General features: G+C 40.6%; 13 protein-coding genes, 2 long non-coding RNA genes and 4 pseudogenes across 31 annotated transcripts; 7 read left to right on the plus strand and 12 right to left on the minus strand.

Moving 5' to 3' along the window:
• Positions 1 to 2,286: 2,286 nt before the first annotated feature.
• On the minus strand, positions 2,287 to 14,279 carry nrde2 (NRDE-2, necessary for RNA interference, domain containing). Its single transcript, XM_026152486.2, has 19 exons — positions 14,161 to 14,279; positions 12,686 to 12,791; positions 12,320 to 12,502; positions 12,080 to 12,220; positions 10,639 to 10,913; positions 9,354 to 9,571; positions 8,273 to 8,497; positions 7,942 to 8,131; positions 7,716 to 7,849; positions 7,240 to 7,360; positions 6,803 to 6,975; positions 6,537 to 6,708; positions 6,231 to 6,451; positions 5,674 to 6,142; positions 4,364 to 4,755; positions 4,100 to 4,239; positions 3,486 to 3,627; positions 3,089 to 3,160; positions 2,287 to 2,683 (listed from the first exon to the last, which is right to left on the minus strand). The coding sequence occupies exons 1-19, from the start codon at positions 14,219 to 14,221 to the stop codon at positions 2,558 to 2,560; spliced, it is 3,561 nt and encodes a 1,186-aa protein (XP_026008271.2). The 5' UTR covers positions 14,222 to 14,279; the 3' UTR covers positions 2,287 to 2,557.
• A 1,905-nt stretch (positions 14,280 to 16,184) lies between these two features.
• Positions 16,185 to 21,251, plus strand: LOC113011559 (tubulin beta-4B chain). Its single transcript, XM_026151081.2, has 7 exons — positions 16,185 to 16,344; positions 16,504 to 16,612; positions 18,692 to 18,802; positions 19,076 to 19,320; positions 19,402 to 19,724; positions 19,807 to 20,151; positions 20,233 to 21,251. The coding sequence occupies exons 1-7, from the start codon at positions 16,288 to 16,290 to the stop codon at positions 20,378 to 20,380; spliced, it is 1,338 nt and encodes a 445-aa protein (XP_026006866.1). The 5' UTR covers positions 16,185 to 16,287; the 3' UTR covers positions 20,381 to 21,251.
• A 7,155-nt stretch (positions 21,252 to 28,406) lies between these two features.
• Positions 28,407 to 55,041, minus strand: LOC113011558 (zinc finger MYM-type protein 4-like). 5 transcript variants are annotated; one of them, XM_080293830.1, is made up of 29 exons: positions 54,827 to 55,041; positions 46,764 to 47,385; positions 44,452 to 44,504; positions 44,228 to 44,377; positions 43,661 to 43,724; positions 43,164 to 43,360; positions 42,909 to 43,033; positions 41,938 to 42,172; positions 41,614 to 41,829; positions 40,826 to 40,976; positions 40,533 to 40,648; positions 40,081 to 40,434; positions 39,846 to 39,996; positions 39,319 to 39,494; positions 39,050 to 39,221; positions 38,742 to 38,861; positions 38,379 to 38,422; positions 37,457 to 37,589; positions 31,817 to 31,932; positions 31,616 to 31,727; positions 31,281 to 31,529; positions 30,838 to 30,914; positions 30,276 to 30,408; positions 30,043 to 30,194; positions 29,832 to 29,946; positions 29,387 to 29,644; positions 29,181 to 29,292; positions 29,031 to 29,099; positions 28,407 to 28,706 (listed from the first exon to the last, which is right to left on the minus strand). In XM_080293830.1, exons 1-29 carry the CDS (start codon positions 54,938 to 54,940, stop codon positions 28,556 to 28,558), a joined length of 4,737 nt encoding a protein of 1,578 aa, XP_080149956.1. In that variant the 5' UTR covers positions 54,941 to 55,041; the 3' UTR covers positions 28,407 to 28,555. The 5 variants fall into 5 exon arrangements, with proteins under 5 accessions (XP_080149956.1, XP_026006865.2, XP_026006863.2 ...); XM_026151080.2 differs by lacking the exon at positions 54,827 to 55,041 and adding an exon at positions 52,708 to 52,995; XM_026151078.2 differs by lacking the exon at positions 54,827 to 55,041 and adding an exon at positions 48,736 to 48,963.
• Positions 55,042 to 56,178: 1,137 nt separating this feature from the next.
• On the minus strand, positions 56,179 to 58,902 carry LOC145422429 (uncharacterized). Its single transcript, XR_013903715.1, has 2 exons — positions 58,721 to 58,902; positions 56,179 to 56,653 (listed from the first exon to the last, which is right to left on the minus strand). It is a non-coding gene; the product is annotated as an uncharacterized LOC145422429 (long non-coding RNA).
• adprs (ADP-ribosylserine hydrolase) lies at positions 56,476 to 61,642 on the plus strand. Its single transcript, XM_026151661.2, has 6 exons — positions 56,476 to 56,665; positions 58,660 to 58,756; positions 59,370 to 59,577; positions 59,667 to 59,854; positions 60,179 to 60,279; positions 60,955 to 61,642. Exons 1-6 carry the CDS (start codon positions 56,476 to 56,478, stop codon positions 61,332 to 61,334), a joined length of 1,164 nt encoding a protein of 387 aa, XP_026007446.1. The 3' UTR covers positions 61,335 to 61,642.
• Positions 61,643 to 61,950: 308 nt separating this feature from the next.
• On the minus strand, positions 61,951 to 86,320 carry LOC113011859 (b(0,+)-type amino acid transporter 1). Of its 3 annotated transcripts, none has more exons than XM_080293832.1 (6): positions 85,486 to 86,320; positions 64,760 to 64,893; positions 63,110 to 63,239; positions 62,894 to 63,018; positions 62,693 to 62,780; positions 61,951 to 62,616 (listed from the first exon to the last, which is right to left on the minus strand). In XM_080293832.1, exons 1-6 carry the CDS (start codon positions 86,185 to 86,187, stop codon positions 62,386 to 62,388), a joined length of 1,410 nt encoding a protein of 469 aa, XP_080149958.1. In that variant the 5' UTR covers positions 86,188 to 86,320; the 3' UTR covers positions 61,951 to 62,385. The 3 variants fall into 3 exon arrangements, with proteins under 3 accessions (XP_080149958.1, XP_026007444.2, XP_026007445.2); XM_026151659.2 differs by lacking the exon at positions 85,486 to 86,320 and adding an exon at positions 67,568 to 68,101; XM_026151660.2 differs by lacking the exon at positions 85,486 to 86,320 and adding an exon at positions 66,442 to 67,232.
• LOC113011863 (b(0,+)-type amino acid transporter 1 pseudogene) lies at positions 76,941 to 78,004 on the minus strand (annotated as a pseudogene). Its single transcript, XR_013903713.1, has one exon. The product of XR_013903713.1 is annotated as a b(0,+)-type amino acid transporter 1 pseudogene (transcript).
• On the minus strand, positions 78,032 to 79,018 carry LOC145422427 (b(0,+)-type amino acid transporter 1 pseudogene; annotated as a pseudogene).
• On the minus strand, positions 80,357 to 81,506 carry LOC145422426 (b(0,+)-type amino acid transporter 1 pseudogene; annotated as a pseudogene).
• Positions 81,701 to 83,128, minus strand: LOC113011862 (b(0,+)-type amino acid transporter 1 pseudogene; annotated as a pseudogene). Its single transcript, XR_013903714.1, has one exon. The product of XR_013903714.1 is annotated as a b(0,+)-type amino acid transporter 1 pseudogene (transcript).
• Positions 86,321 to 87,406: 1,086 nt separating the features above from the next.
• utp25 (UTP25 small subunit processor component) lies at positions 87,407 to 98,077 on the minus strand. The gene is made up of 12 exons (XM_026151657.2): positions 97,883 to 98,077; positions 96,777 to 96,816; positions 95,286 to 95,490; positions 94,976 to 95,203; positions 94,727 to 94,815; positions 93,590 to 94,000; positions 93,259 to 93,475; positions 92,975 to 93,177; positions 91,701 to 91,883; positions 91,420 to 91,529; positions 91,046 to 91,291; positions 87,407 to 87,884 (listed from the first exon to the last, which is right to left on the minus strand). The coding sequence occupies exons 1-12, from the start codon at positions 97,981 to 97,983 to the stop codon at positions 87,629 to 87,631; spliced, it is 2,289 nt and encodes a 762-aa protein (XP_026007442.2). The 5' UTR covers positions 97,984 to 98,077; the 3' UTR covers positions 87,407 to 87,628.
• A 2,010-nt stretch (positions 98,078 to 100,087) lies between these two features.
• On the plus strand, positions 100,088 to 101,583 carry grxcr1b (glutaredoxin and cysteine rich domain containing 1 b). The gene is made up of 2 exons (XM_080293834.1): positions 100,088 to 100,630; positions 100,784 to 101,583. The coding sequence occupies exons 1-2, from the start codon at positions 100,196 to 100,198 to the stop codon at positions 100,823 to 100,825; spliced, it is 477 nt and encodes a 158-aa protein (XP_080149960.1). The 5' UTR covers positions 100,088 to 100,195; the 3' UTR covers positions 100,826 to 101,583.
• Positions 101,584 to 102,612: 1,029 nt separating this feature from the next.
• LOC145422430 (uncharacterized) lies at positions 102,613 to 103,106 on the minus strand. The gene is made up of 2 exons (XR_013903716.1): positions 102,968 to 103,106; positions 102,613 to 102,888 (listed from the first exon to the last, which is right to left on the minus strand). It is a non-coding gene; the product is annotated as an uncharacterized LOC145422430 (long non-coding RNA).
• An 872-nt stretch (positions 103,107 to 103,978) lies between these two features.
• Positions 103,979 to 106,848, plus strand: LOC113012746 (transmembrane protein 151B-like). The gene is made up of 2 exons (XM_026153063.2): positions 103,979 to 104,200; positions 105,697 to 106,848. Exons 1-2 carry the CDS (start codon positions 104,123 to 104,125, stop codon positions 106,825 to 106,827), a joined length of 1,209 nt encoding a protein of 402 aa, XP_026008848.1. The 5' UTR covers positions 103,979 to 104,122; the 3' UTR covers positions 106,828 to 106,848.
• Positions 106,849 to 111,814: 4,966 nt separating this feature from the next.
• On the plus strand, positions 111,815 to 117,196 carry LOC113012382 (transmembrane protein 151B-like). Its single transcript, XM_026152532.2, has 2 exons — positions 111,815 to 112,162; positions 115,335 to 117,196. Exons 1-2 carry the CDS (start codon positions 112,085 to 112,087, stop codon positions 116,742 to 116,744), a joined length of 1,488 nt encoding a protein of 495 aa, XP_026008317.1. The 5' UTR covers positions 111,815 to 112,084; the 3' UTR covers positions 116,745 to 117,196.
• A 2,670-nt stretch (positions 117,197 to 119,866) lies between these two features.
• Positions 119,867 to 123,210, plus strand: mtres1 (mitochondrial transcription rescue factor 1). Of its 5 annotated transcripts, none has more exons than XM_026152533.2 (4): positions 119,867 to 119,948; positions 121,627 to 122,071; positions 122,679 to 122,751; positions 122,825 to 123,210. In XM_026152533.2, the coding sequence occupies exons 1-4, from the start codon at positions 119,882 to 119,884 to the stop codon at positions 123,005 to 123,007; spliced, it is 768 nt and encodes a 255-aa protein (XP_026008318.1). In that variant the 5' UTR covers positions 119,867 to 119,881; the 3' UTR covers positions 123,008 to 123,210. The 5 variants fall into 5 exon arrangements, with proteins under 5 accessions (XP_026008318.1, XP_026008319.1, XP_026008321.1 ...); XM_026152534.2 differs by lacking the exon at positions 119,867 to 119,948 and adding an exon at positions 120,579 to 120,718; XM_026152536.2 differs by lacking the exon at positions 119,867 to 119,948 and adding an exon at positions 120,654 to 120,939.
• A 1,044-nt stretch (positions 123,211 to 124,254) lies between these two features.
• On the minus strand, positions 124,255 to 129,784 carry bend3 (BEN domain containing 3). The gene is made up of 4 exons (XM_026152739.2): positions 129,621 to 129,784; positions 127,394 to 127,448; positions 127,097 to 127,275; positions 124,255 to 127,017 (listed from the first exon to the last, which is right to left on the minus strand). Exons 2-4 carry the CDS (start codon positions 127,443 to 127,445, stop codon positions 124,792 to 124,794), a joined length of 2,457 nt encoding a protein of 818 aa, XP_026008524.2. The 5' UTR covers positions 127,446 to 127,448; positions 129,621 to 129,784; the 3' UTR covers positions 124,255 to 124,791.
• Positions 129,785 to 141,069: 11,285 nt separating this feature from the next.
• On the minus strand, positions 141,070 to 174,385 carry pdss2 (prenyl (decaprenyl) diphosphate synthase, subunit 2). The gene is made up of 8 exons (XM_026151077.2): positions 173,809 to 174,385; positions 165,795 to 165,929; positions 158,313 to 158,511; positions 150,395 to 150,469; positions 147,521 to 147,694; positions 145,750 to 145,881; positions 144,705 to 144,740; positions 141,070 to 141,401 (listed from the first exon to the last, which is right to left on the minus strand). The coding sequence occupies exons 1-8, from the start codon at positions 174,057 to 174,059 to the stop codon at positions 141,246 to 141,248; spliced, it is 1,158 nt and encodes a 385-aa protein (XP_026006862.1). The 5' UTR covers positions 174,060 to 174,385; the 3' UTR covers positions 141,070 to 141,245.
• Positions 174,386 to 179,299: 4,914 nt separating this feature from the next.
• On the plus strand, positions 179,300 to 239,218 carry sobpa (sine oculis binding protein homolog (Drosophila) a). Of its 5 annotated transcripts, XR_003270571.2 has the most exons (9): positions 179,300 to 179,816; positions 199,183 to 199,303; positions 200,804 to 201,013; positions 206,104 to 206,255; positions 220,300 to 220,380; positions 221,352 to 221,447; positions 230,041 to 232,066; positions 234,165 to 234,664; positions 234,760 to 239,218. XR_003270571.2 is itself a non-coding variant. In XM_026151072.2 (8 exons), exons 1-7 carry the CDS (start codon positions 179,721 to 179,723, stop codon positions 232,063 to 232,065), a joined length of 2,724 nt encoding a protein of 907 aa, XP_026006857.2. In that variant the 5' UTR covers positions 179,300 to 179,720; the 3' UTR covers position 232,066; positions 234,165 to 239,218. The 5 variants fall into 5 exon arrangements, 4 of the variants coding, with proteins under 4 accessions (XP_026006857.2, XP_026006856.2, XP_026006858.2 ...); XM_026151072.2 differs by lacking the exon at positions 220,300 to 220,380 and adding an exon at positions 207,433 to 207,456 and having other exon boundaries at positions 234,165 to 239,218; XM_026151071.2 differs by having other exon boundaries at positions 234,165 to 239,218.
• The last annotated feature ends 10,667 nt before the right edge of the window (positions 239,219 to 249,885 follow it).

A 249,885-nucleotide genomic window follows, 5' to 3' on the forward strand; every position in this document is an offset into this window, starting at 1 on the left:
TTTAACAAACAATGAGTATACAACATACGAACAGATGAAGTATACAAAACAACCGAACATGAACACAAAAAGCCAAGGGTAAAAGAAAAAGGTAACAATTATAAGAATACATGCAAAGATTCACATACATATATTGTTTTGAGAGCCTTTTCGTTGGTGGAGTCTGATATTGATTGTATGTACATTTCCACATCCTTAAAATAATGACAGAAATATGGTGTTTTGTTAGTAAATTTACATTTATGGATAAAAAATTTAGCTAAAAGTATTAACAACTTTATCATAAAAAACATTTATCATACTTCTTGGGGAACTTAAAGAAACAGAATAAAACATTTTCCCAACGTAAAGAAAACTTCCTTAAAATATGGACAATAACAAACCTGCTAAATTCCTTCCAGAATCTCTGTGTAAAAGAACAGTACCAAAAAAGATGTGTCACAGTTTCTGGATGATCCCCACAGAAAGTACAATTAGTATTAATGTCCCTTTTAAATTTGACCATGTAGTGACTGGCTGGATAACATTTATGTAGAATTTTAAATGAGACTTCTTTCACCTTATTTACAATCAAATATTTATGGGGGACCATCCAGACTGTCTTCCACTTGATATCTGGAACATATCGGTTCCAATAAGATGTTATATATGGGAGAGAGACGATATCTTCTTGGAATAAACTACATATTCTCTTATTGCTGTTACCAAGTTCCTGTGAAAAGCAGATTTTTCCTATTGGTGACTCAGCTGGATCAGAGAGAGTGACTGAGGTAGATATTGAGCTGTCAGTGTTTTTATATAACATTAAAGACCCTGAGGGTATGGCACCAAGCACCATTGAGAATTCCTGAACACTGATTGGAATATTATATAGTGCAATAAAGTCGTTGTAAGCAAGTAGTTTTCCCTCTTTACTAACCAGCTGAGCCACCAATAGGATCCCATTCTGGACCCAAGTTTCCAGGAAAAGTGATTTATTTTTATATAAAATATCTCTGTTGTTCCAGATAAGCTATTTGTGAGGTGAGAAGTTGTGTTTATAAATGAGGGTCCACGCTAAGAGGACCTGCTTATGGAAGGATGAAAGCTTTACAGGGAGTTTCTCAACATTGTAATTACAATTTAAAATAAAATTAAAGCCACCAAAACGAGAGAAAATATAATATAGTATAAAGTTCCAGATAGAGGTAGGGTTTTTAAGAAAATGTTTAGCCCAATTAATTTTGAAAGTGTTATTTAAAGTAGAAAAGTCTAAGACGTTAAGCCCACCTGATTCGTACTTATTCATCACAACAGTTTTTCTAATATAATGCGTACGGTTTTTCCATATACAATTAAAGAGCATACGGTCAATATCTTTACTAATTTTCTTATCCAGATGTAAGGAGAGAGCAGCATATGTTAATCGGGATATCCCTTCTGCTTTAGTAATTAACACTCTACCTTTCAAAGACAAGTCCCTTTGCAGCCACTGGTTGAACTTTTTTAGGGTTTTCTGTATAATTGGAGTGAAGTTTGAAGAGCATCTTGATTTTTGGTCTTTGGATATTAACAGTCCCAAGTATGTGACTTCTTGTTTAACAGAGATATTACAGATAGTATTTGCAAGGCAGTCTTGAATTGCTAGTAACTCATACTTTTTTAGATTTAGGCATAAACCAGAGGCCTCAGAGAAGCCCGCGTTAAGCTCGTAACTCGGATGCGCATGGCAGAAGAAATCGCACGGAAATCCATGTTCTGTCAATGAGAAACTGTTTTTTTTTCTCAAACCTTTACTTAAACATCAGTACAATACAAAATGGAATTAAACAGTACCACAATAATGGTGTTGTATTTACAAAAGAATTGTATGCATAATAATTGAGTTAAGATACTGTACAAGTTCAAAGGAGAATACATAAAAAGAGAGATGTCGTCCTAAACATTTGGACTTGTAAATCAATGAGAAACTGATCCAGTGAGCTCTCACGTGTTCGGCTGCGGTCATGTCGGCCGCACTTTGAATTTTGTTGCTCTTTTTCTCTCCATAATACGGTTACTCGGAAACACAGCAGAGTTCGTCTTTTTTTTATCCTGCAAGTTTGTCCCCATTTACTCCGCAGTGCAGTAGATGTTTGTTAACAAAGAAAATAAAATATAATCCTTACTTGATTTATTATGATTAAAAAAAAAATATTAAAAACTCTTTAAGAGGTGGCAACATGGTAATATGCTGAGTGGCAGCGTTTTCCTTTCTCACTTCCACAGAGTTTTTCTTAATAAGTTGGAATGTAACAACTTCCGGTATAAATTTTACATGTTTTATTAAGGCATGTCACATAGATCAATCTTGTATTTATTGACAATATCAAGTAAAAGAAATACAGTTTTAGTGGTTTGTTGTGGCAATTAAAGCATTTTGTGTCACTTTATACAAAAAAACCAAACAAACAAAACCCAGCTCTTTTCTCAAATTACTGCAGCTGTATATGTGTCGAGTTTGCCTTTGTGCTTGTCCTTTTCTTCCCATCAAATTTGACAATTTGAACACACACTTGAATTAAGATTGTGTGTGTGCTCAGTCTTCCAGCAGTATGTCCAATTCTTCTAAAGGCAGTCGCACTCGCAGTTCTTTCTCTGTCAACAGGTCTACAAACTCCTGCAGGTGATCGGGGAACAGCTGCGCTGCGTCCATATACAAACCCTGATCACACACACACACACACACACACACACACACACACACACACACACACACACACACACACACACACACACACACACAGAGAAAGAAAAGGAGGGAGAATTTTATGTACTAGCAACATACATACAGCACTGATGTTGATTTAGTTTGCAATGATGACTACATGACACAACAACAGGGCGATAAGTTTAGTTTGGTAATAATATGCTGAGCAAGGCAGCATATTGATCAAGTGGCAACATCTTTAATGAAATCATATAACAAATAGTGTTGCCTACTGTGTGGCTAATTGTACTAACTTAGTTTCACTCGTACAACAACACCTGACGACTCTGCAGGGACTCAGCACAGAACTACAAATCAAGCTTTGGGAAATATCACTTTCACAGTATATGTGTGCCTCACCTTACACCAGGGGATATTCTGTAAGGCCTTGTAGAAGATTCCTGTGGCTTTATCCACTTTTCCTTCACACACCTACAAATTCACACGTACACACGTTACACGCACAATATAAGCATGGATGATATTGGTGTATCCACATGCACAGAAGCACTTCTACACTTTTGTTTCCATGTTTAATATTTTTTTTAAAAGAGGACATTTTAGTCCTTATTCCTAAAATGCACATAATAATATTCCTAAAATGTTTTTTTTTTCCTTTTTAAAAACGACACTAAAGCTTTCAGATACAAAATTTATTTTTCTCATTCAAGCAGGATCGGGTCTCTACAATCTTCCTAAAACTTTTAGTGCTCCAGGGCAGAACAGCATCAATGTGAGTTTGTATGACTGGTCTCACCAGGAAGTAGATGTACATTCTCCAAAGTAAAGGACAATGAGCCCCAGTTTCTGTTGCTATGGCGTTTTCAAACAGTCCACGGATGCGGTTGCTGAGGCCATTCTCCGGCAGGATGGATAAGGGATCATCATGTAAACACGATCTATAAATACCGCAGACATGTACAGTTTAATGTGCAGTAAGTGCTAATTATCAGTTGATAATGTGCAAACTGTTTCTGTTTCTATAAAAGCTGCATTAAGTAAAACTAAAAGCGAGACTGCAAATCACTTAAATCTGCATTTAAACAACATTAAACACTGAAACTTTTTGAGATGCTCTTTTTTCATCATGCTACTTATGAATCGCTTTTGTGTTGTGATGTTCCATCAGATGGATTTATTAACGTTTTTGAGCATTAAACAACTTTTATACTCTTTGTTGTCCTTCACTGGACTTTTTTGAAACGAGCAATTTAAATGTAGTTTTTGTAAATACTTTTGAAATCATCACCTTCTGTTTTTATTTGTAGTTTACATGGCATTTTGCTTTTTTGGACACAAGGATGTAAATGATATGTGAACTTTGATGTGATCCTGCTGTCTGATGTTTGTGATCATCTTTTGTCGTTTTACCTCTGAGCTGCATCTACCAGCTGCTTCCTTTGCTGTTCAGCAACAATGGCAAAGAGACGCGGCACCACGCTGCTGCAGTTTCTGGTTACAGAGTGAAAAAACCGGCGTGCACGGCCAGCGGTATGGTAACGGTTCTCCACCTGAAGCACACATCACATGGAAATGTCAGTCAGGCCAAAATAAACAAATAAGGTTAGGGCTCAAAAGGCTTTGGGAAACACATCTAGAGAAGAATGGGGGAAAATGTGCTTTTATTAGCCTGACCTGTACATAAATGCTCCACAGAGGGACGCTGGTGGTCCAGACTGGGAGGGCCGATGTCAGCGTTTGCCTCAGTGTCACCAGAGGAAACACAGCGACGGTGTTGTGGTACTTGAGCAGTGCCGCCTGCTGCCAGGCCAACGCCTCACACTCAGCAGCTACTCTGCTGACACAGGGCCTGTTTGAGTCAGCGTCAGCTCTTGCGAGCTTACCCTCCTTGCTGCTGTTCAGCTGCTGTTCAGCTGTTAACGTGCGGTGTAGTTCCTCCATCTTCTCTCTAACCTGGGTGTAGACTGCGTTGGCTGCTTGCACGCTCACCGTGAGGTACTGGAAAAGAGCGTAGCAGCCAACCAGACCTCTCAACCTCAGCTTCTCTGCCATCAGGTCGTCTTGGACTGGAGAAGACAGGATAAGACAAAAAGCTCAAGCACAAAAAGAGAAGGGGCTCATTTTTAACTACTCTTACATTTTCAACAAGATATATTAGTTTGGAAGATGGTTTCCACCAGAAAAGCTTGGTTCAGGTGTATCCAATAGGTAACAAGAGAGTTCACATACAGCAAAAAGCATGACCCAGTCAAGCACAACGCTCTCAGCTTTTAGGACAAGAGCAAGCTAAATGAATGAGTGAAAAAATATTTTGGTTAACTGATATGAAATAAATTAAAAAAAAAAAAACCCTGGATGTTTGTTTTCTGGATATTTTTTCTGGAAATAAAAATATCCAGAAAATCTCTGATCTAGTCAAATCTGTAAACAACCAGGCGGAGGAAGCTTTGTCTCAGATATTTAAGACTTCAATGTCCAATGGAATCAATGCATTTATAGCACATCGCTTTGTCCCTGACTACTGGTTGCTACAGGCTCTGGCTGCCTATGTAACCCTCTAATGTATTTACCATCCTTTCAAATTTAAAACAATTGTATCCTCCACTCTCATTGGCAGCTCCGATGTTGAGAAAAAGTTCAACTCGGGAGCCATTTCACATTTGTTGCTTTAACTCGCTGAACGCCATTATCTTTGGTTGCTACGTTGCTTCCTGTGTTTGTCATGTTTCATTTTATTATTATTATACTGTTCTGCCCTTCTTAAGTAATGATAAATCGTCTAATAAATATGCCAAGCACTTACTAAATTAAGCAAAATGAAACACAAAAAAAATAAAGTGGAGTAAACTAAAAAGAGAAAAAATGAAAGAGAAAATACAAAATTACTACTACTCTGATTGTGCAGTGAGTGCGGATTTATAGTAAAAATGTTCACGGCAGGTCTCTGAGAAGTTAAACAGTTGGAAACGGGTCAGAAAACAAACCTTTACTGTTTTGGTCCAGTGCTGATAAACTGGCAGCCAGAGTCTGGTCGTACGATTTTCTGGCTTTCAGGATGGAAACCGTGGAGAGGGAGGATGAAGTGGACGATGCAGAGGTTCCTTCTGCTAGCCGGGTCAGTACAGACACAGCCGGGGATGCTGTTACATCAGCCGGTTGACCCCCTCGCTCTTTCGCTCCATCCTCCAACTCCAGCTGGGACCACAGCAGGCAGAGATCACACAGAGTGAGACTGCTCAGCCCTTTGGTTCCCCCAAGCGCTGTTGCAGTGGAGAACACTTTGCGGGCCTCATCCAGGTTGCCCAGTAGCCATTCCAGGTGGCCGTACTCCCGCCACAACACTAATGATGAGCGATTGTCTGGTTCTTTGAGCAGCCGCTTGGCAACTCGCTTGCTGCTCTTCCCCTGAGAACGAAGGCGCTTTTTATTTCCGCCGTGCAAGCAGCGCATGACCTGACGCAAACACCAAGAACCAGAAGAGTGTAAGGGTTAGTTTGACCTCACTTTGAGTTTGAATGTAGTCAAATGAACCAACTCCTACCTTGAGTTTCTCGTACTGGATCCAGCTGAGTGACAGGAAGGCTCGGTGGTGGGGCGGAAGCACAGGCTGAAGCATATTGAACAAGTTCGTGAGGAACTTCTCACCCTGTTTCCCAAGCCCCACCCACTTCCGTGTTCCTTGGAGAGTGGTCATGTGACCGACAGAGTTAATGCCACCATCAGCTAAATCATAGGAGGTCAGAGGACGCTGGGGAGCATTACCTAGGATGGAAAAAGTTGCTTTTTTTAAGACTCCTCTCACCTCAGTGAGATTTGAAAAAATTAAAGCTTGTTTAGACTGTTTTACCTTGAGTGAGCAGAGAAAGGTTCTCCAGCAGCAAGCCAGGCTGACCTGGGGAAACCGAGAGCACTGAGTCCACAGGCAAACCCAAAAAGCTCAAGAAACGGAGAAGCAGACGGAGATGGAGCTCTGGCGAAGACAAACAAATCAGTGACGGGCCAATGTCATCAAACAACACCTGGAATTAGAGATAGAGGTCAGCAGAGAGGTCAACCTACATGGTAAAGTTCAACAAAAAGAATATTTTGTCTTAAAACAATCAAACACATCACCTGTCTGTCAGGATCCTCACAGTCCTCCTCTGACTGGCCCTTGGCTTTGTCGGGTCTCCAGGGCAACCAGTCTGTGGCTTCACGAGATGACTCCACATCCAGCCAGATGGTACCTCTGGGCTGGGTCCTGTCCTTCACCTCCTCTTCATCCTCTTCCTCTTCTTCCTCCTCTTCTGTGGAAACAAAAAGAAAGATTAGATTAATTACATCCCCATAAAGAGAGCTTGGATCACACAAACTGCAATAACTCTTCACAGACAGAATTTGTAGGTGCAGTCATATAGCAGAGTTTCATCTTCTTTGGTCTCAGAGAGAGAGGGAGGTCTGGGGATCTCTGCTTAAACTGTTGGCTCATGAGCCAAACCCAGATAGACAGTATAAAATTGATGGATAAATGAAATGGCACGTGCACTGTAAAGTGTGTGTGTTTTACCTACCTGCAGTGGGTTGTAGCCAACCTCCTCGCTCTTGTTGGAGCATCCAGGCTTTCCAGCCTCTGGCGTCCAGCTCCCCGATCCTTGCTTCGCCGCTGTCCCAGAACGGCTCAAAGAAGTCAACCTGTGGACACAGAGGCAGAAATGTAACTACACGAGGTTAGAATTAATTTTTTTTATTATTTAAATGACCAGCCAAGGCCACTTCACTGATCATCACATTCAACTCTGAGCAACAAATACAGTGGCTTGCAAAAGTATTCGGCCCCCTTTTACTTTCTGCCCACGTGTACACCACTTTGTGTTGGCCTTTCACGTGGAATTCCAATAAAATTGATTCATGTTTGTGGCTGTAATGTGACAAAATGTGGAAAAGTTCAAGGGGGCCGAATACTTTTGCAAGCCACTGTATAACTCCTGAAATGTCACACAAGTCCTCTAAGAGTAGATTACAACATTAAAACTCAGCGAGAACATACCTGCTGCTTAGTGGACAGCTCTCGCACGCTGTCAGGCTTGAAGAAAGTAAAGTCGATCATTGCCTGAAACATGGCAGTCGACTTCTCCGAATGACCACACTGACGCAGAAAGTGACACTGCTGCATGAAGATATCTGGGCAGAAAGTAAAAGGATGTGGGATTTGTAGTCATACAAAGCAAGCAGGACTGAATAATGAATGAATCTCATGCTGAAATGTCTGTTACCCAACATATCCTCCTCTATTCCTGGCAGAGCCGGGTGAGACACCATGCTGCCATCTCGGACAGCACTGAGCGTGCTCAGACACTTGCCGTACGCAGCGTTGACCTTGGACACGGTGAAGCTGCTGAAATAGCTCTGGGTGAAGAGCAGATACTCCCTCCACAGGGGGGTGCTGTTTGGGTGGAGAAACACCTGAAACACAACAAATAAAGAGCAACTTTGTTACTTGTATGTGACATTTATTTTTTTTGATAGAAGCAGTAAGATTCCGACACTCTTGAGGGTTTCCTCTGCATTTTAGGGACTTGTTGTGACCTTCATACATAGACATACCAGTTTCTTCCACTCTTTAGCCAGAGCAGAGGGCTCCCAGAGCTCCTGGCAGATGCGGAGTCTCTCGAGTTGCAGAGCTATGCAGAGGGGGTTGGTGGCCACGGCGCGCTCTGCAATGCTTAGCTTTTTCTCCAGCACTGCCCTGTAGGAAGACTTGCGGCGCTCAGCAGCATCACTGCCCTGCTGCTCCTCCTCGCCTTTGAACACAGCTGCACTCGCCTCATCCTAGAGGATGAAGTAGGCGATGAAGTACCCAAACCTTATCTGATAAGCCAAAGAGCATGTTGGAGGAAACTCCGTGCTTCTTGCTTTTCTGTGACTGATTGAGGGCTTTATGCACACAAGAAGACTTTGTGAAACTTGCAATGAAAATGAAATGAAAGCATATCAATTAACTAATTATGTCTGTCCCCTGTTGTGTTGATTTCCTATTGCGGCTAGTAGTGACACTGAGTTAGACTCCTGGTTTGACTTATGTGTATGATTTAACCAGGGTAAGCCTTTACCAGCACATCTCTAAAACTTTAGAAGCATTTTGAACAGTTGCTGCAGGCAATTTAGATGAATGAGCCTCTGAGGAGTTCATCAAATCTACTTCTGAATTACCTAAATGGTTCTTCAGTGGATGAACGTTATTCAAGTAAATCAACCCTCTTGTACTTTCATTGCTGTTTTGGTAATAATAAAGAACGTCAAACACTAAATATTCAATCTTTGTGAGAGTGTTTTGGAGCACCAGTGTGAGGAGTGCAGTTTCAGAGATGCAGAAGGAGCCCACGCTGCAGGATTTCCTCTCGGTACAGTGAGTGATCACTTGCCTCAGAGAAACATTCCTCCTGAAAGTTCACTGGCACTTTCAGAGCCCAGGATAGGAGTAGAGGGAAGGTTCAGATGTCAGACAATAAAATGCTGTCAGTCAGAAAAAAAACATTTCCACTGTCTTGATGCATTTGATTACTGCTTCTTGTGATGTTCTCATGAGAGGTGAGCACACATCAGGAGTCCGTAAACTTTTGTTAAAAGAAAGCACGTTCTGAAGCCCTGACATTCCTGCAGCAGTATTATAAAGCAGCGTGTGTACCTGATATCGTATGAACTCTATCCACAGCTGTGTGTCTGCTGGCTGCTCTCTCAGCCGCCTGTTGAAATCTTCGGTCCTGCCACCCAAAAGTGCAGTGCCCTCCTCTGTGTGAGCGTCCTCCTTTTGCTGGTCTTGCTGTCCTTTCCCCTGCAGCCAGAGGGCCGTCGAGGAGTCATACACACCGAGGGGATTCACCGATGACGTCTGCCCTATGTGAGCTAAAAAGATAAATACATTTTTAAAAATCAGTTACATTTTAAGGAATAAATGGAATAAATGTGGCACAGTGATGTTACATCTTTTTAAGCTTAGCACATTTTATACCAGCCCGTTTATACAGATGTCCCCTAAACACATCACAAGTTTTGAAAAGAAGAAAGCTATAACAATACACTCGCTGAATATGTGAGCTTGTTTTATCATACCAGCATGACAAACAAAGGCAATTACTGGCTTTTAACACACTTTGACCAAAACATTTTGGTTTTAACAGCCTTAGTTGTTGTTTTAGTTGTTTTTATTGAGTTATTTTATTTATTTTTTTCTATATTTTACTGCATCATTATTTTACATTTTATTTGTTTTAGTGGCATTTTACATTCTTAAGCATTTTGTGCAGCATGGACTGTTTGGAAATGGGCTATAGAAAGAAACTTGACCTACTGGTTTTAGTTCATCAGAGTCTCAAAGCTACATAAAATTGAGACCATTTAATGTTTCCACACCCATTAAAGGTCTGTTTGGGGGTTAAAGGATGAGTGTTAAGCGTTTTTTTGTTTTTTGGATGATTTAACTTGGGGGTAAGAAGATTGGGACATGGATGTGCATGCAGATAAAGATCCTAACAAAGCCACACAAAAAAACCCAAAAGCATAACTGTGTGACTACTAATACATATTCTAACAGAGAAAATTATTTTAGCCAAAAATATGAGAACTGACAACAGCCAAACAACCTCAAACTCACTGAGATCTCACTCACTCAGATCTCCAAAGTTTGAGGGAGATGAGATAAACAGAAAAGTCAAAGAAATGTCAAACAGACTCATAATTTTCTCAAATTAGTGGTGCCATGGCCCGTTAAAAATGTGAAGGTCTAATCTTGTTTTCTTTCCTTGAGACAATCATCAAACGCTGCTGACATTTTCTGGATTAATCTGCTTCTTCTTGGTCACTTGCGCAAGTCTAAATGAGACTTTCAGTTCAAAAAGGATCAGCACTATAATGGCACATTAAGCATGAAGTGGCTGAATTCTTTCTTTGCCACACCCAGCTAGACCCCGTACCTTTCTCCCCTTCTTTATTGTCTGCCTCATCATCACACAGAGGGAGGAAGATTGCAGAACTGGTGCCATCGCTACCATCAAAACTCGCTGGTAATGCAGGAAGAGCAGGTGCTGCCTTCAGCAGCTGTCGACTGACTGTAGAGTAGTATCTGTCCGCTGCCTTCTTCCCGTCGCCGCCTTTCTTCTTCTTCTTATTAGTCACCTCTGAGTCCTCCCAGCTGACCCCCTGCTTGTGAAAGTCCAAACCCAGAGCCGAGCTGCCTTTCCTTCTATACCTGGAACACAAAAATAGTGCAGCTCATCTCAGATTGTAGCTTTTATTCTGTACTCAACTATACAGTCCATGTAACTTTATAATTTGGTTCAAAATAAAACCTTCAGCCAGTCATTTATAAGTAAAAAACAAACAAACGGATGAATCCCAGGTTTTGGGAGCATGGTTTAACTACAGACATTACAGTCTCAGCTCTCCTTAAACTGTATGAGGATTCCTAAAAGACACATCTGATGGACAGAGGAGAAAGGAGAGAGGAGGCTTATAGGAAGAGCACAAGTGTATCCTTTGCAGAAGTGTTTTTACCTTCAGAGTATAAAAAAAGGCATCTCACATGGCTGGAAAATACAAACCACCCCTTGAACAAAACTCTTTAAACAACTCATCCTTTTTATTCTTACACTGCTTCATTTATTGAAAGTGATCAAACTTTTTCCCCTTTTTCTTTGTGAGATTAAAAAAATAAAGTATAATGTCCTGTCATATTGCACCATGTTGGGAAACTATTCAAACGCAGTCTTAAATGTGAGCATGGCTACACCTGAGATCAATTTAAGTTAAGTTTAAAGAGTTAAGCTTTTAAAGACCAACGTGGGAAAAATCAGAAGGTGCCAGGGATATTTCAGTCCACTTAAATCCTGGAATAAATGTGACACCGTGATGTTACATCCTTTTAAGCTTAGCACATTTTTTACCAGCCCGTTGATACAGACGTCCCTTAAACACGTCACAAGTTTTGAAAAGAAGAAAGCTATGACAATAAACTCGCCGAATATGTGTGCTTGTTTTTATCATACAAGCATTACAAACAAAGGCAATTACTGGCTTTTAACACACTTTTACCGAAACATTTTGGTTTTAACAGCATTAGTTGTTGTTTTGGTTGTTTTTATTCAGTTATATTGTTTATTTATTTATTTGTTTTTTTCTATATTTTACTGCATCATTATTTTGAATTGTATTTGTTTTAGTGGGATTTTACATTGTTGAGCACTTTGTGCAGCATGGACTGTTTGGAAATGTAGACACAGTTGGGCTATAACAACACTGTTTATGATGTAATTGTGTCAAATGTTTGCATAAACGTCACTTTCTTTGTGTCTCTTCTTGTGTGCAAGTCTTTTCTGTGAAGGGCTAAAAAGAAAAAAAGAGTCATGTGTCTTTTACCTGGCTACGTCTCCTCTGTACAGAGACTTGTAAGTCCAGTTGGCGGGGTCTGCTTTTTGGTCCACACAAAACAGCTGCTCTGTGGGCAACTGGAGGTCATCCAACCAAGAGAAATGGCTCGCTAACTGAGGAGCCTCCTGCCTGTTTCCCACAAACATAATTACAGAACAGAAGCGAGGTTATACTCAGTGTATAAAATTACAAGTGTATGCCTCAGTGATGTTAAAGATGTTTGTGTACCTTTTGGCTTCTTGCTCCTTTTTGAGATCACTCGGGTAGATGGTTTCAGAGTCAGATGCGCTGCTGTGCGAATACCTCCCACTCTTTTTTTTGTGCTTTTTCTTCTGTTTCTTCTTCCTTTTCTTCTTTCTGGGTGCCACACCATCCTCTCTGTCCTCTTCAGAGCTGACATCTCTGCTGACACTGGGAGTCAATGAGGAAGAGAGGAAGAGTTTGATTTGGCAGATTTTTAGAGCTGGATGCTCTTCCTGACATAACCCAAAGGAGGTTTGTGTCTCCTTCTGCGACTGAACTGGGCAGCGATGAATTTCTAAGGAAGAACCAACACATTTCACAGTTCAGTGATCAGAGTTGTGATTCTTTTACCTTGGTTCCTTCTTGTTTTGCTCCTCGCTGGTCTTCTCTAGAAATCGACCGTGAAGAGAGAGCGCATCTCCTGTCTGAAAACTCTTATTCTTCAGCCAATCAAACTCTGAAAATGAGAGCAGACAAGACATAATTACAAGATAATCAGGAGGACTTAGAAATCATGAACAATGCAATCTGTCTATCCCAAGTAGTGATACTGCACTGTGCGAAGGTTTTGGACCACAACACGTCTAACAGACATAACATGGCATTTTTGCGCCAACAACACGATTCTTCCCTAAGGGGCATTAGCTGAAAATATGGCATATCTCTGGATGTTGTGCAGGGAAAACTGAGGGCAAAACTGAGGAAACTGGACGAAAGGAGAACAAAAGTAACAGGCCTAAAAAAAACTATCTGCAGATGAACTGCATTTTGCCCAGCAGTATTGAAGATCTTGTCAAAGCTGATGAAATTATGAACACAGAAGTACCATCAGATTCTCACCCACCATGTAATACAATCTGAAAAATGTATGACTGGCAACAGCTTTCTTTTTAAGCACGACAATCATCCCAAACTTACTGTGAATGCAGTTAAACTACAACTGGGTAGAAAAACACACAATGAAACACTATGAGTCATGGATTGGCTGCCCCAGAGCCAAGACCTCAATTATTGAAACAGTGTGGGGTCATCTAAACGTGGCCAACATTAAAAGAAGAGCTTTGAATGTCCTTCAAGAGGCCTGTAAAACTATTCCTAAAGGGTACTTAAAGAAATTACAAGAAAGCTACCTCAGAGACATGTTTTCTAAATGTGAACAAACTGAGTTTTTACCATATATACTGTACCTCCATGTATTTTCCCACATATTTCAAGAAATCACTCAGTCTATTTTCCATTTTTAAAGCAGAGAAATATCAAAAACCAAGGGTGGCTCAAGACTTTTATACAGTATTATAATTTTTTTTGAAATACCAACTCTGAAAATATTCATAGTAGTAAGTCAAAATTTCGTCCTCATTCATTTTTTATTCATTAAATAAAAAAAGTGAAATGAGACAAAAAAAATCCTCTAGAGAGGGGAGGGAGGGAGGCACCTAATGATTATTCATTAAATGAACCCCGAAGCTTCAATACGTCAATAAAACGTTAGTGTAATGACACGAGCAGGATGGGTAAAGAGTATCTAAAGATACTGACAAGTCGTTTAGATTATAAAGACGTAAAATCGTCGCTGTTTTAGCTAAAAGATAGCGAGTTTCTTGGACTTCCAAGAGGAACACGTATCGTGAAATGAGAGATAAAGCTAAAAGAGGTTAAGATGTTTTGTGTCATTCAGTTCCAGCGACGAGCGGCTGATCTGACATTGAATATCAGGTCGTTGTTTCGGTCAGATTTTAGTTTTCGGCAGACTGTCAGTCTAACAGAGCGTCCAGGTGACTGCTAACTGACATTAAAAACCGTGTATTACAGGAAGCCGGGATCACCTGTGGAAGAATCTCTAACTTTGTTGCTCGCCTCTTCTGCAAACGCTGGAAACAGCGCCATGATGCTGCGTCACTTAGAAACAGGGCGCAGGGATATGACGTCACAACGGCGTTTGGGCTCGCCAAAGTAAAACAATGCTGTTTGGGGATTTTTCAAACGTTAAAAAATTTAAATCCCATTTCTGTTGAAGCGTATTATACTCACTTAATTTTTTTTGTCTTGTGTAAACATATAATACATTTGGAAATAAGAAGGAAAAACTTCGGATTTTATTTTAACGTATTATTTTCTCATTTAAAACGTTAAAAGAGCCCCTGTTGGCCTGAAAGCTCGAATTCATGACTGCGTTGGCAGCTTTGGCTATTAGTTCACAAATATAATCTCTCCTGCCCACGTGTACTTAATATAAAATAATCCAGTGGAAAATAATACTATTCAAACTGTACAGCACTGGCACAGATGGTTGGCAAGGGAGAGTTGATTTTTTCACTTCCTGTTGCTAAATAATGTGGTAAATTATGGCTTCTCTGGCACTTCACTGAAATTGTTGCAAAGCTATTTGACAAATCATAGGCAGACTATCAATGATAAGGCATTTAACATGTGGAGTACCTAGCTGTTTGGGGAAATTATTATTTTCAGGTCGTTTTTATGAGCTTTCATTTGTTTTAAAAATTGGCTCAGATTCTTTTGTATACTGATGACACACCAGTATATGGATCTGAAACCTCAACTGATCAATTAAGCTTATTAATGCTTAATGAGTGACTGAACGCTGTAAAAGATGCGTTTATAATATTCCTACTAAAAAAAGAGGAGGCAAAACTGTTATTATTATTAGTGTATTCGTTGCTTTTAAAATAAAATACGTATATTGATAATACTGTAAGTAAAATAGGTAAAGGTCTGTCAGTGATTAGAAGAAGTGTACAATTAATGACACCAGAGTTTATAAAGGAGGTTCTAAATGCATTAGTGTGATTATTGCTATGTAATCCGTTCCAGTGCTTCAGCAAAAGAAATTTTAAAAAATGAAATAGGTTGGCACTTTTTACAGTTTATATTGCACATCCGATAACTAAAGAAACATATTTGTTAAAATCGTATTAGCAAAATCAGTATGAACTTGGCTAAAAATTGTTTGGATAGTGAAGACAGCTGACAGGCAGTCTGTAAAAAAAAATATTTGCCCCTTTCCAGATTTTTAAGTTACCAGTTTTTTTTTTCTTTTATTTTTTGCATATTTGTCACATTTAAATGTTTCAAATGCTTATCCTATTTTTAATATTAGAAAAAGCTAAAACTCAGTAAATACAAAATGCAGTTTTTAAATGATCAGTTTCACTGACTCGTCTGAAACTGAGTGAAAAAAGAGCCAATGTCCAAATAAAATTTCCTCCAGAAAGCCTGGAAATGTAATGCTCAAGATGACTTTTAGAAACACACAAATGCCTGGCTCCTTGGAAGCAAAGTATAAAAAAATGAGGGATGACTCAACACCTTTCCACAGTACTGTCAAAAATAAAATTAGAAATGCTCCCACATCGTCATAAAACCTGGTATTTAAATTTGAATTACTTCCGATTGAATGACTGAATGCACATCGCACTGTAATTTTATATGTAAGCCAGAAGTTAGAAAGTGCTCTCGCTGACTCTAAAATATAACGACTATGTCACATGGTAACTACAAACGATCGCCTCGTTTGGCGTTAAGATTCAGTCTCCATATTAGGTTTCATGTCGTGAGCTCGTGTATCGGGTAGAAAATGAAGTTGATTCTGAAAAGTCTTTCCTGGGTTTGTTATTCAAACCTGAGTGACGCGCACGCAGAGCTTTTGCGCGTCTCCAAGAGACGCGTTGTGTGCTGAATGTGTGCGCCGTTCTCTCCGTGTTACCGAGGTAACGGACCTCCTGGGATCGCTATCCAATCAAAACCCGAAAGCAAGGTGTTTGGGCCAATCCGATTCCCAGTCTGTTTTGTTTGACACTTAGTTCCTCCAATTGCCTTCTCGGTGTCTCTATAGCTGGCAACGCTCCTACCTTCTCAGGTTAGTCCGTTGTTGGTTGAACGCTGGATCAGTGTCTACGCTTGGCTGTTCCGAAGTTTTTCATTTCGACCAAAAAATGAGGGAAATAGTTCATCTGCAGGCCGGCCAGTGCGGCAACCAGATCGGCGCGAAGGTGAGAGTGATAGTGGTTTTAAAGTTGAGTTTGAGTGTTTGAAGTTCGAGTACGCGGGCCACTAAATTAAATTAGCGCCAGAGCTAATCATAGCGCTGCTGAGTTTGACTGAGCCGACTGATTTAATCGTTTTATTCCGTCCCTGTGTGTGTGTTCTAGTTCTGGGAGGTTATAAGTGACGAACATGGCATCGATCCCACCGGGACTTACCACGGAGACAGCGACCTACAGCTGGAGCGAATCAACGTGTACTACAACGAGGCTACAGGTTAACTTCACACTGCACAGTCTGATCTAATTTCTGGGTGAGCTGAGGTAATTCAATAGCCAGCAGAAACCTGGTTAATACAGCCACCGTCCAGTAGGGGGGGCATTAATCAACCCCCCTTTCAGAGTCAGGGGGCTTTTTCTTGGCTCTCCTTCCTGGTTACCGTCACTCAGTTTCCAAGACAAAACAACAAAAACAAACCCTTGCCTAGCAATGGTGCCCACAAATTAGACTGTTCCCGCTTTAAGTCACACTTCGGACTGGGATAATATTATCACTAAGTTAAAGAGGCAAAGCATTGAGTATGTTCATGCAGTTTATGACAAAGTAAAGTTTTTATAGTTAAGTACAGTAAGTATGTGTATACTAGTTTCTGCAGTGGGTTTGCTCATGTCATAGTCTGGGTCATTCTACGGTGACGTCTGTCTCTGCCCCACCCCCGGCCTTTGCAGAAACATTTTAGGGTTACAGTTTGTTTCTGTGTTTAAAATAAACATGTTATTTAAACAGTTCCTGAGCTATCAGTTTGGCAGTGTTCGTTTTTAATCTGTCATAGAGTGGCCCAAGCACCACAGTCAGCTATAGCGGCTAAGCGCTGTGATTTCACATAGTTCAGAAGTGAATGAATGAATGAATAAATAAATAAGTTATACAATAGACACAATACACACATAGAAATGTAAGATATGTAGAACAAATATAAAATGTATAAAGAAAGTAATGATCCTATGAAGTTGCCTCACCGGTGTTACTGTGGAAAAACGGCCTATTATGAGTTCACTTCCTATTACTAATTTCCTTAAGCTCTGTAAAGAATTCATCATACCACCTCCCAATTTTGTGAGCACAATATGACAACGTGGATTTTATGAAAGGGACTATTAAAAACAGCCATTACTTACTCAGTAACACCAGTGGCTCCTATGTTCAGAGGAACTTTTTGCATAAAGTATTTGTATTTTATGCAAATGCTAAGTTTTTTTTATCATAATGAATCCTCTTTTTGTCTGGTATGGCTTAACTGAGTAGCATGATGATTAATACGTCACTGGTGTTACCGTATGGGGTTTATTATTTCTGTCACATCAAACTGATATGATAATAATTTCACATCAATTGAATTTTGTTACAAGTAAGAGTTAAGATATAAAGGATTACATCACTTCTCATTTTTAATTGTTCTTCAAATTATTTTTATTGTTATAGCAAATAAACAATTCCACGAATGGACAAATATTGGGTCACATTTTAACAAACAAAACTGATAATAATAATAATAATGACAATACTAAGAGATAATCCCCAGATCCATTATTATTGACATTCTTCTGTCTGAAGAGAATTGGGACCAAGTATTTAATTAAAGCGTTTTAAAGCAGTCCAAAGAAATGTTCACATACCTTCAGAAAACCTGGAAAATTGAAACCGCTTTTACCAAAGTTGCTCCTTTGGCAAACACCACTTACAAAAGAATTCAAGTAGATGTAGATAAAATATATATTTTTTAAATCAACAAACTGTCTTTTGATTTTTTTTAAATTCATAAATGAGCAAGTTCTATAATGTGGTTTAGGGTTAAATATTTTAAAATAAATCAATTTTAAGTTCTTGCGCTATCTCAACATCAGACATTTCTGTAGAAGGACCCCTCTGTTTCTTTTTACTTTTTTCTTTTTTTATAAAGATTACACCAAAAGAAGCGTTTTCTGGGTTGAAGATTTGAGAAATTTAGATGGTTACTGGTAATTAAACATATCTGTCTTGATTTGAAAAAACAAATTAACAAATTGAAACTGAACATGTTTTGGTTTTTGTTAGTTTTTCTAAATCATAATATCTTCTGGTTGTTTTTGGTGTGATTTTCACCTCTTGTTAAAGTTTTTTTTCCTCTGTAGTTACCTGTGATAATTTGGGCTTTTTTAGTTTTTGTATTTATTTGCACTTCGCGTAGTTTGCTGATAGAGCTCGGAGGATTATTAAGGATTTATAACTGATATTAAACAGGTGCCCTATCCCTAAACTAATTATATAATCTTGAAGTTAAAAGTGTGGCTTTTTTTGGTCATCTGTCTTCACCAGGTGGGAAGTATGTCCCTCGTGCGGTCCTGGTGGACTTGGAGCCGGGCACAATGGACTCTGTGAGGTCCGGCCCCTTCGGTCAGGTGTTCAGACCTGACAACTTTGTCTTTGGTGAGCCTTTGAAAGCTGAACATTCATTCATTCATCATCCTGGCTTTAGAAAAGTAAAATGGAAAGTATTTTGACCAAAGGAAAAAAAAAATCTGTGTTTGTTTGTTTTAATTTGTCTGTATGTACTTATTTGTTTGTTCAAAAAAAACCCAGTGGAATAGTACGTTTTCAAGTGATGTTTCATGTTTGGCTGCTCACTGTAAGTAAATTGTGTTTTAAATATGGAAATGGAGTCAGTGGTGTCAGATGCCTATATTTGCTTGTGACACACAGGTCAGAGCGGGGCAGGGAACAACTGGGCTAAAGGCCACTACACTGAGGGGGCGGAGCTGGTGGACTCAGTCCTGGATGTGGTGAGGAAGGAGGCAGAGAGCTGCGACTGCCTCCAGGGCTTCCAACTCACGCACTCCCTGGGCGGAGGTACGGGCTCCGGCATGGGCACGCTGCTCATCAGCAAGATCCGCGAGGAATACCCGGATCGCATCATGAACACTTTCAGCGTGGTTCCCTCCCCCAAGGTCCGTATTCGACATCCACATCATTCCAGATTAACTGTGTGGGGCCCTGCCCGCCCTTAATGGCGCCTTCTCCTTCTTCAGGTGTCCGACACGGTGGTGGAACCATACAACGCCACCCTCTCCGTCCACCAGCTGGTGGAGAACACGGACGAGACTTACTGCATCGATAACGAGGCCCTGTACGACATCTGCTTCCGCACGCTGAAGCTCACAACGCCCACCTACGGCGACCTTAACCATCTCGTCTCGGCCACGATGAGCGGCGTTACCACCTGCCTCCGCTTTCCAGGCCAGCTCAACGCAGACCTGAGAAAACTGGCCGTGAACATGGTGCCGTTTCCCAGGCTGCACTTCTTCATGCCGGGCTTCGCACCCCTGACCAGCCGTGGCAGCCAGCAGTACAGGTTAGAGCAGCCGGATGCTGTTAGCAATGCCTATTTCGAGTTTGAATTATATCTCAACTAAAATATCTGTTCATTTTCCTAGGGCGTTGACCGTTCCCGAGCTAACCCAGCAGATGTTCGACGCCAAGAACATGATGGCAGCATGCGACCCACGCCACGGGCGCTATCTCACAGTTGCTGCCATTTTCCGAGGCCGCATGTCCATGAAGGAGGTGGACGAGCAGATGCTGAACGTGCAGAACAAGAACAGCAGCTACTTCGTGGAGTGGATCCCCAACAACGTCAAGACGGCCGTCTGCGACATCCCGCCGCGCGGCCTCAAGATGGCTGCCACATTCATTGGCAACAGCACGGCCATCCAGGAGCTGTTCAAGCGCATCTCTGAGCAGTTCACCGCCATGTTCCGCCGCAAGGCCTTCCTTCACTGGTGAGAGACACCCCGGTCCGTTTGTAGCCTGAGTTCATGCCCTCATGCGACGTGTTAATCACCTCACCGCTTCTGTTTCAGGTACACGGGCGAGGGCATGGACGAGATGGAGTTCACGGAGGCCGAGAGCAACATGAACGACCTGGTGTCCGAGTACCAGCAGTACCAGGAGGCCACGGCCGAGGAGGAGGGAGAGTTCGAGGAGGAGGGTGAAGAGGACATGGCCTAAAAATCAGCACGGCTCTTCTTTTTCTCCCTTTTCTTCTTTCTATGCAACAGTTTCAGGTCAATGCGGTTCAGACGTCAAGAAGTTAAACAACTTTTTTCTTTTCTTTTCTTTTTTTTAAGAACAAAAGTTGTTATATATCACCAAGTTATTTAGAGCGTACAGGTGGTCTCCATGCTTTTATGTGTTACATGTTTGCTTTTGTTCCCCATCTTTAAATATGAATGTTTTCAGCCTGTTCTTTCTTTTCTGGTTAGTATCACCTCATCATTGCGCTGTTTCTAAATGGATGGTGTTATTAAAGGGAGCCTGACGCTTATTACAGGAGGTGTGATCAAAAAAACTCCATTTAAAAAAAGATGTAGCAGTAAATAGAACATTAAATGTCCTGTTTGTGTAGATCACTTACCCTTTGCACTGTTTGATGTCACCACAGATTTTGAACATGACCCAGCTCCAGCTTTAACATGTACTAATGAGAGAATGTAACACTGACTAATTCATGGCACTTTCTTGCGATTTTTAACACTTAACGTTTAATGTAGAATATAATTATTTTATTTTATTTTTAAGTGAAATTAAATATTTAAGATTTATTCTAAATGAAAGAAAACACTGAGAGCGTCAGGAACTCATCACTCCCACCTAACTTTGTGTGCTTGTTCTGATTTTGTAGAAGAATTTAAATAAAGTTTGTCTTTTTTTCTTTTTTTTTTTGTAGAGGGGTTCAGTACAGCCATGATATTTTTACATTATCATGAGCCATCTTTCTGCTCATATCCCTTCTATCCTAGCGTGTGACATCCAAAACTTCCTCAATCTGAAATTGCGAATTCCCTGTTGGGGTTAATAAAGTTTGGTGCTACATATGGTGGATTACTTCTACTTTTGTCTTTTTGTCTACTTAAAAACAAATGAGTCAGACGTGCTCTTGGCATGATGAGTGCAGGTGTTTGTGCAGTAGTACAGTGGGGGTAAAGATGAGCCATATTTGAGTTCACTTTTAGCAAAGAAAACATTTAATATTCAGATTTTTTTTATACACACATGGGTGCTGACTAAATTCCCCTTTTTTAAAAGGAAAAAGCTAAGTTAAATTTAAGGTCCAATGTGAAATATGTGTGTATTTGATTCTGACCTCTCTAATTACTGGTGGCTCGTTTTAAATCATAGAACTAAAAACAATGGATATATTTTACAGATAGATATATTTATGATTTAGCATTACCTTTCCCTAATTTTTAACAAATTTCATCATTTTCACAGAATGCTGGATAATTGTAGTTAAATGTTTATATCTGAATCACTGGTTAGCCTGATGTGGCCAAGTCTGCTCATCTCCTGCTGTCAAACTTAAGGGGTGGAGTGAGGAACAAAATGCAGACGGGGGAACAAAGTGGATGTAATTAAGAGGAGATGATAGCAGCAGTGAATGAGGAAAGAAGCAGAGAGCTTGGACATAACCAGAGAATGCAATGAGTTGAAAGCTCTCTATGTAACATCTTACTTAGCCTTTCCAAGGCAGAAACACCTTCCCGTCTGCTGTGCTCTGGGAGTTGGACACTCACACACATCCTGAGCTGCTATGTCAAGGCCCTTGGGGACGGTTGCTATGGGTCGCTCCCCAGCTGTGACAATAAACAGGCTCTGCTGTCCCCTTAGGAAACACGTAACATTTGTCAAAGTGGGAGAGCAACTGAAACTGCTGCAGGTCTACTTTCCATCATGAACACTGGCAGGTAATGGTAGACTTGAGCCAGGGACTTCAAAACAGATTTCTTTTGAAGCATTTCTGTCAGCAATCTGGGAAGATTGTACCGAGCAGGCGTTTCAAGAGGAAGCTGGCCAAGTACCAGGGGCTTCTGGAAGATCGCAGGAGACAGAACAACTAGAAAACCCACAGATCAAAACACCTGGTGCAGCAGGTGTAACTTAAATGAGACATTTCATCCTGTCTGTGTAAATGTGGTCAGAAGTTTATATCATGGGTGTTGAACAACTGCAGATTTTTGCATCATCAGTTCAACCAACTGTACATAATTTGATGTTATCCCTGCCATGAACTGGAAACTGCTGGAACTCCTGCATCTCTGTCCACAGAGAAGCGAGTTTAAAATCTCCATTGATGGAGAGGATGCTGGAGAAAGGTTTTATGATCAGGCGAGACAAACGGAGAGCTTTTTGGCCACTGTGCCAAGTGATATCTTTGGAGGCGTAAGTGAGGCTTTCAAATCTAAGAACACTGTGAACTGTCAGGCATGGTGGTGGTAGCATCATGCCAGTGGTACTGGTACATTACACAATAGGTATGGAATAATGAAGGAGGATTACCTTGTAATTCTTCTGTTTCACTTTAAATCAACAGCTAGAAATAAAATCTTGTTTTACATCATGTATGTTTTATAACATGTATGCTGCACAATCATTACAGAAATCTATAAAATCCCCAAAATAACACGACATTCACGCTCATGACAAGTGGATGTAAACTTCAGACCACAGCTTTATATATGTCAGTCAGTTTTGGTGCAAAAGATTTCCCTGCAACATTCAGAGGTCTTTTTTTGTTCTAAACTACGGCTTGACCCATGTTTTTAGGTGCATACTCAGATATTTTACATCAGGGGGAATTTTGCATTTGGCGATAACCTCTGGTTCAGATCTGTTCATGCAAAATAAAAGCTGCTTATGTGAAATTTGTTTCCTCGTCCTGTCCGGACATGCCACAGATTTGATCTTTATCCACCTTCATCAGTATAATGGCTACTTTCCTTTAACCTTTGTCCAGCTGCACAGCCACACAGCTAACAATAGCATGTTTTTGTGCGTGTTTGAACAAAGCTCAGTGCAAACACTCATCCATGTCGGTATTTGACTTCATCTCTCAGTCTGCTTAACCTGCTATAATTATTATGGCCAGAATAATGCACCATTGTGAAAAGTTTACAGGAAATTTTGCAGTGTGTCGGGTAAATTAGAGTAAATATAATGAAAGACTGAAGAGAACAAGACAAAATTCAGATTTGCAAACTGTTTCTTTTGAAAACTGGGGAAATCTAACTGCATTTGATCATGAGAAGATTTTACATCTAACTAATTCAAAGGGATTTATCAGAAGCCATCGGAGAGAACAAGAACCTGCAGATTGCAGATGAAGGGAAATAATCCTGAATATTTAAATGACAGATAACAAACAAATGTCATTATGATTGGACACTTCCTGGTCCCGTTTCTTTCCTTTACATGGAACTAAAGAAAGAAAATCAGCAGCATGCACATCATTTACAAAGTTCTCAGCTCTCAGTCCACAAACTGCTCCCCTTTTTTCCTCTGGTGTGCCTGTAGTTTCTGCTTTTTATTCATATATACACAGGAATGATCATGAATGCTTTCAAACCTATATAAGATGATATAAAGATAAGTTAGAGCATTGTTTTTGAAGTCAAAGTAAAGCTGACTGTTTGTTATCTAATGCACTGAGTTTATTTGATCTTTTTTCCTCTCGTCTGTTTTTTTTAAATCCAGTTTTGGGATTTATCAGCCGTTAAGGTGTCTGCCTCCTCTTGAATAACAGGAATGCCTGTTTTCCAGAAGTCATGAAACCGCGACTCCATTATGCAGCTGACCCATGACACAAGGATTTAGTAAACATTAATCGACCTTCTGTGCCTTACCTTATTTCCTGCCGTGTGTATACCAAACAAACTTGAAACAGCAGTTTCACATACAGACACTACTAGTCGTGCCTGTTTTGTTTTTCCATATAAACCACACTGATAAGCCACATATGTACGCTCACCACTCACTTTCTAGTGCTTGCTTGGACACCGTTTTGCCAGGGCCACCTTAATTATTCGTGGCATAGATTCAACAACGTGCTTTTTGGTCCATGTTGGCACAACAGTGTCACACAGTTGCTGCAGACTTGTCAGCTGCTCGTCCATGATGGGAATCTCCTGTTCCACCACATTCCAAAGTTTCTCTATTAGATTGAGATCTGGTGACTGCGGATGAAATTTGAGTACAGTGAACTCATTGTCATGTTGAATGAACCAGTTTGAGAGGAGTTGAGCTTGAGTTTTCCCACCGGGTGCAGCCATCAGAAGATGTGTACACTGTGGTCATAAAGGGACGGTCATGTTCAGCAGCAATACTCGGGTAGGGTGTGGCGTTTGAATGATGCTCAGCTGATACACAGCGTGCCAAGAAAATAGCATTACACCAGGCAGGATGGATCCATGCTTTCATGTTGTTCACATCAAACTCTGACCCTACTGTCTGAATCCGTCCATCCATCCATCCAGCAGAAATCAAGACCCATCAGCTCCAGTAACATTTTTCTAATTTCCTAGAGTCCAATTTTGGTGAGGCCATGTGAAGTCTCACCTCAGCTTATATTTCTTAGCTGACAAGAGCACTGTAGCGTGGTCTTCTGCTGCTGTAGCTCATCTGCTTCAAGGTTGACGTGTTTTGTGCATCAGAGATTCTTCTGCATACTTAAGTTGAGTCGAGTTACTCCTCTGACCTCTGGCATCAACAAGAGATTTTCACCCAGAGAACCGCTTCTCACTGGGTATTTTCTCTTATACAGACCATAAAACCATGGAGACTGTAGAGCCAACACGTCCCAGCAGATCAGCTGTTTCTAAAATACTTAAATAAAAATAAAAATACTTGCATCCACCTGGGACCAACACCCAAGTCACATGTCCAAAGTCACTTAAAGAAATAAGAATAAGAAAGAAATGTGATGAAATATGATGGATTTTGTTTTATTTGTTGTCATTTTTTTTAAATACTTAATGGCAGTTCAGCATTTTGTGCATGACATAAAACATCACACCATCTTTGGGCCTCTTCTCACTGAAAAATCATGAAGAAATAAAAAGAAATAAAAAAGGAGGTTTCAGACAGCAGCTGTAATATTGAGACAGTAATATTTCATTTACACCAGCAATGGTGACAGTTATGCTCTGTGTGTGTTAATTCACCATCAGTAAACACTGTAAGTGCTGGAAAATGTCAGCGAGTGGCTAGTTTACACCGCAACATCCATCCATCCATTAACAAAAACAATATGAGTAACAACGAAGGCTGTACGAACGCAACTGCTCCCCGACGTCCACAACGAGAACGAACAAATTCATATTTTCATTAGGTCAACAGAGCAACACACCCCAGTTTATCCCAGAGGTTTTCCCTAAGTTCCTGCTCAAACAGCAGAACTGTGAACTGCTCATGAAAGGAAGAAGCAAAATACAATCAAAACAATTGGGTCTAGGCCTAATAACGTCCAGCATGTGGGGACACGCCTGGGTGTGGCAACAAAGATAAAACAACCACAGAGTTCATTCCTCATCAAAAGTCTCTCACAGAAAACCGGAATGACTCCAAACAAAGAAAAGCACACATAGAGTTTAAAATACAGAAAACCTCTGGTTTAGGAGTTAGTAAGAGTATTGTTTTTATACTTTTGATTTGTCTGCTGCTCTTCTAAAATCTGCCAACTCCTTAAGTTGGGAACCAGCTGGTGGGAGTGAAAAACAAGAAGGACAGAGGGGATAAAGTGGAGAGGAAAGAAAGGAGACAAGGGAAAGTCAGCCTCGGGGTTTGAGAATTTAGCCGATTGTATACTCGTAGTGAGCCGTTCACTACAAGAAGGAGACAGAAAATATCAACGGATTCTCCTACAGCACGGAAAATGGAAAGTTCATAGCAGTGAAATAAGGCCACATGGGACATATATATGAATAAATAAAGAAATGGGGGAACTATATCATATCTGATAATTCATTAAAAAAAGAAGAAAAGATGAGAGGCACTGTGCATTTTTTGCTGTTAACAGAAGGATTACACTGATCAATATTAAAGGGGACCTATTGTGCTCTTATAGGGTTTTACAGTAGCGGGTTATTATTTTAACGATGGCCAGTCTGTGTGTGCAAGATTACGAACCCAGTGAGAGCAGAAAGCTCTGACACAAGCTTCTGGCTGTGAAAACAGAAACTCCGCCCACTTTCTCTTTACAAGGAGCTGCCAATGAGAAGATAGCTGGGCTAAAGGGGGAGGAGCTACTTGAGCAAGAGATGGCTTATTTCAACCTGATATCACGGTCCACCATTTCTCGCTTTTCCTCTCCAAAAAATGAAATGTACACGCATGCAGAAGTTGCAGTAACAGCAGAGGGAGATATTTTATTTCAACCAACATGAAAATAATCATGAGAAAGTTTTTAAACAGACATTATTAACACATTTACATGTATATACATATTAGCCCCCGAGCTAAATCGATTCTAAAGATTAAGGATCCTGGTATGTACTTCATACTTTTCTTGCTCACTACCGACTTTGTGGATTTAAATACATTATCTCCCCCTGCTGGTAATGCAACTTCTGCAGGTGTGTCCATTTCACATTTTGGAGAGGCAAAGCGAGAAATGATCAAGGTGGTCCAGTGTCTCTATTACATGTTTTGCTTTGAAACTGGGTTGCTTACTTTGAACCACGAATCATGCAAAGCTATTTTAGTAAAGGAGCAGAATAGGTTCACTTTAAAGTTTTAATCAGATCTCAACCATTAAGAGTCATCCACATCCAAAGTGATGGGTATGATGCGGGATTTACACTCGACATGTAATGCAGTTTAACGGATTAAAATACAAGGTGTGAGTAGAAGGTCTGTCCATAAAATATATTAAAAAAACCACACCTGACATTTGGCCCATCTGCCCTTCAAAGTTTGAATTTTGGCTTTTCTTGGATCTCTCCCTGGAAGTCCCGTTACTAGCTTTGGGAGACCTCGAAACTTTTGTGTCAAAATGAGTTGTTGAGGAGAGCTCGGTGTTCAGGTACAGCCAATTTTCAGCTGAAAAATGAACGCATCAGGTCAGGAGCGAGTTGGACTTTTTAAGGCAGAGATATTCACTGTGAACTGCGAATAGTTCACACAGCCGCTGTAGACTTGTGGCGGTGTTTGCAATGGGCCTAAATTTCATTTATTTTCTCTAAATTTTGCTATTTTTAGTATAGCACATTTAGTACATTTCACAATTTCTTCTGGAAATTTTTCCATTTTTGGGACATTAGGGGCTGAAATAATGCATAAAATTAAATTTTAATCCTAATAATCACCTTTCTGTGAGTATTTGGGATGTCAAGGTAACACCTCCTAGATGAGGTGCGCCAGGCATGTCCTATCGGGACGAGGCTGTGGGATGGACCCAGAACACGCCCCAACTCCAGTTAAGCTGGAGGAAGTGGCTGGAGAGAGGGAGGTCTGGGTTTCTCTGCTTAGGCTGTTCCCGCCACAACCCGGCCCTGGATAAGAAGAAGAACGACAGATGGCACTACAACCAGCTGCTTTGAATACGGCGAGTATGTTTTTTTTTTGTCTAGTAGCAGGTGTAAATAATTATTTTAGGGATTTAGCATGTGCACCTCCAACCAGTTTCTGTACAAATGGATAAACACTTTCCAGGTGGACTGGGACCATCTTTTTGCTGTAGATCTGTATCAGATGTGGTAAAAATATACCTCATAACGAGAAGAAACAGTTGCAGAAACTTCTGGATAAATCTGAAAGCGAGTGGCATCAATCACCAGTCACGCCAGCACAAGCTTTGCTCAGCATCCGCCCTTGTCGTCACACCCGGCGCTCTGTGACTTCATCATCTTCCTCAAAATTAAGTTGTAGGGTCACTGAGGGACAGAACGGGGCTTCCAGGGAATGATCTGGAAAAAGCAGCCCCTTTAACTGAGGGGCAGCAGTGCACAAACACACAACAGTATCTGCTCAAAATGCTGTTATCGATCATGTGACGTGTTGCCAGAAAGGCAACCTTCTGCGTCGGGTTCACTATTCTCCACAAAAAGGGTTGAAGCAAAAAAAAGGTGACACTAATAAGACAACTCAGATGGGCGTCACCTTTCACCAGTCTGTATCTGAAATAAAAAGCACATCTGACGTCCCGGGCACTGAAAGCTGTGTGAGAGATTCCTGCCTAATAACATCAGATGTTTGTAAACTCGTTGTGCGTTTCTGTGACTGCTGCTGAGGTAACAAACCCGAAGCGTCCGTTCATCGCGTCTCTGTTCGCTCCGTTTCCCTGTCAGCCTCCGTCCGATGTGACCGATGAGCACAGTTTTAATTTAATTTTAATCCTGACGCCGCTTGGCATCACTGTAAGCTGCCACATTCGGCAGGCGCAGACGAGGACGCGAGAACCACTGCTTCCTCTTCCTGCTGAACCTCTCTGACAGCCAAGATGCGAGTGAGCATGCTCTGTAGAGTGGCAGCATCCAATGGCTGAGAAGTGTACCAGTGGGGACTGTTGAGGTTAAAATGGAAATGATAAAAAACATTATTTTCACTTTACAGTGTCAACATAAAGTTTTTTCTGTTTGCTGATCTTTGTGAAATTTTATGGACAGAAAATTTCACATTTTTTCACCTCAAAAAAATTATGGGAAATGACAAGGAAATTCTGTGTCGTTAGCTTGTGTTGATCACACAGCATTGAAATGCTTGCTGAAGTGTTACTTTTGTAGAAAATACAGAAACAAAAATAACAAGACACCCATAACCAATTCAAGAAGCAACGCCTACACGAATGGTTTCACAGCTAAGCTCGGGGTAATAACGAAGCTCTGACCTGTGTGTGTGGACGTTCTGTTCGGGCTGCAGGTAAAACATGTTGGTCTTTTTCTTCACAGACTCCGGGCTGTGGTGCACAAAGAAAGTAATGCGCTCAGTTTTCATTCCTGCAGCAGTGATTGCAAGTTTGTCTGTGTGTGAGTCTCACCATCTGGAGAGGTAGAACTCATAGAGTCGGACAGGACAGTGCAGAGGGTTGGTGACGTTCTCCATCATCTCCAGGTCCCCCTCGTTCTCCGTCTGCCTTTTTCTGAGTCGTTCTGGACATAACGGGACACAAAAACCCAGCTGATCTCTACTTCTGTGCATACTTTAGTTAAAGTCATTCACATGATTTCAGTCAACGACGCCCACCTGTCTCTTCAGAGCTGGGCGCACTGGCACTGCTTCTCTGGAATTGGAGGTAGTAGACTTTGCCGGCTCGGCTGCAGGGTTTAGAGTGGCGGGTGAAGTTGGAAAAAGACAGGCGCTGGTGCTTCTCCACGGTGTTGAAGTGGAAGTATTTGGTGCAGAAGAAGAGCAACGTGTTGAGCAACACTATGGGTGAATAGGCGCCCAGCTGCTTACACTCCCACAGGTAGGACTCCTCGACACGGGAGGAAACAACGCCACCTGGAGGAAGAGAGATGTCTGGCTCTTTTTGTTTGCTGGTTGGTGCTTAAAGCAAGATAAACATACTGTAAATATGTATCAAGATAATACCCTAGAGTGAATTAATTCGTAGTTTTGCTACAATGCTATGTCCATTAAAGAAAATAGATGAGGAATAATTGAATAAAATCTATTTTATTCATCGTACCACTAGGTAGTAGTTTTGGTTTCCAGAGTTGAAGCATCCCAGAGATCTCGGAGGCAAACTGATTGTACAGCTGGTCGGTGAAGATGTTCTCTATGCGACCCATCATAAACAGATGCTGTCCAAACAGAGAGGGTGGGGGACGGAGAGGGTTGTTTTAGGAGAAAAATAAAGAAACATGATGGAAACCAGTTGTGCAGTTTTTTGTGGGCACCTGTTGTATCCCCAGACAGAGGTAGAAGATGCTGTCCGGGCTGTAGGGTGCTCCGTTGGGCCGTCGCACTTCTTTGATGAAGCAAGACAGACCGAAGCTCAGCTCAGCGGAGTTGCAGTCAAGGACGTCTTCTTTCACTTGAACTGGATCGGCTGTTACGGGGAGAATGAAGGTAAAGCGCAGGCAGTGCAGATTAAACAGAAAATTAATCAAGAACGAGGAAAAAAACTCACATTTTTGTGGCTGCTTGTTGCGTTGCTGGACCCAGCTTCTCCAGGCTTTAACCCCATACAGGTGGTTCAGTTTGGAGGTAGCAGAAAGTGCCATGGTTGTGCCACGCTCCAGAGAACCAGTCCTCCTCCGACCCTGGATAGTTGATGGGAAAAAAGCTTTTTATGGCCAAATTAGGTGCATTTTAAACATCATAACAACATAACATGGAAGTACAGGGAAGCATTCTTTGTTTTGAGTCCTGGTTTTTGGATCAGTAGGAGTTTTCAGCAACATAATCAGACAGGGTATGGGGAAATAAACCCCGCCCCCATCCTGATGGGTTCTCTGCCCAGTGCCTCCACATTTAAAACAATTCCCTAAGCACCCTTGACTGGCAATAGTGGAAATAGAAGCATGGAAGATTTGTTATGCTCTTACAGTATAATTCAAAAGATAAATGATTAAACATAGCTTAGGTGATTTTTTGTTGTCTTTTAAAATATACAAGTAATAAAATAAGCTGGCAAATTCCAAAGTCCATCATAGGGGGAAAAAAGAGACTCGTGATCAATTATGTCGTACCCGTTTCCGGCCAGACGAGCCCTCTCTGGGTCTCTTCACTCCTCGCTGTGGAGCACATGACTTCTGATGCAGCGACTCTGCAAAAACAAACATTTCCAATTATCCTGCTTCTGTTGTTAGTGGATGATTTTCATCTTTCCTCTGTATTAATTCTATTCTTTTATTAATATCTATTAATCATCCACAATATCTAGTGGCTTAATGTTCACCTAACAAGCACAGGATTCCTGGTTTGAGTCTGGAAGGAGAAGCAGCTTAAAAAACATAAGAAAAAACCCTCCAAAATCAAACTTATGGAGCTATCATACTGAGAATTTCTGTTTTTATATTTTATCTTGTCTGTCTGGATTTCTTCTTGAACTTAGCATATACTGCTAAAGCAAATCTGAATCAAGTATATGTTATGCTTTCTTCAGCTGACTATCAGTGATGTCACATCTCACTAGAAGGGAAGTCATTTTCCAAGTCCATCATCGGGGAGGTTGGTGGTTGATCGTCAGCACAGCTGGCAGGAGGGTCGGTTGTCATTTGGCTCGTCTCTGGCTCTGGATCAGCTGCCTCTGGATTCTTCTCTGAAGTCTGAGTAAGTGGTAGGTCAGCTCGGTCTTCTTCCCTCAGAGTTTCCCCGTGATGAGGGATTGTGGGAGCGACCACTTCAGACTTCATGTCTCCACTCTCAGAGGTGTTCTGGTCTAGAGCAGTCACATACAAACCCAGAGGATCATGAAAACACTGCTGGAAGTGTTACATCTATTAAACCCAGGATCAGAACGTTCACCTGCACCGGACTCATCTCTCTGCTTTTCTTCCTCCACCAAAGAAGCCTCTGACTGGACAGCTGCATCTTTCGTGTCCTTGTTCAGTGGTGGAACCATCATGGGTACTGGAACCTTAAAGAAAAAAATGGAAAGAAGTGTTTGATTTACTGAAACGATTATTTAAACCTTATAGATTGTGAATATAAAGTAAGAGGACCTACAGGCATGGGCATAGGCAGTGGAACAGGTGTGTGCTGGGAATACATGTTCATAGGCACTGGAATGAAGACCGGCACTGGGACTGGAACCATTAACACCTTCACGTTCTCCTCTCCTGCTGCCAGAGGAGGATGAAAGGGAGATAAAGAAAGAGTTAATCTTGTTTTTATGTGAAGAAAATGATTTGAAGAAGAGGAAAATTAAAGGTGAGACACAGGGGTGGGTCACTGTGACATCACAGGTCAATTAAACAAACTTTATAAGAGACCAAAAAGTGACAGTTTGGGGTTAGCCAAGAGGAATAAAAGTGGACCCCTTAATACTTCCCAGCTCCACGTTTTTATTCCTGCACTCTACTCGAGTAGTTTTCCCATGATTCAGGGTTTGTAATAATCATTTTTAATCTTAGTCGGGGCCTCATCTTAACCAGCTGTTTGTGCTCCTGTCTGATGAAATTGATAAAAAAAGCTACCATTAATTTTTACTGTTTCCCCATACGATACTCATTGCACAACTAATAAAAATTAATCCTCTGAGATTACTGAGCTTACAGTCACAGTCAGACTCTAAGGAGCAGCTGTTATTAATTCACTCCAGAAAGGGATCAGAAGTAGGTGTATGTGTACAAAAAGGTGGCATTTATTAATAAAAACATGTGAATGAAATAAAAGGAAATCCTGCTGGTGCCAACATTACTAGCTGCTCTGGACCTAACCAAACTGTCTTTGCTACCAGCTGATCATTAGGATTATAGGTGACCCACAGAAACCAACAGCAAAAACCACCCAACTGATGGAGTCGGCTACAAAAATAACAGAGAAAATCTGGGATGTGGACACAGGGAAAAGCGGAAAGAGAGATTCCTTTCACAGTCTTATGGTAAAAGGTAAAATGCTACCAATGTGACACCAAAAGATCTGCTGTTTGCAGAGTCTTCTGATTTATTGGAACAGCAGTTTTTTGATTTTTGAACAAACATGTGGCCAGCAGATGTCGCCACTGAGATGTGACTAACTTTTCTGATGGAGTGTCAGGTCACTCCATCAGGAAAATTTGATTTCTCATCACTGCTCCTGCATTTTTGAACCATCAGGGATGGCAAATAAAGCCAGCTGCCTCATGTCAGGACTCAGCTGACATGCATTTATCATCAGACTGAAAAAAATCCCAGATAGCAATAAACCTTCACATAATCACAATAAATGTAAGACTTTAAAACCTTTCTTTATATCACTTCAATGATTAAATTGATTTGGAAATAAACATCAAATGTTCAAATGATCGTTCTTTTGGTTTCATTTCAGAAAAATGTCCAAATGTTTATATTTTTATTAAGAAAATAAGACCATCGTGAAGTCCCACCGCTTATTAAAAAAACCTCTGGCGAGCATGGTTTGTTTCACTGACATTTATCATTATTTTGGCATCCTCACATATATGCAGACTGTACTTTTTAGATGTTTAAGATGCATATTTTATCAAGACACTGTTACTGTTGATTGTTTTATACCTGAAAAACAGCCGAGAGGACCCAAATGTGCCGAAAGGACGAAAACAAGAGACCTGTAAGTCACCTGCAGCCACCTCATTAGGTGGAGAGGAGTGTAGGTATTTCACCTGAGTCAAATATCAGATGCTTTGTGGCATTTGGGCCACAAAACACCTCCTGTAACACATGTCGATCCCAGCAGAAGACTTTGGGCTCTTAAAACTATTAACTGCCTTAACTGAGCCACAATGTTAAGAGTCTGAGCTCCATCCTGATCATTTTGTCAGCATTTGTTGGCAAGAGGCCGAGGTGAGGGTCAAATATGTCTGTTATCTTAAATTTGTACATGTCAATAAAAAAAATAATAAAATAAACCATCACAACTGGGCTTTTTTTTTTTTTTTTCGCAAATATAATTTATTTGCAGTCCTTGCTTTCAACCAAAACTTTCAAAAAACAGAGAAAATGAGGAGGAAATGAAACATGCAGATGCACATACAGCAAAGTGGAATAAATATTAAAAATAAAACAGTGTACAATGGGTCATTAAATAAAGTTCAGTAATGTTACACACAGCTGGAATCAGTTCGACTTCAACTCAAGTCAGAATTGAAACCAAACTTGGTTCGCGAGACTGCATCAGTAGTGAGGTAATTTTCATGAATCACACATTCATATCAAACAAAGTGTAACAGGATATAAAGTTAGACTGACATCAAATAAACGAATGAATGAGGTTTGCCAGACTCGAGACCAGTCAGACATTGAAGTGAGCGCAAGTTTTACCCTCAAAGATGAACGCCTACCTGAGGTTTCAGTTGGGGATTTACTAACCTTCAACTGCTCACATACTCCAGCTGGATTTTAATAGATTTCCTCACCTGTAAAAGGGGGATCTGTTGTTTTTATAATTCAAGTATTTAATGCCAATGCGTTAAAGCAGATGGTTGTAGATTTTTACTCCGGGACTCTACCAAAGTAGCTTTGCATGATTCACAGTTGAAAATAATCCCCATTTATCTTTTACTTGGCCTGGCTGCAGCCCCTCGCTCTAGCATCCCTCAGAATGTAGCCGCTTTAGCCCCTCCCCCTCCCCTGTGATCTTAACAACAGGTGGGTGGGGTCTGTACAGAGCTGAGAGTTACAAAAAAAAAAAAGAAAAAAAAAAAAAGCCTGAAACTTAATGTTTCTTAAGAGCAGTCTGAAGCCGGATGTTTTACTTGCAAATAAACTGAAGTCACGGGCTGTTTTAATTGTGAGCATCCACAGTTGTTACAGTATATATAGAAAAGGGTAATAGGTCCTGTTTAATGCAGTCACCATCCTACACAATAAAACCACATGCCTCCAAATGGGGTATCATCTTCATGAGAAGCTTATTGAGAAGCTAGAAGACTTTAAAAAAAAAATGACCTTTCAGCTTATAAAGAAGAAAAAAAAACTCTCACATCACAGGAAATGGAGGAATAGTAGTATGGATGAGGGGCCATCATGAATAATAATTAAAAAAATGAAATTAAATTTAATAACAGGTTTTAATCATTTGACACAATTCTTCTTCTTTCTTTTTCTTTTTTTTTTTAAACAAGTAAGGTCAGTGACTTGTCTTTTGTGGATCTCTTGCAAATACCCACCATACAAACTAAATACTCATAGCGGAAAGAAAATACTCAGCCATATGATTAGGTCATAAATATTGCTGTCTTTACTTCATATAAAAATACACAGAAAGCCCCTTTAAGTGCATCGTTTCTTTGTAGTGCCAGATTACAAGTACGAATTCACAAAAGTACTGAAATGAGGTTTTTTTGCCTTTGTTCTTAAGGCTCTGGAGGTAATCATAAACAACAAAACAATATATATATGAAGTAGTGTGGAAACATCAGTTAAACCCTGTAGTTTTCAATCTGTGTCCGAGCTCGGGGGGGAAAGGGGAGGAGGCGGAGGAAGAGGAGGAGAGCGTCTCACGTTGGCAGATCAGGAGGCTGTGGAGAGAAAAACTCGGGTGACACACTCGACCCTCTCAAGAAGTCAGCTGGAAAATGCAAATTCATTTCAACAAATCACGCAAGCACAACATTAACAGGTTTAAAAAAAACAAACAAACAAACAAAAAGGGCTGCAAGTTGTTGTAAGACTCACAAACATTCACACATGCTGAATGCACAAGCTTTATTCTTTACATGTTATAAAGCAGAAGGGAATTTGTGTATGCTCGGAAAACTCACCTTCAGTTTCCAGTTCGGGAATCACTTTGTAGATCAGTCGGGTGTGATAGAGCTCGAAACAGGGCACGGGGCAGAGGCTGGGCTCTCCTGAACACGTCTTACAGTAATACGACGTCTGCCTGCCCGACAGCTCGCTCCTGCTCTCACAATCTGTCTTTTCAAGCTGCTCCTCCTCCTCTTCTTCTTCTTCTTTTTTCTCCATCTCCTCATCCTCTGCCCTCTTCTGCTTCTTCTCCGCTCCCTCTTCTTCCTCCACCCTCTTCCTCTTGTGCTGTCTGCAAACCTTGCAGTCTGAGTAAGTCTCTCTCTTGCCCAGGAAATGGCGCCCGGTTAGACGCGCTGGCAAGCCATCACACAGTTGCGTTTCTTCCTGACATTTTGGGCACGGTTGCGGTGGCGTGGAAGCTTGAGCTGACGGTTGGTCAGACTGCGAGGAGCTATCTAGCAGAGCTGGTGCAATTGTTAAAAACAGCTAATTGTGAGCAAAGATTGAAGAACAAAAAAATATCAAAAAAGAAACACCAGCTGTGGACTGCGGGAACGCTGCTGCTGAGCATAGGATTCATTTTTATTTTAGGTGCATGGTGTTTAGATGGAGCAGTGACTGATACACATAAAATGTCAACTCTTAGTGAATGATGGCACAAATGGTAGCAAGTCTATCAGAATATTAGCCCACTGAGCTAAACTTTATATAAATCTAAATAAATTAAAAACAAAGAGCAAACTATAATAGTTTTAGTCTGTCTGATGATGCTTCAGGGAAAGTGTTTGTTGAGACTTGTCTCAACGTCTACAACACTTTGAGTTTAGTGTTTTTATTATAATGTCCGTGCCGCCTCTCATACACTGAAGGACTGAAACTGAAACAATAAAAACTAAACCCAAACTAAATATTTACAACAATAAAATCTATAAGAAAATCAGCCAACCTACAGTGGCCCTGAGAGGTCGAACAGGAACTTAAGAAAACACCAGCAAACAAAAATGTTGCAAAACAACACAATACACAGAAAAAAATAGAAAAAAAATTCACATTGGGTTTTTCTATTTCCATTGTGTTTTATGTGATTTTGTGCCATTTGCTGGTGTTTTCTTAACTTGCAGTGTATTTGACGCCTCAAAGCCACTGTACGGATCCACTATCGAAAACTTGCAGAAATGAAATAAAACTGAAAGCACAAAGTCAAAAACATAAGAGTAAAAACTAATTAGAAAAAACCTTGGTGCACTCACAGTAACAGCATTAAAAGAACATGATTATTTTTAATATTGTGAATAACTTTTATATTATTTATCTTGATTCCCTTTTTTAAGTTTCACTAGGGAAAACAATTTTATTGAGTCAAACTGGTTTCTCTTTTTTGTTAACATTTCCATCTTACAAAGTTGAGAAAATTAAGCTGAGACCCTGATGTTGACTTATATAAAATATTCGTTTTATGTGAGGCAGATGTTTAATACATAAAATATTGATTCTCTGTCTGTTGTTGGCTGACAGGAGGAATAATGCTGATAAATTTAACACTGGTAATGCTAATGGAACAGTTTTCCAGTAAGAAGTAAGGACACTGGGATTCATAAATATTTAAATATATGGAAAAACATCTTTTAAATTATCTAATCATTGCTGTTGATACAAACATGCAAAGCTGTGACTTGTAAAACACCCAAAATAAACAAAGACAATGTAGTAGGTTTGTGTAAAAATCAACATATGTCCATTTAAAAACTTCCAGAAATTATAATTTTTTTTAAAGGTGCATTACCGGTACATGTTTGTTAGTGCACTGTGTATTCAGCAGGTGTTTGTAGATGTGCTGTACTGAGTTTTACTGTCAGGAAGTTACTGAAAGTGGTGCAGCTCAGCTCCCAAATCTCACTAATCAACAGGCAAAACATGTTGAGGTGATTCCTGCAATTACCTCCTGATTCAGTGGAAGGCAGCTGGCACATGCTCTCTTGGTCCATGGTGAAGGGCCTGCAGAGAACGGACTTGTTCTTCATCTGACGCCGACGGGATGAAGGCACACGCATGGCATCGGTCTGGGTACTGGCCTGCATATTAAGTATCAAACAGTAACAATAAACGAGGCGGATCTGACTCATAATCATAAATTTGTTACAGTGGACAGTTTCTCCAACAGGAATCATTTGAATGTCAAAAAGGGTGCCATTTTTTTAGCAGTCTGTGCTGTTTGACATCAGAGATGTAAATCTTGAGGCCACCTTAATGTGAAACTGCTCTCTGCAAGTCCAAAGATCAGGTTTCAGCCTTTCTGAACTACAGCTCTATTAAGAATAACAATGGATACTGGGGCACCAGTTTAGCTCACAGGTTGAGCAGATGACCCTCTGCGTGTCTTCCCCACTCTCTCCCCCCTCTTCACTCACTGCATCATTAAGAATAGGAATGGATACTGGAGTCACTCGGACTGCATACTGACACTTAGTTGTACAGTGTGAATACATATTGTTTGATCTGTGGACTCTCTTTACACAGCATGCTTGGGTGAAGTATCTAAGATGCACCATTTGGAGAAAATCTTCAGGTAGTTTCAACAAAGCAGTTTTTATTTATTCTCTTTTAGATCTTTGAGGTCAATGAAAAATGCAAGTGACAGGTGATGTCGCCGTGGCTACGGCCATTTTTCATACAGAGTCTGCTGAGGTTAATTGCGATCTTTGCAACGTGCTCGTGAAGTTGACACTTGAGTACAGAATGCCACAGAGTAAAGAAAATAAATTAAAATGGACCCAGTAATATACACAATTGACCCTCTCTAGTAATGTCAGGCAAAATCATCCAACCCTTTGAGAACAAATACACACAGAAACAGTACATACGTGGTCGAGATTCTTGCCGTCTACATTGGAGGTCGGTAGAGCTCCTAAAACAAACAAACAGACAAACAACAAAACCCCAATAATATGGTTATAATTAATAATATGATAATATGAGATCTGACATCACAAACACAAACCTAAATGACTAAATATTATCAGTTGCTTTAGCGGTAGCTATCTTTATTAAATATCTGTACTGTGTTTATTACAGAGAAAACATTTACATAAGAGAGCTTCTCACTTATTGCAAATACTCACTCTAGAAAGGATCAAATGTTTAAACACCAAATCTAAAGACACTAAATACACAAAAAATATTAGAATATTAGGACACTGGTTTTATGGATGTGTGCATGTACTAACCAGTCAGAGTGGTATCTGCTGACACGCTGGGCTGTGTGGCGGAGCCGTTGGCCAATGAAACGACGTCAGCTATGACTGGATTCATCTTTGAGGAGTGGTGGGGTTGGGTTGGAGCTGGAGCTGGAAGTAGAGAGTGAATGCAATCCCTTCACCCAGATGCTTCAGTGTTTACCACGCAGCCCTTACTTGGTTTGTTTTGATTTAAACACCATTTGAGAAGCAGCTCTGTAGCTTTCTAAATTTTTGCAGATTTGAAATAATTACTGCGCGTGTTCATGTGCAGCTTTACAGTTTTGAACACCGTTTACCATATGGTGTCTGTGGCGCCGTCCCATTACTGCTGCTGTGTTGGCTCGTCTCAAAGTGAAGGTGGCAGTACTGCTGTAGGCAGGGCAGGTTGCAGAAGTTACGCACCGAACCCAAACACTGCAGCTTCTCCGTCATGTAGCCCTGCTTCCTGCAACTGTCACACCGACCCATCTGCACCAAGACATAGGAAGACACGACCACATTCAACACGCTGCAAGAGGCATCGTGTGGTTCGGTGTATAGTGCAGTGGGGCAGCCGTATTCTCACCCCGTAGTAGAGTACAGTGTACTGGGACATGCAGTGGGGTCTGCAGAACTCCTCCAGCTTGCCTCCGTAGTGACTGTGCAGCATCTTCTGTGCAATGCCAGAGCAGTAGGTGCAGGGACGCCAGACATGCTCCTTGCTACGAGAAGTCAGGTCATGCTTGAAGAGCAGCTTACAGTCTGGAAAACACAGCAGGAGGGGTATTACCTCAGCACTACTGCAAACACAATTAAGCAATCAAATCTGGAAATTAAAACAGAGAGAAAAGCTAGAGAGAAAATTCAGATAGTTCCTAAGAGATAAGAATTATCTTGTACTTTCAAAATTACAAAAAAAATCCAAGTAGATTGTGAGTTAGAGTTTGAGGGTCAAAAATAATAACCGAGATGACCTCTGATGAGAAGGATTTGCAAAGGATCACAGCAATAGAGCGGCACATGGCTGAATTATGTTTAGTAACCAACACGACGAAACTTGACTAGCATCAACAGTGTAGAACAGGATGAAGGCCATCTTTGAGCATTACTCACTTTCACTGCAGAAGACCAGGTCCTGCTGGTTGTAGACGATGGTGTCAAAGATCACCTTATCCTGCTTACACCACTCGCACACAGCAAGGATATTTTTCTGGGTTTTATACTGCTCACAGCACATCTTACTGCAGAACACAGAAATTCGACCCTGCAGGCAAAAACAACAACTAGTATATTCCTTTTTTATGGTGCGGCACTGGTCATGCAGAAGGATATGAGTGAGTTTACTTACCTGGTGGCTGAATAATAGCGGCTTGGTGTTGAACTGTTTGCTGCACTGGTGACAGGTCAGTTTGGAGGTGTCACCTAGCCGGCCCTCTGCCAGTTTCATTGGCTGACCGGCCTGCGTTTGTCCTGGCACAGAAGGGGAGGAGGAGATGGCCGGATGGGGAGGCACTAGTGGGGGCACTGAGGTATGACTGGGATGATTGCCTGGATAGGGAACTGAGGATGGGTAATCCTGAGGGACGGGAGGGACTGAGCTGGCTCCGGCAGAAGGCCCCGGTTTGGGGGCATCTCTGACAGAGGGGTCCCTGAGAGAAGAGGCTCCATTGGTCAGGTCTGGCTGGGATATGTGGCCAGATTTCTATGAGACATTAAGGGAAAAGAAAAAAAAAATTACAAGACGGCTTAGACCATCAATGTGTGCCATCTTTAAATTTATTAATGCCACTGTTGCTTTACCCTAAAGATAGTCACACAGGTGTAGGAGCAGAAGTTACGTATAGTGCCATCCACCATGGCAAGGTGATACTGAGGAACGGCGGTCACTTTACACAGGGAACATGGGAATGGAGTACCTGCAAAAAAATAAAACAGTCATTAAAAACAAAAACTTGAGATTCTTCCTCCAATGGAGCCAGGAGGCTAACTAATAATTTTCTATTCTGCATGGTATCTTAATTTGTAATAAATATACTGCTGTAAACCCTGTGCTTGTGACATGACCCTGACACATGTGGACGCGTGTGTCATACCAGTGAGATTATGCTGAGGTGGTCGACTCTGTTCCACGCAGACCACAGAACAGTAAAGCTGAACTTTTCCCTTCTGGTCTCGTTCCATGATGGTTGTGGACACGACCACTGTCTTGTGACAGTACGCGCACTCTGTTGTCTTTCTACAGGTCTGTGGAGGAAACGATACGAGGGTGCCGAGCATGATTTTTCTGACATAATGAATAATGAGAACAGATGCATGCATATATGCACACAGAAGCAGCTGTGCTTGCGAGGAGAGTCTGTGCTGCTCCCATTTTGCTCAAAGAGACTGACTATAAAACATTTTGTTATGAAAAACACTTTTTTAAAACTAAGAAGTTGGATCGATTATTGTAACTCCTGTAGAAAAAACTTCACACTGCCCAGGATAGATCCCCCTTTATATGATATGACAGGGCAAACCACTGAACCACCCAAGTACGCCAAAACATCAATTCAAGTCTAGCATTCGTAAAGCATACATCTTCAAAATTCAGCAGGTTCTGATAATTTGGACACATATGAGGGGGCACAGCTGCCCCTGAGCAATAAGGTGGCAAAAAAACAAAAACAGGTTTTGTTATAAATAAACAACATGTTTCTAAAAAGTACAATGTATAGAACTGTATCTTATTCTTATCTTATTCCAGTGTTTTTTTTCTAATTTTTCTATTTGACATTGCACTGTCCACTTTCTGCTGTAACAAAAACAAATTTCCCACGTGTGGGACTAATAAAGGTTATCTTATTTTATCTCATCTCAACTGATACAAGGATATTTATACCTGTTTGTAGGTGCTAATGCAGGTGGGACCACAGAAGTTGAGCTGAGACTTCTCGATCGTGAGCGTCTGACAGGAACCTGATTTGGTGTTACAGTAAAGACCGCAGCCTTCGCAGCAGTTCATAGCTAACTGACGTATCTTGCGCCAGGTTACAAAGCAAGCGTCGCTGCAGAGTCTGTGTAGGCGGCCTTGATGGGTGACCTCGTGCTCAATTGGCTGTAGAGATGATCACAATCAAAACGTGGAGAAGCAATAAATACAACCAAAATGAAGAGACGCTGACCTAAAATTGGATCTTTATGTTACACACGTGAAGTCTTTTACCTTGTTGGAGACTTTACAGACACTACAGAAGGGTCTGTCAGTCTGGAGCTCTGCCGGTTTCTCTGGCGGCTTCTCTGGCTTTCTCTCCACTTGTTTATCAGCCCATTTGTCAGGAACCTTGTCAGTCTGTTTCTTCTTGTGTCTAAAGACGGACAAACAGAACTGGCCGCAAAAGTGCATGAAGGTGCGGTCGTCTGCTGGGATTGTGATCATGTCCCTGGGCTGAACAATCTCCCTGCAAAGAGTAAAACAAGAACTAAAAACAACACAGACTCAAAATATCACCCATGCATGTACACTGTCATAGGGCCTGAGTAGTCCTGCCATTGTGGATTGCTAACAGAAAGTTTAAGCGGTTTTGAAGGTCAGTGCATGAGCTGGACAAAGCATACAAAATATACAAACAAATTGCATAAAATATAACAGCATTCATATGTAACCCTCAAAAACTACTGCTTATAATGCTGCAGAAAAATGAGGATTCAAAATTCTGACATGTGGATCCCTGTGCTGGTTTAAATGGAATAAATCAAATCTTCTGATTCACAGGTAGCACGGGAAGCCCTTTTTTTGCCGGCTTGCTGTCCAAATCAGAACAAGGACTATCACTGCCACCTAAAATCATAGATTGAGTTTTAAGTTTATCCGATAGCTGAATGACATCAAATGAAACTGGAGTAGCAGACCCACAATGACCAATGAGACTGGACGGCGCAACAACTGAAATTTTAAAATAAAAGTGAGGGGAAAACCAGCTGCTCCAAAGCAATGTGAAAATAGAGGCAAAGGGAGAAAGTTATGCTATGCACTAAAGGGTCTCACATTTCAGCGATATTTAAAAAATTTAAAAGTAGATCATGTAAAATAAAGTAGCATTTCGTTAAGACTCTCAAGTGACCATCCGTATACGGTTTTCATAGCACCACAAGGCAGCGAGTTCATATCGATGCCCAGTGGAAACAAGTGTGTACCTGTTGCACTGGAAACAGCATCGGTTTTTAGTGGGCAGAGGAAGATGGCCCGTCAGACATACAGTGGAGCAGAAGAGCTGCGTCGATCCTTTTCTCTGGAAAGCCGTTTGACCTTTCAGCAGAACCTGAAAATGTAAAGTCACATCATTGTACATATTCTCAGCAAATAACAGCATTAATAAGTTAAATACAGAGTTACGTGAAGCTTTTCAAATTGTAGTTTTCCTTTAACAATGTGCATTTTTGCATTAATACCTTAGAGCAACCGCTGCAGCGAACGCTACCAGGAACTGGGGGTTGTGGTGGGCGCGGCGGTATTGGTGTCAGAGCTGGTATTGAAGTTGGGACTGGAATTGGAGGTCTGACGGGGAGGGAAGCCATGGCTTGTATGACAGCTCCTCTACCAGGGATAAAAATGGCAGTCGGAGTCGGGGCTGGAACCGCTGTTGGCACTGAGGTGGACAAGAGGTTAACAAAGCTATCAGGCAGATTTATTAACCCTTAGATAATTCGCAGATTTTTCCTTTCTGCCACTAATCCGTGGTTTATCATTAGGTCCAATTTCAGGCCAATTTTCACACCAAGATCTTCTTTGGTTCACTGAAACTCTATGGTGCATTATTACCAGGACTAATAATAATAATAATAATAATAATAACACAATTTGAATTCTTGTTATTACAGTTAAAATCAAATAAACTACAACATAGTGTATAAGACATCACCACTAATGTTAAAACAAATGCACTCACTGGTAGGAGAGGTGAAGGTGTTGCCTCCACCTACGGAGAAGACGGAGCTGATCCTCAGCTCCTCCTGCAACAATAAAACAATAAGAAATCAGACTGCACATTTCTGTCTGTCTTTCACACTGCTATAAATTACATCAAAAAGGTCAAAAGATCATTTATTTAAAAAGACCCTCAGAATCAGCCATTTTTGGTACAATAACTTCAGTATATTTAATGAAGGCAGGTAAAATTTGATCTTCGTGCTGTGACTATATAAGAGGATGGCATATTGCTCCTATGCTCCAAAATGCTGAAAAACATGACTTAAATTTAAAAGCACACAAATTTTGAACCCACATCACTGCACTTCAAAGGCCTGCAACTGTGAAAATATTAACATGGTGTGAAAATAAAATTTGACATGTTATTGTGCAAAAGCAATTGGCTGATTCTGAGGGGACTGGGTGGGATATTTTTAAACTTGATGACCGAAATAATGAGTCTAAATTGTTTCATAACAATGCATAGTCTGTTAGCAGCTTCAATCCAAATACAGTGAGGTAATCTTTAACTTCTCTCTATACCAACCTCCTGGTGTTCGAGCTCCTCTTTGATCTGTCTGATGGAGCTCTGAGGCAATAACGCAGCATCGTAGCCTTCATCAATAGGCTCCTCTTTTATATTCACACTCGGAGAAATCGGGGGATTGCTGTCCTCCACCGGAGCTGCCTCTGACGTCTGAAATAATAGAAAGCGTCCATAACTACCCAAGCTGAAAAGGCAGTTAACTGACAGTGTTTTCCAACCCTCACCTCTCCCTGCTGACTGTCTTCTGTCTCCTCTGTTTGGTTCAGGACGCCTGCATCTGAACATGGATAGGGGAAAAAAGCAAAACAAAAAACGACATGTATTATTGTTTTCGTTATTTTTTTAGTAAACACTTTAAATAAAGTTGGAACAAATATGATCTGCAGAGGAAATAGATGACAATCAAGATCCTTTCCAGATGGTATTACATCCCTTTCTGCTTTTGTAATCAGTCCCAACACCACTGTCTGACAAGCAGCCTGACGGAGCCTCCACTGTGTTTCACAGATGGCTGTAGACACTCTGCTGTACCTGTCTGATGATTTGAGCTAAAAACTTCAAATCTGGATTCATGACAGGTTCTTGTTTAACTTCTCTTCTTTCAGAATGGCTTGTTGACCGGCAGTACTTCCACTGAGAGCTTCTGTCAGTGCATTACCCGATACCAACAGATGCTAAATTCTAAGATTTTCTGAGGAAAAAAACCCAAAAAAAACAAACAAAAAAACAAACAAAAACAAAAAGGGAAAAAAACAAAAACAAATTGAACAATAAAATGCATGCTAAGATTTTCATTAAACCCCTGGAACTTCACAAAAATAACAAATTCTGATTCATGTGGTATTAATATTGATATTACATTAAATCGATATGTTGTTGGTCACACACAGGAACTGACTGCCACTTATTCTAATTGTAGCATGGACATGCACTTGTTAAATTAATGTTTTAGCACTTTTTTACTCTCTATAAGGTTACATTTAATTCAACTGAATTATGGCACCAAATCACAACGAGTCAGCTCCCCGGGCGCTTTATATTGTAAGGTAAAGACACAATAACACAAAGAAACAAACTCTTTTTAACAGGAAGAAAAGTCTGGCAGAACCAGGCTCAGGGAGGGGCAGCCATCTGTTGCAACGGAGTGGGTTTGATTGGAAGAAGGAATTCAGTATTCATATTTTTCATATGTACGTATTTGCACTGTGTGTACTTCACAGGGTTTTTGTTTTTAAATCTGTGACACCTTTTGAAACCATTTTCACTTTTCTTTCAGGACATGTGGAGGTTACAACTTCTAATGGCTCAGTGGATCTTAAATGATGATCCAAGCAGATGGTAAACATATTTATTTTAGTCCTTTACCTCACTGCACAGATATTTCCCAAATTCTAAATCATTTAGTAGAATTAGAAAATAAAGTGAGTCTGAGCTAACCTCATTCATGTCTTCACATTTCTGAGGTACATCTGCAGAGCAGCTCGCCGGGATTCAAATCATTTGTCTCTTGGACTAAAAGAAGTAGGCTTCAAGGAGAACATCCTGCACTTATAAGGCTTCTCTTCATTCTGTCCTCTTTAAAGAAATAGCTGGTGTTTCACTCCTGTTAGCTGCAGACCTGCAGGCTTAACAGACTTTTCTGTGCTGGTAACAGGTAACCTCTGTTGCTTTCACCACTTTTCGGCCTCAAAAGTCCCCAAATCACTCGAAGTTAGTGAAGGTTATGAAAGTTGGCTGCTTCTACACTTGAGAAGCCCCATCCATGTGCTGTTAAAACAGTCAGTCTGCAAGTAAAATGTTTTGATTTCAAATAGTCAATCTATTAAATTTCAAATGCTGCCATTCATTCTTGTTTAATTGTCAAGTTTTGTGACGTAATCAGACAGTGCTGCCAGATTGTGAGCTTTTCCCTCCCCTTGTTATTAGAAATGTGTGTGACATGACATGAGCCTACAAATCACTGTATTTTTATTTATGTCCTTTGCTTCGACTAATATTTATATTCTTCTAAAAAGTATTTATTTAGGACTACCTTTTTAAATTTGTAATGCAAATACTACAGCCTCACTTTAATGTTACTATTTTGCTTGTTTTTTTTTTTTAGGTTTCTCGTTTTTACTAAGCATACTATTTATATGGTATTTTAAATTACTGAATATTTGTTTGCTTTTCTTACTTTTTCTTCTAATCATCTGCTTATAATTGCTTCACAGATGAAAGACATCTAAACTGACCTGCATATGCAGTAATAACATATTGTTATTGTACCTTACACTATAAAGTGCCTTGAGGCGACGATTGTTGTTATCTGGCGTTCCACAGATAAAGCGGAATTAAATTGACACCATTGTGACTTCATGAGGGTTGTTTTTACTTTTATTAAGCTCCACCCTCGACTCAAAGACTGTTTTATGAGCTGAATGGTACGCTCTGTGACTAACTGTATAAAAACAGTGGAGTAGAAATTTAAAAAAAATAAAAAAAGCAAACAGATGAGTCACTAACTATCGTGTCCTTCAAAAATAAGCAGCGTTACCTCTGCTGTTGTCTTGTGACGAGTGGAAGGTGTTGGCAGAACCGGTGCTCCCTGCCCTCTCTTCTTGCTCCTCCTCCTCTTCAGCCTCCCCTACTTTTGGCTCAGAACCAAAGGTATTGCTCGGAGCTTCGCTGTTCTCCTGCTGCCTACCTTTCCTGCCGGCCTTATCCACGTCTACATCCTCCAGGGTGCCCATGGGCAGGGCAAAGTGCCAGTCTTCATCATCTTCCTCCTGCCCAAATGAAGGAAGGCCATCCAGCGCATCATCAAAAGCCGCTGCCCCGCTTCCTCCTCGTCCACCTCCCCCTTCGCTGGTCCCCATTTTAAAAGAATCCTGTGGGTCAGAGGTGGGCGAGGCAATGCGAGGAGGTGATGACTCGCCCGCCCCTTTGTCTATCTTTTCTTCTTTCCTGCTGCTGTTGCTATCCTCCTCCTCTTCCTCCTCCTCCTCCTCCTCCTCCTCCTCCATTGGTTGTTGTTCCTCTTGTCCTGAGGTTTGGTCCACTCCCTTCGTCTCATCCTGTCCACCACTCTTGGAAGATGCATTGGAGTCCCTGGAGGAGTCGGCGAAGTCTCCCAACCCCATCACCTCGTCAAACATCCTGGACATGTGCTCCTCATGCTGCAGAGGAGAGAGATCATTATTATTTCTCATTTCACATCCATATACAACACAACTTTTGACAGATAAGGGCCAAATATGTTCAGTGGAAACATAAAATACATCCTGGATACAACCCCAAATTGGATAATTAGTTAAGAAACTTGATACACACAATCAAAGATATAATTAAGGCATCAAGTGCCATTTTAGTTTAACATACACCAGTTTTCTGACTAAAAACACATATTCTAGAGATAACCAAACACGTAGCATGACTGGCTGCTGGTGTCTTAGTCGAGTTAATGCATTTTTCTGTTATTTCTGCCAATCTTGAATAAAGCACAAAGATGTTTTTATAATTCATTAATCTAAAAACATCTAGCAGGGAGTCAGTCCCCAGAGACTCCCATGGTAAGAAAATAAACTCTTGATTATGACTTTAAAAAAGTATGAATTTCTGTACAATAGACAATAACCCTAACCCTAACCCCTAACCCGAGGGATTAATAAAGTTCTATCTTATCTTATCTTATCTTATCTTATCAATAAAACATCCAAGCAAATAACAATCATTTTAAAGAAAAATACAAAAAAATCAACGAAAACCTGCCTAAGATGATAACACAGACACATAGGTCAAAATTAAGACCCAAAAAGCATATGGACACCCAGTGGGACCCTCAGAAAACCTGGCCATGAAATCAAAAGTTATCAGACCCGTGGAGCTGTAGCCCAAATCTGATAATTTTACCTTGTAACTGGGACGAAATGTAAAGCTTGATTTTCAGACTTCGCTGGTTTTGTTGGTAAAGACCATAAGACACTTTACAGCACCCACTGAGCCAGCAACTTCTTGACAGCAGTATCTTACATTCACCACAACCAGTGGCCTTTGTGCGCACACACAGGAGCTTCTGTTGTAGTTTGACTATGCCTCAAAGAGCTACCTATTGTATGGAAACACACATCGTCAAGGCAGCATGTCCCATTTTTAACCGAGTGTTATGGGTTTGTGGGGGAAAAAACAAAACAGCCTTCCCTGCAAGACGAGCTTAAGGACACGTGCCGTTTTATTTCAATTACATATTATCAAAACTATTTTTCGTAAAAATTTACATTTCAACTTTTTAACTAGAATCAAGAGTAAATCATTATATTCTGGAATGAGGATTATGTTGAGCACACCCTCTGCTGGGCTCCAGGCTGAATTGTGGCACATTTCTGTAAATAAAATAACAGGAACTGAAATGGCTCCCCTACACTGGCAGAGACGTTTTATCTAATCACTCTTAAAAATGCAACCTTCTCATCACTCTTTCTCTCTGAGCAGAGATTTGACTCTCTGAGGGTTTTCTTGATGTTACTCACAGTTATGGACCTTGTCCTGGTCTTTCTGGGTCTGCCCGAGCGTCTTCTGTTCTCAATAATGAGGCCATCATTTTTGAACTTTCTGATAATATATTGAATTGTGGAGGACGGGACATTGATTTGTTTGCTAATCTGACAAACAGAGTTTCCCAGTGTGTGCAAATAAACAATGCTTATTCGTTTCTCTGCGCACACCTCACTCATTTTTACCATAATTTTCTTTTTGTTAAATGGGAGTTGCTGACCAGTTTCATGGTAGTTTATAATGGATGAACAAGGCCAATTAGCACAGGGTATAAACACCTGGCTCTTGCAGAACAACCACGGGTGAAGATGATCACACTGATGATGGACCACACAAACAAAACTTGTTCAAATACTTTTTCCAAACTGAGGTCATGTTTCTTTTGTTCCTAAAAGAGGAGGAAATGTCTTAACCTTACTTTAAAGGTATTATTTAAAAGCAGTCTTAAATATTCTAAAAAAATAAGCCTTAACAGCAGCTTTTTGAAAAAACATTTAACTACAGTAGGGGAGTTTACATCCACTCATCATGGGTGTGACTATCATGGTAATTTGGGGGATATTAATGATTTCTTATTTTTGACAGGGTTGAATAATTGTACAGCATACATCTTTAATGACTTGAATGAACAAGAACACAGAGTGCACAGTTTTGAATGAATTTTTGATTTTTTTCTTAGATACACATCCACTGGAATGTGTTTAAACGTCTCTTGGCAAGCTGCAGTTCTAGTAGATGCTTTAGGTAGTCATCCACAAGCTTTTTTATCTGACCTCTCTTCTTAGCAGAATTGGTAGAGTTAATTTAAATGTGCTGATTTGCTGGCACAAAACCTGCTTTTTAAGTGTAGTCCACAAATTTCCAATAGGATTGAGCTCAGGGCTTTGGGAAGGCCATTCCAAAGTTTAATATTAGCCAGTTTTATCAATTCTAAAACCAGTTTTGATATGTTTAGGATTGTTGTCCTGTTGGAGTTTGAGCTGTCTAGCGGTTGAGTTGAGGTGAAGTTGAAGACTTTGGAGATAGTTCTCCTCCTTCATCCACTGTTTATGTAATGTAGAAGTAACTATAGAATTAATTGCCCAACAATGGTCATTATATACTGTATTTTGCAGACAGAGTTACAGGACTCTCTCCCAGACCACAGACTCATACTACAAGTCTAAGCTTTATAAAAAAATAAAAAAAAACAACAACAACAAAGTGGTGTTTTCAAAATTGGAGTTAAAGTTATTTTTACTTACTTTTTACTTCCAATAGTGTTAACATACTACACAGGTCATGAACAAGATCTTTTTAAATTTTCATTGTAAGTGGGTTAAAGCACTTAAAAGTAGTCTAACATAAATGTAAATGCTGTAATTTGATTATTTTAATAAACCATGTAACTTGGTTAGATTAGATGCTGGCGTGACCACAGTGCACACGTCTACTGTTGCTCACAGTGGTCCAAGGGACCGCTCAGGGAGTTTGTGTGTTCGCTCAGACACGTGAAAAATTAGAGGGAACATCGCACCGGAGTATATTCTCGAGCATCTCACACTTCTGATAATCAGTTGTCTGCTTAATGTTTATTCAGCTGTGTAAAAACTATAACTTTAATCTGAGCCAATTTACCGATTTACTCAGGAGCAAATAAAATACTGAGAAAGCCAAACAATAACATTTTTAAGTTATCTAAGTGACTTATATATCATGTTTAACCTGAGTAGCAAAAGACAGCGGTTGGTTTGAAAACAATTTGCCGGGAGTCCGGTGTTCTCACGCTCTAGTGAGCCTTGAACCCCGGCTAGCCATCAAGCTGGTGGGTAACAGATGTCTCCGAAAATGTCGGGGGGCTTTTGAAAATATGTGGTGTCTTGATAAACTGAGCAGATATTTGAGGTTTACACAGCTACATTCTCGCCTGAAAATATGTTAAAAGTTTATTTTGTGACCCAGAAAGTATAATAAGAGTAATATTAAAACTAACCAGCTGCCGCTATTGTTGGAAACTGAGCAGGGCTGCGCTATGAATTCTGGGACACTGCTTCTTCTTCTTCGGGGTTTAATGGCAGCTGGCATCCTTGTGCTTTTTATTTGTTTTTGTTTCTAATGTCTCTGTAAAGCACTTTGAATCACCTTGTTGTTGAATTGTGCTATACAAATAAACTTGCCTTGCCTTGTACATGCAGTGCTGCCATCTTCTGTTTTAGTCCGTTATTACACTCTTAAATCCTACTACTTATTCCTGCGTCTTTTTGGATCTTACAAAGCTTCAAACGACATGTCGACTATTATATTAGTCGTCGACGATTTTGGTAGTCGGTGTAATCGACACACAGTTGTAGTCAATCACGTATACCAATGAGAAGTTAACAAACATTGGCCATATCAAGATAAGAACCTTCATTTATAGAACCTTCAGCACCACTCACTTAAAAGATGGAAGTGAGTATATGTATAAATTTGACCCTGAATGGATTAGAAAAAAATCCAAAACACATTAAGCTTGTGCACCCAATTCTTGGTTTTTAAAGTCATTAAAGATGTGTGCTGTACAGTCATTACATGCTGGAAAAAGAACAGTTCAAAGAAATACTTAAAAATCCCCAAAATATCATGAAATATATGCCCATGATGAGTCTATGAAAACTTGTGACCACAATTGTATATGTGGAGTTTACAGGTTGTAGGGCTAACTTAAGTCAGCTAACTTGGGCTACATCCACGTTGGAAGCCATTTGCTCTGTGTTTGTAGTTTTGAAGCCTACGCCTGGTTGCTTGTGGACCTCCCCCTAGAGTTTGACTGATTAGGCATCCATCAAATGTAACAACCAGGTCACTCTTCAAACAGGAGTATCTTGCACTCACTGGTTGTCACTTCAATCGCTCGCCGGGAAGTTGATTTAAGTCAGTTTTGGATTGTGCCTACAACGTATAGTCAGTGGTTATTTCTCCTGCAGTCATGAATGTCATTCAAATTCCTGCTGCAAACTTCTTCCAGTTTAGACATAGCTTTAGTTAACAAGCTGCATTTATGTCATATAACTGCTAATGACCAGTTCAATAACTCTGGTTAGCTAAACCTGTTGGGTGGCTATACCCTTAACTCCAGTATCCAGGTGGAAAAATACTCTCTGTAGCACTTTCTTTATTGAGAGGCAAACTATGTACAGATGCAAAAAAACATGGAGTTCATGGCTCTTTCGAAGGCGGCCTCAAGTGGCCATTAGAGGAACTACAATTTTTGTCATGTGGCAATCAAAAAAATGTACCAGAAAATCCCCGAAGAGTACCAATGCTATAACTCTGGTACCTGTATATAAATGTAATAATATTCCCCTGCTTCTAATCTTTTAATTATACAAATATCATTAAGACTAATGTGAGTTAAACGTTAGCTTTCACGTTTTAGTGCCTTTTTAAAGGCTCCAGGCCTCATGTCTAATTATTAGTTGTATGAAAGAAGGGGGGGTCCCACCAAACTCCATTTAAAATTCAGCCATATTCTGAACTCACTCATACTTTTGAGTTCAGACACACCCCAAAAAATAATGTTGGTGATGGCTACACTCCTCACGCAAAAAACGGCTTTAATGTAGCCACAGATAATTTCAATACACCCCCCACTTCTCATTATTCTCAGCAGTCCTGGCCGATGCTACGTGGACACTGCTGCAACCCAAAAGTTGGTCTGCGGCTGGCTTAATAACAAGCTCCCGAGGTGCACATCAAAGGCTCGTGGACACAATGTTCTCAACATGTTCGTTTGCTGCTCCGCAAATTCTCGGCATGCATCAGCACTGAATAGCAAAGCAGCAAGCTAGCCGCTAACACTAGCCTGAATGTGCGAATCTCGACCGGCCCACAACAACTAAACAACACAGTGTGTAGCTGGATCAGCTAATCCGTTTAGCGTCCAGTTGAGTGCCGCTATAACTACAGCCTGGTTGTGAATGCCTTACCTTTAATCGTTTAAGTCTATATTCCTCCGAGTCCGCCATGTTTTAATTATGCTGCAGACGCCGCGCTTCGCACCCAGCCGCCTACCTCCTCTCGGGGTTATGGGTCATGTATGTATGCAGAGGATGCTGCAGTTCACCGAGGAAACGAGCGGACCGACAACAGACGCAGAGGAGTTCACTTCGTAGGGAAAAAACTTGTATATTAGGCTACTTTTAAAGTGAATCCAAAGACTACTACAGAAGAAACAAAAGTACTTTCATAGAAGAGATGTGGGTTAAGATTACCTTAATGACTAGATAAGCGTTCCCTTCTTTTTACTCCTGAAACTGTAAGCATCATAAATGTCAAGTAGCGCTGCGCAGCCTTTTCTTATAAGCACGTCTTGAACTTTAGTTTTTAATACTCAAACTCACACATCAAACACTTGCTTTTTAAAAAAGCAGTCTCCATGGCCAATTTTTGTATTGCTGCTATTTTGTGGTGATTACGGTAAACCCTGTTTGTAAGTGACTATGAAATGCTGCATTTCTTACTGAAGATAAATGACAAGCGTTTGTTTCATCATTCCTACGCATCCTCCATATTCCTTTCCCCCAGTTTGGTAACACAGTGGATATTTATGTGCATGTGTCAGTATACTGTCAGGTGAGTGACAAATTAAAGAACCTGATCCTTACAGTGCAAATCAGCGCAGAGCTGTTTTGATTGATCACCTATTATTAATGGAGAATCACTCCCAGGATTACATAAACATGATGTGAATGATGTGCCACGGCCTTCAGTCTCCAGCTGTCAACCCAGTTTTACATTAATAAGAGATTTTGTTAGAAAGCCCTTTCGACCACCATCATCAAAACACCAAAAATAAGGAGATATCTGTGGAGGAATGGCGTGAAATCACTCAGATAATTCTCCACAGACTTGGACAGTCAGTCCCCAAAGGAGCACCGAGGCTTATCTGGAGGTGCACACCTTACTATAACAGTTCTCTCCTTAAAGTTGCCCTCTGCAGTTCATCCTTTCAGAGGTTGCGTCTCCTGTCCGACAGGGTCGTGCTATTTAAATGTACGACCCTACCGTAAATATTAGTGTGTTTGCGCAAAATATATATGTAAATATATATATTTACTGCAGTAAAAATAATAACGGTCCTTCCATCTGGTAAAGAACAGCTGAGATTGTGTAGGAGTGTGATATTTTAAAGTGTGGATGTGGAGTTGTACAGTCTAATAGCCACAAGTAGAAAAGATCTCATGGGCTAGAGTGAATTGTTCGTGATGCTGAGGAGATTCTTCAGCATCCTCCGCTCAGACACCTCTACCATCTCAGCAAGGCTGGACTGGGACAAAAAATCGGACCGGCCCACCAGGATAAAGATTGAAAATGTGACGTCATTCAGGGGTAAAACCGCAAAGGATTCTGGGAACTTGTGGCAAGAGGTACTAGCGCACACAGGCTTTCAATTGAACTCAGTTACACAGCGATAAAAAGAAACCCAAAAAATGGCAAGAAGCTGTTGTATTATTAACTGCAATAGCCGGTCGCATGACAGCCACGGGAAGCCGACGGGTAAAGAGATCGTTTTTTTTTATCGGATTAAGTCGTTGAAGATAAAAATTTTAAGCCATGTTTCCGAAGTAAGAGCCGACGGATGGTCTGGATATACCAAATATAACGTCTCAGAACACTCCAGCTCACATGTTAGTCTGCTCCAAGCATTCCCACAAAGGTCAGAGTTTTGTAGTAGTTAATACGTCATTTTTCTTAACATAATTGGTGATATAGGTTACAAGCAAGTCTGAACAGAAATTGTTGCGCTATGCTCCTTTGTTTATTGTGTTTATTGTGCATAAATAGTGAATTGTCCTGACACAATATTGCGTTTCGCTTCTGTTATTACCATGGTACATTGACTTTTATTCACAGGATAAAACAGTTGTTTTGTATCACTGTCCAGTACGATTACAGCATACAATATTATTGTCACTGCTACATTTCTGTAATGCTACCAGAAATTATTTCCACTACTAATTAATTACCGTTGAGCTCAAAGGTTATGCTAATAAACGGTTAACGAATGTGTATCTATGAGACGATTTGTGAGACTGGTAAACTTACCTTTGTTCGTACGATGGTCTTTCGTTCTACACGGTGCATTTCAAGGTCCTGTACCCATCCGTCGGTAAACTGTACCTGGGCTTGTTGCAGTGACCTGAAGTTACTAAACTTCATGAGTGCATGCACTCACTCCAAGAACCGTATAATTATAAATATGAGGGTGGTGAAAGTTGGGCAGCACGCTAACGTCTTTTGTCCACTCTGTGTGCTCGTAAGGGTCTAACCCTTTCACTCCTTTGATTTTTTCCTCGTATCTTTTCTTTGTCCTTTCGTCGAGTCTGTCTTTGTACGGACCGGCATTGTTCTCCTTTTGTTTTTGTACATTCCTTTTTGTGCGTCAAAGAAAAAACAAGAAGGCATTGGAACCGGAGAATGAACGTTTTGCGGTGCTGCAAATGCTTGCATTTGATGCGGTACTTGGATTGTTTTGCCACGAGTTCCCGGCATGCAATGCGCGAAAATCACGTGATTGCTAAACAAGGGAGAGGGTGCATCCGGCCTCCTCGGCTGTAATTGGTCCAGCCCAGAGTCGATCATGACCAATCCGCCAATCCAACACCTTTCATTATATATACCCTTCCTAAAAAAAAAAAAAAAAAAAAAATCCAAAAAATCGCCAGCGGCCCACCGGGCAAATGCCCGGTATGCCCGATGGCCAGTCCAGCTATGCATCTCAGGTACCACTCTCAGAACTAAACCAGAACTTTCCTAATCGTTTTGTCTATGTGTACTTCTAGATTTCAACCTCCATCAGTGATACAGCCAACAACAGCAGAGCTGTCCAGAAATCTCTGTAGGTGGCACAAGTCTGATCTGTACCTTGAGTCTGAGGTGTAGTAGGTGAAGGGAAAAGGTGATTAGACAATTCTCAGTGGTGCTCCTGTGCTGTTCAGTATGTTGCCTGAGCCTACTGATGCAATCTTATTATACAAATGCATTTTTAAAGCGGTATTTATCAGGAAAACTAATAAATAAAATAACTGTAATAAATTAAATGAAAAAGAAAAGTGAGCAGAGAAAATGTTGTTTTCTGTAGCTATAACTCATGGCAAAGCCTGTAAACTTTGAAAGCATTTTAATAATTAGATCTAGCTTTTATGTCCTGGTAAGCTCCAATAAGTATCTAGAAGTTTTATTTAAAATTTTGATTTGATTATGATTTTCACTGTTGTTAATTTCTGTATTTTTAAAAGGCCAGTTCTACTATTGTTAATGTCTCGCTCACGTGGCTGTTGTCGGTAGTGTCAGGTGTCTCTTCTGTGAAGTAAATTGAGAGCAAAAAGACACGGACCAATTCTTTGTGAACACATGCTTGGTCAATAAACCTGATGCCGATTAAGAAAAATATTGTATAAAGTTCATGCGCATTTATTATAGCAGTTTCGGTATACATTGCATAGAAATATGTGAACTAGATCAGGCTCAATGCTGTCGTTTAATGGAGGTCTTCTCTGCTTGGCTGCACTTCTATGTGCGAACTTTCACCGGGGGTCAAATGGTGATCTGAACGTTTTCCGGAAGCCGTGCAGAGAGAGCTTCAGGTCGACGTTTGTTGTTGTTGTGGATTGCTTTGGATCCGCTCGCCAGCTGTCTGGGAGTAGGGTCAGCGGAGAAACGAGCAGGCTGAAGTCATTTTCCCCGTCGGATGAATGGCAGTCACGGCGGTGAGAGCGGCGGCAGCCGCGGGAGGTCCCGCGTCTTTGTCCCGCTTCAGGGGAGCGCTGGTCGCGGGTGTGCTAGGAGACTGTATCGGAGGAGAGTTTGAAGGGGCGGAGGAGGTTCCCATGGAGAGTGTGCTGCAGCACCTCAGCAGCCTGGACGACGAAACTAAAGGAACAAGTCAGTGAGAGGAGGAGGTGGTTTCATAACAAGCCCACTGCACCGTGAAGCAAAGCTGGCATGCAGAGTAGCTTAAAGGGATCAAAATGGTTTGAAACTACTAAAGAAAGAAAGAAAGGGAAAAAAAGATCACGTCTGAAACCGGCAGGGGTCTCTCCAAGGGGGGGATGGGGAGGCACTAGCCCCCCGAAATGAAAGTTGCTCTATAAGACACATTTGCTCTTACATTGTTTTACCATGTTTCCTGTATGATTATGGTTCATAAAATAAATCCAACCTATTCTGGCTAACTTGTCAACCAATCAGCATTCAACTGATAAATAGGTCATCTGTGTCTACCAATGTGCAGTTGGAATTTTGGAGGACTGCATGAGGGCATGTTTGGGGAAGCTGTCCATGTAGAAATCTGTATGGAAACTCGCATACCCAATACCGTAAAATATGCATAAGGTACCACCAGAAGCAAGAGCCATTTCCCGCAACCTTCTATAGAATAAGAAGTCTTTTGGAAACTCCAGGTATTGCCCCTGGTGGCTGTTAAATAGAGTGCAGGGTTAAGAATGGGTTAAGGTGTCTCTTTTTAGACATGGAACCTAATCTTTGTGCAGACAGATAGGTGGTTAACTGTCAATTGAATTAGCTTGCTATCCTATCTGCTGCTTCACCATTTCATCTGTCATTACTGTGAAGATAAGGTGAAGAATGAGACTTTGAGATATTCCTCAAGCTTCTGAAACCAATAATGCATAGCTTAATTATAACAATTTTCACAAAAATCAGATCTGGACTGGCTGGGATGAGCTGGGAACAAACAAACTACAATAATAATAATAAAAAAAAATTACAGGGTGTAAATTGTGCCGGCTAAATCTTCTTGTCCTTAGCGGGCGACCAGTGGCGGTGGTCTGCCGCGCAACCAGAATGCTGCTGTATGTAGGTGCCGCAGGTTCTCTTGCTTGACCAACGATTATCTTCCACGCTTTTCGATCTAAGGCGATGGTTCTTGCCTGCTCGAGGTCAAGTCGAAGGGCCTTCAAATCATCCTGGATTTGTTTCATCCATGTCTCTTTGGTGCATTTCGATGGGGCGGGTCAACCAGAGTAGGCCATGGGGGTAGCGGCTCGGCGGCTAAATAGTTACTTAAAAAAAAAACTTCAATGTTATACCGTGTAACATTCAGATGAATATGCTGCGGTTAGATTGGAAAAGAACGCTTTAAATACCCCAGCTCCCTTCAGAAAAAGGCCTTAATGTTGGCAGACATGACTTTAAGTAATTAAATAATCTATATTTCCAGCAACAAGTGATATACACATTAATGAATCTATAATTATGATCCAGTAATATTAGATAATCAGGATCATGATGTCCACTGGATTATTTATCCTGCAGAAACTGGGGCTATTACTTTTTCTCATCATCTGTTTACAGGCACAAAAATCTTTACTACTTGATTAACGGGCTCAGCGAAGAGTGCTGAGTCCATCGACGTCTCTGCTCATCTCATCAGATCTCAGAACAAATGCTGTGTAAAGCCCCACTGATTGGGCCTTGTGATTCCTGTTTAGGCTGTTGATTGTCTCTTTAGGGAAGGAAGTGAGATGAGACCATGTTTTGCATTAAGGTATTCTCCTCAGTTTTTTTGTTGTAGTCAGGATTCTTTGAGAAAGTAGCAAAAATACATCCACACTGTATTTCTATAAATATGCTTGGTTATAGTTCATTTAAATCTTATATGAGTAACAGGGTAAATGAGTAAATTAAACTATTAATTTTTCCTGTGTAAACAATCACCATCTGTAGATATGTTCATTTTATTATCCGCAAATTATATTGGTGTCTTTGTTGGCTAAGGATTCCAGCCAGTCCACTAGATTAGGCGATAAAGTGATTACAATTTCAGGATGATTAAATTGGTGTTAGCTATTTATTTCCAGTGCGGAATTACTGTTATTATTTGTTAAAATGTGTGTATTTATGTTTTTGTGTTTTAGGTATCCTTGAATACAGTGATGACACAGCCATGGCACGCTGTGTGGCTCAGTCTCTACTCACCAGGACTGGCTTTGATGAGCACGACATGGCTCGCAGGTAGAGGAATCATCATCATCTTTATCTAAAATAAGCCTAAAATCACTTCACCATCATCTTCTTCCTTCCTTCCTTCTCCTGCATTAAGCCAACTTTCCTCTGATTGGTTGTTCCTTGTAAACCAGGGGTAGGCAACGCCAGGCCTCGACACCTGGTATCCTGCAGGTTTTAGATCTCACCCTGGGTCAACACACCTGAATCCAATGATTAGTTGATTACCAGGCCTCTGGAGAACTTTGAGAAATGTTGAGGAGGTAATTTAGCTATTTAAATCAGCTGTGTTGGATCAAGGATGCATCTAAAACCTGTAGGACACCGGCTCTCGAGGCCTGGAGTTCCCTACCCCTGTTGTAAACAAAAGGTTTAAACAGCAGAAGGGTGGGTCTTCTGTGTACACAGCCAAGAGTAGAAAAATAGTCTCACAGGCGTTATTTGTATTGCAACAAATTAATTTTTGGAAACTTTGCACATGTTTAATGTGAGGCTCCACATTTGGAGCAGTGTGTATATATGATAGAAAATAAGGAAAAGGATTTAAGGAGTTAAATATGGATCCAAAGGCTCTTTGGGTAAGCTGATGATGGTTCCTACCTCGGTGACTCACCATTTTTAGGTTTGCAAAGGAGTACAGTGCATCCCCACATCGTGGTTATGGTGCTGGAGTGATCCAGGTGTTGAAGAAGCTCTCATCCCCCCAGTTAAATGACGTGTATCAGCCAGCGAGGGACCAGTTTAACGGTCGGGGCTCCTTTGGAAATGGAGGGGCCATGAGAGCAGCTCCCTTTGCCCTGGCCTTTCCGGACTTGTCTGATGTTAAAAGGGTGAGCAGGGGTCTTTTGAATGTTGAGTTTTCTCTCTCCAATGGATCGGATAGAAACAACATCTTTAAATTTGCTCTTTTTCTCTGCAGTTTGCCCATCTGGGCGCCATGCTGACGCACTCCTGCTCTCTGGGTTATAATGGGGCGGTGCTGCAAGCGTTAGCTGTGCACCTGTCTCTGCAGGGGGCACTGGACTTGCCTCACCAGTTCATCAGCAGGCTAATTAAAGAGATGGAGGAAGTGGAAGGTGATGAGACTGCACGCAATGATGCAAGAATGTGAGTAGACTGGTCAGAGGCAGCGAAAGCGAACAGGGTTTTTCCTCCAAAGGAAAACATTGTAGTTTTTCTGTAACTTGTGTTTTTTATTTGAGGTTTTATTCCCTGAAGCATAATAGACATTTATCTTACAAGTCTTTGTCATACAAGGTAACTCAGACTCAATTACTTTTTAAATTAAACTTTCACATCAAAAGGCTAATTCTGAGTCAGAAAAAACAACCGTAGGAGGGATTTATGTCTTTCAAAATGTGTTTTTAAAGGTTGAAACATCCCTTCTCATGCTGTGTGAGATGTATATATTTTTAATGTATGCTTTTGCAGTTTAAAAGAAGCAGAGAAGCCATTCTGTGAACGTCTCCACCGAATCAGAGACCTGATGGACAGGAGCAAAGTTAGCATAGAGGAAGTCATCTCTGAACTGGGTCAGTATGATTATTTATCGCTGATGAGGAGGGGTATGTGATCGAGTTTGTTTGTTTTCAGGATTACGGAAATGTTTATTTAAAGAATTCCATAAGAAAGGTTTATTGACAGATTTTGGGTTTGATCTAAAATTAGAGGTGACTTTAAGAGTCAATCTGAATCTGGATCTGGGTTTTTTTAGGAAGTGTACATGCAAAATTACATTTAGATTCATGAAGCCTGCCCAGTTTTGTTCATACCACCGTGCCCCTGTTACAGAATCAGTCATTCAAAACCACCACTCTGACTATTACTGCCATCTGCCACGCCCACAGTGAGACTGCGTTGGGAGCTGAATATCAGAGGGGGAGCAAAATTTAATACAGAGGGGTTATTACCAACTTGGTTGAATAAGCCATCATCAAATAAACACTGTAAAGACAAAGAACATGATAAAAAAAAAACCCCACCATTACTATATATTTTTAAAATTTTAGATATATTTCTCCTGATTTATTCTAAGTAAATTTCCCCATCTTATTTATCTTTTAGTATATGAGGAAGTATTAATGGGGGTTAGGGAGCAAGCCACATGTGCAATAAGGCCCCGATCCACTTCCTTTTTTACATGACATTTCCTGTTTCTCTTGACTGCCACCACAAAAACACGCCCCTCTCTTTGTGACTTTTACCAGGTAATGGCATTGCAGCTCTTCACTCCGTCCCCACTGCAATTTTCTGTGTGCTCCACTGCCTGCAACCCCGGGAATGTCTCCCAGAGAGCTACGGCGGCGTGGAGAGGACGATAGCGTACAGCCTGGCGCTGGGAGGGGACACTGATACCATAGCCTGCATGGCTGGGGCCATCGCGGGGGCCCACTACGGCATCGAGACCGTCCCTCAGTCCTGGATAAGGTGCTGTGAGGGGGTGGAGGATGCAGACCAGTATGCAGAGAGGCTTTACAAGCTGTACCACCAGTCACCACTGGGGGGCAAAGGCGAGACAGGCGAGCAGAGTGGCGAAAACAGGTCAACTGCTGCTAATGGCACAGAGAAGAAAACTGGAGTAGAGTGATGGATCAGTCAGATTGTCATTAAAAGACTTTCACACACATAAAGAACGCGTAAAAAAGACTTTAAATTTTGTTTTGTTTGGAAAAGCTTTTTTTTTTTTTGGATCTTAATGGTATTAAATAATTTAAGCTTTGAGGAAGAAAGTGATTTTTCCAAACTGTCAACATGAAATTTATTAAGTATCTGAAAATTAGAGCTGAAGAAAATTTCCAGTCTTAATTTTGAGAATGTGGCTTTTACACAAACTGCCAAACTTCTCTGAACGCCAATCCAAAAGTGGTCTAAATATGAATAAACAGCATATTCATACACGCTCTCTTTTCCTTGCTTTCCCCTGATTTATGTCCTGTCTCGTGAAAGTTGCACTATAAATTGACAATGTCTTGTTTTAGCAATTTGGTGAAAAATATTTAATAAACTTTTTATTTTCTTTTTAATTCACACATCTGTACGAGTGTTCTCAGACCCAAAAAGCACATCTACTTCATGAAGATCTGCTCCATTCAGATGCTTTTGTGATGCTTATTCACGCAAACTTGTAGCGAGTACAGACGAATACAAACAGAATCTGAATATTGCAAGAAATCAGGAAATGTCAGGAGCACTAAGTTCGCTGATATGTTTGAAATACTTTATTTTTTTGTTGATTATAAAGTGACAGCAAGGTATGACTGACATGCAGTAAATGGCAGAGCTGTAAGGTCCCCTGCAATGCTGAATTATAGCGTGTTTTAGTGTTTATTGTATTAAAAAAAGATAATCAATGTTTTTCAATGACAAATATGGATTTGTGTCCCCCTGTAAATCTTAATGAATTTTGAACTTAAACATCTTGCAAACGATCTTTTACAATGAGCTTAAATGAAAGTTGTGAAGTTACAATAACATCAATTTAAAAATGCAAGTAAAACACTTTAAATGCACCTTTAAATAAAACAGCAACACTGCATTATCAGATGTAATTTAACATGCAAGGATAATTCATGGAAAAAGGCTTATTTTATTGGTAGCTTTCAGTTATCTGCATGTTATCCATGTGTGTTCAGTAGAAATTACAGGTTTTTGTCTGCAGGGGCGACCTCTAAGAAGAGCTGCAAGAACACTGTTAACTTGTCCAGCACTCTTGGGCAGAGCTTGTAATGGATGAAGGGTATGTAGACTACAATGCCACTTGAGATAAATAAAGCCACGTAGAGGTACTCAATCTGAGGATTGTCTATGATGGGTGCCAGCACGAGGAATATCGCTGCAATGAGGACCAGTATAGGAATTACAATGGGAACCTGTGGGGAGAGGAATAACCAGGCGTGAGGACAAGATGTTATTGTCATGTAATGTGAAAACAATGATGACACTAACCTTGTACGACCTTGGGAGGTCCTTCTTCTTGATTTTGAGATAGATGAGCCCAGACAGGACAATGGCATAGAAAAACCAGGCACTAAAACTGAAAACGGCAGAGGAAGAGAAATTAAAGGCAAACAAAAAAAGCAATGTGTGCTAAAAAAAAACAAAACCCAAACAAAGTAGAAATGGAGCAGAAACAGAGTCAGCCTTCACCTGAAGTAGTTGACGATACTCTGAAAGTCTCCAGGAATCAGCACCACCAGAGAGATTATTGTGGTGAAGATCAGCGCCGGAGATGGAGTCAGTCTGTGGACGTGGGCCATGGACAGAATATCTGGCTGCAAAACCAGCACTGGTCTGTGTAAAAATCTGTACGTAGCTTTATTTTAAACAGGTGTGTGTGTTCTTATAAGACAGAGAGACTGTTACCATGTGTCCTTCCCGGGCAGCAACAAAGCACACACGGCCGCCGCTGAAGAACGTCCCGTTTAGAGAACCGAAAGCTGACAAGGCTGCGGCCACAGACATGACCCAGCCCCAGCTGCCCAGCACCTTATTCCTGCATGAAAACCGTTTGTATTATAAAAAATCTTGTAGTGCATATCAATCAACCCTTTTCTATATACATTTCAGTAATTTAACAAATTAAATCAAAAACATCTTCTGTGGACATATTTAGGAATAAACCTTTTGGACAGGATGTGATGTCACCTCAATGTAATATTTGTCTTGAAAGGTGTTGAATGGGGCCTTTGCTGGTGTGACCAGGTTTAACACTACAAACATCTGTTCTGAGGCCCCTTCTGCCTATATAACAATAATAATAATAATAATGATGATAATACATTAGACTTGTAAAGCGCCTTTCAAGAAACCCAAGGACGCTTTACAAAACAGAATAAATAAAAAAGGCTTAGAGATCGAAGGTTTTATTGAAGAGGTGAATTTTGAGAAGTTTCTTGAAGGACTCCAGTGACGGGTTGTTGAGAAGTTCATATGGGAGAGAGTTCCAAAATGACACCCAGATTGCAAACGTTGAAGGAAGGCCAGATGAGGAAACCATCTATATCAGGGGTAGGCAACTCCAGGCCTCGCGTGCCTGTGTCCTGCAGGTTTTAGATCTCACCCTGGGTCAGCACACCTGAATCAAATGATTAGTTGATTACCAGGCCTCTGGAGAACTTCAAGACATGTTTAGGAGGTAATGTAGCCATTTAAATCAGTTGTGCTGGGTCAAGGACAAATTTAAAACCTGCAGGAAACTGGCACGCGAGGCCTGCAGTTGCCTACCCCTGGTCTATATCAATAAGTAGATGGCCAGTCTTCTGGAGTAGGGCTTTAGGGGCCTCAACCAAGACCTCTGCGTTATTACTGTTGAGCTTGAGTAGGTTAATTGACATCCATATTTCTATTTCATGCAGACGGTTGAGAAGTGATCGTGGGGGAGCAGGGTAGAGGGTTTAGTACAGAGATAAAGTTGTGTATCATCAGCATAGGAATGGAAGCAGAGACCATGGCGGTGGATGATCTGACCAAGGAGGAACATAGAGACGGTGAAGAGAAGGGGTCCAATATCTCTTGGTATTTGTGTGACACCAGAAGTGAGCACCTAACTGTAGTGATGCTCTTTGCTGCCATTCCTTCTATGTTTGAAGTGTTTGGAGGCGACTCTTAAGTAATTTTCCTTACAGTGGATTGATGAGTCTTGCGAGAAATCACATCAACTGTGTAAGATAAGTTTCATAATTACTTGCACAGTGGGCAGATTTAAATTGCCTATTAATCACCTATTAATCCCACTGGATGATTTAATCTCTGGTATCAACATGGCAGGGAGCTAAAATGCTAATACAGAGGATTCAAAATGGAGACAGGATTGCAACATCCATCTTTAAATACAGTCTGTATTTTCAACTTACAAAAGCCCCATTTGTTTGACCATCAGTAATTTTAATGCACATATCAAATGATTGTACAGAGAAGAGGATTTCTTCAGGTTTGCTTCCTGTTCTATGGGAGAAGTAATAAAAAAAAAAAAAAAAAAAGATCTTATCAGGTTGAGAACAGGTGTTGTCTTACCCCCAGGTAACTGCTACCGCGCTTGAGGACACGAGCTCTTTAGGCGTCATTACTGCCAGATAGCTCACATTCACCAGCAGGTACAAAGTAGTCACAAGAGAAATGGCTATCAGCACTGCCCGAGGAAGATTCACCTGTACAAAAAAAAGATATGACATGGTTGTAAAGTTTGGCTAAACCTTGATTACACATATTAACAAAGCAGTCTCTCATGACAAAACAAAGCCTCATTGAATATTTACTTTTTTAATACTTTGCCAAACCGTGGGGGGAAATGCTCCCCAAGCAACACCAAGCACCAAGTTTCATGCAGTCAGGACAAGCTGGAACTGCAATTACAACAATCCTAACAATGCCAACTCGTGTACCTCTTTAGTCACCTCAGACACTTTAAACACTGATTTAAGCATTGTAGGGGTATATGTTGGTACAAAGTCAATGAATTACCTGAAACACAAATTCAGAGTTTAGGGGGGAAAAAGGTAAGTGGTCATTTTTCTCAGGATAGCAGCAAGAAAACAATCATATTTCCCAGCAGAATCTTTATCAAAGATTATAAGCTGTATTTTAAAAAATTTAGAATTTAGTCTGCTTGTCCAGAGTTGGTTTTTTCTTAGGTTTCACATTAACAATGAGTTATTTTAGGTTTTGCTCTATAAAACACAGTTGGAGAAACGAAAAATTAAAAATGGAAATGAAAAATTCAAAATAGAGACTATTTTGAATATTTCCAGTCTCCTGGAAATGTCCCTGCAAGCCAAGTTGATTCTTCTGGTGTCCTCAATTCTTTCTCTGGTGTTTGTTCATATTATGTATACTTGTGTCTGGATCTACGTGACCTACATGAAGATTAAAAAAAAACCCCTGTACTTTCAGTAAAAGATTAGACAGGGCCTCATCTGAGTGAAGAAAGTATCACAGAAAGAAGAAATGGACAGAGTATCTGCATAACAATGTTATCAGAGGAAAGACATGACTTGACCTGGTTCTCCCTTGTGCCAGTTTAAGCAGTCCAACAGAATAACATAAAACTAAGTTGGATATTTACTTTCTTTAATGCTTTGCTAAACCATTTAGTTCTCCAAAGTTGAACTCTACTTTTAATTAAATAGGACTCGAGTCTAAAATAATAGAAAAAAACACCAAGCACCAAGTTGCAAAATGCAGTCAGTGGAAATGGGTTAATTATTATGAACTGGCATGAACAATAAGGACAATCACACTGAAGTTTTAACCATTTAAGATAAGGATAAATTAAGTTTGTCATAAGTTGAGGTATTTTTAAAGAATTCACCAAGTCTTTAAAAATATTAAATTCCTATTTAAACAGTCATATTATTATTGGTGCTGTCAGCGTTAATCTCGTTAAAATGACGTTAATGCCATAACTGCATTAACGCGGCAAATCTCCATTACCGCCGTGTGCGTGGGGCTGCATGGTGTCAAACATTAACAAGCTAACTGCACTGATTTACAGAGTGTTATAGACATCCTGTGTTAGGACAAAGTCAATAAATTACCTGAGGTACAAATTCAGAGTTAAGGAAGAAAATATAGCAGCATATAGGCATCTTTTACAGTAAAGAATCAAATCATTCTGGACAAGTTTTAAGCTGTATTTGAAAAATTTAGCATGAATAAATGCTACTATTTCAGGTCACTTCAGACCCTTTCAGCCTCACCTCTGGTTTGTTCAGCTCCTCAGTCACATAATTCAAGTTGCTCCAGCCACCGTAAGACCAGAGGCCTTGAAGTAAAGCCTTTCCCAGAGTGTTCAAAGAAAACTGAGTTCCTTGAAAAGCATTCTCAATGTTAAAATTTTCCTCGATCACAGTGCTGCTCTGTATCACTTCCACTAGCCCTCCAATTACAATGAAAGTGAGTGAAAACACTTTGGCCACCAAGAAGATCACCTGCACTCTCAGAGCAAATCGGACATTCAGGATGTTGGTAATGGCAACTACCAGAATACTAAAAGCTGCAAAGCATTTCACAGCCAGCTGAGGAGGTGGGCAGCCTGGGTAAAAGGGAGCCATGACATACTGTGCAATGGTCATTGATTTTGCTGCAATGCTGGAAGGTTTCAAAAGCAGGATGAAAGTGATTGCCGCAAAGAAGGCTGGGAATGAACCATAGATCCTCAGGATGTAAGTAAATTCCCCACCAGATTCAGGAATAATGGTCCCAAGCTCAGTGTAGGAGAGAGCTGCAAGCAAAGCCACAACACCTGAAAAAAACCAGATTAACATGCTGGCCCCAGGACTTCCCACATACGCCAGGACATACTGTGGGGACATGAAGATACCGGATCCAATCATGGTTCCAGAAACTATTGCGACACCACCAATCAATCCAATCTGCCTCTTCAGTTGCAGGCCTTCGTTTTTTGGGGTTTTGTCCGCCATGGTGAGAGAGCGCAGGGAGCACAAAACGACACGTCTACAGAGCAGACTGAGAAAGATCACAAAGAATTCAGATGCTACAAACTGCGTAGAAAAAGCTTTCAAAAGAAATCACGTGGTGTAAAATGTACTTGTTTTGCCTTCAATTAAATATTAACTCGTCAGCTTTCTAACTGTGGAAAAAGTGCTAACCACTGCACCAATGAGCCACCAGTTGGTTTGGATTATTATATCCTAAACCAATATCAGTTCTCAGGTTACTACAGTTTGTCCTGGCCTACTCATCTAAATCTGTAAGAAGATTAAAAAAAATGCACAATCATGAGTGGAGACGCACAGTGTTGGCATGCTTCATCTTTATTTTGACTTTCTATAAACTACTAATAGTAAATATTGAAAATCTCACTTCTGGATGTTTCACCTCCTCAGTTAAATAATTTAAAGTGTTCCAGCCATCATACGACCACAAGCCCTGATAGAAAGCAATGCCAATGGAGCTGATCCCTGCATTGGTTCCCTCAAATGAGTCCTCAAAGTTCTCAGTGCGGCCCTGGAAAAGCACCACAATGCCTCCCAGGATGATCACCACCAGGGCCACCACCTTCACTGCCATGGTGACCACCTGGATGCCTGTGGCCAAGCGGACGCTCAGACATTTGATTATAGCCAGCACCAAGATTGATACAGCAGCCACGAACTTCACTGCCATCTGTGGAGGAGTGCAGCCGCTGTAAAAGGGGGCCACAGCATATTCAGCAAAGATGAGAGCGACTCCTGTGCCACTAGCCGGCCTCATGACCATGATGAAGCTGAAGACGAACATGAAGGCCACCACTTTCCCTGCAGTCCGCAGTATGTAAATGTACTCAGCTCCAGACTCTGGTATGATAGTGCCCAGCTCAGCATAGCACAGACCCCCCAGCATGGCTATCAGTCCACAGCAGGACCATATAATGAAGCTGGGGGGGGGCTGTAACTAACAAAGGGGTGAAGATTTTGCAGAGGGACACACCGGCCTCGTCATCCCTTCTAGAAGTGCATGCTTAAATGAAGATGAATAAAGATGAATAAAGATTTTGTGAAATAACTACTGAGTTCCGGTGCCGTCTCTGGATGCCTCGACGAATAAAAGAACCGGGGTCAAACTGATTTCGCAACAGCTCCCAATAGTGGAAAGGACGTACTGGGGAGAAATGAAGATCCCAGATCCAATCATGGTTCCACCAATGAAGGAAACTGCTACTATGATCCCCACTTCCCTCTGCAGATTGAGTCCATGTGTATCATCTCCCATGTTCAGAAAGTTTTTGTCTTCTTAGAAGCAGCGGACAAGAACACCTGAAGCGTTGTTTGTTACATAAGAGGCGGAGCACACTTAATTATACAGCTACGAAATGAGGCTACTTTTAAGCAGATTTTAAGAATGTCTGCTTGTCCAGAGTTGGTTTTTTCTTAGGTTTCACGTTAACAATGATTTATTTTAGGTTCTGCTCTATAAAACACAGTTGGAGAAACGAAAAATTCAAAATAGAGACTGTTTTGAATATTTCTAGTCTACTGGAAATGTCCCCGCAAGCCAAGTTGATTCTTCTGGTGTCCTCAATTCTTTCTCTGGTGTTTGTTCATATTATGTATACTTGTGTCTGGATCTGAGTGAAGAAATGGACAGAGTATCTGCATAACAATGTTATCAGAGGAAAGCCATGACTTGACCTGGTTCTCCCTTGTGCCAGTTTAAGCAGTCCAACAGAATAACATAAAACTAAGTTGAATATTTACTTTCTTTAATGCTTTGCTAAACCATTTAGTTAAAAATGCTCTCCAAAGTTTAACTCTACTTTTAATTAAATAGGACTCGAATCTAAAATAATAGAAAAGAACACCAAGCACCAAGTTGCAAAATGCAGTCAGTGGAAATGGGTTAATTATTATGAACTGGCATGAACAATAAGAACAATCACACTGAAGTTTTAACCATTTAAGATAAGGATAAATTAAGTTTGTCATAATGTGATGCCTCAAAGGCATTTATGTTATTTATCTTTAATGTTTGCTTTAAAATAATTCTTTTGTATGTATTTAAGTTAAAAAGAACAGTAAAAAGAGTTAAAAATGTTAAGAAGCTTTAATTTTGAAGGTGAACTTGCTAATAACCTCACTTCCTGGTGGTTTACCTGTATTGCTTCATTTCCTGTTTAATTCCTCTTCCTGGTTGCTCTAAGAGGGAGAGGGACATGCGGTCTTGCTCTGAGGCTTATCCACAGCCATCCACTTGGGAACATTGTTCAGGCAACGCTGTAAGTGTATATATTTCATGATGAAGGTGTTAAAAAGGCATAAATAGCGGTATTTGTTAAAAATTATATTTTGTTTGTGATTCATGGAGGTTGATTTGTACATGTTAAGAAAGGCAGTTTTGATGATCATTACTGTTGCTAAAGCTAACACGAAGGTGTAAGGTCACATTTTGAGTTATTTCGTGATGCAATATTTATGTAAACGATCATTTTTTCTATTCTGTATTTCTTTTCAACTACAGTTTTCACCGCTTGTCAAATGAAGATTCTGAGTAAAAAGTCAACTCTACTCGGACTCGTGTATTCATTGACAGAGGTTTAGCTTGGTGTTTGATCAGAGTTGCTACACTCTGCAACAGAACACTACAGTGAAAAGGCGGCACTCGATGGTCCTACGTGTTCGTGATGGCAGCAAGCAACAAGTCATCGGTATCAAATACCAGGAGCAACGTGACATCAGCATCATCTGCAAGTGCGGCTCGCGCCAGAGCTAAAGCAGAAGCTGCTAAGGTACGAGCATCATATGCTAGCCAGGAGGCTAAATTAAAATTGGAAAAGGCTGCTAGAGAAGCAGAAAGGAAAACTAGAGAAGCTCAAAATCAGTTGGAAGCCGCTAGAATTGATACAGAGCTGGAAGTGCTAACATTAAATCGTGAAGCAGACGCAGCCATCGCTGAAGCACAGGTGTTAGAAGATGTAGCAGAAATGCATGGAAATGTAGAAAATGTGAAATCTGAGTCAGAAGACAGGCTTAGATTGCACCGTACTAGTGAATATGTTTGCTCTCAAAATGATCAGAATCAGTCTACCTTCGCACCAGTATCTGTCCCACCTGTTAAATCTGTAGACCGTGCAGAATCACAAGACAGTTTCAGAACATGGCATCCACCTGTAAGCTTAGCGGAATTCCAACATAGCAATAGCAAGCCCAAGCCTGAAGTGGATAATGGGACGTATCCACCCACAACAAACCTGTCTAAACTGACCAGAGCTGAATTGAAGACCGACGTCGAAAGAACAAACCCTCGCACGTATATAGGTGCTCAATCACAAACACCCCGGCATATGCGTCCAGTGAGCGTGTCACAACCACCTGACCCTCTGGCACAATATTTGGCGCGACGTGATCTCGTTACGTCAGGACTGTACCAATTTGATGATAAGCCAGAGAATTTCCGTGCATGGCGGTCCTCATTCACTAATGCTGTGGCTGAGGTTCAACTTACAGAAACACAAGAATTAGACCTCATGACCAAATGGTTAGGAAAAGAGTCTGGACAGCAAATAAGATGCATACACTCAGTGCATGTGAATAATGCTGGTTTGGCTCTGCGCAAGACATGGGAGAGGCTGAATGACTGCTATGGTGCTCCTGAGATGATCGAGCAGTCACTGTTTCAGAGACTTGACAGTTTTCCAAAAATTGCAGCCAAAGATCACATCAGATTACGTGAACTTGGGGATTTGCTTATGGAGATACAAGGCGCCAAGGAGGATGGATACCTCACTGGGCTGTCATATCTAGACACCTCCAGAGGTATTGGACCCATAGTAGACAAGCTCCCATATGGGCTCCAGGAGAAGTGGGTGTCATCTGGGTCGTGGTACAAAGAAGAGAATAACGGCTGCTTCCCTCCCTTTAGTTACTTTTGTAACTTTGTCTGTCATGAGGCAAAGAAGCGAAATGACCCCAGCTTTATTCGTCAAAGCAACGGCGCAAACCCCACAAAATCAGAAAGATTACCTATGAAGAGCTTTAACACCAACAAATCTATCGCAGTTCACAAAACAGATGTCTCTACAATCAACAACGACCCTAACAAGAACTGCCCATTGCACAATAAACCTCACCCACTTAAAAAATGCAGGACATTCAGAAACAAGTCCATCGATGACAGGAAGGCCTTTCTAAAACAGAAAGGAATATGCTTCAAGTGTTGTTCTTCAACTTCACATGTTGCCAAAGACTGCAAATCTTCCGTGAAATGCTTAGAGTGTGAAAGCATCTATCATGATGCAGCTATGTACCCTGGCCCACAACCTCAACTCACCAAGGCTCCTCCACCACCACAAGAGAACGGCGGGGAGGGAGAAGATGACTCAAATGTAACTGATGTTAGAACCAGCTGCACAGAGGTTTGTGGCCCCGGCCAGTGGGGTCGTTCTTGCTCTAAGATCTGCCTTGCAAAGGTCTACCCCAAACATTCAAAACACAAAGCCATTAAAGCTTATGTAATTCTGGACGACCAGAGCAATCGCTCATTAGCCAGGCCAGAGTTCTTTGAGCTGTTTGGTGTGGAGAACAAACCACTCTTATACCATCTCAGAACATGCTCCAGCGTCATCGAAACGTATGGCAGGAAGGCAGAAGGATTCCAGATAGAGTCGTTGAACGGCAACGTTCTCATACCTCTTCCACCACTCCTTGAGTGCCCTGAAATCCCTAACAATCGAGCTGAAATCCCAACACCAGGTGCAGTTTTGCATCATCCTCATCTCCACCATATAGCCAAACACATCCCTGATCTAGACCCAGAAGCAGAGATACTCCTGCTGCTCGGGAGAGACGTGCTTAGAGCACACAAGGTCAGGCAGCAAATTAACGGGCCACACAATGCTCCCTTTGCACAACGTCTCGATCTAGGCTGGGTGGTGATAGGGGAGGTGTGCCTAGTTAATGTGCATAAGCCAACAGTTGACACATTCAAGACCCATGTGCTAGACAGCGGTCGCCATTCCATATTTCAGCCCTGTGCAAGTTTCATGCAGGTCAAAGAAACACAGCCAAGCTTCAACAAGTCTAACAAAATGCCAGAGAGGATGCTAGGACACACAGTGTTTAACCAATCTGAACATGATAACAAACCTGCCCCATCAATAGAAGACATCCTCTTCCTAGAGATCATGGATACAAATGTCTACAGAGATGACACTGGTAGTTGGGTTGCTCCATTGCCGTTCAAAGAACCACGGCAACGTTTGCCAAATAATAAAGAGCATGCGGTTAAGAGGTTTGAATCCTTGCAACGCCAATTCAGGAAGAAACCCGAGATGCAGAAGCAATATGTGGCATTCATGGAGAAGATCATTGCCAACGGTCGCGCAGAGGTGGCACCACCCTTGAGGGAAGATGAAGAGTGCTGGTTTCTTCCATCATTTGGGGTATACCACCTACAAAAGCCCAACCAAATCAGGGTGGTTTTTGATTCCAGCGCTCAGTACTGCGGGGTCTCCCTCAATGACGTGCTTCTGACTGGTCCCGACCTCAACAATTCTCTCTTGGGTGTCCTTCTACGCTTTTGAAGGGAGAGAGTAGCTATCCTCGCCGACATCCAACAAATGTTTCACTGCTTTTTGGTCCATGAAAGGCACCGCAACTTCCTCTGGTTTTTGTGGTATGAGGACAACGACCTCACCAAGGCAGTTATTGACTATCGCATGAGGGTTCATGTCTTTGGCAACTCACCATCTCCGGCTGTGGCCATCTATGGTCTGCGAAGAGCCATTGCTGAAGGTGCCCAGAAGTACGGTGCCGACACAGTGAAATTTGTGGAAAGGCACTTTTACGTGGATGATGGCTTGGTGTCTCTCCCATCTGAAGCAGAAGCAATCAACCTTCTCCAACGGACTCAGGCTTCACTTGCTGAATCAAACCTCCGCTTGCACAAGTTTGTGTCGAACAGTCCAGCAGTCACTGGAGCTTTCCCGCCAGAAGATTGTGTCCCGCTCATCAAGGATCTGGATTTGAGCGGAGAGACAGCATCCATGCAGCGCAGCCTGGGTTTGCTTTGGGAGATCAGAAAAGACACATTCACATTCTCTGCATCAACTATTATCAAACCTTTCACCCGACGTGGAGTCCTCTCTACCGTCAATAGTGTTTTTGATCCAATGGGTATGCTGGCACCCGTCACAATCCAGGGACGAGCTCTTCTTAGGGAACTTAGTTCGGAACTGACTGACTGGGATGCACCTCTCCCAGAAGACAAGCTGAAGAAATGGGAAACCTGGAGAGATTCTCTTCGAGTCCTAAAGGAGCTTCATGTGCCACGTGCATACACATCAACCTCGCTCACCAAAGCTGTGCGCACAGAGTTGTTTGTATTCTCAGATGCCTCAACTATGGCCATTGGGGCTATCGCTTACTTGAGAGCCATCCAGGAGGATGGAAAAGTGGAAGTAGGATTTATTATGGGCAAAGCCAAATTAGCACCCCAGTCTGAACCAACAATCCCGAGGCTCGAACTCTGCGCTGCTGTCCTTGCAGTAGAAATGGCGGATCTCATCCGGGAGGAGCTGGATCTGAAATTGGATGCTGTCAGGTTCTACACGGACAGTAAGGTGGTACTCGGGTACATTTGTAACACGACAAAACGCTTCTACACATATGTCCATAACAGAGTCCAACGTATCCGATGATCTACCAGACCAGAACAATGGCATTATGTGTGCACGGAACCAAACCCTGCGGACCATGCATCCAGATCTTTGCCTGCATCCCATCTGACACAGAGTTCTTGGTTCACCGGACCTTCATTCCTGCATCAGTTATCTGCAGAAACAACACAAACCAGTGAGACGTTTGAGCTCATCGACCCGGGAAATGACTCAGAGATTCGACCACAGGTACGCACCTACACTACTCATCTGAAGGAACCTGTACCTGTACCCCTGATCGCTTTCGCCGTTTCTCCACCTTTACCTCTCTACTGCGAGCAGTGGCTTTCCTTATCCATGTGGCAAGATCTCACAAACATTCAAACCAAAACAGCAGGTGTACAGGATGGCACACATGTCGCTTACCTCGTACTGTGGATGAAATAGCTCAAGTAAAACATGTCATTCTGCAAGCAGCACAAATGCCAGCCTTTGCCAAGGAACTGTCAGCCCTCCAAGCAAACAAAGTGGTGCCCACAAACAGCCCGTTGCATAAACTCAGTCCAACTTTGGAGAGTAGTCTCATCTGCGTTGGAGGCAGACTGAAACATTCTCAACTAACGTGTGAAGAAAAGAACCCAGTAATCCTACCCAAGGACAGCTACGTTTCCTTACTGCTCGTACGACATCACCATGAGCAGGTGAGACATCAGGGTCGACATCTCACAGAAGGTGCAGTAAGGGCAGCTGGACTGTGGATTTTGGGTGGGAAGCGACTAATCAATTCAGTCCTACACAAATGCGTAATCTGCCGGAAGCTGCGTGGGAGACCGGAAGAACAACGTATGGCTGACTTACTGCCGGAACGTCTCAAGGTTTGCCCTCCCTTCACATACGTGGGGCTTGACGTCTTTGGACCTTGGTCTGTTGTAACCAGACGCACCAGAGGAGGGCAGGCAGAGAGCAAACGGTGGGCCATGATGTTTAGTTGTTTGAGTTCAAGGGCCGTCCACATTGAGCTGATTGAGTCTATGGACACATCTAGCTGTATAAATGCTCTCAGGCGGTTCTTCGCTCTCAGAGGCCCTGCAAAAGGACTTCAGTCTGATTGTGGGACCAACTTCATTGGAGCTAGCAAGGAGTTGGAGATGGATAATACTGTACAGGGGTACCTCAGCAAGCAAGGATGTAGCTGGAACTTCAGACCTCCACATGCTTCCCACATGGGAGGCTCATGGGAACGGATGATAGTTCCCAAGATAGTTCTATATTGTGTATTTTGTTGTACAGTTATTTTATTTTCAACTTTAATTTATATATTTTATCTTATTCTCCCAGTTAAATTTACCCTTCATTCTAATTTGTGTCATACAGTTATTTCATTTTTAACCTTAATTTATATTTTATTCCTTCCTAGTTAAATTTACCCTTTTTAATTTTTCATATTTATTTCCTATCTTATTCATAGCCTTTTCCTTTTTTGTTTTCTTTAGGTCACGAGCAGTTGTCCAAGCATTTCACTACATATCGTACTGTGTATGACTGTGTACGTGACAAATAAAATTTGAATTTGAATTTGAATTTGGATGATTGGTGTTGCCAGGAGAATCCTTGATTCAATGCTCTTGCAGCAAAAGAGTCGCCTGACCCATGAAGTGCTGTCAACGCTAATGGCAGAAATTACAGCCATCATCAATGCACGTCCACTCCTACCTGTGTCTACAGACCCACACCAACCTTTCATTCTTTCACCAGCCATGCTCCTCACACAGAAATCAGGAGTTCCACCTCCTCCAGGAGATTTCACAGAGAAGGACCTCTTCACAAAACAATGGAGGCAAGTTCAAGCACTCGCGAACCAGTTTTGGGCCCGTTGGAGCAAAGAATACTTACCAACCTTACAACAAAGACAAAAATGGACAGTGACACGCAGAAACCTTCAAGTTGGGGATCTGGTCCTCCTCAGGGACAAGCAGACCATCCGCAACTACTGGCCCATGGCCATAGTCACAGCAACCTTTCCTGGGAAGGATGGACATGTGAGAAAGGTTGAAGTAAAAACGACCGACCAAGGTGACACAAGAACCTTCCTTAGGCCAGTTGCAGAAGTAGTTCTTCTTCTGCCTAAGGACTGATTTAAGGACTGTTGTTTGGACTCATTCAAGTTCATAGTGGCCTCACATAGGCCAGGCGGGGAGTGTGATGCCTCAAAGGCATTTATGTTATTTATCTTTAATGTTTGCTTTAAAATAATTCTTTTGTATGTATTTAAGTTAAAAAGAACAGTAAAAAGAGTTAAAAATGTTAAGAAGGTTTAATTTTGAAGGTGAACTTGCTAATAACCTCATTTCCTGTTTAATTCCTCTTCCTGGTTGCTCTAAGAGGGAGAGGGACATGCGGTCTTGCTCTGAGGCTTATCCACAGCCATCCACTTGGGAACATTGTTCAGGCAACGCCGTAAGTGTATATATTTCATGATGAAGATGTTAAAAAGGCATAAATAGCGGTATTTGTTAAAAATTATATTTTGTTTGTGATTCATGGAGGTTAATTTGTACATGTTAAAAAAGGCAGTTTTGATGATCATTACTGTTGCTAAAGCTAACACGAAGGTGTAAGGTCACATTTTGAGTTATTTCGTGATGCAATATTTATGTAAACGATCATTTTTTCTATTCTGTATTTCTTTTCAACTACAGTTTTCACCGCTTGTCAAATGAAGATTCTGAGTAAAAAGTCAACTCTACTCGGACTCGTGTATTCATTGACAGAGGTTTAGCTTGGTGTTTGATCAGAGTTGCTACACTCTGCAACAGAACACTACACATAAGTTGAGGTATTTTTAAAGAATTTACCAAGTCTTTAAAAATATTAAATTCCTATTTAAACAGTCATATTATTATTGGTGCTGTCAGCGTTAATCTCGTTAAAATGACGTTAATGCCATAACTGCATTAACGCGGCAAATCTCCGTTACCGCCGTGTGCGTGGGGCTGCATGGTGTCAAACATTAACAAGCTAACTGCACTGATTTACAGAGTGTTATAGACATCCTGTGTTAGGACAAAGTCAATAAATTACCTGAAATACAAATTCAGAGTTAAGGAAGAAAATATAGCAGCATATAGGCATCTTTTACAGTAAAGAATCAAATCATTCTGGACAGGTTTTAAGCTGTATTTGAAAAATTTAGCATGAATAAATGCTACTATTTCAGGTCACTTCAGACCCTTTCAGCCTCACCTCTGGTTTGTTCAGCTCCTCAGTCACATAATTCAAGTTGCTCCAGCCAGCGTAAGACCAGAGGCCTTGAAGTAAAGCCTTTCCCAGAGTGTTCAAAGAAAACTGAGTTCCTTGAAAAGCATTCTCAATGTTAAAATTTTCCTCGATCACAGTGCTGCTCTGTATCACTTCCACTAGCCCTCCAATTACAATGAAAGTGAGTGAAAACACTTTGGCCACCAAGAAGATCACCTGCACTCTCAGAGCAAATCGGACATTCAGGATGTTGGTAATGGCAACTACCAGAATACTAAAAGCTGCAAAGCATTTCACAGCCAGCTGAGGAGGTGGGCAGCCTGGGTAAAAGGGAGCCATGACATACTGTGCAATGGTCATTGACATTGCTGCAATGCTGGAAGGTTTCAAAAGCAGGATGAAAGTGATTGCTGCAAAGAAGGCTGGGAATGAACCATAGATCCTCAGGATGTAAGTAAATTCCCCACCAGATTCAGGAATAATGGTCCCAAGCTCAGTGTAGGAGAGAGCTGCAAGCAAAGCCACAACACCTGAAAAAAACCAGATTAACATGCTGGCCCCAGGACTTCCCACATACGCCAGGATATACTGTGGGGACATGAAGATACCGGATCCAATCATGGTTCCAGAAACTATTGCTACTCCACCAATCAATCCAATCTGCCTCTTCAGTTGCAGGCCTTCGTTTTTTGGGGTTTTGTCCGCCATGGTGAGAGAGAGCAGGGAGCACAAAACGACACGTCTACAGAGCAGACTGAGAAAGATCACAAAGAATTCAGATGCTACAAACTGCGTAGAAAAAGCTTTCAAAAGAAATCACGTGGTGTAAAATGTACTTGTATTGCCTTCAATTAAATATTAACTCTTCAGCTTTCTAACTGTGGAAAAAGTGCTAACCACTGCACCAATGAGCCACCAGTTGGTTTGGATTATTATATCCTAAACCAATATCAGTTCTCAGGTTACTACAGTTTGTCCTGGCCTACTCATCTAAATCTGTAAGAAGATAAAAAAAAAAGCACAATCATGAGTGAAGACGCACAGTGTTGGCATGCTTCATCTTTATTTTGACTTTCTATAAACTACTAATAGTAAATATTGAAATTCTTACTTCTGGATGTTTCACCTCCTCAGTTAAATAATTTAAAGTGTTCCAGCCATCATACGACCACAAGCCCTGATAGAAAGCAATGCCAATGGAGCTGACCCCTGCATTGGTTCCCTCAAATGAGTCCTCAAAGTTCTCAGTGCGGCCCTGGAAAAGCATCACAATGCCTCCCAGGATGATCACCACCAGGGCCACCACCTTCACTGCCATGGTGACCACCTGGATGCCTGTGGCCAAGCGGACGCTCAGACAGTTGATTATAGCCAGCACCAAGATTGATACAGCAGCCATTAACTTCACAGCCAGCTGTGGAGGAGTGCAGCCACTGTAAAAGGGGGCCACAGCATATTCAGCAAAGATGAGAGCGACTCCTGTGCCACTAGCCGGCCTCATGACCATGATGAAGCTGAAGACGAACATGAAGGCCACCACTTTCCCTGCAGTCCGCAGTATGTAAATGTACTCAGCTCCAGACTCTGGTATGATAGTGCCCAGTTCAGCATAGCACAGACCCCCCAGCATGGCTATCAGTCCACAGCAGGACCATATAATGAAGCTGGCCCCTGGGCTCCCAATAGTGGAAAGGACGTACTGGGGAGAAATGAAGATCCCAGATCCAATCATGGTTCCACCAATGAAGGAAACTGCTCCTATGAGCCCCACTTCCCTCTGCAGATTGAGTCCATGTGTGTCATGTCCCATGGTCAGAAAGCTTTTGTCTTCTCTGAAGCAGCAGCGAAGAACAGACGTGCAGTTACAAAACACTGCCTGTTGCCCAATAGGAGGAGTGCACAAAATTAAACTGCTATGAAATTAAAATGAGGCTACTTTTAAGCAGATTTTAAGAATGTCTGCTTGTCCAGAGTTGGTTTTTTCTTAGATTTCACGTTAACAATGATTTATTTTAGGTTCTGCTCTATAAAACACAGTTGGAGAAACGAAAAATTCAAAATAGAGACTATTTTGAATATTTCCAGTCTACTGGAAATGTCCCTGCAAGCCAAGTTGATTCTTCTGGTGTCCTCAATTCTTTCTCTGGTGTTTGTTCGTTTTATGTATACTTGTGTCTGGATCTACGTGACCTACATGAAGATAAAAAACAAACAAAAAAACACTGAACTTCCAGTAAAAGATTAGACAGGGCCTCATCTGAGTGAAGAAAGTAACAGAGTATCTGCATAACAATGTTATCAGAGGAAGGACGTGACTTGACCTGGTTCTCCCTTGTGCCAGTTTAAGCAGTCCAACAGAATAACATAAAACTAAGTTGAATATTTACTTTCTTTAATACTTTGCTAAACCATTTAGTTGTATGGATGTAAGTCCCAAAAAAATGAATTTTGGAGCTGAATCTGAATGATGGAAGTGAAACTGAAATTATTCGAGAGCTACACTTTTAAAGGATAAAATACAGTTTCAAAGTAAATGAATTCATTTTCAAAATATAAAATTCAATTTCAATTTAGTGACGATAATTTTCAAAACTGTACATTGAATTTCAAATTAGACTGATTCAAATTCAGTTTTAAAAAGCATTTATTCAAGTTACAATTCAGGTTCAGTTTCTGATGGCACAAAGTTCTGCCCATACTCTTCTTTTAATTAAATTGGACTCCAGTATGATTTAATAGAAAAGAACACCAAGCACCAAGCTGCAAAAAGCAGTCAGTGGAAATGGGTTAATTATTATGAACCGGCGTGAACAAAAAGGGACGATCACACTGAAGTTTCAGTCATTTAAGATAAGGATAAATTAAGTTTGTCATAAGTTGAGAAATTCTTTAAAAATATTAAATTCCTATTTAAACAGTAATATTATTATATAAAATGCTGTAAGGAGCTGCAACTAAAAACAAAGTATATGTTCTGGAAAAGCTGGAGATACAGAAAAATGTTGGTCAAAATGCTTCTTGTTGTCAAAATATATTCTGATACTTGATCCTCATATATTATATTCACCAAACATCTTTATATACAGTCTTTGAGATCTAGGAGTCACACCTCATTGGAGTTAGGACTGAAATGATAGCAAAGCAAACATACTCTACTCTCGTGTACATTTATTATCGCCATACAACACCTCAGACACTTTGATCACTGATTTACAGAGTGTTATATACATCCTGTGTTAGGACAAAGTCAATAAATTACCTGAGGTACAAATTCAGAGTTAAGGAAGAAAATATAGCAGCATATAGGCATCTTTTGCACTAATGCATCAAATCATTCTTGACAGGTTTTAAGCTGTATTTAAAAAAAAATTAGCATGAATAAATGCTACTATTTCAGGTCATTTCTGACCCTTTCAGCCTCACCTCTGGTTTGTTCAGCTCCTCAGTCACATAGTTTAAGTTGTACCAGCCAGCGTAAGACCAGAGGCCTTGATAGAAAGCCATTCCCAGAGTGCCCACAGAATACTCTGTGCCTTGAAAAGCATTCTCAACATTAAAATTTTCCTCGATCACAGTGCTGCTCTGTATGACTTTCACTAGCCCTCCAATTACAATGAAAGTGAGTGAAAACACTTTGGCCACCAAGAAGATCACCTGCACTCTCAGAGCAAATCGGACATTCAGGATGTTGGTAATGGCAACTACCAGAATACTAAAAGCTGCAAAGCATTTCACAGCCAGCTGAGGAGGTGGGCAGCCTGGGTAAAAGGGAGCCATGGCATACTGTGCAATGCCCATTGCCATTGCTGCAATGCCGAAAGGTTTTACAAGCAGGATGAAAGTGATTGCTGCAAAGAAGGCTGGGAATGAACCATAGATCCTCAGGATGTAAGTAAATTCCCCACCGGATTCAGGAATAATGGTCCCAAGCTCAGTGTAGGAGAGAGCTGCAAGCAAAGCTACAACACCTGAAAAAAACCAGATTAACATGCTGGCCCCAGGACTTCCCACATACGCCAGGACATACTGTGGGGACATGAAGATACCGGATCCAATCATGGTTCCAGAAACTATTGCTACTCCACCAATCAATCCAATTTCTCTTTTCAGTTGCAGGCCTTCGTTTTTTGGGGTTTTGTCCACCATGTTGAGAGAGAGCAGGGAGCACAAAACGACACGTCTACAGAGCAGACTGAGAAAGATCACAAAGAATTCAGATGCTACAAACTGCGTAGAAAAAACTTTCAGTGTTATCAAGGGATTGTAAAACCTAGTCGTTACCCTCATTTAAATATTAACTCTACCTTTTTTTTTTTTTGCTCTATAGCAAAAGTGCTAACCACTGAACCAAAGGGCCAACAGGCTTGGGTTATCATATCTAAAAGTAATATCAGTTTTCTTGTTACTTTGTCCAGTCCACTCATCACTCATAACAAGATAAATTATATACAATCCTGACTAAAAAGCCAAAGTCTTGGATCGATTTGTCTCCTTTTTTTGTATAATATTAAACACAAACAGTAAATGTTCAAATTCTGACTTTTTTGATGTCTTAAGAACATTTTACCTGTCATCCCTGAGGCTTCTAACGTTCTAAAAACAAAAGGTGAAGAGTTCCAGGTATTTAAACCACAGTTGTTGATCTACTATTAATCATGTGTGTCATCACATGAACCATATTGTTAAAAAAAAGTACCAGTTTTTGAAGCTCTTAAGACTACCATGACTTAGATTACTGCAAACCCACGCAGACTTACTTCTGGATGTTTCACCTCCTCAGTTAAATAATTTAAAGTGTTCCAGCCATCATACGACCACAAGCCCTGATAGAAAGCAATGCCAATGGAGCTGATCCCTGCATTGGTTCCCTCAAATGAGTCCTCAAAGTTCTCAGTGCGGCCCTGGAAAAGCACCACAATGCCTCCCAGGATGATCACCACCAGGGCCACCACCTTCACTGCCATGGTGACCACCTGGATGCCTGTGGCCAAGCGGACGCTCAGACAGTTGATTATAGCCAGCACCAAGATTGATACAGCAGCCATTAACTTCACAGCCAGCTGTGGAGGAGTGCAGCCACTGTAAAAGGGGGCCACAGCATATTCAGCAAAGATGAGAGCGACTCCTGTGCCACTAGCCGGCCTCATGACCATGATGAAGCTGAAGACGAACATGAAGGCCACCACTTTCCCTGCAGTCCGCAGTATGTAAATGTACTCAGCTCCAGACTCTGGTATGATAGTGCCCAGTTCAGCATAGCACAGACCCCCCAGCATGGCTATCAGTCCACAGCAGGACCATATAATGAAGCTGGCCCCTGGGCTCCCAATAGTGGAAAGGACGTACTGGGGAGAAATGAAGATCCCAGATCCAATCATGGTTCCACCAATGAAGGAAACTGCTCCTATGAGCCCCACTTCCCTCTGCAGATTGAGTCCATGTGTGTCATGTCCCATGGTCAGAAAGCTTTTGTCTTCCTAGAAGCAGCGGACAAGAAGACCTGTAGCTGTAAAGTGTTGTCTTTTACATAAGAGGCGGAGCACACTTAATTATACAGCTACGAAAGTAAGGCGAGGCTATCATCAGCATGGCTGTTTAAAGTTCTTCTTTTCTCTTAGGTTTCACGTAAGCAGTAATTTATTTTAGGTTTTTTATAAAACACTGACAGGGAAGTAAAGCATTAAAAATATACATGTTTTAAATCATTTCAGTCTTGCTTTTCTACAGTAAAAGTCCCTGCAAACCGAATGCATTCTACTAGTGTCCTCAAAGTCAGAGAAAGACTGTCTTCAGTCCTCAATATAATGTTTTCTTGTGTCTGGACCTACATGAATAGTTTGGAGAGCTGTACTGGCAGCAGAAAAATACCTAATCTGAGAGAAGACATGAACATCTGCTTAACAATGTTAACAATGTTATCATAGAAAGGACATGGCCAAGTAAAGACACCAAGTTATTCTTTGCCTCACAGCTCAGTCTGTCCTCAGTGTACTTTCAGAACTGATAAAACCTGGTCAATAAAAAGCAGAGTGCACATTTAATGCAGTTACTCTGTGTTTTTTCTCTCATTACTCAACTACTTAAACATAAGCTTTTCAAAATAAAACAACTTATAAATAAAATACAGGCGGTCGGTATCACCATCTGTATATGAAGAAATGACTTCAATGTTCAGTTCTGAATTATAGGTGTTTAATTCACGTGTTTTACCTAGCTCCGCGTTATTAGGGCAGGGATAGCTCAGTAGGTAGCTTGGTGGCCCCATGATCGGAAGGTCGGGGGTTCAACTCCGCTGAACGGCTACCCTGAGGTACCCCTGAGCAAGGTACCGTCCCTACACACTGCTCCCCAGGCGCTGCATTGGTGGCTCCCCACTGCTTCACTGGGTGAATGGGTTAAATGCAGAGGAACTATTTCCCTATGGGGACTAACACATACACACATTAGTTATAGTTTCAAAAATATTTTAATAGTTACTATGTACTTTAGAAAAATATAAAAACTAACTAAATATTTTGGGGGTACAAAAATATATGTATATATACTAGAAATACCCATACATTTGTAATAAGACAGTAACATTAAATGGTAAAAATGGTAAATGGCCTGTATTTTTACAGCGCTTTACTTAGTCCCTAAGGACCCCAAAGCGCTTTACACTACATTCAGTCATTCACACACACACATTCACACACTGGTGATGGCAAGCTACACTGTAGCTTAACAAAAATAAATGTATAACTATGCAATGAATGAATAAGTGAGAATCTTAAATAACCACTCCCACTCCAGAAACTAAAAAGCTAAAAATAAAAATACGAGAAAAATAAAACTGCTTAGCAATATGCTCTCATGAACAGCACGAGCAGTTCTGCATGACTTAGCACAATCCTAACTACCAGGTTATAGCGCTGTAAAGCCTGCAAAACCACAAACTCTCCAGTGCAAACTGTGGGTTGAGATGAGATTTTTGCATTATGAACCGTTTAAAGGCACTCAATTTCTTGCTGCGAGATGCCCCAACTAACACACAAAACACCAGATTTAAAGTTGCCGTTGCACTCAAAAATATTTATTTGGGGATTTTAATCCTGAGCCACATCTTATCAGGAAACCTGATAAATATAAATATTTGTCTACTCTGGGATAAACTAGTGTGGACCAATAGATTAGGAAAATGAGTAACTATTATTCTGTTATATTCTGAAAGGGAGATTTTCTTTTTATAGGGGAGAAATAATTATTTGATCCCCTGCTGAATGTTTAGAAAGAAAAGAACAGCCTCTAATATTGTTAGAGCAAGATTCTTGTTCATTGTCTGATGTTGTGTTAAATGTCTTTTCTATTGCTTTTGCTTGACTTGCTGTTTGGCTAACTCTGACATATTTACATAAAGATGCACTGTCCCGTTTAAATAAATACATTAAAAATATAATAGAGCCGAATAAACTAAATAGATAAATGCAAACGGATCTAAGCCTGAACACAGGAGCACAGAGTGAATCTGGACTTCAGGAGAAAAACCCAATAATCATTTAATGGGCTCATGTTACCAAATAAATGAATCTATCATTCAACATCTGGGCTACATCCATCTTTGTCAGACATTAAATCATTAAATTATTCTCAAGGTCAACTTAATAATTTATTGAAAAGCTGACTCTTAAAGGTACCAAGATTTAAAATGTGTCAGAAATGAGTAACAGCTTATAACCGTTTAAATACATAACAATGTGATACATGTACAATGTTCCTTAATAAGAGAAAAAAATATATAAAAGTGATCATATTCTTTTTCACTTGGTCTTTATTACTAAACAGAGATTAATTTGACCAAATCATTCAATCAACGCCTACTCCGACATCGTATTGCGTTTACAAACTTGGGCGTCTACGTCGCCTGCCCGCCTGTGTGATGAATACCTCATCTGCATTTTATGGCTAAAAGGAAAAAAAAAAGTAGTTATACTCAAATAATGTTGTTTATTAAAATGGGTTTCAACAGAACAAGTTTTATGATAAGAAACTATTGATTTAAGTTTAGGGTCTTATTATGCTGCCGGAAGATTAGAAATAGGAAGAATATCAACAGAAAAAAACCCGTTTTTCTTTATGTGATGTTATAATGCACACTAGTAACAGATAATCTTTCTGTTAGATCTAAAATTAAACCGTTTATTTGTTTATTACCTCTGTCGCTACTGTACTTCTGTGGCCTCAACATAAAAGTCTCAGTCGGTTATAGCTCAAAGTTCACGTTAAACATTTGTAAATTTCTCAGCAATAAAAATAAATTATTTTCTCCCTGCAGAGAACCCATTACTTATTTATTCGGGGTGATTGTGTTTTACAGTCAGGGCATGGGTCAGCCTCTGAAGGCCCTCCCACTTACCTCGGGACGTTTTAACTCTTCAGTCACTGAGTTCAGATTGTTCCAGCCGTCGTATGACCACAGCCCCTGGTAGAAAGCAATTCCTATTGAATTGACGCCAACATTTGTGTTCTCAAAGGAGTTTTCAAAATTCTCAGTGTGGCCTTTGATAAGCATCACCACACCTCCTATGATAATCCCTGCCAGAGCCAAGACTTTGACTACAGTAAAGAAAACTTGGATTGACATTGCAAAGCGAACTTTCATGCAGTTCACGGTGGCGAGCGTGATAATTGCCGCTGCGGCCACGCACTTCACCACCAGCACCGGAGGGGGGCAGTCTCCGTAGAAAGGAGTCACAACATAGGCAGCAAAACTCAGTCCTATGCCAGCAATGCCTGCAGGTCTCACAAAGAGCACAGAGCTAAAGATGAACATGAAGGCAAGCGCTGGACATGAAGTCCTCAGAATGTAGATGTACTCGCCCCCTGATTCTTTTATAACTGTGCCGAGCTCGGCGTAGCAGAAAGACGCCAGAATCGCCAGCAGGCCGCAAGACGCCCATATAACCAGGCTGGCACCGGGGCTCCCGATGGAGCTGATCACCGTCTGTGGGGTCATGAAGATCCCAGATCCGACCGCCGTCCCCACGATGAGGGACACGGCTCCCAGCATCCCCAGCTCCCGCTTTAGTTTGAGCTTCTGCGGCTTTTCTTCCGTCATCACTGCAGTTAAACAGCTGCCTACAACCTGACACCTTTAACAGCGGAGAAAACACTATAATAGCGTGACCAAAGTCACTATTGCATCAACACAAGGAGTTAATAATTATGTGGGCGGCTCATACAACCACCTGTTTTGCTTGGTATTCTCACACGTTTGCTGGGCTTCACTGATTGGCTGCTTCAGGGACGACAGGGATGCCCAGCACCTAAGCAGCCCTGAGTCAGAAATATGTAAATCAGACCGCAAAGACTTTCTTGTACTCCTCCATTGGCCTTGAGATGTTATGTTACCCGCTAATAACATATTATCCCAATAGAGCATATCACGATGAGACTGCAAAATAGGAGGTAGAGCCTTCCGCTTTCAGTGTCCTCTAGACAAGGGCTGGTTTCACAAACACACTCTAGATCAATTTTTAGGGTAAGACTAGACGTCATTTTGTGCATTTGTTATTCGAATGGAAGTTAGACTGTTTTACAAAAAGACCAATTCAAAGCCCTAAAATAGTCTCCTTACCCGCAGGACAGCTTAAGCCTTGGACTTATCAGCGCTTTGATCAGCTGCATTTAATAAAAAGAGGAGAAAAATGCTCATAATCTATGGTTCACCAGTATTTTTACACATTTCTGCATGCATTATCTTTTGTGTTGTCTCTTTAATGTATTGTTTCAATTAATAGTGGCCTCTATATACTCCTCCAGCTCTCTTTGGTTCCCTCATGCCCCAAACCTGATGTAATAGATTGTTACCCCTCCACTAGCCTTACTTTGCTGGGGTTTCTTGATGCTTAAAGACGGTTATTATCTCCCCACCTTTGCTTGTTTAGTAGTCATAAAACAAGAGCAAAATGGAATTAAATAAACAACCTGTAAAAATAGTGTTCACCTTCAATGACCTGTCTGAAATGGGGGTCTTCTCCTAGCTTTGAACCCTCAACATCAACATTTACATGTTGAGTTTGTGAGTTTTAGTCTCTCCACATTTATATCCATGACGATCATGGTGACATTAAGGTTTTAATCTACACTGTCCTTGTTTGAGTTTTATGAGGATTAATCTGAACTATAAATCATGCAAAGCTACTCTCGCAGGTTGTTTTGGCTTGAAATTCTCATAAGATTACTGCATTATCACCTCATGAAAACTATTATGCAATTATTTTGGCACTTCATGGCCGTGTTAGGTCACATTTTGCTATGCATGAACTTTAATCAAGTAAAAGATAAGGAAAGTTTTTAATAATAAACATCCAACTCTTCTTATCAGTGACAAGTTAATAATCTCTTTACAAATGAAAGGAATGTTGTTGCAGGAGACCATAAAACAAAGCCAATAAACATGTTTTCTGGTGCATTTGGAAACTTTCCTGATTATTAAGCATGGTAAACACCTATGCTCAATTTACTCCAGTGGTCCTTTTCATATTCATCCAGTGTCATCACACATTTTTGTCTTCCCCTCCCGTGACAAAGAGGTGAACAGCCTTGTTGGAGTTCAGCATCTGTCCTGCTCGCTGTGCTCCGGTGATGGCAGCCAGTTTGTGAGCGTCGTAGCGCGAGTAGAGTGCCGTGCAGGTCCAGCTGGCCTCCTCCCCCTGAGTTGCTGTTGCCAGCATGTTACACACCTCGCTATAGAAGTGTGGGAAGGAGGGCAATCCATAAAATATCAGGTTCTGGATCCCTTTGATTGTGTACCTAAAAGAAGCATGTCAGAGATCAGACTCTTTTAAACCAAGGACAACATGGTCCATCATCTTCTCACGTTTTTTCCAGCTAAAAACCCTGGCTTTATACTTGGAGGAGCTGACTGTCATCCAATCTGCAAGCTGGATTTCTGATGCTGATGCAAACCAAGCTATGGTAATACAAGGACCAAATTCCCTGCAATAATAGGCCAGTTCCCTTAAAGTCCACAAAACACATGTAGACTGGTTGGATAAACTTCAACACACATTTGAATGCCCTTGAGGTTTTTTTTTTTTTTTGTTTTTTTTTCATCACTGGCCTCGTCCAGTGATGAAAAAAAAAGCAGTGAAACAGTTTTACCTAGAAAGATGCCAAACTGAGGGCAACCTGGGTTAGACTAGTAAGATTTAGTAATAAGATTCTATTAAAATGAATAGTCAGCAGCTTGGATACCCAAGTTGGTGCTGATCTTTCAAAGGTTTAAAAAACAAAAAACCCGACTAACTACAGACGAGCAATTGAAGTGTTGCTAAAGGCAACGGAAAGTGCATTAAAGTAGGCCAGGTGCATTATAAAAGCATGACTAAGACATTCATTAAAAAAAAAAGAAAATAAAGCTTAGAGCCACCAGCAGTGCTTTAAGGGAGCTGACATAGTTTCTTTTTATTGGCACATAAATTACGGTGTCATCTGCAATTAGTCCCATAGGAAAAAATAAAGAGAAGAGAATTGGCCCAAGAATTAAACCCATTGGACTCCACATGCAAGAGTGGCTGAGGAAGAAGTCTGTCACCAAGACGAGCCGAGAAGGTTCTCTGTGTTTAAACCACCCTCGATGCCTTAGTGTTCTACACGGGACAAGAAACTTGTGTGGTTCACAGCATCAGAAGCATCAGTAAGATTTAAAAGCACAATAATAGTGAAGTCATGCAATTCACAAAAACATGGATGATTTTCAGAACAGACTAGAAAACTTCCAAAATACTGTAAAAAGAACTGCCGTTTTAAAAGTACAGTTTTCTCTAAAACTTTATGTATATATGGCAGTTTTTAAATAAGTCTAAAATTAGAGAAAACCAAAGCATTAGGATTTGTGTTTTCATCGGCAGGAGTACCACAGCTTATTAACATCAGTCTGAACGGCCTATTTATTTTAAACAGTGGTCTGAACGATTGGTCCAATAGTCTTCCAGAGCTCTTTAAAACGGATCAAGGGGAGCAAATTAATGGGACAAGACACTGGCTAAAGCCGAGTGATTATTCTCTTTAAGCGAGAGGATAGAACTGATATAAACTGTCCTTTATTATCTCCTACAGCAGAGGATATACTAAACCAGTTTCTATAACAAGAAACGTTATAAGTACATGCATTGCTGATGCGATTTGACTTTTCAACAGCCTGTTTAACCCGCAGCTGAACTATCACGCTGAACGATTACACTATCACGCTGGTGTAATAAAATCTTATCAAGGTGTTACCTTGAGAGCATAGATTTAAGCTTCCTAAATTGAGATCGTGAGCTGTATTAATTGATCAAAGTGCATTCAAGGATTTAATGTAACTTAATTTGCTTAGTAATAACTGTTGGAGTAGCTGCAACCTTTAATTTAAATAATTTTCATTTTGGATCGGCTGGAATAAGCCATGAATGCAAGGCTCTTTTTTTTTTTTTACGTTGCAGTAATTGTAAACAAGGAGGAAATTAGTTGGATAAATCTAGCAGAAAATGGCTTCATGTTTTCTTTTGAAATATTTAGGAGTTATTCCATGATTAGACATTTATGTGCTCTAAATTACAAAAAGAAAGAAAGAAAAGAAGCATCAAAGCAACAACAAGATGAAAACACCTGACAGTACTACAATTCTTCTTCTGACTGCTCCCCTAAGAGGTTACCACAGCAGATAATCTGGCTCCATTTCAGCCCAGCCCTCTGTTACACCAAACCTCTGCATGTCCTCCTTCACTTTATTCACAATTCTTCTCGAGGTCTTCCTCTTTGCCTCCTGCCTGGCTTCTCCATCCTTTGTCGAATATATCTCATATTCTTTCTCTTCACATTTCCAAACAAGCTCAGCATTGGCTCTCTAACGTTGTTTTCAAACTGAGCTGTCCCTCAGATTACTTATTTCCACTCTTGTCCAGGTCACTCCCAATGAAAATCCTACCATCTTCAGCTCAGCCTCCTGTCTTTTTGTCAGTACCACCACCTCACAAACCACACATCATAGCAGCTCTCACTACCATCTTGTAAAACTTCGCTTTCACTCTTTCTGCTATTCTTCTATCAGGTATTTAAAATCTGCCTGTTCACCTCTTCACCTGTCTCCCCCAGAACAGACTAGAAAACTTCCAAAATCTCCCCCTTATTCACACACACATTCTGTCCTGTCATCTGCAGAGACTCATGCTTGACCCCGTCTGTCAACCTGTTCATCGCCAATGCAAACAACAGGGGGCTCAGAGATGATCCCTGATGCAATCCCACCCCCACATTCATGCCCTGTACCAGGCTCACATACTTCTCTGCCACTTGTGACTTCATCATACAGTACCATAGTTTCTCTCTTGGCAACTTGTCATATGCAGCTATCAGGTGAGTGCAATAAAATGGATTACAAATATATATCAGTTATCTGGTGACGTTAACTCTAAAGATTAGTGCCTTTAAAGCCTTCACAGCCGACAGAAGCGACGGATATAAGTTCTCTTACAGTTGAATCTCTAAAGTTTAGTAAAGCCAAAAGAAAAGTGTTACAAGCTGAACAGGTAATAAGCGACCAATTGGTAAAAGCTGGTACAGTCTTGTTATTGAAACTCCCACAACAGGGATGTTTTTTTTGGCTTTAGATTGTGACACTTTGAGTGGGTATAAAATTTATTTGGTTGCTGTTTGAAAAAAACAAACAAACAAATTAAAAATCCAAACCAGATCTTAAATGTCTTTTTAAGGCCCCGAAAAACATGCAGATTAAACAAAGCTACATTTTGACCACCCTTTGCACCCTGAGGGTCTTTAACTTAGGAAATTCCCACCATATTTAACATACCAAAGTTATTGTACAAAATAAATCAGATGACTCAGAGGTGGTCAGGTGGGTTTTTTTTCTTCAGATTTGTTTGATTTACTATGGAAAAGGCCCACATGACAGGGCATTACAAAGAACTGACCTCTTGTAGAAGTGAAAGCGCTCCGTAAAGAGCATGAACTGTTTCTCCCCCTTTTGGAAAAAGTGGCGTGCTCGGGACACCTCGGATTTGCTGGAGTACTCGCAGACACTGGCAAAGTTCATCTCCTCTTTCTTCATGTAGTTACGCAGCCGAACGTAGTCGAAGTAAGACGGGATGTAGATCAGAGTGTGTGACATAACCGAATCCTTGTACTGCGGCAGCACTTTGTCTATAAAGAACTGAAACCTATACACAAAATCGGAGAAAACAACCAATCAGCTGCCAGGACCTATATCGTAGAATGCTGTGAGAGAGAAAAAAAGAGCACTAATGTCAGGAGACAGTTTAGGGTGAAGGTACACGCTGGACTTTACCGAGCATCGTGGTCGATGAAGCTGGCGGAGGAAAACATCTGGAAGACATGAGGCAGCTGGACCAAGACCTGGCAGATGGAACCAGTTTTTGGTATGTTCTTTATGACAATCTGAGCCAAAAAACACACAAAGAAAACAAAAGAATTAACACCTTAGTTAAAACCAAATCAATATGAACCTGCAGATATTTCCGAGCCTTGTTCTGAAAATGTTACACGATAAAGGGTGTACATCCACCACCTCTCTCTCTCAGCAATAGTAAAGTGTGAAGTGTGGCCTACCTGTCCGCGGTAGTTGGCGCAGTGCTTGGAGAGGATGTTGTTGATCTGTGGGTCCTGAATGGAGCTGAAAACCAGCGTCTGCCTGTAGTGTCGGGCCCAGTTGTTCAGATTCCACATCCTCACTCTGGAAAAGTCGACACCGTGGGAGTCCAGCGGCTGCAGGTTCATGTGCTTCATCACATGCTGGTGACCATAACGGGGAAAAACAAAAGGAAGGAAATAATAACATTATGAGGAATTATGGAAGATAAAAGCTCAGAATTTTCCTGCTATTCATTTAAATCAGATCTGAAAAAATACATTTAGAGGAAAGATTTCCCTGATTTCGTCGTTTTTGCTTCTCCTATTAAAAACGATGTAATGTGGATTTTTAAATGTGCTACATAAATGAATGATTATTATTGTTATTACATCCAGAGTACTTTGTAAGTAGCATCTGCTAATAGCTGATCCAACATAGTTTTAATGGTACCAACTTGTTCAAATGTTAAATACTAAGGACAGTCACCATGTTTAAATGCTCGACTAGTCATTAAATTAAAAGCAAAACGTTTTTCAACCATTTCCGGAATTACTATGCTACTATGTGCCAGACACTAATAAACAGAAGTGAAGAACACATTAAAAGCATTAAAATGAAAATCAGGGCTTGTATAAAGCTAAAATGTCATAACTTTATAACAGCTATACATACTGATTTAAAGTGAGGGTGCAGGGGAAGTTATGCTTAAGAACGGGTGAAAAGGTCTTAGTAAATACTAAATAACGTTGACGCCTATCCCTACATAAAGGCTTAAAAGAAAGCTTAACTCAGCTCATGAACTATTCTACAGGTTGGCATTCTCGTAATGGCTTTTGTTTCCTTTATAATCACTCAATTAGGTCTGTAAGCTTTTTGTTTCCATCAAATCTGTAAAAAAACATAATGAACTTCCTCCATTATCACACTGAAGTTTAATTATTACACTGCGCAGATAAGAAACAGGATAAAGCAAGATAATTTTCCAACTAAGATTAAAAAGTACATTTCATCACTCTGGATGGGATTTAAATTGCAGCAGTAATAATAATAATAATAATAACTCAAATGCACTTTGGACTTTGATTGTGATAAATGAGTAGAGCAGGTAGCAGTAAAAGCATGAGTGAAGTAAATCTGGTCAGAATGAGTCTTAAATGAAGCTTTCATCTCATGTTTGCATTTAAAATGCAAACATGTTTGTTGTTTATGCCCAAAATTGCTTCCTAGACAGCAGAGGGCGCTACGTTCTTACCAGCACGTGCTCCCAGTTCTGCATGAGGAAGACGTCTGCCTGATCCACCACTAGCAGTTCGATAGAGGACAAGAAATCAAAGTCTCTCTTGCGTTCTCCTTCTGCTCCCAGCACAGTGCGAAGGCCCAGAGGAGACGTGATGATGATGTCGGATGAGTAGAAGGGGGCATAGAGGCGCATGCTGCCCTTCAAAATGGAGACACCTGGAGAGGACAGAGCAGGAGAAGGTCAAAGAGACAAACTCGGGTTTTTAAAGAAGCTAGGGTTCTTTTTTCAGAGCGTACCTATCCTGAAGTGATCGTCCACGTTGCCTGTAAAGATAGCGTTATAGTCGTCTGGTCTCTGCAAATTGGGCGGCTTCTCATCCTCGTCCTCTCCAAATTCTTCCTTGAACTTCTTCTTGTTGCTCACCATCACTTTCTTGCCTTTAGTCTCCAGCAGGCTGATGAGCGTATGGACGACCTGCAGCGCGCTTCCCCGAAATGGAACGAGGATCAGGACCTGACAGATTCATCAGGGCGATGACAGCAGGTTAGCAGATACTCAGCAATACTGATATGTAAGTAAAAAGAACAAGAACAAAAAGAAGAATAAATGAACATTTCTGTGGATTACTTTTGGCCTGGTGAGTCCTTGGTCTCGGAGTTCATCCTGTGGCTCGGCTCCGGCTTTAGTCCGACTCTTCTGCTCTTTCAACTGTGAGTTATGAGCCAGGACCTGAGAATTAGCCTTCAGTACATGGTTAAGCACATGGAGGCAATATGCACTGCGCACATGTGGTCCCTGCTTGACAGGGCATGTCTCCGGGTAGTACAGATCTTTATAGGAGCCCATTAGGGCCAGCAACTCCAGCTGGAGAGGGCTGATCTCTTCGGCCTGCCCTTTATGATTGAACATCTGGTTCAGATCCCTCCAGCGTGTCTCCACAAGTTTATGGAAAACTGGGAGGTTTGTGTCTGTCTGGGGGCCGATAGGGCCAAACTTCTCCAGGGGATTGGTGCAAAGCAGAGTTCCCAGCTTTGGCCACTAAGAAAGAGAAAGGCAAAGGCTGAAACTTTACGTTTTGTAATATGATAAGAGCGGCACTTCAATTTCAACTTTTATATTCCAATTCTTGGGAATATTTCTGGATATTTATATATTAGAGTTATTTGTATTAGAGCTATTCTTTAACGTATTATTTGTATTTTAATTTGTTTGTTAATGTTCTTATTGTCATGGAGCAACTGAGACCACACAACTTCCTCTGGGATTAATAAAGCATTTCTGATTCAGATTTTATGACCTATCATGCTTTTACTTCTTTTATGTGATATATACACGTATACAATAATGGATGCCAATATTAAACATTCCCAGAACATGTGCAAGTTGCTCCCGTGAGCCAGAACCTCAGTTTTAGGCTTCATATTTTACTTATGGCTCCGTGTGATGTCACTGAGCACAAATACGCTTAACACAATCACCTCAGGCACATGGCTTGGGACTAAAAGCACATAAAGTCCACCCCTCCTTGCTAATCAAACCCTATGTTTTAGAGGTGGAACCAATCTGAAGAAAGTTTGGGGGGGGGGGGGGGGGGGCCTTAAAGGAGAAGGGGCTAACACGGTTTTTGTCAGGCAGAGGAATATAAAATGAGGGGCTGCACCAAGGATCAGCAACATAAAGCTACTCTACGACTAAAAAAATGCAGCTGTCGATGAGCATTAGAAGTCTCCTTTAATGAAGATGTATTTAATGAGACTGGTGTACCGTAATCTGAGTCTTTGATTTGCAGCCCGATGTTATCTTCTGCACGTCCTCTTCGTCAAGCTCTGTGTCCAAATGCTGGACAAACATGTCTGTAAACAAAGAGCAAAACTATAAGACACACCATACTCGTATCTAGAGCTGATAAAACAAATGTACAAGAAAACATTTAAAAATCTGTTTTTTAAGATACTAAATAATTCTGCTAAAGAATTCAGGAGATCTTTTTTTCCCCTCCAACCCTTTAAGTACCTTTACTATCTTCGTCCCGTGTTTCCTCCTGTTCTCCTTTTCCCGTGAAGTTGGTCTCCAGACAGAACTGGGACTCATGCTCTTTGTCTACAAACTCATCTCCCGGCTCCTTCCTGTCATCCTCCCCATCTCCTGCTTCCATCAAAGCTTCCTCTCCATCTGCAGGTTCTCCTTCTCCCTTTTCATCTTCATCACCACCCTCACTTCCCTCCTCAGCATCAATCTCATCTGAGATGGAAAAAACACAAACACATTCAGTGAAATCCAAAGTGGTTGTTGAAATAAAGAGCTCTGGAAACAAACAGCTCACCTTCACCAAGAAGCTCCTCCTCTTCTTCCTCCTCCTCCTCCTCCTCATCATCTGTGCTGTCCTCCTCTTCGCTCTGAGCTTCACCTCTTGGTTGGCTGAGAGTTGAAAGAAGTTTCTGATAGGCTGTTTTCTGCTCTGGTTCCTCCTCTTCTTCTTCTGGTTCCAGCTCATCGGCCTCTGACTCAGATTGTTCTGGACTTGACGGCTAAAAATTAAAAAAGGTAGCTCATGAATCCATTTATTATCGCTGTGTTGATGCTGTTCACGATTATTGCTGTTCACTGAATGTGGCATCATCGCTTTGTGTATAATAGTGAATACTGAACCTAAATCTAACCTCAAAACTGGATCAAATGTGATGGTTTATGCAAGGATGGGGTGTCATAGATATTAAAAAAAGTATATTACAGATTAATTATTTTAAAAGTAACTATTTATTTACTCACTTTACTGTCTGAAGAAGGTAATTTGATACACGACATTACTTGTTCATTACTTCAGATGACCTGAGATGCTTGGAATGACAAATTAACAATGTAAACCTTAGGCTAAAGCAGCCACTCCCCAAGTCAAGAGTGTGCAGCCCACTTACTCTTGTTAAGAATGCAACAGAAATATTGTATTTCATTAAAACATGTACTCAGAACCCATAAACCACACAGGCTTTAGGTTATACAGTCATATGCGAACACTAACGCAAGTGACCCACCTGCCACTGGGACACAAACTTACTTACTTATTAAATTTAGCCTTAGGTCACAGTAATGTCACAAACTACCACCTCATACTACCAGTTTTGTTTCCCTTTTTATATAAATAAATACATTTATACAAGTCTGTAACTGAACATACTAGTAAGTAATTTCAAACTGAATTTCTGTTATTACTCTGGCCCACCTACAGTTCCTTAGGCAGCCCACCAGGGGGGCCCTAGCCCACCCTTTGGGGATCAGTACTAAAAAGCTTTGATTTTGTTCCGTGGTCTTTCCTGTTACACTTCTTTGAAGACCACCACCTGGAGCGCATGCATAGCTGATCACAAAAAACAGGCAGGCATGCAGCCGTCCGCACGGACCCTCGGGCTTGCCGTGTTACGATAAAACTTAAATCAGTCTAACCTGAGAGGACTCATCAATGTGGAAAGTATAATCAAGGCTTTTTTGGAAGACACTCACACAAGACATTAAGTTTTAAAACAAGTCTGACAGCAGCGTTGGTAAAAACGAGCCCAAACTGATAAAATAAGACATTTTTAAATTTCATGTATTAGAGGAGCCAAAACAATAAATACCACCTATTATTACATACTTTAAGTAAAGCATTACAGTGCAATACAATGTAAAAAAGGAAAAACAAAGGCACAAAATGAAACAGAATTTTTTTTCCAAACTGTATTTATAGAATCATATACAGGAAGTCGGGGAGGAAAAGTAGACTTTGACAAGCCACACACTTTTTACAGCACTAAACTGTTTAGGACTTTCTACTCACCAGTTCCATTACTTGAGTTTTTTCAGGTCTTTCATTAACTCTGTAAAAAAAAAAAAAAAGACAGAGAGAAAAAGAGAGAGAAAATTAAATGAAGCTGCTCAGAAAACATATTTGTAAAAATATTGAAATTATTAGGACAAAGTAAAGCTTTGTACTAGTTTTACAACAATGATTAAAAATCTGCCACTTATTGTAACCAGTAAGTGCAGTTTATTATATATATATATATATATATATATATATATATATATATATATATATATATATATATATATATATATATATATATATATATATATATATATAATAACGCATTGTTCTTTTGGCCTGCACCGCTGCATATGTAGATCAGAGATGGCACCAGAGCTGACCCACCAAAGGATAGAATTCAACCCACTGGATGGCTTTCAGAATTACATGTAAAAACAGCAGTCTGACAGCTCCCACAAGATGTGAGCTCCTCCTGCCGTCCGCATGGAGTCTTATTCACAGTTTAGGCAGAAAATAAACGAGGTCATCATTTAGAGCTTTAGCGGTGCTCCACCAGTTTCTAATCACACAGAGGAGCAGATAGCAGTGCTGTACCGGTGCCGATGCCTTTCTGCGGCTCTGTCCAGCTCTCCTTGTGTAACAGTCCATCTCCTGAGCTACCAGTAGAAAAAAGTACCACCAAATGCAAACCTATAGAACGATCAGCCAGGAGGTATTAGAAGCGACGTTGTGCTGTTGTTGCCTCTCCGGCGTACCTGCGTCACTTTCCCCAGGGTAGAAGAAACGGTTCTTACTGAAGTTAAAGTGTTAAAGTGTCCCCTTAAAATGCGCCATTCTTCTTCTCTTGTTTCGGCTTTACTAGGGGCTTAACTCACTGATAGTTTCTAATATTAAAAATCCATGTCATCAGGTAAACATCAGCACATTGCCCTCCTTAGAAAAAGTAAATTTAAGATGTTTGCTACATTTCTGTTTGTACTTTACACCGAGATAATACGGGAAAAACTACAGTTACATTTAAAAAATGGAATGAAAAACTAGAAATTAGCAGCCTTGCTAATATAAAGCAGCTTCTTCCTTTAAACCAGACCGGAAGTTGCTGTCGTTCTGCTTACACATCGTGAAAAGGATGTTCCTCTCCAAACTCCTTCAAGTGCTTCTTCTGTTTTTTGGATAAAGTAGTTAGAAACTGCTTATTTTGTTTTCTTTTGCCCATGTTGACACTCTGGTGCAGGAACACGTGTGAGGTCTGCTTCTTCCTCCTCTTGCTGTGCGCCAGCAGCGGGCGCTTCCTGCCATCTACAGGAGCGGGGTGGAATTACAGGCTGGGGACTTTATGATCCGTATATTTTATTTGGCCACGAATTTGCCCGATCCCTGCATTAGGATCAACATTAGGAAATGCACTCGCTAATGAGTTGCATGAGAAGAATGGAGAAGAACTTAACTAGTACATATTTTCCTTTGATCCTAGCAACACTTAAATGACTGGAAAGTTGTTTAGTACAATACAAAAAAAGCAAAACAAAAAACAAAACCCTCACAAACACCTGATTGATGAAAAACAAGGTTAGGTATAAAAACAACCTGCCAGAGAGGCTTTCAGAGGCAAAGATGAGAATTTTGTTACCATTGATAGTTTAAAGACAAGCAGCTACATTCTCAGAAAAAAATAAAAATAAAACTGCAGTTCCTGCTGTGGCCACTTGAGGCTGGCTCGAAAAGTCGATGAATCGCCACAGATTCTAATTCTAAAATAATCAACTTTGTAGTCGATATGAACATGATTACAGCCGAATAATAATAATAATAATAATAATAATAATAATAATAATAATAATAATAATAATAATAATAATAATAAAATAATCCTGGTCTCTGTGGATAGCTTCCCATCTTATTTAATAATAACATAACATAAAAAAAACTCACCATCTTCAAATCAAATCAGTTTATTTCTATAGCACATTTTAAAAGATTAGTGTAGATCAAAGTGCTTCACAATAATACCGCAATGCGGGCAGAAACAAGAAACAAATAGTACAATTTCAATTAAAATGTACAATTACATGGTTTAGTGCAGGCCAAGTGAAAGTCAAACTAATTTGCTTCAAAAGCTAAGTTGAACAGGTGGGCTTTTACAATTGAAACAATTGAATAGATTCCGATGTACGGATATCAACTAGGAGATTATTCCAGAGTCTAGATGCAGCAATAGCAAAGGCACGGTCACCTCTGGCTTTTAAACGAGACCTTGGTTGTATTAGGAGCAGTTGGCTGGAGGATCTTCGTGCTCTTTTTGGGTTATACAGGTCAAGGAGATCAGTTAAGTACCCACTAGCTAACTTGATGGTGGTAAGGCTTAAAGTTTTGCCTCTGGCTCTGTTCATTACTTTGTGTGACTTAACTGAACCTACTGTGTTTTACTCTGACAAATAAAATAGCCTGCTGCAAAGTGCAGAGGTTGCAAAAAGTTGGAAATAAAACTAGGACAAGACACAAAGGAAAAGTCAACCTTCAAAATAAAACACGAAGTAACTAAAAGGCAAACAACACTGAAACTGAAAACAAAGAAACACAACAAAACAAGCTATCACAACAAGAACCAAAATACAAAGCAATAACCTTCCACACTGACTGAAAGGACACACAGTGTATTTATGAGCATGTCATGATTTGTCATGACTCCCACTGCTGACTTGTATCAGTGGAAGCGTGAGTTACAACACAGTGGTCCTTTTCCAGGTGTAGGGAGAGAGATGAGACAGGGGTTAATCCTAGTGGTCCAGATTTTTCCAAGAAAATATTTATGAGATGAATTGAAAGAGTGAGCTTACTGAGGTTCCAGCGGAGAGGCTCTCTGGAGAACCACCATTCGTCATGCCATTTGTTCTTTCTTCATCTTGATCATGTCTACATGCCTAAATGCACTGAGCTGCTGCCATGTGATTAGCTGATTGGATATTTGTGAGCAGTTGAACAGATGCATATAATAAAGTGGCCAACACAGAAAAGAACAATCTGCCTACTTTGGTTTTCGAGTCTGCGCTCTCGTGATAACCTCGGGGTCAGACAAACAAAACGGGGGCCACAGAAAAGGTCACCGGAGGTTGTCTGGTGTTTCCTGGGTAATTCATCCTTGTTGCTGGCCCAGTTGACCATAAAGGATCACACACTTCTGTAGCTGTTTGAAAACTAACCTTGATTAATTATTGAACATGGTAATATCAGTTTACTGTTTACCTGTTTTAGCGGTTACCATGGCAGAAGCTCATTAATTATTAACCATCTGGGTGTCTAGTTTTTGTACTCAGCTCATTTTGACACATCAATGAGGATATTATTGTTTGATAATTGCGCAGCACTGAGAGAGCGCGTCTGGCTTTTCTGAATGGGATGTAAAACATGTGAGACATTCTTGTATTTCAATGGAGAGGCCAAAACTGAAACAGGAGAACGAGAAGGCTGGGAAAACAGTCAGGTTTAGAGTAGCGTCTGCCAACAGTGGCCGGGTCTTGGCGGAGGTGTTCAAGGATGAGAGAGCCTGGTGCGGCTTGGTGGAGGACTCGGTGGAGGACTCGGTGGAGTCTGACTCGACCAGCAGCCCAGAGGCAGAGCAGCAGGGCGGCTCTCTCCCCACCAGCGAGGCCAACCGCCACCTGAACGGTTTGGTGGTGGAAGCAGCCGTGGACGAGAACGGCTGTGAACCCGATGACCTACTTTTGTACGCCAGTGCCAAGAGAGAGATGCTGTTTAGCAACAAGCGGATCAATATATGCAGCAAGAATGGGACCGTGAGAGGAGTGAGGAACAAAGTGAGCGCAGGCCAAGTGCTTTTCAACAACCTCTCCAACATGTACTCCGTAAGTAGCTGAGTGCATCATCAGAAACAATTTTAAATAAAGCTTTATCCTCTTTTATTAACATGTATGAAGTCAGACTGAAAGGTTATGGAATATATCTGATCATGAAGAGATTTCCATGCACTCATAACCCTTATTTACTTTTCCTTTTAGGGTTCCCTTCGTCACCAGAAAAGGAGACCCTGGGAAAAGTAGTGAACAGCGTGGGATTTCACACCGTGGGCACATCAGGGAGGAGCAGTCCTGAGGAAGCTTTGCCTCCACCCTGAATCCCTTTCAGTGACTTCTGTTTCTTCACGTGACGTGGAGTCATTCACGATCCCAGTCTCATATTTACATGTGCCTTCAGGATATTTTTGACCACAAATATTTTTGATTTGACTTCTTGTACTACTTTTCACAGCTGTTTATGGGCAACTAGGAAACTAAACTGGATAGAGTTAATATTTGTACAGACATTGAACACTACAAACGTTTATTTTATTGCAATTTGGAATTTATTGGTGTTTATTTCATTACAACTTGTTGAAAGTAACAACCTGTCCACATATGATTCTATCAAACAAATCTTAAGTTTTAAAAGTTTTCTGGTTTACTGACAGAGAAAAAATGTTTTGTGTGAAGAAACAAAGAAGGATTGTCCAATTAAATGCGATTTTGTTCATACAGTTTCATTTTAACTCCTTTTTGCATTGAAAATGGAAAAAGTGATTGTTGAGGATTAAAAGAAAGTTTTAGTAGAGATTGATGCTTTGTTTGAATCCACCCTGTGGCCTTTCTTTGCATGTTCTCCCCGAGTCTCTGTGGGTTATTGACTGTAGGCGTGATAGTGAGGATGGTTCTATGTCTCTGTGTTAGCCCTGCGGCAGACTGGCGACCTGTCCAGGGACCCCACATGCCTTTGAATCGAATATGAGCAGAATAAAATGGATGGATGAACAGCCCTTCAAAAATGTTCCACAATTTTCCGACATGTGCTTCATGTGTTTCAGTACAGATTTAAACCAAACAGCTGATAAACAATTTTACTCACTGCTCTGAGATTTAGAGAGTTTCTGAGAAGTAAATTGTATTTTTTAAATTGTGAGTTTATTTGTGCCCTAGAATCTGACACGATTTTGATATTTCATGGAGTCTTTCGTGAATGAATAGGTCTTTTCTGTTTGTAAAGATTTTGCATTCATTTCTAGATTGAATGTGCTTCATATCATCTCTGAGACCAGATTCACACAAATACAGTGAATTGTAAATATAAAAGCCTTTATAATAATTGAATGCATTTTCATACTGCAGGTTTTATGCTTGACAGTTTCTGGAAACCCTTGTTAACTAGATTTATTTTGGACTTATCAAGATTTTTGAAAACATTTGACATAATATATCATTTGCAACATAACTGATGTTACTGGTGGAATTCATGTTTAAAATTAAACAGGCAAATCAGTAAAAATGTATCTTTTACCAACTCTTTGTACTTCACTGCTCAGCAGGAAAACTTCTAGAGTTTCCAGACACAAGGAAACATGACTGTCAAAAATAACACAGGAGGTAACTAAACACAAAGGAAATGTTAAGAAAATTAAGAGTCTAAAATAAGTAACCTAAAGCAGAATCCTAAATGAAATAAGCTGAAAGTTTCAACCAAAAAATAAATATTAAATAAAATAATTAACAAAAATCCACAAACTGAAGAAACCCAAAACTTCTTTGTGGCTTTGTGTTTTCGTGGGTTTTAGACTTTTGCTGATGTAACAGACTCTTTAATAAAGATGAAAACATGACTATAAATATCCAGAGGGCTGATTAGGGAATAGAAACAGAAGAGGAGGAAATAAAACCCAAAAGAAGAGAGAAGAGGAAACTATCAATAAGGAAAAAAGGAAATGACCAATCAAGGAGACATGAAACAAACATTCTAAATATTATTGAACTATTTCAGGAAGGAACATGGTAGGAAAACATCATACAGACCTACACAGGGAGAAGACAAAACAAGATTTGTTATAATTGTCACGGGTAATGGGAAAATACGGACTTAGGAGGAGCTCTGGATGCAAAGTACACAGTGCGTTTATTTACAGTGCCCAAAAACAGTTTCGAAACACAAAGTGAAGTGCAAAGTCCAACAGTGATCTTCTCCAAACTCCCAGTGGTGCGCAGGTGAGTTTCCAAAGTGGTTATCCGAGTGTGTGTTCTCCTCCAATAGCTTAATCCCACGGGCTCCTTCTCTCCAACCTCCAGCTCTGCATCTCTTCCTCCTACAAACGAGCAAAAACAACAGGTGAGGAGGCTAGCCGGCTAAAGCTAAGCTGCAAGTCACAAAACACTCTTTACTACCGCGCTTCAAGTACAATCCAGCGTCGACTGCCATCTGGACACACAGTTAAATACCTCAGCCCACAACGAAGGATGATCAGTGACAGCTGGGTGGCAAATTAGGTGCAGGTGTGTCAGCCACTGGGTGGAGGAGGAGGAGGAGAGAGAGAAACACACAAATACACACACAGGCAGGTCACCCCGGGAAGGACCGTCCGACCATGACAATAATGGTGGAAAACAAAAACACAGAAATCTGAAATTCACAGGATCAAAACCAAAAAACCCAATATAACAAAACTGGAAAATCATAAAGTTAAAAACAGGAAACAAAGACTTGATGATGTCTTAAACTCACTAGCAGAATGATAATAAATTAAAAAAAAAAGAGTTTTAAAAATAAGAATTCAAATGTATTAAGAATGAAAAACTCTCAAAGAACACAAAAGCCCAAGACCGTGACTAAAAACCCCGAATCCATGAATGCAAAAACTTAAAAAAAATAAAAAAAATAAAAAAATCCTCCACAACAGCACTGAAGTCAAAAGTCATGAATATGGAACAAAACCCTGGGACCATGACACCTTGACCAAGCGGATGAGCCGGCATATCGACAAGGAACCTTTAAGTGTCACCGGATTACTCAGTTAAAGCGAAAATCTCTGTTTTTCCTTCCCTGCATTGAAAATCAGCGGAGCTGCACATTTTAAGACTCGCTTATGGTCGGACTTTCCCTTTAAGTGATTTATGCAACAGCATCTCCCGGTACCTCAGTCTACCTCAGTCAGCACCATGGACAGCGACCCCGCCAGCTCTCCGGCCGCCTCCTGCGCACCCAGCGGGCCCCGAGGGGCAGGGCACGCTCCTTCAGTAACGACGACCAGCTAATATCTCCCATCATGTTACTGCGGCACTGACAGCTGAACCGTAGAAAGCAGGATGCGGGATTTCCCATAGAAACACCCTCGCGTATTGTTTTTCTTGTCTTAACCCGTTTCCCAGCAGCTGGAAGGTACAGATGCTCTTTTTTGGCCGATCACCGGCTGTAAATGCCTCTAAACGACAGCAGATGTGACGAGTCTCATTTGAGGGTCGCTGTGGAGCAAAGGTGGTGAAATCTCTCGCTCTTCCTCCTCCTTCACGCCCTGTCATCACTACCAGTAGCTGCCCAGCACCATGTCTTCTCCACCATCGGCTGCGACAGCGAGTGAAAGCAGCACCACCACCGTTTTCGAGGAGGACACCAGACAGGAGGTAGAATTTTCTGGCAATCCTTTTTTTTTCTTTTTCTTTTTTCTTACTCTCTCTGTGTTGTTGATTTTTATTGTGTCCGCGCGCGTGCTGTGCAGGCTGTGACACGCTGCAGGTGGATGATCTGACAGGTGTCATCGGTGTAAACTTGGACACGGGAGTGCGTGAGGCAGTGGCGATTCACTCTGCTTATCCTCCTGTTTATTTAGTTTTCCACTTAAGTTTCAATTTTATTTATTAATTTGTTCATTTTATTTAAAACATGTTTTAAGTAATGTTTTCTCACAGCTTCTCGTTTTTATGAATTATTTTTGAGATATAGAAATAAATGAAATGAGAGAAAATGTAGATCAAAAAGGGTAAACATAAATACTTTTAATTTCCTATTTTGTTTTTTACAAAAAGAATTACAAAACAAATGACAGCATATTAATGTCTGTTCTCTTCAACCAAATTAATGTCTGCTTTTATGTATGTTAACTTTAAATCATAGTTTTATTACTCAAATTGAGCCATTTTTGTCCTCCATACCATGAAACTTGTCTTTACAGCAAGTACATATAGAAATACTTGTCATGTTCCTCATTTGAAACATGAAGTTTAGAGTTTTTTTTAACTTTGAATTCTTCATTATTAATCTCTGTTTTTTTTTCCTTACATTGTAGGATTATTGTGTTTTACTGTAACACCTCTGTGGCCAATTTCATTCTTTTCTAGTTCGTGTTTAGAGTCATGTTTGAGTCTTTGCTTGTTCCAGACTTCCTCTTCATCCTCTTGTATATTTTTGCCAAGTCTATTCTTCTTGGCTTTTGTGCCTTGCTTTTTAGTTTTTCTTTACCTTTACTATTCACACAGGACCACGCTCAAGTTTGTTTTTTTGCTTAATTTTGATTGGCTTTAAAAAAAAATTATATCTCATTGTTTTCACTGCCTTAATGAATTGTAAACCTACAAGGATTTCTGTTTTTTTCCCCTGTATTTTCTGTGCTATATAAATAAAATTGCCTTTATTTTTCTTACCTCGTTATCTAGATTCTGTTAACATGTGCCCAGTTTCTGCCCAGCTGTGCTCACTCCCCCTGATTAGCCCTGATTAGTGTTTTTACCCTGTAAGATACCATTGCATTACTCTGGCCAGACTGTTGTTAAGTTTGTTTGAACTTTGGACTTTTGAAGTTTGCCTACCATGCCTGGAGTAAAAGTAGGTTTTACACCTGCCAGACTCATAATCCTGCATTTCAGTCCTAAACTCTGCAATGTTGTGCAGTCTGAATGAAAATACAAACTGTTCTCTAAAAAAGCAAACCTCTCCTTCCAAAGTTGCATAATGCAGGCTGGATTAGTATTTGCAAAATGCTGAATTTTGTCCACGGGACCTGAGGACTTGTACAATACACCATGAGATTGTGGATACTAAGAGTTTAGGTGGTTATAGGATTATAAATATGTCCTGATCAGTTTTTAAAATGTTTCTTCTTATGTGTGCTTTCACTCAACAGCAAAGACCGCTGAAGCAATCTCTAAGCAAGTCCTTATGTCGGGAGAGTTTCTGGAAATGCCTACTCCTGTCCGTTCTCATGTATGGCTGCATGGGAGCCATGGTTTGGTGTCACATCACCAAAGTGACTCGTTTCACCTTCGACAGTGCCTTAAAAGGAAAATCCAAGATGTACCATGACAGCCCCTGTTCTGATGGCTACATCTACATTCCCTTGGCCCTACTGGGCATCCTCTATTTAGTCTACCTGTTGGAGTGCTGGCACTGTCACGTGAAGAATGAGTTGCTGCACAAAATGGACGTGGAGGGCATCTATGAGCACATCAAGAAGATGCAGCAGGCTAAGCCCTGCATCTGGTGGAAGGCCTTCAGCTATCACTATGTGCGCCGAACTCGACAAGTCACGCGCTACCGCCGTTATACTTGCACCCAGGTTTACCATGAGCGCCTCGACTCCCACGTGGCAGAAGCAGAATTTGACTACAGCCACTGTGGTGTCAAAGATGTTTCCAAACAGCTGCTGGGCTTGGAGAAGTCTGTGCTTACAAAGATGCGCTTGACTAAGTGCTTCAGTTTTGCCAACGTGGAGTCCGAGAATTCTTATCTCACACAAAGGGCGAGGTTTTTCACCGACAACGAGGGCCTGGATGACTACATGGAAGCCAGAGAAGACATGAATCTAAAGAACAATGACCTGAAGGAGTATGTCTTGGTGCTCTGCGACCCAAAGCACCACCCTTGGTATCTGTCCCACTACGTCTTCTGGTTTGCCTCCTTCCTCACGTTCTCCTGGCCTCTCAGAGTCTTCACGGAGTATCGCACTGCATACGTCCACTATCGCGTTGAGAAGGTCTTCGGGCATGATTACCGACCTGTGTCGCCATGTGTTGATCGACGATACTGGTGTCGTATCCCTCGAGTTAAAAGCACTGATGTTACAGAACTGGAGTGGCACATTTGCTCCAACCAGCAGCTGCTTACCCAGAGGCTGACCTCATGGATCTGGCCCAGCGACCGTCCAACTTCAGCGAGATTCATCAGAACTGTGAGTGCTGCCACAGAGTCATCATCTGATCCTCAGTGTTCTTTAGAAGCCCCCTCAGCATCTGCACTTGTGCCAACATTCCTTTAAAGGATCCCAACATCGACTTTGTTGTAGTTTTGTCACCGTCAAGAATCCTTTTCTGTAATTTTATGTTTCTTTAGCCTTCAGGTGACCTGTGTGGAGTCATTTATGACCCCAGCCTTATATTTATATGTGCCTTTGTGATATTTTTGACCATAGAACTATTTCTTGCCAGGATTTTTTCCACCTTCTTCTTATTTTATCGTTATAGGCTTTGATTTTATTGTGGTTTGTGACTTGTTGGTAATAATGTCATATTTACGAGTCCAATTTTGACCATTATTATTTTTAGATATTTTAGTAATCTGGGAATTTTGAGTGTTTCTGCTAAAAGAATCATATAACACATTAACACGCAGATTGAGTTTGAGCCTGGGAGTAACAAAAGATGAAAAACAAACCTCCTGACTGTGATAACTTCACTGTAATTTGTCGGTGATCAAAGTATTATTGAGTCACCATTTCATAGTTCGGTGTTAAATGATACATAATCTGCTTAAAAGTATATTACATATACTTACATACATATTTTTCTAGTGTTATTGAAACAAAGAAAATTTGTTTTGTGAGAAAAATTATAGGATTGTCTAAATAAAGTGTCATTTTATTTGTGCAACTCCTCTTTGCAGTGAAAATAGTAATAGACGAGTTATTTGAGGGTTAAAATGAAGACTATTTTACTAAAGACTGATGCTCAGTTACATTTATACAGTATCAAGTAAAGAAATAATGTACTGAAATGCTGTTAAATGTGCTGTTACATTTTAATAGCACATTTAGTCATTTAGTAACACCACAACCCTTCCAAATGACCCATAAGATTTTCCAACATCCTGCTGAACTGATGTTCTCCTTGTTTCAGTAAAGAGAAATTAGAACCAAACAGCTGAACAGGCAGCTTTAGATCATACATAACACAAACATTACTTTTGTTGTGAGTTGTAAGTTTAATTGTGACCCAGAATGTGATATAATTTTGATGTTTCATGTATCCCAATTATGTGAAGAAATGTGCTTTTTGGTAATAATGCCAGCATTAAATGTGCTTCATATCATGTATGACACATGACTCGCACACAGGATGAGCTCTACTTACAAATATCTTTATTAGACTTAAAGAAATAAGAGTTTTCATGCAGTAGATTTGATGCTTGATGGTTTCTGGAAACTTTTGCTCCCGTGTTCACTACATTTCTTGAACGCTTATTGAGGTTCTTGAAAACATTTTACACATTGTATAACAGATGTAACATTAGTAATGTGACTGATGGTATTCATATTTAAATTTAAATATGTAAATCAATAATAAAAAGTATTTTATTTTTACCATTTCTCTTTGATGACTCCAGAATAGAACAAAGAAACAGAAGTGAAAATAAAAGTGGGGAAAACCACATCAAAAAGACATAAATTAGTTAAACAGAAAAAAGAAATGCCCAGTAAAGATAAATTTAATGAAGCTGAATATACAAAAGTTGAGAAAAGCTAGAAATGGAACTAATTTCTTTTCAAAGAATGTTTAATGTTTAGAGGGTCCTGGAAAAAAGTAGGTATACACTTATATACACTAGGTTATCTACAAAGAACAATGATTAAAAATGCACAGAATAATAGTGAAACATGACACAGAGGGAAACAATCACAAAGGAGGCAAAAGGCGGACACAACTACACACAGTAAAACAAGTAAAACAAGAAATAACCAAAGGAAAAATGAGACTGGACGAATAAACAGACACAGACACACTAAGGAAACAGAGGGTGTTTCAGTCTGTGTAATAAAATCTACCTCATAACCCAGAATTAGAAAACCAAGACAAGGACCCAAAACACAACATCAGAAAACATCAGGTTGAATGTAGAAGTTAGGAGCCAAATACAAACACAGAAAGCAGAATATTTGTTTAACAAAAAAAAAATCACTAATCCAAGCCAATTATAGGTTAGAAAGAGGAGGGGAACAAGACACAGGTGAGGATAATCAGACAGAGAGACACAGGGGAAAACGGTCAAAGTATAACAGGAAATGAAATAATTAGATATGAAGCATGTTGGAACTGTAATTAGGTCAAGTTGACAACTTCAAATACTGGAGTTTAATATCCCCAAACAACACAAAAACTAAAACACATCAACAGAATAACCATAAAAACAAAGCAGGAACCCAACTCAATTCAATTTTATTTATACAGAGACAAATCACAACAGGAGTTGCCTCAAGGCACTTTATATTGCAATGTTGACCATACAATAATACAACAGCGAAAACCCCAACAATCACATGACTCCCTATGAGCAAGCGCATTGGTGACAGTGGTAAGGAAAAACCCCCGTCTAACAGGAAGAAACCTCCAGCAGGACTAGGCAGAGGGGCGGCCATCTGACCGGTTTGGGTGAGGGGAGGAAGACAGGATAAAAGACATGCAGTGGAAGAGAGCCAGAGATTAATAACAAGTATGATTCAATGCAGAGAGGTCTGTTAACACATAGTGAGTGAGAAAGGTGACTAAAGAAGAAGCACTCACTGCATCATGGGACTCCCCCAGCAGCCTACACCTATTGCAGCATAACTAAGGGAGGAGTCAAGGTCACCTGATCCAGCCCCAAAAATTAAAGTTTTAAGCCTTTGGAGATTGTGTCTGTCTCCTGAATCCAAACTGGAAGCTGGTTCCACAAAAGAGGGGCGTGAAAGCTTAAGGCTCTGCCTCCAATTCTACTTTTAAATACTTTAGGAACAACAAGCAAGCCTGCAGTTTGGAGGTCAAGGCAATGCAAACCAGGGCAAGTATCTTGTTAGAGGGCATATTACTAAGATTTTCAGGGCCAAGTACAATAACCTCAGTTTTAACTGAATTTATAAGCAGAAAATTAGTGGTCACCCAGGTCTTAGTGTCTTTAAGACATTCCTGCAGTTTAACAATTTGGGGTGTGTTACTTGGCTTCATGGACAGATAAAGTCGGGTGTCATCTGCATAGCAGTGCAAATGTATACTGTCTTCTAATGATACTGCCTAAGGGAAGCATGTTTATGTGAACATAATTATACATGCTTCCCTTAGGCAGTATCATCAACAAACAACAAATCAACAAACAGGAGAATCCAAAACTTCAATAAAATCAAAAGTCATTCATAGTAAGTAACCAGAGATCACAACGTCACAACAACACTACGAACAATTAAGCCGTCCAAAGAAAACCGTTGGTTAAGCCTAAAGAGTGACCAGATTACTTTGTTAAAGTAAAAATAACTTTATTTTTGCTCCATATGTTGATAATCAGTGAGGCGGCACATTTTAGGTCGGACTTTCCCTTTAAGTGATTTATGCAACAGCATCTCCTGGTACCTCAGTCTACCTCAGTCAGCACCATGGACAGCGACCCCGCCAGCTCTGCGGCCGCCTCCTGCGCACCCAGCGGACCCCGAGGGGCAGGGCACGCTCCTTCAGTAACGACGACCAGCTAATATCTCCCATCATGTTACTCAAGGCTGGACTGGGACAAAAAATCGGCCCGGGCATTTTGACTGGAGACCGGCCCACCAGGATAAAGATTGAAAATGTGACGTCATTCAGGGGTAAAACCGCAAAGGGTTCTGGGAACTTGTGGCAAGAGGTACTAGCGCACGCAGGCTTTCAATTGAACTCAGTTACACAGCGATAAAAAGAAACCCAAAAAATGGCAAGAAGCTGTTGTATTATTAACTGCAATAGCCGGTCGCATGACAGCCACGGGAAGCCGACGGGTAAAGAGATCGTTTTGTTTTATCGGATTATGTCGTTGAAGAGAAATTTTTTAAGCCATGTTTCCGAAGTAAGAGCCACGGATGGTCTGGATATACCAAATATAACGTCTCAGAACACTCCAGCTCACATGTTAGTCTGCTCCAAGCATTCCCACAAAGGTCAGAGTTTTGTAGTAGTTAATACGTCATTTTTCTTAACATAATTAGTGATATAGGTTACAAGCAAGTCTGGCGCTGAACAGAAATTGTCGCGCTATGCTCCTTTGTTTATTGTGCATAAATAGTGAATTGTCCTGACACAATATTGCGCTTCGCTTCTGTTATTACCATGGTACATTGACAAAAACATATACTTTTATTCACAGGATAAAACAGTTGTTTTGTATCACTAATTGTCCAGTACGATTACAGCATACAATATTATTGTCACTGCTACATTTCTGTAATGAACCAGAAATTATTTCCACTACTAATTAATTACCGTTGAGCTCAAAGGTCCTATTAATAAACGGTTAACGAATGTGTATTTATGAAGACGATTTGTGAGACTGGTAAACTTACCTTTGTTCGTATGATGGTCTTTCGTTCTACACGGTGCATTTCAAGATCCTGTACTCATCCGTCGGTAAACTGTACCTGGGCTTGTTGCAGTGACCTGAAGTTACTAAACTTCATGAGTGTATGCACTCACTCCAAGAACCGTATAATTATAAATCTGAGCGTGGTGAAAGTTGGGCAACACGCTAACGTCTTTTGTCCACTCTGTGTGCTCCTAAGGGTCTGACCCTTTCACTCCTTTGATTTTTTCCTCGTATCTTTTCTTTGTCTTTTCGTCGAGTCTGTCTTTGTACGGACCGGCATTTTCTCCTTTTGTTTTGTACATTCCTTTTTTGTGCGTCAAAGAAAAAACAAGAAGGCATTGGAACCGGAGAATGAACGTTTTGCGGTGCTGCAAATGCTTGCATTTGATGCGGTACTTGGATTGTTTTGCCACGAGTTCCCGGCATGCAATGCGCAAAAATCACGTGATTGCTAAACAAGGGGGAGGGTCCATCCGGCCTCCTCGGCTGTAATTGGTCCAGCCCAGAGTCGATCATGACCAATTGGCCAATCCAACACCTTTCATTATATATACCCTTCCTAAAAAAAAAAAAAAAATCCATCGGCCCATAACAACAAAAAATCGCCAGCGGCCCACCGGGCAAATGCCCGGTATGCCCGATGGCCAGTCCAGCTATGATGTTACTGCGGCACTGACAGCTGAACCGTAGACAGCAGGAGGTGGGAGTTCCTGTAGAAACACCCTCGCGTATCGATTTTCGTTTCTTAAGGAAGGTACAGATGCTCTTATTTTGTCTTTCACCGATCAGCCGGTCCCCGTCGGCTCAGCTCTAAATGCCTCTAAATGACAGCAGATGTGACGAGTCTCATTTGAGGGTCGCTGTGGAGTAAAGGCGGTGAAATCTCTCGCTCTTCCTCCTCCTCCACGCCCTGTCATCACTACCAGTAGCTGCCCAGCACCATGTCTCCTCCAGCATCGGCTGCGACAGCGAGTGAAAGCAGCACCACCACCGTTTTCGAGGAGGACACCAGAGAGGAGGTAGAATTTTCTGGCAATCCTTTTTTTTTGGCACAGTAAATGCCTTTTGTTACGGTCTGTTTGTCAGAGCTTGTCGCGGAGCTTTAATTTGTCCATGTGCGTGCTGTGCAGGCTGTGACACGCTGCAGGTGGATAATCTGACGGGAATTTGGTGTTACAGATATGCCACTGTTCCACAGTCTGATATAGAAAGGAATTCAATAATCTTGTAGCATGCATTGATTGTTTTAGAGGAAAACTGCAGGATATGTGATTGGGAATCAGCCAGCCAGCGTCTGTACCTGTTTTTCACCTCCCGTGTGCCGCAGCGGGCCTGTGAACCTGACCACGGACGGAATATCCTGTTATTCTTATTGTTTGCAGATTGATTTTCTTTGCACAGAAATGTCTGATCCGTGTGTGTTTGACCGTTTTGGTGATACTTTTATGCAAAACATCCACAGACGTTGCAGTTATCAGTCAGCAGAGATGCAGGTCAGCTGCAAACGAGACAGTGACCTAATAACATCCATCAGTTTGGCTGGGATCCGTTTAGGGTTAGAGTTAACATCCATTCTTTCTTAAGGAATTTTCATCCAATGCAATAATTACATAATTGCAAGCCCAAATGCATGGACGCTCACAGAAATGAAAACACAAATTTCTGCCCCTAAAAGTATAATCAACACACATCTGCACCCATTAAGCTAATTATTAGACTTCAAGATAACTATATACCTTTTTAAGGATCAAAAGGGTGCAGTACTGTTTAGTGGTTGGCCCCTCAATGGTTTCTTTTTCTATTTTTGAATGTCTCAGCTCACCAAATACATTTTAATATTAGACAAAAATAACCTGGCTAAATGCAAAACGCAGTAGTTTATAGATGATGATTTTATTTATTAAGAAAAATAAGCTATCCAAACCTGCATAGCCTTGTGTGAAAACTAAATCTTATGGCTGGCTGTGCCAGCTTGGCAGAATCAAGCATTTGTGATAACTGGCAATGAGTTTTTCATATCACTGTGGAGAAATTTTGGCACTGTTGTTTTAATTCAGCCACATTGAAGGGTTGTTTGAGGTGGACTTGCTGGTCTGTTGCAAATCACTGTCATGCTGGATAACCCAACAGTGATGGAGTTTCAGGGCATGAAGTCATGGCCGGACATTCTCCTTCATCTTTTCTTGTTCCATCAATTACAACAAGTCTCGTTAGTCCAGAGAATAATTTTCCCCAAAGTCTTGGGGATCATTAATGGGTTTTTTTGTGAATGTGAAACAAGTCCTTGTGTTTTCTCAGTGCTTTTCTCCTTGGGCTCTCTCAATTTTTCCCAGTCTCTTTCTTATTGTTGATTCATGACCTCTGATCTTAACTGAGGAAAGTGAGACCTGCAGTTATTTCGATTTTCTTTTGGATTCTTTTGTGACCTCCTGGATGAGTCGTCACTGGACGCTGGAGGTTATTTTGGTATGCTGGCCACTCCTGGGAAGGTTCACCACTGTTCCAAATTCTCTCTATTTATCAATAATGGTCTTCACCGTGATTCACTGGAGTCCCAAAGCCTCAGAAATGACAATGTAACCATTTAAGACTCACACATGTCAATGATTTTTTTTTCTCAGTTTCTTTAGATCGTGGCACAATGTGTTGCTTTTTGTCAACTTTTAGCCTACTTTACTTTGTTGGACAGGTTCTGTTTAAGTAAATTCTTGATGCGACAGGTTGGACAGTAATCAGGTCTGGGTGTGATGAATGAAATTTAACTCTTCTTTATGTCTTTTTTCTGTGTGTCTTACTTGGGTTATCTTTGTCTAATAATAAAATCAGATAATTTGAAACGTGCTAGTGTGACTGTTTCAGAACTAGGTGAAATATATAATTTACTCTTCCATTTTAAGATTTAAGGTTAAAGGTGCAGAATTGCAGAGGACTGTCACCTGTTCTCCCTGTTTCTGGGAGCCTTATGTGCACTTATTGACACCAGATGTGCAAAGGGTGTAAAGAAGTCTCCCCCGCACTCTGCACCTCAGAGGATAAAGCCTCAATGATAAACCTCTGTACCACTAAAAGTAAAAAGCAAAAAGGCACTTTTATTGTCTGAAAGTGTGTGGCAACATTTTCTATATCATGTAAGTGCTGCATACTTCATCTGACAATTTACATAATTATCTTGTTGTTCTTTTCAACCATAACCCCAGTGCTGCTTGCAAGGGTTTGCGACTCCTTTGTTTATTTTGGTCTAATTATGCGAAAGATTGAACAATGTTGCAGTTATTAATCAGCAGCTGCAATCAAAGCATGCAAAAACACTGTAAAGCAGATCAACTGACAGGGGGCTACACAAAGGACTGACTGGGGGATCAAGACACAATTAGGAAACACGAAGGAGGAAAGAAGTGGAAAGGAAGGAAGGAAAAGCCACAATAATACACATGAGATAACTGAAAAAAGCACAAGCTGGCTAAAAGAGAAATAACTCACAGTGGCAACATAATTTATTTGTTGCCACACAAACCAGAAACACAAACCCAGCAGATACGGACGACGCCAGTCAGGTTCACTGAGGAACACAGTTAGAAATGATAAAGGCCAGGCTTTTACTTTATTTACACATTTTAATTTAATCGGAAATTCCTCTTTTCTAAAGCTTTTCGCCTACGATTAAAAAATTATTAACGTTTCTGATATTTAATCTAACAAAATTAGTCAGATAGCAAACGACCAAAACACAATCCTGCATTTGACAGCTACTGGTAGTCTGTGGTGTTTACATGTGGAGGACTTAAACTTCAACATAATATTACCGTATTGTGTGTGTATAACCTCTTTTTAAGTTTTGTGGATATTATACATGGTTATGCTGAGGATATGTCGGCCAATTTCCACTGGAAATGCCTTTTGGTTAAACTGTCAGCAAGGAATTTGCATTTGCACTGTTAAATTTTTATATGACTTTAATGCACATAAAAAACAGCTGCTTGTTTAAGTGAAAATACATCGATGTTTTTTTTTTTTGCACTAATAAAGTTATGGAGTTGTAAAGTATTTTGTCTAGTGTCAATTATATCGTCAGTTATATCGTTATTGCAAATTTTCAAATGTATATCGTGATAAATATTTTTGGTCATTATATCCCTGCTCTACTGATCAGTTTTTAAAACGTTTCTTCTTATGTGTGCTTTCACTCAACAGCAAAGACCGCTGAAGCAATCTCTAAGCAAGTCCTTATGTCGGGAGAGTTTCTGGAAATGCTTCCTCCTTTCCGTTCTCATGTATGGCTGCATGGGAACCATGGTTTGGTGTCACATCACCAAGGTGACCCGCCTCACCTTCGACAGCGACTTCAAAGGGAAATCCATGATGTACCATGACAGCCCCTGTTCTGATGGCTACATCTACATTCCCTTGGCCCTACTGGGCATGCTCTATTTAGTTTACCTAGTCGAGTGCTGGCACTGTCACGTGAAGAATGAGCTGCAGCACAAAGTGGACGTGGAGGGCATCTCCGAGCGCATCCAGAGGATGCAGCAGGCTAAGCCCTGCATCTGGTGGAAGGCCATCAGCTATCACTATGTGCGCCGAACTCGACAAGTCACGCGCTACCGCAATGGAGACGCCTACACGAGCACTCAGGTTTACCATGAGCGTGTCAACACCCACGTGGCAGAAGCAGAATTTGACTACAGCCACTGTGGTGTCAAAGATGTTTCCAAACAGCTGCTTGGCTTGGAGAAGTCTGCGTTGACAAAGATGCGCTTCACTAAGTGCTTCAGTTTTGCCAACGTGGAGTCCGAGAATTCTTATCTCACACAAAGGGCGAGGTTTTTCACCGACAACGAGGGCCTGGATGACTACATGGAAGCCAGAGAGGGCATGCACCTGAAGAACATTGAACTGAAGGAGTATGTCTTGGTGCTCTGTGACCCGGAGCACCACCCTTGGTATCTGTCCCACTACGTCTTTTGGTTTGCCTCCTTCCTCACGTTTTCTTGGCCTCTCAGAGTCTTCACAGAGTATCGCACTGCATACGTCCACTATCGTGTTGAAAAGCTCTTCGGTCACGATTACCTCCCTGTTACCCCTTGTGACGATCGGCCTTATTGGCGCCGTATCCCTCGAGTTAACACCATTGACAGCACAGAATTGGAGTGGCACATTCGCTCCAACCAGCAGCTGGTTCCCAGTTACTCAGAGGCTGGCCTCATGGACCTGGCCCAGTGCCCCTCCAGCTTCAGTGGGCTTCGTCAGAACTGCGAGCGCTGCCACAGAGCCATTAGCTGCTCCTCAGTGTTCTCCAGAAGCGCCCTCAGCATCTGCACCGGTGCCAGCTCCCGCATCCCCTTCAGCAGCAGCCGCTTCTCCTTGGCCCGGCGCTATGGCTCCCAGCGCAGCTGCTTCTGGAGGAGCGGCAGCCTAGACGACCAGGTGAGCCCCAGTGAAAATACCCGCTGCCTATCGGAACGCCTCACCACAGATGACGAGGAGCCCCCGGACTACGAGGATGCACTTTGTTACCCGGTGCTCATTGTCCACTGCAGTGAGAACTGCCACAACCACAGATCTTTCCACAGAAATGGCTCCTGCGTGGAGACCTCTTTATGATATGCAGTCACAGCGGCATTTCTGTAGCATTTCAAAAACAGGGCGTAGTGGATGCTGTAAGAAACAATTGCCTGAATCCTGAATGTGTGAATCACCAAAGCAATAACAGCGGTCAGTGAGTGGAGAACAAAGTGGCATCTCATGATAAGCTCACACACACAAACAAATCATATCTGCTTGGCTTCCAGGAAAAACCAAGAAGACGCAGACTGTTACAAAGCACACCATCGCTACAGCTTTTACAGTGCATGTGAAACTAAGGCTGCAGATACCTCATAGGAACTTTCTCAGAGGTCACACATGGACAGGTTTAAACATCTCACGTTCATTTAGTGAGTCATTATGGAGCAGCTTCTACAAATTTAACTTCTAACTACAGCAATAACTGTGAAAATAAATCTCAAATGGAGGATTGCCAGTTTGTGCTGGTGCACATCCCAAAGTGGAAACCTCTGACTTCAAGTGACAATTTAAATCTTGGACATTCTCACTTACTGTTAAACCATATCTGTAAATTCTTTTTAAATCATCTGTTTTTTCCTACATTATCCAGAATGCCTTTTATTAACTCCAGACAACAGGTATAAGCTTAATTTCAGCAGACAGTGACCTAAGGATGTTAGAAAGCGTGAGGCATTTGTTCAGACTGAGAGAAGTTCAGACTCATGCCCTACTAACAGCCGGTCCTGTGGTTTCGTTGCATCCTGGTGCATCTCTGCTTCTTTTTCTTCTTCTTTAGTGGATTTCTTTGTAATTGACTGTTGGGCGTTGGTGCTATGTGGCAGCTCCAGACTGTTGTGGATGTTGAGTGACTGACACATTAACATGATGTTTACAGTTGGTGCTTTCCTTCTAACCTCGGATGTAAATGTTGGAATTAACAGTTTGGCCATCTTGAAGAAAATAAGAGAGAAAACAGAATCAGGTGGACTTTTTTTTTTTTCCTTTAGTGGCTTTAACATGCGATTAATTTGTCTTGACTGACCCAGAAAATGAAAAAATGTGGGCGCACTAACACTGTCTAGTCCTATGAGCCTTTACCTTGACAGACTAAAACGCATCATGAAAACTCAATCAAGCATTACGCATAAAATTGGACTTTTCTGCTGCCTACTGCCATGATGAAACCTGCCGGCAACTGTGGTACAAATACACATCATTACATCCATCATTGGGACATAAAAGATAGAGACTGGTTTATCACAGTACATGTGAGCAGGTGAGTGTGGATTTAGCTGCAAAAAAAGATCATAAGATCATCAAATCCATGCCTGTTTTCGCATGATTTCCTCCTGCTGAGACACTGTGGTAAAACCATATCCATGAATGTAAACCACCAGCATATACGATATACTCTGTACCATTATGTGTTGATAGTAAAGGAATAATTCTCCATTTTTCATCTGTAAAATGGTGATCTCGCTGTCCAGCATGTACTGATATGCCACCATGTTACTGAAAGACTTTGGATGTTGTCATGTGGAGGATATGTGACTCTTCTGAGTTTACAGTTAGTATATGCAAGGATGTAAATGTGCTTATGTTTACACATTATACAAACTTTATAATACATGCTTTTTTTTAATATAAAAAATGTTGTATTCAATGTGCCACAATACAGCTTGTTCCCTATGGAGGACCAAAACAGCCAAAAATTTAAAATAAATTACTTTTTAAATAAATTCATATGCCATTAAATGCCTCTCAAATAGCACAAGTTACTTTAAGCATTAGTTGTGTTTTTTGTTTTTTTACCCAAACGACTGTATTGTTGTATTCTCTTTTCAAATTTCTTTCCACATTTCTGCTTTCTTTTGCAAATAAGTTGGCTATGAATTAAAATCAGTCATGAGGTGAACCTTTTACCTTTGTAAATAAATGTTTAAATAAGTCTTAGTCACTAAAGATTTAAAATAGGTCAGCTAAGCCCTCTTATATGTACAATGAAGCAGAAATGCATAAAAAAATGTAAAAACACAAAATGAATGTATTTGGGGGGAAATAAACATATTAATGCATAAATTATTTTAATAAAGAAAATGTAAAATTAACATAGGATCAAATAAAAAAAAAATAAAAAATATAAAAAAATTTTTTGTGGCATTTAGTGGCATATTTACTGATTTTTAAATTTATTTATAATTTTAATCCTGTCAGTTTTGGCCCTCCATATTCATACATTGTTTTCAATAATGTAGTGACATTCATATTATTATGCACTTGATGGAAGTGACACTATAGACATTATGAATTGTAGTGGAGCTGAATGTTGGTGTAAATTACCTTGTAGAAAAAAGTGTCATAAATGTCACTATAACCAAATGGGCTGAATAAATAACTTAATTACTTTTTAGAATATGTATTTCAACTTATCTTATGCTGGAAAAATAAAAGTTGCAATAAATGTCTGGGTCATACCCATGTACAGTTAAACAAAATGTTGCTTTTTTGTATCCTCAGATCCATTTAATCCTTTGCCTGCCCCCCCTCCTAGCTGTAGAGACACAAAACTGTGAAAAATCAAGAAAAGAAATAAGGTTTTGTTTCAATAACTACCTTCAAATCCTTTTAAAAGCTCCAGAAATAACAAATAATGAAGCTATTAACTAATTCATAAAGTGTAACAAATTGCTACTTATGTTTATCCATCCTTGTGATAAAACCCCTGTTTATTTAAAGTTGCTTCAGTTTCAATTTTATTTAATAATGTGTGAATTGCTGGCAAAGCAGACTGGCTGATAACCAAAAGATGGGCAAATTGCCAAAATGCAAAAGTTGAATCTTCAAAAATCTGGTTAACTTTAGAGAGACTACATCCACCTTGTACATACAATCACTACTACACCTGTTCAACTGCTTGTTAATGCAAATATCCAATCAACCAACCACATGACAATACCTCAGTGCAGGTATGAAGACATGAAAACGACCTGCTGAAGTTCACACTGAGCAACAAAATGGCGAAGAAAGCTGATTTCATTGATTTTTACAGTAATTAGTGCCGGACAGGCTGCTCTGAGTATTCCAGAAACTGCTTATCTTTCCGCACAGTCATCTCCTGGGCTACAGAGAATGGTCTGAAAAAGAGAAAACATGCAGGAAGAAAACGCTTTGTTGGTGCCAGAAGATGGAGGACAATGGCCAAACTGCTTCGAGTTGAGAGGATGGCAACAGTGACTCAAATAACCGCTCATTGCAATAAAGGTTTGTAGAAAAGTAACTCTAAATGAACAATACATCAAAACCGGATAGGCTACAGCACCATAAGACCACACTAGAAACTAAGACTAATTCACACAGAATCACCAGAACTGAACATCAAAGACGGGAAAACCTGCCTGCTCTGATGAGCCAACAACTGCAACATTATGACAATGCCTTCTATTTATAAGAGACATCTAAGTTGTTGTGGTAAATTACACATTACTGTTATATTTTAGGAGATGCTGGAATGTCTTTTACTGTTATTATATCAAAAAAGCAACTGAGAGTGGCTTCAGGGTTGATTAAATGGAGCATAAATGTCTTCCAACATGCCCAAATTTGAGTTTTGCAAGCAGTGGTGCACAGTGTTTGGTGAGTAATCAAATCCTCATTGGCCGAATTTAGGACAGAGCTGTATGGTCTACTTTAAGAATGCCACATATCACAAAACGATGTCTATATTCTTTTTATTAAATGAATCAAACTTTAATATTTAATTAATTTCATGGTTACTCATCCCAGAGTTGTTTGCCTAAGTTTTTCATTTTTAAAATATAAATCTATAGATTCCTGAAAAAAAGGACACGTGATCTTTCCCAGATTGAACCATTTTGCGTTTAAATTCCTTCACTGCCATTTGCCTCGGCCATACATGTAATAATCCACCGGTGCCGTAGGAGGCAGTATATTTAAATCGGCGACCACACGTCTACTCCACGGCAGCGGAGACGACGAAGTACAGTAAGAAGCTATGAAAGGTTATTCCATAGGTGAGTGTCCTGCAGCGTGTTAGGAAACTCGTAGTTAAGTTTTCATTCGATAAAAACTGTTTGTGCCACGTTTGATGGTCACGAAGCTCGGGCTGGGTCACGCTTAGGTTGAAGTAATGAGTCCACGAGCTCAGCGGAGAAAAGTAAAGCTAGCTAACGGCCCGTATCTGCGTCCGCTTGGCTTCAACTTTAACCTCAACATTGAGCGGAGACAGCAACCGGTAACAATTATGACATAAAAGTGTGTGAAAAGCAGGAGATGTATATAAAATGTGCCCGCTTTAGTGAGAACGTAACACATCCGAGGTCAGCAACGACCAAAGAACGTCCTTACTGAGTACTTCCGGAATAAACAAACGCATGTCGACTAAAATAGTAAAGCTTAACCATTGCTTTTAATCCGGTCAGTTAGTTCAAGAAGAAGCATTTGATCCTTTTCTTGTATTTATTAAACTAAAATAATTGAAATTAGTTTTTTTTTAGCCGAGCCTGAAATAAATTGATGCTTTTATTCTGAAGATTACAGTAAATCCAGCTGATCTAAACTTATGTTCAGCAGTTTAAAAAACTGTGTGTAAAATTATGGATCAGGTGAGGAGGCAGATGTTCTGCTGTGTGAAGATGATAACACAACATATGCAGCTTGTCAGCCTCCCTAAACGTGTCATTATTCTAACTGAATTTGCAAAGATGATCCAAAACACACAAAAAATAAAGATGAATTCAAAGTGGTTCTATTTTTGTTTTCTAAATTTAATAGATGTTGTGATATCACATGATCATGAAGTAAAAAGACAGAAATCGTGAGTCCTGTTCTTGAACCGTGGCTCTTTATATTGAATCCATATTAATTAATTAACTGAACCTTTTTGTTGTTGTTGTTTTGACAATCTCCTCCTTCCTTTCAGTGACTGGGTGGAGCACAAACATGCAGAGTTTGGTGGTGCAAGCTCTTGCCATGAGGCAGCTTGGAAGGTTGAGCCCTCGCCACCTGCTAGCTACTGGATATGGTCTGAGGCAGACCGAATGGTGTCCCAGGACCATTCATACACGCCAGCTGTGCGGCTACTCGGTCTTCCCTGTGACACCTGGCTGTCACCGGCCTGCTTTCCGTGGAAGAGACGCTCTCAGGTGTTGGTCTGCTCATCATTTGAGGTTTAAAAGCAACAAGAAGAAAGGTGCTTCAAGTGCATATGATGAGGAAGAGGAAGATGAGGATGATAAAGACGCAGAGGACAGTGATTATGAAGATTCGGACCCAAATCTACCCAAGGACTATAAAGACATTGAGAAATATGTTCAGTCCTTCCGCTACGATGTCATTATAAAAGCTGGCCTGGATATGGCACGCAAGTGAGTCAGCATAAGAATCTAAGGCTGGGTGGGTGTTGATAAGTGATTAAGTTGCTGCTAAAGATAAACAGGATTTTGCCCTCTTTCCTCCATACTTCATAATCAAAACAGGAAATAAGGAAATGGCGTGGAGAATCAGTGCCAGGGTGCTCTCAGTGTGCCACAAGCTGTTCTAGTGGCACACTGTGAGCTCATCAAGAAACTTTGTTTTTCCCTTTAACCACTGTAGCAGGTTCCCCATAGTATCCACAAAGAGGGGACGACTTTAGTTCTACACAGTTAAATTTGCTTCATCGATTGCCCAGCAATTGAGCATTACTGCCACTGTGCTTCACTCTTTGTCTTCCTCCTTCTCCAGTCTCACAACTACTATATAAGAAAAGAGAATAATTGGCAGCCACACGCCAGGTGTGCCTCTCTCCCCAAACTGGTCCCCCAATCTCAACCATCCAGCTCCACCTTTCCCTCGTGCATCTGAGGCACAGACCATACCTCGATGCCACAATCGCATAGAAAGAAGGCACACACACAAAACTGCAAACAGTAGGGACTTCACAACATTTGTCACCATTATACCAGAGTCTAACGTGCTTCTGTCTTGTCACAGTAAAATTGAAGATGCGTTCTACAACAACAAGCTCAGATTTAACGGACAGAAACTCATCAAGAAAAGTAAAACGGTGAGTGCTGCTTGCTTACGACAGTGCACGAATTAGGTAATCCAGTGTTCCTCATATTTTGTTCTTTTCTCAGGTAAAACTGGGGGACACCCTGGACCTGGTCCTGTCAGAGAACCCAGAAACAAACACTGTTACATTGATGAGAGTTATCCTCAGAAGGGTTTTTACTGACCCTGGTAACACTGAAAAGCACAAAGTTGCCATAAGGCGCTGGAAATGTCTTGAGCTTCCCAGGGAGGAGGCCTTTAAACCTTGAATCTGCCTAAGACCGTACTGACTGTAATGCCATTGGCCTGTGAGGTCAACAGCACTGAGTGGCTCTCCAATGAGGTGGATGTAGAATGGATTACAAAAATGTTGTGCAGAGCTCACAACTCTCACTGTGCTTAAATGTGTACTTCGCCCTTCTATAGTGTGACACTCCCCCAATAAAGGTGCACTGTGAGGGTTTAGACTTCACCATTTGTGTCCTGGTGGATTTTTTTTAAAAATTCTTTTGGAAAGCTGTGTGGTGTTTTTCATGGTTTCAGAACTGAAACTGCCAACACTTAATATACAGGAATAAATAAATAACTTTAAATTTCTATTAAATATCCCCAAATATTAATAAGGAAATGTTATTGTATATAATATACAATAGATTTTTTTTTTTTTTTTTTATAAGCATGAGTAAGAAATATCCGGCTTTAATCCTGTTGGCTGGAAAAAAGCACTTTATATGATTCTTAAAACAGGACCCCTTATTTGTACTTTTGGAGCTCTAATTTATTCTCTCTAACCTGAAAAAATGAGAACTAAAACTGTCTCATGCACATCTCAACATTAATTTAATGGAATAAAAGTGCAATTCATCTGATTCTCTTATGTTAATGATGGAACTAAGAGCTGGATGCCTGTGGCTCAGGAGATGGAGCACCACCTGTCGCCCACCAGTCAGAAGGTTGGTGGGCGATAAGTGGGCTGCAAATCAGTGTCCTGGGGCAATGTTGTGAACCCTAAATTGTCCCTGGTGCATCTGCATGTGATAGCACTTAAAGGTATAGAATAAAGCACTGTGTGAATGTGGCTTGCAGTAGAAAGTGCTTTTGAGAGCAGAAATGCTCCATGTACCACCGTGTAGCCTGCTCAGTCCAAGACACTCAAGTCTATTAACTTATAAAGTTGACATTTTGCTAATGTTATTAATACAGCAAGTCTTTCTGACCAAAGCACTTAAAGTGCACACATTTAATAGCGCTCTCACACACACACACACTGCTAATTTGTCTGCAGAACTTGTGTTGCTTTCAACCTTAAATCACATTTTTATCTATAAAAATCAGTCATCTGCTAACAGACTTAAACATGTCTCCAATGTCATGTGATTGGGTTGATTTTTCAAGTTGATAATCACCTTCAAGGGACCTCTTAGCCTAACGGGTAAGTGAAACCAGATAAAGAAAGGCTATGCTCTGTATGTTGAACTTGCTCTGGTGCGATTATGTAAAACATTGTGATTGTATGTCACATTTATAACTGTGGTTTTATTAGAAACTGGTTATCATGAGCCATTGTCATGTTAAATTATCTTTATAATATAAACTTCTATAAGAAGGCTTAACATAAGCACATAGTTATTAAAACAGTGGTGGCACGATGCTACATCAGTAACTGCGATGGAAATATATCACGTCCTTGTGATTTGATTTCTGTTCATAGAGCAAATGTGTGATCTATGCTGTTAGCTACTATCATTATTATTGTTATAAGGCTACAACATTTATCAACAGAGTATGTTAGAGAAGCTATGACATGTTTGGCTTATAAATAGGAGCGGTTGTAACTTTTATCGAACAATAATAAAGACTACATAAACTAGAACATCTACTGCTGTAGCCAAAAAGGTAAAATATGAGTAAGAATACTACTAAAGAAACTCGCAACAGCTTGGCTTCTTCCTACAGAGGACAGTGTGTAGAAGTTCAACAATGCGATTTCAGCTTATATACTGTGCAACTGTTTTTATGACAGAAAGTGTTGGGTAACTGCAGAGTACTGTAACTAGGACACAGTGCTTGACCTCTTGGCCTTTTTAAGAATGTCACACTTCTTGCGATTGGGGCGCCGGCAGCGTTCGTCAATGCTTGGCACACATTCGTAGTGCCACACCTCCTCCATCTTATCCACAGGATACACGGCTTCCACGTAGTGACGGATCAGTCTCAGTCGAACAGGGTCAAGCTGCTTCTTATTGCAGGCACCTGAATGGTTGTACTGCAGCCGCAGGTTCTCGTGGGTGAAGAGCTCGGGGAAGAGGCGCACCAGCAAGCGGGCAGCAAAGTTCCCAACAGAGAGACTCTGCTGGACAATTTCCCGTACCTCGGTATCAGAGAGTAGGTAGACGGAGGGAACAGGGAAATCTGGTTTGGACACAGTCAGCTCATCAAGGGGGATTTTGCAGAAGTCTTTGCTACTTTTCTCGGGAGGTAAAGAGGGAATATCTGGATCCTGTCTGCCGTTATCGGGATGGAGCTGGTTCAGCTGGCAGAGAAAGTCCTGCTCTGTCTCCTGACCGTACACTTTGCGCTGCTGCAGGTAGGATCTCCTCTGCTCCGTGTCACGTCTCCTGCACCGCTCGTCAAGTTTGCCAACAAATTCCAACATCCACACTCTGTCGTTCTTGGCCCGGGGGTAGACCAACTGCACGTAATGACGGATCAGGTTTACGCGAACGGGGTCGAGTTGCTTTTTCCCAAGAGAACCGCTACAGTTATACTGCTTTCTAGCGTTCTCGTAGGTAAAGAGCTCAGGAAACATGAGCACCAGCAGCCGAGAGGCAAAGTTCCCAACGGACAAGCTACATTCATAGTTGCTCTTGAGCTGTTCCCTGGACAGGATGTATTCCTGGGGAACAGTAAAGTCAGGCAGAGGAATCTCCAGATTGTCAAAATCTACAGGCGTGAGCAGCGACTTTTTAGACTTGCGACTGGGTCTTTCATATTCACTCACTTCTGGAACCTTGATAATTGAAACATCTTCAGGAAAACTGGCCAGTTCGTAGCCCTCCTCATTGATGTTGTCCGGTTCACTCCCGTTGCCATTACTGTGAGGACCCTCAAGTGCGTCTTCCATATGCTGAATGCACACCTGCAGCCAGCTGTCCTCAGGCACATCAGGGAAATTCGCTTCCATATACTTTCTAATTATGTCCATCTTGTCAGAGTCGAGAATTAGCTGTCCCACGCTACTAAAATTGCCACAGTCTTCTGGTATTTTCCCCTCTTCAAAAACTTCAGGGAAGAGACGGTGAATTAGGAAAACAACAAAGTCTTCTGGGGAGGAGAACTCATCCAACTCCTCTGTGGCTTGTGTACCAAACCCAACATCTGAACCAGCCAGGCTGCCCTGTTGGTGATCTAGAGATATGTGCTCCTCCTGACCCTGTTCATTAATGAAACGAAAGGTTTGAGGCTGCTCAGCTTTTACGCCACCAGCTGTGCCCGCCTGCTTCCTGAGCAGCCGGGCACTTTCCATGTCCCTCTGCGCCCAGAAGCGATTAAAAAAGTCATTAATCTGGAGGAGGCACTCTTCCTGCCACACGCTGTTGTTTTTAACCGTGGGGTAGCACACCTCGACATAGTTTCGAATAAGCTGCAGATGTAGAGACTCCAGCGTTCTCTTGCTCGCCATGCAGTCGTGAGAGCACTCCCTTGCTTTGAACAGCTCCGGGAACAGATGCACAAGCAGTCGACAGCCCAGTTCCCCAGCACTTGACGTCTGCTCCATCAGCTGATTCAATTCATCGCTGGTTAGCAAATACTCGGGGGGAGGCTGGAACTCTGTCACCATCTCAGCCGGTTTGATCTGCTTCTTTATCCTCATGACTTCCAGCGTCAGCAAGTCCACTTTACTGTGCAGCTGCGTCATGCTTGAATTCAGAGTGTTGAGAATGAAAAACATTTTCTCAATCAGTGGATAAAGGCTGGAGTCCGCTGTGGAAGCTTGGCCTAAAGTGTCTGTGGAGGGGATGGGCTCTGCTGGGCCATTTTGCTCTGGATTTTGGAGCTTGGATGAGAGCATATTGTTGAGCTGATTCAAGCTGCCAAGACTTGCCTGCTGCTCCAGATTCGGGGTGGTCCTCTTCTCCGAGATTCGGTGGGAGATGCTGAAGAGAGGCTTTCTGTAGGAGACTCTAGATTTCTCCTGGATGCAGTCTCTCTTCTCTCCGGTTGTGGTGAGGCAAAGAGGTTCAATCCTGCTGCTCTCGTCTATCAAGTGCCGCCTCATCTAGACACAATAAATGTCAGTCAAGGATGTGTAATAACATATAAGGTATTGTTTTAATCATGAATTGATCTTCATTTACCTCACTAGACACCCTGACCCTCTTGCTGCTAGTGGACTGGTCTGTTTCAGGTCCCATCTCTGCAGATGACCGTTTCCCAGCCTCGGCAGCTCCAGAAGATCCCCCTCCATGTACCTGAGGTTGTTCACTAATAGCAATGTCCTCTGTCTCCTCCTTACAATCTTGGACATGCTTGTGTTCTGCAAAATAATGCAGAATTTATTTTACTGCATACACTACAAAAATAAACCAAAACATACTTTGTTAATCTGTGAATTTTTATTGCTGTAGCTGCAAAGACAACAATGCAGAACTTGCCTTTTTCAAGCATTGCTTCATCTGAGATTTCCCCATGCTCACGGGAATTCATAGCCTAGATAAAAAATTCAGAAAGTTACTTAATATGCACACACTTAATACATCAATGGGAACAATGTGACAGTAATGTGTGTAATACACATATTCTTAGGTTTGGATAAATTACACGGAAAGGTTATTAACGCTAAAATTAGCTAATGTACCTGTCCAACTGTTGTTCATATCTTCTCTTTACAATTAGCAACCAATCAGATAAAAGTGTACTAAAAGAGACAGGAAGATCTAAGGACAATTGTAGCTTTGCAGATGAGTAAATTGCACTGTACGATTGTTTAAACAATTTACTCATATGGGTTATCACTTTGCAAAGTCTGGAAGAAGGCCCAAACTGTCATCCACAGATGAGAGAAAATTGGTCTGGATGTTCAGGAACAACCCGGAAAACACTGATGCTTAAGCCTGCCATGAACTGCAAACACTAGCAACACTATCTACAGTGAAGCCACACGGACTGAGAGGGTGCTGAACAAGAAAGAAGCCCCTCCTCCAAAAACAGACACCTTCAAGCTTGACTGTAACTTGCAGCTGCCCAAAATATCTTCTGGAGAAAAAGTTTAATGATCCGACGAGACAAAGATTGAGCTATTTGGTCACAATGATAAGAGGTATGTTTGCAGGAGTAAAGGTGAGGCTTTCAAACCTAAGAGCACTGTACTAAATGTCAATTGGTGGTGATAGCATCATGCTGTGGGGCTGTTGTCCTGCCAGTGATACAGGTATTTCATTGAATTACAAAGTGGATAGAATAATGAAAGAGGAGGACCATCTTCCAAATTCTTCAACTTCACATTTGTGTAATGAAAATCTTTGGATTGTGCTTCAAAGCTCGGTCCATGCCAGGAAACCAGTCTAAATGACCTCTACCGATCCCGCCAAAAAGACCAGTCAAATATGCAAAACCAGAACAAAACTATGCCAGACGCATATTAGTAGTGGTGTTTTTATATATTAGAGTCTGTATATGTATACTTTTTTGTTTTGTGGGATACCATTCAAATAAATTCGAAGAGTTCAAAGAAATACTTGAAAGCCCAAAATTATCACGACATTCATGCCCATGACTGGCTCTAAACTAAAGAGCAAAACCACTAAACCATTGGCTCTGTCATTAATCTGCCCATTGCAGATCTTCAGTATGTTTTGTTAAATTTAAGAAAGCACCAGAAATGCTTTTGATGCACCTAAGCCATTTACAAGCTCCCTGAAAAGTTATCATCACAAAATTGTTTTAAATACTTCAAACTCTATCTGGATGGTAAAATCCTTTAAGCTCCCTGTGGAGAAAATTAAAACAGAGGTGGTCCACGTTGGAAGAGAGCAATATTAAATGTAGTCTACTACAATGGACACTTGGTTACCTCTGCGGTTTTCTTACATGTAAACACAATGCTCTATAACTGGAGTAATTAACTATCTGTAACCGTTCTTGCACATGCTTCTTTTTTAAAAATAAAAGATTTAATGATGATTTTTTTTTGAGCTGTGAATCATGCAAAGCTATGCTAGTGGAGTCAAAGACTACAAACATGACGCCTAAAATGAGCTTGATGATTACTACTTTGATAACTGCTTTATAAACTACTGCTTTTAGTTAAAATACATACATGTTGTGGCTGGCGTATCACCCTTATAGCAAACACCATGTGACCGGTTGCAGCCTCGTAGCTAATCACACACACACACACACACATACACACACACACCTCTGGGTTTGCCTGAGTATTTTATCCCAGGCTCGTGAGGCTGATATAAACGCGTAGTTAATGCCCGCACAGCTCTGACCCCCCTGTTACCTAAAGTCAGCCCGTTTTAGGTGCATGCCTCCATACAGAGTTCCCTCCCAGCTCCCCTCCAGCGTTCATAACCCGCTACTTCCTCATTCTTCCGCCCATGAACCCTTGAACCACAACACGAGCCGAAGCCGCCGTGTGGGCCGAACTCTTCTACAAACTTGGTGTTTTTCAGAAACACTGCGCGTCTTTACGCTTCGTTTCTATAACACCGCCACATTTTGTTTGTGAATTTTAATGACGCGGCAACGTTTGCGTGGACGACTGCCTGCCTTACTGCCCCCACCTTCCCTCCTACCCCCGTCCTATTCCTCCTCCTGTGTCCCGACTCTCGCTAAATTAACCGAAAACCCGCGTGACCAGCGGTTTGAGCTCACCTTCACTAGTCCATGCCTCCCCCCGGGACCGTCAGTGACATGTCCGCGGACTATCACGGCAGTTTGTTCCGCAGGTAATAAAAGAAGGTAATTCTTCTTGTTGGTGTTTTTTTTTTCTCGCTCGGCTCCTGTGCTTTCTCGCGTGACGTGACGGGCGCGCGCCTGCTGTGTCACTTCCGCACAGCTGTGGAAGAAGAGACGGGTGAAAAAAAAAGAAAAAGGACCACAGTTACAGTTTTACATTGTAAATGCACAGGGCTGCCGTTACACTCTTTGACTTGTATTTAACTGAGAGTCCTCCAGCTAAAGAAGGGTTTGAATAAATAACCGAATAATAAAAAAATAATCCTCAACATGCTGAGCAGCTGTTAGCCCACGCGAAGGACACAATCACGAAACGTTATAAAACATATCCCATGAATTAACACACACACACACACACACACACACACACACACACACACACACACACACACACACACACACACACACTGGACACTTTTATTCAACTGCTCTGAACTCATATTAGTTATAATAGTTTATAATATAATATTAGTTTTGCATTTTCTAATTAGTTTTTATTTTTCATTCATTTTAATTTTTTGTTTTTACTTCAGTATAGTTTCAGTTTTGTTTCAGTTTTATTATTATTTTTTATTATTATTACTGTACGGAGGACATATGGCAGAGGGAAGATTTAGGAAAATGAGTACATGCTTACAATAAAAACACAAGTTTTTAAAGGCAGTTGTCTTGTGGAAGAAATATGCTCATTTTGCAAAATTGTTTTTGCATCTAACTTAACTTTTTAATTTAGTTTTAGTTAATTATAATAACCTTGCTAACCAGCTAATCACATAGCAGGAACTGAGTGCATTTAGACATGTAAACATGCTCAAAATGACCTATTGGAGTTCAAGCAGAGCTTGAATATGACATGGACTAGTCTGAATACTGGGATCTTCATACACAAGTATCTCCAGGGTTTCAGGAGTCGGGAGTGAGAACGGGTTGCAGGAGAATGGTCTGAAAAAAGAGAAAATTGGTGTATGAAAACAAGGGATCCATCCTGACTTATTTCAAAGGCCCAGGCTGTAAGCACATACAAGAGTAGAAATACAATTACAGAGTAGAAATAGAATCTATACAATAAATACATTAAGTCATATCAAAAAAGCCACACATACAGCAAAGTACAAGGCTGAGGCTGTAGTACAATGAAGCATGAGAAAAAAGCTGCAGATTATTAATGACAGCAGTACTGATTCTTCTTTTAAAGGGATTCAGTTTAATTAAGTAAGAAATACTACAAGTTGAGCTCCTATAGAAAGCTCTTGAGTTTTCTATTTCTCAAGAGGACAATGATCACCGAGAGAGACTAATTATATAAGCACTTATAAATACATTTAAGATGAGCAAATGTAATAAAATTATAGAACCTGGCACATGTAAATTCTGAAGTGCATGGAAACAATGTGTCTCATCAGCTTCCTCTCCAGAATGTTGATTGCATGATTGTATATCATCATAAGAGGCTTGATTGTTGTAGATGCAGCTTGTGACCGAGAGGTTAGACAATAACTTAAAATGTTTAAAAAAATAAAATAAATCACAGCATGCACACAACCCTTTCTTTTATTTAAAAAAATACTTGTGAAGGCATGATTTGAAATATCCAGTTTGTAATAGCAAAGAATCCTTCAAATAGATCCTGCATCCAGAGCTGGATCAATTTATTATACAAATCTTTTCATCCAGACCAAAAAAAAAAAAAAAAAAAACAAGACCGAAAGAGTAAATGAGGGGCTATTGCCAGCACCACTTTGGCCACTAACAGCATTATTTGTCTGTTTCATCTTAACATAGGCTGCTTGCTCTCAGGAACCCTTCTGTTAAAGTAGTTTATTTTACTTACTGAGATTTTTTTTTTTGATTTTTTGTGTATTTTACACTTTTGCCAAACAACAATTTTTAATGCAGGACTTTTTTGAGTAATGTTTTTTTTAAAGCCGACTGTTTCTCCTCATTAGAACAAATTATCAGCACGGCATCTCTGTGTCACTGTTAAATAACATGTGAGCACATTTTGTGATAAAGGCTGCAGCTAGCAAGAGAAGTCATGTTGTATTGAACTGTATGTTGTGGTGTCTCTTCAGTATTTTTATATTCTGTTCATAGATACATTTATTGTTCTATTCTATATTGTTCTATAGGTCAATACAAGATTTACTATTTTCATCTATCTATCTATCTATCTATCTATCTATCTATCTATCTATCTATCTATCTATCTATCTATCTATCTATCTATCTATCCTAATGTAACTAATCCTATATTATACTAGGGAGGGATGGTTATAGGCCTAATACTTCCTGTGTATTTGCAGTTCCTTAAGTAGCTGCCATATTGTTTTGCTAGCTATCAAAATTACTTTATGTTTAGTTCTAAAAACCTTGCCACCCATGCAGGCAGGATCTCTGTGAAAATAAAACTACAGAGCCAACATCATGTGGACAAGATCGCCCTCAAGTGGAAAAAAGCAGCAAAACCACGTGAATCCGCTCTGTGTGTAAAACAGGGGGACAACGTCATTGTTTAACTTAACATTACATTGTGTCGATGATACGGCTGCTTTCTCCTCCAAATATACTGATTTGTCTTGATTAGTCCTCCAACTTTCTTTTAAACGATTGCTGACTGTCATCTTGTGTACTCATAAATACTCTGTTTAATACCCGTTGACCTCCGATGGCTGCCATCATTCTGCATGTGATATGCACTGTGGCTTAACAATGTATGCTGGGTACACTTATGATGTCATGGAGTATACATAATATTAAAGAAATAGTGCATTATGCTGTTATTGGTTGTAATTTCCAGACAGAAAATGAGAAAAGCAATATCAATCTCTATGGCTTCTAAAAGAGCAGCTGGTTACAAGAAACAACTAAAACCAAAGGGCCAGCCTACAATTTTCCACCACATGAAGTATAAATGTCCTCAGACAGAGAGTGAAAATGTAAGAAATGTGAAAGGTGAGGAGTATCAGATGCTCTCATGCCAGACAGAAAACCATCCCTCCCTAAAAGTGAACCACCTGTTAGATTGATGTAGGAAGCAACAATGTGCTCAGCGGTCTTTAAGCGTTCAGTGTTCTCTAAGTAAGATGATGAAGCTGCTCAGACCTATCAGATGCAGTCGTAGATGTGTGGCCAGCAGATCTGCACAGCGTGTAATTATGCACCATGTTTACGCGTGTGAACAGGAAATGTATTTGGACAAAAAGTGGAGTAGCACTACATGATTATAGTGGATGCTGAAACTACCGTTAGAGGAATATATTTACCCATGAAACGATAATTCGATCCACATGCTGAGCTCTTCACAACAAAGTCTCTGCTTCTCAGTTGGCACAGAGAAGAAGTCACGCCAACAAGTTTGCCCCACTTTTTGCCTCTGTGATCAGCTTCATTCTGAGCCACTGTTTGAAAAATGTCCCATGGTTTTTGTTTTTTCCCCCCTTGGTTTTGTTTCACTCAGATTCAAGCTGAAAATGGTGGAAATGCTCCCAGCCCATTGTATATAGTGTATTATCTTACTTTTTTCATTGATTGTACTTAATTGTATTTTTGTATTTCCTTCATATATCTGTACCTGAGCTGAGGTGACGCAAAATTTCCCCGTTGTGGGATCAATAAAGTCTTATCTTATCTCTTATCTTATCTTAAAAAGCTTGAGTGGGTGCGTCATTGCATTCATTTAGCATCACTATCCAGACTGAATTCAGTCATAACCAGAAACTCTTTTTGCACACAAGAGAAAGGGCAAATTTTATAAAAAACAAAAGCAATTCAATTCAGTTCAGTTTACATAATGCCAAATCACAAAAGTTGCCTCAAAGTACTTTTTATTGTAAGGTAAAGACCCTACAACAATACTGAGAAAACCCCAACAGTCAAATGATTCCCTCTGAGCAAGCACTTGGTGACAATGGGAAGGAAAAACTCCCTTTTAACAGAAAAGAACCTCGGAGAAAGAAGAAACCAGGAACAGGGAGGCGGCAGTTATCTGCAGTTGAAAGTCGGGTGGTTATGTTACGGTTAGAGATCGCTAGGTCTACTGTAGAGCTAACACAGTGACAGACAGCCATTCACATTTACACCTATAACCAATTTAGGGTCACCACTTAACCCACTGTGCGTGTCTTTAGATTGTTGGCGGGAGACTGATAAACCCAGCCGAACTACACTGTAGAGATGGCCTACTTGAAAAGAGAACTGATGTATGAGAACAAAATGCTGTGGTATCTAAAATACCGTTTTGCCTCATTCACTCTGTCGACCAATGAAATTCCAACAACAGTTTGTCCATCAGTAATAACAGAATCAAATGAAGGCCTGGGTTTAAGATTGCAAGGTCAAAACTGCAGAGAAATATTTGTAACACACAGCTGGTGGCAGCAGAAAGAAACTGTGGGAAATGATTAATAAGAGAGGGAAGACAAATGGAGGTATGCCATATTGTTGCAATCAGGAGAAGATTTTGATTTGTAACGGGCAGAAGCTGTTAAGCAGCACTGGCTTCCTCAGAAGTCACTCAGAGATGAACAGAAGACCTCACATAATTCTATCTTAATCATCGGCTCTTTCATGCACACAGTGGCACACAATGTTCTGTCCTCAGCCACAAATATGTCGATACCGAGATGATATAACAAGACAACGTGTGGCTGGTGTGGTTCTCATTATTCGACTAATGAGCTGTCTCCTTGGCAGTCTGATCTGTCAGCCAATGAAGCGAGTAGGCCCTGTGCAGGGGGAAGAGCACAGCCCAGGGTCAGCCAGGCGGCGGCTTGCGACGAGGGGCCGGCGTGCGGCACTTAACACGGGGAAGAGCTCGTTAAAGTGTCATTTTTGGTCAATATGCTCATCTGTGTGGAAGAGGCCAATCAGCCATACTGTTCCCATCTCAGGAGAATGACTTTCATCCATCACCGTCAGCTATATGATGATATTAGCAGGTGTTTACTGATAGCCCATTCAGAGGAAGACAAATGGAGATTCTAACATCCTTCCACGCTTACATTCACTCAGTCATTTTACATTCAGGCTCACTCGTAATAGGGTCACATAGAATCAATCCTGGTGTGGATAAAGAAGGGAGGCAGGGAAATATTAGGTCACAATCACTGGTGTGTAGCCAGAGACTCTGACATCTATGTCTGTGAAATTGAACCCCGTACTTAGAAACATGGAGACCAAATGAAGCCAAAAAGCTTGAAATATTTATGTCATTTTTATAGTGTAAACACCTACATTCATCAGCAGTATGAAGTGTGCACAAGTATTGGTTGTTATGTTACTCTCCTTAGCATCAGGCTACTTTTTCACTGTAACAAGTGTTAGTTTTCCATTTAAAGCAATTAGTTATTTCTTCCTTTTATGGTAAAAGAGAGAAACCCAGGAGATATTTATAGCGTTTCTGTCTCCAGCTTGCTTGCAGCCATGGACAACCTGTTGTTGTCAGTCAAGTTCAATTCAATTCAATTTTTTTTATATAGCGCCAAATCACAACAAAAGTTGCCTCAAGGCACTTCATAGATACAGAGAAAAACCCAACAATCATATGACTCCCTATGAGCAAGCACTTTGGCGACAGTGGGAAGGAAAAACTCCCTTTTAACAGGAAGAAACCTCCGGCAGAACCAGGCTCAGGGAGGGGCGGGGCCATCTGCTGCGACCGGTTGGGGTGAGAGAAGGAAGACAGGATAAAAGACATGCTGTGGAAGGTTGTTAAGGTTGTTAATTTTTGCTGTGAAGATTTTGAGGATTTTAACACCTGGGTTTATTGAGACTGATTCAATTTACAGTCAACATAAAATAGGCGTTTGAAGAACTGCAGTTTTGGGCACTTCTGCAATGGCTTCATGGCTTTTAGTTCATCTAAATCTGCTGATTTTAGGGCCACTTTTAATCCTTTTTGTGGCACCAATTTGAAAAGACGTCTGAACCCTTGCTCTGAGATTTCCATCTATATAGACCAGACAGTATTACATGTGTTACAGCTTTGTTGACAGGCTCTTCCTAAATGCACATCTCTGACTTCACGCCACCGTAAAGGTAACGGAGTCTTAATGTGCTATTAGATGATGGCTACACTGTGTTCATGACGGGATAGAGATGGTCAGTAACAATACTCAGGTAGGCTGTGGTGAAAACTGGCAAAAAAACAAAAACAAAAAAAACCCTTCGAAACATTCGTTTAAGTATTGAAATATAGTACATTTGGAAAAAAAAACCTGAGCTTATTGTACTGAAAACCTTTGAAACATGGTGTCTAAGCAGATATTTCCTCTGGATGTCTTTAACCTGGCCTCTGGTAACACTGTCATTTATGACCAGGCTATGTCCTTCAACACTACATTAAACAAATGTGCTGGACTGCTTTCTTTCATCTGAGGAATAAAAATGAGAAACATCCTGTTTCAGTGTGAGGTTGGAAACTAGAAGCTTTTCAGGGAGATAATAAAGGATTGCAATAGTCCACACATTCGTTATTTCTAGGCTGGACTATTGCAATCCTTTATTATCTCCCTGAAAAGCTTCTAGTTGATTCAAAAATGGTGCAGCAAGAGTGCTAAGAGGCAAGTAGAGCAAATTATAGGACTTTATTTTAAAGATCATTTGATCCTTTGGATCGGCTTATTAGACATACGTTTTAATAAACAGCTATCAGGTGTAATTATTAAATTTATGTATCAGAATTTAGAAACTAATTTCCACTTTAGGCCTAATGAAGATTTTTTTATGGTCAAACTCATGAATGTACAAAGCTTTTATCGTTTTTATTAATAGGCAATGAAGCTTGTGAATTCATGACAATCAAGAATTCATTATTGTTTAAAAATGAATTAACAAGAAATTAATGTATGTTATGTACAATAGCCCAAATCATTAAAATCCAACTGAGAACAACTAAGATCAAAGAAAGAATGACCAAACCTAAAACAGCTGCTACTACACTTCCCAAGATGCATTGTCGGCTGCATCTTTAAGTAGGCCCTCACTGGTAAATACCCTAATCTTCCAAACTCTCCAGACTTGGTTTGTCACACAAGGATTGCCTTAAATGTTTAAAGGCTCCCCCACAGCTATAGCTGATGTGTTTCCCCCCACAGACTTGAATAATAATCCTCATTATAAGTAAACTGATCTTCACGTGTAAAGCAAACTCAGTTAAAAGTGTGGACGTGTGGATGTGAGAGTGTATGGTTCTCTGTATCTCTGTGATGAACTGGCAGGCTGTCCGGTCTGTGCCACGCCTCTCGTCCTGTGGTAAATGAGGCTCCAGCCTCCTGCAACCTTGAACTAAGTGATTAAGAAAATGGATGGATGGACGGTAAGAGGCAGGTTCTCTTCATCAAGTCAATGGAATTGCCTTCCCATTAAAAAAATACTGCATTTACTGGTTGTTGTTGTTGTAGTCTTTTAAAAATATATTTATTCTGTTATGTTTATATTTATTAAATATATTCTATCAAATTCTGACCCTACTATCTGAAAGTGGGTTTGGTTCATCTCCTGTTCTTCTAAAATGTGTAATAATGTGTCCATCTACTCTTACTTTGGAGATATCAGCTATAGAAATATCTGCCATACTTTGAATATAATGGAAATATAACGAAAAGTGCTTTTGGAAATCAAAGCACAAGGACCAATCCATCACTTTTAATCTTTTATAAAGTACAGTGAATGCAGTAATGAATAATTAACCATTAATAAGGCATTTATATGTAATAGTAGGCCTCATAATTCAGTGTTGTAATTTGAAAGTTAATTTTCTCCTGTCTTCTTGTGGCTTTAAATACTTTCCCTTCTGTTAGATTGACTCCCTCCTCCTGTTTAATTTCAGCTGTTTGATCACTTTGATCTTTCCATCAGCCAATAAAGATGCTTATGTCAACGTGCTGCATTTGAGCCTTCGCTCCAGCAATTCCTAATACTCCTAGGAATCGAAAATAAAGTTGTATTTCTTTTAACACTGCAAATCAGGGAATTTCTAATTTAACATTTATATCATGTTTTAATTATTGAATTTGGCACTTAAAAAAATCCAGAAATATGTTTTCAGACAACCGTAGATCTAACAGTCACCGTTCCCAGCTTCCACAGCAGTGTTCCAGTGTTTGAGTGTGTAATGGAAATTTGTTGGGCTGCGCTGACCTGCTCTCTCCACTGGACTCTGCTGTAATTACACCACTTGTCGCCTGGGCTGGGCACACTAAGGCCTCTCTTTCACACTTCATGTTTTGGATGTAAACTTATAGCCTTGCCAAGTCTTCCTTTTCATGAAACCCAAGACTCCCAAACTGGAAACTGTAAGCAAACATAGCGTCAAGTTGCTGCAGTGCAGGATAGAAACTTGACAAAAGCCCCTCACCTTCCTCATTCTGCTCCTTGTTTGGGCTACGAGGTATCAGAAAGATTAATACTGGCAGCAACAATGTTGTCAGGGAAGGAAAAATGCTATGATTTCTGTTCGGCATTAAACATTCAGCTTTACCACTGAAAAAAAACCTCACCCATCAAGTCTTCTTCTGCTGTGCTTGGCTGATTTCTGCTGGGAATGTCTATGCAACAGTTTCATTGCTTAGGCCAGACCTCATCCTCTGAAATAAAGTTTTGTTTAGCAACTATATTTGTCATTCTGGCAGTGCCATGGCCTCTCTCCTTGTTTGGTCCTTTTAACTTTCCGTGTAACTTTCCTCATGTCTCCTCACGGCGAGGATAAATATTTCATGAAGTGCCTGAGGCTTTCCCTGGCACATGCAGTACCTCTCTGTACGCAGGAAGCCCAGGCAGCGGAAACCAAAACAGACGAGGAAGTGGACGAACAACCCAGCAACAGAAATGAGCTTGTTTTTCAAACAGTTCGCTCCACATCACCTCCTCTTGCACTTCAACCCCACCTTCTTCTTTTATATCCTATCATCTCCTATTCCCTGCTCCTCATCCACCACTCTGCTTCTTCTTCCTCACCTCAGGTCCCTTTCCCCACCAGTGCTACTCTGGTTTCAAAGCCGTTACTATCTGAAGTTTGGGATCAAATAATTACAACCAACATGTAAGCTCTAAAAAACAACACCACTCCCAGCAGGTAACCTTCGAATGTAGTTTTCTTCCCCCCACTCCAAATAGCTCACAGGTTTTTCAGATTAGACAGGACTAAATAACCATTTTCTCACTGATCACGCTGCTGTGTTGGAGTTTTTTTTCTTTTCTTTAGGGAACCATCAAAGACTTTAGACTAGAAGCTCAGTGAGACTGTGTTTAAACACACTGGCGTGATGTTACTATATTCATATCACCGGTACCAAAACTGAGGAGCTGAAGTGTAAAAGCCAAAGGGTCCTAAAGGACATTTACAAATTCATCCTCCACAGTTATTCCCACAAAAAAACAAAAAACAAAACAAAAACAAAACTATTTTGTCTAAATTATTCATTAATTAATTTGAATGTTTTAGTTTTTGTTAGCAGAAGTAGAAAATTTGCAACATCATTATAAAACTTTGTTACCTGTACGGAGGACCAAATCTGCCAATATAAAACAAATAAATACATGTAATTATATAAATAAAACAACAAAAATAAATATAGATTAATTTATACAATTTCATTTTTTTAAATTAATATCCCATTAGTTATTTAAAGTGACAATAGACATCATGTTTGCCATTCATTTTTATTACAAAAACTGCTGTGTGTGTGTGTTGTCTTTAAAATGTTTTATATTATTAAATTCCTCATATAAAACAACAGGCATGCAGACAAAAATCAATGACACTAGAACAGGGATTTTTTTTTCTGTTTACTTCCACACCAACAAATACCTCTGCTGTGATCTTCATTTCACTATGTGAAAGCAACATAAATAATGGGAAAAACAACAGCGGTGCTTATTTCATAACACACTAAAAAACTGATGACATGGATAATGCTGGTGGTTGCTTAGTTATGAGGAAAACTACGGTTGTGATTACGGTATCACAACTGGTCTTTGCCATTTCTTTTTCCCTTTAATTTTTGAGGTTGTCAATATTGGGCCTTTTTAAAAATGAATATGAATCTCTCTCTCATTTTACTAACTATCACTAATAGTAAAGTGATTTATCACCATTTCCATGACACGCGGGGTCCTCCATACAGGAATTTCACAATTTGTTTTAAATAAAATAATTTCTTGTTTAATATTTAATTAATTTAAAATATTTGTGACAGGTATATAATTCCATGTTGGGATTATTAAAATTCTCCTGATTCCTGAGAAGCAAAAAAGGTCCTGAAAAGATGCAGCTTACAGGCCACCATTAAATAACATCACCAACAGGACTAATAGAAAGTCTTTTATTAATGATCTTTCCTAAATATATTTTTTAATTTAAAAAATGTAAAGGATGTGACTATAATACTCCTCCCAGTGTCTTCGGGTCCTCTCACATGATACGAAATTAATTTTGAGGTGGTGTTTGCGTATTTGTTAGTTAATTTTCAATTCCTCCTCGTCACAATCTGTGTACCTTCAGCCCCCTTTCTTTCTCGTCCCGTCTTCGGCCGTCTGTCCTTCAGGTGTGGCCTCGATGTGACAGACAGCTGCCAGTGGTGGCCTGGTTTCACACCTTGGCTGCCCCCCCGCCGCCTCCCTCTGCAGACAGCAGCCTGGGAAACCACAGGCCACCAGGCTGGCGCCAGCCTGTACGGCTTAGAGCAGGGCAGCCGGCCCAATCAATACCTCTGCATTTCCTGTCCATTTGCTCAGGTCTCTTCATTAATAATTACTGCTTGGCGGAGCTTCAATGCGCTCGCTGGCTGGGCCAAGGGGAGAGGCTGGGTGACCTTTCCCCGCCCCTGGCTTGACTTGGATCACACAGACAAACACGGGGAGAGACATAATAAGGCAACACAGATGACATTACCCCTGATTCATGCCGGTTCCTCCTCTGTAGCGAAGAGCACGCCAAATGCTATTAAAAAAAATACATTTTTTTGCAGCTGTGCTTATCAGCAGTGGTACACACCAGGTAGAACATGACTTTGAGACATTTTTACAACCAGTTTGGTGCCGCTTTTCAACTTGGCAAACACCCACTAAATCCAGCAGCTATGATTTCACCATCATCTGTGCCGTGCAGCGGCAACCAGGAGGAAGCTATTCTTAAAAGTAATTTTTGAAAAAATAAGTGCCGCTCGGTGTATCATTTCCTGTTCATGGTACATTTTCCAGATGACAATAACAATTCTTCAAAACATCTTAAATTACGTTCTGCCTGGGATGTGCTTTCGCTGATAAGCAAAGCAACAATAAATGCCAGGTTTGAAACTGCAGCAGCCCGGTGTGATTATTTTCTCCAGGCATGAGAGAAAACAAAACGCATGACATGATGCTGAAGTAATGTGGGGTTTTTAAAAAAAACTTTTTTATTTAATGATGACCAGAGAGCAGAACAGTTTCTCAGCATCTGGATCAAGTAAAACAAAGTTAATCTGTTCTCGTTCTTTGGCCTCTGCAGACAAAGACCCCTCCAGGCTGTACAGGAGTGTGTGTGTGTGTGTGTGTGTGTCCAGGTCAAAATTTGGTGACGGCAGAGGCGATGTTCTCCAAGGCGGATCGAGCCTCGGAGGAGGGGAAAGCCTGGATGGCCTCCAGAGCCTTGTTGCCATGGTAACAGCACAAGTCCATCGCCGTGCTCACGCCTTTCTCCGATTTAACCGCTGCCAAAAGCTGCAGACGGATGAAAACACGCATTAGTTTGTCATGTTTGTGTCACTCTCGTTACTATCCAGCTGTCAACACAATAAACTGTTAAGAGGCAGCGAAAGTTAGCTCGCTGTTAAAGCGGGCCCGAGGGGTAAAACGGGAGGAAAGATGCCTTTTAATAACCCCTCCCCAAAAAACCCCAATCACAATCACGTCTGTGCTGCCAGTGGTACCACTGAAGGCAGCTTCCCAAATTTAACTACAAGAGGAAATTTTCAGACTCATCACTGTGAGTTGGGCTTTAAAAATTTGGCATTTGACAATGAGAAAGGAAATGCCCTGAATCGTGTTTCTCTGCCAGTGCTAATTACGTAGCTCACAGCTTTTCTGTCTTTCCACTTTACTAATGAAGGCACCGGTTTTTCTGCACGCCAGGTAATGAACTGAACAAAGGATTTCCGTGAAGACTGTCCGTCACAAAGTCACGGATTGTTGGATTTTTTTTAACACATTGATTTCTGCTCCTATATTCCAGAGAGCACCTCATGCACCTTACACAACTTACACATTTCACGCATGAGGAAGCAGAGGCCATCAAATCAAATCAACTCTAACATCAGCTTTAAGTACACAGACTGAGTGAATTTGTGCACCTCCCTGTGCTTTACTGCTGCTGTGTTGGGACATCTTTTTGCTGGAGGCGTTTTACCTGATGAATTCTGGAGGTGGAAAACCCCGTAGGCCTTTCTTCTCTAAATCACCAGCCAGGGTGATGCTGAGTTCGACACCTGCAGTTCTTTATTATCATTTTTCTTCTTAAATTTAGAAAAGACTATATTTCCTGGAACATTTCGCGCCATCTTCTCCGTTAACCTTCTTTAATTCGGCATTAGTTTTTAACGTTTCCTCTCTCCCTCCTCTGTTTGCGCGTTATGTTTGGTTCCACATCCTGTTCTTTCTTCATGCTCCGAACAAGATTTGTCTGTCTTTGCCGCCTTGAGTCTCCTGATCTCATCAATATTCACATGCAGCACGTGAGAAAAAATTAAACAGGACAAGTGAGCATGATAGCTGACATAATTCAATAAAATATGATCAAGTTAATTCATTTTTCAAAAGTAATGTACACTGAATATATTAAACATCATTTAATAAAAGATGGAGTTAGTTTTTCATCTGAAAACGCCACTTTGTCAAGATTTAGTATGAAACGGTGAGTTACCCCCGTGTAATTAAATTAAAAGCCAATGAGAGACCCTGAGCAGCTCCTGAAGCACCTGTCCACGATATCAAGGCTTGCTCTGTGGCTCCTGATTACTGCTGCAACTTTCCACTGATTATAAGCCAGCCCATCTTCTAGAGTCCTTTTCTATGCTTTTCAGGTCCTGGTAAGTCTGTGGCACATAATGTAAATTGTGTAATGCCAAAAACATTACAATTGCTCTTGGCAACACAAAATAACTGCCCACAGGTGATACCAAGATGGCTGCTAAATGGCAAGACACCGAGGCCATGTCCACACTAATACGTTTTTGTTTGAAAACGCATCTTTTTCTCCCCGTTTTGACCTTCCGTTCACACTGAGACGGCGTTTTCGGTCAAGGAAAACGTGTTTTGAAAACACTCTCCAAAGCAGATACGTTTTCGCATCGCAGTGTGGACAGCGAACCCGGAGCCTTTTCGAAAACGATGACACAATTTAGTCATGTGATACAGTCATGTAACCAATGAAACTAAGATAGCGGAGGGCATTATACAGCAGTTGTTTTGTTTGCTCTCAATTTTGACAGCCCTATTAAAGACTAATATCAGTTTGTACATGCTCCAGATAGTTTTTCTTCAAATTTTTTAATTCTCACTCGCTTTTGCAACTTTGTACTTTTGTGTTACTCGCAGCAACAACTCCACCTCATTGTTAGTCCATTTAAAAAACTCAGTGCTTTTCCTCGACCTTGTGCCGCGACGTTTCAAAGAGCCGAAAAGTAAATAAACGGCAGACAAAAATGAGGCAGGTCGAATAGTCTTGCCTTTCACGCATCCGCAGTACTGGAACCTAAACGTTTTCGGCCGTTTCAGTGTGGACGCAGAGCGTTTTCAGACGAAAACGCCGTTTTCAAATTTATCCAGGCTAGTCTGGACGTAGCCTGAGAAACATTTAAATACTTGGAAAAATTGGAACTTACACAGAATAAAGTTGGTGTTTCTGCTTAATGTTTGTTTTTAATCTGGTCAAGATTTAACAACATAATAAACCCTGATCAATTTAGCAGACATGTTTAACTCTCCATATCTTCCTCCCTTGCTGCTCATCATCACTATTCAGCCAATCACACTCAAACTTTCTGCAGGGTCACCATCTAACAGCTACACAGCAATGACAAGTTATATAAAAAACAGACATTTCTTTTAATACAATCCACTGATTAAAACCTGACCATGCTTACTGAAGGTCACAATAAATTGTGCGTTGAATGGTGAGCACACCTCCTGAGTAGCTGACGCAGCTCCTCAGGCTACAGTGAGTCATCCTCACGTCTTTTCTGTACTCAGATTTTCTTAGATGATTAAAACCAAAACATAAGTGCCTACAAATAAAACTTCTGACTGATTTTGTGTGTGTAGAGCTACTGGGGAACAAAAGACTAACAGTCAACACGAAACTCTGCTTGTCATTTTTCAGTTAATTCATGCTGGTTTTAGCTATTACAGGTTCCTAACTTTGTGCTGAATCCAAACTTTAACGTTTTCTCACCCCCGTGTGCTGCTCTTAGTTTCCCTCCTTGTGTCTCCTCACCTCTCCTTCCCCTCAAACTTCTCTCCCCTTTTCAGCAGCCCTGCTGAAGGAGATTCTCTCACAATGCCACTGTCTCAGAGTCTCGGTGTCTCCTCCGCAAATAGGCCTCGGTAACTAATCCTTCCTGCTCTTGTTTCAGGCGAGACCAGATAACACCCCCCTCCTCCCCTCCTCCAACACCATCGGACCCCCCCTCCTCTGTAGCTTCGCTCTTTTTTTGCACCCCTATCGGTCCCCTTCTATGCCTCACACATTGACTTTGGAAAGCTTGTTTCCCAACTTTGATATAAGTTACAGTGAAAAGACATCCTGTTTCTCTTTGCCGTCTTTGAGGGCAGACAGTAAGGAGGTAAAAACTGTGAAATACGGCAAAGGAAAATTGTGGCCATCTAACAAACTTGTAACAAAAGTGCAACTCAAAGATAACAGAATAAAACTGAACTTTGTGTCACACTGTGAAATAACATTAAGAGTTCATATCTCACGGAACGGGCAGATTCTGGATAAAGGCATTCGTAAAGCTGTGTGCTTACCTTTGAGTAATCCAGCTGGTTTCTCAAAGTTTTTGCCTTGAAGAATAAAAGAAAAAGAGATAAAGCAGGCATGTATCTCTGGCTTCTAAGGGTAAGCTTTAGAAATTTCTCCAAGGCACAGGGAATATTTCACTGTCTATTTCCCCACCTACACCTACAATAGTCAGAGGACAAAGCGTGCTTCTTCGTTGTTACAATTTGCACAATAGCAAATACAAAATAAATGCATAAAACTAAAGCAAAGAGTCAAGCAAGCAAGTCAGATGCAATAACAACTGAAGCTGAATAGTGAAAAAGTGACACCTGGAGTAGTTGTTGCAGTATGTACTACAATAAAAACGACTTCCACTGATTCAGAGGGGGTCAGGGCAAAACTTTTTCAATAAGGAACAACCCTGAAGTCTTAACTTTCCCGATGATGCTCTGCCAGCCTCACTGCTATTGTTCTCTGCCTGTAGGGGAAGTTATTTTTACCTGAGGCCTGCAGAAGCACTAGAAGCACAGTGTTTTTAAATTATACTCAAAACAGCAGCAGTGTGAGGAGACGCTGGGGGTCTGCTTCTCTGGTTGCAAACCCTCTTTTGGCCAGGCCATCCAATCACAGTGGAGCAGGGGTGGGGTAAACACTATTCTGACCAACCATCAGGTCCTATTTGATAAGACTGCTGCGTATGGCTTTACCAAAACACATCCCCAAAACTTTTTCTGGACTCAGTGACTGAATTTGTTCATTCAGTCACTGAGTGAATGGAGGGCAGGTCAGTCGGACTGAGATCAGGTGAGTTTTGTTTCAGCAGTATGGAGAAATTTAACAGCTTTCTCTCTCACCTTTGTTTTAGACCTCAGTTTGATCTTCTTTACTCATCACAGTAACAGATACTGTGAATTAGATTATAAAGTAAGATTCATTCAACTTTTCAAGTGGTTGCACGCAGCTCTTTCAGATCTGATGCAAACCTATTTAAATTAAAGCTGATACTCCTGCTAGAAACATAAAGGCAGTGAATCCAGCTGGCCCTGGTGTCATGGACCATCCTTAACGTACCTGCTGCAGCTGATGATGCCACGTCTCCCGGCCCATAATTTGACGGTGGAAAACGACCGGGGCGGCGCTCAGACTAAATGACAGCGGCTCTCCTACTCTGCTCTTCATAAACGGCTGCAGGTCAGAGTTCAGCTGCAGAAAGGCAGAGAACATTCGTCATTGCGGAGCTTCTACTTTGTAACTTTCAGCTTATCAATTAAACCAAGTCAGTGGTGAAAACAGTCAAGGTTGCATTTGCCTGCCTACACTCTGAGCTGACCCTGTTAATGAACAGACACAGCTAGCCTGATGAGGACGGTTCTCCTTCAAAGACCTCATTTTTGGTTCCTCCCATGCTGAGATTCCCTGTAGCCACTGAGGCCTGCAGGCAGGCAGCTACAGGGAGCCCCAGCAGGAGAGGACGCACTAAAGCAGCAATGAGAGTGGGATCATTATGAATGACTTCTACACCAGCGCCAATAATATTCAGCTGAAAATCTCTGAACCTTGGGAAAAATAACTGAGCAGCTGCATTATTTACATCTTAATGACATTCTAGCACATAACAAATCAACCTTCTTCCTGTTTCCACATTTTTATGCCCCTCTCTGATACAAGAATAATAAGACAGACAGGCACTTAAGTCTAATGTTTCCTATGTTTCGTTTGCACTTTTTGTAATGCCGATAAATCACTCTGCTCCCTTTAACGTCACGCTTTTATGTATCAATTCAGCTACAGTGTGAAGTATTTGATAAATAGACATAAAAACACTTTTGAAAAGAAGGGCAATTATTCATACCGAGGATGAGAGAGAAAGAAGTCAGACATTACTAGAAGCCAGATTTTTTTCTTTACTTTGAATTAACTTGATCACAGAAAGTATGTCAGTCAGGAGGTCCAAAACTTTGGCATAAAAAAAGATCAAAGACTAAATTAGAACCGCCAGAAAACCTCCACATTTTTAATTTAAGTACTGACATAACTCTATTTTTTTTCACTGCACATAACAAAATGCAACAATCTATGTTGCCTCTTCTCTCTAAAAAGAACACGGCTGCACGGCTTAGGTTTGCAATGTTACATCTGAAAAAAGCGCAAGACTTCTGGAACGATGTCTGAACAAAATGCACAGCTCCACATTTGGCAATAACCAAACATATATCAGCACGGCGGTGGAGGAGTGACGATTTGGGCTTAGTTTGCAGCCACAGGACATGGGTACCTTGCAGTCATTCACTCAACCACAAACTCCTCTGTATACCAACATATTCTAGAATGAGTCCTTCTACCCGACAGTTAAAGTTTGGCTGAAATTGGGTCAAGCACCAGGACAGCGATCGACACATAGCATGGCTGACAAAGAAAAGAATCAAGCTGCTGCAGCAGCCCACTCGAAGTCTAGACCTCATGCCTAAAAACTTCAACATACGGACATCCTTAAGCTGCTGAATTATGGAGGACTGGGACTATGCTCCTGAACCATCCATATTCATAGAGACAAAAATCCCGGGAATTACAATATTTTTTCTGTTTCCATGGAACTAATGACAGGAGCGACTAGGATCCTTCTCTTGGCTTTTTTCTAACACAGTCAGGCGTTTATTACATCTTTTTTTAAATCTCTTGTTTAAATTATCAAAAGAGTTTGTTCTTCTTGTATCTAATCCCTTGAAATCCAGTTGGTTTCCCGCTAAAAAAGGCATCGTGATGATACGCTGATCAACCATTATAGATTTATTGCTCAGACAACCTCCTTTCTTGTATATGTTACTTGCTGGATTCGCCTCACCTTGTGGCCCAGCGACAGGTGTTTGCCGTACTTGTAGGCCAGTCTTTGAGACTCTTTGTCGTGTTTGGCGAGCTCCATCGCAGCTTGACAGCTCTTGGCTAGCAGCGCCCCATGAGACAGGAACGTCTGCTCCTCCCACGCCGCCACGTCGATGCCGTCGGTGAGGCCGTTCTCCTGCAGAGCAAACAGAGGCAAAGAGCATGTGTGAGCAGGCCTGAGCTTCCTCCGCTTTTAAGTTCCCACAGAGCACCTCGCTGCTCCACCAAAACAAGCCTTCCTTGCTCTTTGACTTTATTTCTCAGTGTGTAATTCGTGAGGCCTCAGCGAGGAGCAGCACACAGTTATTTTCCACAAGTTCCTCAGTCATTTTAAAGGAAGAAGGAAACAGTAACAGCAGAAAAACAACTGAGAGTTTGCTTTTTTTAATTTGCAAATTTAAGTAAATCATAAGAAATATACACAAATGGAAACAGGTTGTTATTATTAGAAACTATTAAATAAATTAAAAATTTCTGGAAAATAGAGAATAAAAAGCCATTGAAACACATCAATTATGTGTATGACATTTTCTAAAATATATAAAAGTAATAAAATAAGTAAATTGTGTCAGAGTTGGAGATGTTTTTTTAAACTACCTCAAATGAACTAGTTATAAACTCAGCACATAACCCACAGATTTAGATGAGTTAAAGAAAATTGTTGCTCACTGGTACCTCTGATTACTGTGGACTATTTAGGAAAGAAAGCTGCTTATTACTATTATTAGTCTTATTCAGTTATTGTTGGCCACTTTCACACAGAAGCATTACTAACCTTTCTATGCTGCTCACAGTAGGTGTTAACTATTTAATCTAAAGGCAACCAAACATATTATCTTTGGTTTCTTGAAGCTTTTAACTGAATCTGAGTAAGCTTGTTTTTGCAATAGTATATTTCTTAAAATAAGGATGCTGGTGTTACTACATGAAAAAAGTACATAACCTAAAGCATTTTTCTCTGCCTCTCAGTACTTTCTGATTTTCTGACATTATACCCAAATTTTTTCTACGGATGATTCAGACATTTCAAAAGAGGCTATATGACGTTTTTCTTTGTTCCTAAAAAGGTCATTTCCATGAAGCAGTCAGGCACTAAAGCTGTAGCAGGCATTGTATTGGTGGAGGGAACCTACCCTTAAAAGGCTAATGGTGGGGCATACCCTGGACAGTTTGCCACTATATCATCTAGAAACACCATTCACATAATGACATAATGACCAATTATAACCTTGTGCATGTCTTTGGACTCTGGCTGGAAATGTGGGTGTTTCATGAGAAGCTACTCAGGCACACGGAGAACATGCAAACTCCACTCAGAAAGGCCCCAGCCAGTGGATTCAAACCCTGGACCTTCTTGCTATTAGGCAAATGTGCTAACAACTACACAGCCACAGCAATAGTTTACATTACTGAGCACATGTTCACCATAAACAAATTGCCAATTAACCTCTTTATTAGTAGTAAATTAACTGTTTGTGAGCAATTACAAAACCTGACCATGCTCTACTTCAACTGAGAACTTTCTGCTCAATAACCTCATAATTACTGCTTATTAATAAAGGTAGTTGCACATAAATTATGAGCTTGATGTCCTCTGCTCAGTATAGTCCTAATAATGTGGCAGTAACATAAAAACGGACTTTAGTGAGGTCTACTAGAAGAGCTTTTACTGATTCACTGTTGAGATTCTGACCTTATTTATCATTTCCTGGGCCTTGATGCTGCCCCTCAGTTCATCCTCTGTCTGAAATAAACCGTTTTAGCTCTTCAGCTCAGGTCATCGTCACTTTAAGGCCAACTTTCTTCTGATTGGCTGCCCATTGTAACCACAAGGCTTGAACAGCAGGTAGGTGGGACTTCTGTGCTCACAGACGGAGCTGTGTGGCCAAGATGAGGATAGCAAGGATATCTTCTCTATTTTAAACTTTAACCTTGTTTAAATTGGCATAAATGATTGGAATGGTAGGTCTCCCGCTGTTGAATGGCCTTCTTATGTATCTCTGGACCATTCCTAGTGCGTCAGTGTACGTTGTTTCATGTATTTGTGCCTTGTGTCTTAGCACTATGCCTCCTCCAATGTGTCAGAATTCTTCAACTTGATCTTTACTTTTGGGAAGCAGATGAAATCGCAGTGATGTAAAGCGAGCTGGGCAGGTCAAAAAAAGGTGTCATAATAATGTAATGAACTGAATGTTCTCTCAGACAGCTTAGGATGTTACAGCACAGAGAAGTTCACCCTGTCAGCGCTTACAGCCATATATCCTTCTCATCTGATCTCAGAAGCTAAGCAGGGTTGTCCCTGGATAGGACTTGGATGGGAGACCACCTGGGAATACCGGGTGGTGCGAAAATAGAGCAGGTTGGCTATTAATCGGAAGATTCCTGGTTCACCCAGTGTGCATGCCGAAGTATAGGCAAGATGCATTCATCAGCGTGTGTTTATGTCATGCATAGACAAAAAAACCCCAAACCTGTTTATGTGTGAGGAGTGCTCAAAGTGAGAAAAAAGCACCATCTAAGTACAGTCCATTTAAGCCTTGTGAACAGAGGTCTCTTCAGCAGAAAACTGCTCAGTCATCATAGCTGGAGACTCATCTCTCATCACTAGACTGAAATGGCACATGCAAGTTTCTACACTTTACAATTGCGAAATTGCAGAGCGCACAGTATGGCCAGAATGACGCTTCCACAGAGAGACCTAAACACTGCAGAGATACAGAGAAGATTACCTTGAACAGGAGATCAACCAAATTTAATTTGAGTAAGGCATTGGGATATTTCAAGGTCCAGAGAAAACGGATAAGTATGCATTGTATGGGAAGAAAAGATGTTTTACCTCTGTATTGTGGGAATTCTCATAATAGACTCCTTGAACCAAATCACCAATGGCACTGGAGATCAATTCAACGACCTGTCGAAGACAAAATGAAAGAAAAACACGTTGAAGATGTTTGTTTCAGATTAGGACCTGAAATTTTCGTATTCACGCTCATTTTACTTGATATCATTGACTCCAAAATATAATAACTGTATCAAAACAGGAATTAAAATCAACAATAAATCACTTAAAGACAGACAGGAATTTCATCAGAAAGCATGTTAAACTTTGCAAAAAAGATTTTTGATGACCAAGAAGAAAAGCACAAGAAATTCAACTGTGAAACCAAAGCTAGGACGCACAGGTGTCTGCATGCTTGGTCCCAACAGTGAAGCCTGAACCAGGAGCAGTGAAGACCTGCTTTATACTGAGTGGGATGACCTCAAATAAACCGCCAGCCGCTGTAAAGGCATCTCACCAAGAAGCAGAGTGCTGCATCAGTTTACTGGTCCCCCACAATCACCAAACCTAAACCCAGCTGAGTTGATTAGGGATGAGCTGGATCACACAGTGAGGGAAAAGCAGCCAACAATTCCTCAGCACATGTGGGAACTCCTTTCAGTCTGCTAAAAAAAAAAAAAAAAAGCTTCAGGTGACGACCTCATGAAGCCGCCTGAGAGGCCAAACAAAAAGCAAAAGGTGCCAAAAGGTGCATATCTGAGCCAGAGATTACAGGTTTGATTCACACAGCGGTCAACATGTGCAGCTACTTGACCTCTTCAAGTGTCCCCAGGTCAGGTACTGCACTTAGCCTCTCCCTCCTCATAAATCACTAACGCTAACAGCGCTGATTAAACTCCTAAAATGTCGATGTAAATGAGGCTGATCACAACCGACACGCTATTCGGTTCATCTGTGACATTTGTAATTAAAAACCACAATCCCCCCCCACACCCCCTCCCCCTTGACTGAAGAGCGAGGAAACGGTATCTGAACAGCTGGTTTGGAGAATTAATCGGAGGTGAGATGTGCTGGAAGCCAGGTGAACTGCAACTCGGCTGCTCATTTTCGCTCCGTAGGGGAGCTCCTGGCGATTTCACGAAGCACATCCAGGCTCGCCTTCGTTCATTATACTTTGTATTTATAGAGGAGTCCGGTTTGAGAGAGCCGGCTCGGGTGTCTGTCTGGTCTGAGGGGCTGAAATGGAGCTAAAAGGCAGATGGTGAGACAAAATAAGGTGGTGTCCAGAGAGCAGAGGGGTTAACAAGGTTTTGAGAGTGATGATCTGACCTCCGGGTTCTCTTTTCTCATATTCCCTCATTATTCAAAGATTTCTTACGCTTTGTACCTCTGGGTTTGCCTCATTAGTATACAAGGTTAGGATTCTGCAAAAACATTGTGAGTCAAATGGAAAAGGAAAATGAGCCTTAAGTCTAAATAACCACTACATCTGCAATCAGTGAGCCATTAAATATGCTTTGTATACATTTTTAAAAACCAAACTAAGACAAAACTTAAAGATGAGGCTAAAATGGGTGTTTTGTTTGCTTAAGAGTGCAGTTGCCCATTTCCCCTTACAGGGGGCATGCATGCCTACATTTTAGCTTACAGAAACCCTACCAGCCTCTCATCAACCACCAGATAAGAGGCTGTATCTTTTAAAGTGGTTGTTTATGTCTGGATCTATTGAATGAGTAAAAGAAAAAAGAAAAAAAGGCAGACCATGTCTCCGTCCTTCATTCACAGCCACAGAACAGCGTGGACAGTGGAGACGGGGCCACGCCTGTTACAGTTCAGATGAATGAGGTTAAATTTAGAGCTCCTTCAGCTCATCCCAGACATCCTTGGTTCATCAGAAAAGTCTGGTGACGCTGGCTGCTCCGTCAGCCTCGCAATGTCCTTTGGGTAACTGAATCCACTAGGGGAAAATATTGAGGAAACCTGAGCTTCGCCCACAGACCTGGAAGGACAATGTGCCTACAGTATTACCAGATGTGGTGTCTCTGCCTGGCCTGCGTTGGGAAGTGGGGGCCAGTGGGGGGCTTTTTTTGGAAAGTATCAGATCATCTCTCCCCCTGCCTCCCCCTTACTCCATTCCCAAATCTAGCCAGATCGTGTTTTGCCGACAGGTCTGCGAGGGGGAAGAAACCGGAGCTCCACGGGAAGATTATTTTACAGTTTATACAAGTAGTGGCATAGGTTTTCTCTCAAGGCCACGACATATAATCTCCATCGCTCTCAGTGCCTTAAAAGAAAAAAAAAAAGCCTGGTTTATGAGAAAAACTTTAAAAGCTACAGGAAACACTCATCTGTTACCCTGCACCTTCAATATTTAACAACAGACTCAACTGCACAGTTTAGCTGTTAAAGGGCTGTAAATATCCGGCTGTTAACAGATTTTAACGGTGAAAAGCAAAATGTCTTATAGCCTTCACTGCATTAGCCTTGGAGTAATTATAAGTTTGAAAATGCAACAGCATATTTGTTAGTTTTTTTTTTCTTTCAGGTAAAACAAAGAGGATACAGGATTAAGAGTAAATCTTTACAAACTCTACAAAAAACAGGAAAAATATATGCAAAAATGAAAATGTTAGAGTGGCAATTCTCATGCCATTTTCTAGAAATACGATACTGCGTCTCTCCTGTACAACAGTTCCAACTGGGGTTTTTTTGCAAATTCCAAAAACTGCAGTTCCTCAAATGTCCTCTTGGGGCTGGCTCCAAAAGGGAGTCGATCCACATAGATTCCCATGTTAAACTGAGCACTTCGCAGCAGAAGTAGACATGATTAAAACCTGCAACAACCATAAAACAGTTTCAGCTAACTTACACTTTCATAACAAATTTATTTCATAATTCATCCATTTAAACTGTATCAGTGCTTAATGTTTGAAATTTTGGGTGTTGGGGTTACTTTAAGTGACAGGTTGGCACTGTTAGCTTTCTGCGAGGCTTTACCTCCACTCTCACCAATCTGAATTACTCAACAACGTTTGTTGCATTTGTGCCTTTTTGAGCATTTTAGTGCAGTTATCTGACAACAGCATAGCTTGCTGTCTGGTTAATTGCACTAACAGAGTGGCCAGGCAGATTAGTTCTAAAGCGTATAGTCAGATTTATATACGTGACATGAATGTTTCAGCTCCTATATGAACTCACAGCACCTGCTGCAGTTTTCCGTTAGGATTTAATGTATTATACTGTTCACGACAAGCAGTGCTGATGAACCTATTAAAAGTGGACTTGCATTTACTGTGCATCCTTCTAACTCACAGTTCTAATCATACGAATCATTTATATTATAATACAACAACTAATAACGCACAGCTGACACTAATCAACAGAGTAAATCCGCATTCATGGAATTACACAACCAAATGGTATAATGGGTATGCTAAATGGTCAAGTGATGCTCCAGAGTAACTTGCGACAAATAAAAGGAGCTGTTTCGGATTTAAAGAATGAGATTCATTTAGCTTCATTTCTTGTGCTCTCGTCCCCTCAGACTCAGGCAGCTCCTCACACACAGCGACAGGAAAGCAGGTGAGGTAAAGATAACACGTTACTCGAGGCTAACAGGTGTTTTTCCTGACAACAGAATAATTTGTGCAACAAATGCTTTAAGAATAAGTCAAAATTTAGTTTGTTTTAAAGCTGTAGCTCTGCTCTGGAAACATTAATGCTAACGAGACAGATGTTGGCTTTGTGCAACAGCTGCTGCACATCCAAATATAACAGGCAGCATTTTAAGTAATGCCTCTATAGGCCTGTGCCAAATATTTTATTTTTCTTAATAAAATTTGAGGGATTAGTTTTAGTTGAGTATTTTATTCATGTTTTATGTCTTTTTAAAGTATTTTGGGGGCTTTTTGTGCTTTAGGCTGACCCCGGATGTTGGATGGATTCAAACTTGGGCCTCTGCTAAAGCCTTACAGCACATGGATCACCTGCTCAACCCGATGAACTGAGCTGGCTTCTCGTTTTATGTATTTATTATGATATTAAATTACTATTTTTTAATTCTAGAGACTCTTGATACAGAAAAGTAAATGTAAACATATTTAAAGACCAATTTTGCAAAAGAAATATTTAATAATAATAATAATAATAATAATAATATGTGATATATTGTGGAACAGGTTAGCAGGAAAGACCAGACCTCCCTCTCCCTAGCCACGTCCTTCAGCCTATCTGAGGAGACAGTGACGTGCGCCCAAGCCAGGTGTGAGATCTCATGGGCTCCACCAAGTAGGAAAACCCAGAACACCTTACCAAGGAGGCCCCAGTCAGATTCCTGAACCATGTGGCGGAGTAGCAGTGACTCAGTAGTAGTAGCTCCTCCCCCTATTGCTAAGGGAGAGTCCAACAACCCTTCATAGGAAGTTCATCTGTAATCATGCTCTTTAGGTCACTATGCAACTGAGCCCTGACCTGGACCTTATTCCTGCTGCTTCACTCTCAGGTGCAAAGCAGCAAAGTATGAGGGCGTCACATGGTGAGGGCAACAGAACCACATCATCCACAAAAATGAGAGACTCGATTCTGAGGTCACCAAAGTTTCAACTTTCTACACTTGGCTACATTTGAAATTCTGCCCATAAGAATTATGCACATGGAGCAGCAAAAACCATTAAAAAATACACAGATAACACAGATTTTTCTTTTTCACCAGTGCTGATTTAATTAAGTATAATTAGGTGGACTTGGAAGTCATTTGAGTAGTAGAAACCACTCAAATAAATGCATAAAACGATGTATAAACGTAGATGCATATGTATAAAAGTAAAACAAACAAACAAACAACAACAATCTGATATAAAAACATCAGACTAAGGATGTAAAAATTTCTTCAGGTAAAAATTACAGTCAAAGAAATTAACTGTGCTTTACTTTTCCAATAAATTAAACAGAGCAGAGCTCAACACCAAAATCCAGCCCAAACTAAACCACATTTCTGTACCTTCAGCTCAGCATTATGGACTCATCTCTGCTGTTTACAATAATCTCATTTCCACTGTGTTCCAACCAGAGAAAAAGGCTGAAAATATGAGCATCAGTGCATGCTGTGGTGTGGTTTCCCCTTGGTTCATTTTGTTTTGCTAACCTTTTCAAACATGAGTAACTGTGAGCTATCAGATGTCCATCTCCTTATTACCTCTAAAAACTTCCACTACGGGGGATGCTTCCTGTGGTTGCTTCAGATTGCAGGCTTGTTTGGGAGAAAGAAAAAAAAAAAAAAAAAAAAGGTTAATACTCTCCAGCATTGCTCTGTGGTAATTTAGTGCTAGCTGAGTATGAATGGCATTGTTCTCACCTTGAAAATGAACAATGCTAAAGGAAAATGTGCTGTAAGCGTTCAGTTTAATCAATGCCAATGTGCTTGGCTTGAATGCACGCTTAATAGGATTAAATCATCGTTAGTTTGAGTCATCAGCAGATCTGCCATCATTTCATTCTCACTGTGTTTTTCTTCATCTTCCAGGGAAACAACAATATCAGTTCCATTACTGTAATTTGTAGCTTAGCCACAGAGTGTCTATTATCTCTTAGTATTGTTACAGAGCCAATTAGCACTATTAAGGAAGCACCACACCTTTAGAATTATCTGTAACTGATCAAGGAAAGGTTGGTTTATAACTCCCTCTGTGTTTCTTATACAACAAGCACTACTGGGAACCTACAACATATGCCTGCGTGTGCTGAAAAAGAAGCATCAGGGAAGGCGGCAAGGGCTGGTCCGGTTGATGGCACGGGAGGGGGAGATGGTTATTTTGATCCACTCAGGCAACTGCATTCTGAGGCAGCAGCGTGGTGACAGCATCTGTCAACGAGGGGTTACCAGGCTACGCAGCAGATATGATCTCAGATGCTCTCACAAGGCTGCTCCCACACCAACGTCAAAAGATTAAAACTATAACTAGTTTATATGCTTGATAACCTCGTTACCAGCATGTAGCAAAGACTGACACTTGCACCTCAAATATGCTGCTAGGAAGATCCATGTTTGAAGGAGTTTGAGGATGAAAGCCCCTCCAGGTGGCCAGATGATTACCGTGTGAAACATGAAGTTATTAGAATAACAGCTGAATTGTCAAGAAAAGGGACCACCTGCTGAGAATCTAGGAACCAGGAAAAGATCAGGTCTCACCTGTGTCTCATCACACATCCTTGAATTTCAAAACTTGTCATGCTTGCCAAGCAGTGTCTGCTCACTAAAACAATGCTATGAGAAAGTGTTACCATTAGCCAAGTTGTAGTTGTAATAGAAGTTATTCCTCCACTTAAACTGCTGGAGTGCACGCCCTCTTTCTTAGCCTGCAAAAACTGAGATGAATTTCTTGAAATTTGTTGGAAAGTTGAAGGATGTGTCAAAGAAAGACAATTAAGTCATTTAATTCTGTTTCAGATCTTCAAAATGACAAAAAAGCCCCCCCCCCCCAAATTAGCAGTGAAGAACCGTTCTATCCCACTATGTCTGAACTAAAGCTTTGGTTTTCTAGAACCATTTAACCCCAGGGTGCCAAAAACGGCCCGCCAAAGGATCCAGTCTGGGTTTGCAGCGCTGAAAATCACAGACGGAGGAAAAAAATGTGGAAGTTTTTCTAGTACTTTGCATCATCACTAGAACGACTGAAAGACCTCACATATAGTCTGCTACACTGCACACAAGTGATGTGGTTAAGCCAAGAACCAATGCCAGTGTATTTTATTTTTAAATAACTGGAATGACTCAAAGTGGAAAAAATGCATATTGTTCAAATTGCTCTTCGTGTTTTGCAAATAAAAAACAGTTCATTAAATGTGAACATTTTCACATGGACCTTTACACTTAAACAAAAGAGGAAAATCTGAAGAAGTCTGCGGGCCCTGAACTAAAATTAATTTGACAGCCCTGATTTAACTAAAAAGGTGCCCGATGGGTAAACCACTGTCTTTACGATTATCGTTTGTGTCACGTCAAACAAACACATTGAACACATTTCATCTCACAGTTGCAAAGCTCTGATATTTAAAAATAGAACGTTCACTACACTATGCACATGTGTGCACACAAAAAATCTAAATGAACAGTTGTTCATTTAAATGCTTGAAATCCTTAGGCATATGTCCTATGATGCAACTTGTGCTGTAGCTTGAAGTGAACTATAGAAATATAGCTTCGCATTTTGGCAACGCAACCATGACTGTGATGGATCCGCTTGCTAGTAATACGCCATGTGAGCAGTCTACTGAAAAGCAAAAGCAAAAAGCTTTTTTCCTCTCATTTCTTTTGCTCTAGTGATCTGGGTTAGATTCAATTGATTTTGAGTCGTTTCTCTCTCTCCAGCTCTTCAGTAAAAGGGAATATTCTGTAATATTTATTAGTTCCATGTCCAACATGATCTGCTCTGTTTTGTCAGCCCAGGTTCAACACAGGACTACAAATCAAGCTTTTTTCAGGACTTTTTTCCTTTCCCATTTTCTTTAGTTGACAAACTCTTCTCCGATTGGTATCTGATTCTTCAACTGATAATGCTGACATTAATCAAAAACAATATTAGGAGATGATTCAAAAGGTCTGGGATGAAGCTAGGCTTTCTAGGCTTTCAGGCCCTAACCCTGGGATAGGATGTAAAGGACTATAGGAAAGGAATTGGGAGCAGTAAGCAGGCAAAATGAAAAACATGACATTAAAGCAGATTAACACAAATAAATGAATATCAGGATTGCATCACCTTGAATAAGAATTAGCAAAACTGCTAAAAATGTGTTTTATTGAATACATTTCATGTCTACAAAGAGATGACTGAGAGAAAAGATGTTGGTATGAAGTCTGGCACTGATACGTGAGGCTCTCGGGACCTCGAAGGGCTCATACTGAGCAGCCCTTCCCCCTGAAATCAGTCATGTCAGGTCAAATATTTCTCAGGAGAAGTGTTAGTGACGGACAGGATACCTTAGTGTTGTTGAGCTGGGCCAGTCCCGTGCAAGCATTGGCCAGCAGAAAGTCGCCGCTCAGAACAGCCATCTTATTCCCAAACTGCATGTCCTTCAGCGGGCCGTCTGAGTCCGTCCACTCCTTCAAGTTAACAATCCCACGATGCACCAGGAAGGCTGTGTGGATCAACTCTGTGATTTCTGCCAGGTTCCTCTGACTGTGAGACAGAAATCCCCCCACCAAAAACAACAATAAATCTAAAAATCACAGCTTTGTCGTCAGCAGCTTTTAAAATAGGCGTTCCTGAGGTTTGACAGTTAGAGAGCTTTTTGACAGAAACATTTTTATTGTCTTCGAGTCGGCAAAGTTTGAAAACTCATTCAAGCATTACCGCAGAGGTATGCTGATCACAAAGAAATCGGTCAAAACAAAGGACTTATGGGTTTCTTGATCTTCCACGTTCAGAAAAGGAAAACCATCTATTCAACCAATAAAGCGCCAATATTCAGGAGCTGCAGTCCTTTCACTTCAATCAAACACTTATAAAAAGAGAGGGTCTCTAAAATGTGTCAAACCATTAAATGGGACGAATTTTTAAAATGTGCCATTACCCATTGATTTGGATGTGCTAAGTCCAAATAAGATGATTAAAACAACTGACTGCAGATGTTGCCCAGCACTTTCACATCTGTTGCATTTTTTATGTTATTTAAATAAAGCTGACTTGATTGGCTATTAGATGAGTTTTAATCATAAATTACAAGCATATGTTTTCTCATCTGTTCTTTATTATGTAACAAATTAAGACATTTGTGGAGAAAAATGAATAAAGCCCTATATTAGCAGTTTAGCTTAGCTTTAGATCCACTGATAAAAAACTGTACTGAATTTAATAAAGGATGTGTTTGCAGTCACCACAGTGATTGCATTGTCGGCTACGACTCTGAACTCCAATACAAAGTCAGACAGGCACCACGCAGATATTTGGTAAATTAAAAAGCCAATATACCGGCTCACATGTTTTTCCTTTCAGACACACAGAAGTTTGTTAATCATTAGTCTGTACTTAGACAAATTACACTAAGAAGGTCGAATCCAAGGTCTGCGTCTTTTCTGGTTGTAGTTATGAGCTTTTGGTCTTACACCCGACCTGGTAGCACATCATGAAAACCAGAGCCAGTGGTCCAATATTAGAAATGTTTTATTACGTATATTTCTGAAACATTTTGGCTGTAGACCACCAAGATTTGAAACCCACGAGGAACTGTGGGAGATACATTTTCCCATCGGCTTCTATATTAATGGACGTTTTGGAACCATAGGAGCCCCCCTCCCCGCGCTGGTCATCAAAAACAACGCAACTTTAAGTACTTCTTTTATATACAGTCTACGTCAGAAACGAGCCTTTTCAGCCTTCTTCCTTTTCCCTTTAAGCCACTATTACCCTGATTGGTTGCCCTTTCTGTTCAGTGTGCCAGAGACGAGCAACGATATTAGGTACATCTCCCGACTTCAACAGCCTACAGATCCAAATGCAGAAAAAAAAAAATGTCTGCATACGCTGATCTTATTATATGAATCTTTGGCCATGTTTAATACGAGCATCCACTGTTGTAGCTGTATAAATATATGACATAAATTATGGATAAGTATAATAGGTCCCCTTTAAAATCGGAGTCGGTATCCTCAAGGGCATAAAGCAGCAGATATATCAGACATTTTGCTGCACAGCACGTCAGTGGTTGTGTTAAAAAAAGAAATTAGGCTTATCATTAGCAAATAACAGCCTTTCTTGATTATGAGAGAAAAGACATAAACGTGGTCTTTGAATAGAGCCTTTCAGCGCAGCCTTGGGGAGGATATAATCAAATGTTGATTCAGTCATTGGTGGGGGATAATTAGGCCCCTCTCCATATGGAAGGAGCTCGCCATGCTGTGACAGGAGGGATCCATCCAGACAGGGTCGGGTGCACTGATAGCCACTTACGACCTTCTTTCAGCCGCCATGAGGACCTGATGAGCCGGTCGTCGGCTTTGAGCTTCAACTCCTTCCTAAAGACACACTCACACACACACACACACTTGTAGCCAGGTAATTGCCGTGTTCGACGACGGTGAAGGAAAAGATGTGATTAAAATTCAATAATGTCATCTATTTTGCCTCTCAATCACACCCATTGTCTGGTTGGTTTCTCTGCTCGGTGACGCAGAGCAACAACACAGAATGAGAAGTTAATAAGTTCAGGGTTTAAATAAGAGGAAATTAACAGATTGACAGGCTCGTGTTCTCAAGGTGCCTTGAAGTGATGGCTACGCTCGGTGGGCTGCACGAGGAAGACTCATTGTTTCAACAAGAGGAACAAGAAAAAGAGCCGGGGCTGATTCTGGATCGCAAAAACAACAGGCTAAAATTTATTCCAAGTCATCTTACGGTGACCCTTTTCTTTGCTTTTTCACTTGAACTAAGAGAGAGCCAAGAGACCGTCTACTCAAGCTCCACAGGGATACAGCAAAATAATATACAATACCCGACAAATGGTCATTGACACAGAGAAAAAAGCAGCCCCTTTAGCCTTGGTTAAATCAATATACAAGAGTTTCTCTGCTGAAACCGGCTTTAAAAATGTCACTTTATGATTCTCACTTCAGAGCCTATTTGGCCAACCTTAAAGTGACTTTATTTAATGAAGCAGCTCATTTTATGCTTGTTTATGAATAAAAAATCCAGACAGCAATGTCAGTTTAAGTCTACTAAGTTAAAAAACAAACAAACAACAACTTAGCAATCGAGACACATTACAGTTTTTAAACAGAGTGACATTTTTGTCAGAGCCGTTCTTTATTTTGAAAACACTGAAACAAAACTATTTATGAATTTATCATTTTTATTTCAGTGCATAATTGTTTCAAGTAAAGTAACAATCTGGGAAAAATTTATTTTATCAGATTTTCCGAAGTACACTACACAAGAAAAAATTCTTTAACCGTAAAGGGGCAAAAAACAAAACAAAAAACTCCCATCATGTTAATACGTGAATAAAAATTTAAGTCTTAAGTTTTTCAGGAAAACATATTATGCTCATTTTATTTCCTAAACAGCCAGCAGGGGGCGACTCTCCTACCTAAAAAAACAGTAAAAGGATGTAGAGGTCTGCAGGCAAAACAACCCCACTTTTTATTTTACTTCCTGATTACTTGAAGTTTATGGTCTTAATTGCTTGTCTTGCAAATTTTTTCATGATAATGGTCATTTTGAAAATCGCTGCCCTATTTAGAGTAAAAGAGCTGATTTGGGTTGTTTTTTTATTCTTCAAAAATCCACAAATATTATATCAAGCTACAGCAACATTTTCAGTACTTACCTAGAAGTCCTTCAAGTTAAATCACCTGTCAGTGGAGACCCAGACCTGGGCATGGATTGGTCCCCCACTTTGTCTCACATCCCCGCAGCAGCATTTTTCATTTCTGCTACATTGACCGTTACAAAAGGCCTCCACCAGTGGACAAGTTGCATGATGGTGCAGGTGTGAGTTTAGTGAACAAAAAGAAAAAAAATAATGTCTATAAATCATGCAGTATTTATCCAACCCAGGTATTTTCTACAAATATTCTTGATGTTTTATTCATGGAAGTAGATCAGTTTTTTAGTTTGTGCTTTTTTGTATTGGTTTGTTTCTGGATGCTTATTTTGATTATATACATAAAAAGGTTGCTGGAAGAAAAAACTATCTATTTATATTTTAAGGCCAAACAAGAGATCTTTGAAAAGGTGAAGGGAGTTGCTAAAAAAAGAAAATATAAAAGATTTGAATCTGGCAGATGATCGATCAGATTGAATTAATGTAGATAATTAATTTCCCAATGTGGTTCAATGCAAAATGTTTAATTGGTGAGAATTCATTTTTTTCTTTTAGAGATAATATTATTATTATTATTTATCGTTTTAACTTCTAACAGCAGTGGAAGAAAATGAGGAAACCCAAAATGAAACTCCTGCACAAAGTACCAGAACCCCCCTGTCAGTCGAACTCCGGTGCATACAAATTCCCACTCTCCACTCTGCCAGACCTGATCAGCAGCAGTAGAGCTTGGGGAGGAAAAAGGGGGACAAGGGGGCCGATGTATAAATAGCTTTGGTGCCCAGTTGCATAGCAACCGATGCCATCTTGCAGAGGTGTAACGCCCCTCACCACGCCCCTTGTCCTGACTGTTCTGTTCAATTTCCTCCCTCCGCAGTCTGCCTCGCCATCAAACACTGCCTTGCAGATCTGTGTGCGTCCCTGTGTGCGATTTAAAGAGGTGGCCTGTCCATCACACGGCCTGCATGATGCACAGTAGCATGGTTTTCATTTGTCACAAAAAATTAAGAGGTGTGGTGGGTACAAGTTGGACTGTACATGTATGTGCCTGTGTTTCTATCCATCTATCTATCTATCATGGTGGTGCTCTGGTGAATCATCAGTGTCAGGCAGCAGAGTGGGAAATGTTTTACAAATGCTGCCTGTCAGGAGGGAGGAGACCATCCCCCGGAGGTTTCAATCACCCCCCAAACCCGCCCCACCCTGACTCCCTCCATCCTTCCATCTCGCCATCAGCAGAGGTGCTAATGAGCTCATGAGAGGTGGGGGCAGAGAAAGAGAGAGAGAGAGAGAGAGAGAAGAGGCAAAATAGTGCAAATGAGGTGATCAAGTCATGCTCTGTGTGTGTGTGTGTGTTTGGGTTCGGACCATCTATCACGCAAGTGAGAGAATGCAGCATGTTGGATTCGGTGATCCGGTGTCACAGGGATGTAACACGAGGTGACTGTGTAGAAACTCGCGGCCTTGCAGACCGAACGGGGCTGGGCTCGAGCTCCTCCACAACGCCTGGCTTATTTCAATTAGTTCTAATATTAGGATGTTTCTGCACAGACGCGGCTCCACTGCACACATGTGCCTGGTGCCAGCTTGCAGTAAGAAAGGAGGCTTTCAGGCTCCCAGCACATAGCCACGCCAAACACAGCAGTCACTTCTGGAAACCACTTGGCACACACCCACACCCCTGTTCTGAGCTGCATGCTGCTAGTTGGATATGTGTGTGGAAGCCTGAGAGGACTGTGGAGCACTGCCTAAAGTATTTTAGCATCAGAGCATCAACACCACATTAAACACTTTTTATTTAAATATGTAAAATAAACTGCTGTGTTAAGTTTGTGATTTTGTTGAGCCATTTTATTGCATTTACACCATATTTAGACTTAACAGTCTGCAGCTGCTCCCTGAGGCTTTATTGCTCATTTTAAAGAACTCTAAACAACTGAGACTGAACACCTCCAGTCTGGAAACCAAGGCTGAAACTCCCTCCATCTCAAAGCAGTTTGCCAGAGTAATTGATGGCATTTTGTTGAGAACATGAATATGATGATTTCAGTTTAATACGTATTTGCGAAGATATGCCAGATTCATACTCTGGGGAGCAAATTTATATGAATCGTGTACCAATCTTAGTTTAATACTAAAATTTAACTTCTAATTAATGCCAGAATTATGGACGTCTGTAACATTTTTTTAAAGCTATGACACTCAAATGGCTAACAGTGGCAAACCAACCCAATGGGGATGACTGGTTAGAGTGCATACAACCTGGGTGCAAGGTGGTAAACCCAGAAGCTCCAGCAGCCAAGAGGATGGAGGATTTGGTCCAAGCGCTACTGGAATATGATATTATTATATACTACCTGGGCTGTGGCATATATAAGCCTAAAAATATAATCTTCACCTCTCATGACCAGTGACAGCGGGGAGTTTCAGCCCAACTTAATAAGCAGACATAATAGAGCTAAAACAGTAATACTGAATAATCTTTGCACCTGTTCCCTTTCTTAAAAGCTTTAAAATTATTTATAGTATTAGCTGTTCTTCTAAATTTGTTAGTCAAGTCCGGTTGTGAAAGCCTCACACCGCAAGCTCATTGGCTATAAACTGGCATTTGCTATGTTGCTAGCCAGTAAGCATACCCATAATCCTCTTTTTCTATCGAGCAATGACGAGCTGGTCCTGGTGTTTCTTTCTGGGTTTTTTTTCCCTGGTCCTGGTGTCTCTAAACCAGGAAAGGAAGAAATAGAGATTCTGGGTTCATCCGATTCTCAGGAAGCTGTATTACGAATGCTTTTGCAATATTTCAGGATGTGTGAGCTATTGTTTGCAGAGTCTAGCTGTGTGTCCGAGGTAAACCAGTAATATTTTACTATTTCCATGTCATTGTGTGTTCAGTACCAGTACGTCTGGTCCGATTGGACAGATCTGTTTATTTGGGTTTGAAAAATTTGAAATGAGCTTGGTTTTTTAGACACACCTATTCTTATCTTAATTAATCAGTTTTTACAAATAAATTTTTTTAATTAAATTAAAAAAAATAATATTTGCACGAATTTTACGTGGCCGGTGTGTAAAGACCTTAACAATGACCTTTGTTTACATAATGGGCATCATGGCTTTTTTCCCCCAGTACACCGTGAAAAACAAACAAACAAGAGACTAAGCCTCAAATTTACTGAGGTCACAGTTTCTCCTCAGACTTCCATACAACCAGAAATCTTATTACAACTAGTGGAGTCTCCCCCTGTTGGGCATGAACAAGAATGCAGGTTTAAGGTATTTCAGCAGTGGCTTCACTTTTCAGTCCCAGGAGCTGCGTCTCTCTTTTACACCATCTATAGTTTCAACTGATGCCTGGGAGGCCGCTGAGCTCGTGATACACTGACTGAGAAGTGATCGTGAGCCTTTACAGAATTCCCCTTCCCTTCTTTGGCCACATTTCTTGTCTATCCCTAGACCAAAAAAAAAAAGTACTTTTTTTTTATTATCAAATTTTCATCAACAAAAGTTTTCACACCTCATGTACATTTTTCAGGCTAAAATTTCTCCCTAATGTATTTCCCCTCACAATTACCCGGAATCTAAATATAACCGAATACAATACAAAACACTTGATCTTGCAACTGCGCCTGTATTGTCTCCATATTTCATCATATTCACAGGATGATGTAGTGCTTCATTTACAGGAATTGATATGGAGGATAACCACAGAGGACGAGATAGAATTACCTGACACGAGGATTTTATTTCACTGTTTATCCTTCAGCAGCCATGTAGCAGGGACAAAAGTGGCATCGCCTTTCTCGCTCGGCTTGCCACGCACATTTATGGCTCTACGATCCATCGCTACAGATGTTCACACTGCCCACTGTTTTCCCCCCGAACAGCACATACATGAAAAGTGAAAGCCTGGCTGCCTGTGTGTGGTTACAGATTTGATTTAGCAGCCATGCAACTGCAAATGAAGGTGGAACATTTAACCTTCAATGAGAAAAACAACCAGCTGCAGTTTTCATGTTATGTATTATAAAGAAAAAAAAAAAAGCAGAGACGAGTGTTTTAATTGATATTTGCTAACCAAATCTAATTACTAATAAGCAGAGACATAATTATCACAACAGTATCACGATTTGAGGTGATTTACCTGGGGTAGATGCCACTGACCATGTCTTGGGCTAGGAGATCGGAGGCGGCGTGGCTTGGCCCTGCGGCTTTAGACAGCAGCAGGACAACCAGTCCCCTCATCTGAAGGTTGTTCTTACTGTCATAGACGAAGCCTCTGCAACGAAACAGCATCAGCATTAAAGCGCTGCCTCTCACATGCAGCACTCTTCATTGTGTGTAGTGACAACAAAAGCAGCAATGTTTTGGCAAAGACACAGAGTGTGAAGTCAGGACCAGCTGGAAGTCTATCACAGGGCAGACACGGAGCACAACCATTCACACCCATTTTTACACCTATGGCTAATCTAGAATCACCAATTAATACATGAATTTGGGATGAAGCCAGAGCGCTGGGAGGCCCCACGCAGGCAAAAGTACATCCAAAAAAGACCTCTGCCAACCAGCCGTGTTCAAACTCACAGGAAGATGTAGCAGGTACCACTTATGCTTACTCCACTTACTGATGTTTTGCAGACATGTGACCAATAACCACGTGATGTCAACTTGCCTTACATTTTCGACATGTGACAATGATGAGTGAAAAGCTCCGATCAGACAAGCCTAAAAACCTATCCTAAACCTAACCTATCTCTCTCTAATCCTAACCTCTGAGTTGGACACAAACCAGCTGCAGGCATGAGGCACAACTCCGCAGGTGAACCTGCTCCATTTTTGGTTTGCAACACAATTTTTCCACCTTGGATAGTAGTTAGTTTTTCTGCAAAATACTATGGGCAACTGTGGCAATCTGCTGGCAACCAAAGCAATGACTTTTGGTGCAACACCTTTGAATTCGATGCCACCCAGAGGAATCTGGCAAAGTGCACGTGGCGCCATCTGAATGACCTCAATATCTGCTTCACCACCACCTCGGTTTAATTCTTAGAAGGCAGTGAAAGCTAAAGTTAGGGAATATAAAGCATCATGTTCCACTGGCATGGGATGGTAATACTTTTATAAAGTTACAGTTAATAAACTTTTAATTTAAACAGCTAAAACAGAGCAGTAATTGTCTTATTATCTACTGTAATAAAGCAGATGTGCATGAGTCAGAATAATCAACATTTATCTTGGTATTTCTCTCAGTTCATCATTTGTCTAAAATAAGATGTTTTAGCTCCTCCTCCTTCTAAGATCACACTTCTTCTGATTGGTTGCCCTGCAAAAACAGTAGGTCTGCTCTCACATTCAGAGATGACCATATTTTTGATATCCCTACTGTTAGACACCCATACATGCAGCATATTTGTTTCTCTGATCAGAAGTGTTATTTATCCAACAAAGGAGCTTTTCAAAATATTGCACATTGCATGCAGCAGTAGTATCGCACTTCTGCATATTCATTTAATGCCATGTTAATTTATAGTTACTGCTAAACTTTATTCCTGAACACAGAAAATAACAAGAAAAAAATGATAATTTTTTTACTGCAGGACTTTTTTTCTTTTGGATTTGAAGGGTTGTGGTGATGGAGGTGGTCGTGGTATTCCCACCCCCTTCACCAACAATCTTCTGAGGTGTTCACAGAGGCACACGCACACCCACGAAGACACACACACAAACACACAGAGGCCAGTGGTAGCTGCTTGTGTGGTGGGCAGATTAAATATCTTTTTAGTCTCTCTGGGGAGCGGTTAGACAGAGCACCTCTAATCCTGTCCCTATGGGAGCCCCTTGTGCCATGAATCACGCTCTCGTTAGGGGCTCCGAGGCAGACGAGCAGCCACGCCCCCCTCTGCTCGAAGCCCAGACAGCGGCCTTACCAACCTCGAGCCCCCACCCTCTCTGACCCACCCCTGCGCCACAGAGGGGGGGGGGGGGGGGGCGGCGGTGGTGGCGGAGGAACCCTAGACAGATAGTGGATGTGAGAGACGGAGCATGAAGAGAGGGAGGGGACGGAGGGAGATGGAGGGAATAGAGGCCAGACAGAAATGGGAAAGCGTGAAAAGATGACAGAAGAAAGAAAGAGGAGTGATTCACAGTGTTGTGCTACCAGGAGGAAAAATGCCCCCGAGCTTTGCCCCCCCCTCCAAAAAAAAAAAGAAATAGAAAAAAAAACCCCAATCACATAAAACACCTCAGTTTCCAGAAATTTATGATGACACTGTGCAGGGCTGTCTTTCATCGCAGCTCAGAAGATTTATTTATGGCTACTTTAAATTTCTACCCAGTTGGAAAATAGTTGCTGAGACCGGGGCGCTGATGAACGCAGCAGCACGGCCCGTTGAGCTAAACCGACCAGAGAGCGAAAATTATGAAGCTGTGGAGTCCAGGGAAGCCTGTGGCCTGAGGGTGGCAGATGATTAATATTTATGTCACCATCCGCACCAGCATACATCAATCAATCACAAACGCCCTCCTGCAAAGGGTGCAAAGGGGGTGGGGCAAAAAGATGATGTGGTAGAAGAGAGCGGGAGCAGAAAGAGAGAAATGGGCTGCTGTCATTTTAAAAGGGTTGCGAACAGGTCACCACGCCTTCTGCTCTGCTACTGCAGCCCAGGAATTCGGGAACTTTAGCCACCGTCCAGTACCGGCAGGGATTAATGCATGCAAATGTATGACCTCACATGTGGCGTCGTATTGATCCCGTGTCTGCCTTATCCCCCCCAGTTTGCCAGGATTTAACAGATTTTATGCAATGCATCCGCCTCTACAGTGCACAGCAGATACATTAAGATGATGATATGTTTAGAGTATTGACTAACAGTTTAAACCGGTTTCCAGGATTTGACTCATATTTCCATAAAGTCAGGTGTACAGCAGGCAGTTCCTCACTGTAAAGCACAATGTGTAGCTGCTTTTAATAACACTGAAAGGATCCACTGATTCTTCGACTCTCTGTGATCCACGGTCCTTCTGCATTTAGTATTAAGAAACAATTCTTTAAGACATAAAGTGGTTTGATCAATGTGACATTTTCAAACTATTGTGTGTATCATTTCAATCAATATGACCACCTATGCCACATGCTGAAACTACCATTTAAAGTTGAACCAAACCATAGCGTTTGAGGTTTTCTCCAATATTTTTTAAGAAAGAGTACCAATCCTTTTTCTGTTTCTTCACACCAATTTTGGCCCATCTTTATATACTTTTTAGGTCGGCACTTTTGTAAATACTCACAGTATGAAAGTGAAATATCCTAAAGCTATTGTGCAAAAACTAATAACAATACGTTTCTAAAGGGGCCAGGTAAGAGGCAGTTGTCGATGTTTTATTTTCTCTTCTCAGTAGTTTAAAATTATCATGTAGAGCAGAGAAGAATTAAAAACTGATTCTCTTGCCAAGTTATACACAACCAAACTTAATGGATAAAAATAATAAGGCAGATTTCAATGTTTTGTCACATTTCACAGCAACTAAGCGCACCATCTCATCTTCATTTTATTTGTCATTTTGCATTTATGTGTGTACATTTTAATTCATTTAAATAGTCCAAATTTGTAATTCTAAATTGACTATAGGTATGAATGTTAGTGTGAATGGTTCCCTGTGTCTATGTGTTAGGCCTGTGACAGATTGGCGACCTGTCCATGGTGTACACTTTGATAGCTGAGACAAGCTCCAGATCCCCTGTGATGCTGAATTGGATAAGTGGAAGAAAATTAATTAATTGCAGTGCTGGAACTGGATGCAGAGTGGTAACAGCATAGACTGTATATAAAAAATGGACAAAGCCTGCATAAATGCTAAAGTTGATTTTGGACTCAACGTTAGCATTTTGGGGGGGTTTTTAGAGTCAGAAATGATGGTATTTGGATGACAGAGTGAAGCTAGTGAAGCAAGTTATCAGCTAGTTTTATTAACACTATTCTTAGCCTTTCTGCTAATTTATCCCAGTGGGCACTTATGATACTGCAACAAACAGAACAGAACAGAAAAGAAAAGAAAAGAAAGTGCTGCTGCAAAACGATCAGTCACTAGTCCTTGTTTAACACATTATTCCATCGAAAATCTACAGCCTATGCAAAATGGAAACTAGCCTCTTTTTTCTAATTTAACACAAATTAAAGTCTTTTTTTATAACACATTTGAAGGTTAAACACTGGCAGCAGCTACTTGTTCACATATTTGCTATTGGGAGTGTTTTTGTCTCTTCAGCAGTTCTTGTCTTGCTCTGGACTATTCAAAAGACCTCCGCCTATCTCATCTATTCTTTTGTACACTATGTTATAACCCTTCAGTCATGCCCACTGTGGGGGCTGAAGATCACATGCAAAGAGTAGAAGCCAGTAGAAGGGAGTTCTAGTCGAAGTCAAACTCTCAAGGACTGTCCTTAAAGCAAATAAAGTTTCTTCTCTCTGGGCTGCAGGCCTCTCGCTGTAACTCCACACTTTGGGGTGAAGTTAGCTGAGCTGCAGTTTTTGAGAATGAAAGGAAAGGAAAAACCGAAACCCAACTCCACGAGGGTCTGCCTGTCTGCTATTGTGGATATTTTTATCTGCCGCGCGTCTATGGCGGAGACACAGAGGGAAATACGAACCAGCCAACCCAAGCTGACAGTGAGGAGTCAGACTGTCAAGAGGTCTGCTACACCCCTCCCCCCCCACAGCCTCCCCACCCCCTGCTGCTACAACACCCAAATGGATTGTCATATCAGATTTAGGTGTATAGGTTATTACACCCTTGGGTTCCTGTTTCCAACACACCCGTCCGCATGGCAGGATTGAGTTCGAGGACTCTTCTTGTTTTCTTTCCTTAGTGCTGTTCCTGATTTCTTTTGATAAAGCAAAGTTCAGGTAACTCCCCGGATAAAGTTCAGGGATAATAATGAGTGCCGAGCATTTTTAGTCACTTCCTCTAAAATCCTTCACTGGACGTAAATGAAGGACAAACATATTTCTGAACTTGCTTTTGCACCATATAAACTGTTGCAAAAAATAAAAAAAAAGCTTTTGGACTGTGAACTGAGAATATTGTCTGCGGTTCATCTACAATAAATCTTTATTATAGACAGACACATAAAGTTGCAAATCACACAGTTGTAATTTTTGTGTCTTTATTGAATTCACTGGTTGGAAAAACAGAGTCAGTGGGTCTGAAATGTCTTGATTGAACAGCCCTCTTCAGAACAGGACTCTGATTCTTACTCTAAAAACAAGTTTCTTTTGAACTTTGGATCATTATCCTCTTTCCTCACTTAGACAACCTCTCCTAAGCTTCAGGTCATGGACCGCTTTCCTCTTCTCCTCCTTCAATAATTACAAAGCACAACACACATCAAGTAGCAAAGCTGACCCTAACCTGGATGGTTCCACCACCATGCTTCACAGTTTGGATTAAGCTTTTGTCCTGCAGTGGCATTTTTCCATCGATCCATTCGCTTCCGCTTATCCTTTTCAGGGTCACGGGGGGCCCTGGAGCCTAGATCAGCTGTCATAGGGCACGAGGAGGGGTACACCCTGGACAGGTTGCCAGTCTGTCGCAGGGCCACCACACAGAGACAGACAACCAGTCGCACATTCACACCTATGGGGCAAACCCCCCCCCAAACCCTCCTTTGAGCAAGTGTTTTAGCAACAGTGGAAAGGAGAAACTCCCTTTTAACAGGAAGAAACCTCCAGCACAACCAGGCTCAAGCAGGGTTTCAGTGCTGTAGTTCTGTCTGTAACCAGACTGAAATTAAGCAAAGATACTGTTTCCTTCAACAATCTGGAGCTGACGAGCAACAGCTTTGGCCAAGGAGTTTGGAAATAAACAAGAGTTTGGAAATTGGCCTCGAATTATTGTTTCCCTGGATGTTTTAAAGTAATCTGGACTACAGCCAGATGAAAGGGATTGATTGATAATAGTGTGAGAATATATCCAAAAGATCTGGGGAAGAAACTGATTTGAACTTGGACAACAGAACTGGGTGAGAGACTTGGAGTGGTTGAAGAGGTACAGACTCACAACACAAACTTCTTTCTTCCTGTCTATACTCTTAAAAGTTTTTATGGAGGTGTTTGTATATAAAAAAATCACTCTGAGCTTTATTTATGAGCAATGTTATACCTAAAAACCTTGTAGTAATTGACTTTTTTTTGCATTTCTGATTCATGCGGTGATACATTTGTAAAAATCCTTGAATTAAACACGTTAAAAAACTGGAAAAACAACTTTTGCACCTGATTTATGTTCTACAAAATTATGTTGGTGCAATAGTTGCCCTTACAATTTTAGCAAATTTGTAATACAAAGATATATATCCTCTGTTTAGGTAACCAACCGGGGAGTTTCGGGGTGATTTCTATTAGTTTATATCTTTAACATGTTTAATTGTAGTGTTGCACCTTAAGTCATCAAAGAAATCCTGCTCATTCCAAATATTTCTTGCAACTAAATGAACCAAATTCAGCCCAAAAACACTTTTGTACAAGAACTCAATCTTTATTAAATCTCAGCCAGTGGCCCCATTCTCTTCACATACAGCAAATTTTCTGCTGAATTGTTATGAGGGTTAATTTGTTTCTTCCTGCAGAGAGCTCCACACTTTAGAGTCAAGGCTAGTGCCAAACTTCTTAGCAGAAGAGCCTACAGTTGCTATCATGTCACATGTAGCTAATACATGTTATTGTAAGACAGAACAGCAATCAGAGTAATGCATTTAGTATCGGTTTATACGTTTCCTCGCATCTGCCAGTCTTGCAGTCAAAGCTGGGAAATTAACAGGCTATTAGCTGGCTTTACTTATGATATTATAGTATTCACATCAAACTATGGACACTTTCAAACACTTGACCACAGACTAAAGTGAGTCCTCCCTGTACCCCTGCATCAAAATGTAAAGAATGAAGCACTGAAATTTACGTGTATGCACTTTTCCAAATACACATAATTAAACTCCACTCTCAACGCATCGGCTGTTGCTTGACTCAAAGAAAAAACAACAACAACAAAAAAAAAACCCCCAAACAATAACTGCTGGTTGTGGTCAGCTGTTCTGTAACCTGACGGTGACAGAGTAATGAAAGGATTTACGAGGATAAATGAGGTCAAGTGCAGTTGTACAGTTGGCTTGGACTGTCCTATCATTATTTCATGGAAAACTAATGAAATAAAATAAAATCTCTGGATTAGATTTAATGTCTAAGACCACAGAAGAAAGTCGAAGAGGACAACTCATGAATTTCCTTGGTTCAGAAAAACATCTTCTCAACATCTGAGTCAAGAACACTCTGGAGGACATGTCACAGTCTACATTCAAGACTACATTCATGAATGAAAACAGAGGATTTACAGCAAGGTGCAAACCACCAGTTACACGCAAGAACAGGCAAGCCATTTTAGACCTTAACAGAGAACACCTAAAAGAACCTGCACCGAGATCTGAAGCATATCACATTTGTCAAACATGGTGTAGACGTGGGCATGTATGCCTGCCAGCACCACAGGTAGAGTTTACAGAAGAGAAGCATGACCTCAGAGGTGTACAGGGCTACACTCTCTGCTCAGATTCAGCCAAATGTTGCAGACAGAGCTCCACAGGGGAAATCAATAATCAGCCGACGCACACTGCAAAAGCAACCCAAGAATGGAATACTCTTCAATGACCAAGTCAGTCACCTGATCTCAACCCAAGAGAGTATGCCTGTACAGTTATTAAATACAAAACGGAGGGCAGTGAGACCCATAAACAGGCAGTAAAGCATCTAAAGGAAGGAAATGCTGTATATGGTGATTTCTATGGGTTCTAGACTCCAGCAGGTCATTGACTGCCAAAGATACAAGAAAATAAACAATGCTTTTATTTAAAGGTATATTAGTTCGTCTAAATACATCTGAGGCTCTGAAATAGCTGTAACACCTAAAGTAGTAATGCAGAATTATTTTTAAACCCCTCAAGTTAAAACTGAAATTACGCACTTTATTCCCATATTTCCCTAAAAATCAAGTTTTTAACGTATTTTAGCTAGCTGCATTTTCTAGATGTTATTTTTTGCAGTTATCTATAATAAACTCGCTATCTTTGTGTTTCTTTGTATTTATGGGGACCTGGTGAACCCGGTGTTTACCTGGCAGTGTTGAGGAGAGGGTGCTGAGTGCCGACCAACTTCCTCAGGTGCATGGCAACGTTACTGAGCTCGTCACTGAGGAGGCAGCGGAGGCTCATGAAGGAAGTCGGATATCCCACGATCTTCTCAGCATCGGAGACAACTTTGCTCCAGTTTGAGGATCCAGAGCTGGAGAACAGACTCAGCGTCCTCAGACGTCCTCGGCTGGACAAAGCCACGCAGGACAGTCGTGACCAACAAGGTGAAAACATCTTCTCTCCTACTTAAAAACACTCGAGTAGCCCACAGCTGCTTCTGACAGCAGCTACTGCAAGTTTAAACCGCTCATTCAACCGCTAATGCTGCCACATGTCATTGAGCCGAACCGCGTTTAAAAATACGTAAAAAATAATCTCGAAACTAAACAAACAGAAAGTCAAAGTCAGAATATACAGTTGTATTTCACTACCCACGACCTGCCACTGCAAGCCGCCATTTTTGCACACGTGATACGTTACGTCGAAATACGTAGTTAGGGCTGTTATCACATTCCGCCACGCCCCTGCTCCGGAGAGCACGCCCAACCAAACTCCTTTTTAAAAAAGGGGTATTTTAAAAGTTTGGGGCGGTGTTTTAATCGAAATATCACAAGGTGAGTATATATATCATAAAAAAAATTTTATTTTTTATTTTGACACAGTTTATTCAGCGGCAAGACCCTACATGTGACGACAGTAAAATATTAGTGACAGCGCCATATTAGAGTCACTGAATTTGTAGATATGTGAGATTTTCTTTCCCAACCTAACCGTACAAAATGAACTGTATAGAAGCTTCTGCCTCTGCCAGGCAAAGGTAACTCCAGTCAGTAATGTTTTACTTTTACGGAGTATGTTCAATTTTCAACTTCCTTTTGAATAAGTTCAAATTCATAGAAATGTAACTCAAAATTTAGACCTAGTGAGTCAGAATTTTGAGATGCTCACCTGAAATTGGCTTATGGGCAGCAAATAAATAAATAAATAAATAATGAAAACACCAAAGGTCGGTTGCGGGAAAAAAATCCATATTGTTCATTGACTAAAAAATGTTTTAGTTTTTACTATACATGTGTTGAGATTATTTTCATTTAACACTTTTGTCTCACAAATTTGCTATTTTTATGGTAAGTTTGTCATGGTTTTTCCTCCTAAATTTAATACTTTTATTTTATATAAGCATGCAGAGGTGAGCTATTATTATTATTTTTATTATTATTATTGTTATTGTTGTTATTGTTGTTGTTATAGTGTAATTAATAAGCTAATCTTTTTTTGGTCACTTGTTAAAAATTGCACTGCTGTCAGCACCAGCTTTTTAAGAGAAAATGTTTTATAATCCAGGATCAGAAAAGCAGGTGAGTAAACCAGTAAATACAGACCTTCAGAGTGTTGGTAGGAATCAAACTGGAATGTATGCTGGCGCCAGTGAAACTGACCGACGTAAATGAATATGTTATTTAGTGTCTTTCCACAAGTCTGAATGAAGACACTGAAGCAGAATGGAGTAAAATATAAATACTGACCAAATAAGGAAAAAAATGTGTTTTTGATTTAATCAAAACTAAACTTTAACACCTAAACTAAACATCTATCGTCACTCTCCACAATGATAGCTCAATATTTTGTGGGCTGTTTAACCATAAAAGCCTCCACACACATCAATGACAACAGCACTCACCAACAGCAACAGCCTCTCAGAGCAAGACTGCAAAACATGCTCATTAATGGCTTGATGAACATATCAAAGACCACGTGGTGTTGACCCATCCACCAGATCTCCCCAGATCACATCAAACAGATGGATTTTTCTATTTGGAGGAAATCAAGCTAGTACGACCATTCCTGTTTATCTCTGGATTTTTGAAATGAAAATCCAGAGGTTACAAATGACTTAATTAGTTGAGCCTGAAACAATGTAAGATAATCTACTAATATATAGAAACAATTATTTTAAAACAAGCAAAACTGTAAACTGTCAAAATGTTAAGTTATCATTAACATGTGTTATCCAGAAGTGAGCAAAGATCAAGAAAGGTCTCTGCATAGCAGAAAGAGCAGTGTCTGTGGTCTGCTAATGTGAGGGCCCATCTGCTTTCCATTTGAGTTGGATGTTATTACATACACATTTGTAAAGCTGCTGAATGAGGGCAGCACTGCTCTGTGATTTAATGTGTTTTATATGTAATGTGTGATCATTAGAGAACATCAGTTCTCCTCAGTTTTGTAAAAAAGCAGCCCTCTTTCTTTCTTTCTTTCTTTCTTTCTTTCTTTCTTTCTTTCTTTCTTTCTTTCTTTCTTTCTTTCTTTCTTTCTTTCTTTCTAACTGACAGTGACATTATTTTGCTCCTGCTTCAAACAGCTGTGAGTTTCATATTCAGTCAGATTACAGCAACTTAAAGGCATACTTCCTGAGATTTTAGGCCACTATGCACTCACTTTTGGTTAAATTGTGGTTTAGGCCTTCCCTAACTTATTATGTGTTTGTATTCAGGCAAATGTCAGATAAGAAAACCATGAATTTTAATGTCATGTCACATACTTCAGCTAAGGAAAACCCCTTGAAAATATCAACTGATTTCAAACTGTAATAATGAAAAGTGAGCGTCCTCATGTTGCAGTTCATGTAACCCAATCTTTGTGACTATATAACCGTTCCACAGTGTGATAAGGTAATGCCCTCACAGCCTCAGTGGTTTAACAAAGCTTTCATTGAATCCTCCTCCATCTGCTTATAACAGGACTGCAGAGAAGTCTGTCAAGGACAGCTTACACAACATAGAGCTGCATCCTCTTTTACTGTAGCCACTTACAAAACACACACAGATACAACGTTCTTGTGTTTAGGCAGTAGGAAAACTGCACTTTGTAACTGAGCCATGTATTCCTTTGGGTGATTTTGAGCAAAGAAGGTTAGGATCAAATTTAGTTTTAGCAAATTTGTACCAGAATTCTACTGATTCATGTAAGATTGCACACTCTGAGAAAATAAAGTACATTATTGTATCTTTAGAGATGCATTTGGGCTGTACCCTCTAAGGTACTTCTCTTTTACCCTAGACAGGACTTTAAAGGACCTTGAAAAATCTGGATAAGATACTTTATCTAAATAAAAGTCTAAATGAACTAAAAGAATATGATTTAAAAAGCTGAATCTAAGACACTATGAAGTCAGTAAGTCAGTGAGCTCAGATATGAGTGGACGGTTCAGACTGATAAAGAATTAAACTTGTCAGTTGTATTAAATGTTTTTATGCATCTTAAATAAAGGTATAATTTTAAAATCCAAGACTAGAAGTTTTACAGAATTTTGGTTTACATTAGGCCAAACACAGACCAGATGTTGAAAGACCTTAAAATTATACACATGTACCCTTAAGTCCAGTAATTTGCTTTAGGGTGTACACAGGTGTGGATTTTACATGTACGATCAAAAATTCACTTCGACTGTAGCCCTTTTTCAAAGTGTTAGATTTAAATTACACTAAACCAGACTGCTGTAAACCTGGGGGAGCACATTAAAGAAAGGGCTCCTGTCATGTAGCTGAGCTGCCACTTTGCAAGGCATGGCAAGAGCATGTAACACACAAGTCATCTCACCCTGACCCCACATCACGGTTCACAGCTCCTGTTCCTGCTGATTTTCCGGCTCAAATGGGTGTCACTATGCCACAAGCAGCCTCAGCAGCAGCAGCACTCTCAGCAGCTTCCCTTATTGTAATTCCACTTTAAGGCAGAGGGATGCATGAACCTCACGGCCTTGTATTCAAAGAAATATCACAGAGTAAAGGGCAGCTGGATCAGTTTTGTATGACACAAAGAAAATGATGCATTTTAGACATGAGGAAAAAACACAATTTATAAACATTCAGTCACATTGTCTTGTTTAAAGAGCTTTGCAAGACCAGCATGTACCGGCATGAATGTACAGTATATGCGATAATGTGTATACTGAGCTGATACATGTTTTCCTCCGGAACAATCAGACTCAATCAATATGGCCTACCGTGATTTATTAGGACAGATTTTTTTTTTACTGTAGAATATTGGATGGTAATGGAACAACTGCAGTAAACAGGATTGATCAGTATAGTGGAAACCACATTGTATAGATCAGCTCTGGAATTGATTTACATTTAAACTGTTGGACTCGTGCTCACAGTTGTATTGGAAAGAGAAATGTCCTGTAAGACTTCTGTAGTATCACTCTCATGAATCTTTCAAGTCTCTGCAAACAGGTGTAATCAGAATAAACCTCAAACTAAGTAAAACTCTGTGCTCATCTTGTCTTTGAGTTGCAGCACATTTCCACACTTCCCCGAGCTGGCTTCTGGCTATACCACCACTATCGCCAAGCTCTGCTTGTAGACCATCTGACCATTGGGGGGGATAACTGCTGCTTTGCTTTGCTATATCCATGCATCTATCTATCTAATTTGAATTTGAATTTGAATATTCTGGAGCATATCCCAGCTGTCAGTTAATGAGGCAATTCAAGGATATCAAAGATATATTTTAAGAATTTCCCATAAGTGCAATGGGCATTGAACACTTCTTCAGCTACCGTGCAGCTCACAGTTTGGGTTCAGGAGACAGACACTCTTTCTTCTTTTAAGATTAGGCTCCAGTCTTTCCTTTTTGATAAAGCTTAATTAGGATTGGATTTGTTTACCCTGAACCAGCTCTAATTTATGCTGCTTAGGGTTCAAGTTGCTGGCATACTTCCCATGATGCACTGAAGATTTCTCGAGCTCTCCCCATCTTTTCTTTCTTTAAGTTTGTGTTTGTGTTTTGTCCTGTTTGTTGTTTGTGGCCTCTCTCTCTTTCTCCTCACACCCCAACCAGTCGTGGCATGTGACTTCCTCCTTTGTGAGCTTGGTTCTGTTAAAGAGGAAGGGAGATCTTAATATTATAGAGTCACATTATAAGGCCTCTTGAGATGGCCACTTTTGTGAACTGTTGCTATATAAATAAAAGTAAATGGAAATGACACAGTTCGTGGCCTCAGTTGGTCCTTTGCATGTTGAGAAATTAGTGAGAAAAAGCAACACTGTGAGGGCCAGATGGAAACTTAATTTCAGGCACGCTGCACTTCCCTTCTGTCTGTGCGCACGCACACACACACACACACACACACACACACACACACACACACACACACACACACACACACACACACACACACACACACACACACACACACACTTTATTTATGCACCTGCTCCACACTTTTCTCTAAAATTCTCTTTGCAGGGAAAATCAAAAAGACATAGTTTCACTGAACCCCTGCAACACTGGCCGACCTACTGAAGCGCCACAGAGCTCTCCACCCACTGTACTTGCTCACTTCTTCCTACGCACTGAAACTTTGATTTCGTGGTGTTAAATGATTGAAGGAGAAGGGTTGGGAACTAACAGCATGATTAAATGTTGCTATGACCAACAGCAGGCTCCCCTGAAAAGGCTGGAGGACTGTGTGGGGGCACCTGTTTGCTGGTTACAGACTGTCACCATGAGGGAGCACCGCTAAGTGGATGTGACTGCTCTGATTGCACTCCATGGGAAAGCGAGAAGAAATAGCCTACCTCTGATCATCAACGCGTCATATAATGTTTCAGCGGACGCCCCTCCCCCTGTCTCGTTTTTTCCCCTCACTCAACCTCTCCTTTGACTCACAGAGGCGGCTCACCACTGGCGCACGGACCGTGGAGGATACGGGCAGAAGATGGCTGACTTAGCCGGGCACCGCAAGCCCTCGGCGGCATCACCAGCGTCACACGGGCCGCTGAAAAGCTGCAAGACACCCGCCGTCTGGCGACTGTAAACAGCTGCCTCTCTCAACCCCTCCTCTCCCCTCCTCACCGCAAATATTGACAGAAGTATCACAGAGAAAACATGGCAGAGATGGAAAAAGAGGGCAGACCTCCGGAAAATAAAAGAAGCCGAAAACCAGCTCACCCAGTGAAAAGGGAAATAAATGAAGAGATGAAGGTAAAGGGGGATCTGTGCCCAGCTGCATGTGATTACGCGTGGAGTGGCTGTGAGGAGCGTGCATGTGTGTTGAAGCACTAGCCAGGCAGTGAAAGAAAATACGATGCACTGAAGTGCAATTGGCTGCGTGATAGTGAAACTTTAATTTATGATGTTTTGATTTATCCAAGTTCTATTGTCACATCCACGCTGAACGCCAGGCTCTAAGCGCAGCCTGCCAATACCGCCTTGCACAATGGATGCGGCACCCATTCACAGCTACTCCTCTACTATTAAGTTTTGAGTCAGTGGAGGAATACTGTCGCTTCAATTCATGGCATAATCTATCCGTTTGTGTGCCCTGCCTTTCATGGCTCACCCAGAGTTAATGGAAAATCCAGTGCGTCAGTGAAGGCGTCAACAGAGCTTCTACTATTACTATTAATACTGCTACACTACAGCGCAGGGGAGAGCGGCCAATGTGCATAATTAGTGTAAATCAATGGGGGAACACTGGTTTCCCCGCGATGCTTTTGTGGGTTTGTCTCTGACTGGAGATGTTTTTGTATGCCTGCGTTTGTGTGTGTGCTTTTGCTAGTGTGTTGACCAGCTGCCCAGAGGCGTGTGATCCAGATGTGCGTCTGTGAGCTTTACGCACCCGACAAGAGCACATTGTCTCCCGGGATCGACCTGCACGATTCTCCCCCGTCGACATTCAAACACACGTTGTTTCTATTCCTGTGTTTTCTATTTTTTTCTTCGCTCGGTACACATTGTGATATTTGAGCCGCGAGCTCCGTGTGGTTCATTATGGAGCAAAAAAAAAGAAAAGAAAAGAAAGTGCTCGTGGCGTCTGTGTGTGTGACAGAGGCAGGCTGCGTGTCCGCTTTGTCTACATCTCCTCATTGTTTGTACACATCTGGCCGGAGACGCAGAAGCACCCGGTGTTTTCACGGTTATGGGATGAATGTGCAGGTGATCACACCGAGAATAACTGCGGCAATTGTAAATTTTTTTTCTTAGGTTGTCAGAGGAGATGCGAGGGTGCTGGCGTTGAGCGAGTCCTGAAACAACCCTGGAATAAAAATAAATAAATAAAAAAGAGCTTTTTTGTATGTAGACCCCTCCAAAATACCCCCGCGTTCACGTGTCACTGCTTCACTTATTTATTTGTTATTATTTTTAACTGTACAAAGAGGGTAATGTGCACTTTACTGATAACAAAGCAGCTGTCAAAGATGCATAAGAATGGAGCAGTAAACTGTAATAATTTTGCACAACTTCAAACCAGTGCAATCTACTGTTATTGCCAGCATTTGCTTGAACAGATGCATGCCTTCACTTTTAATTCTCAGAGTCCTTGTTTGTCAGATAAAATTCATTGTAAGCCTAGAGGAAGGAGAGTCCACGCTGTAACAGAATTTTAATTGAATGCACATTTTTTTGTGATGAAATGAGACCCATTTTCTCAGGAAGAATAAAGTTAACCCATCTTTCTCTCTCTCTCTCTCTCTCTCTCTCTCTCTCTCTCTCTCTTTCTTTCTCTCTGTCTGGTCCTGATGGCAGAAGGGAGGGATGCAGGGTTGTGGTGGTGGTGGAGGCGGGTGGGTGGGTGGGTGGGGTGTGTGTCAGGCAGGGTTTTCTCCATGGAGAAATTTCCCTAGTTCTAGTACTAAAGGTGTTCTCAGAGGAGCTTTTAAAATGTGCCCAATGTTTCCCAGCTGCCTTTTAGGCAGAAGGAGGTGTCTTCCTGTCAAATTCTGTAGCACAAGTCTAGGTTTGATTTTTGTCAGTTCTGTCATTATTTCAGACGTCAGCTATCAGGCTAAAAATCTATTTGCAAAAGACACAAATTAAAAAAAAAAATCACACTGAATGTCTCATCTGATAATTTATCACTTTGACCAAGTAATTATATGATGCCAGTCATCAGTCAGAAATGATGTTTTATTTGCAGGTCTGTGTTTTGCTGTTAGATGACAGATTTTGTGACACGGGTCATCATTCAGGATTCAGCAGAATTGACATCTCTTGTATGTTTTGGAGAGGTGTCATGCCCGTTAAACATCTCATTTGAATGGCAGCAGCTTAATTTGTCATCACTTTTATTTTTTAAATTTTGAATATGTGAGCAAATAAAGCTGTCAGCAGCTTGTGGATTTTAAGATATGACAATAAATGCGTACGGCAGTGCAGTGGATACACTGTAGAGCTGTGCCGATGGTGTGGAGGGAAAAGTGATGCCGCCTCGTGACAACTCCAATATCTCCATCAATACCAGGGGAAGCTACTAAAGGGAGTAGCAGATGTGGTTAAGGTGTCAAAACACCTTTAAAAGGCTAAACAAGTTCGATTGCAGCTCCTTACACAACCTTGGATTTCAACTCTCATTACATCACACAAGCTGTTGTCTATACACAATTAATTTAAGACACTGATCCAGTGGTAGAAAGTTCCACCTGCGTGCAGCCTTCACTTTAAATACCATGATTAATAAGTGTAATTTGGCATATGCAAAACCTGGATTCAGCTTTCTGATGCTCCCTGCAGAGCTGCAGTTAATTAATATTATGCTGCAGAGTTGCATGATGGTTGCCTCCTTCAGAACACCAAGTCCTGAGTTTAAAAGTATTGATTTTCTGCAGAAAACTTTTAGGTTCTTCTGTTCAGAACAAAAACAGACCTGATTTGTTCCCGTCTCCTCTTAAGATTCCCTCATCTTCAATAATACAAACCAAAGCTGGAGGAAAACACAGAAGGAGAGAGTGAGGCACACAATGTGCCCTTTTGAGGGATCATACTCCTCTGAAAAACTAAACAGTCTGACAGTGTTTCCTTCATCTGGCTGCTTAATGTGCGCCATGGTAAAATAAGCCTCGGTGAGTAATCTAGGAGAAGGAGGAGTGGGCTTGGAGGGGATATGAAATGCTGGAGAGTGGGGTAAGAAACAGGGGAGAAAGGAATGTATACAGCACTGGGCTGGCTGAGCTGTAAAAACTGTAACCCGAGCGTCTCCGCTGTATCACATATCAAGGAAAGTAAAGGGAAATGAAAGCAGAGGAGAGGGAGCATGGGAGTGGAAAAGTGGAGAGGAAGGAGGAGGCAAAGAGGAAACTTGGCGCGTGGATTCAGGAATTTTATCATGGTGTATTGTGTCCTGCTCTGGTTTCCACCCGCAAGGTATCCAGTTTCCACCATCATCATTACCACAAGCCCTACTGGCCATGTTTGGGTCTTACTGGAGGGGAAACAAGGGGGAAGACAGGCAGAAGCAGGGTCAGCTGCTGAACTTGTGACAGAGAAGTGTCAGCTTGTGAGGCGAAAGTATCAGGAGTAGGTCATCAATAAGCTGCTAATTATCCTGCAGATTTAAGTGAAAGCTTGTAAGAGTCCCTGTGAAAAGGGTATTTTACTGCAGATGGTTTCCAATTATTGACTGTATCGATCTGGGGTAGGCAATTAATTTTCCCAAGGGGCCACATGAGAAACAATAGGCCACACCAGTAGGCTTCTAGAGAACTAAAATTAATATTGAGCAGAACTAAGTTCCGCTTATTGGTGGCCTTTGGAAAATGAATTGCCCACCTCTGGTATAGATAAATACACTTAAACATCATAAACATACTGTGTGACCCATAACCTGTAGAGCACAAAGAGGACATCAGAAATGGCAAGGATTTACAAAAACATTTGGAACTGCAACTCAGACAGTGAAGCCATAAAAATCCATGACTATAGACTGTATATAAAAGATAGAAATAGCCGCCGTGTCACCAGTTTGTCACCATGTTATTCTTTAGTAACTATATTTGAACGAGAGGGTCGACTATTTGCTAATGCTGGCAAGCTTGGCGAGCAAGGTACCACCCGTATGCAATGCACACTTGCTAATAAGCACTACAATTTAACTTACTAAAAGCAGTTGCACTGACTCATTAGAGTGCCCATTGATACGTTTAATTGCACCTCTCTCAAATTAGCCTAGCATTTACCTGTTGGTCTTATCATCTGCATCAATTAAATTTTTAAACTGGGATTAAATGTTTGCTGTCCGTGAGTCCTCTTGGGTCTAAGTCAGCGGTTCCCAGCCTTTTTTGTACCACGGACCATTTTATGTCCAACAATATTTTCACGGACCGGCCTTTAGGGTGTCGCGGATAAATAAAACCAGTACCGGTACCAAACAGAAGAAGATTTATCCATAACACATGGGAAAAGACCCAAGGAAACCGAGTTAACGATAAAAACAATGAAAAATAACAATATAAACTGAGAAAAACCCTGAAAACCATAAATTTCGCACCCAAGCCTCAACTCTCACGGCCCGGTACCAACGACTCACGGACCAGAACTGGTCTATGGCCCGGGGGTTAGGGACCGCTGGTCTAAGTGACATAAAAGAGTAAGCATGAGGGTTGGTGCACGTGTCTGCATGACTTCTCAGACTCATCCGTGGAGAATTTACATTACAATGCACCAGCTAAGCATGAGCCCTAGGCAGTCCAGCGGTCCGTGTCTTGTCAGGAATTGAGTATAATCTAAGCCTCAATAAAATAAAATATTCAAGTCTAAGGGTGAGTCAACCTCAAGTGGGCATTTGAGGAACTTGAATTTTTCACACGTTTATTTTGGCTTCATTTTTTAAGCCCTCTATGTTGCAACTTGACGGGCATATAAGAAATAACCTTTAAAAACGCTCAAATCCACATCTACAGGGTCACAGTGACCCTGTAGATGCTTCAACACCTCTTTGATGGATTGTCAACTGCATATGATAAGCTTCATAAATACAGTCCTGAAGTATTAGATTGCACTGGATGAAGGTGTCTGCAGTAATGTAGTGGCCTCTCAGTGTTAGAGATGGCAAACAGTAGCGTCTGCTCTGACAGCTCAGTAGAGGTGCTGTCGCTGTAAGTCACTGCGTTTACAAACAGTCTATGTTTATGTACTATTGTGCCTATTTGTGAGTTTTCATAATTTATCTTTAATGTTTCCTTAATACACTATATGGCTTTGTCTTTGTTTTATCACTCTCATGCTTCCTGCTCTCATCTGTGCTCAGAGGGTTTTGCATCTTCAGTTTTCTTTAATTGTCTATAAATGCCATCTACCTGCCTGTGACTGTAGGTGAAAATTGTCCTATATTTGCATAACGCGACTTCACTGCTCACATTAATTAACACGCACAGTACCTTTGAAATAAAATAAATGTAGACCATAAATAAACCATTTTAGGAGAAAAGTAAAGGCGAAGAGCTTGAATTAGAGAGGCAGTCAGCAAACACAAGCAATACTTACTTCTTAGAGTACTTAGTACTTGGAGTACTTAGTTCTCCACCCATCACATGTTAGCAGAGAAGGATAAAAAAAGCAAGCGTGCTTCATAGGTGTTGTATTTATACTGTATATACAAAGACATTTAGTGTTATAATCCCCCCAATGAATCATGGAAGGCTGGCTGTATCCGTTTAAATCTATGTTTTTGTTACATTTCTCATTTCTTTGTTTACTTGAAAGCGACAGAGCTCATAGATTAACAGAAAAATACCTGTAAATGAGCCAGCTTTAGACTTATGGGGTAATTTTCATTTACTGCCCTTGGTCTGTTCCTACAAGAGCAACAAGAATATCAGTGATCATTCCAAACTGGATCTATCAGGTTTTCCAGTGACTTAGCTTCTAGAGGTTGCAAGTAGCCTAGAATGGCTGTTTCTGGATTATAAGGAGATAAAGTCCATAATAGTGGAGATACATTTTACATACATACATCATTTTTTCCGCAGCATTGCAGGCATTTTAAATCAGGATAATGATAAATGCTTAAATCTGAAAGCCTGCAAGTCAACAAACCGATTCAGTAAGTCAGCTTTAGCGTCTGTTCCTGTCCACAGTGGGCTGACATTAGCCACTCGTGTACTGGTCGTAGCAGACCAACTCAACTTTTTTTGGTATGAATTCAAGCCTCACTGTAAAAGAAGGGTTATTCTATTTCTTCTTTTGTTTTTAAATACAGCGTATAATTATCTTTGGTCATTTCATGGCTTTTTGAAACCGCAGTTCTAGAGCCAGCAGTCAGTCCCTGCTGTCGTTCTTTCTCTTTACTGCTTCACTGACAAAAGAGCACATGGGTAACAGCAAGTAAAGTTGTAGCTTTCACTTCACCTCTTCACCATTGCATGGAGAAACCAACACAGTGATGAATGTTCTGTCTTACCATCAGTCAGCATGAAAAAAAACATATTTCAAGGTCGATGTCGTGTGAAGGTCCCGAGACTCTGAGACATCCACAGGGCTTGTTAAGTCGGGCTGAAAGGGTGTGCTGAGGAAATTTAAAGGTACTTTTTGTCATTTCCATCACCAAATTTTGAGGAAAACTTTAACTACCAGAAGGTTAAAGGGAATAGATAATGCTACTTTCAGCTGCTCCATCATTCACGGAGGGTCGCCACAGTGGGTCACTCCACATCTTTGATTCGGCATAGTTGTTTTAATGCCACACGCCCTTAGTGAAGGCAAGACCAAACAGGGTTTGTGTCTCCTCCCGGGATCAAACCAGATGTGTTTTTCTTATTATGTGAATTTTCTCACTGCATCTTCTGCTTGTACAAATCGATATTACTTGAAAGTACCTGCTGGTCCTTGTTCAGCTTCGATTGATAGGTCTTCCACACAATGTAAAAATAAAGTAATAGTGGTTGTTTTAGTATTGCTATAGTTTATTTAAACATTGGAATTTTAACAATAAGTTCCTTTAAACAGATAATCCACCTTATTCTTTTGCGTTTTCCCACGCAGTCAGAGGTAGTCTTCTAACTGATCAGAGGTAGTCTTCTAACTGGCTTTTACCTTCAGTTCTGCATTCATTATGTCGGGTTGCTGTGTTTGCTCTGTGGAGCTAGCCCAGTTTCACAGCACTGTTGCAGAACCTCCTGCTGCTTTCGTGTTTGATGATCCCATTGGAAAGATGCACGAAGTCCAGAAAACTTGTTCTTGACCAGGCTTTCCAGGGAGGCACCGTCCCCTCTGAATAACTCAAAACATGAGGCAAAACACATGCAGTTAGTCATTTTTTCCAGTGAAGAGCTTCTTTAAAATGAATCCATTGTTTTACTTCACCAGTGAGTAGTTTATAGTAATATCCCTCAGCAGGTTGTCTGCAAGGCATTATAAGTTATACGTTTTTTTTAAAGGCTGTAAAAGAGAATCCACCTTAGAGAAACACCAATTTCCTCTGATTATGAGCAAAGACTTCAGCAATTGGTAACATCACAGGCATTCACAAAAGCTTTGGGGAAAAGATTTTGCAGGGACTTTAGGCTGAAGGTAGAATCGCCTTTATTTCTCTGTCTGCACTGCAAAAACTGGAGACCATCATGGTTCTTAGAGCCTCCTTTAAAAGTTCATTTTTTTACCTTTATCGTTTTACAGCATTGGCAACCACCATCAAAACCAAGTCCAAATGCTGGGTAAAGATAAGCCGTGTAAACAACATCTGTTGATGCAAAACTAGAGAAAATGAACTGACAGGGAAGTCCAAGATTTATGCAAGGGAGGGAGTAATGTGCAAGTTTGACTCCTCAGAATGAGATATGAACTTTCTTGAGATCAGCCAAAATCAGGAAATCAGCAGGAAACACACTTTGACCTCAGTTTTGTCCAAGGCTCTCGGAAGCCTTTGTGCTTATTACAGCAGATAAACAGAGATTTTGTCCATTATGAACCAGATAAAAAGGCTATACATCCAGTGTAACATACAGATACCTGCAGCTGCCCTTCTGCCTCTTGCTCTCCGGCACATGCGGAGCCAAAGTTGGTGCCGCTGCTTTGATGAGCCGCCAACAGGGATTAGGTTCCCCTCTTAATAACGCTCCCCCTTTCTCGAAGTAGTGGGGTGACTTAGAGGACAGGATGGTAGGAAGGAAAGGGAGACACAGAGAGATGCTGTGTTTTTGTCTTGGTGATGTGGTTATTTTACAGCTACATCCGTTTACTCAGGAGTACACTCAGCTTGGGTTATGCTCCATCTCGTTTGTTCAAAAGGAGGATTTTCTCCTGGGTGATTTTGTTCCTCCCGAGGTTTCATCCTTGCAGTTGGGCTAATTGCTGCACTTGTGCCTGCCAATTTGTGCGCTTCGAGTCTGTCAGCACTCTTCCTCTTTTCAGGTTATTGTTATGTAAGTTGCCCATAAATCTTCCTCTCCATTAAGGTTTTATTAATTATTCCCATAATTTTAAAGAGGCCATAGTGGGCTGGTTTACAGCTTTTTAATTTTATTTTTAGAATTTTACTGGAATATTATAGACTTCTTAATGTTCAAAAAAACAGACATTATTTTAAAAATAATACTCTGTCGTAGGCATGTTGTAGCACAGCTTTGAGTTTGTGTAGCTAATTTTTAAAAATTGTAATATTTAAAAAAAATATCACCCTTTTAAATTCTGTAAAGGTTTATTAAGACTTCACACTAGTAGGAGAATAGCTACTTTGACAGGTGGCTTGTATTTTATTTGTATTTTCTGTGTCTTAAAATTAACATTAGATTATTTTTATACGTATCTGAGGCATGCATCCATACATAGAATAGGTACATCTTGCTAGCCATGGTTGCTAGTGTTTGTCCCAAGTCACTCAGGACTGCTCAGCAACCCCCTGACAAACACCAGTTGCTTTAGAGAAATGTGTATTCCCCTATTAGTATGCAAGTGGTTGCTGGGAGTCACTAGGTGAAACTGGTCACTAAGAAGTATACGTTGGTATATGGTGTATATGTGTGTATAGGTGTATGGTCCTAAACTGAAACTGAAATCCTTGCGATTGCTTTGGTTGCTAGTAGGGCTGGGTATCGTCAGAGGTGGGACCAAGTCATTGTTTTGCAAGTCTCAAGTAAGTCTCAAGTCTTTATCCTCAAGTCTCAAGTCAAGTCTCAAGTAATGTCAGGCAAGTCAGAGTCGAGTCTCAAGTCACTGGTGTAAAAGTCCGAGTCAAGTCACAAGTCTGAAACTTTGAATTTCAAGTCCTTTCGAGTCTTTAAAAAAAACAAACGAAAAAATAATGTTGCAGTTATGCTAAATGTAAATATTAGACCATGTAATTTTTAAATCTGTGTTTTTCTCAACACATGACAAAATAGTGAACTTAGAAAATATACACAAATTGTGAAATTGCACCTCTTTAAAATGCAGCTCAATTAAACCTAGCTCCAATAATAATTTTCACCGACAGTTCTGAGATAAGCTGCATGTTATTCTTGGATGCGGTTGTAGGACCGGCTTTAAAATCGCATGACAAAAATATCATACATATTAAAAAAAACTGAATCACCAACGTAGCCTGGACAACATTTGCTAGTTAGATGAAGTCAACTATCTCATCTTAGCATATTTATATGCATATTTATAATCATACGGTTCTTGGAGTGAGTGCACACACTCATGAAGTTTAGTAACTTCAGGTCACTGCAACAAGCCCAGGTACAGTTTACCGACGGATGGGTGCAGGACCTTGAAATGCACCGTGTAGAACGAAAGACCATCGTACGTATCATAAGTTTACCAGTCTCACAAATTGTCGTCATAAATACACATTCCTTAACCGTTTATTAATATAACCTTTGAGCTCAACGGTAATTAATTAGTAGTGGAAATAATTTCTGGTAGCGTTACAGAAATGTAGCAGTGACAACAATATTGTATGCTGTAATCACCGCGCGGATAGGAGGCGGCTGGCTTGACCGCGGCTCACAAATGACGGCTCACTTTACCGCAGTCTGTAATCGCACTGGGCAATTAGTGATACAAAAAACCTGTTTTATCCTGTGAATAAAAGTATATGTTTTTGTCAATGTACCATAATAACAGAAGCGAAACGCAATATTGTGTCAGGACAATTCACTATTTATGCACAATAAATAAAGGAGCATAGCGCGACAATTTCTGTTCAGCGCCAGACTTGCTTGTAACCTATATCACTAATTATGTTATGAAAATGACGCATTAACTACAACAGCAGACTGACCTTCGTGTAAATGCTTGGAGCAGACTAACCTGTGAGAGTTCTGGGACGTTATATTTGATCTTTGAATGGCTGCAATCCAGGCCATCCGTCGCGTCTTTGTTACTTCGGAAACATGGCTCGAACAATTTCTCTTCAACGACGTAATCCGATAACAACCGATCTCTTTACCCGTCGGCTTCCCGTGGCTGTCATGCGACCGGCTATTGCAGTTAATAATACAACAGCTTCTTGACATTTTTGTGTTTCTTTTTATTGCTGTATAACTGATTTTAATTGAAAGCCTGTGTGCGCTAGTACCGCTTGCCACGAGTTCCCAGAATCCTTTGCGGTTCTACCCGTGAATGACGTCACATTTTCAATCTCTATATAATATGCATGTTAAATTTTATATTTGGGGTAAAATATCAAGTCTTTTCAAGTAAATCGGTTCAAGTCCAATTCAAGTCCCAAGTCATTGGTGTAAAAGTCCAAGTCAAGTCACAAGTCTTAGAACATTTTTTCAAGTCAAGTCTAAAGTCATAAAATTAATGACTCGAGTCTGACTCGAGTCCAAGTCATGTGACTCGAGTCCACACCTCTGGGTATCGTCACTGATTTCTAGAATCGATTCAATTCCGATTCACAAGGTCCCGAATCGATTCGATCCACGATTCGATTTAATTCGATTTAATTTGATTCGATTCGATTTAAATCTGGGAAATTTTGACAGTCAGAAATATTATAATTCAGATCAGTACATTTACATATTTTTGTATCTATAAAAAGGAAGCTGACACACGCAAGACTTTATCACAGGTGTGAGCGTCACAGCAGATGCCTTTGTGTCAAAGTAGCTGAAGATAAAACACAGAAAAACATGAAGGTGATTTTCCTGGCCTGGGATTTTATAAAATATTCTGCAGTACATCAAAAACGAAAGAAAACCATTAATCAACATATGAACATTACCTCTGAAGTTACAGCGGTTTTATTAGAGACACAGCGTTTTGCATTTTGAATAATTTTAAAAAGTTTAAATTTGTTCAGTATTGAACAGCAGAAATGAGGTTTTCTTTTCGGAAGAATGTAAAAGGGAAAAAAACAGCGGCTGACAGCGCTGTAAACAACAGTAGACTTGTGCGTAACAAGCAAGCGAATAATGAAGAAAGGGAAACTGTTCTTGAAGTACAGAGAGAGAGAGAGAGAGAGCTGTGCATCGCGGTGGAAGCAAAACAGTAAAAGTCAGAGTGAATACATGACGATGTTTATGTGAAGCGTTTGGATCTTCTTTTGCTGCTGGTTCGGTCAATATTGTTTGGAGAGAGATCAAACTAACAGCTTTAGAATCGGCTCATAAAGGGCGTGAACACAAAGCGTGGACCCGCCGACAGATCAGAATCAGCGCGCTGTCGGCTTTCAGCCCCGACCGTGAGAAAGGCGACATCTAACTGATTCTGATCCGCAGGTCGCGCTGTGTGTTTAAGTCTATGTGCAGAATCCGTGTACCTGCTCTCATTTACTGTCTTAACTGTTTGGTGATTCTTGAAATTTTGTGAGATGTCACCAGAGATTCTGGCATTTCGGGCAAAATAAATTTATATTAAAAAAATCGATTCAGGATTTTAATGAATCGATTTTACGTTATCCAAGCCAGAATCGATTTTAATCGATGAATCGATTATAAAAACCCACCCCTAGTTGCTAGCAGATTACATGGAAGACAGATTTTTCTGCAAATATCTTCCAACTACTCACTAAGTGATAGTGAAACCGAAACGTATCACATGAAAATGCTTGCTTAAAGGAGCTGCTCCTTTTAAAATGTCTGTTGCAGCAGTAAGGTGAATATTCTGTGTTTCAGGATTGCGCCATACTCTTTCAGATTTCTTTCATCCAAACATGTGACCAATTTCACCTAGCTACAGCCAGCAACTTCTCACCAGCTGGTTGGGGAATACAAATTAAGAAATTAATAAAACATGTTTAGTTAAAACTTCAGGAGGCGAAATTGTGACTATTTAACGGATGTGGAATGTGTTCACAGCGTGTCTTAGTGGGTGACAACAAGGTTATGTATTTAGCTGTCAGCACCTAACTTTAGCTCTGCTCAGGACGCAGTACTAAATCTGACTCCCAGGAACCTTCAGGCAGAAAAAGCACTGCTGTCACTCATCATTGTTCAAGCATTAGCGTCGTTACATCTGCACACATGAGCTGTCCTCATTAACAGCCTTCACTGCTTTAACCACCATTTTTAAAAAGCTCTGTGGCAAAAAAAAAAAAAAAAAAAAAATGCAGGCTGCGATTATGAATGTTTGGATTAGACTTTAATTACTGTAAATAATCACTGCAAATCCTTTCATTGTTGATGGTGATGCTGTCTAACCTTGACGCACACAGAGCTCCAGATGTGCGCTCACATGTGCTTGCATGCTAGGCCTGCAGGTATGGCATGCACATGGATGTTGTGCTTTGACTTCACCTGTTATTGATTTAAACTGTGCCCTGCACCTTTGTGCCACGCACTACCCACTGACCACCCCACCACAGCGGTATTTAATAACAGACAGATCGATAAATACTGTCATTCTTCATTAATAAAGCCATCCCTACATTTTGGCTTCTTTTAACTGCCACACAGGTCTTCTTGCACAGCACTGCAGAAAAACTATAGGCTCTGTGTGAACACAGCCAAACTGAGGTAAAACTGAGCCAAGAGTGGTGCTACTACTCTGTGGTACAAATACAACACATTATGAATTTCTCCATAAAATGCTTAGAAATGGCCCAAATGTGCTGATGAAGCAGGAGAAAATCTGCCTCTGTCACTCCTGTGTGTGCCACAGTGTCTCAAATATGCATGCTACAGTGAATGTTGTGTGTGTGAGAGCTCATTCCCACTTGTTTTTTCCCATGATATAATACATATAACACCACTGTAAGCAGTATTCAAACTGCAGTTATCATTGGTGATTGAGTTTGTATTAAGTAATTAAGCCGATGCATCTACCTGTTTTCTGCAGCTCCATGCACACCAGGCCACACTGTGTCAGAAGCCATCAAAGCAGACTCTTTCTTTTCTTTTCAAGAGCTGTACAGGGTAGTTTATTGTGAAAGTACACCACCCTACCTCCACCGAGATCCTCCAGATTCATTTTCTTTCCCAAATTAAATTCTACCCTTGGATACGGTCACTTTATCACCCACAAAAAAACACAAATTGATGCTGCCTCCATGCTACTCTCTCCGGATAAATCTGGACTTGCCTAACTTTCTCTGTCTGATTACTTTGGTGTGAAACACAGGTCAGCATAGGCTGGTCAACACGAACCAATGAGCTGCAATGAGCTGATACCTCATCTTTTTACACCACCACAGGCTGTTGGAAGTCAGATGTTATTCAAGTGCATTTTTATTCCACGTGAGCCTTTCATGTACAGCTTTGTATCGAGTCTGAATGTGTTTTCCAGATCTGTGTGCGCCAAATCTTCCATATCAAAGCATTTCTTTTCTTGGTTTTGCACAGGTGGTTTAAAAAGCAACATAGTGACCTTAAAAAGGTCATTAAAATGAACTCAAGACAGACATGTTTTATTACAAGTCACATGAACTTCAATAGTAGATGCCAACACTGCAGTATTGTTTGGCCTGTTGATATGATGCTTTTAAACCACAGCTGCATAAATGCAAAAGATTCAAGGCAGCACGATGATGCTAATTGGTAGCTGAGCTCCTGATCATGGAGGAGGACAAATAAACAAACTCACAAGACATTTCATGCATTATACTAAGATATATAATGTAGAAAAGACAGTTATTCATTTTAATATGAATGTATACGTGGACAAAAACAGAGCTCAGGCTGTGACCCATACACCGCACAGTTAGTAGCCTAATTTTCCCATAAACTACATTCCCATCCAACAAACATCTAAACAAATGAACTAAAATAATGATTGCAACACTCCTTAGTTTAGACTTAAACTTTATCATTAATATTCTCATTACTCGAGAAGAAAACAAAGTACTGATTATTAAATCCTTAGCAGTGACCCTTATGACCTTTCCAAATCTAAAGGTGACCTTTCGCCATCACGCCCCTCAGCTTTTTGAACCACCTGCCTGAGGAGATAAAGCTCCATGACTTCCTTTATATCACTTATCAAAAATTTTTTTAAAGCTTTGTTTGACTTGTCTTTTATCAGCTCTTATTTTTAAATTATTTGAGCATTTTTCTGCTATAATTACTGTATTGCTTTTATTCTTTTAATGGTATTTATTAATTATTCTGGCATTATTCCACTTTTGCTTATCTGTCAGCCTCCCTATTTACACGTGCTTCTTAAATAATATTGTTATTATTAAAAGTAGAGTTACCTCATAAGAAAGTAATGTTAAGTTAAATGCACTAATCGCACTAGCTGCTGCATTTTTTTTTCATCCATGTTGGTAACAATTGTGCATAATGTGAATTAAGGCTGGCTGTGAATGTCAGATGTGCTGGGTGGCACTGATTCACCCTGACATGATCGCCCTTGCTGTGTCGTATCGATAGGAGCTGTTTGTAATTGACATTTAACTGCTTGTTGTAGTGATTAATGAGTGACGCCTGCTGCCATGATGAAATCATATACAGAAAAATTGCAACTGACCATTAAATAATGAACCAGCACCTCTGATTGAGCATGTGGCAGTGCACCTCACAGTACTTTAAACTTTGAACTTAAAGTTTTTATTGTTATGAGAACATATGAATGCATTACCCTCACTATTTGGAAATAATCCCTTCAAAGTGCCAGCGTTCCCTCTATGCTGATAGTTTAGTGACCTGTGACTAATATCTTATTGCCAAGTCCAAAGAATTATGGCGGCTTTATTCTCGGTCACTGCTGAAGTCTGTTTCTAAAGGAAGAACATTTTCATCCATGTTTAGAGTCAATTGAAAGCTGAACCATTTACAATAGTTTACGGTTCAGTGATCAGACGCTTCTGGGACCGTTCCAGCTGAGAGGTGCATGGTGATAATGGGCTGTATGCATTAGCGGGGTTATGATTTTGTTTTGAGTATAGTGCTTATTGACTGTGTTGTGAGAGGATGTTATGGAGGAAATACTTTTTAATGTTTCACCTGCATTGAGTTTTATATATTCATATTCACACTCTCCCTGAATTACATCACAATTTGCTATGTCTGCGGTGACTGTTAGAACTTTATTGCTATGCTCAAATCAAGTTGGGTGACACTATGTCACAAGATGCAACTTATATCATTTACTGGACTGGACATTAACTGTGAAGTGTTATTTTCTGCTGTATTAATTGACTTAGTTTGTGTTTGTCCAGCACTTGGGAATGCACAGAGAATCTCCTTTGTCTATGTTGTTTGTTGTTGTTCTTTGTCTATTGTTTCAGTCTTGGATTAGCCAAAGTTTCGAATACTGAAGTCAGTGCATTTTAAAGGAATCCATTTGCTCGTTTAACACAGCGTTTAACACAATAGTGCCCTGCAGACTGTTCACAAAGCTGAGGGATCTGGGACTTAACAGCCGTCTGTGTGCATGGGTGTTGGACTTCCTCACTGGCAGAACTCAGGTGGTGAGGGTGGGCAGGTGCTTCTCCAACAGCATCACCATCAACACAGGAGCACCTCAGGGATGTGTCCTCTCGCCACTGCTCTACTCCCTCTACACTTCAGACTGTGTGGCCACCCATGGCTCCAACACCATTGTGAAGTTTGCTGACGACACAGTGGTGTTGGGTGCCATCTCCAACAATGATGAGATGGCCTACATGGATGAAGTGAAGAATCTGGCATCGTGGTGCCAGGACAACCACCTCAAGCTGAACGTCAGCAAGACCAAGGAGCTGGTAGTGGACTTCAGAAGGGGTCAGCACAGAGACTACAAGCCCATTATCATCAATGGAGCTCCAGTGGAGAGGGTGCAGTCCTTCAAGTATCTTGGTGTCCACATCTCCTCAGACCTGACATGGGCTGCCCACATTCAGGTCCAGACCAAAAAGGCTAGGCAGCGCCTGTATCACCTACGACAACTGAGGAAGTTCAGGATCTCTCCAAAGATCCCCAAGATTTTCTATACAGGCGCTGTGGAGAGCATCCTCACACAGAACATGATATCGTGGTTTGGGAACAGCTGTGTGAAGGACCAAAAAGCTCTCCAGAGAGTGATCCGTACAGCAGAACGCTGCTGCAGGACTGCTCTCCCCCCACTTCAGGACACCTACACCAGGAGATGCCGGACTAGAGCAGCGCAGATACTGAAGGACCCGTCCCATCCTGGCAACAAACTGTTCCAACTTCTGCAATCTGGTAGAAGGTTCCGCATCTTCCGGGCAAGGACAGAGAGACTCAAGAGGAGCTTCTATCCCCAAGCCATCCGTGCCCTAAACACACACACCCGCCCTCTCACATCATCTATAATTGACTGAGACAGGACTCTTCCAGACACTAAACCAAGGCACAATGTACATTTCAATTCCTTTAATTTTAAATATGTTTATATTGTCTATCCTGTAAAATAGTCAGATGTCTATTCATATTAATGTACAGAATTCACCTGCTTGCTGCTACTACTGCACATTCACCCAGTGTATATACTATATATATATATATATATATATATATATATATATATATATATATGTTTTTCCTCTACACCCCCCCCCCCCCCCCCCCCCCAATTTTTTTGCACATGTCGAGGAGCGTGTCAGGCTACATTTCACTGTGTGTTATACTTGTATAACTATGTGTGTCAAATAAAGAACCTTGACCTTGACCTTGCTCCAGTCTGCTTTATGTTACTGATTCGTCCTTTTCTCTGATATTGGTTTAAAATTAACTCCTTGCTATGGTCATGAGGGCTTATAAACACTAGGTTCTTTCTAGGGAAAGTGAGCTTTCAGCAGCTGGAGTTAAAATGGCTTGTTTCAGATAAAGCATTTACTAACTGGATGCCTAAAAGGTCAGCATAAGACGAGTCCATAATTAAACACATAAGAGGTGGAAATGAACATAATGGTTCTCCTTTAGCATGTAAAACAGGACTTAAAAGCTAGCCTGAAATGACAAACTCTAGCCTTTGGATTTGTAGGAAGCCCCCTGGCACTGCAACCAGCCTAGAAACATTTTTATGTATAATGTTAATAAAAACAAACCTTGTGATTTTCTGTTTTTATTGTGGAGGGGATTACTCAGAATAAATATACTGCAGGCATATATTAAGTTAGGCAAATGAACAGAATTTTTCCTAATATGTTCCTAATAGGAATTGAAAGCTGGATCACTCCTACTAGTTGCATTTCCAGATTGGGAGGTCAGAATACCTCCATCAAACTTGACTTAAAAAAAATCCAAAGTGGGTGCTTTGAGCACCAACTGTTTGAAAGATGAGTGATTTTTTTGTTTTTGTTTTAGACCTTCTTGTTCATTGAAGACTCTCTGTGAAAATGTTACTACAGCACATCAGTACTCTGTAATGTGTTGTTATCAGCTGGTATTTCTAACAATGATAACCTGGCAGCTTGGATATAACGTCATTGCCACCTCTGTTTTCAAAGTAAATGGATCACAGATTTATATTAAAACAAGCCAGTATTGATCTTCTCATCTATCTCTTGACAGGAAAGAGGATGTTAAATGTGTCCTTTATCAGTCTTTATACTCTCATGCTAAGGACCAAAACAGTGTTCAAGGGCTATAAACTATCCATCCAGTCAATTTTGAGATATGGAGCCAGCTGTCATGGGTGAGGCAGGATACACTGTGGACAGGTCGTTAGCTTGTCGCAGGGCTAATACACAGAAACTGACCATTCAGTCTCACATTCACACATCCGGTCAGTTTAGAACAACCAATTAATAATCCAATGCATGTCTTTGGGCCGTGGGAGGAAGCCAGATTACCCAGAGAGAGCCCACACAAGCATTGGGAGAACATGCAACATGCACAAAAAAAAGGCCTAAGCCTGGATTTGGACCAGGGACCTTCTTTTTACAATAAGAAGATCCACTCGGCCACTAGCTGCCAATTCTAAAAGGCGGCCTTTTCCCTAAACCAATCAAAGAGCAAGTAAAACTGTGTCTGATAACAAAAACAAGGTGAAAAAATTTAATGAAAAGGGTACTACAGAGGGCACAAACCCCAGCTTCCTGGGTTAAAGTGTTGTGACTTTAACATTCATGCCATGGATGAATGCACAGAGGTAGGCCTCTGCTGCCTCAGTCTGGGTGATAGGTTAAAACTTTCCATCTGGCTACTGTCACTCCAAAAACCAATGAGTAAGAGTGCATTTGCATTCATATGTTTCTGCAGAGCCAAAAAGAAGGAGACACAGTGTTTTGGTACTTTTTGATTTGCAAATTAATTTACCGGGTTGAAAAGGGTCGACTAAATCACCACTGCAGATATGTTTGTTGAACCCAATCAGCCTCGTAGTGCAGCACCAACAGTGATCCAGGTAAATAGGTTAAAATAAGAGACCAAGAAAGAGCAAGGGAGGTTAACATTTTGATGTGAGACTGGGTTGTTTGAGTGTAAGTGAGGTTCCTATCTCCAAGGAAGACTTATTTTTGGGTTTCTTAGCATTGAATGACATAACTGAGGGAATCAAGAGCCATTTAAGTGATGCGGGGAAGCTGTTTTAGCTGATCAGAAAATCTCAAAGACCAGCAACAGCATAAAAAAACATTAGTCTGTCCCTTATCTGCACTGTTACTGTGTCTTTACTGTACTGTACTGTTCCAGTTACTGTAAATTGATACATTTTCTATGCTGGTTACCATTCTGTGATAGGGTTCCCATTCTCTTTATTACACTCTGATAAGATCCTCCTCTTTTATTGTGCAGTGATAGGGGCTATTAGTTCAGCTGGCTGCACACTGCAGCGTTTGGACAGGAGTTTGCCCCAATTAGGTTGACCTGTACTTATGAAGAGGACATGCAGTGAAAACTCCACATTGTGGTTTTCTCTTGACACAGAGTTAAAATTTTGAGTGGGATCACAATGTCTCTCCTTAATTAGCTGAAGAAATGTGGACAAATCTAAAGAGCGAGTCAAGGTCTCAAGAGAGGCGCAAAAAAATGCAACAAAATACCAGATTGCTGCATTAGCATTTGTAACAAATGACCTCAAACCTCATTTATCTTCTTCTTGTTCCAGCTTGGGTAACATTAATATTTCATGTGAAAATTTACTTTTTTTAAAAAAAGAAAAAAAAGAAGAAGTTTCTGACCTTTAACTTGCTATTATTTGACTTTTACTATATCGCTGCTCATTAGTATTGTATCACTGTGTATAATTAAAGCGGGCTGACAATTATTTTTTAAGCCCGACTGTCCCTATATAAAGAGCTTTGTTCCTTCTCTTTGTGTTGCAGAGTTTTGCAGAGAACACCATGAATGAGCTGCTGGGCTGGTACGGTTATGACAAGGTGGAGCTGAGAGACTCTGACAGCCTGGAAATAGGGGAGACACCACAGCACATCTCTGTCCTCAAAGGTATACAGCTTTAGTGGAAAATATGATCAGATCATGTTTCATGATCTGATCATACAGGCATGTTGTTTCTGTGTTAACAGGCAAGCCTTATTATGGAGCCATCAGCAGATTTCTGTACTTACTTTTGTCCTTACTGGATTTTGGTGCCATATAAATAAAACTGAATTGAATTCAACTGAAATCTAGTCAATATAACCAATATAGCCTGAATATAAATGATGGGTGTAATCTCTGGTTTCTGTGATCCCTTTCTAAATACCTAACTTTACTTTATTTCCTGATTTTCTGGAGAGGTCCAGTTCAGTGAGCAAACAGCTGGTGAGCAAATCACCTTACACTCAAAGTGTCTTTGCCCCTAATTCAATTCAATTCAATTCAATTCAATTCAATTTAATTCAATTCAATTCAATTCAATTCACTGCCAAATTACAACAACAGTCGCCTCAAGGTGTTTTATATTTTAAGGTAGAGACTCTACAGTAATCCAGAGAAAACCCCCAACAATCCGCTCACTCTCTACGAGCAAGCATATGGCAACAGTGGGGAGGAAAAACTCCCTTTCTATAGGAAGACACCTCTAGCAGAACCAGGCTCAGGGAGGCGTGGCCATCTGCCACAACCAATTGGGGATGAGGGGAGGGAGACAGGACAAAATACTCTTCCCTGTGGAAGAGAGCCAGAGATTAATAATAAGTAATGATTCGAATTCTGTATAAGTGAGTGAAATAGTTGAGTGAAGAAGAAACACACAGTGCATTATGGGAAGTCTCCATTAACCTAGGGCTATAGCAGCATAACTAAAAGACGATTCACCCGTGATTTGATCCAGCATTAATTATATGCTTTATAAAAAAGGAAAGTTTTAAGCCTATATAGAGTTTTACAAGGCTGTAAACAGGTTTATTTTAGCTTTCAAATCATACTTTTAAGGATTTCATCCTATTGGAACTGAGTCGCCTTTGGAGCCAGCCTCAATTGGCCACTAGAGGAACTGCAGTTTTTGGCACTTCCACTTTGGCTGCTTTTTAATGGGTTGTCATATTTACAAGATGTTTAAACTCTTTTAATGTCTTCTGAATATCTACTTGCCAAATCTTTTGTGCAGCATAATCTTTTAATCTGCTACATGTGCTCAGAGCTGAATAACTTTGTAAACTTTTAACTGCTGTTTGGTGCTGTGCAGGTTGTGCACTTTAGGTTTAATGCAGCTTGTTCAACCTGCTGCAGCCTGAAAAGAGAAATCACACTAAAACAAACATTAAAGTTGTACGTTTACAACCAAAACAATGAGCTGAGTGATGCTACGTCAGTTGATTTCAGAGAGGTCTGGATTTAACTTAAAATCCAGTCATTTTTGAGTATTTTTGCTTCTACATTGGTGGAAAATATTGAGTCATAATTTAGGTGAATCCTGGGCATTTACACTCAGAGTATTTGCAGCAAATGCTGCTCATTAGTTGGTCAGTAAATGCTTTATTTTACTTAACTTTTCCCATCTAGAAAACTCGTTGCCAAAAATCCCAGCTTCAACAGAGAACAGTGAAGGCTCTCCGGATCGAGCCAACAGCTTTCATTCGTTGCCAGCCTCCAGGAACGGACTCACAGAGACCTCCACCACGCCGTCCACCTCCACGCCCAGCACCAAGGAGCATGGCAACCTGCCCATCATGGTCCCCATGATCCCTCCGCCACTGATCAAGCCCCCTGCAGGTACAGAGCACTAATGCCATTTTGGAGAGATTAATGCAGCAGATTAATTGATAAAGTAGTTTAGACTTGCATGTAAGTATGCATGCATGCATGTCCTTGATTTTTCAAGAGCAGTAAAACGTGATGCCTTCTAGAAATAGGAAAAAACAGTTTAAAAGTTGGCACACCAGCCACATCACAGCTTGTGTAGAAAGTTACAACTGTTTTCTGCTTTTATGTTATGAGGAAGGTTACTTATTAAATTTGCAAAAAGATCAAGGTCATTTTCAACCCATCGCTGATTGCTAATATATTCACTCAAATGCCTGAAAGCAAGCAAACACACACACACACACACACACACACACACACACACACACACACACACACACACACACACACACACACACACACACACACACACACACACACACACACACACACACAGAACAGTTGTGTCTCCAGTCTGAAAGAAGAAATGTCATAGACTTAAACCACACCTGCTTTCCAGACAGACCGGGTTGCAATGAAGATACCTAAATGCTGATTCTCCAGCACTTAGCATGGAAACTCAGGATTTATGCAGTTATGAAGGTTTCGGTTTGTGCAATGGTCTGAAAGCCTTCGTATCAGAGCAGAGGCAGGCGACTAATGAGCTAGCTACCTGCTGTACACCTTGTTTTTCTCCACCTGCCCAAGTGTCAATATTACCCCATCAAGTCTCTGAGGAAATGTCCACGTTACTCGGCCAGACAGAGGGCTTCATTATCCCTTGCGTCTGCTGTGGACAGGAGGCTGGTACGCCCCGGCGAAGGGAGCAAGCCTCCTTGGCATCGCCCAAGAGGAGTCCCCGCTGGCCCTGCCTAGGCGGGGAAACAGATGGTGCGGTCCCACTTAAAGCCCACCAGCACCAACTAACTACCCGGCCAACACCTCCCTCAACTCCCACACCCTCCAGCTCCACACATACACTGAATTATTCATGTGCCCCCGCAAAATCCGACAAAGGACCTTTTGAGGTGCAGGTACGGCGAATGACGGTGGCATTTAGTACGGAGGCTGCATAATTACTGGCATGTTTTTTTTCCCTGCTCATGCAGATGTGAGTGTTTTCAGATGAGCTTGTTAGGATGTGCCAGGATGTGGGAAGGCGAAAACAACTCCACCTCAAGATGTCTCTTTGTGTGAAAATGTTGAGATACTGTGAAAGATGTTGTGATTTCATATTGGCCTTCGATCCTGATCATTATGCTGCGGTGCATGCATTTTTTCGAGCAACGTACAAACCCTGATCCACCCACTCAGTCAGCTTAGAATTAAGATATTTTGTCTTTTTTCTCTAATCGCTGCAGTGGGCAGCTATTCAGATAGACACAAAAAGGCAGAGAGAGTATAGGAATGAGAGCAGAGGGGAAGCTAAGCCATAAAATATGCATGTTGGGTCTGCTATGCTGTCTTTAATGCCCCAGGGAGTTATTCCTTTAATTGTGAGTTAGTCTTTACTTAAAATCTGATGGCCCTGTAGATCCATTAAGCTCCACAAGAGGTGAAAAGCCTGGCCAGCGTGCGATAGGGAGGTGAACAGAGGTGAAAGACTAATGGGCCTGCGTTTTTTCGCCCTCACACCCGCGTATAGTCATAATGTGATAATTGGGAGATACTGGAGGGAATCTCGGAGGATCTCTCTCATTTCAGCAGCAGCGGCACTAAAAGCCCGCAGCTCATCATCAGCAGTCACAGTTTACCGCAGAAGAGGCATTTCGCTGTCACTGAGGGTCTGTTAAAATAATTTGTTGACCACACAGCAACGCGGCAGCTGCATGCAATACAATTACATTCACGGTTAAACAAGGGAATACATTTTTTGTTGTCATAAACATGATTTCGAGAATTAAAAGGGGAATGTGAGGGGGTCAGCTGCAGCTGTACTGTTTCATTTTCCTTATTTTCTGTCATATATACTGTAACAATGCTTGGTGCTCATATTAAACACGCCAAACAGCATATATCCTGGAGTCCTATGAGCCAAAAGCTCAGGCTTCAGAATATTCTTAACCCTCCTTTTTGTTCTCTATGCTTGCATCTAAATGATGTCATAGAGATGTGATTTTTCTAATATGATTGACTGATTATGATTGATTTCTAATGATAACTGTGAATGCAGTAGCTCTACTCACCAGCAGTTCAAGTCATCAGTTTGCGAGAGGCAGCCAATCAGTAGAAAGTTAGCCTTAATGGGAAAGGAGCTAAATCAGCTTCAGCCAGAGAATGAACTAATGTGCTGCTCCGAGGCTCTGTATGAGATAAACGAGAACTATTTTGAACTATGAATTATGCAAAGCTACTCTACTAGAGTCCAAGAATAACAATACCTAGAAATTACCATAACGGGTCCCCTTTACCAGACAGATGAGCCCTGGATACCTTTTAAAAATCCTTTTTTAAAAATCTTTTTTATCCCAGAATAAGCAGAAGTCAAGATCACTATATCTCACTGTAAACTGTGGTAGGCCGTTAAATGTGGCCTAAATCCACACACTTAAAATAATACTTTATTTTTATTTATGAGTCAGTCCCAGAACAGAAATTTTCATTATGTGCTAATATATGTAGCACCTTAATTCTGCCTGTTATTTTTTATCCCCATGTGGCCTACATGTCCCTGCCTCTACTATTTGTTTTTTAGCCCCAATGGGGCTCAAACAAAACATCCTGAAACAGTCTACACTGCAAATAATAACAAAGTCAGAAAGTGAATTTCACTTGTAGCACTCAGGACAACTTACACAACTGCTATTTCAACATGAAAACTACCACTAACTAGATAAAAGGCAAATTCAATTCAGTCTCATTTATATGGCACCAAACCAGAAAAATGATCACCTCAGTGTGCTTTTTATTGTATGCTAAAGACCCTACAATATTAAAAAGGAAACCCCAACAATCAGATGACCACTTATGAGCAAGAACTTGTAACTAACGTCAGGCTCAGCTGGGGGAAGTCATCTGCCACAAACCGGTTGGGGGTGAGGAGAAAGTGAAGTGTCAAACACATGCCTGATCAAACTTCTCTACAAAGGTCAGATCTGCAGTTTATTATTTCAGCTTGTTGAATTGCAGTTATGCATCATATCTGCTGTCTGTGCAGTTAGAAAGCCTCATCTCTAAATGAATTGTTACATGCAGTTTGTTTGCAATTGATATTGCAGTTGCTGTGATGGACGGATAGAGAAGATCCAGCCACACTCATATATGAAAAGATAAGCTCTAATCTGACCATGATTCACTGCATCGCTCACAGTTAGATCATGCGGCCTGTGGTGCAGTAAAGCATTATACAAAGCTGATTTATTTTTACATGTTTATTGACTCTTATAAAAGTCTGCTGCTGATCTCAGTAAATGGAAATGGATGTCCCCTTCCCAGTGTGGATACAAGAGGGCGACACACTGCAGACAGTGCTCTGCAGGAAATGCAGAAAAAAAGTAACATCAAACAGATTGTTTTCTTCTACTAATCTACTGTGGTGTCATTTTCATTCATTCGTCCTTTAAACTGACAGTATTTTTGTGCTGTTGCATACTAGGAATATAGCGCATATTAATGTCATTTAAAAAAATATATATTACAATGTTATTGTAAACACTGTGGTTATATTTTTAAGGGCTGAACTCCATTAGTTAAAGTGTATAAATGTTACAATGAGAGCAGTAATAAATTCTAAGTATTCCATAAGGCTTCAGAGTATGTAGGATTTTTCTGGCTCCTGAATTATTTTTCTGAGGGGGGAGAAAAAATATCCCACACACCATCCAAATGTGAACGGTGAAAGGGTTCAAAGAAGCCAAACTAGTCTTTGTTACCAGGCTGTAAGCATGTTTATTTCTCTTGTAAGGTTCAAGATTGACTCACTTCTGTGAGACATTAGAGGAACTGCACTTCCATGTTGGCTTTGTTTCTTGCGTGTCCGCTTGGAGAGAGCGTAGTCGGCAACACACATAACCCAGAAGTGGTACCTTGAATAGCTCTTTTCTACTATAAGTGAGCACTCAAAGCAAACCTTATGCATCGAGTGACACACATTCACTTTTTTCCTGTACATAAGACCAACAACCTTCTGAATGGTACCGTACTGTACAAAGTCCCAGAAGTTCCGATTTCTTCCTGTCTAGATTTCAAATGCTACACATTTCAAAATGAAGACATATCAGTGTGGATACGGCCCAAAGTGTGCCTGTTTATTTAGCAGTTAACAGACATCCTATAGCTCCAGTCTTTGCTGAAACACCATAACCTTAATCTTGTTGTGAACCTGTAATGTGAATATATGTTTATCACAGCGACTGTCCTTGTGGGCTAAATTTGTATATGTATTCAGTTTTTCCCCTCATGTTTTTTAATTTTGTTCTTTTTCTTCCTTTCCTCTGCCCTAAAAGTGCTCTCGTCATGAATAATTTGGGAATTACAAAAATAAAAATAAAGTGTGGTTTCACATTAGGTTTTACTGTTTATATGGAGACGGTGGAAATCAGGCTTGTGTAACACGGAAAACTTTTAACTCATGTGTTCCATTTGTGTGAAACACGCCTCACCAAACTTACACCTTTGATGGCACAAACTATCAAGAGGACGCTACACCTCACAGAGACTCCTGCGTCATCTTCAGCAGCAGCAGAATACATGCTTTTGTCCCTTCAAGTTCTCTAATACCCACAGAGCACAGCCATAAACAAGCATTTTCCCATATCCCAGGCTCATCCGTTGTGGCTACATTTATCCATGGCAGGGCTTCATTATAAATCCTGCAGTGGTTTTGTGGCTTGAGTCTTGAAAAGTTTTATCCAGTTGAGCAGCTGGGCTTCATCAGTGGAATTAATGCCTTTATGGTTTGTGTGTTTAATACGTGTAGTTGCATACTTTGTCCCTGCTGTGCACTTTTTACCTTCCATATAGGATAGGTTGTAATCAGTATCAGGCTCACTTTGATTACAGAATTTGAGAATTGTACCACAAGGTTATTTTATTGGACATCGTATTAGAATATAGTAAAAGCCCTTGGTGTAAAGAGCACATCATAATGCTCATTTCATTACCTCTCCTTTTCTCTGTAGACGAGGATGCGTCCAATGTGCAGATCATGTGCGCCTGGTGCCAGAAGGTCGGCGTCAAGCGCTATTCTCTGAGCATGGGGAGTGAGCTGAAGAGCTTCTGCAGTGAGAAATGCTTCGCTGCCTGCCGCAGAGCCTATTTTAAGAGAAACAAGGTAACATCCCTTCCTTGTCAACAGCTTGACTCTTTAATATGATGTATTTTAGACACTTTTCAGAGACTTTGTGTTACAAATCTACTGGTGAGACCCAGAGAAGAAAGTGAAATCCCCTCCCCCCAACAAATATCGCGATAGGTCTGCAATTGTTAGTATGATAGGAATGGTTACTGGGTATAGTGTGAATTGGTTTAATAGTGGTCATCATCTCAGAATGTGTACATGTTCCACTCTGAACAATACTGATGCTTGGTCAGGGTACCAACCCCCCCACCCCTTTAGCCTCATTTTCTCACAGTATCATTTCTCCTTAAAGTGAACTAAAATTTGAAGAAAATGTGTATTTCCTGGCCAAGTGGTTGCTAGAGGTTGCTAGCAGTCACCATGAAATCTTAGACTTACCCCTATTCCTGCAGGCTTAGAGTGACATCCTTAATAACTGTTAGTCGTTAGGAAAAACAGTGTTTTTCACAGCCATTTGGCAAGTGGTTGCTGGAGGTTGTTGGGGGTCACAAAGAGATTTACTGTGCTGCACTGAAAACCTCTTCAGTAGTTTTTGCAGGTTGCATGGTAAAAGATGCCAACTTGTTTGCAAGCACTAAACTACTTGCAAGCATTAATGAAACTGCAAACTTCTTCAAAGTAAAAGTTACCCTTTTAAATTAAAACATTTTACTTTGATAGAAAATCTTCTCCATTTCAGTTTTGGTGCAGCAGTTTTTGTTACTAATTTCCCCCAGCGACTGCCAGCAACATTTTGCCAACAGGCTGAGGAATAAACACTTTTCCCTAGCAACTGGAGGTTGCCAGAAGTTTACCAACCAGTCTCCTGGCCTGTATGACTTGCAACCTAACATCTTGATTCTATTCACACATTATGTATCTGTTTTACTGTTAGAAGCAGAGTATCAGCAATTAATATGGTTCCCAAAAACTAGAATATCACCCATCAAGCCTTTCATCTTATTAACACACCATATTCTGCCGTATGTGAAAAGCTTCATCTTATCAACCTAAATTGTGACTTGGTGCAACAAAAGGTTAAATCTTGTTTAAAAATGGCACATTTTTGGCTACAAACCACATTAGCAAATATCAAAGTTGTTATTGTGTTGCCATCCCTCCCCCTCCAGTTACTGTAGTTAAATACTCTCCTTTCTCTCTTGTACCAAAGCTTGGATTTATAAGGAATTATACCGTGAGTATGATGTTTTACTCTCCTGCTTGTCTGTCCTAAAATCATTCAAACATAATCACTCTTCAAGCACTGCACTGAAGCAGGAACCATAGGGGAGCACTTAGACTACGTCTCTTCATTTCAGTTAGTGAGATTCAATTTTTTTTTTTTATGACACTTTTTCCCCAAAGCATGACAATCAAATTGAGCCTTGCATCTACTGTACTGTTGTATGTTTTTAATTTTTTACCTTTGACACTTCAGCTCATTTGCTTTCATAGCGAGTTTGTAGTTTTCATTGTACTGAATGTTGATTCTGTTGATGTCAAGGAGTCTGACGTGGTGAATCCTCGCAGGGGAATATGTGACAGTTACAAAAAGCTATGAGTCTTTATATCAGATCAAAACGCTTCTTTTGAACTGGTTTTATTTTGATGTCTGAGCTCCAGAGGAGGTCAGAAAAAAAGCACGTACAGGTATGTGTCACGCGGTATGCAGCAATGTAGGCGAGGCAGCTTCATATCAATCAGAGCTCAATCAGAGAGGCTGTAAACAGGACATCAAATACAAGATTCATCGCTGTGAAGGAAGCCCCCTGCTATGAATCAGTGGGAGGGGGCCTTGTGTGAAATTATCCAGAAATGAAAGGCAGTTTATGTAAAGTGTACATATACATCAAAGAAACAGAGTTAATAGAAAATATAGTTTGCACACGCCCCATATAATACATTTTGGAGGCCTCGGTAGGTTTTGTAATTCCGGAATATCTCCTCTGTCAGACTGCTCAAAAGAAAATGTCCAAAATACAAATTTAAATCTTACTTTACACTTTGGAGGTTTATGCAAATTAGTGCATGTTTAATGAGATTAGACCACATTTGCAAATGTAACCTTCAAGTGACCAAGTGGAGTCATTTATGATCCCGGTCGTATAGTTATATGTGCTGTTGTGAAACGATTCCTGACGTGACTTTGTCAGTCTATTGTCAGCTCACTGGTGTGGCAAAGATACCGGAAAGTCGTGTGAGGTCATTTATAGCCCAGGAAATACATGCACTAAAAAAAAACTATTGTAATACTCCACTTCTGATCACTACACTGTAATCTTTTGCAGTGAACTCTGGATAACAGACTGTGAGTAGAAATATCTACAGCTGCAGGAGGAGCAGTAGATCTCCCTTGAGGTAGATAATTAATAACCAAAGCGATGTTAAAAACTGCTTAATTTTATAAAGCCTTTGCATAAAAAAGGCTGAAAATCAAAATCATTGCATTAGAACATTTTAGAGCATGAGTCATGGATAAAGTAAACAAAGGCGTGAATGAAATATAATGAGACTGTAAAATCACTCACTAATACACACTCACTGGCTACTTTGTTAGGTTGAATTGATCGTTATTGCAAATCTCTAATCAACCAATCACATGCAAGTAATTCGGTTCATTTAGGTAAGCAGACATAATCAAGACGACCTTCTGAAGTTCAGGCTGAGCATCAGAATGGGGAAGAAAGGTGATTTAAGTTACTTTAAATGTGTTAAAGCCAGGTGGGCTGGTATGATCATTTCTCATATTGGTGACTTACTGGGATTTTCCCACATGAGCATCTCTATTGTTTACAGAGGATGGACCGACGGTTTTCTGATTAATGGAGTAATGAGAAGGGAAAGGTCTCAATTCAATTCTGTTAAAACCTTTAACTCTAGTATGTTTACAAAATTAAACAATTTGGACTTCATCCAAAATGTCGATATATGTTCTGGAAAAGTACACACATCAGGTAAATGTTGGCTGTTTACGTTTCCAATATACAATATACAAGACTAATGAGCTCTGCATTACATTCTGACCTTATCAATGACATTTTTGAACAAAGCGGAGCTGAAATGTATTGTGATGTGTGTTGAGAACAAATACAAAGAAGCAGCAGTAGTCTTTCCACTTCTCTGCCAGCTCTCCCCATTAACCTGCTCCAGACTTCTGACAGAAATTTTCAAAGCATGTCGTACGAGTGCGGTGACAGCTCCTCATGCAAGTAATAGTTTTAGAAAAGTTCAGACTTTAAAACTCAAAGTGAGGGGAGGGATAATATTAGTCTTGGAAAAAATCTTTTACATTACGAGTTCTCACAGTCAGCCTGTTGTTCTGCTGATGCTTCAACATGCCCTTGATTATAATAACAATACTATTATACACTAATATTGTACATTTCTACCCCTCAGCTGCAAAATGATTCATCAGTGCAATCAGTCGGCTGCTTCTTCAAAAACACTTCATGAACTCGACTGCTTGATGCGATAACATTTAATTAAGTATTCCACTTTAGCCTAACAAAGCACACAAGCCTCTTCTGATATTTGGCCTGTTAAAAATTAAAGGCATGTTTTGTATGGAAGTCAATTTCTGCCAAATGAATAACAAAAGAGGCAATATCTCAACGTCCAACTTTAAGCTTAAAGTTTAAGTTCTGCATGACTTTTAAACCCAGACTCTGCGTTATTTATTTATTGGTTTATTTTATATGATGTAACTCATATAATCAGGAACATTTAAAGCTCCCAATAATATGAAAAAACAGAATAAAAACCCCAAACAAAACAAATTTCCAAGATATTTCTCAAGAAATACCTCTGAAAGACCACAGCTTGGCCTCCTAGTTTACTACTTACAGTCCTACTTACAAGGCTATGAACTGATATTAAAGTAAAGGACAAACCAACATAAAGTGCTTTAGTAAGGTGCTGCAGCATTAAATGCTTGCAGAACAGCATCAATGCACATTGGCAATTATTATGTTTTGGGAACTCTACTACTGGAGTGCCAACCCAATATCTCTCACAGGTATTCGTTTAGATTGAGATCTTGTCTCTTCAAACTGTCCATTGAATCCTCGTGCTCTAAAGATGGGTGGCTTTGTAAGTTTGTAAGTGATGACTCAAATTGGGATAAAAATATATCATCGTAGGACAAAAGCAATGACTCAACACTACTTTATGACCTTTTCCTTTAACACGTACTCACCACAAACGCATGGAGAGTCAGTTCACTAGCGATGCCTTTTAAGGATGCTCAAATATCATTACAGACTGCATCTAAAGAGTGCTCCTCAATTTTTTATGGTAGCCAGTTCCATAGACACCAATGCTAGTGGTTCTAACTTTGGGGTGAGCGTTTCTGTGATGGAGATCCAAGTGTGGCACTAGGTCCAATAATATTCAGCTTTTTTGTTCAGTGGAAATGTATTGTATGTTGGAGGTTATAAGTGGACCCATCCAAAACAAAATCCACTACAAGATTAAGTTGTTTCCATGAGTACTTGAGTACTAATTAGCAAAACTGAAAGTACGTGCGATGCCTGGTTAGCCAGCCTGTTTCTATAGTTTTCCAGGTAGATAAACAATAAATGTGTAGCTGTCGTCTTTTGTTTGGCAGTTAAGTAGCCAAATCTAGAAAATAAATCTTGCAGCTGTCATAGTAAAATCCAACCTAATGTAGCACGCATTATTACTTTATAAATGCTGATTTATGGATATTTTTAAATCTTAAGCTGTGCATGTCACAGTTAAGGGTTTTTGCTGAGCACTTTTCTCTTATCTTTGCAGCAGCAGAGAAAAAAATATACAAACATAGTCAGTTATGTCATGTGTAGTTTAGTGCACATCATGCGTAGTTTATGGTAATATGTTCATTTATATACATACAGCGTGTTCTCAGCCAGTCAGACATGTTGGGAAAAGGCCTGCTCTACCACAGCAGCTCAGATTCTATATTTTGTCTGGCTCTTGCACATTCATGCAGGTCATTTGTGTAAATGATACCCATGTGTTTCTTTTCTCATGCACCCACAAGGTTGGCCACAACAACACAGCCTCCAGGCTTTTTTTTCCTGCTTAAAAAAAATGTCATGGCTTGAAAAAAAAGAGTATCTTATGTCTACGTGTGCTTTGGCTGGAGGAGCGGAGACATGGGGGAAGGAGAGGGGGGATGCAGGGGGTGGGCAGCGGCTCTGGCATTATGTTGCATGAAATATCTTCAGCTGCCTCATCCATGAAACCCAATCCCCTCCTAGGGTGACTATGGCTGCTGCTTTCTCACATCTCTACATAACTCCACATTCTGTAGTGCCTATTTGAGTGTGGCGAAAGATGATTGATAGTTTAACTCAGGCTAATCACTTATGTGCCTGTTTACTGTGCGCCTTAAACTCCTGGATTAGTTTGTATGGAAGGTGCAGCTTCCTCCCCGCTCGCAGCACTCAATTATTCTGTCTGTCACCTCACACTGTCTGCTCACTTTCATTCTCTTTTTGACCATTCGCTATTGATTCAGAGGCACCACTTGGCTCTTTTTCTTGTTTGGTAATTCGCTGCAACCTAGTCCCTTCCCCGTGCGCACATTATGGCGGTTTGCGTGGTGTACGCTGCACAAACCAAATCTGAGTGGAAAGATGCCAACCAACGGAAAAGTTCACCGAGTTTTCAGCTCCAATCTTGGACAGTTTGGAGGATTAAACTAGAATTAAGGGTGGAGTTTCAGCTGGAGGTAAAAGCTGCTTAACTGTCACACTTTTACACGCAGCTGTATGTTTTCCTACTTTATCTGACACCCACACATACGCCGATAAACAAGCTTTCTCATTGGACACAGTGCCAAGATTAAGTTAGGCAATTAGCAGTGATGGATTACGCTCCGTGAGTGTGAAAAAAGGTGGAATGAGAGCAGGCTCTGCTTTGCATGTACGCGAAACACATTGTCTACAAATCATTTAGGGCTGGATTTTGAATGCAGGAAGCTGTAACAAATGCTTTGCTGTGGCATCAACTGTGATGAAATGTTGCTTGTTGCTGTTGCAATAGCTCCAACAATCTTTTTTTTTTCTTCCATCCTCAGCTGGCTTTGAGTTTCTCAGCTTGAGCTCCTCAAAACACAGTTGGGCTTTAGTTTGTAATTTTGCATCTACTTCTTATCTTTTAATTTTTGTACAAAATAAAGAAATATTGCTCGCATGCTTGAAAGAAAGCAGGATTTTTGCTTATATGCAGGTTTATTTAAAAAGTTTAACCTATTTTAAAGCAATGAAATCATTTGATTAAACCTTAAACTGCAATATTTGCAATTTCTGTGACATTATTGTACATTTTTGAGATAATTACACCAAATTTCTAAAATAGCTGGAATTATTTGATGGATTTGCTTTTACTGTACTTATTTCTTTTGTTTTCTCTATCTCAAAGCATCAAAGTAAAGTCATCAGTGTTAGGTTTCCACTTTACTGTAATCATATTACACTTTACTGTTTGACTAATGTCATACATTACTAAGTTAAATTCAGTAAATTTCATTACACTTACTAATCACACTTATAGTTCTTGTTCTTGATTGCCATTAGAAAAAAATAACATCAAATGTGCACACATCCTGTCAAGAGCTGAATTTTCAAAGGTAACAAAAGCAAGTGATTCCATTTCTGCCCATTAATGTTATTGCAGTAGAATCACTGTGGTCACAGGCCACAGCATGTTTCTGTTACGTGCTCTTTGAGCTGGTTTTCTTCATCTCGGCATTTGGCTTTGTGTTGATACCCAAACACTGAGACAAAGATCTTGTGCATTTCCTTGTTAGAATAAGGATTTGTGCCAGTGTGTGGGACTGTAGCATAAGGTTTGTATTGTTAGCTGGCAGTTATGTGACAGTGTGACTCAGGCTACCCTGCTGAGTATTGCAAAAGTAATGTAGTGAGTGCTGTAATGAATTACTTTAATCAGAGAGAAACAAGAAGCGAGTTACGGCCCAACGCTGGCAGTCAAGTTTTAGGCATGATGAGGACATTTTTTATGCGAAATTCTTGGAAAACACTTTGCTACCTGTGAAGTAATCATTCTTAGTGTTTGCAAAGGTTGTAGGGTATTAGGGTAAATGCCTAAGATCGGATATTAATTGTGTATGTCTTTTTTAAGCCATCATATGCACAATACTCCATCTAATTATCAAAATCTGCCAAACCTACAGGTTTAAGTCATGAGATATATAAAACATTTATGCAAAGCAGTTATAAAAATTTGTGAATCTGTAAGAGACAGAATGCAGGAAGTCCAGTGCTTCCCAGCACTGTTTTGTTACTGAACTACTGCACTTAATAGGTCAATTTTTTGGTTTGTGTGAGGTATTTTAGTACAAATAGTCTACGTGTTTTGTTCTTGACAGTGGTTTGCGCGTTCTTTCCTTTTTGTTTCTTCTGTCTAGTGCAGTTTACTGTGATGCATGAACATATTTCCCCCTCAATATACATATGAATGTTCTCTCTTCTTTAAAAAGTAGAATTTTCCTTCCAGGCTAGAAGTCAGCATCTAAAGAGTGTTCACTTTGGTACAGAACAGCAGTCAGGCATGCTTCCACAAATAATAATCTGGTAAATAGACACTGAAAACAAGACATTGTGGAAATTAGAAGATGAGGATCAGTGTCATCCATCCATTTTCTTAACTGTTAGGGCTGTGGGAGAGCTGCAGTCTATTCCAGTGTACGCCCTGGGTAGGTGACCATTCCCTCTTACAACCATTCACTCTAGAACGATCGGTTAACCCAACAAGCATGTCTTTGGACTGTGGGAGCCCCATGCAAACACCAGGAAAACATGCAAACCGGCATGTTGCTCAGTGATCATTGCACCACCATGCTGCTGGAGTGGACCATTATTCTGGCAAAATACTATATCTAAACACTTTCACCCCTCTGGTTTGCAGAAAATGAACTTTTCACTTTGGTGTCACTGACATATTCAGGTTTGAAGGTGAATTATAGCCTTTTTCAGCTTATCTATATCGCTTTTTTGAACTTATGAACTGCTTTGCGAGTTTTATCTTTAGACGTGAGAACTACAAAACTATGCATGCTACACATGCTGCACATGTCTCAACTTCTAGCAAAAAGATCCTCAGCAGAACCAAATGCAGAACATTAGGAGTATGTGGTGTATATTTTAAGGATTTATGGAAACGTGACAAAAATGCACAGCAGGTAGTTTGAAGAGCTTTCTAAATTGAGACAATTAGAAAAATAACAAATTTCTGCCAAACAAATTGAACAGGAAAAGGTTTATGAGGTTTATGGCACAGAAAACCAGAACAGCACCACAAGCAGAGAAAAGTGCATGAAAAATAAATAATCAAATAAAGAAAAAACAATGAGTGAAAGCAGTCGATTACAAGGAGCATAACCTGACACAGGTGGGGAAAAAAAGAAGGAGAAAAAGGGAAAAACGGGACGTTGGGTACTGGAGATATGCAAAGAAAGGTAATTACCAAAATAAAACCGGAGTGGATGTAAGGGAGGAAGGATAGGACAGAGGAAGGCAAAGAGACGGAAGAGCTGGAGACACATGAACATAGAAATATCAAAAAGAATAGCAGTAAAATTAAACAGGGACCAAACTCAACTGATGCGTACACTGAAGACCACGACAGCATGACACATTGCATTGAAATGTATGTTACATTATCTTTGCGTTTGTGCTGGTTTGGTTGTTTTTATGAAGGCTTCAAGCATAGGAGTGTGCAGGGTGATGGTCTGTAGAACCTGTTACTGTGTGAGATTGCTTGTGAGGAATAGATCAACTAAAACTTATATTAGAAATATAAATATAAAATACAAGTTAACTTCTTTGGGTTTGCAGTGAATATTTCTTCAAGCAAAATTGAAATCATGCAGTCTTTCTTGTATATATAATTTCATTTTTTCTTTATAAGTCTTTATGAAGAAAACAGCAAAACTGCATGCACGTGAGCCACATAATTCGTAAAAGCATGAAGCGGCTAGGGAGGAAGCCTCCAGTTTGTGTCACATGGGTCGTTTCTGTTGCAGTGCGAGGCTTTTTGTTCACACCATGAAATGCCCCCCCTGGAGACCCCAGACCTCCATCAGTGTCTTTCCCTGGGAGCTCCCTCCAGGCGCGAGGGGGCAGAGTGCCGCTTCATGTCAGCCCAGAAATGTCACATCACCTCAAACACGCACACGTCTGCTTCCACACAGCCCCGTGGTTGCCTCCCCGCTCCGGCAATTTGCTTTTGCATCTCCACCGCCTGCCGAGGAGGGCACGCGCCCAGGAGAGACGCGTAGGGGGGGCGAGGGTGTGTGAGCATGCACGTGTGTGTATGTAACTGCTCCTTCTGCGTGTACGAATGCAGCTCCTTGTGGAAATTTTGAGTGCGCGATGAAGTGTGTAAAGTGTCTAGCAGTTACGAAGCCTTGAGGCCTGCCTGACACAGCTGCAGGGCACAAAGAGGAAGGTGATTATCTCATAGCTGCCAGCTATTCAGCTCAAATAAAGACAAAAGTAACTCCGACTAACTAGGAGACTAAAAGTGAAGCCACGTACATGAACTTAGAATGTGTTGGTGTCATTTCTAAAACTTGCACTCAACTCACATGAAAAGTGCAATAAAATGTACTTTGTGTTTTATTTGCAGGTACAGTGGCGATGTGCAATTTAGCATTGCACAGCTCACAGCAGATATATTAAGATGAGCATTTGCTGCATTAAAAAATAGAGATTTAGTAGAAGGAAACTGGCCTGCAACATTATATATGCAAAAGTTACATTTAGAGCCACATAAATGTTCAAGAGAGGAACATTGATGCATATGTTGCTGTAAAGAAAGTGACTGGAGGGTTTTTCTTGTTTGTTTGTTTTTTACCACTTCCCACTTGCACACCCTTGTAAAAATTTAAGTGTAAAGATCAGAGCCTCATGCATGCATAAATCTCCAGTGATGCTTTGCAAACAAAATCGAATGGTTTGTCTTTCCAAGGTGCAGAGAGTAGAGGCAAACTTGTCTTTTGATTTGGGGGGGGGGTGCGCCCGTTCACTTCCTTGCCTGACATTTGCATAGTGCCAGGATTGCACCTTCATTTCAGGATTTGGGATGAGCTCTAGTGCGCGCGGCTGTGTTTGTGTTTGGATTTGGAAAAGCCTGCCTACGAGCGCCTTTCTTTGGGAAGTGCAGCTCTTTTGGCAGGTGATGGGCACACACACCTGGACGTGTATGCATGCCCAGATGGAGGCTTGCGTGGTGGCAGCTGGTGTGACGTCCCGTCAGGACGGTGGAGCCGGCAGAGAGGAAATCAACGTGCGATGTCCTGCACTAACTAACTAACTATCAATCTATTTATTCGTCTATCTATCTGTCTGTCCATCTAGCCATCTATCCATGTCTATCTGTCTGTCTAGCTATCTATCTCAGTCCCATCCCCTTTATCTGTGTGGCTCCCTGTGTGTGCCTCACGCCTCGTTCGCAGTGCCAACACCTCATTAGTACAATATGCAAATGAACTGGCGCTGGGCCAGAGGGTCAGAGCACAAACTGGAGGCAGAATAATAGCACAATGGTGCATCTTTTTGTGTATCAGAGAGAGAGGGAAAGAGTGTGTGTGTGTGTGTGTGTGTGTGTGTGTGTGTGTGTGTGTGTGTGTGTGTGTGTGTGTGTGTGTGTGTGTGTGTGTGTGTGTGTGTGTGTGTGTGTCCAAATGCCTGCCTAAAATTATGTGATTGTTTATGTGTGGTTACCTGACTTTGAGTCAGTGCGATGTGTCCGTACCCAAACTCTGGAGCCATATGTAGGTCAGCCTACACCTCACAGCTTCTAAATAACCATGACCTCATAAACCCTGTCATGAAAGGTTGGAGAAAACAAAATCAAAGTAAAAATACCCCCCCAAAAAATGTGCCTGTTATTTTGTAAATTCTCACAAAACAAGGTTTTCTGTCAAATCTGTACACTGTGTCGTTTCTGGTACAAACAACAGCATGCTTCGTGACTCAAGACAGCAGTATCTTTGCACCAGGCTTGGAATGGGAAACCCTACCTGGAGGTGATGAAAGCAGATGGGAGTGGAGGCAAACTCAATCAGTCTCTGGACTAAAAATGTAAAATATACGCCAGAGTTGCCCTTTGGTATCATCGAGAGATGAAGAGAGCTGGAGGCCAAATTACCCATGACAAATCAAAGGTTGCAGGGAGCAATTTAAAGGGAACATAATATGAAAGAGCGCTACTCAAACCAGCGGTTCTTCTGTCAGTGCACGGGCTCAATTTGAAATGTCAGCTTCGGGGCTGCAAACGGCATGATGTACATGTCTAATCGAGGTTAAATCTCAATTTCTGATAACAGTGTCTCAGCACCCCTTGGCTGTAAAATATGAACTAATTTGATCACACTGGGGTCTACATTATATAAAAGTGCATTTCATTTAATGAAACACAATGGAGCCATTGGGCACCGTGCCAGACAAAGCTTCTCCAATAACCTCTTTGTAACAGAATTGCCCACACCTGGCACAGCAGCACTGACTGCCTCAGTTTTCACACTGCACATAATGAATGACTCACAGGGTGCAGGAGAAGGTGGCTCCTTTTCCAGCTGGCGCAAACATGTAAAGGAAGTTTGTATTTTAAAAGCATTGCCATGGAAAGTAAAAGCACAATAGCTATTCGGGCAAATTAATCACATTATCGTTATTTGAGGTTGTATAACTAATAGATAGGTTACTGTAAATCCTACAGTTTAAGCCCCAGTATCTTTCTAATCAGCTTTAGCATATTTGGAGTCTGCAGCATGTTCAGATGCATTTAACCTGAGCTAATCTGATTCATGAAGAATGTGTGCCCATAAATATGGAGTAATTTGTGTATGCACTGAATGTTTAATGCACAAATCCCAGATTCATCATATTTTATTTACGTTTATAGCATCCTCAGCTCACACACGCTCACACACAAATGAATAGCTTAAGAAAATAAGCTAAACCGCCATCATTCCCGAGGGAAAACATTAGAGGTTTGCCTTTTCTGGCGTCACATCTTTCCCCCGCCGTATCCTTCAAGGTAAACGTGTTTCCTTATATAGCAAAATGTAGCCGTGACAGTATTAAAATTACACATGGAGGTTATGCTCCTGATTCTGATGGTAAGAACAGACTTGGCAGGGACACCAGTTTTTCTAAATGTTTTTTATGCCTGTTGGGAACATCTCTTTGGTTTTGTTGTCCGGTTAGAGCGTTAGCTCGTTTTTGTCGAGGTATGTTTCCGCCTATTGAAACCCGAAGATCAACAAATTATATATTTTTTATGAACTCCTGTGTGAGTCTCTGTGTCATTTTCTTCCATTCTGAGATGATTACACTTAGCTAGATTAGGAATGCTGACACCATGAGTGAAGTGAGTAGGTGGATCGTCTGCTCGGTGAAAACAAAAATAAAACTTGTAAAGTTATTTTCCATCTTTCTCGTTAGACAATTTGCAAGATGGAGGTTATGCAGATCTTTTCGCAGTTTGACACTACTTATGTTATAATTAAATCAACAATGGTAGGACTAATAAATGCTAAGTTTAGCAAACATAAATACACACAAATCACATTTTCTCAGGTCAAGTTAGTTTCATTCAGTAAAACATCTTTTTGCCTTCTTTGTTGAGTTCTGTTAACTTTTTCTGGCTTAAGGTTTATAAAAAACTAACGAGCTTGCTTTCCGCCATTAAGATTATCAGCAGAAGAGGAAAGATTGATTTCAGCCACTTGCGGGAAAAAAAGCAAAAACATATGTTCATTGAAATGCATGAACTGATATCATTAGCTAGCATAATGGCTGTGTGGGTGTGAGCAGATTGTACTTGCACGACATCTCCCTCGCTCTTTGGTTTAGTTAGCTCGTGGCACCTGTTAAGGTGGACCACCCTCCACCTTCCAGTACAGTTACGCCAACCTCATGTTATGTCATTCAGTCATTACAGCAAGCAGAGTGGAGGGAGCTCTTTGAGGTTGTCTTTGTTATCATTCCAAGCCAAATATATCAGAAACTTTAGCAAACGGCCACACCGAAATTTAACTCCCTAATGACTCAAATTATTGACACTTATTGTTCTTGCTGCCTTGGAGCAAATGTGACCACATAGTTTTCCTTGGAGTAATAAAGTATTCTGATTCTAATAGCTGGTTTTGATTTTAAGCTAAAACACTGTATATGTGCCCTAAAACCAGTGACCACAACAAGGTCACAGACCACACCTTTACTATATTAAAGTCTGGACATTACAGCTAAATTTAAAAATGTTGGATAGAAGAGTAAACCTGGGAGGAGGCAAAGGATTATTCCAGGAAAATCCAAGTAGCTGACCTGCAAGGTGAAAACAATATCAGCCTCAGTGCTGCAGTTGGCAGTATATTCAAAGGGACAAGCTATTAAGCAAGTAATGGAAGCAAGTTATTCATGTAGAAAAAGTATTGGCTGAAATGTCTTTCAGACATTTTTGGTGTTGTTGTTGTTTTTTCTTAAATTAAAAATTGGGTTAAAATGAGGTGAAATGTATGGAAGCCCGTTTCCACCACTTAGGGACAAAAAAAGGATCCATAACTCGAAATTTTGAGAAAAGTAACTCGAAATTTTGAGTTAGCACTGCCAATCAGTAATCTACGTGAATGACCTCATTTCCTTGTTACCCAGAAGCTGAAGCCCTCAGCTACAAATGCTACAGCTAAGCTACCAGTATTACATCCAGTCATGAATGCACAGATTGCTGAGTATTTTCAGCGTGGCTTCAAAAATGATGAAATCCTTGTGTTATTAGCTGAATCACATGGCGTTACTATCAGCCAACATACTCGCGAAAGAGCCAATTTGTTGCGATCCTGTTTTTAGTGCGCGTTACTCTGCGCCATATGCTTCCGGGTAACAAGAAAGTGACCTCATTCTCGTAGATTACTGATTGGCAGAGCTAACTCGAAATTTCGAGTTAATAACTCGAAATTTCAAGAAAATAACTTGAAATTTTGAGTTATGGATACATTTTTTTTGTTTTGTTGCTTTTTTAGTGGCGGAAACGGGCTTCCATAGAAATGAGACAACGCTTCAACCTTCAACAAGTCTCTGAATCTCCTGAATCATCCTTCAAGGTAGGATCAAAAGATTCTGAGAACTGAGCTCCATAAAATTTTAAAAGCTTGCCTGTTTTAAATTTGACTGATTTCCCATTCAAGGTCATCTTCTCGGGTATGTCCTGGCAGTTTTCAGCATGAGTGCTATTTCAGCATTTCTCAGTGTAAGTCCAATTTGGGCCCCTTGCAGGCTGAACAGTGTGAACATGAACTTGGGAATTTCATTTGGAAGATCATTGACAGAGCTGAAGAGTGCATAGTTTCAGATTCTAAAGGCAGAGCGTCAGGTGAGGAGCAAGACTGACGGCATGCACCCTGAATTCAAGTCCCCGGATTGAGACATCAACATGGGGTTTAGCTGTAATGTCCTGAGGTCTCAGGAAGACCAGGGAGTGAGTCCTTTTTGGCCACATGAGCACAATCCTTGCTCTCCACCTGGACATGTCACTATGATATTTGTTCACTGAAAATCAAGTTGAAGGATTACACACCAACTGGAACGGTACAGGTGTGAGGGGACACAATGGGAATAGCACTCACTGAGAGATCTAAACATAAAAGCTGAGGTGCACAAGAAGATGTTGTTGGAGGGGGGATCACCCAAAATTCAAATCAGATAAACCTTTTGATTTTCATTGACCTGTTCTCAGAACTTTTTGATCACACCTTGTATCTTAGATTGATGGGTGTTAAATAGGCACAATTGTTTGCAGCATTTTAACTGCCTAAACTAAATGTCTTGCACACGCGAACTGCACATACACACCTGCACACTCACTCGCTGTTTTGTTTCAGAGGATCCTTAACCCCTCACCCCTCGCCTGCCCATTGGTTTGATCACAAACCAATGGCTTTTCACCCATTTTACAGTCACCATTTCTGTTCATCTTTCTCATTGTTTTTTTTTCCCATTTCTGTTTCCTTGTTGCCTCTGTTCACGTGTTTATTTTGTCCATTCGTAAAAAGAAGCCATTATTTCTCCCCCCCAGGCAAGAGACGACGATGGCCTCGGTGGGAAATTACCCCTGCACAGCTTTGCTCAGGACACGCCCAGGCTTGTCTTCAAGACAAACAGCGATGTGCTTGTAAGGACCATACCCATTTAATGCCAGACAAGAGTTAAGCTTAATGGCTTCTGCACAAATATGTTTTGATGTTGTTCTTTGTTTAAAAATATGTAATTTTCAAGTCATGTCTGAAATGTGCCTGGGCTGGTTTGTGTTTGAGAATTACTGTAAAAGTAAAGCAGGCTCTTCCTCAAACCTCTCCAAACAAGATGCTGCACAAGATGCTTCACTTAAACGTTTCCATTTGTTATGTTCTGAACTTTTTTCATGCTTTACCATTTATTTTGCCCATTTTCATTTTTCATGTAGTGAGCTGTGTCAGTCTTTTTAGGAGCTGTCAGACACATGCAGTCTCACAGTTAAAGCAGGTGTATAATATTGCAATAATAGCAGTGAAGCTAAGTTGGCTTTACTGAATAATATTTATTGGAAATGTTGATATACCTGTACATTTTACAAGTACATGCCCATATCCTGCTCTGCCATAAAAGTGCCATTTCAGTCCATTGTTAGGTAATTGCCAGGCAATGTGATGGTGCCAAATATATCTTAGAGGAAGGATCATGGTCAGCAAGAACACTTGAGTTAGTTGTGACATTTAAACAATGCACAGCTAATGCTATAGAGACTCATGGGACCAGGCAACAGTTTTCCAGTCTTTTGTTGTGCCGTTGTGTTGAACCCATATGAATTGTAACTTCAGTTTCCTATTCTTGACTGACAGAAGTGGCATCAGGTGTGGTCTTCTGCTGCTGTAGCTCATCTGCTTCCTAGTTGGATGTCTTGTGCATTCAGAAATGCTATTCCTCATCCTTACCTAGATTGTAAACAGTGGTTTTTTGAGTTACTGTCACTTTCTTATCAGTTCAGGGCAACCATTCTTCCCTGACCTGGCTGGATCAGGTGACCCTGAATCCTCCCTTAGTTATGCTGCAGTAGTAGTTATGCTTCCCATGATGCACTGAGTGTTTCTTATTCACTCACAATCTGTTTATACACCTCTTTGCATTTAAACATGACTTGTTATCAATGTTCCCTCTAATTTTTCACGTGTCTGAGCGAACACACAAACTCCCTGAGAGGCCCCTTGGACCACTGTGAGCAACAGCAGACGTGTGCACTGTGGTCACGCCAGCATTGAATCCATCCACGGTTTATTAAAATAATCAAATTACAGCATTTACATTTATGTTGGACTACTTTTAATTAACTGCTTTAGCCCCACTTACAATGAAAATTTAAAAAAATCTTGCTCATGACCTGTGTAGTATTTTAACACTGTTGGAAGTTAAAATAAGAGAGTCCTGTAACTCTCTTTCTCTGCAAAATACAGTATATAATGACCAATGTTGGGCAATTAATTCTTCAAAAAAAATTTGTTATGCAAAGTAGTTATGCAAACAACAAAGTTTTTTGCAGCTATTTACGTAAAAATGCAGCCAAGGCGTTTTTTAAAATAAACATTTCAAACTATTTACAGAACAATCAGCTGTTCTGCATCAAATCTGATGCCACACAAATGATTTGTGCCACTCCAAAAAATAATTTCTGTCCACTATGAGATAAAGGAGAACAACAGCCTGATACCTGCAGGCCTGACAACAGGAGATGTAACACCTGTAACATTCAGCATTCATCTCATTGTTCTGACACACACAACAAAACTACTGACTACACTACACACTAACTACACAAGATTTGCGCTAAAAGTCTCAAATCTCTCATATCTCAAAACACCTCCGTCACTCCTGAAACGTCCTCCCTTCCTAAACAACTAAATGCGATGTTACCATATCATTTTTAATTGGTCGACATGGTACATTTTTCCACCAATAGGAAAGGGTGGGGTTTTTTGGTTTTGTTTTTGCTCACAGGCTTTCGAGTGTTTTCCTTATAAAATGCCGCTTTTACCGTTCCTTCCCACAGTAAATATAAACAACGACAGTATTCAGGAAGAAAACCAAACATTGCACATATTTTTATCATAACTCTGGTTTTATGTGGCCTATCAACACAATTTAAAAACTGGTATAAAGTCCACACTTTTTCTGTCAATTGTTCCGTCTGTCCTTCATTACCGTGGCTTCACTCCACATCAGCCACGCCGCTTTGCTTGCTAAAACACCGGTGTCGGCACATAAGGACGCTGTCATAGCCTGTCAACGACATTGATTAGCTGCGTGTATACGAATGTGAATCACATCATTGGCTGGACTATGGGATAAGGTGGCATCGTTCTAATCCCATACGGAAGCAGCCAGTCACTTACTGACTAACACTGCAAAACAGAATTGTTAAAGTATTAATTTTAATTTCAATTCAGGTTAGATTTTTTTTTTTTGTGCGCAACGCAGATTTTCTGTGCACAGAGACCGTGCCAGCAGTGCGCAATTGCGCACGCGCGCAGCTTAGAGGGAACATTGCTTGTTATTAGTCTTTGTCCCTCTTCAGCAGTGCATTTTTGTCCCCTCTTCCTCCCCTCACCTCCCAACCACAACAGCTGGCTGCCCCTTCCTGAGCCTGTATCTGCCGGAGGTTTCGTCCTGTTAAAAGGGAGTTTTTCCTTCCCACTGTCACCAAGTGCTCGCTCAAAGGGCATCATTTGATTGTTAGAGTTTGCTTTCTGTTATTGTAGGGTCTTTACCTTACAATACAAAGCGCCTTGAGACGACTACTGTTGTGATTTGGCGAAATAGCAGTAAAATTGAATTGAACTGATGTCTGACATCAACTTTGTTGATGACGCCCATACAATATATTTTTCTCTTTTTCGGACCATTCTCTGTAAACCCAAGAGATTGTTGCGCGGGAAAATCATAGTAGATCAGCTGTTTCTGAAATACACAAGTGTACCTAACAAAGTGGCTGGTGAGCATATGTTGCAATATTCAAGTTTTGTGGATATAAATGAGATGTTATTATCAAAAAAAAAAAAAGTAAACAAAAACTGTATGTTGTCTTCTAAAATCTTCTAAAAAATTCTGCTAAATATAAATAAAAACTATTTGTAAACTTAGTGGGCTTTCAAATTTATCACAGCTTCTGTCACAGCTTCTATATATATCTATATGTCTGTTGATAACAGTAATGTTATGTTTCTAGGCAGCTAGAGTGTACCGAGTTTGAACCTATGTGTAGAACACTGGGAGCTCCAGCTTCTTCCACAATTGAAAAGTGTGTTAGGTTAATGCCCAGGACATTGTTGCAAAGGAGATTCTTTAATCTCGAGAATTTCACGTGTTTGTAATGCGAAACAGGTGTACTCATTCATAATATTTTATTGGACAATCTTCCAGTCTCCCATTCCAGACACGTGGAATCATTTTTTAACTTTTGTATGTTCAGGTTTTGTTTCCTAACGAATTTATTTTATGTTGACCAACTAAAGGCTATAACATTTACTTTAATACAACATGCTTTTGCCTACACGACATCAGCTACTCAGTACCAAAGTCTTTGCATAGTTTATAATCAACTAAAACCAAAGGATCCAGTTACATCAGAGCAAAGTGTCCATCTGCAAGATTCAGTCTAGCGCTGATCATACAGGACTTGGTCTTCAAGACACCAAATTTTCTCTTTAAACTCTTGTTTTATAGAAGCGCCAACTGTTTATGTATCTACCAGATACAATGCTGTCTGACAGACTGTCTGGAAAATGCAATATTAAATATTACTGCATCTCCACTCTCCCTCTCTGTGACAGCTGGCTTTTCCCTCCACCCCTCAGTCATTCAAAACAACCATAAGAACTTCTGACTTCAGACATGGCCAGACGTATACCTCTGAAATTGGCTTTTTGATAGGCTGATCAGCACTACTTACGCTTGCTTACCTGACGAAGAAGCTATCCTGAGTAGCTTGTTAGTTAGGCTTGAAAATGGAGGTAACAGGCAAAATAAAAGTAACTTCTCCTCACTGAGAAGCAGTCTGATGCCAGTTCTTCAGATTAGGAAGATGTTGATGTTTAGCTGTTAGATTTCGAGATGTATGCAGGGTCACCTTAAATATTTCCACTGATTAGCATTCAGTGACTACACTACATATGACTGGTGTATAAGTGTGTAATTTTCTCATGACTGAGAGGCATTCACACACTCACCATGTCGCTTACTTGGATCTCACTGTCCATAGCTGACAAGGGAAGGACTTTGAAGACATGTTTGACAAAAAAGGAGATGAATGAATCTGTGCTTGTCCAGATCCAAATGAATTTATGTATTTAAGGGTGTGGAAATGTATCTCCTGTCGGTAAACGCCTCAAAGTTAAACCTTTCCCCTGAAGAGACGCTAGTGAACTGTTCACCAACAGCTTTTTCTCCAGTTTGTTGTCTCAGTTTGCTATGTGCAGGCTCTAGCCTCAAATTCATCACACAGATATTACAGCAGTATTGATTTTTCCCAAACCCTGCAAAAAAAAAGAAGAAGCATATAACTGTGCTTTCTATGGAAAAGCACCGAGTAGATATCTCATCTCATAGATCTCCCGTCTGCTGCATTGGCATTCAAACACAATCCGCCAGGTCTGCCTCGTCTCTCTTGCAGCTGAAGTTATTTTACTCGCCGTGCGTGCGTGAGCGTGCGCTGTGAAATATAGCACAATTGAGCTTCACCTGGCCAAGTGAGAATGGCCTTTGTGTGTCACATCTATAATGACTGATGGGATGGCTGGCTGTGAAAAGAGCCACCTCACAGAGAGTGCGGTTCTCCTGCGTCTTGGCTTTTAGCTGCAGTTTAAAACTTTTCATCCATTCAGGTTTTGATGGAGAAGTCAGGTACACTATGTAGTCAGTATAAAACACTGGGAGAGGATCTGTACCAGATATGTTTCCTCTTTTGTAAGCCAAGTAATTATAACCATTGCAACAATGAATGAGGCAACTGGAAACTGATAGTTTGGTTAATCATAGTAATAAGTCCACATGTTGCAGATGGTCTTTAAAGCCTTGCCAAAGTTTAATTTTCTTGTGTAAACATCAGTGTAAGCTTTACACTGTTTTCTTCTTCCAGTGGACCAGGTGCTTTAAGATGGCAGTCTGTTGCAACATGATCTAGTTTTTGGACTAAATCCACAGTACAGCCAGCTCAGTGTTTCTGTCCGCCTCTTCTCAGAATCTCTGATGAACCCAAGCCGTCACGGGTGGATACTTTGCTGCAGATTGTTTGGAGTGTAAAATAACAAAAAAAACCAAGCCTTGCTTCAAGCACCTGGTTCATTTTCATGTGTTTAATCTTTGTGTTTTGCACTTTGTGATTGTGGAAGCAATGTGAGAAGTGTCAAAAGAATCGCATATCGACCTTAACAGGGCGGGATACCCAAGCCTGTCCCTTGATGCACTTTTCTTGCTTAAACCTCCTCATTTTCAGCGAACCTCTTCATCATACATATAAAACCACTTCAGGCACCACAACCTCTTATGAAACCTTACAATCTCTGCACCGTCTGAAACTCTCCAGCCTCTTAACCCGCTGCCACCTCCTCCTTCGCCTTCCTCTTCATCTCCTAAATCCTACGTATCCTTAGAAATCTGAAGCCCCTGCCTTATATGGAGAATCCAAACTGCCAAAATCAATAATAATTTTTTTAAAGCCCTGGCAAAATGAAAAATTTCACAAATTATCTTTAAAAAATGTGACGTAAGTGGATATTTTTTATTTAATTTGCCTCTGTATGTGTTTTTCTTTGTATTTATTCCTTTCGTTTTAAATTTTATACATATTTCTGTTTGATGAAAGGAAAACAAAGTCAAAACAAAACCGAAACATATACAGCAATAGAAAAATGTTAAAGAGTAAATGTTAATAGAGATTAATAAGTAAATAAGTCAATAAATAACATGGTAAACTAAACGAGGAAGCAAGTAAATATGAAGATTCTTACGTTAAAGATGATAATTCAATTATAAATATGTCACAGTTTATAAATTTGTGGATTTCTACATTTATTTCTAATATTTTGGTGCATTGCATAATTGCAATATATTTCTATATTTTTAATATTTCGGCAGTTTTTGTCCTCCACAGAATTAACCTTTTCTATTGGGTCATTCTCTTTGAATGCAGCAAACTAAATGCTGTTTATTTATTGCTCTAACCTCTGAGAATGTCTCAAATCCCCTCACAAATCACCTCACCTTATGTGTTCATTTTTTTCTTATGCACTAAAACATGTCGCTGACTAATGTGGGAATTCCTAAAATTCCTAAAATTCCCTAGACTCTGGATTGGGTCAGAGAGTCAGAGGAGGGAGAACATGTCGACCACTGGGGTGCTTGTTTAGAAGCCGGATAATTGTTGTAATGCAAACGGTTAAACTACACCGCCGATGCTGGTTCGTTGGCCACGATGGAAATAAATGACCATAATTACATTCAACTGCAAACATCTGTGTGCAGGAGCCGGGAGAGAGCGAGAAAGAGAAAGCACAACTCCATTAGCGTAATGCGCAGTGAAATTTCACTCACGGTGCAGAAAGTCGTTAAGTGCTCTCCATCTGTCTTTCTGAGTCGAGGAAATTTTCAGCACATTTATTATTTAAAATATCCTGGGCATACCATTATCAAACTCAACTTGTGAGAGCACCTTTTTGACTTTTACTCAGTCGTGGCTCATTGAATTAGTGAGGACTAAATGGGCAGTTAAAGCATGTAGAATTCAAGGGACTGACATCCGAGCGCTTCCAGCGCCGTGTAGTTCAGTCTCTGATCTGTTTTTGCTGCTCTCCGGCTGCTTCTCTCAAACTCGGTTCAGTTTTTAAGTTAGAGTGACACTCTCTAATGACTGTCAAATGCAGACTTTTGCCCTTTTCGTGAATGCCTCTGCTTCAACCAGTTCACCTCTGATGTAAAGCACATAATCGAGGCAAGCAACCTGATGTTTTACACATGTTGCAGTTGAAGGACAGCACACTGTGTTTTCTTTTTGAAATCCTGGCCAGTGCTGCAGTGCATCTGCCCAAAAGCCCATGTGAGTCCACTGTCTTTCAGCTGCTGCCAGACACTTTCCTGCCAAATAATCCAATGTTGCTATGCAGCTTGCAAAAGGAGTTTATCCACCTTCCGGTTGCATCCCTCGACTTATTAACATTCAGCAGGGGGGCTTAAGGGTCTGTGTGATGGATGGATGTCGTTGAAGGGTCTGACAACTGATTAATGCCTTAATTATCTCCAGCGAGGACCTGCCACTCCTCCCAGAGCTGACAGAGTGAGCTGTGTGTGGCCTGACGAGTAACTCCGTGTTCAGGGCTCGCCCACTGCTATCTGCTCTACCAGGGTCACATTCATTTTCCTCCCCTCAAAAAATCTGCACGTTTTGCACTAAAAAAGGTGTATAACGTTGATGAAACAGTGCAGCAGTGCGTTTTGGGATCTTTGCCATTGCGGTGACTAAGAAAGACAACTTTTCAATTGAGCCTCCACATGTTTGGATCCAGCCCAGGTTTGCATTCTGCATACAGAAGCAATCTCTGAAGTCGAGTCCATTTTTTGAATGTAAAATGTTACTGTTGACTTACAAGGCTTTATGCAACCAATCCACCTACTATATCAAGGAACTATTAACCCCTTTATAGCCATGTTGCCATGTTACATCAGCTCTGCTTTAATAGGTAGAAATCTCAAGTAGAGCCATTTTGGCATCTGATGCTGCTTTGTGTGAGTAAGAAAGGAGTCAAGAGAAAAGAACAAAGAGGGGAAACAAACAATACAACATAAAACACCTGACAGGAACTGGTGGCAGAAATCACAGATCAGTTACATGCAGCTCTGGAGGTACAGCAGAAGGGTCCAGGGAGAGAGGAGGATGCAAAATTATGCAGTATATAAATATAAAAAAGGCATATGAATGCATGGGTCCCAAAAGAAATACACACTTTTCACGTGTAGCCGGCTTTACTTGATTAACTGATTTTAACTGCAATCTTACTAATATTGCAGTCACTTTAAGTAAATAATTTTCAGCAAACAACTGTGGCTTTTAGCCAAAAACCTCAGAGCTCGACTGAGAAAAATGTTAGAAAATGTGAACGTTTTGCACCAAGCTTCAGCCATCACCTGCAACCTATAAAGATATTTAAAGTAAAACATTTCACCACCCAAAGAACAGCACAAAATTCTGTTATTCACCCAGTTACCCATTACACCAATATACAGTGGTCCTTCTACCGTTTAACCTAATTTGACTTGTTGACCCACAATTCAATACCAGTGTGAGGGAAATCGTCTTTTTGTGTTGTGCTTCAGGCGCTGGTCTTTATAGCCAACAGAAGGTGTAAATGGGCATTTCTTGTTAAGACAGAAGGTTAAAGGCAAAGTCACTTCAGCAGCTGAACGCCATTATGCGAGCATAAGATAGAACACATAAATATGTCGAAAGCAGAACTTCAATGTTAAATGTTTCTTTTTTTTCAGCAGATCTGTAAAAGTATTTACAATCTACATCAGCTTCCTTAAAAATAATCTTTCTCTAATGAGCTTCTCTACAGATGGTGTGGAGACTAAGCGTCTTCCCCACATTTTTCAGAGAATATTTTGTAGTGGATCATCAAAAACAGATCAGGAGTCCTTTGTATGCAGGCTGACAGGTGCTTATATATGTGTGTTCCTTTTTGCAGGTGTGTGACTGGTGCAAACATATTCGCCATACTAAGGAGTACCTGGACTTTGGTGCTGGTGAGCGGAGGCTGCAGTTCTGCAGTGCCAAATGCCTGAACCAATATAAGATGGACATTTTCTATAAAGAGACCCAGGCTGCCCTTCCTGGAGCACTGTGTAACCCAGGACACGGAGCTGGAGGGGAGGGTAAGCCGGAGTGCAGTTCAGGAGTGCAGCTGCTCACTCCTGAATCCTGGGGAACGCCACTAACGGACCTTCGACGTAAAGCTCCCTCACCTGGAGGGCCTTCCGCCACCTCAGTTTTGGCCCCTTCCACATCTTCAGCTGCCTCACCCTCAGACACTGCAGCTGTCTGCTCCCCATCCTCCTCCTCTTCAGTCAAAATCCCCACACCCAGACCCCATGAGAGCCCCTCACTTCCCCCACCACCTGTTCCTGCTCTTCACCCACCAGTCGGGGTCCCCTCTGGCAGCCCTCCCATGGTGATGACACCCCGGGGACCCATGCCCCTGCCTCTGTTCATGGAGCATCAAATGATGCAGCACATCCGCCCCCCATTTCTTCGCACCTCTGCCCACCCAGGAGGACCCAACAGCCCGCTGTCAAACCCAATCATTCCTGGTATTGGTCCACCACCACCTCCTAGGACCCTTGGTCCTGCATCAAGCCCCATGCACAGGCCTCTGCTATCTCCACATGTCCACCCTTCATCTAATCCCAACCCTGGCATGATTCCCCCACACCCTGGAATCCCCATGCCGGGCCTACCGCCTTTTCCCCCAGTCAACATGATGCCCAATGGACACATCCCCCTGCCCCCAATGATGAACTTTGGCATGCCGTCCTTGGCTCCATTGGTACCTCCCCCAACTCTCTTGGTCCCTTATCCTGTCATTGTACCCCTCCCGGTCCCAATTCCTATTCCAATCCCTATCCCCTTCAACCCCAAATCCTCCAGGGACCGACCTGAGAGTACTGGTTCTGTCCGAAGTGCTCCAGAGTCCTCAGAAGCTTCAGCTTCTAGGCCCCACTCTCCAGGCTCCTCTGGAGGTGATAGAGGGAGCCAGAAGATAGAGCCAGCTGGAGGGCGTGTCTCTCCTGTGCGGTCAGAGAGAGGAAGGACAGTGGAATTGACCGTGAAGGCAGAGGACAACTCAGGCAACCTTTGTCTCAGCAGTGGCCCTGGATTGATGGATGGGGTTATTGATCTAACAGTGGGCCAAAGATCATGCCAGCAGCAGGTAATTCACAGGATTCTACCTGGTGTCCAGGTCAAAGTAGAGCCAGAGGCAGATTCAAGATCTCCACCAGCTGCTGAGCTGGGCAGGGAAGGGAAGAGCCATCGTGATGAAGGGGAAGGGGCTCTGCTCTCACAGGAACTCCTCAGTGCTGCGGAGCCAGAAGGGGCCACACACCCTAACACACTGGAATCATCAGCCCTACCTTCCAGTGCTCCCAGCAAAGCTTCAGTGAGCCAGAAGAGTCCCCACTATTCTAACCGTACAACACCACCCTCACCAAGTACAGTACGGACCCAGCCCCCATCTTTACCCCAGCACCAGACTAGCCCTGCTGCCCCATGTAATGTGATAGTCAATGGTACAGGATGGCATCCACTTCTCACGCCTGCGTTCGAATCTGACCGAAGGGGAGAGGCAGGAGAAGGAGAGGCAGAGAAGCACCCAGCTAACGGTGAGCTTGAGCGTGAGGCGCTGAAAGAGAACAATTGTTCCGTAGGTGAATGGGAGCCAGGGAAGCGGGTCTCAGCACAAGATGAGATGGGTAACACGGTGGAGGGTAAGCCAGATCCTGACTCCAACTTGGAGGAGGGTGAGCATGCCTACGCCCTACCGCTGCTGTCGACCGGAGGCTGTGTTGTCATACAGCCTGTGCCAAAGCCCGCCGCCGACAAGACAGCCATCCTCTCCTGCTCCATCAGCGCACCGCTATCAGCCGCTGGGAGTCCTGAGCTCGAGCCGCCGCTGAAGAGGAGGTGTCTGCGAATTCGCAATCAAAACAAATGAGGTGAGTGTTTTCCCACAACCGACTTGAAATATAAATTCAAACATATTTATTCAGTGACATTTCATAATTCACAGTCGGGGGTTTATCAGATTAAGAGTTGGTTTTAAAAGTCTCTTACTCCCGAGGGTGCATCTTTAAACTATTCAAAATGACTCCCTTCAGTTGAAAATGTTCTTTAACAAGCTGTTTCATATTTATAATCTTCACATCTGGAAATCTCTGGCAACCGGATTATTTTGTATTTTGTCATTTTGAAAAGACATAATAGGGTTGATCACTTAATCAGAATTTCAACAATGTGATGCTTGATTCAAGGGCAGACTCGGTGTGCCCTCGTGCAGTCACAGTGGAAAGGGTCAAACAAGCATTAGTTGAATTATTACCTCCAAAATAATGCCAGAGTGCAGGTTCCCTGGCATTAAATCCACTGTGACAGACGGACTGCAGGTGATGTATGAGATTGTCACCCGGAGGGGCACTCGCAGGGACTGGCACTGAAAAGACTCTAAAAGGGTTAGTGAAGCAGGAGGGAACCTGACACAAAGCCCATTTGTGAAAAGATTAAATGAACCAGCACACCTACAAGGTGGTGTTAGTACAAGCAGGCTGTGCACAAGGAGGGCCTTGTCCTCTTAATATACAGCCAAACCATTCTGAAATAAAACCTTAAGACTCAGCAACATCACATAAACAAATACATTTATCCTAGATGTTAGGAGCATTTGGAGTCATGTGATTAGCCAACACTCATTTACCAAACATACATTTCCACATGAGCTTGCGCCTTGATGTCATTTTACAAGAGGAATACCCATCTTTGCTTTACTGTGACTGGCAGTATATGAGCTTCGGAGTTTGAATGAGGAGCCTTTTATGCCATTAATGCCAAATTTAATGATGCAATCCTCGAGTTATTAATTAAATGAAATTGTATTCAAGAGCAATTGAAGACCAATTCAGGTTGTGGTAACATGAGGCGAGTGCTCTGAATAAGATTAATTGGTAACGACAAAAGATGGAAATCAAGCCCCCTGCACACTCAGCGCTGCTAAACGCCAACCAGCAGCTGAAATAAACAGAAGTGATGCGCTGCAATCTGCAAGTACTGATACAGTAGCAAAAATATGGAGGATCAACAGTGCCTCCCTCGCTTGCTTTCTGGTAAATGGTTGCGCAAAATAATAACCAACAAAAAAATCATTTAAGTTCTGAAGAAAAAATGCAATCAGGTAAATCCATTATGCCTACATTTATTTTAATACTCCTTTTTTTTTTGTTTTTAAAAAGAATAACAAAGTACCACAAAATCTATTTATTTTACTCAATATTTATTTTCCCATTTGGTTTATTATTTATATTACTTTGATTTTGATTATTTTGTCCGTTTAATTTATTGATTCTTTTTTGGGGGAATTTAATTTCACTTATTTTTAAAGTTCCATATTTATTTCTGCATTATTTTCCCTTAGAATTTATTCTCCTCTTGTTTCTCCCAACCTAAATGAATGACTCCGTAATTAAACAGAGAAATTCCAGCAAATAAAAAATAGAAGCTAATTAAATTCTAAATATTAATTCATATATTTCTCGAATTGATTTATGCCTACAATAGTTTTTTTATATTATTTTAGTGCACCTGATTGCATATTATTTTTAATAAAGTCATGTATTTATTTTTTATATATATTTATTATTTATCTAGAGGGTTTTGGTCCTCCATAGTGTGCAAAATGTGGAATACCATATCTCACCTTGCCTGCAACATCACAAGGCATTCATTATGAAATATTTAACACATTATGTAAAATTTATTCCAATAGAGACGCAGAAGCTGAATGTTTTATTCTTTATTTGCCCAAAAGTGTCCTCAAGCTGATTCTGATTGCTGGGAGAATAAACCACAAATTAGGAAGTGCTGTTAAAAATCTGCATGTTCCTTAATTTGGCCCTCAGTGGTTTTAACACCAAAACTGTCTTTGCTCTGAGCATCCTCCACTCTCCCACTTACCTTCAAATTAAAATACCTTGAATTCATGCATCAGCTTTGCCCGAAAACAGCTCTGACTCCGTCTAATTCTCCTCCCACTCTGCTTCACAGATGGATGCTCTGAGGACCGCAGTGCCATCAACGACACTCACTTGTCCACCCCCCACCTCCAAATCACACACACACACACACACACACACACACTGTCCTCATCCTTACCCATCGTCCAGTCTACCAGCACCACAAATCGCCTTTGATGACCGATGAGTCCAAACAAACATGATGATGTGTATCATAGCCAAGTGGACTACTGTTGTCTGTGCGACAGACACTCTGATGGCCACCAGGACCGTTTGATCCCTGAACTGAAGTCAGTATATTCCTGCAACAGGAGGAATTTACCCCACTGCTCCTCTCCTCATTTAGAGACTCTCAGCCACACTGCCCCTTTAGACTTCAACCCACCCTCCCCTATCGAACAAGTACTCTCTGTATTGTCTTTTTACTATGGAACGCACTGTAGTGTCCGATATTCAAATCTGCTGCTTGAAAATTACTGAAGGAGCCCCTAAAACTGAAACGCTTCAATCCAACTTTGTGCCACACCACAGGTATAAAATCTCTGCTCCTGTAAGTCTTATTTTTATCACTTGTCACTGAGCTGTAGAGGCATTAAAAATCAACTTGGCATTTGCTTGTTCACCAGAAATGTTTGCACATAGATGCCACACCGGTTGCTTCAGTTCATGGAATGATGAGTCAAAGCAGGCGCCATATTGCTGAGGAGGAGCCAGACTTTTTAATGCACGTATGTCTATGGAAGCAGTAGATACACAATTAAATACCAGGGTGATTTAATGAAATTTCAAACTGATTTTCAAGCTATTTGATTTGTCATTTCCCCAGATTTTCTGTTGATAGTTCCAAAGTATCAGATATTAAGATTACAAATCTGCAGCTGCTTTTCTGTGATGTTCTGACTCTGAAATGTAAAAACTGATGGGATTATATCATTTTCAAGAGTTTACTGTCACCTTGAAATATGAGCTGGAGACGAGTCATTTGGCTCAAGTGCTGCTGTTCGTGAATGCCTTTTATCTTTTGGGAAGGCACACACACACAAAAAGTCATTCTGAATGCTCTGAATGCTTCTGGAATGACAATTCATGCACACTGTAAGTCAGTTTAAAAGAGAGTTGCACAAAGCAGCACAAAAGTTTTCACGTTACACAGGAATGGCTAAGAACACATAGTGAGTTCCCCCGAGCATGATGGTGGCTGCAGAGATGCATCTCTCAAGCCCAGATTTGGTATCTGTGTGTTAATGCACGTGCTTGTTCACAGCCAGCAAAAATGTCCTTGCCAACCTTGTCACAAAGTTCTGGGTGAATCCAATGGGATTAAGAAATCTGGGAAATCTTTTTTTTTTTTTTTTTATGGATGGGGGCATAAAACCACCTTCACATATGTTGAGAAATATTCTGGAGATAACCTTCACCAGCAAGTAAGTGTGTGGGTGGAATCGTGCATCTCTGCCATTTTCCGTTGGCATCTGTCTGTTTGCTCTCCACTGAATTCAGTTTTAGTGTTACACAAGGATAAGATGGAGCTGTCCTGATAATCATTCCTATTATTGACATTTTCTCTACCCTCTGGAATGCTGCCCGTGTGCTTAAACAGTAATCTTTGCTAGTAAGAGTAATAACAGAGAGCATTTCAAGGCTTACTTGCACCACCAAAAGAACTGAGATGGCATGGCAATGTGGAAGCATCTTCCAGCCTGCAGTGGGTACTCGCTTCCGCAGGCTAGTACTTAATCTTTTCTATAATACATTACCAGTGATGTTTCTGTCATGGGTTAGTTTGAGACTGACTGCACTGAATTTTGAGGGGGATGCAGGAGGAAGCCAGCTCTTTCATAAATTATTCTTGTGGGACTGAAGGGAAAACTGCTGAAGTAACACAACAGAAACATTTGAACAGTAAACACACAGAGGACAAATTCTTTATGGCAATATTTTGTCCACTAACTCTGCCAAGTTGGTTCTTTTTTTGCCAATTCTTTTTTGTTTTAAGAAAGTATTTTCAGCATTTGTAGATCCTACCGGGAAGATTGAGTAAATGCAACACAACTATCACCCATCCAGTTTGATCTGATCCAGTTACACATCGGCTGTGAGCTGGGACGCCATCAGACAAAGCCAGCATTTAGTTTACACTCCTATGGAGGAGGTGCACTGTACCAGTGTGAGACAAGGTATTATCACATGCCAAAGGCCTCTGGTGTGTTGAAACAAAACATGTCACCTAGTTTTTAGTGGAAATGGGATTTTAAACTGAACATTTGACTGGATAATTTATAGCTGCCAAAATAACAAGCACTTATTTTGAAAAAAGAAAAGAAAAGAAGACCCAAGAGAAGAGAAGTGGATGTCAAAAGCATCATTACTATTATACTCTTTTCGGTTTAGACCTGTGATATGTCACAGTAAGCGTGACATAGAATCTGTCTTAAAATGACAAAGTGATCTTCAATTATCGTTTGTCTTGCACCCTGATTTTCTTTAAACTATTAGTATAAAAGTAAAAAATTATTTTCTACACTGTAAAGACCAGACCGAGCTTTTCCTTACGCCCGTATTCACAAGCATACATACTCATGTGGCACAATGCACATAGTAAATTTAACTTTGTGTTTGTGTGTGTGGGGCAGGTGCAAGCAGAGAGCCCAGCTGAGATTACAGAGTGTTGACTCAGAATAAGCAGTGTGCAACTCTATCTGTCGCCTCTTAGTCAGGCATTTAGGCTTAGCTCGCCTCTTGCCAAGGCCCAGCTTTGGTGTCACTTTAAGCTTTTCCTCGTCTCTGCTTCAATTCTCTGCAAGCGGAGCCAGTCTTATGAAGCTCTTGTCTGCCTTTTGCTGTATTGCACTTAAAGAGACAGACTAAAATACGCATCTAGTGCTGTTATTTTTGGTGTAGTTTTGAATATAGTGATATAATGGAATTAAATCACATTGAGCTGCAGGAAATATAAAGGAATGCAGTTCCCGGATTGGCCACTTGAGGCTTTTTCCAAAAACAAAGAAGTTCAGTTAGCTTCCTTTGTCAAAATACATTAAAAAGAGCATACAACCATGTTTTACAGCCTGGCACAAAAACAGTTTTTGGAGTTTCCCCTTTCATAAGAACAACACTTGGTTTAGGTGTTGGTGTCTTTTACAACATTTTTAATTATATTTTCAGACAATTAATATGCCATCTATCAGCCCACTCAAGAGGTTTGTGCTTTAATTTTGGTGAATGAATTATAATATTTTATTAGTCTGTTACTTAAAGCTCATTAGCAGGCATGTATGTGTGGTGCTTGCTAACCAAACTCACAAGTGTTAGCACCCTTTCATCCAGATATAGTCACTTATGGCTCCAGCATGGAAACCAACGTTGCGCAAATGGCCCAAACAGCCCAAGCACAAATGGTCAGTGGGTGACGGCACGGTGGCTTAGTCCATCTTAAATACACAGTCTGTGAGTGACATTTGCATGTGTGTTTAAAGTGCTAAAACAGATTTGAAAAACTCAACAGTAATGCCCATTTCCAAAATCATGATCCATTTACTCTTCCTACAGAACTACACCCATGACTGTGCAGAAGAAACCTTTCATTTTCCCATGACAAGAGCAGACATTATTTGGAAAATAGTACATTAAAGGTTTCTGAATTAAGTGGGCCCTGCTCTGCCGAGTTTTTCAAATCCTAACCCTAACCTGTTGCACACAAATATTTAAGAGACGTTTAGTTCCATTATACCGAAGAGACGAGAAGGCAAAAATCTTTACAGCCAATACACAAGATAGGAATGGAGTGAAAGCATGGCAGGCCACAGGGAAGATGTGCAAATGTGATTTTAGGGTGACTTATTCCTTTAAGTAGAGCTACTTCTTTCTGTAATACTTTCCCAAAAAATACAGTTTACATCAGAAGAATATAAATTGAAATTGATTTAATTTCTTCCCCAGAGAATAACTCTGTTTGTTTTATTGACCTTTCCCTGACCTTTCTTGTGGCGCCTTCAGGAAAATTTAACAAATTTATTCCTAGGATGGAAAACCCCAGATATCTTAACCAGTACTTTCATACTGATTTAAAATGTTGAGAGGGCTTGATTTGATGAGGAACTTACTGCAATCCGTTGTTATGTCTGTTTTCACTCCTGCTTACATAGAGACACTTACATACAGAGACTACAGCAACATGCCCAATTGTGTCTGTTTCTAATCTGCACCATGCTGTGTTGGCGTCACAAGCGGTATACTATCTGTGCCTGAGACAGACACCAAACATGCGAAAGCCTGACTCTCGTGGGGAAAACCTGGACCACCGAGTCAGTCTTTGTGATGGCAACCCGACTCGTGACAAATATCCAGCATTCCTTTTTTGGCGATGGACTACAGGCCTGGTCAGCAGCCTTAATTATGCAATGACAACCAACTCCAAAACTGCTAAAAACAAGTGGTCCACAGGCAAAATAAAACATGATTCAACTTCATGTTACTTTTCAGAAACAACGGAGAAGTTGCCTTAACTCTTGCTTGTATAATCTCTCCAGTTAAGACAATGATGCTCGCTTGTAAAGAAGACTCTCCCTTCTTTGTACAAAATGAAATATACCAGAAACAACAACTTTGTTATCTTGCTAGTGTCAATGTATAGATGATCAGCTTTTTCTGTAGCTTGTATGGACCGTCACATTTTTGCTAAGAAGAGAACCCCCTCACCCCACCCCTTCCAGACTTTCTCGTTCCTAATCATCCAAACTGTTTTAACTCGTGGTGGACTGTCAATCTTTTTTGTGTACATTTTATAGTATTATTTATTGTTGACAAGTTTTGCATTTGCAAATAAAAAAGTAAAGGTGGTTTGACCTGAGCATTTGATTCCAATGTAAATGCTTGGTGAACAGTGACATGCTTTTTCTTTTCTTTTTTTTAATCATTAAAAAGGAGGACACAGTGATATGAGGAGGCCTTTTTATTATGTAGTAACATGTACATAACATGTGGCCAAAATTGCTTTTGGAGAATGGTCATTTTTTTGTGTTGTAACAGTATTTGTTTTATTCAGTGAATTGCCCATGAAGACAAATAAATAAGAGGCACACACAACTCTGTTTCACATGTGTTATATTTGTTCTTACACACATACAATGAACAAAAAAGTGACTCAACTAAAATGAGACAAATAAACAAATTACTAATAATGCTTATCATAAATTAAATAACAAAAACTGTGGCAAGAATTGACATTTCTAAAACAAAATTAATAAAATGAATCCGGAAATTAACAATGAACACATTAAAAAGCTACAGAAATAATTAGAAGGATGTATAAATGAATGAAAAAATTTACAAATAAATAAGGAAAGATGTAAATAAATTCATGCAAAGTCAAATGAATATTAATTCCTCCTGAGGTCTATGTGCAATGGTATAAAATAGTTAATCCCTACATTATTTTGAATAGCATTTTGGTGCATTCACAGGCATTTATTGATTTTGGTAGTTTGTGTACTCTGTAGAACATTAACACTCAGAGAACTCACAACTGTGTTAATTCTTCATGACATGGATTCAACAAGGTGCTGAAAACTTGCACAGAGATTTTTGGTCCATGTCAGCTTGATAGCATCACACAGCTTTTGCAAATTTGCCAGCTGCACATCCTTGATAGTCATCGTGGAGATTGTCCGAGTACAGTGAAGCCATTGCCATGTCCAATAAACCAGTTTGAGATTATTTAAGCTTTGTGACATGGTGTGATGTCCCGCTGGAAGCAGCCATCAGGAGATGGGTGCACTGTGGTCATAAAGGGATGAACACGGTCAGCAGCAATGCTCGTGTAAGCTGTGATATTCGAACGATGCGCAGTTGATACTAAGGGACCCCAAATCTGGCAATCACACCAACTTGAACAACTTATATATATAGCAGGACAAATCAATGTTTTCATGTTGTTTACACCAAATTCTGACCCTACAATCCAAATGTTGCATCAGAAATTAAGAATCATCAAACCAGATTTTTCCAATCTTCTATTGTTCAATTTTGGTGAACCTGTGTAATCTGTAGCCTCAGTTTCCTGTTTTTCTTTGTTGACAGCTGTGGCACCTGGTGTGGTCTTCTGCTGCTGTAGCTCATCAGCATCCAGTTTTGACAAGCGGACATTCAAAAGTTCTCTCCTGTTTGGTTGTATCGAGTTGTGGTTGCCTTCCTATCAGCCTGCAGCAGCAACAGTAAGCGACAGTTCTCACAGAGACCTGCCACTCACTGGATATTTTGTCTTTTTTTGATTACTCTCTATAAAGGATATGTGGGATCAGTATTAGTAGACTAACAGTTTCTGAAATACACAGACCAGTACGTCTGGCACAAGCGACCATGCCACATTCAAAGTCACTTAAATCACCTTTCTTTCCCATTCTGATCCTCAGTTTGAACTTCAGCAGGTCGTGTTGACAAAGTTTACGTATCTAAAAGCACTGGGTGGTTGTCACATGATTGGCTGATTAGATATTCACTTTGATGAGTTGCAACTTGTTTTTGTGTATATATATATATATATATATATATATATAAATATATATTTTAATAGCCAATATTAAACCATAAAATCTGCATGAGTGGAACATTAATTAGCAGAAAATCCACTATACAGTGGGGCAAAAAAGTATTTAGTCAGCCACCGATTGTGCAAGTTGCCCCACCTAAAATGATGACAGAGGTCAGTAATTTGCACCAGAGGTACACTTCAACTGTGAGAGACAGAATGTGGAAAAAAAATCCATGAATCCACATGGTAGGATTTGTAAAGAATTTATTGGTAAATCAGGGTGGAAAATAAGTATTTGGTCAATAACAAAAATACAACTCAATACTTTGTAACATAACCTTTGTTGGCAATAACAGAGGTCAAACGTTTACTATAGGTCTTTACCAGGTTTGCACACACAGTAGCTGGTATTTTGGCCCATTCCTCCATGCAGATCTTCTCGAGAGCAGTGATGTTTTGGGGCTGTCGCCGAGCAACACGGACTTTCAACTCCCGCCACAGATTTTCTATGGGGTTGAGGTCTGGAGACTGGCTAGGCCACTCCAGGACTTTCAAATGCTTCTTACGGAGCCACTCCTTTGTTGCCCGGGCGGTGTGTTTTGGATCATTGTCATGTTGGAAGACCCAGCCTCGTTTCATCTTCAAAGATCTCACTGATGGAAGGAGGTTTTGGCCCAAAATCTCACGATACATGGCCCCATTCATTCTGTCCTTAACACGGATCAGTCGTCCTGTCCCCCTGGCAGAAAAACAGCCCCATAGCATGATGTTTCCACCCCCATGCTTCACAGTAGGTATGGTGTTCTTGGGATGCAACTCAGTATTCTTCTTCCTCCAAACACGACCAGTTGAGTTTATACCAAAAAGTTCTACTTCGGTTTCGTCTGACCACATGACATTCTCCCAATCCTCTGCTGTATCATCCATGTGCTCTCTGGCAAACTTCAGACGGGCCTGGACATGCACTGGCTTCAGCAGCGGAACACGTCTGGCACTGCGGGATTTGATTCCCTGCCGTTGTAGTGTGTTACTGATGGTGACCTTTGTTACTTTGGTCCCAGCTCTCTGCAGGTCATTCACCAGGTCCCCCCGTGTGGTTCTGGGATCTTTGCTCACCGTTCTCATGATCATTTTGACCCCACGGGATGAGATCTTGCGTGGAGCCCCAGATCGAGGGAGATTATCAGTGGTCTTGTATGTCTTCCATTTTCTGATGATTGCTCCCACAGTTGATTTTTTTCACACCAAGCTGCTTGCCTATTGTAGATTCACTCTTCCCAGTCTGGTGCAGGTCTACAATACTTTTCCTGGTGTCCTTCGAAAGCTCTTTGGTCTTGGCCATGGCGGCGTTTGGAGTCTGACTGTTTGAGGCTGTGGACAGGTGTCTTTTATACAGATGATGAGTTCAAACAGGTGCCATTCATACAGGTAACGAGTGGGGGACAGAAAAGCTTCTTACAGAAGACGTTACAGGTCTGTGAGAGCCAGAGATCTTCCTTGTTTGAGGTGACCAAATACTTATTTTCCACCCTAATTTACAAATAAATTCTTTACAAATCCTACCATGTGGATTCATGGATTGTTTTTTTCACATTCTGTCTCTCACAGTTGAAGTGTACCTCTGGTGCAAATTACTGACCTCTGTCATCATTTTAAGTGGGGGAACTTGCACAATCGGTGGCTGACTAAATACTTTTTTGCCCCACTGTATGACTTTTCTTATAGAATGTCCCAAACCACATCTGAAACATATGAATTTAGCTATTATTCATAAACATAGCAACATGAACTGAGTTGCAGGTGAATTTTAAAGATTTCATATTTTTCATTGAAAGCTTTTTTTTAATCAATACAACCTGAAGATAAACATTGGTGGGGAAAAAAGGTTTAAAACCCAAAAGAAATGAATGTTGTGCAAATTTAATGACGAATTCGTCTTCTTTGTTTTTATGGCCTTCAATTATACATAAAGAAAGATTAGTATTACTTTGAGTAATTGTTATTGCTCTTTATGGACATGATGTAGGCTCTGTCTCTCTCTCTTCTTTTTGCCCCCATTAAAAAACAGGAATGTCATAGGTCATACCAGTCAGATATATTTATACTGACAGTCATGCTAAACTGTTTTGAATAATTAATGCAAAAGCAATAAAGAGTTTAACCACATTTTAGAACACTGAATCATTCATAAATAGCTAGGCCTTGGTTATAGTATTTCAATATTCATGAGCAGTATATGGTTGATTTTAAAAAAGGAGAGTGCAACAAGAATTAGTTCAGTAAAGAGAACTTACAGGCAATTATCTAACAGATGATGCTTTAGTAATGATAATTATGACATCTATTCATAAAAGATAAAGTGTTGCTTCCTAAACTCTGCACATGTGATATTATATGTTAAAGAAATATACAGATTTTCTAAATACTCCAACTGTTTTTAAGTGGTTTCTTTATGTCTTTTAAATCAGTCTGGCTTCCTGATGCTCGCTGATGCGCGTGTGAATTGTAGATTCAGTGGTCTCTAGCGCCATCTTATGGTTTCTGTAAGTAATGACTGACTCACTAGGCCCGGAGGTACAATAAAATTGAATAAAATAAATAGAAAAATAAAAAGTTTGATTTTCCCATAGAAGTAAAAGTAAGCAAGCAGTGACAAGAATTTTAAAATGTATCATAATATTAACAATTGTAGTTTTTCTGTTTTTTGCTTAGTGATTGGGCATTGTTTATCATCCCCTGGACAAAATAACATGAACACCCCATATAAAATGATATTTTTGTTATAGACAATACATTGTTATACCTATATTATTCTCATCACTTATGTAATGATTACAGCTAAAATATTATTTATATAACTGTCTATATTCATTTAATAACTGGGGGCACAGATAAAGTGTGTCGTCCCCAAAATTTTGCTTTTGGGTGAAATTTTAAGCACCCATTTTGTTTTTTTCTACATTTCATGGTGGAAATATCTTAATTTATGGTAATGAAGACACAAATCTTAGCCACCCGGTGACTTTAATATCTAATCATAATCAGAGAAACTTCAAGAATCCCAGAGGGAAGTTAAGTTGTCATAGCAGCAAATATACAACAAACAACAAGCACTCGTATAAAATGAGTGTAGAAACAGAGTTATGATATCAATATAATATAAATATTATGTCACTGTGTAGGAGTTTTGGGATACTGAATTGTATATTTAAGATGTTCTCTGTTTGATTCTTTGTTCATTATTTACAGAAATGTTGAGCCTTTAATTCATAGTTCTAGTTTATGTTAGTTTATTTTGTATCTTTAGTGTTTTCTATCTCATCCTCCTCTGTCTTTTCTCCCCGATGTCGTGTTTATTCATGTTCCTGTTTTACTTTGTTAGCCTTTGTAGTCATCTTCTGTGTTTTGTGTGTCATTTTTGCTGTCTCATTGTCCTTGATTCTTATCATCTGTGTCTTGTTACCCTCCTGTGTGCTGTTCCTTGATTACCCTTTCATATATAAATAGTGGTATCTTCCCCTCCGTCTTCCTCTCAGGGTCTGTTCAGCCTCCCAGTGTGTTCCCTCCCTGCTTTGGATTCAGTTTGCCTTTTGCCTGTGGATTTTTGTGTTCTGACTTTGAATCAGCCAAAATAAAGGCTTGCTTTTTTTATTTTTCCTTCTGTCTTTGAGTCTGCATTTTGGTCCTAGTTCTGCAATTTTTATGACATCTGTCCTATTCTGTGTTTGCTTGGCTGCATATGGCGGAGTTTGTGTAACAAGTAAACAGCTATGCTGATACTAGGCCACTTTTGTGTCTTTGACTTTGAGAAGTAAACTCTTTAAGTGTGATTAAAGCACCTGTTCACATCAATGACTAAGTGAACTGTTTCTTTAAAACAAGTGACCTGTGTTGTGTGATCATTTGTATGTACTGTGTACTTCTTATCCAGTTGGAAATTGCATTGTCACTGAAGTCTACACCCACTTCAGTGGAAAGGGGAATATTTTTGTCATAGTCCAAATAATGCAATTGAGGATAATTTGAGAGTCATAACTCCACTCCAAGTTATCTTATGTGTGTAATAATAAATATACTAACCGCTGTCCCGTATCAATAGACCTTCATGCTTTAGTAGACTTTTTTGACCTGTGACAACAAGAAATAAATGTGTGTAAATAAAAAAATAAAAACATATAGCTGCTTCATTCTCAGGCAGCACACTGCCAATAACACAACACAAACCAATAGTGCCTAGTTCCTAGGAATTTAAAGCTCTTTATTAAGATGATGCAGCTGCAAAACAAAGAGGTAATCCTAGCAACCACAGGTAAAGTCTGGCCATCCCACACAGCTGATAACAAAGCTCATTTGATAGCTTTTTCCATATGTACACATTCATGTAACAACTACACATATATGTAGTGAAATTAGCCTCAGGATGTTTGCAGATGAGCATCATATGACATGTTACGTGATCTGTGCATTTAAGGGAATTTATGTATGCATTAAAAATTCTTGATTTGCCTTTTGAAAGCAAAGATGATTAGATATGTGAAGCTAAATGTGAAAATGTGTGCTTAAATTATCACTTTTCATTCCAGTTTTGATATGCATGTTTGTAAAATCTGTGTTCAAATTGCTTTGGATTTGTGTGTGGTTTTGAGCACACATTTGTGGGAATTCAGAATTTACAGACAAATCATTGTACACAGCTATCTACCTTTTCAGACTAATTTCACTCCATGCACATCTTTAATTGTTATTTTCCTGAATCCCAGGTTTCGAGTTCAATTCTGCCCTGATGAATATGTTTGCTAGTGTGAAATTTACTGAGAATCTTCTCAGAGATGAGTACAGCCAGCTTGAATGCAGCTTACGTCTGATTGCTGCTTTGGGAATATTTCAGTTTAGTGTGCATCATGTCTCTCACATCCTATCATCAAAATAACAGTAAGTGGTAATTCTTATTCAATTTATAATTCTTATTCAATTTATAACATTACTTGAAATATCCTTAAATAGTCTCCACCTTTACACATAAACACCACCTATATCAACTAAAAACTGCCCATGTGTTTATGACTGTCATATTCAGGTGAGTGTGAGCCTCTTAAAATGTGGTCAAAATAACTGAGATCTATGTTTAGTACAAGTGAAACGGCATGGAGTTATGATTCAATAACATTTACAAAGAAGCACAAGGGTCTCAGGATGGCACATCTTAGCCTAGTGCTTTACTGTGAGTGATGAGACAAGCTTATTAAAACAGGAAGTAGATCATTTTGAGCCTGTATCGTCGCTGTTATTTTGGACTGCATTTCCCAGACATCCCCTGTCAAACAGACAATAAATCTGCTGGTATGAGTGCTGTTTCCAAGAAACATTCCTGTTTCTGCAGGTGGCGCTTGTGTGTTTATCTGCTCGCCTGTCTGTGACACTCTCATGCAAACTGACTGTTCCAAATAAAGAAAATCTAAAAAGCATCACTTCCTGCTACTGTTACTGTATGGGAAATTGCACACATACACATGCAAGAGAGAGTGGAAAAAACTTTATTGTGACATTTAGTTTGAGCAAAGTGAAGGTACATCGATGGTTCGATTGCCTCTTTATTTCTTTAAATATAATAACGCAAACACTGAGACTTATTATAATAACTGATATTGAAAAACTGATCATCAAATTAATTCTGCTATAAATAATATATTCAAGTGCTTGTTAAAGTTAAACTCTAATTAGAAGTGCTATTGTAATTTTAAAACCTGGTAAGGAGTACGTTTTTTATGTCCCGTTGAATTTTAAGGGTATACGTTCTTTCTTTTTTTTTTTTACCAATATTTATTATTTATCTGTGTTTTTATATTATATTATACAGCATCTTTATTTAAGTAAAGCTCTGCCAAATTGCATAAGCAGTGTGTGACTAAACTAAGTACACCCCATGATTCAATAGCTCGTAGAAGCATGTTTAGGTAGGGCTGCTCGATTATGGCAAAAATGATAATCACGATTATTTTCACTGAAATTGAGATCACGATTATTTGACGATATTTATTTAACCCTTTAAGACCTACCATAGAACCAAGTCCACCAGAGCTTATATTATTATTTTTTTTACATGTTGTAGTGCCATTTGTGGGAGCATTTCAAGTTGCTATACATCAATACAACTGTTATAGCCCATATTTTAATAATATGTAGGGGAGACTGGGGATAGTTGTAACGTGGGTCAGTTGTAACACTTCCAATTTCTCCAATCAGGGCTAAGTTTCAAATGATGTGACTCATCCTGTGCATGCCCAATTCAGTTCTGCTATCACATGTGAAAAATCAGCACATTTTGTCAAACACAGACAATTTAACATGAAAAAAAGTAATTTGTATGCCAAAAAGTAAGTTTTTCTACTTTATTTCAATTTGTAATTGCATTATCTGCTTTGCAGTTAAACTCATCAAACTTAGATTATGTTATTTGTATGTCTATGGGGATATATTCTGTGTAGGTCTTTAGTGCTAATGTTTTAGCCGTTGCCTGTAATGTTAGCTAGTTCATGGCTATAGGAGTCTGGGTCAGTTGTAACAATAATGCAGATGTTACAACTTACCACACTATTACTTTAACTTATATTAAACAAGTTTGTGAACGACATCAGCAGAGAGCGGTTCACTGGTCGCATTTGTATATGTGGTTAATGCCATTGGCAACACAATTCCTCCACTGTTTGTGTTCCCACACATACATTATGCAGACCACTGTGTCAGAGATGGACCAGTAGGAAGTACTGGTAGTGGAAATAAGTCAGGATGGGTGCAAGAAACAGATTTCCTCATCTTTCTGAAGCACTTTGCAAACCACACCAAGGTAAGCCATGATAAAAAGTAATGGAATTGCGATGCTGGTGAACAACTACATTTTTTCAGCTTCATTGTTATGTTCAAAATTGGTGCAAGAGTTGTAGGTTATAATGCCCACTGAGCCAATGAGGCCAAACTCAAGGAAGACCAACCAAAATTAATGAAATACTCAGTTTCAGAAAATTCCATAATTTGTCTTTTTTGGGGGGTTGGAATATGTTCAAAAGCTAGATTTCTGCATTCTGTCACACACACACAGAGCTACATAAATGGATGTAAGTGCATTCATGTGTTGAATAAACAAAGATTACATGTTAATGTTTTGTTAGTACCCTTATTTCATTGTGTTACATTTCACCCCAGGATATGTTACAACTAACCCAGACTATGGGGTTAATTGTAACATTTCACTCTTCGTGTTTGAGACCATACCATGCAATGGGTAATTGTGCTGCAGAGAAAATAACTGCACTATTTAATAGCAGAGACATGTAAATACTTTGCATTACATTTTGAATCCACTACCTTAAAAGAGCTTCAATTTACAGACAGAAATGTCAAAAATGTTACAACTATCCCCGGTCTCCCCTATGCATTAAGACCATAGTAATTACATAAATTGCAAAAAAGTGCAATAAACTACAAAAAAATTGAAAATCGCTTTTGTTTTGTTTACATATATTTCTACTTGGAGAAATTTAAGAGGTTTATCCCTCAAAACTTTAAATACAATAAAGTTGCAAAAAAATAGTTTCCCACCACAGGAAATTTATTTTGAGTGTCTTCATAGTTTTATTTTGGAGATACAGCAATTTTTATATACTGCAGGAAAAACAAAAAACAATCCTATGATGCAAATTTGCAAAGAAAACAGCATGTGCATCATTTCACTGTGGGAAGTGTTACGAACAGCTGATAGGAACGGCAAAGCGTGTTTCTGGAATATTATGTTTTTGTTCCTGCAAGCGCTTTTTATGCAATTTTTGCAAAGCTATATGTGGAACGAAACCGTGACCGAGGACAAGCTGATGGCATCAGATGTAAGTACAACTCCTCCGGTTTCATATGCAAAACAAATTATTGCGCTATAGCTTACAGGTTCTACAGGGATTTAAAAATAGTTACGCAAAACGGAGCGTGCTGCTCTGACCGGCTTTAAAGGGTTAACAATAACTTTTAAAAAAAAAAATATAAAATAGTGTGCAACACCACTGAAGTTTTTTTTTTTTTTAACTCTCTTTTCAACCAACGGCAGTCACTCTCCAAATAACTTCTGCTTAGCTTTCCGAGCTTCCCTCGGGTCCTCTTAATCAGCGGTCTCCACCCTTTTTTGCACCACGGACCGGTTTATGCCCGACAATATTTTCACAGACGGCCTTTAAGGTGTCGCGGATAAATGAGGGAGGGGCTAATAATCGGCTCAGTCATTTTTAATGATCGTTGAAAGCCCAGATCGTAATCGTGATTAAAATTCGATTAATTGAGCAGCCCTATGTTTAGGGTCAATCTCACATCATTGTGGAGAAATTTTGGTCACTCTTTACATTTTTGTTTCAGTTCACTGAGCTTTGTTTAGTCACAGCTCTCTTAAGGCTCCACTTCAGCATTTCAGTCAGGCTGTGGTATGGACTTTGACTGGCCCATTGCAACACCTTCATTCTTTTTGTGGTCAGTCACTCTCTTCTAGATTTGCTCGTGTGCTTGGGATCATTGACACAGTTTAAGCTAAAATTTAGCTGTCAGGCCTCACATTTGACTCTATACAGAGGAGATCATGGTTGACTCATGGCAAAGTGCCCAGATTCTGTGGCTGCAAAACAAGCCCAAATCACAAGCTCTCCACCACCATGCTGACAGTTGGTATGAGGTGTTTGTGCATTATGGCCAAACATCTCCACTTTGGTCTTGTCTGTCCAAAGGACATTGTTCCAGAGGCCTTGTGATTTGTTCATGAGCAACTCTGCAAACAAGGTACATTTGTTCAGTGTTTTTCTAATCGTGTTGTGAACTTTAACATTTAACATGGTAACTGAGTCCTGCAGAGTCCAAGATGTAGCTCTTGGGTAATTTCTTTGAGATGTGCATGCTCTGACCTTGGGGTGAATTTGCTGGGACATCCACTCCTGGGAAGACTGTCTCTATCACTGTAGAATGATGGACTTTAAATTTCTGGGAAATAGCCAGATAACCGTGCCCAGAATGATGAGCAGCAGCAACTGCTTTTCTAAGATCTGTGCAGATGTTGTATCTCTTTGATATTGTGTTTGCACACACCTGAATGGTGCAGACAAGGAAACTGCTAAAACTTCTGCTTTTATAGAGGTACTCAAAATAATCAAGTGGATTTGATTATCGCCATCAGGCATCGAATTATTTTTAATTTTTT

This window comes from Astatotilapia calliptera, chromosome 19 (genome assembly GCF_964374335.1).
Source record: "Astatotilapia calliptera chromosome 19, fAstCal68.1, whole genome shotgun sequence".
Lineage (NCBI taxonomy): Eukaryota > Metazoa > Chordata > Actinopteri > Cichliformes > Cichlidae > Astatotilapia > Astatotilapia calliptera.

Excerpts from the sequence above, each read along its gene's own strand:
- nrde2 (XM_026152486.2), bottom strand. The coding sequence starts at position 14,221 with ATGGCGCTGTTTCCAGCGTTTGCAGAAGAGGCGAGCAACAAAGTTAGA. Across the intron at positions 10,914-12,079 it reads TACAGAGGAGACGTAGCCAG|GTATAGAAGGAAAGGCAGCT; the intron begins GTAAAAGACACA and ends TTTGTGTTCCAG. Across the intron at positions 7,850-7,941 it reads AATAGAGGAGGATATGTTGG|ATATCTTCATGCAGCAGTGT; the intron begins GTAACAGACATT and ends CTTTCTGCCCAG.
- LOC113011559 (XM_026151081.2), top strand. The coding sequence starts at position 16,288 with ATGAGGGAAATAGTTCATCTGCAGGCCGGCCAGTGCGGCAACCAGATC. Across the intron at positions 16,345-16,503 it reads GCAACCAGATCGGCGCGAAG|TTCTGGGAGGTTATAAGTGA; the intron begins GTGAGAGTGATA and ends TGTGTGTTCTAG. Across the intron at positions 20,152-20,232 it reads CGCAAGGCCTTCCTTCACTG|GTACACGGGCGAGGGCATGG; the intron begins GTGAGAGACACC and ends CTTCTGTTTCAG.
- LOC113011558 (XM_026151078.2), bottom strand. The coding sequence starts at position 48,948 with ATGGTAAAAATGAGTGAGGTGTGCGCAGAGAAACGAATAAGCATTGTT. Across the intron at positions 44,378-44,451 it reads AAGACAGTCAGCAGGGAGAG|ACGTCAGAGGCAGCTCCGGT; the intron begins GTGAGGGTTGGA and ends CTATTATTTCAG. Across the intron at positions 39,997-40,080 it reads CGCTATTATTCAGCCACCAG|GGTCGAATTTCTGTGTTCTG; the intron begins GTAAGTAAACTC and ends TTTTGCCTGCAG.
- adprs (XM_026151661.2), top strand. The coding sequence starts at position 56,476 with ATGGCAGTCACGGCGGTGAGAGCGGCGGCAGCCGCGGGAGGTCCCGCG. Across the intron at positions 59,855-60,178 it reads GCACGCAATGATGCAAGAAT|TTTAAAAGAAGCAGAGAAGC; the intron begins GTGAGTAGACTG and ends ATGCTTTTGCAG. Across the intron at positions 60,280-60,954 it reads GGAAGTCATCTCTGAACTGG|GTAATGGCATTGCAGCTCTT; the intron begins GTCAGTATGATT and ends GACTTTTACCAG.
- LOC113011859 (XM_026151660.2), bottom strand. The coding sequence starts at position 67,164 with ATGGCGGACAAAACCCCAAAAAACGAAGGCCTGCAACTGAAGAGGCAG. Across the intron at positions 63,240-64,759 it reads GCGGTAGCAGTTACCTGGGG|GAATAAGGTGCTGGGCAGCT; the intron begins GTAAGACAACAC and ends GTTTTCATGCAG. Across the intron at positions 63,019-63,109 it reads CTGCCCGGGAAGGACACATG|CCAGATATTCTGTCCATGGC; the intron begins GTAACAGTCTCT and ends CTGGTTTTGCAG.
- utp25 (XM_026151657.2), bottom strand. The coding sequence starts at position 97,983 with ATGGGCAAAAGAAAACAAAATAAGCAGTTTCTAACTACTTTATCCAAA. Across the intron at positions 94,816-94,975 it reads ACGGGACGAAGATAGTAAAG|ACATGTTTGTCCAGCATTTG; the intron begins GTACTTAAAGGG and ends CTTTGTTTACAG. Across the intron at positions 91,884-92,974 it reads AGAACTGGGAGCACGTGCTG|CATGTGATGAAGCACATGAA; the intron begins GTAAGAACGTAG and ends TATGGTCACCAG.
- grxcr1b (XM_080293834.1), top strand. The coding sequence starts at position 100,196 with ATGGAGAGGCCAAAACTGAAACAGGAGAACGAGAAGGCTGGGAAAACA. Across the intron at positions 100,631-100,783 it reads ACCTCTCCAACATGTACTCC|GGTTCCCTTCGTCACCAGAA; the intron begins GTAAGTAGCTGA and ends TTTTCCTTTTAG.
- LOC113012746 (XM_026153063.2), top strand. The coding sequence starts at position 104,123 with ATGTCTTCTCCACCATCGGCTGCGACAGCGAGTGAAAGCAGCACCACC. Across the intron at positions 104,201-105,696 it reads AGGAGGACACCAGACAGGAG|CAAAGACCGCTGAAGCAATC; the intron begins GTAGAATTTTCT and ends TTCACTCAACAG.
- LOC113012382 (XM_026152532.2), top strand. The coding sequence starts at position 112,085 with ATGTCTCCTCCAGCATCGGCTGCGACAGCGAGTGAAAGCAGCACCACC. Across the intron at positions 112,163-115,334 it reads AGGAGGACACCAGAGAGGAG|CAAAGACCGCTGAAGCAATC; the intron begins GTAGAATTTTCT and ends TTCACTCAACAG.
- mtres1 (XM_026152533.2), top strand. The coding sequence starts at position 119,882 with ATGGCCAAACTGCTTCGAGTTGAGAGGATGGCAACAGTGACTCAAATA. Across the intron at positions 122,072-122,678 it reads GGCCTGGATATGGCACGCAA|TAAAATTGAAGATGCGTTCT; the intron begins GTGAGTCAGCAT and ends GTCTTGTCACAG. Across the intron at positions 122,752-122,824 it reads TCATCAAGAAAAGTAAAACG|GTAAAACTGGGGGACACCCT; the intron begins GTGAGTGCTGCT and ends TTCTTTTCTCAG.
- bend3 (XM_026152739.2), bottom strand. The coding sequence starts at position 127,445 with ATGAATTCCCGTGAGCATGGGGAAATCTCAGATGAAGCAATGCTTGAA. Across the intron at positions 127,276-127,393 it reads TGAAGCAATGCTTGAAAAAG|AACACAAGCATGTCCAAGAT; the intron begins GCAAGTTCTGCA and ends ATTATTTTGCAG. Across the intron at positions 127,018-127,096 it reads GGGTCAGGGTGTCTAGTGAG|ATGAGGCGGCACTTGATAGA; the intron begins GTAAATGAAGAT and ends TATTGTGTCTAG.
- pdss2 (XM_026151077.2), bottom strand. The coding sequence starts at position 174,059 with ATGTTTTCACCTTGTTGGTCACGACTGTCCTGCGTGGCTTTGTCCAGC. Across the intron at positions 147,695-150,394 it reads AGAATTCCCACAATACAGAG|GAGAACGGCCTCACCGACGG; the intron begins GTAAAACATCTT and ends TTTGCTCTGCAG. Across the intron at positions 141,402-144,704 it reads ACCAGCTGGATTACTCAAAG|CTTTTGGCAGCGGTTAAATC; the intron begins GTAAGCACACAG and ends ATCCGTCTGCAG.
- sobpa (XM_026151071.2), top strand. The coding sequence starts at position 179,721 with ATGGCAGAGATGGAAAAAGAGGGCAGACCTCCGGAAAATAAAAGAAGC. Across the intron at positions 179,817-199,182 it reads AAATAAATGAAGAGATGAAG|AGTTTTGCAGAGAACACCAT; the intron begins GTAAAGGGGGAT and ends TTTGTGTTGCAG. Across the intron at positions 199,304-200,803 it reads GCACATCTCTGTCCTCAAAG|AAAACTCGTTGCCAAAAATC; the intron begins GTATACAGCTTT and ends TTTCCCATCTAG.